This window comes from Somniosus microcephalus, chromosome 7 (genome assembly GCF_052327205.1).
Source record: "Somniosus microcephalus isolate GS21.2 chromosome 7, FLI_Smic_1.0, whole genome shotgun sequence".
Lineage (NCBI taxonomy): Eukaryota > Metazoa > Chordata > Chondrichthyes > Squaliformes > Somniosidae > Somniosus > Somniosus microcephalus.
In genome coordinates, this window is record NC_140993.1 from 13,326,334 (window position 1) to 13,598,143 (window position 271,810).

The following is a 271,810-nucleotide window of genomic DNA, read 5'->3' on the forward strand; positions in this document are numbered from 1 at the left end:
TGCATATTCCTGATTTGAACAGTGTTGAATCCATTGTATTTCTGGATGCAGCTGATTAGCAGGGTGTGGGCGAATGCCAGGAATAGCAGCCACTTGCTGCTGGGCATTTTGAACAACAACAACAACAACTTGCATTTATACAGCGCCTTTAACAGGAAAGGATGAACAGGCTGGGTCTCTTTTCGCTTGAAAAAAGAAGGCTGAGGGGTGACCTAATAGAGATCTTTAAAATTATGAAAGGTTTTGATAGAGTGGATACAGAGAGAATGTTTCCACTTGTGGGGAAGAGCAAAACTAGAGGCCTCAATATAAGATAGTCACCAAGAAATCCAATAGGGAATTCAGAAGAAACTTCTTTACCCAGAGAGTGGTGAGAATGTGGAACTCGCTACCACAGGGAGTGGTTGAAGCGAATAGTATAGAGGCATTTAAGGGGAGGCTAGACAAGCATATGAGGGAGAAGGGAATCGAGGGTTACGCTGATAGAGTTAGATGAGGAAAGACGGGAGGAGGCTCGAGTGGAGCATAAACGCCGGCATGGACTGGTTGGGCCGAATGGCCTTTTTCTGTGCCGTATATCCTGTGTAATCCGATGTAACGTAGTAAAACATCCCAAGGCGCTTCACAGGAGCGATCATCAGGCAATATTTTGACACTGAGCCACATAAGGAGATATTGCGACTGGTGACCAAAAGCTTGGTCAAAGAGGTCGGTTTTAAGAAGTGTCTTAAAGAAGGAGAGAGAGGCGGAGAGGTTTAGGGAGGGAATTCCAGAGCTCGGGGCCCAGGCAGCTGAAGGCACGGCCGCCAATGGTGGAGCGATGGAAATCGGGGGATGCTCAAGAGGCCAGAATTGGAGGAGCGCAGAGATCTCGGAGGATTGTAGGGCTGGAGGAGGTTACAGAGATAGGGAGAGAGGCCATGGAGGGACTTGATTTGAGGGGATAGAAATTCTTGTGCTGCTGTTAAAGAGATCAGTTTTTTTTAAAATCATTTCGCTGCTGATAGGCTGGAAGAAACACCAGGAGATGTTGGTAAGTGATTGTGAAAGCAGCACTGCAGGGCCATATTTCGAGGAGGACACCCATAACAATCTTGCTTCAACACATGCAAGCGGAGGAGGGACATCTACATTTTTCCTGTTGGCTATCGGATTGACTCAAGGGTGTATCGGGGTACTTGGCAGGTCTCTGATTATGCTGGCAGCACTGACTGGAGAACTTGCATTCAGTGTTGGAAAAAGTTCCATGATTCACTTTAGGAAGGAAGTCAAGGCCTTGGAGAAGGGCGTACACTCGCCCATAGACTTTCATAGAAACATAGAAACATAGAAACTAGGAGCAGGAGTAGGCCATTCGGCCCTTCGAGCCTGCTCCGCCATTCAACGAGATCATGGCTGATCATCCAAACCCTAGCACCCGGTCCCTACACCGACAGCCATCCCACCCAAGCCCTATCCCCGTAACCCCATAACCCCACATATTTAATCCCCCCTAACACTAAGGGCCAATTTTTATCATGGCCAATCAACCTAACCCGCACATCTTTGGACTGTGGGAGGAAACCGGAGCACCCGGAGGAAACCCACGCAAACACGGGGAGAATGTGCAAACTCCACACAGACAGTCACCCGAGGCCGGATTTGAACCCGGGTCCCTGGCGCTGTGAGGCAACAGTGCTAACCACTATGCCACCGTGCTGCCGTTTCAATGGACTTTTACACGGCAACTCCCTTCAGCTGAACATCCAAACAGCGCGGCGCCCTCTACAGGACATCTGGGCCCGGTGTGAACAAGGCAAGCAACTGTCTGTCTCCTTAAAAAAAAAGAAAGACTTGCATTTCTATAGCGCCTTTCACGACCACCGGACGTCTCAAAGCGCTTTACAGTCATTGAAGTACTTTTGAAGTGTAGTCACTGTTGTAATGTGGGAAACACGGCAGCCAATTAGCGCACAGCAAGCTCCCACAAACAGCAATGTGATAATGGCCAGATAACCTGGGGTTTTTTGTTATGTTGGTTGAGGGATAAATATTGGCCCCAGAACACCGGGGAGAACTCCCCTGCTCTTCTTCGAAATAGTGGCCCTGGGATCTTTTACGTCCACCTGAAAGAGCAAACGGGGCCTCGGTTTAACGTCTCATCTGAAAGACGGCACCTCTGACAGTGCAGCACTCCCTCAGTACTGCACTGGAGTGTCAGCCTAGATTTTTGCGCTCAAGTCTCGGGTGTGAGACTTGAACCAACAACCTTCTGACTCAGAGGCGAGGGTGCTACCAAATGAGCCACAGCTGACACCAATTAACCAATTAGATTGAAGAATCGTTAATGAGCAGCGGAGTGTCTGAACCAGGAAGTGTAAATAGGAACATTGAATTCAAATTAAAATCAGATACAGAAGGAAAATAAAGAGAGGGAAAGAAAGATACAATTAAGAGAGAGAGAGAGAGATAAAAGAGACAGAAAGAAAAAGTAAGAAATCAATTTTTTAATTCCATTTTTTTATAAAGCCTCCAACAACAATTAAAAGCTGACGGAATGAGACTCCACACTTGTAATAGTTAATTTTCAGTGCCAGAGAGTTGACTGGTAGTAATTAAGACTTAGCGTGCTGTTAAAAGGGTACTTACACTAGAATGAACAAGCCCTAACTTTCTGTGACGAGTTTAGTCTGTATCTATGATGTCAGTACAGGAACTTCACGCCGTTCAGTGTATTTGAATGTGGAGTCAGACGGCGCGAAGCTGTTTTCGCGCAGCTTATGGAGCAATGTTGCATCTCGGACTGCAACTTCCGGATTCTTGCGTTTCACCGTGCATGTGTGGTCGCCGGAGTTTGCTGTACAATTTCCAGGTAAATAATGATGAGTGTTGATAGGCTCCCCATTATTTTCACAGAAAGATTCAGCCCAATACTCTAGCTGGGGCTTAACCAATGATTTATAAAGGTTTAGCATAACATCCTTGCTTTTCTACTCTATGCCTCTATTAATAAAGCCAAGGACCCCATAAGCTTTTGTAACAGCCTTCTCAACTTGTCCTGCCACCTTCAAAGACTTGTGTACGCGCACCCCCAGGTCTCTCTGTTCCTGCATCCCCTTTAGAATTGTACCCTTTAGTTTATATTGCCTCAGTTTAACGCCGTGGGATCTTTTACGTCCACCTGAGAGAGCAGACGGGGCCTCGGTTTAACATCTCATCCGAAAGACGGCACCTCCAACAATGCAGCACTCGCTCAGCACTGCACTGGGAGCGTCAACCTGGATTTTTGTGCTCAAGTCTCTGGAGTGGGACTTGAACCCACAACCTTTAGTGACGACAGTGATACCCACGGCTGACTTGCACTAAGTTTTAAAACCAGATCAACCAGTTACTCCTGTTTAAGAGTGCCAGATATTAAATGATAGATTTGACAGGCTTGATATTAGTCCCTTGTACTTGTACTAATGTTTGCAATGGCTTGGAATAGGATTGGATGAATTGGTTTGGTTCAGTGTGAATTATAATTTACATTTCCCTATTATTTTTTTAATTATTCGCTCATGGAATGTGAGCATCGCTGGCAAGGCCAGCATTTATTGCCCATCCCTAGTTGCCCTTGAGAAGGTGGTAGTGAGCCACCTTCTTGAACCGCTGCAGTCCGTGTGGTGAAGGTACTCCCACAGTGCTGTTAGGGAGAGAGTTCCAGGATTTTGACCCAGCGACGATGAAGGAATGGCCGATATATTTCCAAGTCAGGATGGTGTGTGACTTGGAGGTGAACTTGCAGGTGCTGGTGTTCCCATGCACCTGCTGCCCTTGTCCTTCTAGGTGGTAAAGGTCGCAGGATTGGGAGGTGCTGCCGAAGAAGCCTTGGCAAGTTGCTGCAGTGCATCTTGTAGATGGTACACACTGCAGCCACGGTGCGCCGGTGGTGGAGGGAGTGAATGTTTAAGGTGGTGGATGGGGTGCCGATCAAGCGGACTGCTTTGTCCTGGATGGTATCGAGCTTCTTAAGTGTTGTTGGAGCTGCACTCATCCAGGCAAGTGGAGAGTATTGCATCACACTCTTGACTTGTGCCTTGTAGATGGTGGAAAGGCATTGGAGTGTCAGGAGGTGAGACACTCGCCACAGAATACCCAGCCTCTGACCCGCTCTTGTTGTCACAGTATTTATGTGGCTGGTCCAGTTACGTTTCTGGTCAATGGTGACCCCCAGGATGTTGATGGTGGGGGATTCGGCGATGGGATCCGGAGGTGGTTAGATTCTTGCTTGTTGGAGATAGTCATTGCCTGCCACTTGTGTGGCGCGAATGTTACTTACCACTTACCAACTGCCACCCAGGTCGTGCTGCATGTGGGCATGGACTGCTTCATTAACTGAGGAGTTGTGAATGGCACTGAACATTGTGCAATCATCAGTGAACATCCCCACTTCTGACCTTATGATGGAGGGAAGGTCATTGATGAAGCAGCTGAAGATGGTTGGACCTAGGACATTGCCCTGAGGAACTCCTGCAGCGATATCCTGGGGATGTGATGATTGACCTGCAACAACCACAACCATCTTCCTTTGAGTCAGGTGTGACTCCAGCCAGTGGAGAGTTTTCTCCCTGATTCCCATTGACTTCAATTCTACTGGGGCTCCTTGATGCCACACTTGGTGAAATGCTGCCTTGATGTCAAGGGCAGTCACTCTCACCTCACCTCTGGAATTCAGCTCTTTTGTCCACGTTTGGACCAAGGCTGAAATAAGGTAAGTAGTCCTGCCGGAACCCTAACTGAGCATCGGTGAGCAGGTTATTGGTGAGTAAGTGTTGCTTGATAGCACTGTCAACAACACTGTCACTTTGCTGATGATTGAGAGTAGACTGATGGAGTGGTAATTGGACGGATTGGATTTGTCCTGTTTTTTGTGGACAGGACATACATGGGCAGTTTTCCACATTGTCGTGCAGATGCCAGTGTTGTACCTGAACTGGAACAGCTTGGCTAGAGGCGCGGCTAGTTCTGAAGCACGTCTTCAGCATGACAGCCGGGATGTTGTCGGGCCCATAGCCTTTGCTGTATCCAGTGCGCTCAGCTGTTTCTTGATATCACATGGAGTGAATCACATTAGCTGAAGACTGGCTTCTATGATGGTGGGGACCTCAGGAGCAGGCCGAAATGAATCATCCACTTGGCACTTCTGGCTGAAGATGGTTGCAAACGCTTCAGCCTTGTCTTTTGCACTCACGTGCTGGGCTGCACCATCATTGAGGACGGGGATATTCATGGAGCCTCTTCCTCCCGTTAGTTGTTTAATGGCCCACCAACATTCTCAACTTGATGTGGCAGGACTGCAGAGCTTTGATCTGATCCATTGATTGTGGGATCGCTTAGCCCTGTCTATAGCATGCTGCTTGCACTGTTTAGCATGTATGTAGTCCTGTGTTGCAGCTTCCCCAGGTTGGCACCTCATTTTTAGGTACACCTGGTGCTGCTCCTGGCGTGCTCTTCTACACTCCTCATTGAACCAGGGTTGGTCCCCTGGCTTGATGGTAATGGTAGAGTGAGAGATATGCCGGGCCATGAGGTTACAGATTGTGGCGGAATACAATTCTGCTGCTGCTGATGGCCCACAGTGCCTCATGGATGCCCAGTTTTGAGCTGCTAGATCTGTTCTGAATCTATCCCATTTAGCACAGTGGTAGTGCCACACAGCACGATGGAGGGTGTCCTCAGTGTGAAGACGGGACTTCGCCTCCACAATGACTGTGCGGTGGTCACTGCTACCAATGCGGTCATGGACAGATGCATCTGCGACAGGTTGATTGGTGAGGACGAGGTCAAGTAAGTTTTCCCTCATATTGGTTCTCTCACCACCTGTCACAGGCCCAGATTGGCAGCTATGTCCTTCAGGACTCTGCCAGCTCGGTCAGTAGTGGTACTACCGAGCCACTCTTGGTGATGGACATTGAAGTCCCCCACCCAGAGTACATTCTGTGCCCTTGCTACTCTCAGTGCTTCTTCCAAGTGGTGTTCAACATGGAGGAGTACTGATTCATCAGCTGACGGAGGGCGGTAGGTGGTAATCAGCAGGAGGTTTCCTTGCCCATGCTTGACCTGAAGCCATGAGACTTCATGGGGTCCGGAGTCAATGTTGAGGACTCCCAGGGCCACTCCTTCCTGACTGTATACCACTGTGCCACCACCACTGGTGGGTCTGTCCTGCCAGTGGAACAGGACATACCCAGGGATGGTGATGGAGGAGCCTGGGACATTGGCTGAAAGGTATGATTCTGTGAGTATGACTATGTCAGGCTGTTGCTTGACTAGTCTGTGGGACAGCTCTCCCATGTTTGGCACAAGTCCCCAGATGTTGGTGAGGAGGACTTTGCAGGGTCGACTGGGCTGGGCGTTGTCCTGTCCGTAGCCGGTGCCGAGGTTCAATGCCGGGTGGTCCTTCCAGTTTTATTCTTATTATTGTTTTTTGTAGCGGGTTGTTACAACTGAGTGGCTTGCTAGGCCATTTCAGAGGACAATTAAGAGTCATGAGGCATTGGGACTGGTTCTGGGGGAGGTGAGACCTGTACAGGTCGGACGGGTTGCACCTCAACAGGGCCGGAACCGATACCCTCACGGGGAGGTTTGCTAGTGCTGTTGGGGAGGGTTTAAACTAATTTGGCAGGGGGATGGACACTACGATGTAACATTAGAAAGGGGAAATAAAGTGCTCAAAGGATTGGGAGAGGCAGAGAGTACTAAAGTAAGAAATAGTAAGGTTTTAGGGTGGGTCAAACTAAGAGAGAACACAGGATGGTCTAAGATAGGTTTACAGTGTATGTATGTGAACGCACGAAGCACAGTAAACAAGGTAAGTGAGCTGCAGGCACAAATAGACACATGGAAATATAATGTTGTGGCAATAACTGAGACCTGGCTCAAAAAAGGGCAGGATTGGGTATTAAATATTCCTGGTTATAAAGTGTTCATGAAAGATAGGGAAAGAAAGCTAGGAGGTGGTGTGGCAGTATTGGTCAAGGAGAATGTTGCAGTGCTGGAGAGAGAGGATGTCCTGGAGGGGTCAAGAACTGAATCTATATGGCAAGAGTTAAGAAATAACACTACTAGGTGTATTCTATAGGCCACCAACTAGTGGGAAAGATATGGAGAAGCAAATTTGCAGAGAAATTACAGAGAGATGCAAGAACTATAGAGTAGTGATAATGGGGGACTTCAACTATCCTAATATAGACTGGGATAGTAATAGTGTTAAGGGCAGGGAGGGAGAAGAGTTTCTGAAGTGTGTTCAGGAGAACTTTCTTGATCAGTATGTTTCTGGCCCGACGAGGAAGGAGGCAATGCTGGATCTGGTTCTGGGGAATGAGGTGGGTCAAGTGGAGCAAGTGTCAGTAGGTGAACATTTAGGGAATAGTGATCATAGTATCATAAGGTTTAGATTAGCTATGGAAAAGAATAGGGAGCAAACTAGAGTAAAAATGTTTAACTGGGGGAAGCCAATTTCAGTGGGATGAGAACGGATCTGGCCCAGGTAAACTGGAATCAAAGGTTGGCAGGCAAAACTATAAAGGAACAATGGGCTGCCATTAAAGAGGAAATAGTTCAGGTACAGTTGAGGTACATTCCCACTAGGGGGAAAGACAGAGCAACTAAAGTCAGAGCTGCCTGGATGATGAAAGGGATAGAGAATATGATGAAACAGAAAAAGAGCGCGTATGACAGATGCCAGGTTGCAAATACATCTGAGAATCAGGCTATATATAGAAAGGTCAGAGGAGAAGTGAAAAAGAAAATAAGAGGGGCAAAGAGAGGGTATGAGAATAGAATGGCAGCCAACATAAAAGGTAATCCAAAAGTCTTCTATAGGCATATAAATAGTAAATGGGTAGTAAGAGGAGGGGCGGGGCTGATTAGGGACCAAAAAGGAGACCTATGCATGGAGGCAGAGGGCATGGCTGAGGTACTAAATGAGTACTTTGCATCTGTCTTCACCAAGGAAGAGGATGTTGCCATTGACATAGTAAAGGAGGAGGTAGAGGAGATAATTGATAGGATAAAAATTGATAAAGAGGTACTAGAAAGGCTGGCTGTACTTAAAGTAGATAAATCACCAGGAGCGGATGGGATGCATCCTAGGATGCTGAGGGAATTGAGGGTGCAAATCACAGAGGTACTGGCCATAATATTCCAATCCACCTTAGATACGGGGGTGTTGCCAGAGAACTGCAGAATTGTAAATGTTACACCATTGTTCAAAAAAGGGTGTAAAGATAAACCCAGCAACTACAGGCCAGTCAGTTTGACCTCGGTAGTGGGAAGCTTTTAGAAACAATAATCAGGGACAAAATTAACAGTCACTTGGTACGGGTGGATTAATTAAGGAAAGCCAGCATAGATTTGTTAAAGGCAAATCGCGTTTAGCCAACTAAATCAACTTCTTTGAGGAGGTAACAGAGAGGGTTGATGAGGCCAATGCGGTTGACGTGGTGTACATGGATTTCCAAAAGGCGTTCGACAAAGTGCCACATAACAGGGTTGCCAAAAAAGTTGAAGCCCATGGAATAAAAGGGACAGTGGCAGCATGGATATGGAATTGGCTAAGTGACAGGAAACAGAGAGTAGTGGTGAACGGTTGTTTTTCGGACTGGAGGATGGTGTACAGTGGTGTTCCCCAGGGGTCGGTACTAGGACCACTGCTTTTCTTGTTATATATTAATGACTTGGACTTGGATGTACAGGGCACAATTTCAAAATTTGCAGGTGACACAAAACTTGGAAGTACAGTGAACAGCGAGGAGGATAGTGATAGACTTCAGGAAGACATAGACAGGCTGGTGGAATGGGTGGAGACATGGCAGATGAAATTTAATGCAGAAAAGTGTGGTGATGCATTTTTGTAGAAAGAATGAAGAGAGGCAATATAGTCTAAAGGGTACAATCCTGAAGGGGGTGCATGAACAGACAGACCTAGGGGTATATGTGTACAAATCGTTGAAGGTGGCAGGGCAGGTTGAGAAAGCAGTTAAAATGGCTTACGGGATCCTGGGCTTCATAAATAGAGTTATAGAGTACAAAAGTGTGGAAATTATGATGAACCTGTACAAAAAATTGGTTCAACCCCAACTGGAGTACTGTGTCCAATTCTGGGCACCGCACTTTAGGAAGGATGTGAAGGCCTTAGAGAGTGTGCAGAAAAGATTTACGAGAATGATTCCAGGAATGGGGGACTTCAGTTACGTGGATAGACTGGAGAAGCTGGGGTTGTTCTCCTTAGAGCAGAGAAGGTTGAGAGGAGATTTGATGGAGGTGTTCAAAATCATGAGGGGTCTGGACAGAGTAGAGGGAGAGAAACTGTTCCCATTGGCAGAAGGGTCGAGAACCAGAGGACACAGATTTAAGGTGATTGGCAGAAGGTCCAAAGGCGACATGAGGAAAAGCTTTTTTACTCAGCGAGTGGTTAGGATCTGGAATGCACTGCCTGAAAGGGTGGTGGAGGCAGATTCAATCGTGGCTTTCAAAAGGGAGTTGGATAAGTATCTGAAGGAAAGAAATTTGCAGGGCTACGGGGAAAGGGCAGGGGAGTGGGACTAGCTGAAGTGCTCTTGCAGAGAGCCGGCACGGGCTCGACGGGCCGAATGGTATAACTATTCTATGATTCTAACCACATTGCTGTGGGTCTGGAGCCACATAGTGCCCAGACCGGGTAAGGACGGCAGATTTCATAGAAACATAGAAGATAGGAGCAGGAGTAGGCCATTCGGCCCCTCGAGCCTGCTCCGCCATTCAATGCGATCATGGCTGATCATCCAAGTTCAGTACCCGGTACCTGCTTTCTCCCCATACCCCTTGATCCCTTTAGCCTTAAGAAATATATCCAACTCCTTCTTGAATATATTTAATGAATTGGCCTCCACTGCCTTCTGTGGTAGAGAATTCCACAGGTTCACCATTCTCTGGGTGAAGAAATTCCTCCTCATTTCTGTCCTAAAAGGCCTACCCCTTATCCTTAGACTGTGACCCCTGGTTCTGGATTCCCCGACCATCGGGAACATCCTCCCTGCATCTAGTCTGTCCAGTCCTGCCAGAATTTTATAAGTTTCAATGAGATCCCCTCTCATTCTTCTAAACTCCAGCGAGTACAAGCCCAATCGACCCAATCTCTCCTCATACGTCATTCCTGCCATCCCAGGTATTAGCCTGGTGAATCTTCGCTGAACTCCTTCCATGGCAAGAATATCCTTCCTCAGATAAGGCGACCAAAACTGCACACAGTACTCAAGATGTGGTCTCACCAAGGCCTTGTACAACTGTAGCAAGACATCCTTGTTCCTGTACTCAAACCCTCTCGCTATGAAGGCCAACATACCATTTGCCTTGTTAACCGCCTGCTGCACCTGCATGCTTACCTTCAGCGACTGGTGCACTTCCCCTTCTCCCAATCTATTGCCATTCAGATAATAATCTGCCTTCCTGTTTTTGACATTTATATTGCATCTGCCATACTTCTGCCCAATCACCCAACCTGTCCAAATCATACTGGAGTTTCTTGGCATCCTCCTCACAGCACATACTTTGTGTCATCTGCAAATTTGGAGATATTACATCTAGTTCCCTTGTCAAGATCATTAATATATATTGTGAATAGCTGGGGTCCAAGGACCGATCCCTGCGGTACCCCACTCGTCACTGCCTGCCACTCGGAAAAAGACCCGTTTATTCCAACTCTTTGCTTTCTATCTGCCAACCAGTTCTCTATCCAAGTCAATACCTTGCCCCCAATCCCATGTGCCTTAACTTTACACGCTAATCTCTTATGTGGGACCTTATCGAAAGCCTTTTGAAAGTCCAAATACACCGCATCCACTGGTTCTCCCTTATCTATTTTACTAGTTACATCCTCAAAAAATTCCAGTAGATTAGTCAAGCACGATTTACCCTTTGTAAATCCATGTTGACTTTGTCCGATCCTGTCACTGTTTTCCAAGTGCTCTGCTATTACATCTTTTATAATGGACTCTAGCATTTTCCCCACTACCGATGTCAGGCTTACCAGTCTGTAATTCCCCATTTTCTCTCTACCACCTTTTTTGAATAGTGGGGTAACATTAGCTACCCTCCAATCCATGGGTACTGTTCCAGATTCCATCGAATGTTGGAAGATGATCAGCAATGCATCTACTATTTCTAGGGCCACTTCTTTAAGTATCCTAGGATGTAGATTATCAGGTAGATTTTCCTTCCCTAAAGGACATTAGTGAACCAGATGGGTTTTTAAATGACAATTCGATAGTTTTATGATTACCATTACTGACACCAGCTTTTTTATTCCAGATTTATTTAATTTACTGAATTTAAATTCCCCAGCGGCTGCAGTGGGATTTGAACTCGCGTCACGTGGATCAATTAGTCCAGGTCTAGCTGAGATTACTCGTCCAGTAACGTAGCCACCATGCTACCGTTCCCGTGCGGTTTACAAAAGAAAAGTGGAAGAACAAGTGACCAATGTTGCTGTTAAGCCGCGCGGTCGCACAGCGGGCTGGAGGTCCCGCGCGGGCCGCCCACTGGATCTTACATGGAAGAAACCGCGCCTGCGCGAAAATTTGAATGGGCCGCGCAGCCACTTAAAGGGACCGCGCACACAAAAAAAATTAGAGGGAACATTGCAAGTGACCCGTTTGAATTTGAGTTGAACATTTCTTTAAAGGGGTGGTTCCTGGGAAATGGATCGTCTGATTTTGATCTAAGTTGACGATGGTGCAGATGAACACACAGTGCAAAGGTTTTTCTAGTTTCTTTTTTTTTTGTTTCTTGACAGGAGATTGAATTAATCTCTTCAAAAAAGTTTTGCAAACATTTCAAAAGCAACAGTATGACAGCAATATAGCAAAGTGTAAAGAGGCTGAGGGAAAAAAAAACTCAGGCAAGCCACGCCTTGGGAAATTCGGAGGCCAAATCCGGAGTTCAATGTTGCTTCAAAGTCTGCCAGTTTGTCGAAATCTGCAGGCTAACACCATTTTAAACTTAGTACGCAAACTATTCGAATGACAGAAAGACTGTTTTGTACATAGCTGAGCGTGTCTATTAGATATAAACAAAGTGCATGTATTCATATAATGAAACCGGTATTAAGGAAAAATAGAAAATGCCTGAGACTAAATCCTTATTAGACATAACAGCAAAAACTTGTATTTATACAGCGCCTTTAACGTAGTAAAACGTCCCAAGGTGCTTCGCAGGAGCGATTATCAGACACAATTTGACACCGAGCCACATAAGGAGATATTAAGACCAGTGACCAGAAGCTTGGTCAAGGAGGTAATGAAAGAATTTGCATTTCTATAGTGCCTTTCACAACCTCTGGGCGTCCCAAAGTGCTTCACAGCCAATGAGGTACTTTTTGAAGTGTAGTCACTGTTGTAATGTAGGAAACGCAGCAGCCATCCAGTGCGTGGGGCCCAGGCAGCTGAAGGCACGAATGCCAATGGTGGGGCGGAGGAAATCAGGGGATGCGCAAGAGGCTGGATTTGGAGGAACGCAGAGATCTCGGAGGGCTGGAAGAAGTTTCAGAGATTGGGAGGGACGAGGTCATGGAAGGATTTGAACACAAGAGTGAGAATTTTAAATTTGAGGCTGAATCTTAATACCACAATATTTGGGGGGGGAGAAATTCGGTATTGCCCCGTTTGGGGCGCAATTATCGGCCGGGCGCAAAGTTTAGCGCCTGGCGCTAATTATCGCCTCCGACTGCAAACTTGGTTTCTATCGCCCCGGAGGTGATTGGAGCACTAAATCAGGCGCTACACACCTCTCTTAAGGCGCTAACACCGAGGAGCGAGGCGCTACCTCACAGCGCTGGCGAAGCTCATGTGATGTCAGTCAGCAATGGAACACAGACACACTGGCGCCGGCCAGTTGTTAAAGGCGAGGGTCGATCTTGCTCTCCATCCACAGCCTGCTCATTGCAGCCTTGAATCTCGGCCTGGAGAGACCTGTACATCAAATCTGTTGGAAAGAACAATGGAGAGACCCAGGGAAAGAGCTCAGAGTGCAGCCCCCATAGTCTCTTCTAAATCGATGCAAGGAAGGGCAAATCAAAATGAACCTGCAAAGTGCTGCTCAGTACCCAAAACTCCTTCACACAGCGTTGAATCTCTCCAGAAGTCTCTCTCTCTCTCTCTCTCTCAGAATGCGTGGTGCAAAAATGTCACCAACAAAAAAAGGCAGGAAGTGGTCACCTTTAAATAGCGCTCCCCCAGTCCCTTCCCGACTGCAAAACGCTCCCCTCAACCTGTCATTGCTGGCGGCAGGCGGAAAGGCAGGGGGCGCCACTCAATATCCGGTCCGGGACGCTACCGGGGCGTTGCACACTTGGCTGACGTCATTATCTGTGGGCGCAGGAGATCGTGGCTGTAGTGCTTAGCGCCGCCGCAAAATGTCTGGTCAATTTCCCGAGCGGCGCAAAAATCGCTGCGCCCAATGCGCTAGTTGCTTTGCGCCCCATTAGCGCCCTTTTAGGGCGCTAACACGGGAGGCACAAAGCAACCAAATTCTTCCCCCCTAAGTCTTAATATCACATTATGTTGTATGTACTATTAAAGAAAGCAATCTTACAATACAAATTCATCTTGGAAAATAGACTTCCTACAATGTGCAGCACCGAAAACAGAGAGGCCGGTGAACCTGCCGATACAAAGCACGCGTCCTTGGATAGTTGCATTCTCAAGACCAGCAGGTCGTTCAAACATTCCGTGGAAATAAAACCGCCTTACGTTTATGTGTTATGAAAGACTACCAACAGTCCAAGCAGCTTGACTGCCACCTGGCTAACTTTGTGTTTTTTTTTTCCCACACGCAGCTTACTTTGTTACACCTCGACTCAATCAGCTGGATCCTCGCTGTTGTGGTGGATGTCCTGGTCGCGCGGCAAGCGATGCCCTTTGTCAAGTAACCCACTGATAACCGAAATTCCTTTCATCATCACGGCACATAACGGCCCAGAAATTTGGGTCGGGGGCTTCCCGCGGGTGCAAGCCCTCGACCTGCACTTACCTAGCGCGCCGGCCGTTGTGCTGTGGGCCCACGTGGGATTCCGATCCTGGGCCTCCTCCAACTGCCGGCGCGCGGTGCTTGCGTATCCCAGGGGCGCAGTTAGTTCGATACGTCCCCTGGGATCACGTGGGCCATGGAGAACCAATGGTAGCAGGGAATGCTTCATTCATAAAATTGACAGGAAGAGCTGTCAAAACTATAAATATTATAAGCCCCAAAACATCACTAAAACTTCAAATAAATTTTAAAAATACATCACATTTTAAAAATAATTATAAATTACATAAAGTAACTATTTTAAACAATAATTTAAATTTTTGAAAAAAATAATTTTATTTTCTAACGGGGCTAAAAATAAACTTACCTTTCTTTAAAGTATTTAAAAATAATAAACCTGTGGAAAAAATGTTTTAATTTTAATTAATTCACCACTTACCTTGTTAAAAGCAGGCCTTGCGACTGCTTTTTAAAAGTGTAACTCCTGGAGACTTACCCTCCTGGAGAAACCCGGAAAATAAACGTAAGTTCCAGGCGCACGCGCTGCCTCTCCGGCGCATGCGTTCGACCTCTGAACCCCTCCTTTAAGGGAACAGAAGTTCCGGTTTCCCGCGCATGCGCAGTGCATGCGCGAAACCGGCACTTCCGTTGGGCCTACGGGTGAGTACCCAGTGCGTACTCACCCGTGGGGACCCGAATTTCTGGGCCAACGTTATCTCGTTCTTCTAAACAATTTGCTCTACAAATATCTTATCGGACTGTATAAAACGAAGTGAGTTTAAAAACAAACCCAAAACAGTGCTTTATCATTTTATGCAACCCTAGCCCATCCGTCCCTAAATATTAAACTAATTTTATTGTCCTTACGATGGAATAACTGCTGTTGCAGTTGCTGAAGGGGACATATTTACAGCAGATCGGTCTCCTTTATAGGAATGATGACACATGCCCTCAACATTTTGCAAGCCTCTTCTCTGTTTTCAGTGGCCTTTGCTAGTCATACAGATGACAGGAGTTCTTTGGTGGCATCTTTATCCTTCTTTTCTTCATTCTGATCGACATCAATCACTTGCGAGCCTCCAGCTTTGACAGCCAGGTCCTCGTACTCAATGGCTTGGCTCCTGTTGTCCTCCCCCTCCGCGTATTTGTCCCCGGAAGGCTGCGTAGACTTGAAAATATCGTTAAAGTGGTGCTTCAGTTCTCTGTGTGGGCGGAACAGATATTCGTAGAGGGCAGCGGCGATGATCCCACCCATCATAGGACCGACCCAGTAAACCTGAAACGGAAGGGGAAATAAAAACAACACAATAATTATAATTACATAGGATTACACAGGATATACAGCACAGAAACAGGCCATTCGGCCCAACCAGTCCATGCCGGCGTTTATGCTCCACTCGAGCCTCCTCCCGTCTTTCCTACTCCCACTCGTATCAGCGTAACCCTCTATTCCCTTCTCCCTCGTGTGTTTATCTCGCCTCCCCTTAAATACATCTATACTATTCGCTTCAACCACTCCCTGTGGTAGCGAGTTCCACATTCTCACCACTCTCTGGGTAAAGAAGTTTCTTCTGAATTCCCTATTGGATTTCTTGGTGACTATCTTATATTGATGGCCTCTAGTTATGCTCTTCCCCACAAGTGGAAACATTCTCTCTGTATCCACTCTATCAAAACCTCTCATAATTTTAAAGACCTCTATTAGGTCACCCCTCAGCCTTCTCTTTTCAAGAGAAGAGACCCAGCCTGTTCATCCTTTCCTGATATGTACACCCTCGCATTTCTGGTATCATCCTTGTAAATCTTCTCTGCACCCTCTCCAGTGCCTCTATATCCTTTTTAGAATATGGCGACCAGAACTGCACGCAGTACTCCAAGTGTGGTCTAACCAAGGTTCGATACAAGTTTAGCATAACTTCTCTACTTTTCAATTCTATCCCTTATTAGTTCATTATAATTAATAATAAATTAATTATAACTTGTTTCTTTTTTTGTCTGTCAACTTTTGAGAATCATGACTCTTTCACATTTACTATTCTGTATATCTAAAATAATCAGACCATTGGGGTAAAAAATTGAGTTTGGGTCTGAGAATAGCATGGTTTTAAATGGCAGGCAGTTCCATTTTATGGGAGGAATGATCATGCCTGTCCTGTGCGAACATAACAAAGCTTGACTTCAGATTGGGCGCATGGACAGGAGAACCATTTGAAGAGAGCCCCTTTCATATCTCTCTAACCTCCTCCAGCCTTACAACCCTCCGAGAAATCTGCGTTTCTCCAATTCAGGCCTCTTGTGCATCCCCGATTTTCAGCCGTCTAGGCCAGGATTTGAGCTCTGGAATTCCCTCCCTAAACCTCTCCGCCTCTCTACCTCTCTCTTCTCCTTTAAGACGCACCGTAAAACCTACCAAGCTGCCCTAATATCTCCTTATGTGGCTCGGTGTCAAATTTTGTCTGATAATCACTCCTGTGAAGCGCCTTGGGACGTTTTACTACATTAAAGGCGCTATATAAATACAAGTTGATGCTGTTTCTTTGTTTTATGCTCCTTCCATCATCTGATATAAAGACTGATGTAAGGAAACTGCTAAGCGTTAAGCGTTAAGCGTCTAAGCATTAAACAAAGCTTTAATCAACTGTTTTACAACATGGAGGTCTAGTTGTGTCCTTCACTAGTTCCTGTTAAGAATGTCCTGCGCAAGCTGGGCCCGTGCCCGAGTATTTATACTCTCCCTGGACAGCGCCACCCGTAGGCCGCTCAGTGTTATTTCTTAAGTCTTTCTTTCATGAATGACTGATTCATGTCAAAGACCAGTTCCACAGATTCTCCCTTTCAATAATGTGTTTTCTTTCTTTCCTTCCCCTTTGCTCTTCTGCTTGCTCATCTCTCACTTTGTGTTCAGCGATGATGAGGGATTACACCCAAAAATGCTAAATTGTCTCTACACTCCACAGATACTGATTGACCAGCTGTGTGTTTCCAGAATTTTCTGTTTTTAATCCCAGCACGGCCCCTCATTGTCTTCAGAAGAGGGCGGCAGATGGGCGGCGGGGGTGGTGGTGGGGGGGGGGGCGTAATTTAGGGAACATTGGCCATGAAAGGGAATTATTTTTTACTACAATGGTGAGTGAGATGAAAAGATAAAGTGGTCACTTTTGAGTGGCTAAAATTAGCTCTTGAGCTTCTCAAAAGCAAAATACTGTGAAGTTCAACGTAAGCTTGAGGAACAGCGTCTCATCTTTCGATTAGGCACTTTACAGCCTCCCGGGCTCAACATTGAGTTCAACAATTTCAGACTATAATCGCTGCCCCTATTTTTTCGGTCCGCAGCTGTTGATGATTCTGCCATTCCCATTGACACCTCCTCTAGACCCATCTTTTGTTTCTTTACTTATCCCATTATCATCTCCTTTCGTCTTGCACCATCATCCCTTTTGTCATTTAATCTCTCCTGCCTTCCACCCTATCACAGGCCTTCCCTTTTGTTCTTTCCTCCCCCCCTCTCCCTGCCCCCACACTTGCTTAAAAACCTGTTCCATCTCCAACTTTTTCCAGTTCTGACGAAAGGTCATCGACCTGAAACGTTAACTCTGTTTCTCTCTCCACAGACGCTGCCTGACCTGCTGAGTGTCTCCAGCATTTTCTGTTTCTATTCCTAAACTTCTCAACTATTTTCCTTTTGAAGCTGTGTGGCTCTATTTTGAATTATGTTGATGTGGATATGTGGTGATTATAATCGAGGAGGTTAATTATCAATGAATCTTACACCACAATAAGTACTTGTCGTAGGGCACACAGTCTACAGTGAGTCATTGCATACTGATAGTAGCTAATATGGCGTGTCACAATGTTCACCATTTCTACTTCTACGGCATTCGATTGGCAAAAAAATAGAGGGGGAGATGAGGAGAATTTTTTTCCGCAGCGAGTTGTTGTGATCTGGAACGCGCTGCCTGAAAGGGCGGTGGGAGCAGATTCAATAGTAACTTTCAAAAAGGGAATTGGATAAATACTTGAAGCGGAAAATATTGCAGGGCTGTGGGGAAAGAGCAGGGAGAGTGGGATTAGTTGGAGAGCTCGTTCAAAGAGCCGGCACAGGCACGACGGGCCGAATGGCCTCCTTCTGTGCCATATCGTTCTATGAGCTGGGCAATATGCATCATTTGAATTAGCCCTGAGTTCTCTTATTGCTGCTACTGATAGGTGACTAATAATTACCCAATGGTTTTCCCATTTCCATGTGATAACGGCAGGTCCAAATGATCGAGCGGGGTTCATACTCGCGCCAGTGTAGTTAATCTGAAGCAGAGGGAAGAGAGTTAGCATGAACTGAAAACTACAGGTAGCTTTTTTACTCAATCGCAGTCTGTTTCAAGGTGGGCTCGAAAGACTTACAGCAAACATGTGTCCAATGACTACAGAGAGACCAATCGCCAAAGCTGCCGAGCCCTTGAGGTCATCACGTTTCGAGTCACAAGTGGCAAAGATGGTAAACACCAGCTGGAATGTTATGAACAGTTCAATCAACAGACCGTGGCCCGCTGAAAGCTTTCCATTTATCTGTAATGTTAAGATGAAGATTGCAGCCGCGACTGCATTAATTATAATTCATAGTTTTACATCAGAACATTTCATGAAATAAAAAGCAACTTCAAAGTTTCTTTCTGATTAGAAAGTTGAAAGGAAGGAAGAAAGAAAGAAAGAAAAAGAAAGAAAGAGAAAGAAAGAAAGACTTGCATTTCTATAGCGCCTTTCACGACCTCAGGATGTCCCAAAACGCTTTACAACCAATTAAGTACTTTTAAAGTGTAGTCACTGTTGTCATTATTGTAACTATTGCCTCGAGACTTGACTATTCCAACGCACTCCTGGCCGGCCTCCCACGTTCTACCCTCCGTAAACTTGAGGTCATCCAAAACTCGGTTGCCCGTGTCCTAACTCGCACCAAGTCCCGTTCACCCATCACTCCCGTGCTCGCTGACCTACATTGGCTCCTGGTTAAGCAGCGCCTCGATTTTAAAATTCTCATCCTTGTTTTCAAATTCCTCCATGGCCTCCTCGCCCCTCCCTGTCTCTGTAATCTCCTCCAGCCCCACAAACCCCTGAGATATCTGCGCTCCTCCAATTCCGGCCTCTTGAGGACCCCTGATTAAAATCGCTCAACAATTGGCGGCCGTACCTTCAGCTGCCGGGGCCCTAAGCTCTGGAATTCCCTCCCTAATCCTCTCTGCCTCGCTACCTCTCTTTCCTCCTTTAAGACGCTCCTTAAAACCTACCTCTTTGACCAAGCTTTTGGTCACCTGCCCTAATTTCTCCTTATGTGGCTCGGTGTCAAATTTTGTTTGATAATTGCTCCTGTGAAGCGCCTTGGGACGTTTTACTGCGTTAAAGGTGCTACATAAATACAAGTTGTTGTTGTTGTAATGTAGGAAATTTAGCAGCCAATTTGGCACAGCAAGCTCCCACAAACGGCAATGTGATAATGACCAGATAATCTGTTTTAGTGATGTTGGTTGAGGGATAAATATTGGCCAGGACACCAGGGAGAACTCCCCTGCTCTTCTTCGAAATAGTGCCGTGGAATCTTTTATGTCCACTCGAGTTGGCAGTCGGCACTTCCGACAGTGCAGCATTCCCTCAGTGCTGCCCCTCCAACAGTGCAGCACTCCCTCAGTACTGCCCCTCCGACAGTGAAGCACTCCCTCAGTGCTGCCCCTCCGACAGTGCAGCCCTCCCTCAGTACTGCCCCTCCGACAGTGCAGCACTCCCTCAGTACTGCCCCTCCGACAGTGAAGCACTCCCTCAGTGCTGCCCCTCCGACAGTGCAGCGCTCCCTCAGTACTGCCCCTCCGACAGTGCAGCGCTCCCTCAATGCTGCCCCTCCGACAGTGCAGCGCTCCCTCAGTACTGCCCCTCCGACAGTGCAGCCCTCCCTCAGTACTGCCCCTCCGACAGTGCAGCACTCCCTCAGTACTGCCCCTCCGACAGTGCAGCGCTCCCTCAATGCTGCCCCTCCGACAGTGCAGCGCTCCCTCAGTACTGCCCCTCCGACAGTGCAGCACTTGAATAACAGCCTAGATTTTGTGCTCAAGTCTCTGGAGTGAGGCTTTGAACCCATGACCTTCTGACTCAGAGGCAAGAGCATGACCCACTGAGCCAAGGCTGGCCATATTGTTCTTAACAGCTGTTGATAATTGACTTCCCACCCAGCCCCATGTCTACCCAATTGGCTAATAGTTTTCTGAGATTGAATTACCATGGTAACTCCTAGTCCGCCCACAACATCTGATGGCGTGATCAGGTAGAGGATTCCTGCTCCTACAATGGCACCGAGACATTGCGCGAGAATGTAGAAGAATCCCTTGGCCAGGCTGAGCTTCCTGGTACAGACCATGGCAGCGGTTACCACAGGGTTAACGTGACCCCCACTGATGTGGCCAAAGCACTGGACCATGGTCGCGATGCTGAGTCCGAAGGAGAGAGAGATGAGGACAATGTCCAAAGGTCCACCTTCACCGCTCCAGCCAATGGTGGAACCCAGACTGAGAAGGACAAAGATGAGCGTTGCCAGGAACTCCCCAGAAACTGCTCTCCAGAACCGCTGCGTCCAGATCCCTTTGAATGCCGTCATGGCTGCCCCAGGGCTGCACAATGGTGACCGCTTACTGGAAGAAGGGAAAGAAAGGAAAAGGTTAGGGCCTTCTGAAATGGAGCTCCCAAACCAGTAGTTTTCCTGTGAAACCCTTCGAAAAGCTAGTGGAGATCTGTAAGATACCCTCGCTGTGTAGACATATATACGTAGGATTAGGATTTGCTTTAATCTCACATGATTAAAGTTTATGGTTTCTTTTTGCTTAATGAAATGATTAAAAGTTGTTCATTCCCAGGACGCTTTAGGGTTTGATTAGTCGGAGTACAGTTTAGGTGTTTGCTGAAACTACAGGATAAGTTTTGTGTCAAGGTGCCCAAGGCAGTTTTGAGTTAAGGAGTGGAACAACGGAGGCAGGATGGTAAAGAAGTTGGCATCTGTTGTTTTGAAGGAATACATCCTTTCTGGGGGCTCTTGTTTACAACAACACTTGTCCTGCCATAATCAATTATCACTGACAGTATTTGTGAGAAACAGACTATAAAGATCCTAAGATTTTCTTAACAAGTTGTAGAGAGAGAGATAGCTCAGAAAGGAACAACGAAGGTTACATTTCCACCCGGGGAAATTAGGGTAATACCTGTCATGAATCTTATCATTCATGAAGAAATGACTCATGAAATAACACTGGGCGGCCAGCTGGTGGCGCCGTCCAAGGAAAGTATAAATACTCGGGCGTGGGCCCAGCTTGCTCAGGATGTTTCTGTAACCAGGAACTAGTGATGTAACTAGAAGCTCATGGTTGTGAAACAGTTGATTAAAGCCTTGTTTTATACTCAAACCAAGCGCTCAGTCGTCTTTTTACATCAATACCGTCTATTTCTCTCTATCTCTACTGCACAAAGACTTTGGCCCAGATATTCCGTTCGCAGGCCTCCCGCGGGCGGAGGGCTGCAATCTGGAAAAATCTGCACCCTGACGCGGGAGGCGCACAATTCCGCTGCTGGGCCTTTCCAAACTGCCGGTGCGCAGGGCCCACGTATCCCAGGGGTGCAGGCGGTTCGCAGCGTCCCTGGGATCACGTGGGCCATGGGGAGCCAATCAGAGAAAGGAATCTCCCTTCATACATTTAACAGGAAGACCTGTCAAATATATGAATGGAGATCACCCCCAAAACATAATAAAACTTTAAATAATTTTTTTTTAAAACATCACATTTTTAAAATGATTTGAAATTACAATAAATTAACTATTTTAAACAAAAATTTAAATTTTTGAAAAAATTAATTAAAGTTTTTTACAGGGCTAAAAATAAACTTACCTTTCTTTAAAGTATTTTAAAATGATAAATCAGTGAAAAAATTATTATTTTTTTACTTTTTTCAACTCTTATCCTGGTAAAAGCAGGCCTTACGCAGGCTTTTACCAGGTGCAAGAATTGTAAGTGTTTTCTGCGGGCGAGGGTCTCCAGAAAGCGGAACTATCCGCCCGCAGAGGCCCTTCTCCAGGGCAGGCGGAGGAGCTGTCAAGAGCTTTCTTGACAGATCGGAAATGCCGGTTTCCAGCGCATGCGCAGTGCATGCTTAAAACCGACATTTCCGATGTCCCTACGGGTGAGTACACAGCGCGTACTCACCCCTAGGGATCGGAATATTCGGCCCATTGTGTGTGTCTGGACTTGGTCGAATACAAATAAATGGAGAACGTCGCAAACCTATATTTAGGTGTCAGAATCGAACTGTTACAGATCTGGCATTTGTCCTTCAACTCTAATGAGGCTCCCAGGTGACTTTCAGGGAACTATTTCCTGTTGCTGCACAAGTGGTCAAGTTGCTTTGCAATTCTGCAATTTCCCCCCCCCCGTGCGGGGCGCACTGGGAGATTTGCCCCTGTGAATGGTTCCCATAGCGCTGTATTATTGGTGCCCCCTTTATCCGGGAGAATCCTGACTCACCCACCGGTGAATGCTGACAATGAACAACATTCTACCCTGAAAAGCAAATGATTTCTTTCACACAGTCCTGGCCAATATTTAACCTACATCCTACATGTAAGAACAGATTATCTGGTCAATATCGCATTGCTGTTTGTGGGAGCTTGCTGTGCGCAAATTGGCTGCCGCGTTTCCCACATTACAACAGTGACTACACTTCAAAAAGTACTTCACTGGCTGTAAAGTGCTTTGGGACATCCTGAGGTTGTGAAAGGCGCTATATAAATGCAAGTTTATTCTTTCTTTCTGAAGACCACATTGTCTTAAATTCAACTTTATATATGTTCCAGTCAATTGCTTGTGATCCAATGTTATTTTTAAATATTATCTCTCTCTAAGGGACAGGAAACAGCAAATTGTGATAAATGTCTGTTTTTCAGACTGGAGGATGGTAGACAGTGGTGTTCCCCAGGGGTCAGTGCTGGGGCCACTGCTTTTTTTGATATATATAAATGACCTGGATATTGGAATACAGAGTAGAATTTCTAAATTTGCTGATGACACCAAACTTGGGGGTGTGGCAAACAGTGAGGATGATACCAATCGACTGCAACAGGACATAGAAAGGCTAGCAGAATGGGCAGACAAGTGGCAGATGGAATTTAATACAGAGAAGTGTGAGGTGATGCATTTTCGCAGAAGGAACAGGGCGAGGCAATATACACTTAATGGCACAGTTTTAAAGAGTGTGCAGGGACAGAGGGACCTGGAAGTTAATGTGCATAGGTCCCTGAAGGTGGCAGATATATTGAGAGAGTGGTTAACAAAGCATATGGGATCTTGGGCTTCATAAATAGAGGTATTGAGTACAAAAGTAGAGAAGTTATGCTGAACCTTTATAAAGCGCTGGTTAGGTCACAACTGGAGTATTGCGTCCAGTTCTGGTCACCACACTTTAGGAAGGATGTGAAGGCCCTTGAGAGGGTGCGGAGGAGATTTACCAGAATGGTTCCAGGGATGGGGGATCTTAGCTACAAGGACAGGTTGGAGAAGCTGGATTTGTTTCCATTAGAGCAAAGGAGGTTGAGGGGTGATTTGATAGAGGTGTACAAGATTATGATGGGTTTGGATAGACTAGACGGGGAAAGGCTGTCCTTGTAGCTCAGATCCCCCATCCCCGGAACCATTCTGGTAAATCTCCTCTGCACCCTCTCAAATGCCTTCACATCCTTCCTAAAGTGACCAGAACTGGACGCAATACTCCAGTTGTGGCCTAACCAACGCTTTATAAAGGTTTAGCATAACTTCTCTACTTTTGTACTCAATGTTTGTGATTTTATTGCTAGACTCTTTCACTGTCCGTACAACGGTTTACAATCTTGGCAGTTTCGGGATAAAGTTCTTGTATTCTTGCACCAGCTCCATTCAAGCTGAAGAGGGCGCAGCACACAGTTATTGCGGGCACCACTTCACGATGATGGATCCGTGAGGAGTCTACAGTTCATCCTAATGCAGTTAATCACCCATTTAAAAGAAAGAAAATGTGATTACTGCTGAACAGTCAACGGGATGCAGAATTTTGGGATGCGCATCTGAGATTGGAGGGAGTGCAGCGTAGGTTTACCAGAATGATTCCTCGGACTCCAAGGGTTAAGTTACAAGGAGAGATTACACAAATTAGGGTTGTACTCCCTAGAATTTAGAAGATTAAGGGGTGATTTGATCAAAGTTTTTACGATATTAAGGCGAACAGATAGGGTAGATAGAGAGAAACTATTTCCGCTGGTTGGGGATTCTAGGACTAGGTGGCAGAGTCTAAAAATTAGAGCCAGACCTTTCAGGAGTGAAATTAGGAAACACTTCTACACACAAAGGGTGGTGGAAGTTTGGAACTCTCTTCCGCAAACGGCAATCGATGCTAGATCAATTAATTTTAAATCGGGGATTTAAATATCCCAAAGATTTTAAGGGACATGGGCCAAAGGCGGTTATATGGAGTTAGGTCGCCGATCAGCCGTGATCTCATTGAATGGCGGAACAGGCTCGAAGGGCTGAATGGCCGACTGCCTGTTCCTATGTTACTATGTTCCTATTGATCCCCTTAGAGCAGAGAAGGTTAAGGGGAGATTTAATAGAGGTGTTCAGAATTATGAAGGGTTTGGATAGAGCAAATAAGGAGAAACTGTTTCCACTAGCAGGAGGGTCGGTAACCAGAGGACACAGATTTAAGGTAATTGGCAAAGTAGGCGGGGGGAGGAATGAGGAGAATTTTTTTACGCAGCGAGTTGTTGTGATCTGGAACGCGCTGCCTGAAAGGCTGGTGGAAGCAGATTCAACAGTAACTTTCGAAAGTGAACTGGATAAATACTTGAAAAGGAAAATTTGCAGGACTATGGGGGAAAGAGCAGCGGGGGTGGGGGGGGGGGGAGTGGGACTAATTGGGGAGCTCTTTCAAAGAGCCGGCACAGGCACGATGGGCCAAATGGCCTCCTCCTGTGCTGTGTCAGTCTATGAATCTCGAAAGGCGATGGTGAATTTCGCAGAAATCTACTGTGGATCTTCGTCACCAGTACAGCGAGGAGGTACAAAGTCTAAAAAAATAATGCCCAGATACTGCCTCCTGTTCTACATGATATCAGTATTCACACACAAGTAATTGCCTGTGTGCTGCTGCGGAAAGTCTATCTACATCGCACACAGGTTCGCAACATAAATGGTGCTCACTACTGAGGTGAGATGGCAGCAAATAACTAACTAACAACAACTTGCATTTATATAGCACCTTTAGTATAATAAAAATGTCTTCACTTCACAGGAGCATTAGAAGACAAAACTTGACACCGAGCCACATAAGGAGATATCAGGACAGACTTGGTCAAAGAGGGAGGTTTAAAGGAGCGTCTTAAAGGAGGAGAGAGAGGTAGAGAGGCGGAGAGGTTTAGGGAGGGAATTCCAGAGCTTAGGACATCGGCAGCTGAAGGCACGGCCGCCAATGGCAAAGCCAACAATAAACCATTACTGATGTCCATAAAAGTTATGGGTTTTTATTAATTCATTAAAAATAGGCAGAGACAATTAGTTTTTTTAAGTTTTTCTTTTGTGACTAATACTTTTCATAAGCATTAAACCCTGTGAAGAAGGGAGTTGGATAACTACTATAAAAGGAAACATTTGCAGGGCTGTGGGGAAAGAGCGGGGGGGAGTGGGACTAATCGGAGAGCTCGTTCAAAGAGCCGGCACAGGCACGATGGGCCGAATGGCCTCCTTCTGTGCTGTATGATTTTCTAAATCCATTCAGACAGGCGATTGACCAGTGCTTTTGGAGTTTGTAACTGACAGAATACGATTTGTGGTATTAAAATGGACTTTAAACTGTACCTTTTGAACAGCTAAATAAGATAGCATGGACCAGTTGGGCCGAATGGCCTGTTTCTGTGTTGGACATTCTATGCAATTAGACCAGGCTGTGGGTTGTAGAATGTCCCACAACTCTGTGTTGTGATGGGTTTGGAAGTATATGTTTTCAAATCCCTCCATGGCCTCGCCCCCCTCCCTATCTCTGTAACCTCCTCCAGCCCTACAACCCTCCGAGATCTTTGCGCTCCTTCAATTCTGGCCTCTTGCCCATCCCCGATTTCCATCGCTCCACCATTGGCGGCCGTGCCTTCAGCTGCCTGGGCCCCGAGCTCTGGAATTCCCTCCCTAAACCTCTCCGCCTCTCTCTCCTCCTTTAAGACGCTCCTTAAAACCGACCTCTTTGACCAAGCTTTTGATCGCCTGCCCTAATATCTCCTTCTGTGGCTCGGTGTCAAATGTTGTCTGATAATCGCTCCTGTGAAGCACCTTGGGATGTTTTACTGCGTTAAAGGCGCTATATAAATACAAGTTGTTGTTGTCGTTGAAAGGAACGAGTTTTAACTGGACTGCAATCAATTTTTTAAAAATCTCCCCAAACACACACACACACAAATCTGCATGTAATGAAATAGACACCAAGTCCTGGATATTAACACACCCCAAGGCAAGCCAGTTCAACGTCAAAATCCTTTGATTCATTTCAGATTGATCTATTATATAAAATAAATCCTTAGGTATAAAACTATCATCAACATTTAAGCAGGCTGTCCTTTAATGCACAATCGAGTCGCTAGCTGTGAACACCCATTCAAATGCTTACATTTTAATATAAGTGACCATTGCCAGAAATCATGGGAAGTGATCTGAACGGCAAAACGAGCTGCAAGCAAATCCATGGGCTGATTTATCGCCCGTCACTCACCCGTGTCATTGAATAATAAAGAAAAGAAAGACTTGCGTTTATATAGCACCTTTCTCGACCTCAGGATGTCCCAAAGCGCTTTACAGCCAATGAAGGACTTTTTGAAGTGTAGTCACTGTTGTAATGTAGGAAACGCAGCAGCCAGTTTGCGCACAGCAAGCTCCCACAAACAGCAATGTGATAATGACCAGATAATCTGTTTTTAGTGATGTTGATTGAGGGATAAATATTGGCCCCAGGACACCGGAGAGAACTCCCCCTGCTCTTCTTCGAAATAGTGGCCGTGGGATCTTTTACGTCCACCTGAGAGAGCAGACGGGGCCTCGGTTTAACGTCTCATCCGAAAGACGGCGCCTCCGACAGTGCGGCACTCTCTCAGCACCGCACTGGGAGTGTCAGCTTAGATTTTTGCGTTCAAGTCTCTGGAGTGGGACTTGAACCTTGATAGCTTGTGTCTGTACCCGTTCTGAATGTTTACTTCTAATTTAAAATCCTGCCAAACCCCAGTGGACTAACTTTGGGTTAACTCAATTATATTCCCTCTTTTTCACAAAGGCTATTTCACAAATGCAAGATCTGATCTCGTCTCCAACTCGATTTGTAACAGATTTTGAAAGGATTGTTAAATACCTGGCTGCCGGTGGCTGCGAGGGTGTGATCGGACTGCCGGTAGACAGAGAGTGGAACAGGGGCTGGGACAGAGACTCCGGCTCGATTCCCTGGTGTGAGCGGTGCATTGTAACTCCTGCGGTCCCGCACCTCCTTAATAAGCGGCCAGTGAGAGAGGGAGAGCACGTCCCACTCCCGGGACAGGGTAACACCTGAATAAATAGGGCGGATCGCAGAGAGCCCCGCCCCAGGACAGCCCCACACTGCCTGGCTATGGCACTGGGCACCTAAATAACAGAGTAACTGCTGAACAGTGTATCACACGCACAGACACACAGAGACAGACACAGAGACACAGACACACACACAGACAGACACACAGACAGAGACAGACGCACACACAGACACACAGACAGAGACAGACACACACACAGAGACAGAGACACAGACAAACACACACACAGACAGAGACAGAGGCACACACACAGACAGAGACAGACACACACAGACAGAGGCACGCAGACAGAGACAGACACACACACAGACACACAGACAGAGACAGACACACACAGGCAGAGACACGCAGACAGAGACAGACACACACACAGACACACAGACAGAGACAGACACACACACAGACACACAGACAGAGACAGACAAACACACAGACAGAGACACGCAGACAGAGACAGACAGACACACACACACACACACAGACACACAGACAGACACACACACACAGACACACAGACAGAGACACAACACACGACACACAGACAGACACACACACACAGAGACAGACACACACAGACAGACACACAGACAGAGACACACAGACAGACACACAGACAGAGACAGACACACACACAGACAGACACACAGACAGAGACACGCAGACAGAGACAGACACACACACACACACAGAGACAGACACAGACACACAGACAGAGACACAACACACAGACACACAGACAGACACACACAGACAGAGACAGACACACACACACAGACACACAGACAGAGACACAACACACAGACACACAGAGACAGACACACACACACAGACACACAGACAGAGACACAACACACAGACAGACACAGACAGAGACAGACACACACACACAGACAGACACGCAGACAGACAGAAACACAGACAGAGACACAGAGACAGACACACACACAGACAGAGACACGCAGACAGAGACATACAGACAGATACGCAGACAGACACGCAGACACACACACACACACAGACACAAACAGAGACACACAGACAGAGACACAGATAGAGACACACACAGACAGACACAGAAGGAGGCCATTTCGTCCGGCAGGGACTCGATGGGCCAAATGGCCTCCTTCTGTGCCGTTATGACTCTATGACTGAAAGATTCTATGACACACACACATACAGCCCCACACAGACAACAACAACAACTTGTATTTATATAGCGCCTTTAACGTAGTAAAACATCCCAAGGCGCTTCACAGGAGCGATTATCAGACAACATTTGACACTGAGCCACAGAGGGATAAATTAGGGCAGGTGACCAAAAGCTTGGTCAAAGAGTTTGGTTTTAAGGAGCGTCTTAAAGGAGGAGAGAGAGGCGGAGAGGTTTAGGGAGGGAATTCCAGAGCTTAGGGCCCAGGCAGCTGAAGGCACGGCCGCCAAAAGTTGAGCGATTAAAATCAGGGATTCTCAAGCGGACAGAATTAGAGGAGCGCAGATATCTCGGGGGGGGGGGGGTTTGTGGGGCTGAAGGAGATTACAGAGATAGGGAGGGGACGAGGCCATGGAGAGATTTGAAAACAAGGATGAGAATTTTGAAATCGAGGCGCTGCTTAACCGGGAGCCAATGTAGGTCAGCGAGCACAGGGGTGATGGGTGAACAGGACTTGGTGCGAGTTAGGACACGGGCAGCCGAGTTTTGGATGACCTCAAGTTTACGTAGGGTAGAATGTGGGAGGCCAGCCAGGAGTGTGTTGGAATAGTCAAGTCTAGAGGTAACAAAGGCACGGATGAGGGTTTCAGCAGCGGATGAGCTGAGGTAAGGGCGGAGACGGGCGATGTTACGGAGGTGGAAATAGGCGGTCTTTGTTATGCTGCGGATATGTGGTCAGAAGCTCATTTCAGGGTCAAACCAAGGTTGCGAACAGTGTGGTTCAGCCTCAGACAGATGTTAGGGAGAGGGATGGAGTCAGTGGCTAGGGAACGGAGTTTGTGGTGGGGACCGAAAACAATGGCTTCGGTCTTCCCAATATTTAATTGGAGAACATTTCTGTTCATCCAGAACTGGATGTCGGACAAGCAGTCTGGCAATTTAGACACCGTGGAGAGGTCGAGAGAAGAGGTAGTGAGGTAGAGCTGGGTGTCGTCAGCGTACATGTGGAAACTGACGCTGTGTTTTCGGATGATGTCGCCAAGAGGCAACGTGTAGATGAGAAATAGGAGGGGGCCAAGGATAGATCCTTGGGGGACACCAGAGGTAACGATGCAGGAACGGGAAGAGAAGCTGTTGCAGGTGATGCTCTGGCTATAATTAGATAGATAAGAATGGAAGCAGGCGAGTGCAGTTCCACCTAGCTGGATGACGGTGGAGAGGCGTTGGAGAAACTCTGTGTTGAGATGGGTTTGGAAGCATATGTTTTCAAATCCCTCCATTGTCTCGCCCCCTCTCTATCTCTGTAACCTCCTCCAGCCTTAAAACCCCCCAAGATCTCTGCGCTCCTCCAATTCTGGCCTCTGGCGCATCCCCCGATTTCCATCGCTCCACCATTGGCGGCCGTGCCTTCAGCTGCCTGGGCCCCTGAGCTCTGGAATTCCCTCCCTAAACCTCTCCGCCTCTCTCTCCTCCTTAAAACCTTTGGTGTCAGTTTTGTCTTATAACGCTTTGTGAGGTGCTTTGGGATGAGTTACACGTTGAGGGCACTATAGAAACTTACATTGTTGTTGTAATCGGAATCCTAGTGCACTAAAATCACAGATCTGAGTCTTATAAGGTGTGCACTGGAGAGGTACCACCAACGCTGCCTCTGCAAGATCCTGCAAATCCATTGGCAGGATAGGCGCACCAACGTCAGTGTTCTCGCTCAGGCCAACATCCCCAGCATCGAAGCTTTGACCACGCTCGATCAGCTCCGATGGACGGGTCACATCGTCCGCACGCCCGATACGAGACTCCCAAAACAAACGTTCTACTCGGAGCTCCGACGTGGCAAGAGAGCCCCAGGTGGGCTGAGGAAACGCTTCAAGGACACCCTCAAAGCCTCCTTGAACAAGTACAACATCCCCACTGACACCTGGGAATCCCTGGCCCAAGACCGCACAAAGTGGAGGAGAAGCATCCGGGAAGGCGCCGAACACCTCGAGTCTCTTCGCCGGGAACAAGCGGAAGCCAAGCGCAGGCAGCGCAAGGAGCGCACGTCAACCCAAGTACCCCACCCACCCGCCCCTTCAACATAGAAACATAGAAGATAGGAGCAGGAGTAGGCCATTCAGCCCCTCGAGCCTGCTCCGCCATTCAATGCGATCATGGCTGATCATCCAAATTCAGTACCTGGTCCCTGCTTTCTCCCCATACCCCTTGATCCCCTTAGCCTTAAGAAATATATCCAACTCCTTCTTGAATATATTTAATGAATTGGCCTCTACTGCCTTCTGTGGTAGAGAATTCCACAGGTTCACCACTCTCTGGGTGAAGAAATTCCTCCTCATTTCTGTCCTAAATGGCCTACCCCTTATCCTTAGACTGTGACCCCTGGTTCTGGACTCCCCGACCATCGGGAACATCCTTCCTACATCTAGTCTGTCCAGTCCTGTCAGAATTTTATAAGTTTCAATGAGATCCCCTCTCATTCTTCTAAACTCCAGCGAGTACAAGCCCAATCGACACAATCTCTCCTCATACGTCATTCCTGCCATCCCAGGTATCAGCCTGGTGAATCTTCGCTGAACTCCTTCCATGGCAAGAACATCCTTCCTCAGATAAGGCAACCAAAACTGCACACAATACTCAAGATGTGGTCTCACCAAGGCCCTGTATAACTGCAGCAAGACATCCTTGTTCCTGTACTCAAACCCTCTCGCTACGGAGGCCAACATGCCATTTGCCGCCTTAACCGCCTGCTGCACCTGCATGCTTACCTTCAGTGACTGGTGCACAAGGACACCCAGGTCTCGTTGCACTTCCCCTTCTCCCAATCTACTGTCATTCAGATAATAATCTGCCTTCCTGTTTTTGCCACCAAAGTGGATAACCTCACATTTATCCATGTTATATTGCAACCACCATCTGCCCCACCTGTGACAGAGACTGTAGGTCCCGCATTGGACTCATCGGTCACCTGAGAACTCATTTTTAATGTGGAAGCAAGTCATCCTCGGTTCTGAGGGCCTGCCTAAGAAGAAGAAGAGTGCACTAAAATGATAGATCTGAGTCTTATAAGGTGTGCACTGTGGGCTGGGTGTGAAATATAATTCAGTCCAGCGTGAAGTTACATTTTAGAAGTGTTCAGACATTGACTGTAAGCTCCTGGGGATTTTCCAAACAGATGTTCAGCGCTTTTAATGGTGAAAGCCGACACTCCCACGTTACTCTCCGGAGTGACACAGATTGCAGGCGCAGGGAAACATGAGGAGCTCCATTCAATTTTAAGCATGATGCAAATCAAAATAAATTGCAGGTTAACCATACGGGCGATGGTCATTCCTAATGAGCAGCGTTTGTTAAACGCATGTGGCCCCGATTTTAACTCTGGGCAGATTTCCCCCCGCTCGGGCCTGAGTTAAAATCACAGTCGGGTCTCAATGATGTCATCGGGCCACAACACGCCTGTGTAAAGAAGGACTTTACCCGGCCCTGTTGGCTCCGGGTGCCTGTCCTCGCTGCCTGGCTCAGAAGAGCGGGTTAAAATCGCAGATGTTGAGATCGTGGTGGTTTTCGGACAGGTGAGAGCCAGGGGCGATTTTAACTGCCCGCCCGTCAGGTTTCTGCTGAGCGAGTGGGGTTAAAATTACCCCCGCACACACACAAAAGAAAGACTTGTATTTCTACAGCGCCTTTCATGACCGCCGGACGTCCCAAAGCGCTTTACAGCCAATGATGTACTTTTTGAAGTGTAGTCACTGTTGTAATGTGGCAAACACGGCAGCCAATCTGCGCACAGCAAGCTCCCACAAACAGCAATGTGATAATGACCAGATAATCTGTTTTAGTGATGTTGATTGAGGGATAAATATTGGCCCCAGGACGAACTCACCTGCTCTTCTTCGAAATAGTGCCATGGGATCTTTTACATCGACCCGAGAGAGCAGACGGGGTCTCGGTTTAACGTCTCATCCGAAAGACGGCACCTCCAACAGTGCAGCACTCCCTTAGAACTGCACTGGGAGTGTCAGCCTAGAGTTTTGTGCTCAAGTCCCTGGAGTGGGACTTGAACCCACAACCTTCTGACTCAGAGGCGAGACTGAGCCACAGCTGACACATAAAGTTACATTTGTCGATAAACTAACAAACATCATCCATATTAGGTATGGTCTCCTGAGGAACGTATTCTACATTTAAAAAGAGGTAAAGCACAAAATATGGAAAGAAATAAACTAAACCGAATGATTATAGAAAGAAGAAAGACTTGCATTTCTATAACACCTTGAATGACCTCAGGATGTCCCAAAGCGCTTTACAGCCAATGAAGTACTTTTTGGAGTGTAGTCACTGTTGCAATGTGGGAAACGCAGCAGCCAATTAGCACACAGCAAGCTCCCACAAACAGCAATGTGATAATGACCAGATAATCTGTTTCACTGATGTTGATTGAGGGATAAATATTGGCCCCAGGACACCCTCCCATGCTCTTCTTCGAAATAGTGGCCATGGAATCTTTTACGTCCACCTGAGAGAGCAGACGGGGCCTCGGTTTAACGTCTCATCTGGAACACGGCGCCTCCGGCAGTGCAGCACTCCCTCAGTACTGCCCCTCCAACAGTGCAGCGCTCCCTCAGTACCGCCCCTCCGACAGTGCGGCGCTCCCTCAGTACTGCCCCTCCGACAGTGCGGCGCTCCCTCAGTACTGCCCTTCCGACAGTACGGCGCTCCCTCAGTACTGCCCCTCCGACAGTGCGGTGCTCCCTCAGTACTGCCCTTCCGACAGTACGGCGCTCCCTCAGTACCGCCCCTCCGACAGTGCGGCGCTCCCTCAGTACTGACCCTCTGACAGTGCGGTGCTCCCTCAGTACCGCCTCTCCGACAGTGCACCGCTCCCTCAGTACTGCCCTTCCGACAGTGCGGCGCTCCCTCAGTACCGCCTCTCCGACAGTGCGGCTCTCCCTCAGTACTGCCCCTCCGACAGTGCGGCACTCCCTCAGTACCGTCCCTCCGACAGTGCGGCACTCCCTCAGTACCGTCCCTCCGACAGTGCGGCGCGCCCTCAGTGCTGCCCCTCCGACAGTGCGGCACTCCCTCAGTACTGCCCCTCCGACAGTGCAACGCTCCTTCAGTACTGACCCTCCGACAGTGCGGCGCTCCCTCAGTGCTGCCCCTCTGACAGTGCGGCACTCCCTCAGTACCGACCCTCCGACAGTGCGGCAGTCCCTCAGTACCGTCCCTCCGACAGTGCAGCGCGCCCTCAGTACTGCCCCTCCGACAGAGCGGCGCACCCTCAGTTCTGTCCCTCCGACAGTGCGGCAGTCCCTCAGTACCGTCCCTCCGACAGTGCGGAGCTCCCTCAGTGCTGCCCCTCCGACAGTGCAGCGCTCCCTCAGTTCGTACTGATGGTCAGCCATTTGCCGCTCAATTCTCTGGAGTGAGACTTGAACCCACAACCTTCTGACTCAGAGGCGAGGGTGCTACCCACTGAGCCACAGCTGACACAAAATAATAATGTTTCTCTGAGGGTGTCATCACCTGAAACCCAGTTCCAATAATATTACCTTCAAATCACTCCCGGGAGACCAGTGGCTTGTTTTGTTTAAAGCCTGAGGCATGGTCAGGTCAACTTTTGAAGTGGTATACAGTGTCAAAACTGGAATGCTGCTGCTTGACAATTTACCTTGCAGTTGCCAAGCAGCCTGATCTTATCCAAAGATTCAAAGATTAGTTGGCATTTTTTTTCTCGCTTATGGGACCTGGGCGTCGCTGGCAAGGCCAGCATTTACTGCCCATCCCTAGTTGCCCCTTGAGAAGGTGGTGGTGAGCTGCCTTCTTGAACCGCTGCAGTCCGTGTGGTGAAGGTGCTCCCACAGTGCTATTAGGGAGGGAGTTTCAGGATTTTGACCCAGTGACGATGAAGGATCGGCTGATATACTTCTAAGTCAGGATGGTGTGTGACTTGGAGGGGAACTTGGAGGTGGTGGTGTTCCCATGCGCTTGCTGCCCTTGTCCTTCTAGGCGGAAGAGGTCGTGGGTTTGGGAGGTGTTGCTGAAGAAGCCTTGGCGAGTTGCTGCAGTGCATCTTGTAGATGGTACACACTGCAGCCACAGTGCGCCGGTGGTGGAGGGAGTGAATGTTTAAGGTGGTGGATGGGGTGCCAATCATGGGGACTGCTTTACCCTGGATGGTGTCAAGCTTCTTGAGTGGGCAAGTGGAGAGTATTCCATCACACTCCTTACATGAACAAGGTAATCTTGTGGCAGACGTGACCTGACATCACTAGGGAATAGCAAATGGTATGTTGGCCTTCATAGCGAGAGGGTTCGAGTACAGGAGCAAGGATGTCTTGCTGCAGTTGTACAGGGCCTTGGTGAGACCACACCTTGAGTATTGTGTGCAGTTTTGGTCGCCTTATCTGAGGAAGGATGTTCTTGTCATGGAGGGAGTGCAGCGAAGATTCACCAGACTGATACCTGGAATGGCAGGAATAACGTATGAGGAGAGATTGGGTCGATTAGGATTATACTCACTGGAGTTTAGAAGAATGAGAGGGGATCTCATTGAAACTTATAAAATTCTAACAGGACTGGACAGACTAGATGCAGGAAGGATGTTCCCGATGGTCGGGGAGTCCAGAACCAGGGGTCACAGTCTAAGGATAAGGGGTAAGCCATTTAGGACAGAGATGAGGAGGAATTTCTTCACCCAGAGAGTGGTGAACCTGTGGAATTCTCTACCACAGAAGGCAGTAGAGGCCAATTTATTAAATATATTTAAGAAGGAGTTAGATATATTTCTTAAGGCTAAAGGGATCAAGGGATATGGGGAGAAGGCAGGGACAGGGTACTGAATTTGGATGATCAGCCATGATCTCATTAAATGGCGGAGCAGGCTCGAGGGGCCGAATGGCCTACTCCTGCTCCTATCTTCTGTGTTTCTATGTTTCTAATAGGATTTAATTCCATTTCAACAATAAGAAGTGTCTCTTTAAGAATCTTATGTTCGATGCTAAATGGTACCTTTTTTGTTCTGCTCAAGCTCATCAAGAATTCTGCTCTCCGTATCGTAAGTCGCACCAAGTCCCGTTCACCCATCACCCTCTGTGCTCGCAGTCCGGCAATGCCTCAATTTTAAAATCCTCACCATCGTTTTCAAATCCCTCCATGGCCCTCGCCCCCCCCCCCCCCCGCCATCCCTGTAACCTCCTCCAGCCCCACAACCCCCCGAGATCTCCATCAATTCTATCCTCTTCCGCATCCCCCGATTTCCTTCGTCCCGTTGTAGACGGATGCTGCCAACGTTCCCTTTAAGCCGTGTGGCCGCGCGCTGCTCCAGGGGTCCCGCGCAGCCGGCTTGACAATGCAAAAACCGCCCGTACCCAGGATTTTGGACGGCCCACGTGGCCCCTTAAAGGGGCTGTGCAGTGCCAAAGAATATTAGAGGGAATATTGGATAACGCTCTGCCACACGTGCGACCTTGGCTTATTTACTGCTTGTTGTTCTCTCGCACGATCGTCACTGGCCATGGCACTCAGGTAGCAGTGACCAGGGGTACGAGCAAGGGTTCAACTCAATCATAGAATGATAGAAGACAGGAGGCCATTCGGCCCATCGTGCCTGTGCCGGCTCTTTGAAAGAGCTCTCTGATTAGTCCCACTCCTCCTGCCCTTTGCCCATAGCGCTGCAAATATTTTCCCTTCCGGTATTTATACTTCAGTAACTGAAGAGCTTGCATTGTGCTTGCCAACACCACCCATCCTCCCCTCCCCTCGCTTTCCCTGCTCTACCCTCCACATTCTACCTTAATTTACCCTTATCTTACTCTACCTTACCCTCTCTTCCCTTACCTTAACCTCCCCTCCCCTATCCTACCTGACCCTCCCCTCCCTTAACTTACCTTACCAGAACGAGGAGTAGGCCGTACGGCCCCTCGAGCCTGCTCCACCATTCAATAAGATTTTTTTTTAATTTATTCGTTCACAGGATGTGGGCGTCATTGACAAGATCAGCATTTATTGCCCGTCCCTAATTACCTTTGCGAAGGTGGTGGTGAGCCACCTTCTTGAAGCGCTGCAGTCCGTGTGGCGAAGGTGGTCCCACAGTGCTGACTTTGTTGTAGTAGTTTGGTACAACTGAGTGTCTCGCTCGGCCATTTCAGAGGGCAGTTAAGAGTTAACCACATTACTGTGGGTCTGGAGTCACATATCGGCCAGACCGGGCAAGGGCGACAGATTTCCTTCCCTAAAGCACATTAGTGAACCAGCTGGGTTTTTCCAACAATCTGGTAGTTTCATGGTCACCATTACTGATACTAGCTTTTTAATTCCAAATTTATTTAATGAACTGACTTTAAATTCCCCAGCTGCCGTGGTGGGATTTGAATTCACGTCTCTGGATTATTAGTCCAGGCCTCTGGATAACTAGCCCAGTGACATAACCACAATGCTACCGTACCGTATCATGGCTGAACTTCTACATCAACTCCATTTTCCCGCCCTATCCTTTGATTCCTTTAATGCTGAAAAATCAATCGATCTCAGCCTTGGATACACTCAACGATTCAGCATCCACAGCCCTCTGGGGTAGAGAATTCCAAAGATTCACAACCCTCTGAGTGAAGAAATTCCTCCTCATCTCAGTCTTAAATGGCCGACCCCTTAGCCTAAGACTGTGACCCCTGGTTCTAGACTCTCCAGCCAGGGGGAAACAGCCTCTCAGCGTTCCGGGTACTGTGCTAGCTTCTTTCGACACTGGTCACAGGGACTTTTAAGCGGAAGCTAGATAAGTACATGAGGTAAAAGGAATGCCCTTGCGTTGTTCTTCTTAAAACTGTGTGGCTGGGATGTTGGTCCTGGGCAATCACGAGTCCCAGATCATATTGAATTTAATCATGCTGTGCTCGCTATCACCCTGAGGGGCTTCAACTTCCAATTTCTGCACACTGCTGCCTCAATTCCTATTACAAAGTTGAGCTGAGATCGGTCTCCCCTGAGGCACTTGGGAACGAAGCAATCATGCGTTACGTTTACCAATTCCGACTTCAAACCACCCGGGCAGTCGGCTTGTCTGAAACTGCATCTTGGAGCTACTAATGAAGAACTCTTCGAGACTTGAGAAGATGAGATGAGACCAGGTCCGGTGAGACAGGACCAAACTCTCCCGGGTGTACCGGCCGCACAAATTGGTCGGAGCCACATTCAGGCAGAAAAAGACATTTAAATCAGCGTCCTGAACTAAACAGTAAATCAATTGCTCATCAGCACAGGAAGGCCCAGAATTCTAGACAACATTTAATCTGTCAGCAGATTATCGAGCTTGTCTACTTGGTTGCAAAAACCATTTAACCGGCGGTTAGTTTAGAGGACAGATATTAGATGGTGTCATGCTGATCACAGCTACTGAAAGTTAGTTTTTTTTTGCTATCTTAGCATCAGAGTATGATACAGCACGGTAGGAGGCCATTCAGCCCATCGTACCTGTGCCGGCTCTTTGGTAGAGCTCTCCAATTAGTCCCACTCCCCCCTGCTCTTTCCCCATAATGCAGTAATGTTTTTTCCCTTCAAGTATTTATCCAATTCTCTTTTGAGTGTTATTATTGAATCTGCTTCCAGGCAGTGCATTCCAGAGCTTAATCTGATTCGGTCTCCTTACCCAAGGAAGGATATACTTGGCTTAGAGGGAGTGGAACAAAGGTTCACCAGACTGATTCCTGGGATGGGGGATTGTCCTATGAGGAGAGATTGAGGAGACTAGGCCTATGGTCCCTAGAGTTTAGAAGAATGAAAGGTAATCGCATTTAAACATATAAAATTCTTAAGGAGATTGACAGGGTAGATGCTGAGAGGTTGTTTCCCCCTGGCTGGAGAGTCTAGAACTAGGGGGCATCGTCTGAGATTAGGGGGTCGGCCATTTAGGACTGAGATGAGGAGGAATTTCTTCACTCAGAGGGTTGTGAATCTTTGGAATTCTCTACCCCAGAGGGCTGCGGATGCGGAGTCATTGAGTATATTCAAGGCTGAGGTCGATAGATTTTTACATAGGACTACATAAGATATACGGCACAGAAACAGGCCATTCGGCCCAACTAGTCTATGCCGGCGTTTATAAGAACATAAGAAATAGGAGCAGGAGTAGGCCAATCGGCCCCTCGAGCCTGCTCCGCCATTCAATAAGATCATGACTGATCTGATCCTAACTGCCAATCCACTATCACAGAGCGGCTGCTGGGCATTCTGGAGGGGGAGGGGGAGGGTGAACAGCCAGAGGTCGTGGTCCACATTGGTACCAACGACATAGGTAAAAAGAGGGATGAGGTCCTGCAGCAAGAATTTAGGGAGCTAGGGGCAAGATTAAGGAGCAGGACCTCAAAGGTTGTAATCTCTGGATTACTCCCGGTGCCACGTGCTAGTGAGTATAGGAATGGGAGGATAGAACAGATGAATGCGTGGCTAAAGGGATGGTGCAGGAGAGAGGGCTTTAGTTTCCTGGATCACTGGGTCTGCTTCTGGGACAGGTGGGACTTGTACAAGTCGGACGGTTTACACCTGAACCAGAGGGGAACCAATATCCTTGTGGGGAGGTTTGCTAGCACTGCTGGGGGGGGTTTAAACTAACTCGGCAGGGGGATGGGATACAGAGTGGAGCTATAGTAGGGGGTGATGTACAGCCAAATACGGAGGAAAAAACAAGTCAGCAGGGAAGGCAGAGCAAAGTTGTGAAGGCAAAAGGGAATATGGCAGGGCTGGAAGGCATTTATTTTAATGCAAGGAGTCTTGCAAATAAGGTGGATGAACTGAAGTTGTTGTTGAACACATGGGAGTACAATATTGTTGCTATCACGGAGACATGGTTGAGGGAGGGTCAGGACTGGCAGCTGAATATTCCGGGGTATAGAATCTTCAGGCGAGACAGAGGGGGGTGTAAAAGGGGAGGGGGTGTTGCAATATTAATTAAGGAGTCAATTACTGCTGTAAGGAGGGATGATATATTAGCGGGTTCCTCTAATGAGGCCATATGGGTAGAACTTAAAAACAAAAAGGGGTCAAGCACTTTGCTGGGAGTGTACTATAGGCCCCCAAACAGTCAGGGGGAGATAGAGGAACAGATATGTAGGCAAATCTCAGAAAAGTGTGAAAATAATAGGGTAATAATAGTGGGGGATTTCAACTTCCCCAATATAAATTGGGATAGTCAGAGTGTGAAAGGCTTAGAGGGTGCAGAATTCTTAAAGTGCATCCAGGAGAGCTTTTTGAGCCAACATGTAGAAGGTCCTACAAGGGAGGGGGCGGTACTGGACCTAATTCTAGGGAATGTAGCCGGGCAGGTGGTGGAAGTGTCTGTAGGAGAGCATTTTGGCGATAGTGACCATAATTCGGTGAGATTTAAGGTGGTCATGGAAAAAGACAAAGACGGCCCAGAAATAAGGGTTCTAAATTGGGGGAAGGCCGATTTTAATAAGATAAGACAGGATCTGGCCAAAGTGGACTGGGAGCAGCTACTTATAGGAAAATCCACATCAAAACAGTGGGAGGCTTTCAGAAGGGAAATAGAGAGAGTACAACACCAACATGTTCCTGTAAAAGTCAAGGGTGGAACCAACAAGCAAAGGGAACCTTGGATGACAAGGGATATACAAAAATGCATTAGAAAAAAAAGGGGGGCTTTTGGCAGTTACAAAAGACAAAAGACGGAGGAAGCCCTAGAGGAGTATAAAAGGTGCAGGGGCATACTTAAAAAGGAAATTAGGAGGGCGAGGAGGGGCCATGAAATAACACTGGCGAGCAAAATAAAGGAAAATCCTAAGATGTTTTATAAGTATATTAAGGGCAAGAGGATAACCAGGGAAAGGGTAGGGCCCATTAGGGACCAAAGTGGCAAGCTGTGTCTAGAGCCAGATGAAGTAGGTGGGGTTTTAAATGAATTTTTTGCCTCTGTGTTCACTATGGAGAAAGACGATGTAGACATAGAAGTCGGGCAAGGGGACTGTGACATACTTGAACATATTAGCATCGGGAGGGAGGAGGTACTAGCGGTTTTAGCAGGCCAAAAAGTGGATAAATCCCCAGGCCCGGACGAGATGTATCCCAGGCTGTTGTGTGAGGCAAAGGAGGAGATTGCAGGGGCTCTGACACAAATTTTCAGAACCTCTCTGGCCACAGGGGATGTACCAGAGGACTGGAGAACAGCTAACGTAGTACCATTATTCAAGAAGGGTAGCAGGGATAAACCAGGGAATTACAGGCCAGTGAGCCTAACATCTGTGGTAGGGAAATTATTGGAAAAAATTCTGAGGGACAAAATTAGTCTCCACTTGGAGAGGCAAGGATTAATCGGGGATAGTCAGCATGGCTTTGTTAAGGGTAAACCATGTCTGACCAATCTGATTGAATTTTTCGAGGGGGTGACTAGGTGTGTGGATGAGGGAAATGCTGTGGATGTGGTTTACATGGACTTCAGTAAAGCTTTTGACAAAGTCCCGCATAGGAGACTGGTCAAGAAGGTAAGAGCCCATGGGATCCAGGGGGCCTTGGCGCGTTGGATCCTAAACTGGCTGAGTGGCAGGAGGCAGAGGGTGATGGTCGAAGGTTGCTTTTGTGACTGGAAGCCTGTGTCCAGTGGGGTACCTCAGGGATCGGTGCTGGGTCCCTTGCTGTTTGTGATCTACATTAATGATTTGGATGAGAATGTAAAGGGTATGATCAGTAAGTTCGCGGATGACACGAAAATTGGTGGGGTGGTAAATTGCGAGGAGGAAAGCCTTAGGCTACAGGACGATATTAACGGGTTGGTCAGATGGGCGGAAAAGTGGCAAATGGAATTTAACCCGGAAAAGTGCGAGGTGATGCATTTTAGACGGACAAATAAGGCAAGGGAATACACAATGAGTGGTAGGACCCTAGGAAGTACAGAGGGTCAGAGGGACCTTGGTGTACATGTACATAGATCCCTGAAGGCAGCGGAACAGGTAGATAAGGTGGTTAAAAAGGCATATGGGATACTTGCCTTCATTAGCAGAGGCATAGAATATAAGAGCAGGGAGGTTATGATGGAGCTGTACAAAACGCTGGTGAGGCCACAGCTGGAGTAGTGTGTGCAGTTCTGGTCGCCTCACTATAGGAAGGATGTGATTGCTTTGGAGAGGGTGCAGAGAAGATTCACCAGGATGTTACCTGGGATGGAGCGCCTCAGCTATGAAGAAAGACTCAACAGGCTGGGGTTGTTTTCCTTGGAGCAAAGGAGGCTGAGGGGGGACCTGATTGAGGTGTACAAAATGATGAGGGGCATAGATAGGGTAGATAAAGAGGAACTTTTCCCCTTAGTAGGGGGGTCAATAACAAGGGGGCATAGATTCAGGGTAAGGGGCAGGAGATTTAGGGGGGATTTGAGGAGGAACTTTTTCACCCAGAGGGTGGTTGGAAGCTGGAACTCACTGCCTGAAAGGGTGGTAGAGGCAGGAACCCTCACAACATTCAAGAAGCATTTGGATGGGCACTTGAAATGCCATTGCATACAAGGCTATGGACCAAATGCTGGAAAATGGGATTAGACTGGACAGGGATTGATGGACGGCGCAGACACGATGGGCCGAAGGGCCTCTTTCTGCGCTGTAAAACTCTATGACTCTATGACTATGACTCTATGAACCATCTCCTGCATCTAACAGAATTAGACACACGAAATAGGAGCAGGATCAGGCTACACGGCCCCTGGGCCCGCTCCGCTACCCACAGGGCCATGACTGATCCAAACCTAGACTCATGTCCAAATTCCTGCCCACTCCCCGTAACCCTTAATTCTCTTTACTTCTAGGAAACTGTCTATTTCTGTTTTAAATGTATGTAATGATGTAGCTTCTACAGTTTTTTGGGGCAGCATATTCCATGGACCTACCACCCTCTGAGTGAAGTAGTTCCTCCTCATCTCAGTTTTGAAAGAGCAGCCCCTTATTCCAAGACTATGCCCCCTAGTTCTAGTTTCACCCATCATCGGGAACATCTTCCCTGCATCCACCCGATCCAACCCCTTCACAATCTTATATGTTTCAATAAGATCACCTCTCATTCTTCTGAACTCCAATGAGTAGAGTCCCAATCTACTCAACCTCTCCTCATATGTCCATCCCCTCATCCCCGGGATTAACCGAGTGAACCTTCTTTGTACTGACTCGAGAGCAAGTATGTCCTTTCTTAAGTATGGACACCAAAACTGTACGCAGTATTCCAGGTGCGGTCTCACCAATACCTTGTACAACTGAAGCAATACCTCCCTATTTTTATATTCTATCCCCCTAGCAATGAAAGCCAACATTCCATTGGCCTTCTTAATCACTTGCTGCACCTGCATACTAACCTTTTGAGTTTTGTGCACCAGGACCCCCAGATCCCTTTGTACTTCAGTACTTTCCAGTTTCTTGCCATTAAGATAATAACTTGCTCTACGATTTTTCCTGCCAAAGTGCATAACCTCACACTTTCCAGTATTGTATTCCATCTGCCAAATCTCTGCCCACTTACTTAGCTTGTCTATGTCCCCTTGCAGGTTTTTTATGTCCTCCTCACTCACTACTTTCCCTCCCATCTTAGTATCATCTGCAAACTTTGATATGTTACACTCGGTCCCCTCCTCCAAATCGTTAATATAGATTGTAAAGAGTTGGGGACCCAGCACTGACCCCTGCGGAACACCACTAGTTACTGATTGCCAGTCTGAGAATGAACCATTTATCCCAACTCTCTGCCTTCTGTTAGATAGCCAATCCTCTATCCATGCCAGAATATTACCCCCAATCCCGTGATTTTTTATCTTAAGCAATAATGTTTTGTGTGGCACCTTGTCAAATGCCTTTTGGAAATCTAAATACACTACGTCCACTGGTTCCCCTTTATCCACCCTATATGTTACTTCCTCAAAGAACTCCAGCAAATTTGTCAAACATGACTTCCCCTTCATAAAACCATGCTGACTTTGTCCTATTAAATTATGATTATCTAAATGTCCTGTTACTGTCTCCTTAATAATGGACTCCAAAATTTTACCTACCACAGATGTTAGGCTAACCGGTCTATAGTTTCCAGCCTTCTGTCTACTGCCCTTTTTAAATAAGGGTGTTACATTAGCAGTTTTCCAGTCTGCCGGGACCATTGCCGAGTCCAGGGAGTTTTGGAAAATTATTACCAATGCATCCACAATCCCTACCGCCACTTCCCTCAAGACCCTAGGATGTAAGCCATCAGGTCCAGGTGATTTATCCGCCTTGAGTCCCATTATTTTACCGAGTACCACTTCCTTAGTGATTTTGATCGTGTTTAGCTCCTCCCCCCCCTTTAGCCCCCTCTTTGTCCAGTGTTGGGACATTCTTAGTGTCTTCTACTGTAAAGACTGATGTAAAATATTCATTCAGTGTTTTTGCCATCTCCATATTTCCCACCATTAATTTCCCGGTCTCATCCTCTAAGGGACCAACATTTACTTTAGCCACCCTTTTTCTTATTATATAACTATAAAAACTCTTACTATCTGTTTTTATATTTTTTGCTAATTTACTTTCATAATCTATCTTCCCTTTCTTAATCAATCTTTTTGTTATTTTTTGCTGTCTTTTAAAGTTTTCCCAATCCTCTATCCTCCCACTAGATTTGGCTACCTTATATGCCCTTGTTTTTAGTCGAATACTATCCTTAATTTCTTTACTTAGCCATGGGTGGCTGTCTTTTCTTTTACACCCTTTTCTTCTCAGTGGAATATATATTTTTGGGAAGTTGTAAAATAACTCCTTAAATGTACACCACTGATCATGTATCGTCTCTACTCAAGCCTTCTCCCGTCTTTCCTCATCTAACTCTATCAGCGTAACCCTCTATTCCCTTCTCCCTCATATGTTTGTCCAGCCTCCCCTTAACTGCATCTATACTATTTGCTTCAACCACTCCCTGTGATAGCGAGTTCCACATTCTCACCATAGAAACATAGAAGATAGGAGCAGGAGTAGGCCATTCGGCCCCTCGAGCCTGCTCCGCCATTCAATGAGATCATGGCTGATCATCCAAATTCAGTACCCTGTTCCTGCCTTCTCCCCATATCCCTTGATCCCTTTAGCCTTAAGAAATATATCCAACTCCTTCTTGAATATATTTAATGAACTGGCCTCTACTGCCTTCTGTGGTAGAGAATTCCACAGGTTCACCACTCTCTGGGTGAAGAAATTCCTCCTCATCTCTGTCCTAAATGGCTTACCCCTTATCCTTAGACTACGACCCCTGGTTCTGGACCCCCCGGCCATCGGAGACATCCTTCCTGCATCTAGTCTGTCCAGGCCTGACAGAATTTTATAGGTTTCGATGAGATCACCTCTCAATCTTCTAAACTCCAGTGAGTATAAGCCTAATCGACACAATCTCTCCTCATACGTCATTCCTGCCATCCCAGGTATCAGCCTGGTGAATCTTCGCTGCACTCCTTCCATAGCAAGAACGCCCTTCCTCAGATAAGGCGACCAAAACTGCACACAATACTCACGGTGCAGTCTCACCAAGGCCCTGTACAACTGCAGCAAGACATCCTTGTTCCTGTACTCGAACCCTCTTGCTACGAAGGCCAACATACCATTTGCCTTCTTAACCGCCTGCTACACCTGCATGCTTACCTTCAGTGACTGGCGCACAAGAACACCCAGGTCTCTGCACTTCCCCTTCTCCCAATCTATTGCCATTCAAATAATAATCTGCCTTCCTGTTTTTGCCACCAAAGTGGATAACCTCACATTTATCCACATTACAGTGCATTTGCCATGTTTCTGCCCAATCACCCAACCTGTCCAAATCGTACTGGAATTTCACGACATCCTCCTCACAGCATACCCTCCCGCCCAGCTTTGTGTCGTCTGCAAATTTGGAGATATTACATCCAATTCCCTCGTCCAGATCATTAATATATATTGTGAACAGCTGGGGTCCTAGGACCGATCCTTGCGGTACCCCACTAGTCACTGCCTGCCACTCGGAAAACGACCCGTTTATTCCAACTCTTTGCTTTCTATCCGCCAACCAGTTCTCTATCCAAGTCAATACCTTGCCTCCAATCCCATGTGCCTTAACTTTGCATGCTAATCTCTTATGCGGGACCTTATCGAAAGCCTTCTGAAAGTCCAAATACACCACATCCACTGGTTCTCCCTTATCTATTTTACCAGTTACATCCTCAAAAAATTCCAGTAGATTAGTCAAGCACGATTTACCTTTTTTAAATCCATGTTGACTTTGTCCGATCCTGTCACGGCTTTCCAAGTGCTCTGCTATTACATCTTTTATAATGGACTCTAGCATTTTCCCCACGACCGATGTCAGGCTTACCGGTCTATAATTCCCCGCTTTTTCTCTACCACCTTTTTTGATTAGTGGGATAACCACTCTCTGGGTAAAGAAGTTTCTTCTAAATTCCCTATTGGATTTCTTGGTGGCTATCTTATATTGATGGCCTCTAGTTATGCTCTTCCCCACAAGTGGAAACATTCTCTCTGTGTCCACTCTATCAAACCCTTTTCAAAATTTTAAAGGCCTCTATTAGGTCACCCCTCAGCCTTTTTACAAGAGAGAAGAGACCTAGCCTGTTCATCCTTTCCTGATATGTATACCTTCGCATTTCTGGTATCATCCTTGTAAATCTTCTCTGCACCCTCTCCAGTGCCTCTATATCCTTTTTTATAATATGGTGACCAGAACTGTACGCAGTGCTCCAAGTGTGGTCTAACCAAGGTTCGATACAGGTTTAGCATAACTTCCCTACTTTTCAATTCTATCCCTCTAGAAATAAACCCTAGGGCTTGGCTTGCTTTTTTTTAATGGCCTTGCTCTTCCTAAAGTGTGGTGCCCAGCAGAAGCCTAGCCAGTGTTTTGTAAAGGCTTAGCATGACCCGCTTGCTTTTGTACTCTATTCCTCTATTAATAAAGTCAAGGATCCTGTATGCTTTTTTAACAGCCTTCTCAACTTGTCCTGCCACCTTCTAAGATTTGTGTACATACCCCCCGAGGCCTCTCTGTTCCTGCACGCTCTTTAAAACTGGACCATTTAGTTTATATTGCCTCTCCTCATTCTTCCTACCAAAATGAATCATTTCACACTTCTCTACATTAAATTTAATCTGCCGCGTTTCTGCCCATTTCACCAGTCTGGCTACATCCTCCTGAAGTCTGTTACTATCCTCATTGTTTGCTACATTTCCAAGTTTCGTGTCATCTGTAAATTTTGAAATTTTGCCCTGGATCCCCAAGTCCAGGTCATTGATATATATCAAAAAAAGCAGTGGTCCGAATCAATGTTCACGTTAATTTGCGCGGCCACGCAGCGGTCTGGAGGTCCCGCGCAGCCGGCTCACCGCCCTATAAATGGAATAAACGCGCATGCGCGGAAATTTGAATGGGCCGTGCAGCCCGTTAAAGGGGACACGCACCTCAAAAAAAAAGAGGGAACATTGGTCCTAATACTGGCCCCTGGGGAACTTCACTGTTTACCTCCCTCCAGTCTGAAAAGAAACCGTTCACCACTACTCTCTGCTTTCTGTCCCTTGGCAGATAATTGGGAGGGGGCGAGTGTGAACAGCACCTGATTTCTCGCCAAACACTCACGGGAGCAGGGGATTAGCCCTACTTTAAATGTCAGTCTCTTAAATATACATTATAAAAAGGGAGACGCTGTCCCTTTAAAATCGGTCATCCACGGGGACACGGTCCTTTTAATGAAAATCTCATAGAGAAAGAGAGTGACTGTCCCTTTAAGAGAACCCCCACCACTCCCATATTTCTCTTAATAAAGTGCTTGAAATTAATAATTAAAAACGCAGAAAATTAACATTAAAAAAATTAATTCAGGGAGAAAAAATATTTTTACTCACATTTGCTCCACAGGGTTTCTTGTTTCTGTTTCATCAATTTAAAAATGAACTGCTTTTTTTATGATCAGCCATGATCTCATTGAATGGCGGAGCAGGCTCGAGGGGCCGAATGGCCTACTCCTGCTCCTATCTTCTATGTTTCTATGTTTCTATCAACCTGTGACCCAACTTTTAGTGATTTGTGTATTTGTACTCCGAGATCCCTTTGTTCCTCTACCCCACCTTTTGGATACTAAGGGAATCACGAGACGTGAGGATCGGACGGGAAAGTGGAGTTGAGGTCGAAGATCAGCCTTGATCTCATTGAATGGCGGCGCAGGTTCAAAGGGCCGAATTTCCTACGACTTATGTCCTTATATTATAGAGTTATAGAATCATAGAGTTATACAGCACAGAAAGAGGCCCTTCGGCCCATCGTGTCCGCGCCGGCCATCAAGCCCTGTCTATTCTAAAATAACAACAGAAAATGCTGGAAATACTCAGCAGGCCAGGCAGCATCCGTGGAGAGAGAAACAGAGTTAACGTTTCAGGTCTGGGACCCTTCATCAGAACTGGAAAAAGCTGGAAATGTAACAGGTGCAGAGACAGGGGGGGGGTGTTTAGGAGGGGAGGAAGGAATTGAAAGAACATGCTGTGGAAATGTTGCAAATGGGAATGGCAAAATCATACTGCATGAAAAATGGGGGCAGGGATAATTATCTGAAATTGTTGAACTCAATGTTGAGTCCGGAAGGCTGCAAAGTGCCCAATCGAAAGATGAGGTGCTGTTCCTCGAGCTTACGTTGAGCTTCATTGGAACAATGTAATAGGCCGAGGACAGAGAGATCAGAGTGGGAGTGAAGCGGTGAATTAAGGTGACAGGCGACCGGAAGCTCAGGGTCACCCGTACGGACTGAACGGAGGTGTTCCGCAAAGCAGTCGCCCAATCTGCGTTTGGTCTCCCCAATGTAGAGGAGACCGCATCGTGAGCAGCGAATACAGTATATTAAATTGCAAGAGGTACAAGCAATTCCTTCCACCCCCCCCCCCCTGTCTCTGCGCCTGCTTAATATCCGTTACATCTCCAGCTTTTTCCAGTTCTGATGAAGGGTCACAGACCTGAAACGTTAACCCTGTTTCTCTCTCCACGGATGCTGCCTGGCCTGCTGAGTATTTCCAGCATTTTCTGTTGTTATTTCAGATTTCCAGCATCCGCAGTATTTTGCTGTTGTACCTGTCTATTCTAATCCCATTTTCCAGCACTTGGTCCGTAGCCTTGTATGCTGTGGCGTTTCAAGTGCTCATCTAAATGCTTCTTGAATGTTGTGAGGGTTCCTGCCTCTACCACCCTTTCAGGCAGTGAGTTCCAGATTCCAACCACCCTCTGGGTGAAAAAGTTTTTCCTCAAATCCCCTCTAAACCTCCTGCCCCTTACCTTGAAACTATGCCCCCTGGTTATTGACCCCTCTACTAAGGGGAAAAGTTCCTTTCTATCTACCCCATCTATGCCCCTCATAATTTTGTACACCTCAATCAGGTCCCCCCTCAGCCTTCTCTGCTCTAAGAGAAACAACCCCAGCCTGTCCAGTCTCTCTTCATAGCTGAAGCGCTCCAGCCCAGGTAACATCCTGGTGAATCTCCTCTGCACCCTCTCCAATGCAATCACATCCTTCCTATAGTGTGGTGACCAGAACTGCACACAATATTCCAGCTGTGGCCTAACTAAATTATAAATAATAAGGCAATTATATTGATAATTGCCTTATTATTATATGCTGCATCTGTTGGAAAGTAACTTTGAGTGAAAGAAAGAAAGAACTCGTAATTATACAGCGCCTTTCACGACCTCAGGCTGTCCCAAGGCACTTTACAGCCAATGAAGTACTTTTGAAGTGTTGTCACTGTTACAATATAAAGTGAATTGTGTCAAGTATTAACATGTAAAATTAACTGGAGTTTAACTGAAAATTATCATCGGGTCACAGTACAGTTTTAAAATGGTTGGCAATCTTCATTACAGGCTTTTCAATCATTTTTATGTGTAGATGGCTAAAGAGACAGAGTTATAACTTCACCGGGATATAATCAACTCTAGACAGAGTTTTGAAATGAATATTTCTTACAACATCATCTTACACAGTATTTACAGCACAGAAACAGGACATTCAGCCCAACTGGTCCGTGCCGGTGTTTATGCTCCACACCAGCCTCCTCCCACCCCTCTTCATCTCACCCCATCACCATATCCTTCTATTCCTCTCTCTCTCATGTGTTTATCCAGCTTCCCCTTAAATGCATCGACGCTATTTGCCTCAACCACTCCCTGTGGTAGCGAGTATCTTGCAAAATCACTGACACACACACGTCCGATTTGCACGCCTCCGTTAATTGGAGCAGATTTGAGGTATAAAAACATTGGCACGATAACAGTAGCCAGGCACTTTCCATTTGGAGAGCTATTCGGATGGGCATTACGTGATGGATGAGTCAGCCTGGGACCAGACGTATTTTGGACCGGGGTCCTCATTATAAAGGCAGCTCACCGATCTGGAGTCGTAAAATGAGGCAGGTGTGGCCAAGTATTAAGGGCTTGCAGCAGCAACTTAGGAACATAGGAACAGGAGGAGGCCATTCAGCCCCTCGAGCCTGTTCCGCCATTCAATGAGACCATGGCTGATCTGTATCTTAACTCCATCCACCCGCCTTGGTTTTGTAACCCTTGATATCCTTGCCCAACAAAAGTTTATCAATCTCAGTTTTTAATTTTATAGCTGACAGTTCCTCAGGAATCACATGTTTCGATGTCACACATTCCCACTATTTGTTTTACTTTTTTTATTCGTTCCTGGGATGTGGGTGTCGCTGGCAAGGCCCAGCCTTTCACACAGAATCACAGAATCACAGAAACCCCACAGTGCAGATAGAGGCCATTTCAGCCCATCGAGCCTGCACCGACACATATCCCACCCGATCCCCGTAACCCCTACACCAACACATATCCCACCCTATCCCCGTAACCCCACGTATTTAATCCCCCTAACACTAAGGGTCAATTTGACATAGCCAATCAACCTAACCCGCACATCTTTGGACTGTGGGAGGAAACCGGAGCACCCGGAGGAAACCCACGCAAACACGGGGAGAATGTGCAAACTCCACACAGACAGTCGCCCGAGGCCAGATTCGAACCCAGGTCCCCGGCGCTGTGAGGCAATAGTGAGGCAATAGGCAATCGCCCATCCCTAATTGCCCTCGAGAAGGTGGTGGTGAGCCGCCTTCTTGAACCGCTGCAGTCTGCGTGGTGAAGGTACAACTTTCTGGGGAGAAATAAAACGTCCCAGGGTGCTTCACGGGAGCGATTATCAGACAAAATTTGACTTCGAGCCACATGAGGAAATATTAGGACAGGTGACTAAAAGCCTGGTGAAGAGCGTCTTAAAGGAGTGAGAGAGGTCGAGAGGCGGAGAGGTTTAAGGAGGGAATTGCAGAGCTTAGGGCCTGGGCAGCTGATAGTCAGTTGTAATCATCTGGCCACAAGCTTGTAAGAGGCAATTTATAAGTGAAGGTGAATACAATAGGTGTTGCTGTGTGGGAAAGGTATGGAAGCATTTTTATTCGTTATTGCCACTGCAGATTTTTTATTTCTTTTCTGCGAATGGATTCCCAAACCGGACGTGATGTCCCTGAATACTTAAATCTCATTTCCAATTCCCAGTCTGAGTGTAAACGAGGGGCTGGAGTGAAGTCGTGCCTCGGTGGGTGAAATTTCCTTTCAATAGTCAGCTGGTGAAATCCCAAACCGCGAGCTCTACCAACTAGAAGGACAAGGGCAGCAGGCGCATGGGAACAAGTTCCCTTCCAAGTCACAACGCATCATCCCGACTTGGAAATATATCGGCCGTTCCTTCATCGTCGCTGGGTCAAAATCCTGGATCTCCCTCCCTAACAGCACTGTGGGAGCACCTTCACCACACGGACTGCAGCGGTTCAAGAAGGTGGCTCACCACCACCTTCTCGAGGGCAATTAGGGATGGGCAATAAATGATGGCCTTACCAGCGACGCCCACATCCCAAAAACAAATTTTGAAAAAATTCGAAGAAGAGCAGGGGAGTTCTCCCCGATGTCTTATCCAATATTTATCCCTCAACCAACACCTAAAATTGATTATCTGATCATTATCACATTGCTGTTTGTGGGACCTTCGGCCCAACTGATCCGTGCCTGTGTTAATGCTCCACACGAGCCTCCTCCCACCAACTTGACAATCCCGCTTGATTGGCACCCCATCCACCACCTTAAACATTCACTCCCTCCACCACCGGCGCACCGTGGCTGCAGTGTGTACCATCTACAAGATGCACTGTCCTGATTGGTTCAATACAAACTCAGCAGGTCAGGCAGTAACTGTGGAGAGAGAGAGGGGGAGAGAAAGTTAACCTTTCAGGCCGATGACTTTTCATAAGATGTTCAAGATTTAACAGTTTATAAGCAAGTGCAGAGCTGGGGAAAAGGGAGCGGGGGGGAGGGAGGGGAAAAATAAAAGGGACGGTCTGTGATGGGGTGGAGGGCAAGAGGGATTAAATGACAAAAAGGGATTAAATGACAAAAAAGGATGATGGTGCAAGGCAAAAGGGGGGGGGGGGCGTTAATGGGGCAAATAGAGAAACTAAAGATGGGTACAGAGGAGGTGTAAATGCCGACAGCAGAATAGCAGAAAGGGAGGGAAGCGTGGAAACTCTAGCAAAGAGGACAAGGCTCCTGTGGCCCGGGAATGTGGCAGAGAAAGCGGGGGCGGTAGACCCAAGGAGTGCAGACCACCCCACCGGCCATGCACTGATAGGGGGATCCCCCACCCCAAGCACCAGCCCGCACCCCCTCCACTCCCACTGGCTCTGGTGCTGCCACATTCCATTACCAGCACCTGCCGGTCCGAGAGGGAATGGGAACTGTGGTCGACGATCTAAACTTACTAAAGTCAATGTTAAGGCCCATAGGCTGCGAAGTGCCTCATAGGAAGATGAGATGACGTTCCTTGAGATGCAGCAGGCTTTGAACATTTTAGAAGTTCTTCCAATATTTTCTTCATACCCATGAAGGTTTTATTTTTAATTACAAGCTCCTTGTGGTGTCACAGAGTATCATGTACTACATAGCTCATGGACTAAAGGCCGCATAACTGGACCACATCATCACATGGTGCCTATCATCTGTACCTTGGCTTGGTGGACACAAAACTAACACTGGTGAACTACTAGTTTACAATAACAACTTGTGTTTCTACAGCATCTTTAACATAGTAAAACGTCCCAAGGTGCTTCACAGGAGCGATTATCAAACAAAAACTGACCTCGAGCAACACAAGGAGATATTAAGGCAGGTGATCAAAAGCTTGGTCAAAGAGGTCGGTTTTAAGGAGCATCCTAAAGGAGGAGAGAGAGGCGGAGAGGTTTAGGGAGGGAATTGCTTTAGACCTACCTCCTGGATCCAGGGTCCCTAACTAACCCACCCCCCATGATCGGAGACCCCCTTACGAGGCCTCCGATCCCCACCATGAGGCCTCCCCCCCCCGCCACTCACCGATGATGCTGAGACCGGCCACAATTCTCCGGTGACCGGCACTCGATCCTCTCTCCCCCGCCCCCCTCACTGTTGACTCCCCAATCCTCTGGCCGAACCCCCCCCCACCCCCCAGCTGATCCCTGAGCTAGCTGATCTTTGACTCCACTGCCCCCCACCCCGCCCACGATCCCTTCCCCGGACCAACCCCTCGCTCCCGCTCCGCAACTGAAGCCAGCCCGCTTCACAATCTGGCTGGCTGCGGGCGGGAATCCGAGGTCTCACATGCAAATCAGGCCCAGTCGTTAAAGTCGGCAGAGTCTGCGGGAAACCAGCCCTCCCACATTTCCCGCCATCCTCGGAGGAACCCCGCCCCCAACCCGCCCCCATTGAGAAAATTCCAGTCGATGTGCTTCCTATTAATCCTTATCCAGATAGCCAAGCATGCTTAAGGAAGGATATATTTGCATTGGAGGCAGTTCAGAGAAGGTTCACGAGGTTGATTCCGGAGATGAAGGGGTTGTCTTATGAAGAAAGGTTGAGCAGGTTGGGCCTATACTCATTGGAGTTTAGAAGAATGAGAGGGTGTTGAGATACCGCGGCAAACGTGGGAGTCGAGACCAGAGTTGATGGAACACAACTGCTTTAATTTACATCATGGCAAAACAAGTGCTTAAAAAGCCCGCGCAACCACTTAAATGCTCCCCAGACACGAAGTGCTCCTGGCAGCCTGTCCCTGCAGGAAACAAGTTGCTGGAGGAAAGGGCCCACGGCTGGGGGCGGCTGCTGCCGGCAGTGCGCCTGCGTAAACTGTCCATGCCGCCGTGAGCGGATTATGTCCAATGGTGGCGTGTCGCCACAGAGCTCCCCCCAGAATCCGCTTAGGAGGAGTGGATGAGTCGTGACGGTGGTCTAATGGTTCTGCCGGAGCGGCTCTGAGTGGCCGCCGGTCTAGTTGGTGGGGCTGGGCGGTTCGCCGCCGGCTGTGCTAGCTTGCTGGCGGGACGGCCTCTAGATGGAGGTCGGGCCACGGGGACCTGTTCCCCTGGTTCTCTGTGTGCTGGTTTGAGTCGGTCGATGGAGACCGTTTCGACCCTGTCGCCGAGTCGCAGCTTGAAGACCTTGTCCCCGGTTTGTAGTACCTCGTACGGTCCGTTGTATGGGGGTCGCAGGGGTCCGTGGTGTGCGTCGTGTTGCACGAAGACAAAGCGTGCCTGCTGTAAGTTTGGCGGAGCGTGAGGTGCGAGTTCGCCATGTCGGTTGACTGGAAGTAGGGCGAACTGTTGAGCGGAAGAGAAAGAGTTAAGCCGCTGCTGTTCGGCCGACCAAGGCGTGGTAGCCTCCGAGAGGAATTCGCCTGGTACGCGCAGCGGTTGTCCATAGACTAACTCCGCTGAGGACTGGAGGTCTTCCTTGACCGCGGTGCGTAGGCCTAGTAGCACCCACGGTAGGCGGTCAGTCCAGGTACTGTCCTGCAGGCTGGCACAGAGTGAGGCCTTAAGTGACCTATGGAAGCATTCACACAGCCCGTTGGCCTGCGGGTGGTACGCCGTGGTTCGGTGGAGCGTCACCCCAAGGTTGCGTGCTGTGGCCGTCCAGAGTTCGGAGGTGAACTGGGCGCCTCTGTCGGAGGTTATATCGGCCGGTACGCCGAACCTCGCGACCCAGGTGTTAACGAACGCCCTGGCGATGTCGGCTGTGGTGGTGGAGGTGAATGGCACTGCCTCAGGCCAGCGTGTGTAGCGGTCGACCATCGTGAGAAGATAAGTTTGGCCTTGCGATGGCGGCAGAGGACCGACGATGTCGACGTGTACGTGGTCGAAGCGGCGGCTGGGTACCTCGAAGTCTCCCAGGGGTGCTTTTGTGTGCAGCTGCACCTTAGCCCGTTGGCAGGCGAGGCAGGAGTTGGCCCAAGTCCGAACATCTTTGCTGAGGCCGCGCCAGACGAAGCGCTGGGAGAGGAGTTTAACAGATGCGCGGGAACTCGGATGGGAGAGCCTGTGGAGCGCGTCAAAAATGCGGCGGCGCCAGGTTGCAGGGACGACCGGCCTGGGTTGGCCGAGTGAGACGTCGCAAGTGACTGCCGTGGCTTCGGGCCCGTGCGCGACCTTGGCTAGGCGTAGCCCTGGCAGGCTGGTAGCCGCTGAGAGGAGGTCTGGGTCCGTGAGCTGGGCCGCTGCTAGTTGCACGTAGTCAACCGCTAGTTGATTCGCGCAGATGGCGGGACGGGAAAGGCAGTCGGCGACAACGTTGTCTCTACCGGAGACGTGCTGGATGTCCGTGGTAAACTCGGACACAGCCGCGAGCTGGCGTTGCTGCCTAGCGGACCAAGGGTCGGTGTTCTTGGCCATCGCGTATGTGAGCGGCTTGTGGTCCACGTACGCGGTAAAGGAGCGGCCCTCCAGGAGGAACCTGAAATGGCGGACCGACAGGTGGAGCGCGAGGAGCTCGCGGTCGAAAGTAGAGTATTTGACCTCTGGGGGGCGCAGTTGGCAGCTGTAGAAGGCAAGTGGCTGCCACGCGCCATTGACCCACTACTCGAACACGGCTCCGACCACATGGTCGGAGGCGTCGGTGGTGAGCGCGACCCGGGCATCGGCCCTCGGGTACGCGAGCAGGGTGGCATCAGCGAGCGCGTTTTTGGTGGCGTCGAAGGCGGCTGACGTGTCAGCGGTCCAGACTACGGCCATCTTGACGGATTTACCTCGAAGGGAATCGTATAGGGGCTTCATGAGGGCTGCAGCTCTGGGGATGAACCTGTTGTAAAAGTTCACCATCCCGAGGAACTCCTGGAGGCCCTTGATGGTTTTAGGGCGGGGGAATTGCTGGACAGCCTGCACCTTGTTGGGCAGGGGGACGGCCCCAGCAGGGGTGATGTGGTGGCCGAGAAAATCGATCTCGGCTAGGCCGAATTGGCACTTCGTCGGGCTGAGGATAAGCCCATGTTGGGCTAGGCGCCCGAACAAGATGCGAAGGTGTTCGAGGTGTTCCTGTTTGGAGGAGCTGGCCACAAGAATGTCGTCTAGATAGACGAATAGAAAGTTCAGGTCCCGGAGGACTGAGTCCATAAGGCGCTGGAAAGCCTGGGCTGCATTCTTGAGGCCAAAGGGCATCCTCAGGAACTCGAACAGGCCGAATGGGGTGATGACGGCCATTTTGGGGATGTCCGCGGGGTGTACGGGGACTTGGTGGTAACCGCGCACCAGGTTGACCTTGGAGAAGACGGTTCGTCCGGCCAGTCGGGCCGAGAAGTCCTGGATGTGCGGCACCGGGTATCGGTCGGGGGTGGTGGCGCCGTTGAGGCGGCGGTAGTCCCCGCAGGGGCGCCAGCCTCCGCCGGGCTTGGGGGCGATGTGGAGGGGCGAGGCCCAAGGGCTGCTGGAGCGGCGGATGATGCCGAGTTGCTCCATGGTGGTGAACTCGGCCCGCGCGATTTCCAGCTTGGCCGGGTCGAGTCTGCGGGCGTGGGCAGAGACCGGGGGGCCGGTGGTGGGGATATAGTGCTCCACACCGTGTTTGGCGGCTTTGGCCGAAAAGGTCGGGTTAGTGAGGGCGGGAAACTCGGCTAGTAGTGCCGAGTAGTCGTCCGTGGCTCTGGCGAGGCAGTAGGTCGTCAGGCCGGCCGAACGGGCCGGGGTGACTGCGCCAGGGATGGGGGCCACAGTGTTGATGTCGACGAGGCGGTGCCTCGGAATGTCGACAAGGAGGCCGTGGGTGCGTAGGAAGTCGGCGCCGATGAGTGGGCAGAGGACCTTGGCTGTGAGGAACTCCCAGCGGTAGCAGCGGCCTGCGAGGTCGAGCGTGACCATGCGGGTGCCGTATGTGCGGATGTCAGAGCCATTGGCTGCAGCCAGCGTGACACCCTGTGTGCCGCGTTGGATTTCGAGGGCGGAGGCGGGGGTGATGCTCTGCTGGGCTCCTGTGTCGCACAGGAATCGGCGGTTGGTGCTGTCGTCGGTGACGTACAGTAGGGGCCCCTTTTGCCCCACGGTCATCGTGGGGGCCGGTGCGGGGGAGGGTTTGAAAGAGCACGGTGGCGTGCAATGTTGGGCCCTAGTGCCAAAACGGGTGTGGTAGTAGCAGTGACCCAGAGTGGAAGGTCGGTCGGGCCTAGTGAGCCGGGGGGACCGCGTGGTCGTTACCGTGAGGTCGGGCGCGACGTCGCGGGCGGTCTGCACAGAGAGCAGCCGGTCGGCGTTTTCGGCTATCTCGTTCAGGTCCATGGAGCCAGACTCCACAATGAGCAGGCGGATGCTGGCGGGGAGCTGCCGAATGAAAAGCGTGCGAAAGAGGGCGCCGGGGTTTTTGTCGTCCGAGAGGGACAGCATGTGGGAAAGCAGGTCTGATGGTGAAGTGTCACCAAGGCCTGGGAGGTCGAGGAGTTGGCAGTTGCGCTGGTAGGAGGACGCCTGAAATTTTTTAAGGAGCGCGGCCTTCAGATGTTCGTACTTGCCTTCCTCTGGTGGATCCTGCAGCGCTGCCCAAACCTTAGGGACTGTGGCGCAGGTGAGAGAGGCGACAAGGTAGTCGTACTTCGTGGCGTCGACTGTAATGCTTCTCAGCCGGAATCTGGACTCGGCTTGAACGAACCAGGCTTCGGCCAGGTTCTCCCAAAAGTCCGGTAGTTTAACCGTGACTGCGTTTGTATCCGCCATGCTAGCTTAGGATTCGTCCTGAGCGTCGGGGTCACCAGTGTTGAGATACCACGGCAAACGTGGGAGTCGAGACCAGAGCTAGTAAAACACAACTGCTTTAATTTACATCATGGCAAAACAAGTGCTTAAAAAGCCCGCGCAACCACTTAAATACTCCCCAGACAGGAAGTGCTCCCGGCAGCCTGTCCCTGCGGGAAACAAGTTGCCGGAAAAAGGGCCCACGGCTGGGGGCGGCTGCTGCCGGCAGTGCGCCTGCGTAAACTGTCCGTGCCGCCGTGAGCGGATTATGTCCAATGGTGGCGTGTTGCCACAAGGGGATCTTATTGAAACATAAGATTCTGAGGGGGCTCGATAGGGTAGATGCTGAGAGGATGTTTCCCCTCGTGGGGGAATCTAGAACCAGGGGGCATAGTTTCAGAATAAGGGGTCGCCCATTTAAAACGGAGATGAGGAGGAATTTCTTCTCTCAGAGGGTCGTGAATCTTTGGAATTCTCTTCCCCAGAGAGCTGTGGAGGCGGAGTCATTAAATATATTCAATACGGAGATTGACAGATCTTTGAAAAACAGGGGAGTCAAGGGTTATGGAGATCAGGCAGGAGAGTTGAGTTGAGGTTGAAGGTCAGCCATGATCTTATTGAATGGCGGCGCAGGCTCGAGGGGTCATATGGCCGACTCCTGCTCCTAATTCTTATGTACAGAGTCCACAGTCATTCTTCCACCCGTCAGAACGTATGGCCTCTGGTGAGAGAAGGTGCATAGCACACCTGCCCATTTGTGTTTGGCGTATTAAGATGCCAGGTTAATAAAAGTTTGGCATCACAAGAGGCAACTCCTGCCATCTGTATACCTGTGTGTCCCCAGTTTGAAGAAAGAAAGACTTGCATTTCTATAGCGCCTTTCACGACCACCAGATGTCCCAAATTGCTTTACTGCCAATGAAGTACTTTTTGAAGTGTGGTCACTGTTGTAATGTGGGAAACGCGGCAGCCAATTTGCACACAGCAAGCTCCCACAAACAGCAATGTGATAATGACCAGAGAATCTGTTTTAATGATGTTGATTGAGGGATAAATATTGGCCCAGGACACCAGGGAGAACTCCCCTGCTCTTCTTCGAAATAGTGGCCACGGGATCTTTTACATCCACCTGAGAGAGCAGACAAGGCCTCGGTTCAAGGTCTCATCTGAAAGACGGCACCTCCGACAGTGCTGCTCTCCCTCAGCACTGCCCCTCTGACAGTGCAGCGTTCCCTCAGCACTGCCCCTCCGACAGTGCAGCGCTCCCTCAGTACTGCCCCTCCGACAGTGCAGCGCTCCCTCAGTACTGCCCCTCCGACAGTGCAGCGCTCCCTCAGTACTGCCCCTCCGACAGTGCAGCGCTCCCTTAGTACCGCCCCGCCGACAGTGCAGCACTCCCTCAGTACTGTCCCTCCGACAGTGCAGCGCTCCCTCAGTACTGCCCCTCCGACAGTGCAGCGCTCCCTCAGTACTGTCCCTCCGACAGTGCAGCACTCCCTCAGTACTGCCCCTCCGACAGTGCAGCGCTCCCTTAGTACCGCCCCTCCGACAGTGCAGCGCTCCCTCAGTACTGCCCCTCCGACAGTGCAGCGCTCCCTCAGTACTGCCCCTCCGACAGTGCAGCACTCCCTCAGTACTGCCCCTCCGACAGTGCAGCGCTCCCTTAGTACCGCCCCTCCGACAGTGCTGCGCTCCCTCAGTACTGCCCCTCCGACAATGCAGCGCTCCCTCAGTACTGCCCCTCCGACAGTGCAGCGCTCCCTCAGCACTGCCCCTCCGACAATGCAGCGCTCCCTCAGTACTGCCTCTCCCGACAGTGCAGCACTCCCTCAGCACTGCACTGGGAGTGTCAGCCTAGATTTAATGCTCGAGTCTCTGGAGTGGGAATTGAACCCACGACCGTCTGACTCAGACGAGAGTGCGACCCACTGAGCCACGGTTTCCATCGTTGTCAAAGGTATTTGGAGGACTTAAAAATTTAAAAGGCCAGGGTTTGCCTACAGCAATTAATCACAGAGTAATCACTTGTGTTAGGGGGGAGTCCAAAACGGCCTATTAAAAAACTGAAAACCTCAAAAATTCTTGCGTCAGTGCAGGAAGCCCATTCAGTTCTTTATGTCTCCACCTGAGGAGGGTCGCCCAGCTCTGCTGCGAATGGGGCAGGAAATTGTCAATTATATATGGCAATGGCCTAACCTCAAAAAAGTGGGTTGGAGGTAGGGACACAACTAATGGGCAGTCATGAATCGTACCCCACCACTGTGGTCCCGATTTTAACTCCAGGTGGATTCCCCCGCTCAGGCCCGAGTTAAAATCACAGTCGGGTCTCAATGATGTCATCGGGCCGCAACACGCCTGTGTAAAGAAGGACCCCTGTTGGCTCTGGGCGGGTGTCCTCGTTGCCTGGCTCAGGATAGCGGGCTAAAAATCGCAGACGTCGCGATCGTGGCGGCTTTCGGCCAGGGCGATTTTAACTGCCCGCCCGCCAGGTTTCTGCTGAGCGAGTTGGGTTAAAATCGCCCCCACAGTGGCGCAACAAAACCAAAGGAAATTGGAGGCCAATATTTCCCAACTCGGGGTTGCCAACTCCTCCAGGATTGCCCTGGAGTCTCCAGGAATTAAAGATTAGTCTCCAGGACTCGGAGCAAAAACCAGGGAGAAAAATCATTGGGACATTCAAAAAATTGTATGTCTGCTGCATTATCTCTGAATACTTTCATTTATTAGTTATAAAAAATATTGGAGATGGGTTAAAGAGGCTGCTCGACTGGGTGAGGCGGTTGGAGGGGGCAGGTCATGTGTTAAAACTTCCAGGAATATGTCCAACCAGAGTTGGCAACCCAAGTCCCGACTAATGATGCAACAGGGTTCACGGGGGGGGGGAAATAAATCTACTAATAGCTGATAAAAATATTATAAACAGGAAGAGATCCAAGCAGGTGTTATTATGCAAGCAGCTGATTCTATTACCTACTGCCTCGGCCGAGTGGTGTGATGGATTAAACACTGAGATTTCACCGCTGGGACCTGGGTTCAACTCCAGTCCAGAAGAATGGAATAACAATTCTGGCCTCTTGAACATCCCCCGATTTCCATCGCTCCACCATTGGCGGCCGTGCCTTCAGCTGCCTGGGCCCCGAGCTCTGGAATTCCCTCCCTAAACCTCTCCGCCTCTCTCTCCTCCTTTAAGACGCTCCTTAAAACCTCCCTCTTTGACCAAGCCCCTGTCCTAATATCTCCTTATGTGACATGGTGTCAAATTGTGTCTGATGATCGCTCCTGTGAAGCACCTAGGGACGTTTTACTACGTTAAAGGCGCTATATAAAGACAAGTTGTCATTCTATTTGGTGGCTATAAGAGCTCTATGTGAAATTTGTGATAAAGAGCATCAATTAGAAGAATGAGAGGCGATCTTATTGAAACATATAAGATTGTGAAGGGGTTGGATCGGGTGGATGCGGGGAGGATGTTCCTGATGATGGGTGAAACTAGAACTAGGGGGCATAGTCTTAGAATAAGGGGCTGCTCTTTCAAAACTGAGATGAGGAGGAACTACTTCACTCAGAGGGTGGTAGGTCCATGGAATATGCTGCCCCAAAAAGCTGTAGAAGCTACATCATTACATAAATTTAAAACAGAAATAGACAGTTTCCTAGAAGTAAAGGGAATTAAGGGTTACGGGGAGCGGGCAGGAATTTGGACATGAGTTCAGGTTCAGATCGGACATGGCCCTGTGGGTAGCGGAGTGGGCCCAGGGACCGTGTAGCCTGATCCTGCTGCTATTTCGTGTGTCTAATTCTGTTAGATTCAGGAGATGGTTCTGTGATAGTGGATTGGCGGTTAGGATCAGATCAGCCATGATCTTATTGAATGGCGGAGCAGGCTCGAAGGGCCAATTGGCCTACTCCTGCTCCTATTTCTTATGTTCTTAATTTAGATCCCCGTGAGCCTATACCCGAGTATAAAGTTGTATCTATTACAGCATGAATTAACGTGTAACCTCCCACAGAGAGGCTCTTGCCTACTGTTCCACTAGAAAGAGGTTTTCTAACCAGGAATTAAGAGATATATTAAAATAAATTGGTTAACCTCTCTGTTAAGGGCGAAGAATTTGGTACCAGTCCCTACAACCCTCCGAGATCTCTGCGCTCCTCCAATTCTGGCCTCTTGCGCATCCCCCGATTTCCATCGCTCCACCATTGGCGGCCGTGCCTTCAGGTGCCTCGGCCCTGAGCTCTGGAATTCCCTCCCTAAACCTCTCCGCCTCTCTCTCCTCCTTTAAGACGCTCCTTAAAACCGACCTCTTTGACCAAGCTTTTGGTCGCCTGTCCTAATATCTCCTTATGTGGCTCGGTGGCAACTTTTGTCTGATATTCGCCCCCGTGAAGCGCCTTGGGACGTTTTACTACATTAAAAGGCGCTACATAAATACAAGTTGTTGTTGCATTAAGCGCCTGTACCGTAATTTAGTTGGCAGTCATTTCTAGCCTCTAGCAACCAGCCATGGTTCTGAGTGCACATGAAATCTTTCCTATAAATAGCACCCCGAGGTAATAGGTCACCCCTGTACAAATGGTGTCTCTCAATTATTGAGAAAATCGATTTTCCTCGAGCTAAATACAAGCTGCCCTCTTCTGCCATCCTGGCGTTATCTCATGACAGCTTCTTGAGATCCTTTGGGGGGTGGATTTTAACCCAAAAGAACAGTTGGGTTGGGGTCAGGTGGGAAGTTAAAATGTTAAAAGACTGAATCCCGACTCCAACCGCCTCCTTCCGGTTTTAACGGAGGCGGGCAGCCAATCCGATGCCAGGAGGAGGGTTGTTCATCTAATTATTATTATGAGGCTGCCATGCCTCAGATTTAACCTCCATCTTAAACTTAACTGTAGCTGATCGGGTTTTGCAGGCCTCGTGAAACCCGCTAAAGTAAGCTGGATCCAGGAGGTAGGTGCCTTTACACTGACCTCCCGGATCCAGCATCCCTACCTAACCCAGCCCTCGCGATCGGACACCCACCCACCCACGAGGCCTCCCTCCTCCGCCCCCCCGCTCTGTTGCTCCAGGCCCCCCAATGATCAGACGCTCGGCCCCCCCCCGCCACACTCCACTCCTCCGATGCCCACTTGGCACCCCCCACTCTGCTCCTCTGGTCCACAGATTGATTCTGACTCCCCCACCCTTCCTTCATCCCCCGGTCGGTCCCGACCACCCCGCTGCTCCTCTGGCCCTCCCCGTGCTCCTCTGTGCCCCCCCCCCATGATCCCTCCCTCCTCTCTGCGGCCTAGTGCTGCAGGCCTACCCGCCCGCAGCCAGCCAGCTCCTCGATCTGGCCGGCTGCGGGTGAGTAACAGAAGTTTTCCCCTGTAAAATCAGGCTCTGCCGTTAAGGTGGGCCGGGCCTGCGTTAAACCCATTCTCCCGGGTTTCCTGACCGCTTCCGAGCACCCCCTCCACCCCCCCCTGCTCCCAACCCACCTTCCAATTAAAATTCAGGCCTTTGGGTTGATGGCGACGGCCTGAACTCTGTGGGAAAAATGAAAGTAAACCTGTGCTGACCCTCCTTTAACCTCAATGTGTTGGGATCCAATTTCGACATCTGTTCCTGACCTACCAATTAGATGCTGCACCAGCTGCCATAAGACATTGCTGCTCCTTTTGCCCTCATCCATCATAAAGGAGGGATTATTGGACATGTAAAACCACTCAAGTTGGAATGTCTGGCGTTACTTTCAAGGTCTTGGCTTTTACCCTTCAGCTGCTAGTCCAAGGTCCTAGGGAGTGAATTTCCATCGGGGTTAACCTGGGCAGCAGACAGTTCCCATTGAAGTTACCAGGTGGCGAGTGGGGGAATCCCCACAGGGATTTACCCCCATTGGGTTTCCAAGTGACGCCTCATTCATTATTAGCATTTACGTAGCATTTAACAGCACAGAATCTGGCCATTCGGCCCAACTGGTCCGTGCCAGTGTTCAGAAACATAGAAAAATAGGAGCAGGAGTCGGCCATTCGAGCCTGCTCCGCCATTCAATGTGATCATGGCTGATCCTCTATCTCAATACCATGTTCCCGCTCTCTCCCCACACCCCTTGATGCCCCTAAAGATAAGGGGTAAGCCATTTAGGACAGAGATGAGGAGGAATTTCTTCACCCAGAGAGTGGTGAACCTGTGGAATTCTCTACCACAGAAGGCAGTTGAGGCCAATTCATTAAATGTATTCAAGAAGGAGTTGTATATATTTCTTAAGGCTAAAGGGATCAAGGGATATGGGGAGAAGGCAGGGACAGGGTACTGAATTTGGATGATCAGCCATGATCTCATTGAATGGCGGAGCAGGCTCGAGGTGCCGAATGGCCTACTCCTGCTCCTATCTTCTATGTTTCTTGTGTCTAGAAATCTCTATCTCCTTCTTAAATGCTCCACACGAGCCTCCTCCCACCCCTCGTCATCTCACCCTATCAGCAGATCCTTCTATTCCTTTCTCCCTCATGTGTTTATCCAGCTTCCCCTTAAATGCATCTGCGCTATTTGCCTCAAACACTCCCTGTGGTAGCGAGTTCCACATTCTCACCACTCTGGGTAAAGAAGTTTCTCCTGAATTCCCTATTGGATTTATTAGTGAAATATCTTATATTTATTGACACGTTGAAACATCTTCTCTACATCTACCCTATCAAAAGCCTTTCATAATCTTGAAAAACTCTGTCCGGTCAGCCTTTTCTCTAGCAATGAGAAGAATTCCAGCCTGTTCCATCTTTTGAACAGATTTAGGTTTTGGCAATTTTTTTGAGGTTGCGAGTGGAATTCCGATGAAATTTACAGGAGGTATCTCGCTGAACCTGAAGATTAATCCTCAAGAGGTTTATTTTGTTAGACTAACATTCCAACAGTTGAGAGTAAGGCTGCGCTCGCTGTTCAGGTAGTTACAGTATTGGCGCACACCTCCGTTTCTGCCTCTCACGCCACGGGCTCCGCTAACTAGGGATGACTTAGTTTGAAAGGCAGCAGAATGAATCCAAGTGCATAATGTCAAAATAGAATTTGTTTTATTTCATATTCACCAGTAGTATTGGAAAACCAACAGTGTCGATTCCACATTCGTGATCAGTTCGAACCCTCGCACGATTCACCGCGTGTTACATAGCCACTGTAATCCAGAGTAATGAACCCAACCCTATATACACGTTTAGACCGAGACTATCCCTCCGCCATCTGGCCCCCAAGTCAGATGGGATAATGTCGGAAGCAGCGGGAGATTCAGGAGCAGCGGGAGATTCGGGCAATGAGGGTGTCCCAATCCTGATTGTCCTCGCCCTGCCCTCCTCTCCCACCCCACTTCCATCCCTCCACATGTAAAATGCTGGCAGGAGGCAGGACCGCACAATTTCCTGTGTCTGCTGCCCCCACTCCCACCCCTCCCCCCCCCCCACCCCACCCATCTCTGCCGACCCCAGGGATCGCCAAGAGAACACCAGCGGGTAGTCCCTGGGGTAGCAGCGGCAATATATCTAAGTAGTGGCTTCACCCCCCTCCGCAATGGCCCCAAAAAAAACCTACCCGTTGAAGGCCTCTGTCCAGTCCAAGGCATTCGGTTAAAAAAAAAATGTTGCTGCAGTCTTTGGGACTCTCTGGCCCCTTTAAGGCTCGTCTCCTTCCTATTCTGGTGCTGCATTGGGCGTCCCCCAGCTTTACTAATCAGCTCCGTCCCTAGAGCATTGCTAGAGCAGATGGAGCTCCTTCCATAACCCTGTCAGAACAGGACTGAGAAGATGCATCTCTTGGCGTTGCCATCACTTCTGTGCACCAGGACTTAAAAATTCTCTAATCTGATGAAACAGTAACAAGTGAACGTCGAAAAGCCTATTTACATGTTGGGCTGACACACTTTCCACACGATGGCTGCCATTTTGCCCACTAGAGTGCAGCCAAAGGATTGGCCACACATTTTGGACGGGTAATTGGGGAAATTATATCCCACTCCCCTCAGCTGACGACGGAGACATTAAGAGACACATCGGGTTATTCAAAGGCGTCCCCGCCCCGCCCCCCCACCCATCCCAACCTAATGGAAAGAAGGGCTGTGAACACTCGTCAATTTTGCTGTCTTTACATTGGATGGCAGAGTGGAATCACAGCCAAGACGTTTCCACGGTGATCTCATGAGCATTGCTGGATTAATTTTATGAACTACCCTGGCCAGGCCACATGGGTCCATTTTTAAAGGCCCCTGTTCCTCCCTAACTGCACGCGTTATAATCCTACAGCCTCAGCAACGAGCGAGAACGGAATGAAACCTTGATTTCCAACCAAATTTTTTGATCCCCGCCCTTAATTTTCTCCACCTTTTTCTCCTCTCTTCTGAACACGCTGATTCTTGCCAGGGGGACTGGAATGTCCCCCCTTTACCTCACTAAAATGGCTGTTCGTCACGCGAGCGTTCCCGACAGCGAGTGCGCGGAGGCTATTTAACTGTAGAGGGCATCATAGGTCCGCCTTCCCTCAATGTGGACAGGTGCGCACCTTCCAGCAGGAGGCACCACAGAGCAAGGACAAACGTTCTCTTCCCAAGTCCAGGAATGCCGAGACCAAAATGCAACGTCCCAACTGGGATCTGCTCAATCAGTAGAGACTGGGGTTCGAGTCCTTGACCTTCTGACCTGTATGGCTTTAGTACCACACCGTACGGTGTATTTGTCCATGAACCCATTAGGGGAGCTCACCCTTTCGTTTCCGTCACCTGTCACGCCAGCTAATAAAGTGAGAGAAGTTACAAATTCATTGGCGGCTTAACCTCCAAACATTATTCCAATTCCATAACAACATCACAAAATATATTAAGATCTGTTGATAAATTACTTTCTCCCCACGTCTGACGCACGTTAAAAATGTGGCTTAGAATAGTTAAACATTAGGTAGTCCAGGTAATAAAAGTTATAAACCTTCTGCCTTTCCAAAGGGGATATTTGTGCTAGATATTGCTCAACCACAGCAGAGGTAGTCCGCTCATCGCTGGAGTGCCTGTCTTTGAAACTAGGGAATTGGAGTCCTAGGGGGGCACCGATCAGCTTCAGTAAGTAGTTAGCATCATTCTCCAAGTTCTCAAACTTTCCAATAAAGTCATAATTAATTAGGCAGGGAGAGCAAAGCTTACTGATTTGCTCCCAGTGAATGTCCATCCCGACGGGCTTCTGTGGGTCCAAGAGGTAGTGAACAAACTCCCTGAAAGTCACCCCTGATCCTGTTTTTAGGGCCTCGGCGCTAGCGTTGGTTCTGTACTTCTTCAAGATGGCCTTGCCAAACACAGGATGGTAATAGCTGTTCGGGTGCTCGAACTTGTCCCGGAAAGCCGACACCAGCCTCTCCATCGGGTCCCTCACAAACAAAACCTTGGTGAAGGTATTCAAGAGCTCGTAGGCCTCCTTGAGGTTGTAGCTGTCCAGCTTCTGAAGGCGCTTGCCGTAGTGCACAAAGTCGTGCGAGATATTGTGGGGCGACGAGGCCAGGCCATTCAGCACCATCAAGATACGCTTCCAGTTGGAGCAGCCAGCTTTCGGCACCTCACAATACAGCAGCTTGTGTTGGTCCTCCACATAAACCCGAGACACCAGCCGGATCAAGGAGGTCCTGTGCCTATTGATGTAATATTTCTTACAGAAGTCGGTGAGGAAGCGTTTCCTTTGCTCCTGAACGTCATCGGTCACCAGACTCCTGTTCAAGAGATGAAACATTGGCGGGTTATTAACCGGCTCCAAGAACCTCTTCAGCAACAGATTCCGCATCTTTTTCTGTTGGGACAGCCTCTTCTTGAGCGAATCACCAGCTTCCCCAAAGGGGTACGTGGTGGGCTTTGAAGCAGTCCCATTGCCAACTTCCGCAACCCGGTCACCCGCAACTTGTGCGGTCCTGAAACTTGTGCGATCCTTTCCTGGGTTTTTAGTTGATTTATTCCAGGCCTATAAAATAAAATAAAACAAAGTTAAACTAAAGGGAAAGTCGAAAGAATGATTGTAGAAAGCCAGAAGTGACACCTGGAGTAATATCAGATTTACCAGATGGTACCGGGGGTGAGGGACTTCAGTTACGTGGAGAGACTGAGAGAAGCTGGGATTGTTCTCCTTAGAGCAGAGAAGGTTAAGGGGAGGTTTTTTGATAGAGGTTTTCAAAATTATGAAGAGTTCTGAAAGAGTAAATAAGGAGAAACTGTTTCCACTGGCAGGAGGCTCGGTAACCAGAGGACACAGATTTAAGGTAAAAAGAACCAGAGGGGGACATGAGGAGAATTTTTTTCACACAGCGAGTTGTTGTGATCTGGAATGCGCTGCCTGAAAGGGCAGTGGAAGCCGATTCAATAGTAACTTTCAAAAGGGGGATTGGATAAATACTTGAAGGGGAGAAATTTGCAGGGCTGTGGGGAAAGAGCAGGGGGAGTGGGACTAATCGGAGAGCTCTTTCAAAGAGCCGGCACAGGCACGATGGGCCGAATGGCCTCTTTCTGGGCTGTACGATTCTACGATCATTTTGATTAACTTCACAATTTAATACCTGTCTTGGAACTTTGGCCGGGATTTTAACTCGAGTTTCCGGTGGGAATCCGCGTTGGCGAGTGACTGGGCGATTTTAATGACCGGACCTTATGGTAGTCCTGGCGATCCCAACCCATCCCGAAACCCGCTCGCCGAGACCAGGTGAGGGGCGGGATCGGTGTGCCCAGGCGGTCCCGTGGTCGGTGTGAGACTGCGGCGGGGTAAGATCCGAGCGTTCCTGGCGGGGCCCGGAGGAGCACTGCTGCTCTCCCTGACCTCCCTTCCCAAAGAAAGCCATTAAAATAGTTTTTTTAAATATATAAACGTACATTTTCGGGCCTTTATTGCCTCACCGTTGGGTTGGCCTGGCGAAACCCACTGCGGCTTCTCGCTCACACCGCGAGTTAAAATTGCCATCAGGTCCCGATGAAGTCTTCGAGACTTGACGTGCATATGAAAAGAGGAAGAAAAAGAAGCGAGGGAAGGAAGGAATTAATTAATTACATTTCTATAGCGCCTTTCACATCCTCAGGACGTTCCCAAAGCGCTTTACAGCCAATGAAGTACTTTTTGAAGTGCAGTCACTGTTGTGATGTGGGAAACGTGGCAGCCAATTTACGCACAGCAAGCTCCCACACACAGCAATGTGATAATTCACAGCGAAGATTCACCAGACTGATACCCGGGACGGCAGGAATGACGTATGAGGAGAGATTGGGTCGATTAGGCTTATATTCGCTAGAGTTTAGAAGAATGAGAGGGGATCTCATTGAAACTTATAAAATTCTGACAGGACTGGACAGACTGGATGCAGGAAGGATGTTCCCGATGGTCGGGGAGTCCAGAACCAGGGGTCACAGTCCAAGGATAAGGGGTAAGCCATTTAGGACAGAGATGAGGAAGAATTTCTTCACCCAGAGAGTGGTGAACCTGTGGAATTCTCTACCACAGAAGGCAGTTGAGGCCAATTCATTAAATATATTCAAGAAGGAGTTAGATATATTTCTTAAGGTTAAAGGGATCAAGGGATATGGGGAGAAAGCAGGGACCGGGTACTGAATTTGGATGATCAGCCATGATCTCATTGAATGGCGGAGCAGGCTCGAGGGGCCGAATGGCCTACTCCTGCTCCTATCTTCTATGTTTCTATAATGACCAGATAATCTGCTTTCAGTGATGTTGGTTGAGGGATAAATATTGGCCCCAGGACACCGGGGAGAACTCCCCCCTGCTCATCTTCGAAATAGTGGCTGTGGGATCGTTTATGCCCACCATAGAACGACATAGCACAGGAGGAGGCCATTCAGCCCATCGTGCCTGTGCCGGCTCTTTGAAAGAGCTCTCCAATTAGTCCCACTCCCCCCTGTTCTGCAAATATTTCCCCTTCAAGTATTTATCCCATTGACATCGTTCCTAAAGTGCGGTGCCCATAATTGGCCACAATACTCCAGCTGGGGCCTATCCAGTGATTTATAAAGGTTTAGTATAATCATTGGAAGAATCAGAGAAATTTGCGGCGCAGAAGGAGGCCATTCGCCCATCGTGTCCGTGCCGGCCGACAAAGAGCTCTCCAGCCTAATCCCACTTTCCAGCTCTCGGTCCGTAGCCCTGGAGGTTACGGCACTTCAAGTGCACATCCAAGTACTTTTTAAATGCGATGAGGGTTTCTGCCTCTCCCACCCTTTCAGGCAGTGAGTTCCAGACCCCCACCACCCTCTGGGTGAAAAAAGTTCTCCTCAACTCCCCTCTAATCCTTCCACCAATTACTTTAAATCTGTGCCCCCTGGTTATTGACCTCTCTGCTAAGGGAAATAGGTCCTTCCTATCCACTCTATCCAGGCCCCTCATAATTTTATACACCTCAATTAAATCTCCTCTCAGCCTCCTCTGTTCCAGAGAAAACAACCCCAGCCGATCCAATCTTTCCTCATAGCTAAAATTCTCCATAACTTCCTTGCTTTTGTACTCTATGCCTCTATTAATAAATTCAAGCATCCCATGTGCCTTTTTAACAGCCTTTTCAACATGTCCTGCCACCTTCAAAGACTTGTGTACGTACACCTCCAGGTCACTCTGTTCCTGCACTCCATTTAGTTCATATTTCTTCTCATCATTCTTCTCACCAAAATGTATCACTTCACACTTTTCTGTGCTAAATTTAATCTGCCATGTAAAGGTGTTCCTGCTCACGAACCCATATATCCATCCCCAAATCCCAGGCCAGATCTCTACAGACACCCAGCGGACTCCAGCTTGAGAACCACTGATGCGACACACCCATTAAGTTCAATTACCTTTTGGCTTTGGTCCCGTTGAATCTTGTAGCTCAATACTGAAAAAAGAAAGCAGAACACAAGAGAAGTGTTAATTCTCATGGAAATATAATCTGCAACAACAGAAGTGAAATCATCAGAACAAAATCAATTGGTGCTGGTGGTTACATTATGGCCCGGATATTGCGGGAGAAATAACATCGGCACTCACCCTTATTATGGAGTAAATCGGACAGCGATACTTCCGGCGTTCGAACATGCGCAGTTAAATGCAGAAATCGGGAAGTGGCTGTCCGATGTTGCCCTGCTCCTCCACAAGCTTGACTACACCGGCACCTCGCCGAGAGACTCGACAATGAAACGCATGAAGGACGTGAGGTTGCGGTACTTACCCACGAGATACTCACTAAACACCCCAGAAAAAAAAGTTAGGGCTTATCCATTCACGTGTAAGTGAATTTTTAACGGCGTGATAAGTACTAATTACTGCCAAACAACCTCTCTGGCACTGAAAATTCACTTTTACAAGTGCGGAGTCTCATTCCTTCAGATTTTAATTATTGTTGGAGATTTAAATTATTTTTTAAAAACTTTTTCTTTGTCTCTTTTATCTCTCTCTCTTAAACCCATATTTCTTTCCCTCTCTTTATTTCGCTTTCTGTACATGATTTTACATTGAATTAAATACTCTAACTCACACTTCCTGGTTTGGATTCTGCGTGTCTTCAGTAAGGAGTCTTCAATCTGATTGGTTGAGGAGACCAGCTATTGCTTTCCCTGTTCACACAGGTCCCAGATCCCCTGTAGAGGGCGCAGTACTGAAATGACTCTCAAATTACCGTAAATTGCCACGCAAAAGCCCACTAAAGTGCCGTTCATTTACCACTGACCGCAAAATCTGGGCCATTATTCTTACCCGCAGTGAAATTCCTGGTTCGGTGTCAGCCAGTGGCTCGGTGGGTAGCACTCTCGCCTCTGAGTCAGAAGGTTGTGGGTTCAAGTACCCACTCCAGAGACTCGAGCATAAAAATCTAGGCTGACACTCCCAGTGCAGTATAGAAACATAGAAAAATAGGAGCAGGAGTCGGTCATTCGGCCCTTCGAGCCTGCTCCGCCATTCAACATGATCATGGCTGATCCTCTATCTCAATACCATATTCCCGCTCTCTCCCCATACCCCTTGATGCCTTGTGTCCAGAAATCCATCAATCTCCTTCTTAAATATATTCAGTGACTTGGCCTCCACAGCTTCCTGTGGTAGAGAATTCCACAGGTTCACCACCCTCTGAGTGAAGAAATTTCTCCTCATCTCAGTCCTAAATGTCCTACCCTGTATCCTGAGACTGCGACCCCTCGTTCTAGACCCCCCAGCCAGGGGAAACATCCTCCCTGCATCCAGTCTGTCTAGCCCTGTCAGAATTTTATAATTTTCAATGAGATCCCCTCTCATTCTTCTAAACTCTAGTGAATACAGGCCTAGTCAACCCAATCTCTCCTCATACGACAGTCCTGCCATCCCAGGAATCAGTCTGGTGAACCTTCGCTGCACTCCCTCTATGGCAAGTATATCCTTTATTAGGTAAGGAGACCAAAACTGCACACAATACTCCAGGTGTGGTCTCACCAAGGCCCTGTACAACTGTAGTAAGACATCCTTGCTCCTGTACTCAAATCCTCTTGCAATGAAAGCCAACATACCATTTGCCTTCCTAACTGCTTGCTGCACCTGCATGTTTGCTTTCAGTGACTGGTGTACAAGGACACCCAGGTCCCTTTGTACGTCAACATTTCCCAATCTAGCACTATTTAAATAATACTCTACCTTTCTGTTTTTCCTACTGAAGTGGATAGTTTCACATTTATCCATGTTATACTGCATCTGCCATGTATTTGCCCACTCACTCAACTTGTCTCAATCACCTTGAAGCCTCTTTGCATCCTCCTCACAACTCACAATCCCACCTAGTTTCGTGTGGTCAGCAAACTTGGAAATATTACATTAGGTTCCCTCATCCAAATCATTGATATATATTGTGAATAGCTGGGGCCCAAGCACTGATCCCTGCGGTACCCCACTAGTCACCACCTGCCACCTCGAAAAAGACCCATTTATTCCTACTCTCTGTTTCCTGTCTGTTAACCAATTTTCAATCCATGCCAGTATATTACCCCCAATCCCATGTGCTTTAATTTTGCACACTAACCTCTTATGTGGGACTTTATCAAAGGCCTTCTGAAAATCCAAATACACCACATCCACTGGTTCTCCTTTATCTATTCTACAAGTTACATCCTCAAAAAACTCCAGTAGGTTAGTCAAACATGATTTCCCTTTCATAAATCCATGTTGACTTTGTCTAATCCCGTTGATAGTTTCTAAGTGTCCTGTTATCACATCCTTTATAATAGACTAGCATTTTCCCTACTACTGATGTTAGGCTAACCGGTCTGTAGTTCCCTGTTTTCTCTCTCCCTCCTTTTTTAAATAGTGGGGTTACATTTGCCACCCTCCAATCTGCAGGAACTGTTCCATAATCTATAGAATTTTGGAAGATGACAACCAATGCATCCACTATTTCCATGGCTACCTCTTTTAGTACCCTGGGATGCAGATTATCAGGCCCTGGGATTTATCAGCTTTCAGTCCCATTAATTTCTCCAGCACTATTTTTTTTACTGATACTAATTTCCTTTATTTCCTCCTTCTCACTAGACCCTTGGTTCCCTAGCATTTCTGGGAAGTTATTTGTGTCCTCTACCATGGAGACAGAACCAAAGTATTTGTTTAATTGCTCTGCCATTTCCTTGTTCCCCATTATAAATTCTCCCATTTCTGACTGTAAGGGACCTACATTTGTCTTCACTAATCTTTTTCTTTTTACATACTTGTAGAAGCTTTTACAATCCGCTTTTATATTCCTTGCAAGTTTACTCTCATACTCTATTTTTCCCCTCTTAAAATCAATCTCTTGGTTCTTTTTTGCTGAACTCTAAACTGTTCCCAATCCTCAGGCTTGCTACTTTTTCTGGCAAATTTATATGACTCCTCTTTGGATCTAATACTATCCTTAAAGGGCGTGCTGCACTGTCAGAGGAGCCGTTTTTCGGATGAGACGTTAAACTGAGGCCCCGTCTGCGCACTCAGGTGGACGTAAAAGATCCCGTGGCACTATTTAAGAAGAGCAGGGAGTTCTCCCCGGTGTCCTGGGGCCAATATTTATCCCTCAATCAACATCACTAAAACAGATTATCTGTTCATTATCACATTGCTGAGACATCCTGAGGTTGTGAAAGCTGCTATATAAATGCAAGTCTTCCTTCCTTCCTGACTCAAGCACCACCTTGTCTCCCCCTCTCCCCAGACCCTCCTTGCCTCAGTCTCTCTCTCTCTCTCTCTCTCCTAAGAACATAAGAAATAGGAGCAGGAGTCGGCCATACGGCCCCTCGAGCCTGCTCCGCCATTCAGTAAGATCATGGCTGATCATCGACCTCAACTCCACTTTCCCGCCCGATCTCAATATACCTCGATTCCCCTAGAGTCCAAAAATCCACACACACTGAAACTCAACCAGTTAACTCCAGATACATCAGTAATCTTCCTGATCTGTATGGCTCAGTACGGAATCTGTCCGACAGTGAAAGAAAGACTTGCATTTCTATAGCGCCTTTCACTACTTCAGGACGTCCCAAAGCACTTTACAGCCAATGAAGTACTTTCTGAAGTGGAGTCACTGTTGTAATGTAGGAAACGCGGCAGCCAATTTGCGCACAGCAAGCTCCCACAAACAGCAATGTGATAATGACCAGAGAATCTGTTTTTTTTTTTTTAAAGTGGTGTTGATTAAGGGATAAATATTGGCCAGGACACCAGGAAGAACTCCCCTGCTCTTCTTCGAAATAGTGGCCGTGGGATCTTTTATGTCCACCTGAGAGAGCAGGCGAGGCCTCAGTTTAACGTCTCATCCGAAAGACGGGAGGGGAAGAGAGAGGCAGACTGGGGCATGGGGACCAGCATTTTCTGCAGAGCCGGGAGCAGCATCAAGTGGCCGAAAAATTCCTCCACGATTTTTTCTCAAATCCTTCCACGGCCTCACCCCTCCTTCCTATCTCTCTAATCTCCTCCGGCCCTGCAATCCTCCGAGATCTCTGCGCTCCTCCAAATCTGGCCTCACGCTCACCCCCGATTTCCATCGCTCCACCATTGGCGGCCGTGCCTTCAGCCGCCTGGGCCCCAAGCTCTGGAATTCCCTCCCTAAACCTCTCCGCCTCTCTCTACCTCTCTCTCCGCCTTTAAGACGCGCCTTAAAACTGACCTCTTTGACCAAGCTTTTGGTCCTAATATCTCCTTATGTGGCTCGGTGTCAAAATTTTGTTTGATAATCGCTCCTGTGAAGCGCCCTGGGACGTTTTACTACGTTAAAGGCGCTGTATAAATACAGGTTGTTGTTGTTGAAAACAGGCCCAGACTATTTTCCAGGCCGAGGTTGCAGCTCTTTCAGCATAGATTGTGCCTCAGTGATCAATAGGTTTACGTGCGAGTTGCCATAACTGGACCAGGTCACAATGTCAGGTTGCATTTCCTTCATCTCGCCTCTTTTGTCTCAGGATTAGTTGATTTGTTAAGACTCAGCAGTGGAGCAGTTGATGCCAACACATTCCAGCCCCGGAGTGGTTCACCATTAGAACGGAGACATTGCTCGGATTCCAATTCTACAGCATATAGGAAAGGAACGCAGCAACAGGTCTATATCTGAACCTCCCATCGTCCATCTCGCTCTCTCTCTCTCTCTTCTACGAACATAGGAACAGGAGGAGATCATTCTTATCTCAGTCTACCCGCCTTGGTTCCGTAACCCTTTCATTACTTTACCCAACAAAAATCTATCAATTGCAGTTTTGAAATTTTCAATTGACCCCCAGCCTCAACAGCTTTTTGGGGAGACAGTTCCAGATTTCCACTCCCCTTTGTGTGAAGAAGTGCTTCCTGACATCACCCCTGAACGGCCTGGCTCTAATTTTAAGGTGATGCCCCCTTGTTCTGGACTCCCCCCACCAGAGGAAATAGTTTCTCTCTCTCTACCCGAGCAACTCCTTTAATCATCTTAAACACCTCAAAAAAGATGGCTGACTGTGAGATATGATAAAAGACAATAAAGGGGGGGAAAACTCGGTATCGACCATTTTGGGGCGCTAACTGTCACAAATCTCATCATCAAGAAACTACCTATGAAATAACACTGGACGGCCAGCTGGTGGCGCCGTCCAAGGAGTATAAATACTCGGATGTTGGCCCCAGCTTGCCAGGGACATTTTGTAAGACAGGAACTAGTGAAGTACAACTAGACCTCCATGTTCTGAAACAAGTTGATTAAAGCCTTGCTTTATGCTCAAACCAAGTGTGTAGTGAGTTTTATTACGTCACTAACCTCAGCCCTGCTGATCGCGAAATTGAGTTCTAGCGCCCCAAGAGGGAAGTGGAGTGCTAAATCAAGCGCTGCACACTTCTATTAGGGCGCTAACGTCGCAGAGCGGGGCGCTACCTTCAGAGCGCTAATCGAGTTCCAGCGCTGTCACTTAGAGAGTCCTTAGACAGACTGGCACCTTCCAGTTCAATTGAACCTCCCCTTTAAGAACTGGAAGGCGCCAGTCTGTCGGAGGACTCTCAGTCTGATCATTGCTGCTTGTGAGCTGGGGCCTGCAAGGAGCTGCAAGCCTTCATTCAAGCAGCTGACGGCTGATCAGAGGCCCAGGGAGAGAGAGAGCGCTCGCCGGTTCAGCGGCCACGCCTCGGAGGCTCTGGTCACGGCCGTGGAACGCCGACGGGCTGTGCTCTTCCCGGACACTGGCAGGAGGCCATTGCCACAGGCCTTTAAGTGGATGTGGAGGGAGGTGGGCCAGCACGTGTCAGCCAGAAGTGCGATCCCCAGAACTCCCACCCAGTGCCGGAAGAAATTCAACGACCTCACTCGGGTGGTCAGGGTGAGTAGATGCTTCAAAAACCTCTACATGCCACCTTCTCAACCTCACTCTGTGCACACACTGCCACATCCCCAACACTCGTCCACCAACTATGCCCACCTACTAAAAGTGACATCCACATCTCACGCCTTGTAACAGCCATTCAACTATGGTGGGCACATCTGCCAAACACACAGCTGCACACTCACTCACACGCTTTCCTATTTCTTGCAGGCCAAGCTTGCTTGCAACAGGAGGGAGCAGCTCCGAACGGGAGACGGTGAGGCAGACCTGCACCCGCTTCCAGGCCTGGAGGAGCGAGTGGGCAGCATCATTGCCACCCAGGTCGTGGGTGCTGTGGCCGTCTTGTTTGTCTTTTAATACTCCTGTGAAGCCTCGTGGGACATTTTACTACGTTAAAGGCGCTATATAAATACAAGTTGTTGCTGTTGCTGCTGTACAGCAGAGAAGATTAAGAGGAGATTTAATAGAGGTGTTCAAAATCATGAGGGGTTTTGATCGAGTAAATAAGGAGAAACTGTTTCCACTGGCAGGAAGGTCGGTAACCAGAGGACACAGATTTAAGGTGATTGGCAAAATAACCAGAGGAGGAGATGAGGAGAATATTTTAATATGCAGCGAGTTGTTGTGATCTGGAATGTGCTGCCTGAAAGGGCGGTGGAAGCAGATTCAATAGTAACTTTCAAATGGCAGGAATGACGTATGAGGAGAGATTGTGTTGATTGGGCTTGTACTCGCTGGAGTTTAGAAGAATGAGAGGGGGTCTCATTGAAACTTATAAAATTCTAACAGGACTAGACAGACTAGATGCAGGAAGGATGTTCCCGATGGCGGGGGAGTCCAGAACCAGGGATCACAGTCTAAGGATAAGGGGTAAGCCATTTAGGACAGAGATGAGGAGGAATTTCTTCACCCAGAGAGTGGTGAACCTGTGGAATTCTTTACCACAGAAGGCAGTGGAGGCCAATTCATTAAATATATTCAGGAAGGAGTTAGATATATTTCTCAAGGCTAAAGGGATCAAGGGATATGGGGAGAAAGCAGGGACAGGTTACTGAGTTTGGATGATCAGCCCTGATCGCATTGAATGGCGGAGCAGGCTCGAGGGGCCGAATGGCCTACTCCTGCTCCTATCTTCTATGTTTCTAAAAGGGGAATTGGATAAATACTCGAAGGGGGAAAATTTGCAGAGCTGTGGGACTAATTGGAAAGGTCTTTCAAAGAGCCGGCACAGGAATGATGGGCTGAATGGCCTCCTTCTGCGCTGTGTGATTCTATCACCTAGTCATTACTTCTCTTATCTAATCTACTCCTACTTTTACTCTGGTAAAGGTGCTAAAAAGACAAGCTGTTAGCGACTCAGTTTACTTGAGTGAGCCAGTTGTGCAACTTAGAGTCATAATGGCACAGAAGGAGGCCATTCGGTCCATCGAGTCCATGCCGGTTCTCTGTAGAGCAATCCAGTCAGTCCCCTTCCCCCGCTCTATCCCCGTAGCCCTGCAAGTTTATTTCCCTCAAGTGCCTATCCAGTCTCCCCTTGAAAACATCGAGTGTCTCCGCTTCCACCACTTCCGTCGGCAGCGAGTTCCAGGTCCTCACCACTCGCTGCGTAAAAAAGTTTTCCCTCACGTCCCCCCTGTATCTCTTGCCCAAAACCTTAAATCTGTGTCCCCTAGTCCTTGTACCATCAATTAGTGGGAACAGCCTTTCCCCGTCTAGCCTATCCAAACCCGTCCTAATCTTGTACACCTCGATCAAATCACCCCTCAACCTCCTTTGCTCTAATGAAAACAAATCCAGCTTCTCCAACCTGTCCTTGTAGCTAAGATCCCCCATCCCCGGAACCATTCTGGTAAATCTCCTCCGCACCCTCTCAAGTGCCTTCACATCCTTGCTAAAGTGTGGTGACCAGAACTGGACGCAATACTCCAGTTGTGGCCTAATCAGCGCTTTATAAAGGTTCAGCATAACTTCTCTACTTTTATATGATGCTTGTGGCATGATGCAGAATTAATCCTCTTACGACATTAACTTACTGAAATCCCCCATTGCCTTTGGACCCTTCAGACGGAGAGTTTCCAGTTAAAATAATTTCGCTTCATCCAACAGGTCACATAATCCTGAAAAGAATTTGACATTTGATACTTTGTGGAATTACTCTGGCACAACGAGGGTTCACTGAACTGTGCACAAATATCCATGTAATCATTAGTCAATGTGTTCTAATTAAAATTTTCCATGCATCGAAGTGATGTTGACCTGATTTTTTTTTTTGGAGGGGCGACCTTGGTTGGATATTTCCAGTCAAACACAGAGCAGGTCGTTTGACGAGTCATTAAAAATCTTGCTTCCTTCAAGATCAGTTTCTTCCTGGTTCTAAAGTCCCTCCAAGACCTTCAACCCTTACCCTTAGTGACCCCGCTCTTAGTTTGAAAATTCACGTCCTTGTCTTCAAATCTCTCCGTGACCTCGCTCTTCCCCCTCTGTGTAATTGTGTAAAAGTGTCAGCCGTGGCTCAGTGGGCAGCATCCTCGCCTCTGAGTGAAGAAGGTCGTGGGTTCAAGTCCCACTCCAGAGACTTGAGCACGAAAATCTAGGCCGACACTCCCAGTGCAGTGCTGAGGGAGTGCTGCACTGTCGCAGGGGCAGTGCTGAGAGAGTGCCGCACTGTCGGAGGTGCCGTCTTTCGGATGAGACGTTAAACCGAGGACCCGTCTGTTATGTTCATTAATAACTAGACATTCTTATTATGAACACAGCTAGCTTCTAGCTAGACATTTATTCAGTACACGTTCTCTAGGTACAGCATCTGTAGAGATTCAGCATGTGTGCTTCTGTGTGCAGGCTTCCATCTTGACTACTGCCTTCTGGGTAGCCTAGTGCATCATGGGTAGTGTAGTCTTACACACATACAACTAAATATACAGCTCTATACAGCTCTACGGCTCCATCTAGTGTACCACTCCAGAATGACATGTTATTGATCATTACACTGTCTGCTCTCTCAGGTGGACGTAAAAGATCCCATGGCCACTATTTCAGAGAAGAGCAGGGGACCTCTCCCCGGTGTCCTGGCCAATATTTCTCCTTCAACTAACATAACAAAGGCAGGTCATTATCACATTGCGTTTGTGGGAGCTTGCTATGCGCAAATTGGCTGCCGTGTTTCCCACATTACAACAGTGACCGCACTTCAAATGTACTTCATTGGCTGTAAAGCGCTTTGAGACGTCCGGTGGCCGTGAAAGGCGCTATATAACCTCCGCCAGTCCTACAACCCTCTGAGATCTCTGCGCTCCTCTAATTCTGGCCTATTCAGCATCCCTGATTTCCATCGCCCCACCATTGGCGGCCGTGCCTTCAGCTGCCTGGGCCCTAAGCTCTGGAATTCCCTCCCTAAACCTCTCCGCCTCTCTCTCCTCCTTTAAGGCGCTCCTTAAAACCTACCTCTTTGACCAAGCTTTTGCTCACCTGCCCTAATATCTCATGTGGCTCGGTGTGAAGTTTAGTTTGATAACACCGTGGGACGCTTTACTACGGTAAAGGCGCTATACAAGTGCAACTTGTTGTTGTTGTACCTCTCCTACATAGAATGGACAGAACAGAAACAGACCATTCGGCCCAACTGGTCTGTGCCGGTGTTTATGCTGCACACGAGCCTCCTCCCACCCCTCTTCATCTCACCCTATCAACACATCCTTCTATTCCTTTCTCCCTCATGTGTTTATCCAGCTTCCCCTTAAATGCATCGATACTATTCGCCTCAACCACTCTCTGTGGGAGCGAGTTCCACATTCTCACCACTCTCTGGGTAAAGAAGTTTCTCCTGAATTCCCGACTGGATTTATTAGTGACTATTTCATATTTTTCAGCCCCTAGTTTTCGACCTTACAAGTTGAAACATCTTCTCCAAGTCTACCCTATCAAACTATCATAAGCTTAAAAACCTCGATCAGGTCAGCCCCCTCAGTCTTGTCTTTTCTAGAGAAAAAAACCAAGAGCCCCAAAGCCTGTTCAATTTTTCCTGATGGGTATAACCTCTCAGTTCTGGTATCGTCCTCGTAAAACTTTTTCGCACCCTCTCCAGCGCCTCCATATCCTTTTTATATAAAATGGTGACCAGAACTGTGCACGCAGTAGTCCAGGTGTGGTCTAACCACGGTCCTATACATGTTTAACACAACTTCTCTGCTAATTAAGTCACCGGCTCGTGTGGCTTCACTGTGACAGTTCAAAAAGGAGCTTTTGTTGTCAAAAGAACCAGGAGGGGAGAGGAGGAGAAATGTTTTATTTACACAGCGAGTTGTTGTGATCTGGAACGCGCTGCCTGAAAGGGCGGTGGAAGCAGATTCAATAGTAACTTTCAAAAGGGGAATTGAAGGAGTGGGGAAATTTGCAGGGCTGTGGGGAAAAAGCAGGGGGGGGGGGGTGGGACTAATTGGAGAGCTCTTTCAAAGAGCCGGCACAGGCACGACGGGCCGAATGGCCTCCTCCTGCGCTGTATCATTCTATGGTTAGCTCAACGGGAAAAAAGAGCTCGTTACGTGAGGAAAACCAGTTATCGATAAAGGACAAAGTCAATTAAATTCTCCGGATACGGAGTTGCATTTTAACTTTGGTATAAATTATGAAACGCGCAATTGTGCGGATTGTCGGGTAGAAGGCCGAAGGAAATGTATAAAAATCAACTGTTTGTAACGAGTATTTGGATGGGTAAAGGCTTAAGATGCGGAGCCACTTTATAGAGAACAGTTGTAACCCACGGTGAACAGGAATGTGACCTTAGCGTTATCAAGAGTTCGAAATTAAGCATAAAATTATGAGGGGTCTGGATAGAGTGGATAGGAAGGACCTATTTCCCTTAGCAGAGAGGTCAATAACCAGGGGGCATAGATTTAAAGTAATTGGTAGAAGGATTAGAGGGGAGTTGAGGAGAACTTTTTTCATCCAGAGGGTGGTGGGGGTCTGGAACTCACTGCCTGAAAGGGTGGGAGAGGCAGAAACCCTCATCGCATTTACAAAGTACTTGGATGTGCACTTGAAGTGCCGTAACCTACAGGGCTACGGACCAAGAGCTGGGAAGTGGGATTAGGCTGGATAGCTCTTTGTCGGCTGGTGCGGACACGATGGGCCGAATGGCCTCCTTCTGTGCCGTAAATTTCTGCGATTCTTCTATGACTCGCTGCAGAAGTTCCCAACGACACAACTTGGGTCGTCGACAGTTGAATCTTTGCCCATTTGGCGCGGCTTTGACAACTGAGCTTTAAGCTGCACGTATGCAACATTTCTCACAGAACAAGCAGCAATCTGGACACAGCTTCCACAAGGTATCAACACAGTCTCTTCTGAAGAGAGGGTTTCTGCCAATTATGTGGTTCCCTTGGCAATCCTGGACATAAAAGAGAAATCCTGACTTGACACTGATTGAAGAAAATTAAGCAAAGCTGGTTGTCAGGCAGTGTTCGGATGTTCCCAGTACGCAGTTCTTAATATTTAGCAATTACACTTGCTATTGAGACAGAACTGTAATTGTTAGGGTTGTTAATAAGGATGCGCGGTGGTTTCCCGTGGGGTTCAATAGATCCTGGGAACTTACATATTCCGTGTTATTAACACACCGCCTGTCATTGCATGAATCTTTACCAGACTGTCTCTTATACAATCGGACAATGAATAAAAAAAAACTTTATTCACCAGAGAGTACCATCACAGAACATAGGAACAGGAGGAGGGCATTCAGCCCCTCCAGCCTGTTCCACCATTCAATGGGATCAAGGCTGATCTGCGACCTAACTCCATAGACCCGCCTTTGCCCCATTTCCCTTAATACCTTTGGTTAACACAAAGCTATCAATTTCCGCTTTAAAGTTAACAATGGATCTAGCATCAATTGCCGCTTGCGGAAGAGAGTTCCAAACTTAGAATCACACAGCGCAGAAGGAGGCCATTCGGCCCATCGTGCCAGTGCAGGCTCTTTGAAAGAGCTCTCCAATTAGTCAAGAGTTTCTCTTATTTATTTTATACATAGAGCCATTTTAAAATGAGTGAGAGTATTGCTTCTGATGCTCTCAAGTCCGATTTATGTCTAAAGCTTGACAAATCTGACTCGGCCTACAGTCCATATGATCACTGCAGCACATTCAACTTAACTTTTGTTAAGACACTGGCTTGGTCAAGCCTGTGCGTGAAAGGAAACGGTTCGTTTTGTAGCGCTCACTAACAGGTGAAAGGTTGTGTCACAGGAATGGCATAGAATGTGCAGCACAGAAACAGGCCATTCGGCCCCACTGGTCCTTGTTCCACACGAGCCTCCTCCCACTCTATGTACTTCATCTCACCCTTATCAGCATAACCTCTATTCCTTTCTACCTCATCCACTCAGCCCCACTGGTCCGTGCCGGTGTTTCTGCTCCACACGAGCCTCCTCCCACCCCTCTTCCTCTCCCCCTATCACCATATCCTTCTATTCCTTTCTCCCTCATGTGTTTATCCAGCTTCCCCTTAAATGCGTCGAGACTATTCGCCTCAACCACTCCCTGTGGTAGCGAGTTCCACATTCTCACCACTCTCTGGGTAAAGACGTTTCTCCTGAATTCCCCATTGGATTTATTATATTTATGTCCCCTAGTTCTGGTCTCCCCTACAAGCAGAAACATTTTCTCGATGTCTACCCTATCGAACCCTTTCACAATTTGAAAGCCCTCGATCAGGTCACCCCTCGGCCTTCCCTTTTCTAGAGAAAAGAGCCTCAGCCTGTTCAGAATTCCCGCCAGGTGAAACCCCTCAGTTCTGGTATCACCCTTGTAAATCATTTTTTTGCACCTTCTCCAGTGCCTCGATACCCCTTTTGTAATATGGAGACCAGAGCCGTGCCCCGTGCTCCAAGTGCGGTCTGACCAAGGTATATGGAGACCAGAACCGTGCCCCGTGCTCCGAGTGCGGTCTGACCAAGGTATATGGAGGCCAGAGCTGTGCCCCATGCTCCGAGTGCGGTCTGACCAAGGTATATGGTGACCAGAGCCGTGCCCCATGCTCCAAGTGCGGTCTGACCAAGGTATATGGTGACCAGGACCGTGCGCCGTGCTCCAAGTGCGGTCTAACCAAGGTATATGGTGACCAGGACCGTGCCCCATGCTCCAAGTGCAGTCTGACCAAGGTATATGGAGACCAGGACCGTGCCCCATGCTCCAAGTGCGGTCTGAGCAAGGTATATGGAGACCAGGACCATGCGCCATGCTCCAAATGCGGTCTGACCAAGGTATATGGAGACCAGGACCGTGCCCCGTGCTCCAAGTGCGGTCTGACCAAGGTATATGGAGACCAGGACCGTGCCCCATGCTCCAAGTGCGGTCTGAGCAAGGTATATGGAGACCAGGACCGTGCCCCGTGCTCCAAGTGCGGTCTGACCAAGGTATATGGAGACCAGGACCATGCGCCATGCTCCAAGTGCGGTCTGACCAAGGTATATGGAGACCAGGACCGTGCTCCAAGTGCGGTCTGACCAAGGTATATGGAGACCAGGACCATGCGCCATGCTCCAAATGCGGTCTGACCAAGGTATATGGAGACCAGGACCGTGCCCCGTGCTCCAAGTGCGGTCTGACCAAGGTATATGGTGACCAGGACCGTGCCCCATGCTCCAAGTGCGGTCTGACCAAGGTATATGGTGACCAGGACCGTGCGCCGTGCTCCAAGTGCGGTCTGACCAAGGTATATGGAGACCAGAGCCGTGCCCCGTGCTCCAAGTGCGGTCTGACCAAGGTATATGGAGACCAGGACCGTGCGCCATGCTCCAGGTGCGGTCTAACCAAGGTATATGGAGACCAGGACCGTGCGCCGTGCTCCGAGTGCGGTCTGACCAACGATCAACTCAACTTCTCAGCTTTTCAACGCTAACCCTCTCGAAATGAACCCCAGGGCATTCTTCGCATGATGGGCCGAATGGCCTCCTTCTGTGCTTTAGGAACCTATAAATTTTACAAGATGTTGTTTTTATTCCTCCGCAGCATCAGTGAAATAAATGACAATTACTCTGTGCGTTTCTTTGTTCTTCTGGTGGCTGACATCAACCCAACCATTCAATACATTACTAAATTGTAATACATTGCGAACTGTGTATATTCTGACACACATATCAGACTATAATCAAGATTTAAAACAATGGTAATGTTTAAGTCTCCTGATTCGTACTTCAATGGTCCCACCCCATCAGTATAAATGTACCTGTATGCGTTGTTGAGGTGGTACCAATTATCAGTTTACTTCTCGAGAATGGATTGGCTTGCAATGATTAGTCTGAGGAAGAGATAAACTCTGATCCTCTGCACAAATCAACAGGGCTTAGTTAAGCTGGAGAAACGGCTCCCATTAGGACTTTTCAAGGACATTGAATTAGCATAATTCTGTGAGCCAGGTCAAAGAATAACCCTCTGTGCTCGCTGACCTACATTGGTTCCCGGTCTGGCAATGCCTCGATTTTAAAATTCTCATCCTTGTTTTCAAATCCCTCCATGGCCTCGCCCCCCCTCCTCATCTCTGGAACCTCCTCCAGCCCTACAACCCTCCGAGATCTCTGCGCTCCTTCAATTCTGGTCTCTTGCCCATCCCCGATTTCCTTCGCTCCGCCATTGGCGGCCGTGCCTTCAGCTGCCTGGGCCCCGAGCTCTGGAATTCCCTCCCTAAACCTCTCCGCCTCTCTCTCCTCCTTTAAGACGCTCCTTAAAACCTACCTCTTTGACCAAGCTTTTGGTCACCTGCCCTAATATCTCCTTATGTGGCTCGGTGTCAAACTTTGTTTGATAATCGCTCCCGAGAAGCGCCTTGGAACGTTTTACTACATTAAAGGCGCTGTGCAAACACAAGCTGTTGTTGCTATCACGGACTAATTACACTCCTGACACAGTGCAAGCAGTTCCGACAATGATGATGGAAAGTGAAAGAAGCGGAACTCTACAAAATGAATATTTCTTCTTCAGTGGTGCTCGTGAGGATAAGTTGTAGTCTTTTGAGTTTGGGTTCAAGATGCATTTTTGCGGCAGGGTAACGGGGTCTTTCATCTGCATGTTGCGATGTTACGCCTAACCTGGGAATGTTTGACGTTGGCACTGGATGAGAAGAGTGGAAAGAACGTGCTGCTGGGTGAAATTTATCTTGGGATCCCTGCGCTCCTCCAGTTCTGGCCTCTCACAAATCCCCGATTTTCAATCGCTCCACCGCTGCCGACACTTGAGCACAAAATCTGGGCTGGGGACGCTGAGGGAGTGCCGCACTGTCGGAGGCACTGTCTTTCGGATGAGACGTTAAACCCAAGGCCCCTCTCAGGTGGACTTTAAAAGATCCCGCGGCCACTATTTCGAAGAAGAGCAGGGGGAGTTCTCCCCCAGTGTCCTGGGCCAATATTTATCCCTTAAATCAACATCACTAAAAACATGATCTGGTCATTATCACATTGCTGTGTGTGGGAGCTTGCTGTGCACAAATTGGCTGCCGCGTTTCCCACATTTCAACAGTGACTAGAGTACTTCATTGGCTGTAAAGCACTTTGGGACGTCCTGAGGGCCTTGTGCACTTAACCCGGAGCTAAAATGCGTCAAACTGAGACATCGAGAAAGGGGAAGAAAATCTTTTTTTTTTTTAAGTTTCAAAAGAGGTTCAAAATTCTAAAGATCGAGTAAGTGAGGAGAAACCGTGAGGGTCGGTAACCAGAGGTCACAGATCGAAAATAATTGGCAATAGAACCCGAGGGGGAGAATTTTTTTTCTATTTACGCAGCGAGTTGTTGCGATCTGGAACGCGCTGCCTGAAAGGGCGGTGGAAGCAGATTCAATAGTAACTTTCAAAAGGGAGAAAGAGTTGAAAAGGAAAAAGAAATTGCAGGGCTGTGGGGAAAGAGCAGGGGGACTAATTGGAGAGCTCTTTCAAAGAGCCGGCACAGGCACGACGGGCCGAATGGCCTCCTTCTGTGCTGCATCATTCTATGAAAAAGTAGAACGAGCATTTTGTATCAATTGTTTCCAGCTAGAATGGTGCCCTCTGCTGGTCATGCTGCTTTGGTGCACTTTATTACATTTGTAAGAAGGCACTGTTCACGGTAAACTTGCCTGAAACTAAAGTGGCCAAATTTAATGGACCGACAGGCCTTGAGGGTCGGAGACTTCTTGGCTACACATTTATAAAATAAGTGATGTGCTTGCAAGCTGTTTTTTTTGCTCTCCAAAAAAAATAAGATGTTGAAAGTTCTGTGAGAACACAAGGAGTGAGTCAGGTGCAAAAACAAGGACTTCGTCAGCCCACAAAGAAACTGGTCTTGGTTGGCCAAGCGTCAAAACAGATAGGAAAGAGACAGCGAGAGAGCGAGACAGCGAGAGAGCGAGACCGAGAGAGCGAGAGAGAGACAGAGAGAGAGGCAGAGAGAGAGACAGAGAGAGAGAGAGAAAGAGAGACAGAAAGAGAGAGAGAGAGACACAGAGAGAGAGAGAGACAGAGAGAGAGAGAGAGAGAGACAGAGAGAGAGAGACAGAGAGAGAGAGAGAGAGAGACAGAGAGAGAGAGACAGAGAGAGAGAGACAGAGAGAGACAGAGAGAGAGAGAGACAGAGAGAGAGAGAGAGAGAGACAGAGAGAGAGAGAGACAGAGAGAGACAGAGAGAGAGAGAGACGAGACAGAGAGAGAGAGAGAGACAGAGAGAAAGACAGAGAGAAAGACAGAGAGAAAGACAGAGAGACACAGAGAGACACAGAGAGACAGAGAGAGAGAGAGACAGAGAGAAAGACAGAGAGAAAGACAGAGAGAAAGACAGAGACACAGAGAGAGACAGAGAACTAATGCCATTTACACAGTTCGGGACCTAAATGCTGTGGGTGAGATGCCAAGTTTTTGGTATTAAAAATTGCTACGTGATGACATTCGGGGCTGCAGTCGAGGGAAACCTGGTCAGTTGCCAGTTAAAGTCGTACGTCTCCTCATCGCCGAGCTGGCCTCTCTCTGGTGTTTGTACGTATGTGGTTGCTTATGATCACTTGAGCTTAAATGATTAGATCCGTGCGTGTTTACTTGTAATAAGTTAAGGATAGAGTACGGATTGTCATGTAATATTTTGTGTGCGTACTTGTTTTAAAGAGTGTGCAGGGACAGAGGGACTTGTGAGTTAATGTGCATAGGTCCCTGAAGGTGGCAGGACATAGAATCATAGAAAGTCACAGCACAGAAGGAGGCCTTTTCAGCCCATTGTGTCCGCACCGGAGAGAGTGGTTAACAAAGCATATGGGATCTTGGGCTTCATAAATAGAGGTATTGAGTACAAAAGTAGAGAAGTTATGCTGAACCTTTATAAAGCGCTGGTTAGGCCACAACTGGAGTATTGCGTCCAGTTCTGGTCACCACACTTTAGGAAGGATGTGAAGGTCCTTGAGAGGGTGCAGAGGAGATTTACCAGAATGGTTCCGGGGATGGGGGATCTTAGCTACAAGGACAGGTTGGAGAAGCTGGATTTGTTTTCATTAGAACAAAGGAGGTTGCGGGGTGAGTTGATAGAGGTGTACAAGATTATGACGGGTTTGGATAGGCTAGACGGGGAAAGGCTGTTCCCACTAGTTGATGGTACAAGGACTAGGGGACACAGATTTAAGGTTTTGGGCAAGAGATACAGGGGGGATCGGAGGAAAACCTTTTTACGCAGCGAGTGGTGAGGACCTGGAACTCGCTGCCGACGGAAGTGGTGGAAGCGGAGACACTCGATGTTTTCAAGGGGAGACTGGATAGGCACTTGAGGGAAATAAACTTGCAGGGCTACGGGGATAGAGCGGGGGAACGGGACTGACTGGATTGCTCTACAGAGAGCCGGCACGGACTCGATGGGCCGAATGGCCTCCTTCTGTGCCTCTATGACTTCCATGACTCTAGTTGACTTTAAGTAAAGAATAGTTTACCCTGAAATCTTTGTCTCGAGTTGTCTGTTCCACGGGTCTGAACTCGTCAGACAGAAGTTCAAAACAATCTGAACGTCTTACACATTCCACTTATAATCACTCCTGGTTTAGAGACACTTGAATTAAAAGTCCCAGTGCTTTTGGGTAGAAACTCTTGTTTTATCCGGCACCGACGGGACCGGCGTGGTGCCGGTTGATCAAAAAGTCCGGATTACAGAGAGGTATACTTACCAAGGTACGAGAGCCCCGTACACGGCCACAGATCCAGGAGTCCCTGTTGCATGGCAACAGGTGCAGGAACCCCAGTTACATGGCCACAGATCCAGGAACCCCGGTTACACAGCCACTAATATTAATGGCCCAGAAATTCGGCTCTCCACAGGTGAGTATGCACGGGTACTCACCCGTAAGCCCAATGGAAGTGCCGGTTTCGTGCATGCACTGCGCATGCTCGGGAAACCGGCACTTCCGTTCCCCTGAAAGAAGGGGTTCAGTGGTCGAACGCGTGCGCCGGAGAGGCAGCGCGTGCGCATCGAACTTACGTTTTTTTTTATTACAGGTTTTCCCGGGAGGGTAAGTCTCCAGGAGTTACACTTTTAAAAAGCAGGCATAAGGCTTGCTTTTAACAAGGCAAGTGGTGAATTAATTAAAATTATAACATTTTTTGCACAGGTTTATTATTTTTAAATACTTTAAAGTTTATTTTTAGCCCCATTAGAAAATGTAATTAATTTTTTCAAAAATTTAAATTGTTTAAAATAGTTATTTCATGTAATTTATAGTTTATTTTAAAAATGTGATGGTTTTTAAAAATTTATTTGAAGATTTAGTGATGTTTTGGGGCTTATAGTATTTATAGGTTTGACAACTCTTCCTGTCAAACTTATGAATGAAGCATTCCCTGCTACCATTGGCTCACCATGGCCCACGTGATCCCAGGGGACGCTTCGAACTAACTGCGCCCCTGGGATACGCAAGCACTGCGCGCCGGCAGTTGGAGCAGGCCCAGGATCGGAATCCCAAGCGGGCCCACAGCTCAACGGCCGGCGCGCAAGGTAAGTGCAGGTCGGGGGCTTGTACCCGCGGGAAGCCCCCGACCCGAATTTATGGGCCAATATTTAGTAAAACTTACCTGAACCTACTCCTGAATTTTGCCGGTTAAGAGAGATTTCCGGTTATTTAGGTGCCGGGTAAAAAGAGAGTTTCCTGTATATTTTTTTTTAATATAAATAAAAAATCCGGAATGATCATTTCTAATTTCCACACCACTTATTGTCTGTCTCATTTGCTGAAAAATCACGATATCTGTCGTCAGGGAGGATAGGATCATAGAAACATAGAAGATAGGAGCAGGAATAGGCCATTCGGCCCCTCGAGCCTGTTCCGCCATTTAATGAGATCATGGCTGATCATCCAAATTCAGTACCCTGTCCCTGCTTTCTCCCCATATCCCTTGATCTCTTTAGCCTTAAGAAATATATCCAACTCCTTCTTGAATATATTTAATGAATTGGCCTCCACTGCCTTCTGTGGTAGAGAATTCCACAGGTTCACCACTCTCTGGGTGAAGAAATTCCTCCACATCTCAGTCTTAAATGGCTTACCCCTTATCCTTAGACTGTGACCCCTGGTTCTGGACTCCCCGACCATCAGGAACATCCTTCCAGCATCTAGTCTGTCTAATCCTGACAGAATTTTATAGGTTTCGATGAGATCCCCTCTCAATCTTCTAAACTCCAGTGAGTATAAGCCCAATCGACACAATCTCTCCTCATACGTCATGCCTGCCATCCCAGGTATCAGTCTGGTGAATCTTCGCTGCACTCCCTCCATGGCAAGAACATCCTTCCTCAGGTAAGGTGACCAAAACTGCACACAATACTCAAGGTGCGGCCTCATGGTGCAAGTACAGAAAGGACTCTTACATTGATAGAAAGAAAGACTTGCATTTATATCGTGCCTTTCATGACCGCGGGATGTCCCAAACTCACTGTTGTAATGTGGGAAACGCAGCAGCCAATTTGCGCACAGCAAGGTCCCACAAACAGCAATGTGATAATGACCAGATCATCTGTTTTAGGTGTAAAGAGAGAAAGAGAAAGAAAGAACGAACGAACGAACGTGCATTTATACAGCGCCTTTCACGACCTCGGGCCATCCCAAAGCGCTTTACAGCCAATTTTGAAGTGTAGTCACTATTGGAATGTGGGAAACGCAGCAGCCAATTTGTGCACAGCAAGCTCCCACAAACAGCAATGAGTTAATGACCAGATCACCTGCTTGTTTTTTTTTTTTTTAAGTGATATTGGGCGAGGGATGAATCAAAGCACCTCATCATTTTGAACACCAATATTAAATCTGCGTTCCTGGCTATTTTCCAGCCCTTTGGAAAGCTCCTGCCAAAGTTACGGTGGGACCTTCGTCCCCATGGATTGCAACTCGCACGGACACTAGCAGAAGGCATTACAGCTTTCATTGAGGCCTAATGCTATTGACTAGATTACATTCAAATTTGTATTGAAGGAAAATTAAAGAAATACCCTGATTGCTACTCGATTGCCAAGCCTTTCTGAAAGGCGCACTGGGTTAAAGCCCCCAGTTAGTGTTCTTACATAGACTGAGCACATGGGCCCATACAGGGGTTGTCAGCACGTTCACAGAATCTATAAACCGTGCCTCACAAATTTACTGGGATTCCTTTGAGGGGGTAACTACAACAACCTTGGTGTGCATGTCCACAGATCCCTGAAGGCAGCAGGACAGGTAGAAAAGGTGGTGCAGGGAGGTTATGATGGAGCTGTACAAAACGCTGGTTAGGCCACAGCTGGAATACTGTGTGCAGTTCTGGTCGCCACACTATAGGAAGGATGTGATTGCATTGGAGAGGGTGCAGAGGAGATTCACCAGGATGTTACCTGGGCTGGAGCGCTTCAGCTATGAAGAGAGACTGGACAGGCTGGGGTTGTTTTCCTTAGAGCAGAGAAGGCTGAGGGGGGACCTGATTGAGGTGTACAAAATTATGAGGGGCACAGATAGGGTAGATAGAAAGGAACTTTTCCCCTTAGTAGAGGGGTCAATAACCAGGGGGCATAGTTTCAAGGTAAGGGGCAGGGGGTTTAGAGGGGATTTGAGGAAAAACCTTTTCACCCAGAGGGTGGTTGGAATCTGGAACTCACTGCCTGAAAGGGTGGTAGAGGCAGGAACCCTCACAACATTCAAGAAGCATTTAGATGAGCACTTGAAACGCCATAGCATACAAGGCTACGGACCAAGTGCTGGAAAATGGGATTAGAATAGACAGGGCCTGATGGCCGGCGCGGACACGATGGGCTGAAGGGCCTCTTTCTGTGCTGTATAACTCTATGACTCGCATTTCTATAGTATCTTTAATGTAGTAAAGCGTCCCAGGGCGCTTCACAGGAGCGATTCTCAAACAAAATTTCACACCGAGCCGCGTAAGGGGATACAGGAAACTCTTTGTTATCCGGCATCGGCGTGTTGCCGGTTGATCAAAAATTTCGGATGACGGAGAGGGTTATCTACCGAGGTTATTTTTAACAAAGAAAAATAAAAAATTCAAGAAATGTACAGTAATTGGATACTCACCTACAGAATATTGTGTTAAATGGATGGTGGAAGATGCGTGATTAAGTACAGTACTGCCAGTTGAGGGTAATGCAATGCAATGACTACCAGCAGCATAGGAGACGCACAGTACCCCTGTAAAATGGCGGCTCAGAAGAGACTCCCGGCAGCGCGGGAGAGTCAGACTCCTGTTATTGAGGTGTTCGGACTTCCGACAGCGCCAAGAAGCCGAGTAGTGGCAGTTTGGAGAACTACCCCCACTGACTAACTCGGTCACCGCGGGAGACTCGGACTCGGCAACATTGCCGGTTATTGAGGTGTTGTTTTCAGAGTGAGAATTTTGCCGGTTAATAGAGAATTCCGGATATTTAGGTGCCGTTTAAACGAGAGTTTCCTGTATTAGGACAGAAGCTTGGTCAAAGGGGTAGGTTTTAAGGAGCATCTTAAAAAGGAGGAGAGAGGGGTAGAGATTTGGGAGAGGTTTAGGGAGGGGAGTTCCAGAGCTTAGGGCCCCAGGCAGCTGAAGGCAAGCTTTTGGTCACCTGTCCTAATATCTCCTTATGTGGCTCGGTGTCAAATTCTCTCGGATAATCGCTCCTATGAAGAGCCTTGGAACGTTTTACGACGTTAAATGCGCTATCGAGATACAAGTTGTTGTTTGGATGTATCTGATGGGGATTTGAGCAAACGGCTTAGTTTAGCCCGATGTGACTCACCAATGAGGCGACATTTGGAAGTTCGAGATAAAAATTCTGGTTGATGCAAATATTCGTGCCAACATACGAGTGTGGGCCAGAAATTGTTTGGCCATCCATTTTGCTCGAATCACGCAGTGCAGGATTTTGATCCGTGTAAACTGTTCCCATAAAGAACAGGCAAGAGCGTTTTAAAGTCAACGCAATGCTAATTCCATTTAATTGAAGTCAGGTGCAAAAAGGCTTATCTTTGCGACAAGATTGCGCTGTGTGCATAGAACGGCCATAAGTGGAGAGTGTAGCGGTCAGGAATATTCAGGCCTGCTCCAGGAATTCAATTCTTAAAGGGGAGCTGAACATTTTTTGTGACATTAGCTAACTGGGCATTGCAAGGGAGTGCTTGCCTTTATTAGCCGTGGCACAGAATACAAGTGCAGTGGGGGTTATGCTACAACTGTGTAAAACACTAGCTAGGCCTCAGCTAGAGTACTGCGTGCAGTTCTGGTCACCACATTACAGGAAAGATGTGATTGCACTAGAGAGGGTACAGAGGAGATTTACAAGGATGTTGCTGGGAGTAGAGAATCTTAGCTATGAGGAAAGACTGGATAGGCTGGGTCTGTTTTCCTTGGAACAGAGGAGGCTGAGGGGAGACCTTATTGAGGTGTATAAAATTATGAGGGGCATAAAGTGGATAGAAAGGACCTATTTCCCTTAGCAGAGGGGTCAAAAACCAAGGGGCACAGATTTAAAGTAATTGGGGGAAGGTTTAGAGGGGATTTGAGGGGAAATTTCTTCACCCAGAGGGTGGTGGGGGGCTGGAACTCACTGCCTGAAAGGGTGGTAGAGGCAGGAACCCTAACCACATTTAAAAAGTACTTGGATGTGCACTTGGGATGCTGTAACCTGCAGGGCTACGGACCAAGAGCTGGGAAGTGGGATTAGGCTGGATAGCTCTTTGTTGGCCGGCGCGGACACGATGGGCTGAAATGGCCTCCTTCTGTGCTGTAACTTTCTATGATTCTAGTGCAATTAGTGCTCCTTTATGTTTGTGCTTTTGTTTATTTAGGAAGGAAGGAATGAATTTAGGAAGGAAGGAATTTAGGAAGGAAGGAAGGAAATAAGGAAATTTTTACAGTGCCTTTCATGACCACTGGACATTCCAAAATGCTTTACAGCCAATGAAGAACTTTTTGGCGTGCAGTCATTGTTCTGATAATGAGCAGAATGTTTTAAATGTTGATTGGGGGATAACTATTGGCCCAGGACACCGGGGAGAACTCCCCTGCTCTTCTTCAAAATAGTCATAGAGTCATAGAGTTTTACAGCACAGAAAGAGGCCCTTCGGCCCATCGTGTCTGCGCCGCCCATCCATCCCTGTCCAGTCTAATCCCATTTTCCAGCATTTGGTCCATAGCCTTGTATGCAATGGCATTTCAAGTGCCCATCCAAATGCTTCTTGAATGTTGTGAGGGTTCCTGCCTCTACCACCCTTTTAGGCATTGAGTTCCACATTCCAACCACCCTCTGGGTGAAAAAGTTCCTCCTTAAATCCCCTCTAAATCTCCTGCCCCTTACCCTGAATCTATGCCCCCTTGTTATTGACCCCCCCTACTAAGGGGAAAAGTTCCTCTTTGTCTACCCTATCTATGCCCCTCATCATTTTGTACACCTCAATCAGGTCCCCCCTCAGCCTTCTTTGCTCCAAGGAAAACAACCCCAGCCTGTTTAGTCTTTCTTCATAGCTGAGGCGCTCCATCCCAGGTAACATCCTGGTGAATCTTCTCTGCACCCTCTCCAAAGCAATCACATCCTTCCTATAGTGAGGCGACCAGAACTGCACACAGTACTCCAGCTGTGGCCTCACCAGCGTTTTGTACAGCTCCATCATAACCTCCCTGCTCTTATATTCTATGCCTCGGCTAATGAAGGCAAGTATCCCATATAACAACAGAAAATGCTGGAAAAACTCAGCAGGTCAGGCAACATCCGTGGAGAGAAATTTGAGTTGACGTTTCGGGTTGGACCCTTCTTCAAAACTGGAAAGAAAAGAAACTAGATCGGAGGCAGGGCTGCGATCGGACAAAAGAATAAAAGAAACAAAAGAAGTAAAAGAGATTAGAAGCTAGACGAGATGGTGATAGGCTGGGATTAGGTGTAAAGTGTACTAGCAGGGCAAAAGATAGCTGCCAGGTGTGAGAGAGAAACAAAAGGAAATGGGGGGGGGGGGGGAAAAGGAGTGGAACAATTACAAGAGAAAATGAAATGGGGGCCAAGCTTATGATCTGAAATTGTTGAACTCGATATTGAGTCCGGAAGGCTGCAGACTGCCTAATCGGAAGATGAGGTGCTGTTCCTCGAGTTTACGTTGAGCTTCCGTGGAACAATACAAGAGGCCAAGGACGGTGAGGTCTGAGTGGGAATGGAGCGGTGAATTAAAATAGCAGTATTTTGCTATCGTACAAGTATCCCATATGCCTTTTTAACCACCTTATCTACTTGTTCCGCTGCCTTCAGAGATCTATGTACATGTACACCGAGGTCCCTCTGACCCTCTGTACTTCCTAGGGTCCTACCACTCATTGTGTATTCCCTTGCCTTATTTGTCCGTCCAAAATGCATCACCTCGCACTTTTCAGGGTTAAATTCCATTTGCCACTTTTCCGCCCATCTGACCAACCCGTCTGTATCGTCCTGTAGCCTGAGGCTTTCCCCCTTGCAATTTACCACCCCACCAATTTTCGTGTCATCTGCAAACTTACTGATCATCCCTTTTACATTCTCATCCAAATCATTTATGTAGATCACAAACAACAAGGGACCCAGCACCGATCCCTGAGGTACCCCACTGGACACAGGCTTCCAGTCACAAAAGCAACCTTCGACCATCACCCTCTGCCTCCTGCCACTCAGCCAGTTTAGGATCCAACGCGCCAAGGCACCCTGGATCCCATGGGCTCTTACCTTCTTGACCAGTCTCCTATGCGGGACTTTGTCAAAAGCTTTACTGAAGTCCATGTAAACCACATCCACAGCATTTCCCTCATCCACCTCCCTAGTCACCCCCTCGAAAAATTCAATCAGATTTGTCAGACATGATTTACCCTTGACAAAGCCATGCTGACTATCCCCGATTAATCCTTGCCTCTCCAAGTGGAGACTAATTTTGTCCCTCAGAATTTTTTCCAATAATTTCCCTACCACAGATGTTAGGCTCACTGGCCTGTAATTCCCTGGTTTATCCCTGCTACCCTTCTTGTATAATGGTACTACATTAGCTGTTCTCCAGTCCTCTGGTACATCCCCTGTGGCCAGAGAGGTTCTGAAAATTTGTGTCAGAGCCCCTGCAATCTCCTCCTTTGCCTCCCACAGCAACCTGGGATACATCTCGTCCGGGCCTGGGGATTTATCGACTTTTTGGCCTGCTAAAACCGCTAGCACCTCCTCCCTCTCGATGCTAATATGTTCAAGTATGTCACAATCCCCTTGCCCGATTTCTATGTCTGCATCGTCTTTCTCCATAGTGAACACAGATGCAAAAAATTCATTTAAAACCCCGCCTACATCATCTGGTTCTACACACAGATTGCCACTTTGGTCCCTAATGGGCCCTACCCTTTCCCTGGTTATCCTCTTGCCCTTAATATACTTATAAAACATCTTAGGATTTTCCTAAGTGCCACAGGAGCTTTTACCTGTGCACCTGAGAGAGCAGACGGCACCTCTGACAGTGCGGCACTCCCTCAGCACTGGGAGTGTCAGCCTAGATTTTTGTGCTCAAGTCTCTGGAGTGGGACTTGAACCCACAACCTTCTGACAGCAGAGGCGAGGGCGCTGCCCTCTGAGCCACTGCTGACACATGGAGAGGTGGATGAGAGAGGCGTGCTTATGACAGAAGCAGACTGCTTGCACAGGGTTGGCAACCCCACCAGGATGATCCTGGAGTCACTAGGAATTAAAGATTACTCTCCAAGGCACTGCTTCCAGCAACACCCAGGAGAAAAATTATTGGGGCATGGTTTTTTTCCCCCCATTTTATTTGAGCACGTTTATTTATTAGCTATAAAAATATTGGAGATGGGGAAAAAATGCTAATTGACCGAATCATCCAATCGGGAAATGAAGAGTCTGTTCACTTTCCAATTGGCCGTGGGAAGGCCGGGCGCCGCGAGGAGAGGTGTGCCAGGCGACCAATGGCAGGAGAGTGTTTGGCAGCGAAGGGTCATGCGACGACACCTCCAGAGATGGTGACCCTATGGTTGCACCCACCATTATCCAGACAGACCCAGACACATCTCTTTGGGAATGTCTGGAGAACAGGGGTGGACCTCTAACCCAGAGCGGGTTTCGAGCGGGCAGGTGGGTGGGGGTGGGTGGGGGTGGGGTGGCGAGGCGAGTGCAAGAGGCGCCAGGAGGTTGGAGATTCTAGAACGTTGGGAGTTCCCACACCCTGGGCCTCCTGAGAGATCTGGTCTGTGACCAGCGCTAGAAGTCAAAAGTCAGTCAGGTTATAAGTTCAGGCAACCCGTCTATCCGCTCAGGTGGACATAAAAGATCCCACGGCACTATTGAGAAGAGCAGCAGGGGAGTTCTCCTCAGTGTCCTGACCAATATTTGTCCCTTAACCAAGATCACTTAAAAAAAAAATTATCTGGTCATCATCACGTTGCTGTTTGTGGGAGCTTGCTGTGTGCAAATTGGCTGCCGCGTTTCCCACATTACAACACTTCAAAAGTACTTCATTGGTTGTAAAGCTCTTTGGGTCGTCCAGAGGTCATGAAAGGGGCTGTAGAAATTGAAGTTTGTTCTTGCTTCGCACGAGTCTCTGTCTCCCAGCGAGACCCTTTTCCCATTCATTACCACTCTCTGCTTTTAATTTCCAGGATCGTTTTCACTCCAGTGAATGTTCTAATCTGCCATTAATTCATTCAGTCTTAATCTTCTTTGAAAGGTCTCAGGTATGGAACTTTACAAGATGCCTTCTGAAAATCCAAGTAAATTATACCCATATTACCTCCAAACTCGACTATTCCAACACGCTCCTGGCTGGCCTCCCATCTCCCACCCTCCGTAAACTTGAACTCATTGGCTATGAAGCGCCTTGGGATGTCCTCCCCATCTCTGTAACCACCTGCAGCCCTAAAAGCCTCAGAGATCTTGGCGCTCCTCCAATTCTGGCCTCTTGAGCATCCCCGATTTCCATCGCTCCACCATTGGCGGCCGTGCCTTCAGCTGGCTAGGCCCTAAGCTCTGGAATTCCCTCCCTAAACCTCTCCGCCTTTAAAATGCTCCTTCAAACCCACCTCTTTGACCAAGCTGTCCTAATATCGCCTTAGGTGGCTCGGTGTCAAATTCTGTCCGCTAACCTTCCTGTGAAGCGCCTTGGGACGTTTTACTATGTTCAAGGAGCTATATAAATGCAGGATCTTTCTTTGTTTTCTTTTCCAAATAATATATAAACGGCAGCGTTTGCTTCACGCTTATTTGCACACTTGAGTAATTGAGATGACTTTCACAAGACAGGCAGGCTTTCCGCTCAAAGTTCAAGATGTCTTCTGAACATCTCAATGTATTAAAGGCTTGTGGCAAAGGGCTTTGTATCTGTCATCTTATATACATCACTAGTCGGAGCATGTAAAATCATGATAGGATTGCCTTTTTTTTAAAACTCTCGACAGTATGGTAATTGGCAATTGTGCTAAATCAAAAGGATAAGTATCCTTTTGGTATTCTAAGCACAGTGCTCGGGTTACTGGGGGTTAAGTGAGGAACACGAGAACAAAATTCCAAAATTCCATAGATTCTAGAACAGTTCCTGCGGATTGGAAGATAGCAAATGTAACCCCACTATTTAAGAAAGGAGGGAGAGAGAAAACAGGGAACTACAGACCTGTTAGCCTGACATCAGTAGTAGGGAAAATGGTAGAATCTATTATTAAGGACGTGGTAACAGGGCACTTAGAAAATAATAATAGGATTGGGCAGAGTCAACACAGATTTATGAAAGAGTTGTAACTACCAGAATAGATAAGGGGGAACCAGTGGATGTTGTGTATTTGGACTTTGAGAAGGCATTCGATAAGGTGCCGCACAAGAGGTTATTAATCAAAATTAGGGCTCATGGGATTGGCGGTGATATACTAGCATGGATTGAGGATTGGTTAACGGACAGAAAACAGAGAGTAGGAATAAACGGGTCATTTTCGGGGTGGCAGGCTGTAACTAGTGGGGTACTGCAAGGATCAGTGCTTGGGCCTGAGCTATTCACAATCTACATCAATGATTTGGATGAGGGGACCAAATGTAATATATCCAAGTTTGCTGATGATACAAAGCTGGGTGGGAATGTAAGTTGTGAGGAGGATGCAAGGAGGCTTCAAGGGGATATAGACAGGCTAAGTGAGTGGGCAAGAACATGGCAAATGAAATATAATGTGGAGAAATGTGAAGTTATCAAGTTTGGTAGGAAAAATAGAAAAGCAGAGTATTTTTTAAATGGTGAGAGATTGGGAAATGTTGGTGTTCAGAGGGACCTGGGTGTCCTTGTACACGAATCACTGAAAGTTAACATGCAGGTACAGCAAGCAATTAGGAAAGCAAATGGTATGTTGGCCTTTATTACAAGAGGATTTGAGTATAAGAGTAAAGACGTCTTACTGCAATTATATAGGGCCCTGGTGAGACCACACCTGGAGTATTGTGTACAGTTTTGGTCTCCTTACCTAAGGAAGGATATACTTGCCATAGAGGGAGTGCAATGAAGGTTCACCAGACTGATTCCTGGGATGGGGGGATTGCCCTATGAGGAGAGATTGAGTAGACTAGGCCTATATTCTCTGGGGTTTAGAAGAATGAGAGGTGATCTCATTGAAACATACAAAATTCTTACAGGGCTTGACAGGGTAGATGCAGGGAGGATGTTTTCCCTGGCTGGGGAGTCTAGAACCAGGGGTCACAGTCTCAGAATAAGGGGTCGGCCATTTAGGACTGAGATGAGGAGGAATTTCTTCACTCAGAGGGTGGTGAATCTTTGGAATTCTCTGCCCCAGAGGGCTGTGGAGGCTCAGTCGTTGGGTATATTCAAGACAGAGATCAATAGATTTTTGAATATCAAGGGATATGGAGATAGTGCAGGAAAGTGGAGATGAGGCAGAAGATCAGCCATGATCTCATTGAATGGCGGAGCAGGCTCGAGGGGCCGAATGGCCAACTCCTGCTCCTATTTCTTATGATAACAACAAACTATTGGAAGAACGGTGGGCATTTTTTCTTTAAAAAGGGAAGGTACAGTGTGTTAAAAGAGTAGATACCAAGGAAACGTTTAGCTTTAATTGCCACAAGTGGACAAGTTAGGCGAGGGTATTAAGGGTTACGGAACCAAGATGGGTCGATGGAGTTTAAAAAAAAATTAATTCACGGGATGTGGACGTCGCTGGTAAGGCCAGCATTTATTGCCCATCCCTAATTGCCCTCGAGAAGGTGGTGGTGAGCCGCCTTCTTGAACCGCTGCAGTCCGTGTGGTGAAGGTGCTCCCACAGTGCTGTTAGGGAGGGAGTTCCAGGATTTTGACCCAGCGACGATGAAGGAACGGCCGATATATTTCCAAGTCAGGATGGTGTGTGACTTGGAGGGGAACTTGGAGGTGGTGGTGTTCCCATGCGCCTGCTGTCCTTGTCCTTCTAGGTGGTAGAGGTCGTGGATTTGGGAGGTGCTGCCGAAGAAGCCTTGGTGAGTTGCTGCAGTACACCTTGTAGATGGTACACACTGCAGCCACGGTGCACACGTGGTGGAGGGAGTGAATGTTTAAGGTTAAGATACAGATCAGCCATGATCTAATTGAATGGTGGAACAGGCTTGAGCGGCTGAATGGCCTCCTCATCCTCCTATGACTGTTACAACTTAGGAGGTTATTTCCATATTTCTACACTTACAAGACTGTTGAGTGTGATCTGAGAGAACCACCGAATGTGAAGAAAGTGAAAAGGAAATTTTCTGACACCTTCAATGAACTTAGTGGCTTATTGGAAAACCCGCAACGGGTTCCTCGCGATTTTTCTGCCCGTGTTCATATCGGTGCAGTCACATTTTTCCAAGAATCCACCAGCTCTGGGTGAGACACCACCAGTGGTGCAGGGTCTCAGAAACCTCAGTCAATGTTTAAACAACACCACCACCAACTTACATTTATATAGCGCATTTAACATAGCAAATCGTCCCAAGGTGCTTAACAAGAGCGATATCAATACAAACATTTTTGATATTGAGCCACAGAAGGAGATATAAGGAGAGGTGACCCAAAAGCTTGGTCAAAGAGGTAGGTTTTAAGGAGCGTCGGAGAGGTTTAGGGAGGGAATTCCAGAGCTTAGGGCCCAGGCAACTGAAGGCACGGCCGCCAATGGTGGAGCGATTAAAATCAAGAATGTGCAAGAGGCGTGAGTTGGAGGAGCGCAGAGATCTCGGGGGGTTGTGGGGCTGGAGGAGATTACAGAGATAGGGAGGGGCAAGGCCATGGAGGGATTTGAAAACAAGGATGAGAATTTTTAAATCGAGGCGTTGCCGGACCGGGAGCCAATGTAGGTCAGCGAGCACAGGGCGGGGAGGGTGGGAGGGTGACGGGTGAACAGGACTTGGTGTGAGTTAGGACACGGGGCAGCAGAGTTCTGGATGAGCTGGAGTTTATGTAAGGTGGAAGCTGGAGGGCTGGCCAGGAGAGCACAGAGAGCAGGCACAAAGGCTGACCCCGAATATCGGAGGGTTGGGTTATGTGGAAAGACTGAAGAATCTCGGAGCGAGTCAGGAAGGTCACAGCTTTCAAGCCCCCCCAGGTGGGCAGGATCACAGGCCAATCAGAGAGCTAGCCCGAGATTCTGTTGATTAAATTAAATAAACAGAAAATCAGGCAGGCCGAATTACTTTTGGATGAGATGTTAAACCGAGGCCCCGTCTGCCCTCTCAGGCAGACGTTAAAAAATTCCAAAGAGCAGCAGGAGGAGTTCTCCCCGGTGTCCTGGGGCCAATATTTATCCCTCAATCAACATCACTAAAACAGATTATCTGGTCATTATCACATTGCTGTTTTTGGGAGCTTGCTGTGCGCAAATTGGCTGCTGCGTTTCCTACATTACAACAGTGACTACACTTCACAAAGTACTTCATTGGCTGTAAAGCACTTCGGGACATCCGGAGGGTGCGAAAGGCGCGATAGAAATGTAAGTTCATTCTTTCCTCCCCCGCCCCACCACCTTTTCTGGACTTCCCCACCCAGATTTCCTTTTACACACCTGTACACATGCAACCCACTCTGCCCGGACGTAATGACTGGAAAATCTGCCTCAGACTCTTCACCTGGTGTCTTTCCCCCCTCACCTTTCTTGAAATTTATTGAGCGTGGGCACTTGAACGCTTGTCACAGCGCTATTTGTTCAAGAAATTCAGCACGGAAATCATCGAATAGTGCAGCACGGAAGGAGGCCATTCGGCCCATCGAGTCTGCGCCAGCTCTTTCGAAGAGCAATCCAGTTAGTCCCACTCCCCCGCGCTCTCCCCATATCCCTGCAATTTTTTCTCCTTCAAGTATTTATCCAATTCCCTTTTGAAGACTACTATTGAATCTGTTTTCACCACCCTATCAGGCATCTAAATGATTTTAAACACCTCTATCAAATCTCCTCTTAGCCTTCTCTGCTTGAAGAGCCACCCCAGCTTCTCCAATCTATCCACACAACCATAATCCCTCATTAATGGGGTGTTCAGGGAACTCATTCCATTTTGAAGCTGTTAACACCAGGCAGACATAGAAATAGACCCCAAAGTTTTTTCTTTTAAGTATTCTTAATTTAAGAACTTGCACTGTATATAGTCAAAAACTTCCAAAATCTAAAAAAAAGTGTAGTTCCAAATTCAGACTGGCATCCCACAGTGCAATGGGGCTGACTTGACCGCTCTGCTGCCGGAGAATATAGGAGGTTAAACTGATCTGCATCAATCCTCAACTTCAACTGTATAAAACACTAGTTAGGCCTCAGTTAGAGTACTGCGTGCAGTTCTGGTCACCACATTACAGGAAAGATGTGATTGCACTAGAGAGGGTACAGAGGAGATTTACAAGGATGTTGCCGGGAGTAGAGAATCTTAGCTATGAGGAAAGACTGGATAGGCTGGGTCTGCTTTCCATGGAACAGAGGAGGCTGAGGGGAGACCTTATTGAGGTGTATAAAATTATGAGGGGCCGAGATAAAGTGGATAGAAAGGACCTATTTCCCTTAGCAGAGGGGTCAAAAACCAGGGGGCACAGATTTAAAGTAATTGGTGGAAGGTTTAGAGGGGATTTGAGGGGAAATTTCTTCACCCAGAGGGTTGTGGGGGGTCTGGAACTCACTGCCTGAAAGGGTGGTAGAGGCAGGAACCCTAACCACATTTAAAAAGTACTTGGATGTGCACTTGGGATGCTGTAGAGTGTTAACCACTCTCGGGTTGCTACCTACAACTCTGCATTGCCTATTTTAGGAATAATGTGACGTATATTTTTTTGAACATTATCTTGCTCCTTCATTCTTCATTGATTTTTTTTTCTTTTTTAAAAACTAAATCAAAGTACAGCAGCCCACTGTGAGGAACTCAAATTTCCTAAAAAAAACAGCAGTGGCTATGTTGGACTGGGTCCCAGCAAAAACAATTGATGCAGAGTTGATTAATTCCTTGCAAAAGAATAGCTAAACCTCTAATTAAAAAAGAAAAAAAAGGGGTGAAGGCAGCAAGAATAAATCTAGAAATGATCAAATACTCCATGGATGATTATGGCAGTGTGGAGGATGATGGAATTTTAACTTTTCATTTTTTAAATGATTTTTTAATGAGGAAGTTATGAAACAACTGCGTCGCACATGAGGAAGGCCAGGAGAGGAGGTCCCTCATTGTGTTTTTATTGAGCAAAATACCCCAATTGCAAGGTTTAGTTTTTTTTAAACAGCGCACAGGTGAAGCGTGCTGGAAGATGTTGGGGAAAATGAACAATTAAGAGCGGAGGCCCCCCCCCCCCCCGTTACAATGAACCTGTTAGCAATGCCTGCCTAGTTGCAGTAATTATTGGCATTCTTGGCATAAAGGAGCAAGACTCACTGGAAGGAACGGCTGAAATCCAATTTACAACCACGTATCGGCACTCAGTGGGCAGCACTCTCGCCTCCGAGTCAGAAGGTTGTGGGTTCAAGTCCCACTCCAGGGACTTGAGCACAAAAATCCAGGCCGACACTCCCAGTGCAGTGCTGAGGGAGTGCCGCACTGTCGGAGGTGCCGTCTTTCGGATGAGACGTTAAACCGAGGCCTCGTCTGCTCTCTCGGGTGGACGTAAAAGATCCTGTGGCACTATTTCGAAGAAGAGCAGGGGGAGTTCGCCCCGGTGTCCTGGGGCCAATATTTGTCCCTCAAATCAACAGAACTAAAACAGATTATCTCGTCGTTACCACGTTGCTGTCTGTGGGATCTTGCTGTGAGCAAATTGACTGCTGCGTTTCCTCAAAAGTATTTAACTGGCTCTAAAAGCGCCTTGGCATGGCCTGAGGTTGCTGAAAGGCGCTGTGTAAATGCAAGGATTAGATACAGTAGAGAGAGAGAAATTATTTCCTCTCGTGAGGGGTGTCCAGAACAAGGGGGCGATAACCTTAAAATTAGAGCCAGGTCAGGAAGCACTTCTCCACACAAAGGGTAGTGGAAATCTGGAACTCACTCGCCCCCAAAAAGCTGTTGAGGCCGGGGGGGGGGGGGGGGGTCAATGTCAAAACCGAGATGGACAGATTTTTGTTAGGCAAGAGTATTAAGGGTTATGGAACCATGCCGGGTGGATGGAGTCAAGATACAGATCAGCCGTGATCTGATTGAATGGTGGAGCAGGCTCGAGGGTGGCCTCCTCCGGTTCCTAGAAGATCAGGATCACTGCACAAAATGTTATTAGCTCTCAAAAAGATGACGCATCATCCGAAAAAGGTGACAAGCAGTGTGAGGACAATACAGTAAACTCTTTGGTATCCAGCACCGACGGGACCGGGATGGTGCCGGTTGATTGAAAATTCCGGATAACGGAGAGGGTTATCTACCGAGGCTATTTTTAACAAACAAAATTAAAATAAGATTTGAATGCTATTTACATAACATGACCAACTTTTATCTGGTATAATATCTGGTCTTAATCTAAATGTACACTCTCGGGAGCCGCAAGCCTACATTTCGTTGTACTGCACTTGTGCACTAACAATGACAATAAAGTTGATTTGATTTGATTTGATTTGATCTGGGCATCAATTTTCAGCTTTCACTGGCCAGTGTACATTGCCCGCCAAGTAACTTACACACCAATGCCTTCTATATAGCTTATCCACACTCGCATTTCAATCTCTACCTAACTCACCAACAGCCAGTCACCTTTTTCTTCTGGGTAAGTCCCGATGAAGTATTTATTATTCCCTACCGACTATATATTATTCCCTATACAACTGAAGATTTCTGACCTATCACCTGACAGCCATGAATCCATCGGGTGGTTAACATGCATCTGTGCTATACATAATCTGACAGTCCTTGATGTCAATTTCACATCAAATCGGCAATAGAACCTGCGACTTCCCTAGTCTATATGGCACAGTAACATACTGAAAAATGAACTCATCCATGGAGTCTCTGGGAAACACATATTCGATTCTAAAGTAGCTGCCACTCTCAATATTCTGAAGCAAACAGAAACCGAGACTCAGACTCGGCAACATTTCTGGTTATTGAGGTGTTGTTTTCTGAGTATCAATTTTGCCGGTTATTAGAGAATTCCGAATGATTAAGTGCCGTTTAAACAAGAGTTTACTGTAGTTACTTAGATCAACCAAAAGGGATTAATACAGTCACAGATCGTCAACTGAAGCATAGTTTGCCAGCATCTTGTACAATCACTCTGGGAGAGTTCACAACCTTGAGCATCAAGTAACTCCTAAGTAAATGAAATGAAAACCAACTGGAACTGCTCATGGCATCAAGAGTATTATTTTGGAGGCAACGACAGACTTGGAACAGGATTGCCGGTTGCTGAACTGGGAGGCTCTGCCCTTGAGCAACCACCAGATGGCGTGCGAGAGGAGTCTCAGGCGACTCACCATCAAAGGTTCCCCATTCAGCCCCGGCATCAGCTCAGACCGGCCTACAAAGTATTTACAACACAGGAACAGGCCATTCGGCCCAACAGGTCTATGCTGGTGTTTATGAAAAAAAAGAGACCTGCATTTAAAATGGCGCCTTTCGCGACCGCCAGACGTCCCAAAGCGCTTATACAATAGCAAAATGCTGCGGATGCTGGAAATCTGAAATAACAACAGAAAATGCTGGAAATACTCAACGGGCCAGGGCAGCATCCGTGGAGAGAGAAACAGAGTCCAGACCTGAAACGTCACCGACTCAGAGGCGAGGGTGCTGCCCACTGAGCCACAGCTGACACTTATGCTCCACACCAGCCTCCTCCCACCCCTCTTCATCTCACCCCATCAACATATCCTTCTATTCCTTTCTCCCCCTTAAATCCATCTATACTATTCGCTTCAACCACTCCCTGTGGTAGCGAGTTCCACATTCTCACCACTCTCTGGGTAAAGAAGTTACTCCTGAATTCCCTATTGGAATTATCGGTGATGATCTTATAATTATAGGCCTCGCTCTTGTCCTGCCCACAAGTGGAAACATCTTCTCTGTGTCTACTCTATCAAACCCTTTCATAGTTTTAAAGACCTCTATCAGGTCACCCCTCAGCCTTCTCTTTTCTACAGGAAAGAGCCCCAGCCTGTTTAATCTTTCCTGACAGTTATAAACGCTCAGTTCTGGTATCATTCTAGTAAATCTTGTTTTTGCATCTTCTCCAGGTGCCTCCCTATCCTTTTTCTAATATGGAGACGAGGAATGTTCACAGTACTCCAAGTGCGGTCTAACCAGAGTTCTATGCAAGTTGAACATAACCAACCCCTGATGTCACATTACAAGCACCTCTGATTCTCAAGCACTTATCACCTTAATCCATCGTAGCTGGTTTATAATTAATTGGACTTTTCGCTGCAAAGCTGTTTATTTCCTTCCCCAGCTTTCTCCCGTGTGTGCCTGAAGATGGCGACTCTCGCTGGGGTACGGTGCCGCAGGCAGGGACTATCCCCTGCTACATCCCACAGGTGGCTAGTCTTCATTGGTCAGCTCAGACTGGGAGTGTCGACAGGCTAATTAACCACGGAAGGCAGCGGCAGCAGCAACAACAACTTGCATTTCTATAGCGCCTTTAAAGTAGCAAAACGGCCCAAGGCGCCTCACAGGAGCGTTACCAAACAAAATTAGACACCGAGCCACAGATTGGGGCAGTAATTCCTCCCCAAACGCGTGAGTACGGAAGGGGTACTCACGCGCCTGGCCGGAGGAAATGCACAGCGCATGCGCTGAAAACCGGCATTTCCTCTCCTCTAACCCAAGAGGTGAAGAGGCTAGCGCGGGCGCTGTAGGGGGCAGCGCGTGCGTCTTGGATTTCCTCTGTTTTGGGGGATTTGCGCATGTGTAAAGGCCTCCGGTCTTTACGCTTGTAAAAAGCACACGTAAGTATTGATTTTTACAGGTAAGTGGTGTTTTAGTGCAATTTAGAATTTTTTTTCCACAGGTTTATTATTTTAAAAGAATCTACAATAAGGTAAGTTTAGTTTTAGACCCTTTTTATTAAAAATTTATTTTTTTCAAAAAAAAAAATTGTTTAACTTATTTTTTTAAACTTATTTATACTTAATTTAATGATTGGGATGTTTTTTAAAATTTTATTTAAAGTTTAAGTAGTGTTTTGGGGTGCAGTACTTCTCATGAGTTTGACAGTTCTTACTCTCAAACTTATGAATGAAGTTTCCCCTCCCCTGATTGGCTGAACAGTGCTCACCTGATCCCAGCCGGCACATCGCCGCTGGGTCAGGTTAGCACAGCGCGCCGACATCTGAACCGGGCCACTGACAGGAAATCCACTGCGGGCCAGGTTTCAGATGTCGGCGCGCCGGGTAAGTGCACATCGGGGGCTTGCACGCGCGGCAAGCCCCCGACACCAAGTTCTGGGCCATTAGGACAGGTTGGTCAAAGAGGTAGGTTTTAAGGAGCGTCTTAAAGGAGGAGAGGGAGAGAGGTAGAGAGGCGGAGAGATTTAGAGAGGGTATTGCAGTGCTTAAGAGTCTATCTCTATCCCTCTATCTCTGTAACCTCCTCCAGCCCCACAACCCTCAGAGATCTCTGCGCTCCTCCAATTCTGGCATCTTGAGCATCCCCCGATTTCCTTCGCTTCACCATTGGTGGCCGTGCCTTCAGCTGCCTGGGCCCGTAGCTTGGGAATTCCCTCCCTAAACCTCTCCGCCTCTCTCTCCTCCTTTAAGACGCTCCTTAAAACCTACTTCTTTGAACAAGCTTTGGTCGCCTGTCCTAATATACTCCTTATGTGGCTCGGTGTCAAATTTTGTTTGATAATCGCTCCTGTGAAGCGCCTTGGGACGTTTTACTATGTTAGAGGCGTTATATAAATACAAGTTGTTGTTGTGCACCTTCACAGTTTATACTTGGGTTGTGCGGTACCCTCATTCTCATTAGATGTTACTGTCAAAGGAATGAAACAAACATCATGTTTCATTATTGCCCTTCAGCAGTTCCTTGCTGACAGCATTAAAAAAATAATTTCAAAGTCATAATTATTTTAGTATCTGTCTCGTGATCTTCACACACAAAAGATTCCCAGAGGCAGCGAGAGAGAGAGTAAACACAAGGCCCGGGTTTGGGTGTACACAAATGTATTTTCCTCTCTGTGCCGGTCTTGGTTGGAATATTCCACAGGGATGACCTTGCCAGTGTACATCACTATACTTCCACTTGCCTTGTTTGTTCCTGTGTGTGTTCAAACCCCATGACTTGTCTGACCCTCGAGCTCCCTCAATTTACATAAAGTAAAAAGAAAGACTTACATTTCTATAGCACCTTTCACGACCTCAGGACATCCCAAAGCGCTTTACAGCCAGTGAGGAGGAGGCCGCGGTGAAGAGGAGGACGGAGCGGCTGAGGGACATCGTGCTCCCACTGCCACGGGAAGCCATTGTATTGACTCTGAACGCGGCGCTGTTTGTATAGCTGACGCGTCCCGACGGGGAACAAGCATTCCATTGTACTTGTTACATATGGCAAATAAATCTAATCTGAATCTGAAGTGCTTTTGAAGTGTAGTCACTGTTGTAATGTAGGAAATGCAGCAGCCAATTTGCGCACAGCAAGCTCCCACACACAGCAATGTGATAATGACCTGATCATCTGTTTTAGTGATGCTGATTGAGGGATAAATGTTGGCCTCAGGACACCGGGGATAACTCCCCCTGCTCCGCTTTGAAATAGAGCCATGGGATCTTTTACGTCCACCTGAGAGAGCAGACGGGGGCTCGGGAGGGAATTCCAGAGCTTGGAAGACACGGCCGCCAATGGTGGAGCGATGCAAGAGGCTAGAATTGGAGGAGCGCTGAGATCCCGGAGGGTTGCGGGGCTAGAGGAGATTACAGCGATAGGGAAGGGGAAAGACCATGGAGGGATTTGAAAAGAATTGAGAATTTTTTTAAATCGAGGCGTTGCCGGACCGGGAGCCATGTAGGTCAGCGAGCACAGGGGGTGATGGGTAAAGGGACACGGGGCAGCAGAGTTTTGGATGAGCACAAGTTTACGGAGGGTGCAAGGTGGGAGGTCAGCCAGGAAAGCGTTGGAATAGTCGAGTCCAGGAGGTAATAAAGGCACTTTGACTGGAGGTCACTGGGTAGCAGTGAGGAGCAGGACTTCTAACCGAGTCTTTGCCTCTCTTGTCCAGAGAAACTAAGGCTCCTCTGTTGCTGCTCAAGCTGAGGTCTGTCAGCTCAACACACACTTGGTCACCATGGCCCAGTTACTCCCTGGATTCATCAGTTCTTTAACAGTAAAGTTAAAGCACACGGGATTGGGGGCAAGGTACTGACTTGGATAGAGAACTGGTTGGCAGACAGGAAGCAAAGAGTTGGAATAAACGGGTCTTTTTCCGAGTGGCAGGCAGTGACTAGTGGGGTACCACAGGGATCGGTCCTAGGACCCCAGTTATTCACAATATATATTAATGATCTAGACGAGGGGATTAGATGTAATATCTCCAAGTTTGCAGACGACACAAAGCTGGGTGGGCGTGTGTGCTGTGAGGAGGATGCCGAGAAACTCCAGTATGATTTGGACAGGTTGGGTGATTGGGCAGATGTATGGCAGATGCAGTATAATGTGGATAAAGGCAAGGTTATCCACTTTGGTGGCAAAAACAGGAAGGCAGATTATTATCTGAACGGCAATAGATTGGGAGAAGGGGAAGTGCAACGGGACCTGGGTGTCCTTGTGTACCAGTCGCTGAAGGTAAGCATGCAGGTGCAGCAGGCGGTTAAGAAGGCAAATGGTATGTTGGCCTTCGTAGCAAGAGGATTCGAGTACAGGAACTAGGATGTCTTGCTGCAGTTGTACAGGGCCTTGGTGAGACCACACCTTGAGTATTGTGTGCAGTTTTGATCACCTTATCTGAGGAAGGATGTTCTTGCCATGGAGGGAGTGCAGCGAAGATTCACCAGACTGATACCTGGGACGGCAGGAATGACGTATGAGGAGAGATTGGGTTGATTGGGCTTATACTCGCTGGAGTTTAGAAGAATGAGAGGGGATCTCATTGAAACTTATAAAATTCTAACAGGACTAGACAGACTAGATGCAGGAAGGATGTTCCCGATGGCGGGGGAGTCCAGAACCAGGGGTCACAGTCTAAGGATAAGGGGTAAGCCATTTAGGACAGAGATGAGGAGGAATTTCTTCACCCAGAGAGTGGTGAACCTGTGGAATTCTCTACCACAGAAGGCAGTTGAGGCCAATTCATTAAATATCTTCAAGAAGGAGTTGGATATATTTCTTAAGGCTAAAGGGATCAAGGGATATGGAGAGAAGGCAGGGACAGGGTACTGAATTTGGATGATCAGTCATGATCTCATTGAATGGCGGAGCAGGCTCGAGGGGCCGAATGGCCCACTCCTGCTCCTATCTTCTATGTATCTATGTTCTGTTGCCAGGGAAGATTTCAAACCATTATCTTAGCGTCAACTGTACCAACCTGTCACGAAAACTTTAGTGAAAAGTTAATTTAGTCAAGTTTAAATAAAATAAGATCCTTTGATTTTATATGTTCATGGGATCTGGGTGTCGCTGGCAAGGCCGGCATTTATTGCCCATCCCTAAATTGCCCTCGAGAAGGTGGCGATGAGCCGCCTTCTTGAACCGCTGCAGTCCGTGTGGTGAAGGTGCTCCCACAGTGCTGTTAGGGAGGGAGTTCCAGGATTTTGACCCAGCGACGATGAAGGATCGGCGATATATTTCCAAGACAGGATGATGTGTGACCTGGAGGTGGTGGTGTTCCCATGCACCTGCTGCCCTGGTCAGCTTTGATTGTCAAAGGATGACTTCCGCGGTATTTATTGCAGCATTGCATCAGACTGAATCTGGCATAAGTTACACTTTCAGGATTTGCCGTCATAGGGCACCCTGACATTTTTATTCAGTTCCTGACAGCCACTTGGCACAAACTCGCAAAGCACCGTCAGGTCTTCCAATGTTTAAACAGTCCAGAATTAAAACAGACAGCTGACGGGCTTCACTTAAGAGTTAAGATGAAAGATTATGGGACGTGTTCTTAACCTCAACCAGGGATGGGGGGACTTCAGTTACATGGAGAGACTGGAGAAGCTGGGATTGTTCTCCTTGGAGCGGAGAAGGTTAAGAGGAGATTTAATTGATAGTGCAGACGGGGCTTCGGTTTAACGCCTCGTCCGAAAGATGGCACCTCCGACAGTGCAGCGCTCCCTCAGTACTGCCTCTCCGACAGCGCGGCGCTCCCTCAGTACTGCCCCTCCGACAGTGCAGCGCTCCCTCAGTACTGCCCCCCCTCAGTACTGCCCCTCCGACAGTGCGGCGCTCCCTCAGTACTGCCCCTCCGACAGTGCGGCGCTCCCTCAGTACTGCCCCTCCGACAGTGCGGCGCTCCCTCAGTACTGCCCCTCCGACAGTGCGGCGCTCCCTCAGTACTGCCCCTCCGACAGTGCGGCGCTCCTTCAGTACTGTCCCTCCGACAGTGCGGCGCTCCCTCAGTACTGCCCCTCCGACAGTGCGGCGCTCCCTCAGTACTGCCCCTCCGACAGTGCTGTGCTCCCTCAGTAATGCCCCTCCGACAGTGCGGCACTCCTTCAGTACTGTCCCTCCGACAGTGCGGCGCTCTCTCAGTACTGCCCCTCCGACAGTGCAGTGCTCCCTCAGTACCGCCCCTCCGACAGTGCGGCACTCCCTCAGTACTGCCCCTCCGACAGTGCGGCACTCCCTCAGTACTGCCCCTCCGACAGTGCAGCGCTCCCTCAGGACTGCCCCTCCGACAGTGCAGTGCTCCCTCAGTACTGCCCGTCCGACAGTGCAGTGCTCCCTCAGTACTGCCCCTCCGACAGTGCGGCGCTCCCTCAGTACTGCCCCTCCGACAGTGCAGTGCTCCCTCAGTACTGCCCGTCTGACAGTGCGGCACTCCCTCAGTACTGCCCTCCGACAGTGCGGCACTCCCTCAGTACTACACTGGGAGCGTCAGCCTGGATTTTGTGCTCAAGACTCTGGAGTGAAACTTGAACCCACGACCTTCTGACTCAGAGGAGGGGGGTGCTGCCCACTGAGCCACAGCCGACACCTCAAGTATAGGAGGTTTGAATTTCCATGAGCATTGGCTGGAACCTTGGCGTAAACTCCGGAGAAATTATGCCATGTCTCTGGACTTCCCACCAAAGTTACAGCAGACAATCAGGAGAAATCATGTGGAAACAGCTCAATAATTTCTACCAGTTCCTCCTCTACGACCTCCAGGTTTTTAAAACCCAAGTTTCCATCCAAGTGCTGATCACCTCTTTGATTTATTTATCTTCTCTTCTACTCTTTTCAACCTCGTCAGTGTCCTGCACTATGAGCTTTGACCCTTCAAATTGGTTGTTAAAAAAAGGAATACAGGATCCTGGGCTTTATTAATAGAGGCATCGAGTACAAAAGCAAGGAAGTTATTGTAACTAGCCTAACATCTGTGGTAGGTAAAATTTTGGAGTCCATTATTAAGGAGACAGTAACAGGACATTTGGATAATCATAATTTGATAGGACAAAGTCAGCATGGTTTTATGAAGGGGAAGTCATGTTTGACAAATTTGCTGGAGTTCTTTGAGGAAGTAACATACAGGGTGGATAAAGGTGAACCAGTGGACGTAGTGTATTTAGACTTCCAAAAGGCATTTGACAAGGTGCCACACAAAAGATTATTGCTTAAGATAAAAAATCACAGGATTGGGGGTAATATTCTGGCATGGATAGAGGATTGGCTATCTAACAGAAGGCAGAGAGTTGGGATAAATGGTTCATTCTCAGACTGGCAATCAGTAACTAGTGGTGTTCCGCAGGGGTCAGTGCTGGGTCCCCAACTCTTTACAATCTATATTAACGATTTGGAGGAGGGGACCGAGTGTAACATATCAAAGTTTGCAGATGATACTAAGATGGGAGGGAAAGTAGTGAGAGAGGAGGACATAAAAAACCTGCAAGGGGACATAGACAGGCTAAGTAAGTGGGCAGAGACTTGGCAGATGGAATACAATACTGGAAAGTGTGAGGTTATGCACTTTGGCAGGAAAAATCGTAGAGCAAGTTATTATCTTAATGGCAAGAAACTGGAAAGTACTGAAGTACAAAGGGATCTGGGGGTCCTGGTGCACGAAACTCAAAAGGTTAGTATGCAGGTGCAGCAAGTGATTAAGAAGGCCAATGGAATGTTGGCTTTCATTGCTAGGGGGATAGAATATAAAAATAGGGAGGTATTGCTTCAGTTGTACAAGGTATTGGTGAGACCGCACCTGGAATACTGCATACAGTTTTGGTGTCCATACTTAAGAAAAGACATACTTGCTCTCGAGTCAGTACAAAGAAGGTTCACTCGGTTAATCCCGGGGATGAGGGGATGGACATATGAGGAGAGGTTGAGTAGATTGGGACTCTACTCATTGGAGTTCAGAAGAATGAGAGGCGATCTTATTGAAACATATAAGATTGTGAAGGGGTTGGATCGGGTGGATGCGGGGAGGATGTTCCAGATGATGGGTGAAACTAGAACTAGGGGGCATAGTCTTAGAATAAGGGGCTGCTCTTTCAAAACTGAGATGAGGAGGAACTACTTCACTCAGAGGGTGGTAGGTCCATGGAATATGCTGCCCCAAAAAGCTGTCGAAGCTACATCATTACATAAATTTAAAACAGAAATAGACAGTTTCCTAGAAGAAAAGGGAATTAAGGGTTACGGGGAGCGGGCAGGAATTTGGACATGAGTTTAGGTGCGGATCGGTCATGGCCCTGTGGGTAGCGGAGCGGGCCCAGGGGCCGTGTAGCCTGATCCTGCTCCTGTTTCGTGTGTCTAATTCTGTTAGATTCAGGAGATAGTCCTGTCATAGTGGATTGGCGGTTAGGATCAGATCAGCCATGATCTTATTGAATGGCGGAGCAGGCTCGAGGGGCCAATTGGCCTACTCCTGCTCCTATTTCTTATGTTCTTATGTTCTTAAAGTCTGTGGGTTGTTTAGTTAATTAATACACAGACTCCAAGAGTAACTTAAAACAGGACTTTACTATTCGAAGGTCGGGGCGAATCTGCCCAATAAATCCTGACACAACACTTATATACTGGTGTGGTCACCGTCGGTATTACAGTATACAGAAGCCAAACAAAGTAGTGCCACACCTAAAATAGTTCTCTTAAAGGTGAACGGTTACATACACTACAATCCTCCCTTTTTAGCTTACAACATACTTATTCCCCATTAAACATAACATAATCAACTTCATGTAAAACAATTCACAGATATAGTCTCTGCGGGAAACAGTTCACAGATTCAGTCTCTGGTCTTGACTCGGTCCGAACAACATCTCTGTGGTGTAGTCGGTTCACATTTCTAGTGTGACTCATCCAATAGTCTTTCCCTTGGCTTAACAGCTTGAACTTCCGTCCTGCTGAACCAGCAGTGCTGACTTTTACAACAGCTGGACTGCCTTGGTCATTTTTCCTACATTCCAACTGATTTGGCCCCCTTCGTAGGGCCCACGTGCATGATCTGATAGAAGTGATAATGATTTAGATGGTTATCGTCTTCTGCTTCATCTTTTTCTTTTCTGCTTCTTGGAGACTCTCGGGGCTCCCTTATCCGCTGCCAGCTGTAGCGCCACCATCTCCCTATGTTCCTTAGACTTTAAGTGCTTCATCCTGATTTCTGCACTTTGGGAGTTTTCATCACAAGCTGGGCAGACCAAGTCATCGTAATATTCCGTGTCACTCAACAGGTCATGGTAATATTCGGTGTCGTCCTGAGCTAGTCTAGCAAGAGGGCCTGCTAATTCTTCCTTACCCAACTGGACGTTAGCCGACTGTTGTTCCCTCCCGAGACATCTTTCCTGAAGAGACTTCATGCGTTCATATTCATCCCGCTCTTCCTGGGTTTCCTGCCAATCCTTCACTAATGACCTCATTTGTGATTCCAATACTTCCCCTTCCATCGGGGATTGATTGATCGGGCTATTCAATCCTTCTACTGGAGCAGCTGTTTCAACATTCTGTAGTTCACATTGACGTGATTCAGCGTACTTTCGGCAGCCCCGTAAAATCTGTGTTGCAACCTCAACTATTCCCCAAACTTTTGAGAGCTCCGAACCCCTTCCCTTTGAAGATTGAAGCTCGTGTTCAAATGGTTCCCCTTGCAGAGTCTTGTCACTCAGCATATGAAGGAGTTGGCTGACCGTTAACTCTTCCACGGGGACCCTGTGGATCAGAGTCTTCTCCATTTCATCCACCTTTTCCTCCAATGCTTTCACCTTTTTTTCCTCTTGTACTTTGGCTTTAAGCGCTCGGAGAAGTTGCGCCTTGATGCTCTCTAGCTCATGTTCAGGGGCCATTCTTACAGTCTCTGTGTTTCTTACAGTCGCCTTTTCTTTCACTGAAAGAATTCCCAGTTGAATCTGTTCTTCAAGTTGTTGAACCTCGATCATTGCCGCCTCATATTTGTCTTGGGTTTCCTTCAATATTTTTATGAGTTCTTGGACATCTTGACTTTCATGTTCTGCCATGTCTTTCACCTCTAATTTCTCATCTATGGATGGAACTTCTACCGATGAGTCTGTCTTGGCCTTGAGCTCATTAAGAATTTCCTGCAGCCTTTGGACTTCTTGTTCATGTTCAACCTTTAGTTGCTCATATGCTTCCACTGAAACTAGCTTTTCGGAGGTTGCCGAGTTAACCCCCTCCAGGATTGTAGCCTGGGCCTGTTCATACTGTTCCTTCAACTTCTCAAACTCTGCTTGTAAGGAGTCGTAGAGAAGAACTGGAATAAAATCCTGGCTTCCTGAAGATTCCTCTTCATTTGCTTCTTTCTGCAAATATTCTAACTCCTGAACATCATAAGGGAGATGTGATCGGTGATTGGTCGCTCTCTGCTTGAGCTAGCTGCTTCTGTTGTCTTTCCAGATTCTCCCATTCGGTGTCATAGAAGTTTTTCATTGTTTTCATCTCTTGTACGAGACGGTAACTCAATTGTTCTAATTGTTGTCGTGATTTGAAATAAAGTTGAGTCCGAGCTCGGTGTTCTTCCGTCATGGATATGTCCTTAAACCGAACAGACTCAGAATTCTCTGTCAAACTATGTTGTCGTTGTTCGGTGGAGATCTGTTCTGAAACTTTGTTCTTCTCTGAAGCATAAGCCTTTCTGCATGCCTTCGTTTTTCCAACCTTAGTCGGCAAGTCCATTTTAGCCTTGTCTTTCACATTTGGGTTGGTCTTATCGTCATCCGATTCAGAATCTGAGCTGATTGTCTGCACCGAGTCCTCACTCGTTATGGCTTTTAGATAGTGCCATTCCATGTCTATTTTCTTGATCCACTCCCGTCCTAGAAGTGGTGGTCCTCCCTCAGGTAGTACGTATAAGTTCATTCTTGGGTGTTCTTTACCCCTATCTCTCACCTTGACTCTTATCTTTCCCATGGGGTATACTTTATGCCCCGTGTATGTCTGCAATACGAACTTGGTATCCCTTAAGGGTATATGTGAGAATAGCTGGTGGTAATCCCTTCGATTTATGACTGATAGAGCTGATCCAGTGTCCAACTCCATTTTCACTTGGACTCCAGCTATTTTTAGCATGACCCAGATAGTTTGTAGGTCAGCTTCCTTACTCACATTGTGAATTCTCAGACTACCCAGCTCCTGGCCGTTTGGGTCTGAGTCCGAATTCTGTTCGTCTGAACTCTTCTCAGCCACCTTGTGTACCTTGTTGTACTTTTCCTGTGATGGCTTCCTTTGGTTGTTGGTCCTTTGGTTGTTGGTCTTCTTCCCTGACCGGCATACCTTAGCTATGTGACCCAGTTTGCCACATTTCCTACATTCCTGGTTCTTAAACCAGCATTGGTTCTGGTCGTGTGTTGTCTTCCCACAACGATAGCATTTTGTTGTACTCGAGGTAATTTGATCCACACTGAGTGCCGCTGTCTTTAGCTGCATTTCCGCAGTTCCCTTCGCTGCGGCTTCGTGCGATGCTGCAATAAGGACAGCCCTGTCAAGTGTAAGGTCGTTCTCTTCGAGTAGTCGCTTTTGCGTTCCTTCCTTTGCCAATCCGCACACGAACTTGTCTCGCAATGCCTCTGTCAGATTCCCTCCAAACTGGCAGTATTTCGCTAGTCTACGCAGTTCGACCAAGTATTCTGCGTTGCTTTCGTCTTTCCGTTGCGTTCTCGCATAGAATTTGAATCGTTCCGCCAACATCAACGGTGTGGGGTTCAAGTGATCCTTCAGAACAGTCACAATATCATCGAAAGTCTGATCCGCCGGTTTAGCTGGTGCTAGTAGATGCTTCAAGAGCCTGTATGTCTTCGCGCCCATCGAGTTTAGCAAGGTTATAGCTTTGTCATCTTCTTCTATTTTATTGGCCTCACAATAGATCTCAATGCGTTCCACATACGTGGCCCAGTCTTCTACCTCGGAATTAAAATCGTTGATGTTACCACGCTTAGGCATCTTCCTCTCTTCCTGATAACACCACGAATTATTTCTTTAAATTTTCTTTTATTTATTTATTTTTCCAAGATGGCGGTTCCCGCGAAAATGGCGGTTTCCCGCGCTTATCTTCTCTCCCCGCCCACTTCAATGGCGGTTTCCCGCTTCTGTCTTCTTCCCCGCCTAATGGCGGCTTCCCGCGTTTCTTCCCTAGCGGGAGGGGTACACTTTCCCCACGGGCGACGGCCGCTGGCTTTCAGGTTCACAGCCTGCGCGTCGGCTTCAGTGCTTTCCCTTTTCTCGGCAGGGCAACCGGCGCTGGGTACACCCCGCTGACGGCGAACAGTTTCAGCCGCTGGGCTGGCTCTCGCTCAGTTCCCCTTGCTCGGGCTCTGTCTCTCTCCCGCTCGCTCGGCTCTACCGGCGCTGGGTACACCCCGTTGACGGAGAACAGTTTCAGCCGCTGGACTGGCTCTCGCTCAGTCTCCCTTGGTCGGCTCTGCCTCTCCCGCTCGCTCGGCTCCCAATCGCGCCTCCCAGCCCTCTCGCAGTCCGGTGCTTCCCTCCCCGGCTGCGGCTGAGTTTATCTCTTCCCGCGCCTACGTTCCCGGTCGCAGCGCTTCGTGGCTTCGGTCGCTGCCCGGCCTTTTTCGCCGGTCGCGGTCTAGCTGTCTCACGACACCGTTGCGTCCCCCAGCCTGTCTGTACCGCGGCTTCCTTGCTCCACGCTGCCCCAGTCTCAGCGCCTCTGGACCCGACTTCTGTCCGGCTCCTTTCCCCCTCGACCGTGGTCGAGTGAACCGCCCTTATCCTCCGGTTATTCTTTTTACTTTTCCCTTACTCACAGTCACCGTGGCCGGCTTGCTTCTTGTGCTGATCGGCTCACTCCTCACCGTGGCAGAAGGGACAGTCAGTGCCTGTTGCTGATGGAAGTCTTTGTCTCTGAATTCTTCCTCCTTTCCAGCTCTGCAGACTCGAGTTTTCTCCCAGCAGAATGACGAGGGCGGTTGCCTCTTCTCGACGCTCGTTAACTGCTTCGGAAGTATTGTTGCCGCAGGGTACGATCGGACTCGTCGCCACTGTAAAGTCTGTGGGTTGTTTAGTTAATTAATACACAGACTCCAAGAGTAACTTAAAACAGGGCTTTACTATTCGAAGGTCGGGGCGAATCTGCCCAATAAATCCTGACACAACACTTATATACTGGTGTGGTCACCGTCGGTATTACAGTATACAGAAGCCAAACAAAGTAGTGCCACACCTAAAATAGTTCTCTTAAAGATGAACGGTTACATACAATAGTTCTCTTAAAGGTAGACGGGTACATACACTACAGTTATGCTAAACCTTTATAAACACTGGTTCGGCCCCAGCCGGAGTATTGTGTCCAATTCTGGGCACCGCACTTTAGGAAGGATATCAAGGCCATGGAGAGGGTGCAGGGGAGACTTAGTTATGAGGAGAGACTGGAGAAGCTGGGATTGTTCTCCTTAGAGCAGAGAAGGTTAAGAGGAGATTTAATAGAGATGTTTAAAATTATGAAGGGTTTTGATAGAGCAGATGGGGAGAATCTGTTGCCAGTGGAAGAAGGACACAGATTTAAGGTCATTGGCAAAAGAACCAGAGGCGAAATGAGGAGACATTTTTTCCCCCACACAGCAAGCTGCTGTGATCTGGAATGTGCTGCCTGAAAGGGTGGTGGAAGCAGATTCAATAGTAACTTAAAGGGAATTGGATAAATACTTGAAACAGGGAAATGTGCAGGGCTATGGGGGAAAAGAGCAGGGGGAGTGGGGCCAATTGGAGAGCTCTTTCAAAGAGCCGGCACAGACACGATTACACACAGAAAAGCTGGGTAAAAAGTATTGAATTTGCCAACCCTGGCTCACTGGGTCGCACTCTTGCCTCAGAGTCAGATGGTCGAGGGTTCACTGTAGAGACTCGAGCACAAACTCTAGGCGGACACTTCCAGTGCCGTACTGAGGGAAGAGAGTTGCTGTCTTTCAGATGAGACGGTAATACATAGAAACATAGAAGATAGGAGCAGGAGTGGGCCATTCGGCCCCTCGAGCCTGCTCTGCCATTTAATGAGATCATGGCTGATCATCCAAATTCAGTACCCTGTCCCTGCCTTCTCCCCATATCCCTTGATCCCTTTAGCCTCAAGAAATATATACAACTCCTTCTTGAATATATTTAATGAACTGGCCTCCACCGCCCTCTGTGGCAGAGAATTCCACAGGTTCACCACTCTCTGGGTGAAGAAATTCCTCCTCATTTCAGTCCTAAATGGCTTACCCCTTATCCTTAGACTATGACCCCTGGTTCTGGACTCCCCGGCCATCAGAATCATCGTTCCTGCATCTAGTCTGTCCAGACCTGACAGAATTTTATAGGTTTCGATGAGATCCCCTCTCAATCTTCTAAACTCCAGTGAGTATAAGCCCAATCGACCCAATCTCTCCTCATACGTCATTCCTGCCATCCCAGGTATCAGCCTGGTGAATCTTCGCTGCACTCCTTCCATGGCAAGAACAAGGCCCTGTCCGCCCTTTCAGGTGGGCGTTAAAGGTCCCACGGCCACGAGTCAAAGGAGAACAAAGGGACATCTCCCCGGTGTCCTGGCCAACATGTATCACTCAACCAACAACACTAAAACAGATGATCTGGTCATTTGTCTCAATTTGCCATTTGTTGGACCTTGCGGAGTAGAGGAGGATGTTTGCTAGATTTTCTACATTGCAACAGTGACTACATTTCAAAAGTTGTTCATTGGCTATGAAGGGCTTTGGGGCATCCCGAAATCATGAAAAGTGCAATATTATTACAAGCACCTTTTCCCTTTCTTAAACATTATACAATAGATGAAATCAGCTGCAGGTCTCATGCAGAGCACTGTGAAAAGCAGATTAATATATTTTGTTTTTAATATTAGTTATAAGATTATCGAGAAGTAGATTCAATGCAAAGCTCATGGTGGACTTGTCTACTGGCCACTTGTATTGATCTGTGGTACACCATTATTTAATGATCTGCTCACATAAAATCCATTTTGAATTAATTGACTGTGAGTGGGTAAAAGACTTTAAGACATAGAATCAAGGGATATGGGGATCGGGCGGGAAAGTGGAGTTGAGGTCGAAGATCAGCCATGATCTTATTGATTGGCGGAGCAGGCTCGAGGGGCCAAATGGCCGACTCCTGCTCCTAATTCTTATGATGTTATGTTCTTAATTAAACAGCATAGAAACGGGTCAACTGGATTATGCTCCACACGAGCCTCCTCCCACCCTACTTCACATCACACTCTATCAGCACATCCCTCTATTCCTTTCTCCCTTGTGCTTATCCAACCTCCCCTTAAATGCCCCTATACTATTCGCCTCAACCACTCCCTGTGGTAGCGAGTTCCACATTCTCACCACTCTCTGGGTAAAGAAGATCCTCCTGAATTCCTTATTGGATTTATTAGCGACTGTCTTATATTTATGTCCCCTAGTTCTGGTCTCCCCCACAAGTGGAAACATCTTCTCTACGCATAAAATTCTGGCAGGTCTGGACAGACTAGATGCAGGAAGGATGTTCCCGATGGCCGGGGAGTCCAGAACCAGGGGTCACTGTCTAAGGATAAGGGGTAAGCCATTTAGGACTGAAATGAGGAGGAATTTCTTCACCCAGAGAGTGGTGAACCTGTGGGATTCTCTGCCACAGAGGGCGGTGGAGGCCAATTCATTAAATATATTCAAGAAGGAGTTGGATATATTGCTTGAGGCTAAAGGGATCAAGGGATATGGGGAGAAGGCAGGGACAGGGTACTGAATTTGGATGATCAGCCATGATCTCATTAAATGGCGGAGCAGGCTCGAGGGGCCGAATGGCCTACTCCTGCTCCTATCTTCTATGATCTATGAGTCTATCCTATCAAACCTCTTCATAATTTTAAAGACCTCTATCAGCTCACCACCAAGAGCCCCTGCCTGTTCAGGCTTTCCTGATAGGTATAACCTCTCAGTTCTGGTATCATCCTTGTAAATCATTTATGCACCCTCTCCAGTGTCTCTATATTCGTTTACTAATATGGAGACCAGAACTGTGCACAGTACTCCAAATGCGGTCTATCCAAGGTTCTGTACAAGGTTAACATAATTTCCCTGATTTTCAATTCAATTCCTCTAGACAGATCGTGTTCATGTTCTGGCTGGCTGCTGCATACTCCTACTGCTATTTCAGTCAGTCATTTTTTGGCATCAGATGAAGTGCTAACTTCCGATAAAGGAACTTTTAAGCATGCTGTTTACAGGGCAACGGTATAGAGGTGGGGAATGATTAAGTTCCTGGTTAAGCAGCGCCTCGATTTTAAAATGCTCATCCTTGGTTTTCAAATTCCTCCATGGCCTTGCCCCCTCCTATCTCTGGAATTTCCTCCAGCCCTACAACCCCCCACCCCCACCTCAGAGATCTCTGTGCTCCTCCAATTCTGGCCTCTTGCGCATCCCCGATTTTCATCACTACACCATTGGCGGCCGTGCCTTCAGCTGCCTGGGCCCTAAGCTCTGGAAATCCTTCCCTAAACCTCTCCACCTCTCTCTCTCTTCCTTTAGGACACTCCTTAAAACCTAGTCCTGTTAGAATTTTACAAGTTCTATAAAATTGGGTAGGATTGATTGGGGAATGTCACTCAAAGGGTTGACGGTGGATGGGCAATGGCAAACATTCAAAGATCGCACGGATGAACGACAGAATTTGCTCATCCCAGTTTGGCATAAAAATAAAACAAAAGAGGTGACTCAACTGTGGCTAACAAGGGAAATTAGGGATAGCATAAGATCCAAGGAGAGGACATAGAAATTGGCCAGAAAAAGCAGTAAACCTGAGGATTGGGAGCAGTTTAGGATTCAACAAAGGAGGACAAAGGGATTCATTGAGAGGGTGTGGCAGAGCCACTAAGGGACTCTGATCAACTGTATATAATTCCCTTTAACGACGTGTTAGCTACAGCCTGAATCTGTATCTTTGTATATACTGTTTGCATGTAGAGCGCGGTCCCTTTAAGAGCGTGGGCAAACGCGATGATGTCATGCCGTTCATCATGTGATCCCCAACCGCGGGAAAAATGTGATGACGTCTTGACGCCAGCCACGGGACCGCTCAGGCAGTCCTCGTGGAGCCTTCGAACTGTAAAGACCTCTATCCGTTGTTCTCTTGCATTTGTCTGTTAGTTTTACATTAAACTTCTTTTGATTGATCGCCTGAGTCGACCTCAGTCTCTTGATAGGAATTAGACCATTCCTACAAGGGGGAAAATAGAGTATGAGAGTAAGCTTACAGGGAACATAAAATCTGACTGTAAAAGCTTTTATAGATATGTGAAGAGAAAAAGATTGGTGAAGTCAAGCGTAGGTCCCTTGCAGTCAGAATCAGGGGAATTTATAATGGGGAACAAGGAAATGGCAGACCAATTAAATACATACTTTGGTTCTGTCTTCACAAAGGAGGACACAAATAACCTCCCAGAGATGTCGGGGAACATAGGGTCTAATGAAAGGGAGGAACTGATAGAAATCAGTATTTGTAGGGAAATGGTGTTAGGGAAATTGATGGCATTGAGGGCCGATAAATCCCCAGGGCCTGATAATCTACATCCTAGGGTACTTAAGGAAGTGGCCCTAGAAATAGTAGATGCATTGCTGATCATCTTCGAACATTCGATGGAATCTGGAACAGTACCCACGGATTGGAGGGTAGCTAATGTTACCCCACTGTTCAAAAAAGATGGTAGAGAGAAAACAGGGAATTACAGACCAGTAAGCCTGACATCGGTAGTGGGGAAAATGCTAGAGTCCATTATAAAGGATGTAATAGCAGAGCACTTGGGAAAAAAAGTGACCAGATTGGACAAAGTCAACATGGATTTACAAAAGGTAAATCGTGTTGGACTAATCTACTGGAATTTTTTGAGGATGTAACTGGTAAAATAGATAAGGGAGAACCAGTGGATGTGGTGTATTTGGACTTTCAAAAGGCTTTCGATAAGGTCCCGCATAAGAGATTAGCGTGTAAAATTAAGGCACATGGGATTGGGGGCAAGGTATTGACTTGGATAGAGAACTGGTTGGCAGACAGAAAGCAAAGAGTTGGAATAAACGGGTCTTTTTCTGAGTGGCAGGCAGTGACTAGTGGGGTACCGCAGGGATCGGTCCTTGGACCCCAGCTATTCACAATATATATTAATGATCTGGACGAGGGAACTAGATGTAATATCTCCAAATTTGCAGACGACACAAAGCTGGGTGGGCGTGTGTGCTGTGAGGAGGATGCCGAGAAACTACAGGATGATTTGGACAGGTTGGGTGATTGGGCAGAAGCATGGCAGATGTAACATAACGTGGATAAATGTGAGGTTATCCACTTCAGTGTCAAAAACAGGAAGGCAGATTATTATCTGAATGGCAATAGATTGGGCGAAGGGGAAGTGCAACGAGACCTGGGTGTCCTTGTGCACTAGTCGCTGAAAGTAAGCATGCAGGTGCAGCAGGCAGTTAAGAAGGCAAATGGTATGTTGGCCTTCGTAGCAAGAGGGTTTGAGTACAGGAACAAGGATGTCTTGCTGCAGTTGTACAGGGCCTTGGTGAGACCACATCTGGAGTACTGTGTGCAGTTTTGGTCGCCTTATCTGAGGAAGGATATTCTTGCCATGGAGGGAGTGCAGCGAAGATTCACCAGGCTGATACCTGGGATGGCAGGAATGATGTATGAGGAGAGATTGGGTCGATTGGGCTTGTACTTGCTGGAGTTTAGAAGAATGAATGAGAGGGGATCTCATCGAAACTTATAAAATTCTAACAGGACTAGACAGACTAGATGCTGGAAGGATGTTCCCGATAGTCGGGGAGTCCAGAACCAGGGGTCACAGTCTAAGGATAAGGGGTAAGACATTTAGGACAGAGATGTGGAGGAATTTCTTCACCCAGAGATTGGTGAACCTGTGGAATTCTCTACGAAAGAAGGCAGTAGAGGCCAATTCATTAAATATATTCAAGAAGGAGTTGGATATATTTCTTAAGGCTAAAGGGATCAAGGGATATGGAGAGAAGGCAGGGACAGGGTACTGAATTTGGATGATCAGCCATGATCTCATTGAATGGCGGAGCAGGCTCGAGGGGCCGAATGGCCTACTCCTGCTCCTATCTTCTATGTTTCTACCTCTTTGACCAAGCTTTTGGTCACCTGTCTGAATATCTCCTCAAATAAAAACAGAAAATGCTGGAGAAACTCAGCAGGTCAGGCAGCATCTGTGAAGAGAGAAACAGAGTTAACGTTTCAGGTCGAAGACCTTTCGTCAGAACTGGAAAAAAGCAGGAAAGGGAACAGATTTTAAAGCAAGTGTAGGGGCTGGGAAATGGGGGAGGGATGAAAGAACAAAAGGGAAGGTCTGTGATAGGATAGAAGGTGGAAGAGATTAAGAGACATGGGCTACATATTCGGTGGGGACCCAAACGGGGCGCCAAGCTCGCCTGGGCGCAAAAATTACCGCTGCGATCGGAGCCGTTGCGCCCGCCGGAAATTCAGTTTGAGTGCCCCAAGAGGGACGCAGGGCGCTGCTCGAGGTGCTCCGCGTCCCTCTTGGGGCGCTCAAACTGAATATCGCAACACAACGTGCCGCAGCGCCACGGCGCACTGCGGTACTGCAGGCCTTCCTCCCGTTCTTAAGGGGGAGGGGCCTGCACCAGCGCGATGCCCGAATGCGAGTGCCGGCAAAAGAGCCCGGCACCGAGGAGAATTGCCGGGCTCTCGGGACACAGCCAGCAATGCCCGGGGGGTGGGGGGAATCAGGAGGCCAGGGACGGAGGTGCTGGCAGGCGGCCACCGGGAAAAATGGCCAGCCTGCACCTCCACCTTAATTTGCGCCACTCCTGCCACAGGTAGGCCCCGTGAACCGGGCGCGATTTGCGGCCAGAGTAGCGGAGGTGGTCGCAAACAAATATCGCGATCGGGGCAGTAGCGGGGCGCTGCGCACACCAATGATGTCATCGGTGGCGGCGCAGCGCTACAGGCTAACGCCGCCATTAGCGCCCCCGACAAATATCGCGGGAGGCGCGGCCAGTGGCGCTACAGCCACTGACTGCCCTCTTTAGGCGCTAAGTGGTGGCGCTACCCACCGAATTTTTAGCCCAAAGATATTCAAGGCGAGAGGAGATGGTAATGGGACAGGTTAAGAAACAAAGGATGGCGCTAGATGAAGTGTAAATTGCGCAGGCAGAGTGAGAGACAGCTGCCATGTGGGAGAGAAGAAAAGACAAAGAGTGTGGATAAAATAAATATACAAATAAAATAGGGGCCGAGGTTATGATCTGAAATTGTTGAACTCTATGTAGAGTCCAGAAGGCTGTAAAGTGCCTAATCGGAAGATGAGGTGCTGTTCCTCGAGCTTACGCTGAGCTTCCGTGGAACAATGCAAGAGGCCGCGGACGGTGAGGTCTGAGTGGGAATGGGGCGGTGAATTAAAGTGACAGGCGACCGGAAGCTCGGGGTCCCCCTTACGGACTGAACGGAGGTGTTCCGCAATTTACACTTCATCTAGAGCCATCCTTTGTTTCTTAACCTGTCCCATTACCATCTCCTCTCGCCTTGAATATCTCTTAATGTCTCTTAATCTCTCCTGCCTTCCATCCTATCACAGGCCTTCCCTTTTGTTCTTTCATCCCCTCCCCCCTTTCCCAGCCCCCTACACTTGCTTGAAAATCTGTTCCATTTCCTGCTTTTTTTCCAGTTCTGACGAAAGGTCATCGACCTGAAACGTTAACTCTGTTTCTCTCTTTACAGATGCTGCCTGGCCTGCTGAGTTTCTCCAGCATTTTCTGTTTTTATTTCAGATTTCCAGCATCTGCAGTATTTTCTTTTTGTACCAATACCTCATGAGGCTCGGTGCCAAATTGTGTTTGATAATCGCTCCTGTGAAGCGCCTTGGGACGTTTTATTAAGTTAAAAGGTGCTATATAAATACAAGTTGTTGTTTGTTGAGACAGGCAGGAGGTACATATAGTTCTGTTGGACAGTCTGTTACATGTACCAAAGCTGGGTGTGAGTTTTTTGTCAACATATACACAACAATTGGCAAAAGAAAACAACTGCAGGTGCTGATAGGGAGCAAGAAATCTTAGATGTGATCCAAAATATTTAAAACATAGTTATATATTTTTTTTAAATTTGTTTCTGGGATGTGGGCGTCGCTGGCAAGGCCAGCATTTATTGCCCATCCCTAATTGCCCTTGAGAAGGTGGTGGTGAGCCGCCTTCTTGAACCGCTGCAGTCCGTGTGGTGAAGGTGGTGCTTGTTGTGTATGTACTTTTAAGGGAATAACTGGTCTCAGACTGCAGTACCAGCAGTGACCACCCCTGTATAAAAGGCCCTAGCAGGCTTCTGTAGTTTCAGTTTCCAGGTTGTCTCCATTCAGTAAAGACTTGTTATAATCAACTCCTGCAGTCCGTGTCTCAATTATACACGGACATAATACTGGCGACGAGTAAGAAACGAACGTACCTGCAACTCGGCAGCACCTCAGACGACGTTATTGAAGGTCGAAGCCAGAAGAAAAAAAAAATAATAATAATCCAAAGAAACTCGAGAAACGGGCGTCGACCGTGGGCAACCGCCCTCCAAATCATCGAATTGAAAAGTGCAGGAGAGACTGTCGAGAGCCAGGCTTTGTTCTCCAGTCTGTGGTTTCCCAGCTAATCGGGCTGGTGTCAGGTAGTGCACTGATCCTTCCTGGGCTGCGGCGGGCTAGAGCTCAATCGGGTGGCTCTGCAACGGGGCCGGGCAGCGAGTCGGGAAGCAAAGAGAGAGAGAGGGTGGAGCACACAGGGCGCGGCCGGTGCTTCGAAGCCGGGCAGCGTTCAGACCTAGGAAGAGGGAGGGAAGTGTCCCAGAGGGTCCGCTCCACGACGGGAACGGTTCTTCAATTAACAGAGCAAATATTGAAGCGTGATAGAAAAATAAAAATACCGCGGAGAGCGGCGTTGGCAGCAGCGATCGGGGAGGCGCGAAGACCATAGGGCGTCGCCATTACACGATAGTAAAATAAATATAATCGCCAGCAACAGCGTTGGCAGCAGCGGCAGGAAAGCGCGGGAGGCGCCATCTTAACTCGGCGGGGACGAAGGCAAAGCGCGGGAGGCGCCATCTTAGATTTTCAAGATGCCAAAGACTGGCGATATCACTGCCTTCGATAATGCAATAGAAGACTGGACCACGTATGTGGAAAGAGTCGAGGTATATTGCGAGGCAAACGAAATAGCCGATGAGAAAAAGGCATCGGTATTGCTAAATTTAATGGGCGCAAGAACGTACGGCCTATTGCGGGACCTGATTACTCCAGCCAAACCAAAGGCGAAGAGTTTTAACGAAATTGTTGCTATCCTACAGGAACACCTAAATCCTACACCGCTGCTGATAGCAGAAAGATTTAAGTTCCACAGGAGAAATCAGCATAAAAATGAGAGCAATGCTGATTACCTTACGGAACTACGCAAGCTATCAAAGCACTGCCAGTTCGGAGCAGGACTGGCAGATACTTTACGGGACAAATTTGTCTGTGGACTCCTGAGTGAAGGAACCCAGAAGAGGTTACTCTCAGAGAAAGAGCTGACGCTAGATAAGGCTTTCAGCGTGGCAGTATCGTACGAAGCAGCAGCAAGGGGAGCTGCGGAAATACAACAAAAGCCACAGGAATACGGCACCCACGAAATGACACGGGGATTTGCAAAATGTTATTGCTGCGGCAGAACAAACCATGACCAGAAGGACTGCTGGTCCAAGGACAAAACATGCAGGCAATGCGGAAAGATGGGACACATTGGTCTTCTTCCCAGACCTGCAAACTCGTGCAATGACAACAAAAAGGCTACTAAGGAACCGTACAGGAAAGTACAAAAGATGACGGACAGTAGTTCCGAAGACCAGATGAGCGATAGTGAATCCGGGAACAAGAGACTAAGCTGTCTCAAACTTCACAACGTAAATCGCAAAAGAGGATCATCGAACCATTTGGGTCACCCTCACGATAGCAGAGTCCCAAGTCAAAATGGAATTGGATACAGGATCAGCTCTAACCGTCATGAATCGACGAGACTACGAGCGGCTATTCTCACACATACCCTTGAGAGACATCCATTGTCTTGAGGACGTATACGGGGCAAAAAGTATACCCCAGAGGAAAAATAAGGGTGCCTGTCGAATACAACGGCAAGAAAATACGGAAATTGTATCTCTACATTCTGCAAGATGGTGGACCACCGTTATTGGGACGTGAATGGATCAGAAAGATACATTTAGACTGGCACTCCATTCAGGCACTGACGGTGGCTGGTACAAAGGATGACGACGTCACTCCTGGACGATTGTCAACAATCTTAGCTGACGCCAAAGAGGTATTTCAACAAGAACTGGGCACTCTTAAAGGCGTAACCGCCTCGATAAAAATAGAGGAGAATGCAATTCCCAAGTTTTTCAAAGCAAGACCGGTACCATATGCAATTCGCCCAGCCGTCGAGGCAGAGCTGGAGAATGCAGGCGTGTTATCTAAGGTAGACTGGAGCAAGTGGGCGACACCCATCGTTCCTGTCATGAAGAAAACATTAAACAATAAGTCTGAGGAGCCAAGGAAGGTTCGCATCTGTGGGGGCTTCAAGGTGACGGTGAACCCAATCCTTCACACAGTACAATATCCTCTTCCAAGGATAGAAGATATCTTCGCCTCACTATCTGGAGGGAAGCGTTTTACAAAAATTGACCTAGCACAAGCATATTTGCAGATGGAGATTGAAGAATCCTCTAGGAAGTATCTCACGATAAACACTCACAAAGGTCTTTACCAGTATAATCGACTGGTATTCGGAGTAGCATCAGCTCTGGCGATATGGCAAAGAGCGATGGAACAAGTCCTGCAAGGGATTCCGGGGACTCAGTGTTACTTGGACGACATCCTAGTGACAGGTGAAGATGACAGTGAACACCTTGCCAACCTAGAGCAGGTGCTCACTAGACTACGTGAACATGGGCTACGAGCCAATCGCCCCAAGTGCGAGTTTTTTAAGAAACAGATATCGTATTGTGGCCACGTGATTGATGAAGAAGGGTTACATAAGTCCCCTGACAAAATTGAAGCGGTAGTTAAGGCTCCAGCGCCTGAAAATGTGTCGCAACTGAGGTCATTCCTCGGATTGGTGAATTACTACCATAAGTTTTTGCCGAATTTGTCCACAATTCTGCATCCACTGAACGCCCTACTATGAACGGGAGTAGCATGGAAATGGAGCGATGAATGCAAGCGGGCCTTTCAGAACAGTAAGGACCTAATCACGTCAAGAGAAGTATTGGCTCACTACAACCCATCACTACCGATAAGACTGGCGTGTGATGCGTCTCCCTACGGCATTGGGGCGGTACTGTCACATAAACTCCTTGATGGTTCAGAGAGGCCGATAGCTTTTGCGTCACGCTCGTTAACTTCAGCCGAGCGTAACTACGCCCAGATTGACAGAGAGGCCCTCAGCCTGGTGTGGGGGGTGAAGAAGTTCAATCACTACCTGCACGGTCAGAAATTTACTCTACTAGCTGATCATCAACCTCTCGTCTCCATTTTCAACCCTCAGAAGGGCGTACCGATAATGACGGCACAACGGCTACAGAGGTGGTCCCTTTTCCAAGGGGCTCACCAATATGACATCGAGTACAAAGGAACTAAACAGCATGGGAATGCTGATGGATTGTCGCGCCTACCGTTGCCGACGGTGGAAGAAGAACTGGCAGTGGATCCAGTGGAGTTATTCCACTCAACTATAGTCGAATGTCTCCCTGTGACGAATGCAAACATAGAAAAGGAAACACGAAATGACCCGACACTCTCCTGGGTCTATGATTTAACGGTGAAGGGATGGCCAGCACATGGCGAACCACTGCTGCCAGCATTCTCGCCGAGAAGAGAACAGCTGTCAGTGTGCAGAGGAACCTTGATGTGTGGATCCAGAGTAGTAATTCCACCCAAATTGAAGGATAGAGTGCTCAATGAGCTTCATGAGGGTCATCTGGGAGGGGTAAAAATGAAGAACTTAGCCAGAGCGTTTGTGTGGTGGCTGGGAATCGACAGAGAAATCGAAGAGATGACCAAGAGCTGTACAGGATGCCAGAAGGTCCAAAACACCCCACCACAAGCCCCTCTACATCCATGGGAGTGGCCCTCATCTCCATGGCAAAGGGTGCACATTGATTTTGCTGGTCCCTTTATGGACTCGATGTTTTTAATTGCGGTGGATGCACATTCAAAGTGGCCAGAGGTAATAAAAATGTCCTCAACCACCACAGAAAAAACTATCACAGTCTTACGAACCATATTCGCCAGGAATGGGCTGCCTGAACAGATTTGCTCTGACAATGGACCACAGTTTGTGTCTGAAGAGTTCCGGAGGTTCTTAAAGAACAATGGTGTTAAGCATTACACATCCGCACCATGTCATCCAGCCACTAATGGATTGGCCGAGAGGTTTGTTCAAACATTCAAGAAGGCTATCAAGGCAATGTGTAATGAAGATATACCCCTACAACACAAGGTGGATAACTTCTTGTTTGCCTACCGGAATGCGACACATGCGGTTACCAACCAAACTCCAGCCATGATGTTCTTCAATCGAAGACTACGATGCCGCTTGGATTTGGTTAAGCCAAACGTCCGAAGAGATGTGGAGAACAGGCAGTTTCAGAATATGAATGAAAGGCCGACCAGGAGTTTTAAGATAGGTCAACCAGTTTTGGCCCGGGACTACCGCACAGAGAAATGGCAGCCAGGAACGATCTGTACACGGCAAGGACCTCTCATGTATACCGTGGACGTTGGGGAGAGCATTGTAAGACGCCATGCTGACCAGATTCTAGAGTCACTGGAAAACGTCAACTCCACACCACGATCTGATACACCTGACGATGAAACCGAAGTACCAATTGAGCTACCGCAGAACCGGTGATATTGGAAGCAGACGAACCAAACAACGACATTGATCCTGACTCAACCTTGCCAGAAGAACCTGATATCCCAAAGAGGCGTTATCCAGACAGAATCAGGAAGCCTCCTCAAAGACTGAACTTATAATTGCTTAACTTCAACCAATGTATCTAGCAGCCGTAATTGTAATTGTAATTAGTTATTATTTCGTTGTTAAATGAATGCTATGTACTGTTTATCTAAAAGGGGAGGAATTGTTGTGTATGTACCTTTAAGGGAATAACTGGTCTCAGACTGCAGTACCGGCAGTGACCACCCCTGTATAAAAGGCCCTAGCAGGCTTCTGTAGTTTCAGTTTCCAGGTTGTCTCCATTCAGTAAAGACTTGTTATAATCAACTCCTGCAGTCCGTGTCTCAATTATACACGGACATAATAGTGCTCCCACAGTGCTGTTAGGAAGGGAGTTCCAGGATTTTGACCCAGCGACGATGAAGGAACGGTGATCTACTTCTTGTGGTAAACCACTTTTATCGTTCACTATCGTTACACTATAGTTATCACTGTTATATCGTTACTCTATGGTTATCACTGTTCACACTGTTGTATCACTATACGAGGTCGCCTCTTGTCACGCTGTTATACCTGGGCTGACCACTGCTGACTCCGCCCATGACTCCACCTACCTGCCCAGGTATAAAGGTAGTCGACTGGCTGGCATTCCTCCTTGTTGTATCCGATCACCCACGAGGGTGGGCTCTGTTATTTAGCCAATAAAAACCTATAGTTACTTTCTTAACTCGTCGCTTTTCATTGGATGAATTGATAGGTATATCACTTCTAAGTCAGGATGGTGTGTGTGACTTGGAGGGGAACTTGGAGGTGGTGGTGTTCCCATGCGCCTGCTGCCCTTGTCCTTCTAGGTGGTAGAGGTCGCGGGTTTGGGAGTTGCTGCCGAAGAAGCCTTGGCGAGTTGCTGCACTGCATCTTGTAGATGGTACACACTGCAGTCACGGTGGATTACTACTTCAAATATATTGCACACAGACGCAGATCTAAATCTGTTCAACAGGTGTTATTATTTGTACATTGAATAGCGGTGGGGAATTGGAGTCTTCCCGAGTCCAGAATGGTGCTGATTAAAGGACAGGTGGTTAAGGTTGGCTGTTTGATTCCTCTGCCTGGGGCACACACACTGTAAAAACATTGCTGAGAGAAGAATGTGCACACAGATGTCGAAAACCAGCAATGCGGCAGAAATGTGATGGCCACAACTTTCTGAAGTCTTTGGGGTTTAAACACAACTTGCATTTATATAGCACCTTTAACGTAGTAAAACGTCCCAAGGCGCTGCACAGGAGCGTTATCTTAAAGTTTTATCCCACATTAGAACAGTGACTACACTTCAAAAGTACTGCATTGGACATAAAGCACTTTGGGACGTCCTGAGGTTGTGAAAGGCGCTATAGAAATGCAAGTCTTTCTTTTCCTTCTTTGAAATTTGACACCGAGTCACGTAAGAAGATATTAAGGAGAGAAGATGACCAAAAGCTTGGTCAAAGAGATGGGTTTTAAGGAGTGTCTTAGGGAGGGAATTCCAGAGCTTCAGGTACAGGCAGCTGAAAGCACGGCCGCCAATGGCGGAGCGATTAAAATCGGGGATGCGCAAGAGGCCGGAATTGGAGGAGCGCAGAGATCTCGGAGGGTTGTCGGGCAAGCGGAGGTTACAGAGATAGGGAGGGGTCAAAGAGGTAGAAAATCAGCAGCTCTTCCATTTCACCTAATGGGTCATTTTCAGGTTGGCAGGCTGTAACTAGTGGGGTACCACAGGGATCAGTGCTTGGGCCTCAGCTATTCACAATCTACATCAATGATTTGGATGAAGGGACCAAATGTAATGTATCCAAGTTTGCTGATGATACAAAGCTGGGTGGGAATGTAAGTTGTGAGGAGGATGCAAGGAGGCTTCAAGGGGATATAGACAAGCTAAGTGAGTGGGCAAGAACATGGCAAATGGAATATACTGTGGAGAAATGTGAAGTTATCTACTTTGGTAGGAAAAATAGAAAAGCAGAGTATTTTTTTTAAATTGGGAGAAATTGGGAAATGTTGGTGTTCAGAGGTACCTGGGTGTCCTTTTACACGAATCACTGAAAGTTAACATGCAGGTACAGCAAGCAATTAGGAAAGCAAATGGTATGTTGGCCTTTATTACAAGAGGATTTGAGTATAAGAGTAAAGATGTCTTACTGTAATTATATAGGGCCCTGGTGAGACCACACCTGGAGTATTGTGTACAGTTTTGGTCTCCTTACCTAAGGAAGGATATACTTGCCATAGAGGGAGTGCAACAAAGGTTCACCAGACTGGTTCCTGGGATGTGGGGATTGTCCTGTGAGGAGAGATTGAGTAGACTAGGCCTATATTCTCTAGAGTTTAGAAGAATGAGAGGTGATCTCATTGAAACATGCAAAATTCTTACAGGACTTGACAGGGTAGATGCAGGGAGGATGTTTCCCCTGGCTGGGGAGTCTAGAAGCAGGGAGCACAGTCTCAGAGTAAGTGGTTGGCCATTTAGGAGTCATAGGGCTAGAAATTGGGTGTGTAGCGCCACCTGTTAGCGCCTAAAGAGACAGTCAGTGGCTGTAGCGCCACTGGCCGTGCCTCCCGCGATATTCAGCGGGGGCGCTAATGGTGGCATTAGCCTGTTGCGCTGCGCCGCCACCGATGACGTCATCGGTGTGCGCAGCGCCCCATTAGCGCCCCGATCGCGATATTTGGTAGCGAACGCCGCTGCAGTGCCGTTCGCTACCCGCGCCCGGTTCACGGGGCCTTGCTGTGCCGGCAGAGGCGCAAGTTAAGGCGGAGGTGTGGGGCGGCTGCTTTTTTCGCCGGCCGCCTGCCAGCACCTCCGTCCCCGGCCTCCTGGTCCTCCCCCCGCGGCATTGCCGGCTGTTTCCCCGAGAGCCCGGCACTTCTCCTTGGTGCCAGGCTCTTTTGCCGGCACTCGCGATCAGGGATCGCGTTGTTGCAGGCCCCTCCCCCTTAACAATGGGAGGAAGACCTGCAGTACCGCGCCGCAGCGTCTGGCGCTGCGGCACGTTGCGCTGCGATATTCAGTTTCAGCACCCTAAGAGGGACGTGGAGCGCCTCGAGCCTCGCCTCTTGTCCCTCTAGGGGCGCTGAAACTGAATTTCTGGCGTTCGCAATTGCTCCGAACGCGGCGCAAAATTCAGCGCCCAGGCGAACTTGGCGCCACTGCCGAATTTCTAGCCCATAGAGTCATAATGGCACAGAAGGAAGCCATTCAGCCCATCGAGTCCGTGCCGGCTCTCTGTAGAGCGATCCAGTCAGTCCCGTTCCCCCGCTCTATCCCTGTAGCCCTGCAAGTTTATTTCCCTCAAGTGCCTATCCAGTCTCCCCTTGAAAACATCGAGTGTCTCCACTTCCGTCGGCAGCAAGTTCCAGGTCCTCACCACTCGCTGCGTAAAAAAGTTTTTCCTCACATACCCCCTGCATCTCTTGCCCAAAACCGTAAATCTGTGTCCCCTAGTCCTTGTACCATCAATTAGTGGGAACAGCCTTTCCCCGTCTAGCCTATCCAAACGTCATAATCTTGTACACCTCCATCAAATCACCCCTCAACCTCCTTTGCTCTAATGAAAACAAATCCAGCTTCTCCAACCTGTCCTTGTAGCTAAGATCCCCCATCCCCGGAACCATTCTGGTAAATCTCCTCTGCACCCTCTCTTTCTTCACTCAGAGGGTGGTGAATCTTTGGAATTCTCTACCCCAGTGGGTGGGCTGTCGAATATACTCAACAACTGAATCTCAAGATGGAGATTGGTAGATTTTAGGACTCTGTGGGAATCAAGGGATATGGGGATCGGGCAGGAACGTGGAGTTGAGGTAGAAGATCAGCCATGATCTTATTGAATGGTGGGGCAGGCTCGAGGGGCCGAATGGCCGACTCCTGCTCCTATTCCTTATGTTCTTATCAGAGGGCTACATTTTTTAAAACTAAATTCAGTCTCAGTCTACAGTATTCTGTTGCAGCTCTTGCCAGTGGTTCCGCCAGTAACTAAACCGCTCAGATCCGTACAGAGGAAGGAGAGCCCCAGGTTCAATCTCAAGCCTCCGTTGAGTTAGGATGGTGGTAGGATCAGAGAGGGTGAAAAATGTCAGTCAGAATTCCTTTCCCAATTGCTATTACATGGCCCATGTTGGAAAGAAGCCAGAGGGGTTGCATTCTGGGGTTGATGTCATGACCCCAGGTGGACCCACCGCCACCATTTGACACCCTGGTCTGACCAGGCATACCAGCCATCTGGGATACCTCAGGTTCGTGCGATGTCAGGAATGCCCAGCTTTGAGAGTCCCTGACTCTACCTCTCCATCATCAATGTCCATGCTTGGGAGGGGGGGGTGGGCAAGGGGCTCCACCATCTCCCCCAGATGCAAACTCCGATGTTAGGCCACGGCCTGATTTATCTGGATTATTTCTGGCCCTATCCATTTGCTCTCCTGCTAGAGTCATGGTAAGAGTGGATCAGCAGGGTTGAAGACATTTGGCGCCATAATCTCTCAGTGCGGAGTGTCAGAGCTGGCGGAATGTCTAAAGTTACAGAAGGGCAGTTCCAGTGACCTTATTGCCCGTCCTGAAGCTTCACAGCTAGATTTCAGTCCAGATGTGGCTCATTTGAAAATTAGCTTCATCCAAACACTTTGTAAAAAACCTAAACTTTCATTGGAAAGTTAAATAAAACTCAAGTCATTTTTGTAAACACGGGCCAAGTCGATTAAAAATAGGATCCATGTAAGGCTCTGCTTTAATAGTGGAAAACGTTCGTTCCTTTTGAAAAACCTCGCAGGCAGCTGTGGCTCAGTGGGTCGCACTCTCACCTCGGAGTCAGAAGGTCGTGGGTTCCATTACAGCAAGTGATTACACTTCAAAAGTACTTCATTGGCTGTAAAGCGCTTTAGGACGTCTGGTGGTCGTGAAAGGCGCTATAGAAATGCAAGTCTTTCTTTCTTCTACCTGTGGCACATGTTCGGAAAAAATCAGCTATTGGACATCTACCGCCTAGGCCTCCGCATGAAGCCACACAGCAGGAACCCACTTTCGCACAATTTGCGAACAGGTTAAAACCCATTCTTTAGAGAGAAAAAAACCAACATGCCAAAAGCAAGCGTTCTGATCTGTAATTAGGCAGAATGACCGTGTCTTCCCAATGTAGGAACAGACTGTCCTGGCAGTGAGTGGGATGCAGCATACTCTGCTAATGTAGAGTCACACTGCATCCCAGATCAGTGCTTGGGTCTCAGCTTATTACAATCCATGTCTATGGCTTAGATGAGGAGGGGGGGGGGAACCAAGTGCAATGTGTCTAAGTTTGCTGACGATACAAAGCTGGGTGGCAAAGTAAGTTGTCAGGAGGACGCAAGGAGTCTGCAGAGGGATAGAGACAGGTTCAGTGAGTGGGCAAGAACGTGGCGGATGGAATATAATGTGGAGAAATGCGAAGTTGTCCACTTTGATTTAAAAAAAAAGGGCAGAATATTTTTTAAAATAGTGGGAGACTGGGGAACGGTGGTGTTCAGAAGGACCTGGGTGTCCTTGTACACAAATCACAGAAAATTAACACGCAGGTACGGCAAGCAGTTAGGAAAGCAAATGGTATTACACAGGATATACGGCACAGAAACAGGCCATTCTGCCCAATCAGTCCATGCCGGCGTTTATGCTCCACTCGAGCCTCTTCCCGTCTTTACTCATCTAAATCTCTCAGCATAACCCTCAATCCTCTTCTCCCTCATATGCTTGTCTAGCCTCCCCTTAAATGCATCTATACTATTCGATTCAACCACTCCCTGTGGTAGCGAGTTCCACATTCTCACCACTCTCTGGGTAAAGAAGTTTCTTCTGAATTCCCTATTGGATTTCTTGGTGACTATCTTACATTGATGGCCTCTAGTTATACTCTTCCCCACAAGTATGTTGGCCTTTATTACAAAAAGATTGGAATATCAGAGTAAAGAAGTCTTACTACAATTACATAGGGCCCTGGTGAGACCACACCTGGAGTATTGTGCACAGTTTTGGTCTCCTTACCTATGGAAACATAGAAGATAGGAGCAGGAGTAGGCCATTCGGCCCCTCGAGCCTGCTCCGCCATTCAATGAGATCATGGCTGATCATCCAAATTCAGTACCCTATCCCTGCTTTCTCCCCATATCCCTTAATCCCTTTAGCCTCAAGAAATATATCCAACTCCTTCTTGAATATATTTAATGAATTGGCCTCCACTGCCTTCTGTGGTAGAGAATTCCACAGGTTCACCACTCTCTGGGTGAAGAAATTCCTCCTCATCTCTGTCCTAAATGGCTTACCCCTTATCCTCAGACTGTGACCCCTGGTTCTGGATTCCCGACCATCGGGAACATCCTTCCAGCATCTAGTCTGTCTAGTCCGGTTAGAATTTTATAAGTTTTGATGAGATCCCCTCTCATTCTTCTAAACTCCAGCGAGTACAAGCCCAATCGACCCAATCTCTCCTCATACGTCATTCCTGCCATCCCAGGTATCAGCCTGGTGAATCTTCGCTGCACTCCTTCCATGGCAAGAACATCCTTCCTCAGATAAGGCGACCAAAACTGCAAACAATACTCAAGGTGTGGTCTCACCAAGGCCCTGTACAACTGCAGCAAGACATCCTTGTTCCTGTACTCAAACCCTCTCACTATGAAGGCCAACATACCATTTGCCTTCTTAACCGCCTGCTGCACCTGCATGCTTACTTAAAAGATGTAATAGCAGAGCACTTGGAAAACAGTGACGGGATCGGACAAAGTCAACATGGATTTACAAAAGGTAAATCGTGCTTGACTAATCTACTGGAATTTTTTGAGGATGTAACTGGTAAAATAGATAAGGGAGAACCAGTGGATGTGGTGTATTTGGACTTTCAGAAGGCTTTTGATAAGGTCCCGCATAAGAGATTAGCGTGTTAAGTTAAGGCACATGGGATTGGGGGCAAGGTATTGACTTGGATAGAGAACTGGTTGGCAGACAGAAAGCAAAGAGTTGGAATAAACAGGTATTTTTCCGAGTGGCAGGCAGTGACTAGTGGGGTACCGTAGGGATCGGTCCTTGGACCCCAGCTATTCACAATATATATTAATGATCTAGACAAGGGAACTAGATGTAATATCTCCAAATTTGCAGACGACACAAAGCTGGGTGGGCATGTGTGCTGTGAGGAGGATGCCGAGAAACTCCAGGATGATTTGGACAGGTTGGATAATTGGGCAAAAGCATGGCAGATGCAACATAACGTGGATAAATGTGAGGTTATCCACTTTGGTGGCAAAAACAGGAAAGCAGATTATCTGAATGGCAATAGATTGGGAGAAGGAGAAGTGCAACGAGACCTGGGTGGCCTTGTGCACCAGTCGCTGAAGGTAAACATGCAGGTGCAGCAGGCGGTTAAGAAGGCAAATGGTATGTTGGCCTTTGTAGCGTGAGGGTTTGAATACAGGAACAAGGATGTCTTGCTGCAGTTGTACAGGGCCTTGGTGAGACCACACCTTGAGTATTGTTTGCAGTTTTGGTCGCCTTATCTGAGGAAGGATGTTCTTGCCATGGAAGGAGTTCAGCGAAGATTCACCAGGCTGATACCTGGGATGGCAGGAATGACGTATGAGGAGAGATTGGGTCGATTGGGCTTGTACTCGCTGGAGTTTAGAAGAATGAGAGGGGATCGCATTGAAACTTATAAAATTGTGACAGGACTAGACAGACTAGATGCAGGAATGATGTTCCGGATGGTCGGGGATTCCAGAACCAGGGGTCACAGTCTAAGGATAAGGGGTAGGCCATTTAGGACAGAAATGAGGAGGAATTTCTTCACCCAGAGAGTGGTGAACCTGTGGAATTCTCTACCACAGAAGGCAGTAAAAGCCAATTCAGTAAATATATTCATGAAGGAGTTGGATATATTTCTTAAGGCTAAAGGGATCCAGGGGTATGGGGAGAAGGCAGGGACAGGGTACTGAATTTGGATGATCAGCCATGATCTCATTAATTGGCGGAGCAGGCTCGAGGGGCCGAATGGCCTACTCCTGCTCCTATCTTCTATGTCTATGTCTATGTGAAGGTACTCCTACAGTGCTGTTAGGGAGGAAGTTCTAGGATTTTGACCCAGCGGCAATGAAGGAATGGCTGATATATTTCCAAGTCAGGATGGTGTGAGTGACTTGGAGGGGAACTTGGAGGTGGTGGTGTTCCCATGCGCCTGCTGCCCTTGTCCTTCTAGGTGGAAGAGGTGGCGGGTTTGGGAGGTGCTGCTGAAGAAGCCTTGGCGAGTTGCTGCAATGCATCATGTGCAGCAGCCCGCCGATCACACTGGCATCGCAAGCAACGTTGCCTCTAAGCTACGAGAATGCGCAGCGGTCAGCTGGTCCCAGGCTGCGTGGTGGCGGGGGTCTGGAACTCACTGCCTGAAAGGGTGGGAGAGGCAGAAACCCTCATCACATTTAAAAAGTACTTGGATATGCACTTGAAGTGCCGTAACCTACAGGGCTACGGACCAAGAGCTGGAAAGTGGGATTAAGCTGGAGAGCTCTTTGTCGGCCGGCACGGACACGATGGACCGAATGGCCGCCATTGGCTTTTCCAACGTGAAATTTCGAGCGTGCACGAAACGTTGAAGGGGGGCCCGCGCACCCCCAAAAAGATTAGGGGGAAACACTGATCGTAAGTATTCACACATCTGCAATCGAACCAGCAGTTTACTTATGCGAGGCGCTCTCGTCGTTCTTTCCTGGCTCTCTATCACACACACAAACACACACACACTGCATGGCTAAATGGACGCAGAAGAGTTCATGCTATTGCTAGATGCTTGTTAGAAGAAGAATTTGCAGTCGTCAACTTTTACACAGTGGATTACATTGAAAGTGTGATTTGGGCTTACAACAGAAGCCAAGTGATTCGACTTGTGCCAAATATGTCTGGTCTCTGAATCACCCTTGCATCAAAATGACACAAATGAGAACCATGGTCACAATCAGCGATTCATTGCAATTACAATAAAGCTACTGATTAATTCAAAGTTCAGCTGGAGATCAGATCTGGCAGCACAGCTTGCGTAATAGTATTGAAAACAATAAGGCTATAAATTGTATTAACAATTGCACAACGTAGAGTGACATGCCAATAAACTCTTTAGACCCTTTGATAGCTGGGTCATAGATTGTTCCATTGTTTGGTAGCATTGTTGCTCAATCCCTCCAGGCCACTGCTGTTTTAAAGCAATATTTAGCTCTGTTAATTAGAAAAGAAAGACTTCGCAGAATCATAGAAATTTACGGCACGGAAGGAGGCCGTTCGGCCCATCATATCCGCGCCGGCCGACAAAGAGCTCTCCAGCCTAATCCCACTTTCCAGCTCTTGGTCCGTAGCCCTGTAGGTTACGGCACTTCAGGGGCATATCCAAGTACTTTTTAAATGTGATGAGGGTTTCTGCCTCTCCCACCCTTTCAGGCAGTGAGTTCCAGACCCCCACCACCCTCTGGGTGAACAAAGTTCTCCTCAAATCCCCTCTAATCCTTCTACCAATTACTTTCAATCTCTGCCCCCTGGTTATTGAATTCTCTGCTAAGGGAAATAGGTCCTTCCTATCCACTCTATCTAGGCCCCACATAATTTTATACACCTCAATCAAGTCTCCCCTCAGCCTCCTCTGTTCCAAAGAAAACAACCCCAGCCTCTCCAATCTTTCCTCAGAGCTACAATTCCCCAGTCCAGGCAACATCCTTGTAAATCTCCTCTGTACCCTCTCTAGTGCAATCACATCTTTCCTGTAATGTGGTGACCAGAACTGCACGCAGTATTCTAGCTGTGGCCTAACTAGTGTTTTATACAGTTCAAGCATAACTTCCCTGCTCTTATATTCTGTGCCTCGGCTAATAAAGGAAAGTATCCCGTATGCTTTCTTAACCGCCTCATCTACCTGTCCTGCTACCTTCCGGGATCTGTGGACCTGTACTCCAAGGTCCCTCGGTTCCTCTGCACTTCTCAGTGTCCTACCATTTATTGTTAGCCCTCCCCAAATGCATTACCTCACACTTCTCCAGATTAAATTCCATTTGCCACTTTTCTGCCCACCTGACCAGTCCATTGAGATCTTCCTGCAGTCTACAGCTTTCTTCCTCACTATCAGCCAATTTTTGTATCATCTGCAAACTTCTTAATCATCCCCCTACAATGATTTAGACTTCAATGATGAAAACCACAAAAAGCAAGGGACCTCGTACTGAGGCCTGTGGAACCTCACTGGAAACAGCCTTCCAGTCACAAAAACATCCGTCGACCATTACCCTTTGCTTCCTGCCACTGAGCCAATTTTGGATCCAACTTGCCACTTTCCCTCGGATCCCATGGGCTTTTTACTCTTTTTTTGCATTTATATCGCACCTTTCACAACCTCAGGACGTCTCAAAGCGTTTTACAGCCAATGAAGTACTTTTGAAGTGTAGTCACTGTTGTAATGTAGGAAACGCGGCAGCCAATTTGCGCACAGCAAGCTCCCACAAACAGCAATGTGATAATGACCAGATAATTTTTTTTTTTTTTTAAAGTGCTGTTGATTGAGGGATAAATATTGGCCCCAGGACACCAGGGATAACTCCCCTGCTCTTCAAAATAGTGCCATGGGATCATTTATGCCCACCCGAGAGAGATGGGGCCTCGGTTTAACGTCTCATCCGAAAGACGGCACCTCCGACAGTGCAGTGCTCCCTCGGTACTGCACTAGGAATGTCAGCCTAGATTTTTATACTCAAGTCTCTGGAGTGGGACTTGAACCCACAACCTGCTGACTCAGAGGCAAGGGTGCTGCCCCCTAGGCCATGACACTGTGGCTCAGTTGGCAGCACTCTCGCCTCGGAGTCAGAAGGTTGTATTACAAAGTATTGCAGCATCACCTGCAAGTTCCCCTCAAGTCACACACCATCCCGACTTGGGAATATATCGGCCGTTCCTTCATCGTCGCTGGATCAAAATCCTGGAACTCTCTCCCTAACAGCACTGTGGGAGCACCTTCACCACACGGACTGCGGGGGTTCAAGAAGGCGGCTCACCACCACCTTCTCGAGGGCAATTAGGGATGGGCAATAAATGCTGGCTTTGTTAGTGACGTCCATATTCCAAGTACGAGTGTTTTAATAATGTCTATCTGAAGAAAGTTCTGTCAAGCTTATATTACTGAATCACCGTCACTCGGAACAGTTGGCCTTCGTAGCGAGAGGGTTTGAGTACAGGAGCAAGGATGTCTTGCTGCAGTTGTACAGGGCCTTGGTGAGACCACATCTTGAGTATTGTGTGTAGTTTTGGTCGCCTTATCTGAGGAAGGATGTTCTTGCCATGGAAGGAGTTCAGCGAAGATTCACCAGGCTGATATCTGGGATGGTAGGAATGACGTATGAGGAGAGATTGGGTCGATTGGGCTTATACGCACTGGAGTTTAGAAGAATGAGAGGGGATCTCATTGAAACTTATCAAATTCTGACAGGACTGGACAGACTAATTGCAGGAAGGATGTTCCCGATGGTCGGGGTGTCCAGAACCAGGGGTCACAGTCTAAGGATAAGGGGTAAGCCATTTAGGACAGAGATGAGGAGGAATTTCTTCACCCAGAGAGTGGTGAACCTGTGGAATTCTCTACCACAGAAGGCAGTAGAGGCCAATTCATTAAATATATTCAAGAAGGAGTTAGATATATTTCTTAAGGCTAAAGGGATCAAGGGGTATGGGGAGAAAGCAGGGACAGGGTACTGAATTTGGGTGATCAGCCATGATCGCACTGAATGGCGGAGCAGGCTCGAGGGGCCGAATGGCCTACTCCTGCTCCTAGCTTCTATGTTTCTATGTTTCCACAATGTGTTAAAGCTGCAGTTGCTCAGTCATGGGCCAGCTTACAGTGTAAGGCGGATAACAGAACACTGACAGCAACGCATGGCTTGGCTCCAGTGTTGCCAACCCTTCAGGATTGCCCTGGAGTCTCCAAGAATTGAAATTTCATCTCCAAGACCCTGCTGCGAGCAATCTGGGAGAAATATCATAGGGGACCTTCTCATCGTCTTTGACCACTTTTGTGTACTAGTTATAAAAAATATTGGAGATGGGGACAAGGCTGTTTGACCGGTCGGGCCAGTTGGAGGCAGGGAGTCATGTGATAGAATCGCTAGGCTACGCCCAACCAAAGTTGGTAACCCTACCTAGCACACATACCTTTGTTTCAGATTACATTGGATATACTGCACAGAAACAGGCCATTCGGCCCAACCAGTCCATGCCGGCGTTTATGCTCCACTCGAGCCTCCTCCCGTCTTTCCTCATCTCACTCTATCACCATAACCCTCTATTCCCTTCTCCCTCATATGCTTGTCTAGCCTCCCCTTAAATGTATCTATACTATTCGCTTCAACCACTCCCTGTGGTAGCGAGTTCCACATTCTCACCACTCTCTGGGGAAAGAACTTTCTTCTGAATTCCCTATTGGATTTCTTGGTGACGATCTTATATTGACGGCCTCTAGTTATGCTCTTCCCCACAAATGGAAACATGCTCTCTGTATCCACTCTATCAAAAAGGTCTTTAAAATTATGAGTTAGTAGGTCACCCCAAGAGAAGAAAAAGAGACCCAGCCTGTTCATCCTTTCCTGATGTGTTTAACCTCGCATTTCTGGTATCATCCTTGTAAATCTTCTCTGCACCCTCTCCAGTGCCTCTATATCCTTTTTATAATATGGTGACCAGAACTGCACGCAGTACTCCAAGTGTGGTTTAGCCAAGGTTCGATACAGGTTTAGCATAACTTCCCTACTTTCCGATTCTATCCCTCTAGAAATAAACCCTAGTGCCTGGTTTGCTTTTTTTATGGCCTTGCTAACCTGTGTCGCAACTTTTAGTGATTTGTGTATTTGTACTCCGAGATCCCTTTGTTCCTCTACCCCACCTAGACTCACACCCTCCAAGTGATAAGTGACCTCCCTATTCTTCCTACCAAAATGTAATACCTCACATTTATCTGTGTTGAACTTCATTTGCCAATTATATGCCCATTCTGCAAGTTTATTAATGTCCTCCTGTAATTTGTTGCAGTCCTCCTCAGTATTGGCTATCCCCCCAATTTGGTGTCATTTAGAAATTGTGTTTTTGATTCCAAAGTCTAAATTGTTAATGTAAATTGTGAACAGTGGTCCCAGCACTGATCCTTGTGGAACACCACTACCCACCTTCTGCCACTGTGAATAGCTACCCTTTACTCCTATTCTCTGCTTTCTGTCTTGAAGCCAGATAATTACCCATTCAATGTGATGATGACTTTAAGGGGCCGATTTCAAGTCGGAGGTGGGATTGGTGTGTGAGGGGCCCGAAGGTCCTAGCTCTATAGAGCGAGATAGAGATATGGTCCGCGGGGGTCCGGTCATTAAAAGAAAATGGTCGAGGTAAACAAAGGATTATAGGAGGTCTTAGAAAGCCTGCCAAAGACTTTGATCACAATGTCTGAAAGTATTATATCGAATTTACAGCACAGAAACAGGCCATTCGACCCAACTGGTCCATGCCGGTGTATATGCTCCACACGAGTCTCCTCCCATCCTTCATCTAAACGCCATCAACATAACCTTCGATTCCTTTCTCTCTCTCTCTCATGTTTAATCGAGCTTCCCCTTAAATGCATCTAAGCTATTCATCTCAACCACTCCCTGTGGTAGCGAGTTCCACACTCTCACCACTCTCTGGGTAAAGAAGTTTCTCCTGAATTCCCGATTGGATTTATTAGTGACTATCTTATATTGATGGCCCCAAGTTCTGGTCTCGCCCACAAGTGGAAACATCTTCTCTGCAGCTACCCTATCGAACCCCTTCATAATAAGAACATACGAACATAAGAAATAGGAGCAGGAGTAGGCCAATCGGCCCCTCGAGCCTGCTCCGCCATTCAATAAGATCATGGCAGTTCTGATCCTAACCGCCAATCCACTATCACAGAACCATCTCCTGAATCTAACAGAATTAGACACACGAAATAGGAGCAGGATCAGGCTATACGGCCCCTGGGCCCGCTCCGCTACACACAGGGCCATGTCCGATCCGAACCTAGACTCATGTCCAAATTCCTGCCCGCTCCCCGTAACCCTTAATTCCCTTTACTTCTAGGAAACTGTATTTCTGTTTTAAATTTATGTAATGATGTAGCTTCTACAGCTTTTTGGGGCAGCATATTCCATGGACCTACCACCCTCTGAGTGAAGTAGTTCCTCCTCATCTCAGTTTTGAAAGAGCAGCCCCTTATTCTAAGACTATGCCCCCTAGTTCTAGTTTCACCCATCATCGGGAACATCCTCCCCGCATCCACCCGATCCAACCCCTTCACAATCTTCTTCATCAGGTCACCCCTCAGCTTTCTCTTTTTCAAGAGAAAAGAGTACCAGTCTGTTCAGCCTTTCCTGATGGGTATAACCTCTCAGTTCTGGTATCGTTCCAGTAACTTTCTTGCACCTTTGCCAGTGCCTCTATGTCATTTTTACAATATGGAGACTAGAACGGTTCACAGTAAATATGGAGGAGTTCACCAACAGCCATAGGCTTCTCACTGTGCAGAATTGCCACCACAATCCTTCAGATGGTTTACATTGTACGGATTTGAAAGCGTCAGGAAAGATAGTTTAGACCTTCTGACTGAACACTGGTGAAATGGAGACCTGTTCCAAAGTGGTTTGCAAGGTGCGACACCTGAAATCGTCATCGCGCGCATGACATGAAAAATGTGCCTTTAACCTAGGATAAGGAGGAAAGGCGATCTTGTTACCCTGCTCGGCATTAATTACGAGGCTTTGTAAATGGAGACAATTCTCATCTGTTTCTAGTTGCTCTGCTGACCTTTCACCAGCACATGTGACCTCTAGCCATACAAAACCCGGAGAGCTGATCATTATCAGGGTACTGTTGACGGAATGTACGGAAACACGATCTCCCCACTGGGCAACTAACCGGCTGGATACACAACCCCTAGACCATGGAATGGCTCCCTCCGCTCCGAGCTCATGGGAAAGACCACGGGACTGTGTGATCATCAAATTAAATACAACAGCTAGACAAGATCTCATTGGTCACTCACTGGAAAAAAAAGTCCCACAAGCTTGACCCAAGATATTTGAAACTATGAGAAAACTTTGATGAATGTGCACCGGAGTATACTGTTAGAAGCTAGAAACCGCATTTTGTAGCCGTCAGTTTAACATTTCTAAATACCTTTGACCTCACAGAAGCTTCACAGAAAATGAACAAGTCTTTCTCTGCAAATAGGACTCTCACTACTCTGAAGAGATCAGGTTACTGATTCTCTTCCCCAACCCCTTCAGTAAACAGGAAAAAAAATGGAATTTTAAGATCTATTTCTCCTGCATTTCATTCTGTTCCTTGTCTGGATGCATCAGACTACAAATGTCACCTAATGCGATTCAGATCAACTGCTCCGTGCCGGTGTTCATGCTCCACACGAGCCTCCTCCCACCCCTCTTCAGCTCACCCTATCAACAATCCTTCTATTCCTTTCTCCCTCATGTACTTATCTAGATTCCCCTAAAATGCATCTATGCTATTTGCCTCAACCACTTCCTGTGGTAGCGAGTTCCACATTCTAACAACTCTCTAGGTAAAGAAGTTTCTCTTGAATTCCCTTTTGGATTTATTAGGGACTATCTTATTTTGATGGCCCCTGGTTCTGGACTCCCCACACAAGTGGAAACATCTTCTCTATGTCTACCCTATCAAACCCTTTCATAATCTTGAAGGCCATTATCAGTTACAGGAAAAATGAGCAGAGATTTGGGAGGCAGCAACACGTTCCAGGGCTTTGGAAAGGAACGGGCGGTTGGACCTGGGGCAGTACTTTGCAAGGACAGAGAGGGGTCGAAGGTGGCAGAAAATTGTAGTGTTGCACAACTTGGGGTGGTGGCTGTAAAGTCTGAGTTGTTTAGTTAATTAATACACAGACTACCAGAGTAACTTAAAACAGGACTTTACTATTCGAAGGTCAGGGCGAATCGGCCAAATAAATCCTGACGCAGCACTTATATACCGGTGTGGTCACCGTCGGTATTACAGTATACAGAAGCCAACAAAGTAGTGCCACACCTAAAATAGTTCTCTTAAAGGTGAACGGTTACATACAATGGTTTTCTTAAAGGTAGACGGATACATACACTACAATCCTCCCTTTTTAGCTTACAACATACTTAGTCCCCCATTAAACATAACATATATTCAACTTCATGTAAAACAATTCAAGGTATAATCTATGCGGGAAACAGTTTACAGATTCAGTCTCTGCGGGAACAGTTCACAGATTCAGTCTCTGGTCTTGACTCGGTCCGAACAACATCTCTGTGGTGTAGCCGGTTCACATTGCTAGCGTGACTCATCCAATAGTCTTTCCCTTGACTTAATAGCTTGAACTTCCGTCCTGCTGAACCAGCAGTGCTGACTTTTACAAACAGCTGGACTGCCTTGGTAATTTTTCCTACTTGCCAACTGATTTGGCTCCCTTCGTAGGGCCCACGTACATGATCTGGTAGAAGTGATAATGATTTAGATGGTTATCACCTTCTGCTTCGTCTTTTTCTTTTCTGCTTCTTGGAGACTCTCGGGGCTCCCTTATCAGCTGCCAGCTGTAGCGCCACCATCTCCCTATGTTCCTTAGACTTTAAGTGCTTCATCCTGATTTCTGCACTTTGGGAGTTTTCATCACAAGCTGGGCAGACCAAGTCATCGTAATATTCCGTGTCACTCAACAGGTCATGGTAATATTCGGTGTCGTCCTGAACTAGTCTAGCGAGAGGGCCTGCTACTTCTTCTTTACCCAACTGGATGTTAGCCGACTGTTGTTCCCTCCCTAGACATCTTTCCTGAAGAGACTTCTTCATGTGTTCATATTCATCCCGCTCTTCCTGCAAATCCTTCACTAATGACCTCATTTGTGATTTCAATACTTCCCCTTCCATCGGGGATTGATTGATCGGGCTACTCAATCCTTCTACTGAAGCAGCTGTTTCAACATTCTGTTGTTCACATAGACGTGATTCAGCGTACTTTTGGCATCCCAGTAAAATCTGTGTTGCAACCTCAGCTATTTCCATAACTTTTGAGAGCTCCGAACTCCGTCCCTTTGAAGATTGAAGCTCGTGTTCAGATTGTTCCCATTGCAGAGTCTTGTCCCTCAGCATATGAAGGAGTTGGCTGACCGTTAACTCTTCCACGGGAACACTGTGGATCAGTGTCGTCTCCATTTCATCCACCTTTTCCTCCAATGCTTTCACCTTCTTTTCCTCTTGTACTTTGGCTTTCAGCGCTCGGAGAAGTTGCGCCTTGATGCTCTCTAGCTCATGTTCAGGGGCCATTCTTACAGTCTCTGTTTATTACAGTTTCCTTTTCTTCCACTGAAAGGATTCCCAGTTGAATCTGTTCTTCAAGTTGTTGAACCTCGGTCATTGCCGCCTCATATTTGTCTTGGGTTTCCTTCAATATTTTTATGAGTTCTTGGACATCTTGTCTTTCATGTTCTGCCATGTCTTTCACCTCTAATTTCTCATCTATGGATGGAACTTCTACCGATGAGTCTGTCTTGGCCTTGAGCTCATCAAGAATTTCCTGCAGCCTTTGGACTTCTTGCTCATGTTCAACCTTTAGTTGCTCATATGCTTCTACTGAAACTAGCTTTTCGGAGGTTGCCGAGTTAATCCCCTCCAGGATTGTAGCCTGGGCCTGTTCATACTGTTCCTTCAACTTCTCAAACTCTGCTTGTAAGGAGTCGTAGAGAAGAACTGGAATAAAATCCTGGCTTCCTGAAGATTCCTCTTCATTTGCTCCTTCCTGCAAATATTCTAACTCCTGAACAGCATAAGGGAGATGTGATCGGTAATTGGTCACAATGGCTCTATGGTCGCTCTCTGCTTGAGCTAGCTGCTTCTGTTGTCTTTCCAGATTCTCCCATTCGGTGTCATAGAACTTTTTCATTGTTTTCATCTCTTGTTCGAGACGGTAACTCACTTGTTCTACTTGCTGTCGTAATTTGAAATAAAGTCGAGTCCGAGCTCGGTGTTTGTCAGTCATGGATATGTTCGTAAACTGAACAGACTCAGAATTCTCTGTCAAACTATGTTGTCGTTGTTCGGTGGAGTTCTGTTCTGAAACTTTGTTCTTCTCTGGAGCATAAGCCTTTATGCATGCCTTCGTTCTTCCAACCTTAGTCGGCAAGTCCATTTTAGCCTTGTCTTTCATATTTGGGTTGGTCTTATCGTCATCCGTTTCAGAATCTGAGCTGATTGTCTGCACCGAGTCCTCACTCATTATGGCTTTTAGATAGTGCCATTCCATGTCTATTTTCTTGATCCACTCCCGTCTCAGAAGTGGTGGTCCTCCCTCAGGTAGTACGTATAAGTTCATTCTTGGGTGTTCTTTACCCCCATCTCTCACCTTGACTCTCATCTTCCCCATGGGGTATACTTTATGCCCCGTGTATGTCTGCAATACGAACTTGGTATCTCTTAATGGTATATGTGAGAATAGCCGGTGGTAATCCCTTCGATTTATGACTGATAGAGCTGATCCAGTGTCCAACTCCATTTTCACTTGGACTCCAGCTATTTTTAGCATGACCCAGATAGTTTGTAGGTCAGCTTCCTTACTCACATTGTGAATTCTCAGACTGCCCAGCTCCTGGCCATTTGGGTCTGAGTCCGAATTCTGTTCGTCTGAACTCTTCTCAGCCACCTTGTGTACCTTGTTGTACTTTTCCTGTGATGGCTTCCTTTGGTTGTTGGTCTTCTTCCCTGACCGGCATACCTTAGCTATGTGACCCAGTTTGCCACATTTCCTACATTCCTGGTTCTTAAACCAGCATTGGTTCTGGTCGTGTGTTGTCTTCCCACAACGATAGCATTTTGTTGTACTCGAGGTAATTTGATCCACACTGAGTGCCGCTGTCTTTAGCTGCATTTCCGCAGTTCCCTTCGCTGCGGCTTCGTGCGATGCTGCAATAAGGACAGCCCTGTCAAGTGTAAGGTCGTTCTCTTCGAGTAGTCGCTTTTGCGTTCCTTCCTTTGACAACCCGCACACGAACTTGTCTCGCAATGCCTCTGTCAGATTCCCTCCAAACTGGCAGTGTTTCGCTAGTCCACGCAGTTCGACCAAGTATTCTGCGTTGCTTTCGTCTTTCCTTTGCATTCTCACATAGAATTTGAATCGTTCCGCCAACATCAACGGTGTGGGGTTCAAGTGATCCTTCAGAACAGTCACAATATCATCGAAAGTCTGATCCGCCGGTTTAGCTGGTGCTAGTAGATGCTTCAAGAGCCCGTATGTCTTCGCGCCCATCGAGTTTAGCAAGGTTATAGCTTTGTCATCTTCTTCTATTTTATTGGCCTCACAATAGATCTCAATGCGTTCCACATACGTGGCCCAGTCTTCTACCTCGGAATTAAAATCGTTGATGTTACCACGCTTAGGCATCTTCCTCTCTTCCTGATAACACCACGAATTATTTCTTTAAATTTTCTTTTATTTATTTTTCCAAGATGGCGGTTCCCGCGAAAATGGCGGTTTCCCGCGCTTATCTTCTCTCCCTGCCCACTTCAATGGCGGTTTCCCGCTTCTGTCTTCTTCCCCGCCTAATGGCGGCTTCCCGCGTTTCTTCCCTAGCGGGAGGGGTACACTTTCCCCACGGGCGACGGCCGCTGGCTTTCAGGTTCACAGCCTGTGCGTCGGCTTCAGGGCTTTCCCTTTTCTCGGCAGGGCAACCGGCGCTGGGTACACCCCGTTGACAGCGAGCAGTTTCAGCCGCTGGGCTGGCTCTCGCTCGGTTCCCCTTGCTCGGGCTCTGTCTCTCTCCCGCTCGCTCGGCTCTACCGGCGCTGGGTACACCCCGTTGACGGAGAACAGTTTCAGCCACTGGACTGGCTCTCGCTCAGTCTCCCTTGGTCAGCTCTGCCTCTCCCGCTCGCTCGGCTCCCAATCGCGCCTCCCAGCCCTCTCGCAGTCCGGTGCTTCCCTCCCCGGCTGCGGCTGAGTTTATCTCTTCCCGCGCCTACGCTCCCGGTCGCAGCGCTTCGTGGCTTCGGTCGCTGCCCGGCCTTTTTCGCCGGTCACGGTCTAGCTGTCTCACGACGCCGTTGCGTCCCCCAGCCTGTCTGTACCGCGGCTTCCTTGCTCCACGCTGCCCCAGTCTCAGCGCCTCTGGACCCGACTTCTGTCCGGCTCCTTTCCCCCTCGACCGTGGTCGAGTGCACCGCCCTTATCCTCCGGTTATTCTTTTTACTTTCCCTTACTCACAGTCACCGTGGCCGCCTTGCTTCTCGTGCTGATCGGCTCACTCCTCACCGTGGCAGAAGGGACAGTCAGTGCCTGTTGCTGATGGAAGTCTTTGTCTCTAACTTCTTCCTTTCTAGTTCTGCAGCCTCGAGTTTTCTCCCAGCAGAACGACGAGGGCGGTTGCCTCTTCTCGACGCTCGTTAACTGCTTCGGAAGTATTGTTGCCGCAGGGTACGATCGGACTCGTCGCCACTGTAAAGTCTGTGAGTTGTTTAGTTAATTAATACACAGACTACCAGAGTAACTTAAAACAGGACTTTACTATTCGAAGGTCAGGGCGAATCTGCCAAATAAATCCTGACGCAGCACTTATATACCGGTGTGGTCACCGTCGGTATTACAGTATACAGAAGCCAACAAAGTAGTGCCACACCTAAAATAGTTCTCTTAAAGGTGAACGGTTACATACAATGGTTTTCTTAAAGGTAGACGGATACATACACTACAGTGGCCGGGTAGTTGAAGAGCAGAGGATATAAGTAATGGACTCGTACACAATCATGTAAAACACCAACAAGAATCCTCATCTTCGTGAAGGCAAATCAAAAGCAAAGATCCATTCTCCCCACCCCACACCAAAATACAATGTACAAATGCCTCATGAGTCGACACTTTCTGGCCAGGCAATTACTGAGATGGGAAACAAACAACAAGCTTTTGACTTGTGCACAGTGGAACAGGCTTTAATTAACGAGCAATGTTGGTCAAATATTGACACCATCATTGACCATATAAGAACATAAGAACATTGAGGTGTACAAAATTATGAGGGGCATAGTTAGGATGGATGCTGAGGAGCTTTTTCCCTTAGTAGAGGGGTCAATAACTAGGGGGCATAGATTCAAGGTAAAGGGCGGGAGGTTTAGAGGGGATTTGAGAAAGAACTTTTTCACCCAGAGGGTGGTTGGAGTCTGGAACTCACTGCCTGAAAGGGTTGTGGAGGCAGAAACCCTCACAACATTCAAGAAGCATTTGGATGTGCACTTGAAATGCCATAGCATACAAGGCTACGGGCCAAATGCTGGAATATGGGATTAGATTAGACAGGGCTTGATGGCCGGCGCGGACACGATGGGCCGAAGGGCCTCTATCCGTGCTGTATTACTCTATGACTCTATAAGAAATAGGAGCAGGAGTAGGCCACTCTCTTGGCTCTCCACTATTTCCGGGAGGTTTTGTGTGTCTTCTTCTGTGAAGATAGACAGAAAGTATTTGTTTAATTTCTCTGCCATTTCCTTATTCCCCATTATAATTTCACCTGTAAGGGTCCCACGTTTACTTTAGCTAATCTTTTCCTTTTTACATACTTATAGAAGCTTTTACAGTCTGTTTTTATGTCTCTTTGTGGTTTTGGCATGACAACAGATAACACTACTGGATGCACTCACCATGGAGTATAAATTCCCAGCGTAAGCACGACCAGAGATGCAGGCGCAGATACTGTGAGAAGTTATCCACTTTGGTAGGAAAAACAGAAAGGCAGAGTATTATTTAAATGGTGATAGATTGGGAAATGTTGCTGTACAAAGGGACCTGGGTGTCTTTGTACACCAGTCACTGAAAGCAAACATGCAGGTGGAGCAAGCAGTTAGGAAGGCAAATGGTATGTTGGCCTTCATTGCAAGAGGATTTGGAGTACAGGAGCAAGGATGTCTTCCTACAGTTATACAGGGCCTTGGTGAGACCACACCTGGAGTACTGTGTGCAGTTTTGGTCTCCTTACCTAAGAAAGGATATACCTGCCATAGAGGGAGTGCAGCGAAGGTTCACCAGACTGATTCCTGGGATGGCAGGACCGTCGTATGAGGAGAGATTGGGTCGACTAGGCCTGTATTCACTAGAGTTTAGAAGAATGAGAGGGGATCTCATTGAAAGGTATAAAATTCTGAGAGCTAGACAGACTGGATGCAGGGAGGATGTTTCCCCTGGCTGGGGGGTCTAGAACGAGGTGTCACAGTCTCAGGATACGGTGTAGGACATTTAGGACTGAGATGAGGAGAAATTTCTTCACTCAGGAGGGTGCTGAACCTGTGGAATTCTCTACCACAGGAGGCTGTGGAGGCCAAGTCACTGAATATATTTAAGAAGGAGATTGATAGATTTTTAGTCCCAAAAGGCATCAAGGGGTCTGGGGAGAGAGCGGGAATATGGTACAGGAAACTTTCTGGTATCCGGCACCGAGCTGGTGCCGTACCATCAAAAGTGCCGGAGAAACCAGCGCTAATGTTAAAACATACGGAGCTTTTCAGCTCCGTGTGAATCAACAAACCCTGTTGCTTAGCAACAGCTTCAAAACAGTCGGCCGCAGCTTAAAAGCGTCTCTGTAGCTAAGCAACAGCTTCAGCTAGACCTTGCAGAGCCTGACTGGTGAAAAAAAAGCAACGAGAAGTAAAAAAACTTATAGGAAACGGCTCCTGAATTTTGCCGGTAGATAGAGCTTTCCGGACATTTAAGCTCCAGTTAAACGAAAGTTTCTTGTATTGAGATAGAAGATCAGCCATGACCATATTGAATGGAGGAGCAGGCTCGAAGGGCCGAATGGCCGACTCCTGCTCCTATTTTTCTACTACAGTGATGTGATCGAGTAAAAACTTTACTGCTCCTCCTGGTAATGGGTGGACAACAGACACACAGGCACATACATTGCTGATGAGCTGAAAGCGGTCATCAACGATCTTGGATCACAAAAGGTCTTTGCAGTAGTTACTGACAATGCTGCGAATATGAAGGCTGCTTGGGCTCAAGTGGAGGAGGCCTACCCTCATATTACGTCTATTGGGTGCGCAGCTCATGGGCTTAACCTGCTCCTCAAGGACATCATGGGTTTGAGAACCATGGAAGCACTGTACAAGAGAGCCAAGCAAGTTGTTAAGTATGTCAGGGGAAAACAGGTAGTTGCAGCAACCTACAACTCCAAGCAAATGAGAAAGAACAAGAACACCACACTGAAGCTGCCCAACAACACTAGATGGGGTGGTGTTGTCATAATGTACAACAGCCTTCTGGAGGGTAAGGAGTCGCTGCAAGAAATGGCAATATCCCAGTCTGGGGATATGGAAACCACCATCAAGAAAATACTGCTGGATGATGTGATTTGGGAGAGAGTGGTTAGCAGCCTTAAACTACTCTCACCAGTAGCATCTGCAATTGCTCAGATTGAAGGAGATGACGCTGTCTGGTCAGATGTTCTCAGGCTTTTTACTGATTTAAAAGAACAAATCAGCATTGCCCTACCCACATCCCTGCTGCTCAAAGCAGAGGAGAAGGCAATTGTTCAATTCATACAGACGCGTCAAGAATTTTGTGTCAAGCCGATTCATGCTGCAGCATACATGCTGGACCCAAAGCATGTTGGGAGACCAATACTTTCTGGAGAACAGATCAACAGCGCTTACAGTGTGATTTCTACCCTCTCACACCATCTCAATCTGGATGTGGGCAAAGTTCTGGGAAGTCTGGCAAAGTTCTCTACCAAGCAAGGTCTTTGGAATGGGGATGGGATATGGGAATCATGCAAGCATATCAGTGCACATACCTGGTGGAAGGGACTTTGTGCATCTGAGGCCCTGTCACCTATTGCATCGGTGATACTCCAAATCCCACCTTCATCAGCGGCCTCTGAACGAAACTGGTCACTTTTTGGGAATACGCATACAAAGGTGCGCAACAGGCTGACTAACAAGAGAGTGGAGCAACTGGTGGCTATCCGGGCGAACCTACAACTTATTGAGCCAGATACAGAAGTGTCCACCACACAGCTAGACACTGACACAGAGGAGGAAATGGACACGTCAGAGCCAGAGTCAGAGAATCAGGAGGAGCAATGAGGAGTAGAAGACTCAGAAGACTCATGAGTAGAAGACTCAAAGGGACAAAATAAGGACAAATTACAGGCTAAATAAGCTGACGCTCTTTTTATTTTATTTTAGATGGGTCTTTTTTGTGGGGGTTCAATAAAGTTCAAAATTATAACCTAAATAAAGTTTTGAAAGCCTGTTTTTATTTGTATGGAACAGTATGTCTATTTTGACGACAAAGATAATATAAGGGTCAGAGACAAAAACCATCAGTGTGCAAAAAAACTCAAAATTCCCATAAATTCCCAAAATTCCCAAAAATTCCCATGGAAAGTTTCCTCTTTTAAAAAGTCCCAGAATTTTGCAACCCTACTTGCCCTTGAACCCAGCACTTCACTTGTTGTGCAGTGTCATAACGTAGGCTGAAGAGGATGGAGACCAGAAGTGAGACAAGTAGAGTTCTTTCATAGCAGTTATTTTTACAACTGAACAGTTTGTTGAGGCATCGCAGAAGACATTAACCATTAATCCATTGTTCCACTGTAACTTTATTGGAAGAAATCTATCCAGGACTTTCACGACCTGTGTCAAATTTACAGTGGACGGAAGAGAGAATACATATGATAAAATAAGATATTAGAATTATGAGCAGGAGTAGGCCATACGGCCCCTCGAGCCTGCTCCGCCATTCAATAAGATCATGGCTGATCTTCGACCTCAACTCCACTTTCCCGCCCGATCTCCATATCCCTCGATTCCCCTAGAGTCCAAAAATCTATCGATCTCAGCCTTGAATATACTCAACGATTCAGCACCCACATCCCTCTGGGGCAGAGAATTCCAAAGATTCACCACCCTCTGGGTGAAGAAATTCCTCCTCATCGCAGTCCTAAATGGCCGACCCCTTATCCTGAGACTATGCCCCCTAGTTCCAGACTCTCCAGCCAGGGGGAAACAACCTCTCAGCATCTACCCTGTCAATCCCCCTCAGAATCTTACATGAAAATTCACTGAGGGTGGACTGCATGGTGTGAAACTGGAGCCAATTTTAGGCCAGACCAGGAAAGTCAAGTCAATGGAGATGAAAATATTGGGAGAGATTTTTGAGAACAGGCTGTCTGTTCGCCAACACCCGTGTTACACGATCACACAAAGTCAAAATCTCCCTCTGCTTTACATTTTAGCAATTTCCGGCGACCCTACTTATAAACAACCTCTGGTCCAAAACGGGAGCATGGAAACCTAGAGCACGCTGGAAATAGAGCAGCGTATTCATAGAAAAGAACAGCAGCAGTCTGCATTGCACACTAATAAATGAATTTGATCTCACAGCTCAAGTTACAGGAGTAATTACAGCTACATCTGTGGGAGACAGTGGATAACCTAATTACCGTCTAAATCCTCGCTTTCTTGATAAAACATCCATTATCTAAATCTGCTTCACCTTATTAAATGAGCGACTTAATGGTAGAGTTCAAGAATGATAATTTAAGAAAGGGCGAAGGGTTGCTACAGGAGGATAATTATGCAGTATAGACAGCAGAAGATGGTTGGGGTTTCTGATCCCGCCAGGAGCAGCACTGGAAGCGAGGGATCACTGCTTTCTAACCCTGTATTCATGCAAGCAGCACATTTACATACATAGAAACATAGAAGATAGGAGCAGGAGTAGGCCATTCGGCCCCTCGAGCCTGCTCCGCCATTCAATGTGATCATGGCTGATCATCCAAATTCAGTACCCTGTCCCTGCTTTCTCCCCATGTCCCTTGATCCCTTTAGCCTTAAGAAATATATCTAACTCCTTCTTGAATATATTTAATGAATTGGCCTCAACTGCCTTCTGTGGTAGAGAATTCCACAGGTTCACCACTCTCTGGGTGAAGAAATTCCTCCTCATTTCTGTCCTAAATGGCTTACCCCTTATCCTTAGACTGTGGCCCCTGGTTCTGGATTCCCCGACCATCGGGAACATCCTTCCTGCATCTAGTCTGTCCAGTCCTGTCAGGACTTTCTAAGTTTCAATGAGATCCCCTCTCATTCTTCTAAACTCCAGCGAGTATAAGCCCAAGCGACCCAATCTCTCCTCATACGTCATTCCTGCCATCCCGGTTATCAGCCTGGTGAATCTTCGCTGCACTCCCTCCATGGCAAGAACATCCTTCCTCAGATAAGGCGACCAAAACTGCACACAATACTCAAGGTGTGGTCTCACCAAGGCCCTGTACAACTGCAGCAAGACATCCTTGTTCCTGTACTCGAACCCTCTCGCTACGAAGGCCAACATACCATTTGCCTTCTTAACTGCCTGCTGCTTTGTAGGTTAGATAAGAATACTAAAAAAAGACAATCCAGATTGATCCCGTGGAATACCCACCCTAAGCCTCCCCGCCTCTCTACTCCTTAAGGTGATTTTGAGAGTGATTTCGTTAAGTCCGAAACTAGGGTCTTAAATCTAAACAAAGCAAATTACGTAGGTATGAGGGGTGAGTTGGCCAAAGTATATTGGGAAATGACATTAAAAGGTTTGACAGTAGACAAGCAATGGCTAGCATTTAAATAATTAATACATAATTGACAACAAATATACATTCCTTTAAGGCACAAAAATCGCACAGGAAAAGTGGTCCAACCGTGGTTAACAAGAGAAGTTAAAGATAGTATTAGATTAAAGGAAGAGGTTTATAATGTTGCCAAAAAGAGTAGTAAGCCTGAGGATTGGGAGGATTTTAGAATTCAGCAAAGGAGGACCAAGAAATTGATAAGGAAAGATGAAAAAATGAGAGTAAATTAGCAAGAGACATAAGAACAGACTGTAAACATTTCTATAGGTATGTAAATAGGAAGAGATTAGTGAAAGTAAACGTGGGCCCATTGGAGGCAGAGGCAGGAGAAATTATAATGGGCAACAAGGAAATGGCAGAGACATTAAACAAATACTTTATGTCTGTCTTCACAGAAGACGACACAAAAAACATTCTGGAAATAATGGGGAACCAAGGCTCTAGAAAGAATGAGGAACTGAAAGAAATCAGTACAAGTAAAGACATAGCACTGGAGAAATTAATGGGGCTCGGTGGCGGCAAATCCCCTGGACCCGACGACCTGCATCCTAGGGTTTTTAAAGAGGTAGCTGCAGAGATACTGGTATTAATCTTCCAGAATTCCCTAGATTCTAGAACTGTCCCCCGTGGATTGGAAGGTAGCAAACATAACCCCGCTATTTAAGAAAGGAGAAAGAGAAAAAACAAGGAACTATCGGTCAATTAGCCCGACATCAGTAGTTGGTAAAATACTAGAATCTGTTATTAGGAATGTGAGAACATGGCACTTAGAAAATCGTAATATAATCAGGCAGAGTCAACATGGTTTTATGAAAGGGAAATCATGTTTGACAAATCTGTTAGAGTTTTTTGAAGATGTAACTAGTAGGATGGATAAGGGGGAACCAGTGGATGTGGTGTATTCGGATTTTCAAAAAGCATTTGATAAGGTGCCACACAAGAGGTTATTAGGGCTCATGGATTTGGGGGCAATATATTAGCATGGATTGAGGATTGGTTAATGGACAGAAAACAGACAGTAGGAATAAACAGGACTTTTTCAGGTTGGCAGACTGTAACTAGCAGAGTACTGCAAGGATCAGTGCTTGGGCCTCAGCTATTTACAATCTATATTAACGACAGATGAAGGGACTGGTGTAACGTATCCAAGTTTGCTGATGATACAAAGTTAGGTGGGAAAGTAAGCTATGAGGAGGACACAAAGAAGCTGCAGAGGTATAGGCAGGTTGACTGAGTAGGCAAGAACATGGCAAATTGAATACAATGTGGGAAAGTGTGAAGTTATCCACTTTGGTAGAAAAAAGCAAAAAAGCAGAGTATTTTTTAAATGGCGAGAGACTCGGAAGTCTTTGCCTTGTACATAAATTACAGAAAGTTAACATGCAGGTACAGCAAGCAATTAGGAAAGCAAATGGTCTGTTAGCTTTTGTTACAAAGGGATTAGAGTATAAGAGTAAAGGGGGAAAAATTGGGTGTGTAGCGCCACCTGTTAGCGCCTAAAGAGGCAGTCAGTGGCTGTAGCGCCACTGGCTGCGCCTCCCGCGATATTCAGCAGGGGCGCTAATGGTGGCGTTAGCCTTTTGCGCTGCGCCACCACCGATGACGTCATCAGTGTGCGCAGCGCCACATTCGCGCCCCGATCGTGATATTTGGTAGCGAACGCCGCTGTAGCGCCGTTCGCTACCTGCGCCCGGTTCACGGGGCCTTGCTGCGCCAGCAGAGGCGCAAGTTAAGGTGGAGGTGCGGGGCGGCCGCTTTTTCGGCGGCCGTCTGCCAGCACCTCCGTCCCTGGCCTCCTAACCCCCCCCCCCCGCCCCGCCGTGGCATTGCCGGCTGTTTCCCAAGAGCCCGGCCCTTCTCCTTGGTGCCGGGCTCTTTTACCGGCACTCGCGATCGGGGCTCGTGCTGTTGCAGGCCCCTCCCCCTTAACAACGGGAGGAAGGCCTGCAGTACCGCAGCGTGCCGTGCCGCAGCGCGCTGCGAAATTCACTTTCAGCGCCCTAAGATGGACGCGGAGCGCCTCGAGCCACGCCCCGTCTCCCTCTAGGGGCACTTCAACTGAATTTGCGGCGATTGCGGCGCAAATTCCAGCGCCCAGGCGAACTTTGCGCCACTTGGGCGCCTCAGGCCAATTTCTAGGCCCATAGGGGGAAAAATTCGGTTGCTTTGCGCCTCCCGTTAGCGCCGTCTTAGGGCGCAAAGCAACTAGCGCCCGGGCATGGCGCTGCCAACGCCTCCCACAAAATTCAGTGGGAAGTTAGCGGCGGCGGTAACCGTTAGCGCCCTGCAGCGCTGAAGTCATCGCCGTGCGCAGAGCCCCGCTCGATCTTTGGTAGCGCCTCCTGACTTACCGCCGGACGCTATGTCCGATGGGGTCAGGGGGGCCTACCTGCGGTCGGGGCGGCGCTAATTAAAGGCGAGGTGCCGGGCGGCCATTTTTGTTGCTGGCCGCCTGCCAGCACCTGCCCCCGGCCTCCTCTTCAGCGTCCCCCCCCGCGGAGTGCCGGCTGCGCTCCGTGAGCTCGGCACTTGAGTGCCGGGCTCTTTTGCCGGCACGCCGATCCCTGGTGGCCCAGCTGGGCCCTGGGTCGCGTTGCGCAAGGCCTCTCCCCTTTAAGAAGGGGAGGAAGGCCTGCAGTACCGCGGCGCGACGTGCCGCAACGCCACCCCAAGTAGGAGGCGGATCACTTCCAGTACTGCCCCGCTTCCCTCTTGGGGCGCTACCGGTGAACTTCGGCCGTGGGGGTGCTAATTTTTTCGGGGCGCTAAAAGTAGCGCTCCAAAGGGGACGCGACTCAATTATCCCCCCCCCATAAAATTCTTAGGGGGCTTGACAGTGTTAATGCTGGGAAAATGTTTCCCCTGGCTGGGGAATCTGGAACACTGGGTCAGTCTCAGAATAAGGGGTCGGCCATTTAGGACTGAGACGCGGAGAAATTTCTTCACTCAGACGGTGGTGAATCTTTGGAATTCTCTGCCCCAGAGGGGTGTGGATGCTGAGTCGTTGAGTATATTCAAGACAGAGATCGCTAGATTTTTGGATATTAAGGGAGTCAAGGGATATGGGGATAGTGCAGGAAAGTGGAGTTGAGGTCGATGATCAGAAATGACCTTATTGAATGGCCGAGCAGGTTCGAAGGGCCGAATGGCCAACTCCTGCTCCTAATTCTTATGTTTTTATGTTCTTAAAAGCTATCGCTTCGATCAAGCCTTTGGTCGCCTGTTCCAATAACTTATGTGTCTCGGTGTTGAATTGTGTTTGATAATCGTTCCTGTGAAGCAACTTGGGACGTTTTACTACATTTAAAAGGTGCTATATAAATGCAAGTTGTTGTTGTTGTTGATGATAGGATGAAAAAATCTCTCAAGATAGTAAGGGTTCAATATATGAGACAATTTTAAGCAATTCAACCTCGTCCTAATATTCTGTTGTGGCCAGCTAATCCCACGTAATTCTAGATGGCTCTCTGTTGAAGGCGGTTAAGAAGGCAAATGTTATGTTGGCCTTCGTAGCGAGAGGGTTTGAGTACAGGAACAAGGATGTCTTGCTGCAGTTGTACAGGGCCTTGGTGAGACCACATCTCGAGTATTGTGTGCAGTTTTGGTCGCCTTATCGGAGGAAGGATGTTCTTGCCATGGAGGGAGTGCAGCGAAGATTCACCAGACCGATACCTGGGATGGCAGGAATGACGTATGAGGAGAGACTGGGTCAATTGGGCTTATACTCACTGGAGTTTAGAAGAATGAGAGGGGATCGCATTGAAACTTATAAAATTCTAACAGGACTAGACAGACTAGATGCAGGAAGGATGTTCCCAATGGCGGGGGAGTCCAGAACCAGGGCTCACAGTCCAAGGGTAAGGGGTAAGCCATTTAGGACAGAGATGAGGAGGAAGTTCTTCACCCAGAGAGTGGTGAACCTGTGGAATTCTCTACCACAGAAGGCAGTTGAAGCCAATTCATTAAATATATTCAAGAAGGAGTTGGATATATTTCTTAAGGCTAAAGGGATCAAGGGATATGGGGAGAAGGCAGGGACCGGGTACTGAATTTGGATGATCAGCCATGATCTCATTAAATGGCGGAACAGGCTCAAGGGGCCGAATGGCCTACTCCTGCTCCTATCTTCTATGTTTCTATGAAAAAGTCTTCCAATGATGACAGCGAAAGACAGACTTACATTTCTATAGCGCCTTTCACGACCTGGGGGAGGTCCCAGGGCGCTTCACAGCCAATGAAGTACTTTTTTTTTTTTGAAGTGCAGTCACTGTTGTAATGTGGGAAACGCGGCAGCCAATCTGCGCACAACAAGCTCCCACAAACAGCAATGTGATCATGACCAGATAATCTGTTTTTAGTGATGTTGGTTGAGGGATAAATATTGGCCAGGGGACCCCTGGTCTACTTTGAAGTAGTGACGGGGCTTTGACGTCCACCCGAGAGGGCAGACGGGGCCTCGGTTTAACGTCTCATCTGAAAGACAACACCTCTGACAGTGCAGCACTCCCTCAGCACTGCACTGGGAGCGTCAGCCTAGATTTTTGTGCTCAAGTCTCTGGAGTGGGTCTTAAACTCACAACCTTCGGACTCGAGAGGCGAGGGTTCGACCCAGTGAACCACGGTGGACACCAGCTGATCTTACATCCATATTATAGATCCACGCCCTCTACACAGCTCCTCGTCTTACTCTATATTTCTGAAAAAGTTATGTGTAAACCATATATTGTGCAGATTAATGTGGATGTAAAGCACGTAAAATGTACACATTTTATCCTTTACAGTACCAGACTAACTTACACAGAATCTACAGCACAGAAACAGACCATTCGGCCAAACTGGTCCGTGCCGGTGTTTATGCTCCACACGAGCCTCCTCCCACCCCTCTTCATCTCACCCCATCAACATATCTTTCTATTCCTTTCTCCCTCATGTGTTTATCCAGCTTCCCCTTAAATGCATCTATACTATTCGCCTCAACCACTCCCTGTGGTAGCGAGTTCCACATTCTCACCACTCTCTGGGTAAAGAAGTTTCTCCTGAATTCCTTAATTGGATTTATTAGTGACTCTCTCATCTTCATGGCCCTTAGTTTTTTTTTTTGCTTGAACTAATTTATTTGAAAACAGCAGCAATACTTTTCCACTGTCAAAAGATAAAAGTTTGCAAGGCATGAGGGAAGCTGTAACGCAACGAGTGGTTAGGATTTGGAACGCGCTGCCTGATAGGGCGGTGGATACAGATTCAATAGTAGCCTTCAAAAGGGAGTTGGATAAATACTTGAAGGAGAAAAAATTGCAGGGATATGGGGAACGAGCGAGGGGAGCGGGACTAACGGGATTGCTCTTCGAAAGAGCCGGCACAGACTCGATGGGCCGAATGGCCTCCTTCTGTGCTGTACTATTCTAGGATTCTAAGAACATAAGAATTAGGAGGAGTCGGCCATTTGGCCCTTCGATCCCGCTCCGCCATTCAATGATCATGGCTGATCTTCTACCTCATCTCCACTTTCCTGTATTATCCCTGTATCCTTTAATATTCAACATCCGATCAAATCTCTTTCTGGCTGTATTCCAAAGTAACTAATACTATTTACATGGGCCATTACTGGATTTTGAGAAGCCACGTACTGTAGTCGAAAACCAAATAGATCCTGCAAGACACAAAAGGGGCCAATTAGTCGCCTGAATCTACTTTGCTGAAATGATCCAACTCATCGCTGGTGTTTCTCTAAAGCCTCCCCGCCTGCTGCGAGAGAGACACTCTCTCTACCTGGGTGAGCAATTCCCTTTGAAAACGGCCCCGCGGTGTGTGAACCGAGGACCAGCTGTTCCTGCCACCTTGCACGCTATAATTATCTGCTCCTTTCATCATCATTCCGCCTTTAATCCTCGAACATTTGTTTTGCACGTGGAACCAGCAAAGGGATTTGCAGGTTTGTTTTTAATAATTAAAGGTGGTGCAACATGATTAAAAAGCAGAGAGGAGAGGAGAGCTTGGCCGCAATCGTGGGGGATCTTATTCACAAAACTAAAATGCACTTTCCTTCAATTGTGTGGCTTTCATTAGAATCACACAGCACAGGGGGAGGCCACTCAGCCCCTCGTGCCTGTGCCAGCTCTTTGAAAGAAAGGCTTGTATTTCTATAGCGCCTTTCATGACCACCGGACGTCTCAAAGCGCTTTACAGCCAATAAAGTACTTTTTGAAGTGTCGTCACTGCTGTAATGTGGGAAACACGGCAGCCAATTTGCGCACAGCAAGCTCCCACAAACAGCAACGTGATAGTGACCAGATAATCTGTTTTAATGTTGGTTGAGGGATAAATATTGGCCAGGACACTGGGGAGAACTCCCCTGCTCTTCTTCGAAATAGTGCCATGGGATCTTTTACAGAGAGCAGACGGGGCCTCAGATTCACCCGAAAGACGGCCCCTCCGACAGTGCAGCACCCCCTCAGCACTGCACTGGGAGCGTCAGCCTAGATTTCTGTGCTCAAGTCTCTGGAGTGGGACTTGAACCCACAACCTCCTGACTCAGGGTGTTACCCACTGAGCCACAGATGACACATAGCGGAGCTCTCCAATTAGTCACACAGTCCCTGCTCTTTCCTCAGAGCCCTGCAAACATTTCCCCTTCAAGTATTTATCCAATTCCCCTTGTGAAAGCCACTATTGAATCTGCTTCTACCAACCCTTCAGGCAGCGCGTTCCAGATCACAACAACTCGCTGGGTAAGAAAACATTCTCCTCATCTCCCCCTCTGGTTCTCTTGTGGTGGAAAATTAGAAAGAGGAAACTCATTCTTGCCTATAGCATCCTACATTGTGATTTATCCACATTGTTTCGATTAAGTCGTTGTTCAGTGAGATTTGCTGATGATTCATTCCGCTGTTGGGTTTCATTGAATTATGTCACATGATGGCAGAGGGCGATTTATTCACTATTTATTCATCAAGATTGGTAAATCGGTCAACAATTGTCTAATCCTTAAAATTAGCCGATCGACAGAGAAAAAAAAAATCGGAACAAATGACTACATTTGAAGTTTTTTTTAAAATGATCACGGGAATAGATTCGATTCAGTTCGATGGATTATTTCAGATGGCTAGGGACAGAACTGGAGACATGATTAGAAAATGCGTAAACAGAGTTTGATTAGATACAAGAGTGTATTTCTTTTCACAGGGAGTCACTGCCCTCAAACAGATTACCGAATGGTGTGGTCAGTGTGGATTTCCTACAGTACCTCAAAAGGGAACTAGACCAGTTCCTGAGAGAGTGTTATAAAAGTAGATGGTGTGAGGATAGTTGGAAATAAGGAGATTCATAGGCAACTGTGGTTTCCTAGAGCTTGCATGATTCTCTTGGGGTTCAACTTTAAAATTCTCATCATTGTCTTCATAGAAACATAGAAGATAGGAGCAGGAGCAGGCCATTCGGCCCCTCGAGCCTGCTCCGCCATTTAATGAGATCATGGCTGATCATCCAAACTCAGTACCCTGTCCCTGCCTTCTCCCCATATCCCTTGATCCCTTTAGCCTTAAAAAATGTCTAACTCCTTCTTGAATATATTTAATGAATTGGCCTCCACTGCCTTCTGTGGTAGAGAATTCCACAGGTTCACCACTCTCTGGGTGAAGAAATTCCTCCTCATCTCTGTCCTAAATGGCTTACCCCTTATCCTTAGACTGTGGCCCCCGGTTCTGGACTCCCCGGCCATCGGGAACATCCTTCCTGCATCTAGTCTGTCTAGTCCTGTTAGAATTTTATAAGTTTCAATGAGATCCCCTTTATAAAATTCTTCAAATCGCTCCATGGCCTCCCCCCCCCACCACCCCCCACCCTATCTCTGTAAAACTCCTCCAGCCCTACAACCCTCCTGAGATCTCTGCCCTCCTCCAATTCTGGCCTCTTGCGCATCCCCGATTTCAATCGCTCCACCATTGGTGGCCGTGCCTTCAGCTGCCTGGGCCCCAAGCTCTGGATTTCCCTCTCTAAACCTCTCCGTCTCTCTCAACCCCTCTCTCCTCCTTTAAAGATGCTCCTTAAAACCTACCTTTTTGACCAAGCTTTTGATCATCTGTCCTGGATATCTCCTTCTGGTGGCTTGGTGTCAAATTTTGATTGATAACACTCCTGTGAAGTTCTGCTGTGTTATCTGTCTCTTAACTCAACAGCTCTGAGGGAGAGAGTTCCAGATTTCCACACCCCTTTGTGTGAAGAAGTGCTTCCTGACATCACCCCTGAACGGCCTGGCTCTAATATTAAGGTTGTGCCCCCTTGTTCTGGACTGCCCCCACCAGAGGAAATAGTTTCTCTCTCTCTGTACCCTATCAACTCCTTTAATCACCTTAAACACCTCAATTAGCTCACCCTTCTATACTCGAGGGAAGGCAAGCCTACTCTATGCAACTTGTGTTGGTCTTTGTGTGGACCTTGAGTTTAGTTTTTCTCATAGTACTAATTTCTATTTTATCTTATCATCCCTTTTACTGTATATACAGCGAGGGGTTCAAAGTCAGTCCGACTACTAAACAGTTCCACAAATCCAATTTCAGACTTGTCCTACTGCAAGATTAACCATTTTATGTTTCAGACAAAATTGGGAATAATTCCTCCCTTCAGAGATGAATAGTTCACGCAGCCATGATAAACGTCCCTCCCTGCCCCCTTTCCCCTCCCCTCACTGTTGTACTCAGCCACAGGGGGATTTAAAGGCTTAGAAAAGTCACAATCAAGAGATGTATGTGCGGAACAAGCACTTAGCCAGCTCGCGAAAAATAGAAGCAAATCTGGGTCGGCTGTGAAGAGATTTAGATGGAATTTATATGTTCAAAATAATCAGGCCTAGTACGCTGGCTAAGAATGAAAACATACTGCCCGTGTGCGCGAGAGGAGGATTGCAGTCCGTGTGCGAGAGAGGAGGATTGTGGAGTGAGTACCCATCAGCAGTCAGCACCAAATTCAACACTCAACTTTTTTGTATTCCCATGGACCACATCCCTTTCCCCGAGGGGGGAAAAGGGCAGTCAGCAAGTCACCTGCTCACAACAACAACAACTTGTAATTATATAGCGCCTTTAACGTAGTAAAACGTCCCAAGGTGCTTCACAGGAGCGATTATCAAACAAAACTTAACACCGAGCCACATAAGGAGATATTAGGACAGGTGATCAAAGCTTGGTCAAAGAGGTCGGTTTTAAGGAGCGTCTGAAAGGAGGAGAGAGAGGTAGAGGGAACGAACAGGTTTAGGGAGGGAATTCCAGAGCTTAGGACCTCGACAGCTGAAGGCACGGCCGCCAATGGCGGAGCGATTAAAATCGGGGATGTGTAAGAAGCCAGAATTGGAGGAGCACAGAGATCTCGAGTGGGAGGGGGGTTGTAGGGCTGGAGGAGGTTACAGCGATAGGGAGGGGGCGAGGCCATGGAAGGATTTGAAAACAAGGATGAGAATTTTAAAAATATCGAGGCATTGCCGGACTGGGAGCCAATGTAGGTCAGTGAGCACAGGGGGGTGGGGGTGGCGGCGGGGGTGATGGGTGCTAGCCAGGTCCCTTCCCATGCTGCACCTTCAGGTGAGCGCTAAGTTCTTATTTAAGAACATCAGAATGCACAGGACCAGAAAGAACCAGTTGGGTCTGTTTTTACCAGATGTAGCTCATTGCCATCCATGGTGGCCCTGAGAAGGTGGCGACAAATGAGTGACGTGCTCGGCCACTTCAGAAGGCAGTTAAGAGTCGACCACGTTGGTGTTGGACTGGAGTCACATATAGGCCCAGACCAGGTGCGGACGGCTGGTTTCCCTACCGACCATTACAAACTAGACTCCAGCTATGAAGAACAGTTACTTGGGCAAGGAACCAGTGGCAACACCTTCAGGAGAGAAATGCACAAAACTATTTGGGGAAAAAAAAGAGGGAATTACACTCAGAAAACTGTCAAGTACTGAAAAGAAAACTTTAAAAAAAATGTCTGGGCAAACCATAGGAGAAGAAAATTTCATACAATCATAGAATGGTTACAGCACGGAAGGCGGTCATTCGGTCCATGCCGGCTCTCTGCAAGAGCATTTCAGCTAGTCCCACTCCCCCGCCTTTTCCCCGTAGCCCTGCAATTTTTTTTCCTTCAGATACTTATCCAATTTCCTTTTGAAAGCCGCGATTGAATCTGCCTCCACCACCCTTTCAGGCAGTGCATTCCAGATCCTAACCACTCGCTGCGTAAAAAAAGTTTTTCCTCATGTCGCCTTTGGTTCTTTTGCCAATCACCTTAAATCTGTGTCCTCTGGTTCTCGACCCTTCCGCCAATGGGAACAGTTTCTCGCTATCCACTCTGTCTAGACCCCTCATGATTTTGAGCACCTCTATCACCTCATTACAACAGTGACTACACTTCAAAAGTACTTCATTGGTTGTAAAGCACTTTGAGACTTCCGGTGGTCATGAAAGGCGCTATATAAATGCAAGTCTGTCTTTCTTTTATCAAATCTGCTCTCAACCTTCTCTGCTCCAAGGAGAACAACCCCAGCTTCTCTAGTCTATTGACGTAACTGAAGTCCCTCATCTCTGGAATCATTCTCGTAAATCTTTTCTGCACCCTTTCTAAGGCCTTCACATCATTCCTAAATGCGGTGCCCAGAATTGGACACAATATTCCAGTTGAGGTCGGACCAGTGTTTTATAAAAGGTTCATCATAACTTCCTTGCTTTTGTACTCCGTGCCTCTATTTATGAAGCCCAGGATCCCGTAAGCTTTTTTAACCGCTTTCCCAACCTGCCCTGCCACCTTCAACGATTTGTGCACACATACCCCCAGGTCTCTCTGTTCATGCACCCCCTTTAGGATTGTACCCTTTAGTTTATATTTCCTCTATTCATTCTTGCTAGAGAATGTACTAAAAATGATGACTTCTTTACCCAGAGAGTGGAACTCACTATTATTTCCAACAACACTCCAGAGGCTCGACACCATCCAGGACAAAACAGCCCGCTTGATTGGCACCCCATGCACCACCTTAAACATTCACTCCCTCCACCACCGGCGCACCGTGGCTGCAGTGTGTACCATCTACAAGATGCACTGCAGCACCTCCCAAATCCGCAACCTCTTCAACTAGAAGGACAAGGGCAATAGATGCATGGGAGCACCGCCACCTCCAAGTTCCCCTCCAAGTCACACACCACCCTGACTTGGAAATATATCGGCCGTTCCTTCATCGTCGCTGGGTCAAAATCCTGGAACTCCCTCCCTAACAGCACTGTGGGAGTATCTTCACCACACGGACTGCAACGGTTCAAGGCGGCGGCTAACCACCACCTTCTCAAGGGCAATTAGGGATGGGCAATAAATGCTGGCCTTGCCAGCGACGCCCACATCCCAGGAACGCATATTTAAAAACCACAGGGAATGATTGAGGCGAGTATCATAGATGCATTTAAGGGGAAGCTCGATAAGTACAGGAGAGAGAAAGGAGACAAAAAAATAGGTGCTTTGTAATACACCTGGATAACTGAAAACATCTACTCGTTCTTTATAATACATGTTTACCAGACCTGTCTGACATACTGTCGTCTAAGAATGTCAACTTAAGAATCCCACAATTTTTTATTTTGCTTGCAAGTGTGCAGCATCAATAAGCATGTTGCCACTGGAAACAGTCTGGAATGTTTCCAACACGAAGCAACACTCGCAGAATTGATCGCACAAGGACACAGGCCCTTTTGAATTTTATTAAAACTGCGTAAAATATGCTGCTCGTCAGCGTCTGGTCAGTGGCACTTTTCGAAGGAAAACTGAAGCGCTGGAGGGCTTCAATAACACAGCCCATTCGTCATGCAGGAAAAGCCACATTACATGAGGTAAGCCCAAGCTGCTGTGAAGGATTGACACACAGTCTGAACTCGGCAAGGTTTTATGAGAACATAAGAATTAGGAGCAGGAGTCGGCCATTCGGCCCCTCAAACCTGCTCCGCCATCCACTAAGATCATGGCTGATCTTCAACCTCGGGCAGCACGGTGGCATAGTGGTTAGCACTGTTGCCTCACAGCGCCAGGGACCCGGGTTCAAATGCGGCCTCGGGTGACTGTGTGGAGTTTGCACATTCTCCCCGTGTTTGCGTGGGTTTCCTCCGGGTGCTCCGGTTTCCTCCCACAGTCTAAAGATGTGCTGGTTAGGTTGATTGGCCATGATAAAAATTGGCCCTTAGTGTTAGGGGGGGGTTACAGGGTTACGGGGATAGGGCTTGGGTGGGATGGCTGTCGGTGTAGGGACCGGGTGTTAGGGTTTGGATGATCAGCCATGATCTCGTTGAATGGCGGAGCAGGCTCGAGGGGCCGAATGGCCTACTCCTGCTCCTATCTTCTATGTTTCTATGTAACTCCACTTTCCTGCACTATCCCCATATCCCGTGATTCCCTTAATATACAAAAATCTATCGATCTCGGCCTTGAATATACTCAATGATTCAGCATCCACAGCCCTCTCGGGCAGAGAATTCCAAAGATTCACAACCCTCCGAATGAAGAAATTCCTCCTCATCTCGGTCTTAAATGGCCGACCCCTTATCCTGAGACTGTGACCCCTGGTTCTCGACTCCCCAGCCAGGGGAAACATCCTCCCTGCATCTACCCTGTCAACCCCCTCAGAATCTTATATGTTTCAATGAGGTCACCTCTCATTCTTCTAAACTCCAGAGAGTATCGGCCCATTCTACTCAATCTCTCCTCATAGGACAACCCTCTCATCCCAGAGATCCCTGATCAGTTACTCAGTGCTTCAACTGCAACTCCATTATTAACCTAGTACGCATTAGCAAGGTGCTGTTTCCTTGGTGTCTACAGGGCAGTGCAAAGAGAATAGAGAATTGTTCTGGATGTAGAAGCTGCAGTTTAAGAGGGGGGTGGGCGGAGAAAAAAACACTTAAAAAGACTTGCATTTCTATAGCGCCTTTTACGACCTCCGGATGTCCCAAAGCGCTTTACAGCCAATGAAGTACTTTTTGAAGTGTAGTCACGGTTGTAATGTAGGAAACGCGGGAGCCAATTTGCGCACAGCAAGATCCCACAAACAGCAATGCGATAATGGCCAGATAATCTGGTTTTAGTGATGTTGATTGAGGGATAAATATTGGCCTAGGACACTGGGGCGAACTCCCCCCTACTCTTCTTCGAAATAGTGCCCGTGGGATCTTTAACGTCCACATGAGAGAGCAGACGGGGCCTCGGTTTAACGTCTCATCCCAAACTTCGTGAAGTTTCTCATAGTAGTCATGTGTGACACAGCAGAATCCGACTGCCACAGTAAATCATCTGCCTTCAGGAGGGGAGAGGGGGGGGAACGGCAGGGGTCAAGAACGATAACCTTCACTTCTATAGCACCTGGAACTTCTCAAAAACATCCCCAAAGCACTTCCCACTCTGTGGGAGAATGATTGTTATGTAGTCTGTAGCAATGGATGTAGAATTATTGCTGGTAAATGCTATGGAACTACAATCCAATGTGGCTCAGTGGGCAGCACCCTCGCCTCTGAGTCAGAAGGTTGTGGGTTCAAGTCCCACTACAGAGACTTGAGTACAAAAATCCAGGCCGACACTCCAGTGCAGTGCTGAGGGAGTGCCGCACTGTCAGAGGGGCAGTACTGAGGGACCGCCGCACTCTCGGAGGGGCAGGACTGAGGGAGCGCCGCACTGTCGGAGGGCAGTACTGAGGGAGCGTCGCACTGTCGGAGGGGCGGTACTGAGGGAGCGCCGCACTGTCGGAGGGAGCAGTGCTGAGGGAGTGCCGCACTGTCGGAGGGGCGGTGCTGAGGGAGCGCCGCACTGTCGGAGGGGTGGTACTGAGGGAGGGGCAGTACTGAGGGAGTGCCGCACTCTCGGAGGGGTGGTACTGAGGGAGCGCCGCACTGTCGGAGGGAGCGGTACTGAGGGAGCGCCGCACTGTCGGAGGGGTGGTACTGAGGGAGCGCCGCACTGTCGGAGGGGCGGTACTGAGGGAGGGGCGGTACTGAGGGAGGGGCAGTACTGAGTGAGCGCTGCACTGTCGGAGAGGAAGTACTGAGGGAGTGCCGCACTGTCGGAGGGGTGGTACTGAGGGAGGGGCAGTACTGCCGGAGGTGCCGTCTTTTGGATGAGAAGTTAAACTAAGGCCCCATATAAAGATCCCAAAACATTATTTCAAAGAGCAGGGGAGCTCTCCCTGGTGTCGTGGCCAATATTTAAAAAAACCCAGAGATGATCTGGTCATTATGACATTGCTATTTGTGGGAGCTTACTGTGCACAAATTGGCTGCTGTGTTTCCCACATTACAACAGTGAATACACTTCAAAAAAAAGTACTTCATTGGCTGTAAAGTGCTTTGGGACCTCCTGAGGTCGTGAAAGATGCTTATATAAAAAGGCATGTCATTCTTTTTTTCTTTTTAAACACTGAACCTCTTTAAAAAAAAAAAAAACATTGAAGCTTGGAAATTGCATTTAGAAACTGGGAGAGGAGAGAAGCTATAACTCTCCACTAACAGTCGAACTATACGTCTGCTTCAATAAAAGTAATCACCCACGAGACAGAGTGCAGCGCTCCGGGCTCGTAAACTATAAATAGAACCAGAAGAGAGTTTTGAAGCAGTTATTTCAACTTTTGCTCTAGGAGAGTTGGAGAAGTGACACTGTGGCTCGCAGTTTGAGATAATGGCCCGTGATTTCCGATCGGAGGCTTCCTGCGTGCGGAGGCCTCCTATCGGGGAAAAAAAAAAATCTACGAACTTACCCGAGGGCTCCCGAGGTCCGGACCCTTCCGACCCTGGGCCTCTCCACAGTCGAAATGCGCAGGGCCCACGTATCCGAGGGGCGCAGGCGGTTCGCAAGCGTCCCTGGGATCACGTGGGCCAGGCCAGCCAATAGGAGAAGGGAGTCCCCCTTCGTACTTTTGACAGATGGACCTGTCAAATATATGAATGGAGATCACCCCAAAAACACTAAAACATTAAATATTTTTTTTTTTTTTTATTTTTTTTTTTAAAACATCACATTTTTAAAATGAGTTATAATTACAATAAATTAAATATTTTAAACAAAAAATTAAATTTTTTGATTAAAATAATTCATCCAATCTGAAATTGGTATTTCCGATGTCCCTACGGGTGTATACACACCTCGTACACACCTATAGGGATCGGGAAATACGGGCCATTATTTGCTAAACTGGTGGCGATGATCACAAAGAAAAGAAAGACTTGCATTTCTATAGCACCTTTCACGACCACCGGACGTCTCAAAGCGCTTTACAGCCAATGAAGTACTTTTTGAAGTGTAGTCACTGTTGTAATGTAGGAAACGAGGCAGCTAATTTGCACACAGCAAGCTCCCACAAACAGCAATGTGATAATGACCAGATAATCTAGTTTTAGTGATGTTGATTGGAGGGATAAATATTGGCCCCAGGACACCGGGGATAATTCCCCTGCTCTTCTTTGAAATAGTGGCCGTGGGATCTTTTACATCCACCTGAGAGAGCAGACGGGGCCTCAGTTTAACGTCTCATCTGAAAGATGGCACCTCTGACAGTGTAGCACTCCACTGGAGTGTCAGCCTAGATTTTTGTTCTCAAGTCCTTGGAGTGGGACTTGAACCCACGACCTCCATGACCCAGAGGCGAGGGTGCTACCCACTGAGCCACAGCTGACACTGCACAGCTGACAATACAAGGGGCAAAGTGTTCGGATCATAAACGGGCATTTTATATACATCGTACTGTCCACAAAGACAGACTTAAACAATGCGCACTACGTCCAAAATTAAGATACCACATGCCAACGTTTCCGTTAATGGGGCCGCACACCCAAAAAACATTAAGGGGCTGCACGGCCTGTTCAAAATACCGCGCACACGCAGTGTTCCCCCGTTGAAAAGCCGGCGAGTTGGCTGTGCAGGAGGTCCAGAGGTCTGCCCAGCCACGCAGCTTAAAGGGAGCATTGCCGTATGCCAATCTCAAATAGGTTCAAGTTCATTTTTAAAAATACAATGTATTTTCATACCTTTGTCGTGTTTTACATGCACAATACATGATACGCACAGCGTCAAAACTGACAAATGTTAAAGCAGTTCTCCCCTGATCATATAGTAACATACAATGCAGAAGGTGGCCATTCGGCCCATCATGCCTGTGCCGGCTCTTTGAAAGAGCTCTGATTAGTCCTGCTCCCCCAACATTGCTCTTCCTCCATAGCCCCGCAAATCTTTTCCTTTCTGACGCACTAGGGTAAATTTTGGCATTTGGGCAACCGACTAGCTGGGGGGGGGGGGGGGGGCTGTCGAGAGCCACATTTGAACCCCCCCCCCCCCCGGGCTTTGTCCCACTGGGAGACCAGAGGTACCTGCAGATAGGTCCTGGTGGGTCAAAGGCAAGATCGAGTTATTACTTCAGATATGTCTGAGGGGGATTGACAGGGTAGATGCTGAGAGGTTGTTTCCCTTGGCGGGAGTGTCTAGAACTAGGGGGCATAGTCTCAGGATAAGGGGTCGGCCATTTAAACTGAGATGAGGAGGAATTTCTTCACTCAGAGCGTTGAGTCTTTGGAATTCTCTGCCCCAGAGGGCTGTGGATGCTGAGTCTTTGAGTATATTCAAGGCTGAGATCGATAGATTTTTGGACTCTAGGGGAATCGAGGGATATGGGGATCAGGCGAGAAAGTGGAATGGAGGTCGAAGATCAGCCATGCTCGAGGGGCCGTATGGCTGACTCCTGCTCCTATTCCTTATGTTAAGATATTAAGGGGAACAGACAGAGTAGATAGAGAGAAACTATTTCCACCGGTTTGAGAGTCTAGGACTGCGGGGTATAGTCTAAAAATTGGCCAGACCTTACAGGAGTGAAATTAGGAAACACTTCTACACACAAAGGGTAGACGACGTTTGGAACTCTCTTCCGCAAATGGCAAGTGATGCTGGGTCAGTTGTTAATTTTAAATCGGAGATTGATAGATTTTTATCAACCAAAAGGTATTAAGTGATATAGTGGCAAAGGCGGGTATATGGAGTTAGGTCACAGATCAGCCATGATCTCATTTGAATAGTGGAACAGGCTCGAGGGGTTGAATGGCCTCCTCCTGTTCCTATGATTCACCAAGGTTGGGTTACAACTGTTGCCGTACAAATGTAAAAGGACTAAAAGCACCATTGACTAACCTGTGGGCCCCTCAATCCAGGCGTGGAGGTAGATGAATAGCAGCAGCCCAGCTACTCCAAATGACAAGATGGACAAGAAGATGTGCCTCAGTTTCATGTCTTTAGCTGACTCTTTATAGTAACATCTTCCTCTCGGCATAGTCTTTACGCATCGCGGCATCTCATCTTCAATTGTTCATGTCTCTCTCGCTCTCTCAGGGGCTCTGAGGAAATGGAAACATCTGTGGTTACTAACCGAAAACAAGTTGCAATCACAAGGAAAGAAGCTTTAGAGAGCACGGGTAGAAAGAAATAAAGAACTTGCATTTATATAGCGCCATTCATGGCCTCAGGATGTCCCAAAGCGCTTCACAGCCAATGAAGTACTTTTGAAGTGGAGTCACTGTTGGAATGTAGGAAATGCAGCAACCAATCTGCGCACAGCAAGCTCCCACAAACAGCAATGGGATAATGATCTGATCAGCTGTTTTAGTCTTCAAATAATGCCACGGGATTTTGATTAAGTCCACCTGAGGAGGGCAGACAGGGCCTCAGTTTAACATCTCATCCAAAAGACGGCACCTCTGACAGTGCAGCACTCCCTCAGCACCGCACTGGAGTGTCAGCCTAGATATTTGTGCTCAAGTCCCTGGAGTGGGACTCGAACCCAGAACTGGGCATCTATCGGCGATCCCACAACACTATTTCCATGAAGAGCAGGGGGGTACTCGCCGGTGTCCTGGCCAATATCTATCCCTCATTACATTTCCTACATTACAACAGTGACCACACTTCAAAAAGTACTTCATTGGCTGTGAAGCGTTTTGGGACGTCCCGAGGTTGTGAAAGACGCGATATAAATACAAGTCTCTCTATTAATGGGAGTGTTCAACGTGATCGGTGAAGGTGCTGGGGTCTCAGTTGGAAGGTCTCCAGGGAGAAGGTGCTGGGGGGGGGTCTCAGTCCAAGGGTCTCCAGGGAGAAGGTGTTGGGGTCTCAGTCCTAGAGTCTCCAGGGAGAAGGTGCTGGGGGGGGGGGGGGTCTCAGTCCTAGAGTCTCCAGGGAGAAGGTGCTGGGGGGGGGGGGGGTCTCAGTCCTAGAGTCTCCAGGGAGAAGGTGCTGGGGTCTCAGTCAGAGACTCTCCAGGGAGACAATGCTGGGGTCTCAGTCGGAGAGTCTCCAGGGAGAAGGTGCTGGGGGGGGGGGGGGGGGTCTCAGTCCAAGGGTCTCCAGGGAGAAGGTGTTGGGGTCTCAGTCAGAGACTCTCCAGGGAGACAATGCTGGGGTCTCAGTCCAAGGGTCTCCAGGGAGAAGGTGCTGGGGGGGGGGGGGGGGGTCTCAGTCCAAGGGTCTCCAGGGAGAAGGTGTTGGGGTCTCAGTCAGAGACTCTCCAGGGAGACAATGCTGGGGTCTCAGTCCTAGAGTCTCCATGTGAGGTGTTGGGGAATCTCCAGGGAGACGGTGCTGGGGGGGGTCACAGTCCGATGGTCTCCAGGGAGAAGGTGTCTCGCTAACTCCCCAGTCAAAGCCGAGAGGGAAAATAAAAATCACTTTAATCTTTCAGATGCAAAGTAACCAGTTTTTCTGGTTATCAAAGACAAGTATGGGCTAGAATTCTTGTCATTTGCAGCAGCAATTGGAATAAAGAATGTACGCTCATAATGCTTAAATTTAATTTCATTCCCAATTCGATTTTCATATTGTTGCAAAAATCATATCACTGGAAACCACAATACTGTACACGATTGGTGGGGATTCTTTACTTAAAAGCTGTCTGCAGCTATAAGGTTACCAGTTAGCCCAGGACCTAAAGGTTCTCTTTGTAATTTATTTTCCATTTCAATCACTAGAGAATAGCTCCAGTTTCACGTAAAAGGGCAGAGAGCTCGATATCATCGGTCCCCTTTGGCAGTGCTGTGCTTGGCTGGATGTGAACATTGCATCGAGCTCCATCTGGCACACCCTTACCTCCTTCCCCCACCCCCCCACGCTACCTCAGCAGCTCATCCATCTCCCACAGCAGCCTGCTGCAGAGGGAAGCATTCATATTCAGCCGCACTGACAGAATTCATCCATCCTCACCGTGTCCAAACCGCGGAGAGCGGTAACCACCACCCCCGATGTGAGCATTTACAAAGTTGAGTATTTTGCAACAAAGAGGAAATTCAAATAAACTAGGCGATAATGTGCTTCCCCCCCCCCCCCCCAGTAACCTCCTCCGAGAACTCTGCAATCCTCTAATTCTGGCCTCTTTACACATTCCCCGATTTCCATCGCTCCACCATTGGCGGCCGTGCCTTCAGCTGCCGAGGCCCCGAGCTCTGGAATTCCCTCCCTAAACCTCTCCGCCTCGCTCTCCTCCTTTACGGGGAACTGTAGCATAGAGGTTATGTTACTGGACTAGTAATCCAGAGGCCTGGACTAATGATCGGGAGACATGATGGTTCAAATCCCACCACGGCAGCTGGGGAATTTAAATTCAGTTAATTAAATAAATTTGCAATAAAAAGCTAGTATCAGTAACGGTGACCATGAAACTACTTGTCGTAACAACCCATCTGGTTTGCGAATGTCCTTTAGGGAAGGAAATCTGCCGTCCTTACCCGGTCTGGCCTATATATGTGACTCCAGGCCCACAGCAATGTGGTTGACTCTTAACTGCCCTCTGAAATGGCCGAGCGAGACACTCAGTTGTAACAAACCGCTACAAGAAACAATAAGAATTATTTTTTAAAAAGGCGGACTGCAGCGGTTCAAGGCGGCGACTCACCACCACCTTCTCGAAGGCAATTAGGGGTGGGCAATAAATGCCGGCCTTGCCAGCGATGCCCACATCCCAGGAACAAATTTTAAAAAGAGGCTCCTTAAAACCTTCCTCTTTGACCAAGGTTATGGTCACCTGTCCCGATATCTCCTTACGTGGCTCGGTGTCAAATTTTGTCCGATTACACTCCTGTGAAGTGCCTTGGGGTATTTTACTACGTTAACGGTGCTATCTAAATACAAGTTACTGTTGCTAAATTTATCAAGCTGGAGTTTTGACTAATCTAATCTGATGGAACTTTTGATGGTGTTTTGGCAGTGTCGAGAAGCTGAACAAACATCAAGGTGGGAAAATGTGGATGGTTATGTAACCACGTGTGTCAGGAATAGAATTGGTTAGGCAATTGATACCATCGGATATCATTCAATGTTAAGTAGGCTGGACGCGATTAGATATGGTCCCAACATTGGCGAGGCAGGAAATTGTACTTTTGTCCCTGAAAACTGTTGGATTAAAGCCAGCTCCTTCTTTTCTTTTGAGCTTTATATGCCGCTTTGTAAACACGTTCAAAATAATAAATCCAATCGGGAATTCAGGAGAAACTTCTTTACCCAGAGAGTGGGGAGAATGTGGAACTCGCTACCAGATGAGGTGAATAGTATAGATGCATGCAAGGAGAAGCTAGATAAACACACGAGGGAGAAAGGAATAGAAGGTTATGCAGATAGGCTTAGATAAGGTAAGGTGGGAAGGGGCTCGTGTGGAGCATAAAGACTGGCACGGACCAGTTGGGCCGAATGGTCTGTTTCTGTGCTGCAAGTTCTAAGCAAAAAAGGTAGTGAGTCTACAGTGAAAGAATTCTGTTCCTCTGCGCCTTTATTTTCATCCTTTATTGGTGACCTGTATTCCTGCCTCCCCCAGTCGGATAGCTTGTTGCCACGCTTCTGCCATTCTCACACAGACTGCCAGGAGGGGCACGAGGTGGGGGTGCAGGATGGCCTGTCCACGAACCTTCCCCCCCTCCTCTGTGGCGAGGCGCCAGGCTGTTGCCATCCCGCTACCCTCCTCTGTTGACCAGATGGTCAGCTGACTTCAGGATGGGCAGACGCATGGCTGATGCAATTTAGCGCAGAGAAGTGTGAAGCGAAGGAAGAATGAGGAGAGGCAATATTTTTTTTTTTTTTTTTTTTTAATTCGTTCATGGGATGTGGGCGTCGCTGGGACGGCTGGCATTTATTGCCCATCCCTAATGGCCCTTGAGAAGGTGGTGGTGGGCCGCCTTCTTGAACCACAGAGGGGCAGTTCAGAGTCAACCACACTGCTGTGGGTCTGGAGTCACATGTCGGCCAGACCGGGCAAGGGCAGCAGATTTCCTTCCCTAAAGGACATTAGTGAACCATTGAATGATATCCGATGGTATCAATTGCCTAACAAATTCTATTCCTGACACACGTGGTTACATAACCATCCACATTTTCCCACCTTGATGTTTGTTCAGCTTTGGACACCGTCAAAACACCATCAAAAGTTCCATTAGATTAGATTAGTCAAAACTCCAGCTTGATAAATTTAGCAACAGTAATTTGTATTTATATAGCACCGTTAACGTAGTAAAATATCCCAAGGCACTTTAATTTCAATTTCAATTTTATTTGTCACATAACCAAATACAACAAGTGAAATCCAGTCAGTGAAATGCTTTTTCCTTAATGAGCCGAGCGCACCAAGCAGCAAAGGACACTTAGCTGCCTGGTACGCACGGAGCCCGCAAGGACGGCAGCCATCTTCATCGGCGCCATCACAATAGGGTCCGCTCTCGCCTCGCTCCGCCTTTCCCGCACTCCTGCCCAACAATCTTCAGCCGCCGTGGTACCGACGTCCCCGGGGCCTGCTTCTCCCTGGCTCTCCTTCCACCCGGTCTGACCTCCGACCTTCCGGGGCCTGCTTTACAGGAGCATAATCAGACAAAATTTGACACCGAGCCAAGTAAGGCGATATCGGGACAGGTGACCAGAACCTTGGTCACAGAGGAAGGTTTTAAGGAGCCTTTTTAAAAAATAAAAAAAAATTCCTGGGATGTGGGCGTCGCTGGCAAGGCCGGCATTTATTGCCCATCGAGAAGGTGGTGGGCCGCCTTCTTGAACCGCTGCAGTCCATGTTTTTAAAAAAATAATTCTTATTGTTTCTTGTAGCTGTTTGTTACAACCGGGTGTCTTGCTGGGCCATTTCAGAGGGCAGTTAAGAGTCAACCACATTGCTGTGTGTCTGGAGTCACACATAGGCCAGATTTCCTTCCCTAAAAAAGGACATTAGTGAACCAGATGGGTTTTTACAACAAACATCACCATTACCGATACCAGCTTTTTTTTTTTTAAATTCCAGGTTTATTTCATTTAAATTCCCCAGCTGCTGTGGTGGGATGTGAACTCTTGTCTCTGGATCATTAGTTCAGGCCTTTGGATTACTAGCCCAGTGACATAACCACAATGCTACCGTAACGCCAATATAAACCACATGGTACCATTTTAAAGGGGGTGCAGGAAGAGAGAGCTCAGGGGCTGTGCGTAGACAAGTCTTTGAAGGTGGCAGGACAGGTTGAGAAGGATGTTAAAATAGCAATGGGACCCTTGGGTGTATGAATAGAGGCTGAGAGTACAAAAGCAAAGGAAAGTCACGCTGAACCTTTATCAAACACTGATTAGGAATCAGCTGGAGTATTGCGTCCAATTTAGGAAGGAATGTCAAGGCCTTGGAGAGGGTGCAGAGGAGATTTACCAGAATTGGTACCAGGGATGAGGGACTTCAGTTAAGTGGAGAGATTGGAGAAGCTGGGGTTGTTCTCCTTAGCGCAGAGAAGGTTAAGGGGAGATTTAATTGAGGCGTTCAAAACTATGAAGGGTTTTGATAGTTTGTTTCCAGAGAGAAAATTTGCAGGGCTGTGAGGAAAGAGCAGGGGGGAGTGGGACTAATTGGAGAACTCTTTCAGAGAGCCGGCACAGGCACGATGGGCCGAATGGCCTCCTCCTGTGCTGTGTGATTCTAATGCATTGTACCACAGGCATGACTTTAATTTTTTTTTAAAAACACATTTCATACCACAACACTAACTCAACAGCACAAAACAATTTTACAATTTTTCTCCTCTACTGCAGAAGTATGGAATGATTGTGTGCCTGTGCAATTGTGCTAACCCAACCTATTCTAATCGATAAAGCTGTAAAACTCTCAGTAAAACCTTGAGATTTACTTCTTTTATGCTGTCCTAAGATTATCCAAGCTCGGTTCTCCTCTTCTCTTGGCTTAAATGCAAGGAAAAGAACTCGGGGGGTCACAGACTCAGGATAAGGGGTCGGCCATTTAGGACTGAGATGAGGAGGAATTTCTTCACTCAGAGGGTGGTGAATCTTTGGAATTCTCTGCCCCAGAGGGCTGTGAATGTTGAGTCGTTGAGTATATTCAAGGCTGAGGTCGATAGATTTTTGGATTCTAGGGGAATCGAGGGATATGGAGATCGGGCGGGAAAGTGGAGTTGAGGTCGAAGATCAGCCATGATCTTATTGGCTGGTGGAGCAGGCTCGAGGGGCCGTATAACCTACTCCTGCTCCTAATTCTTATGTTCTTATGTAAACCCTATTAACGGTTTCACTGTGTAGATTGGCTCCTCTTGGTTGAAGCACACAACAACTGCACTCGGGGTTTATTGGCCCTATTACCAGGGCTTTGTTAATTTTATAGAATCTTAGAACGGTGCAGCACAGAAGGAGGCCATTCGGCCCATCGAGTCTGCGCCGGCTCTTTCGAAGAGCAACCCAGTCAGTCCCACTCCCCCGCTCTCTCCCCATATCCCTGCAATTTTTTTCTCCTTCAAGTATTTATCCAATTCCCTTTTGAAGGCTACTATTGAACCTGCCTCCACCGCCCTATCAGGCAGCGCGTTCCAAATCCTAACCACTCGTTGCGTAAAAAAGGTTTTCCTCCCGTCGCCTCTGGTTCTTTTGCCAATCACCTTAAATCTGTGGCCTCTGGTTATCGACCCTTCAGCCATTGGAAACAGTTTCTCTTTATTTACTCCCTCATGATTTTAAACACCTCTGTCAAATCTCTCGATAGAATATAAAATCCAAAAGGATTCACTGTCTGGGTAGCACTTTAGGGGGAGGTTAAAGACTGATTTTTTTTTGGTTGTAGCATGCAACGTACCCAACAAGCTGCTGCCTCCAGCTCCCCTCCCTGAGTTCACTCGGACTGTGCAAATAGGTATTGGACTATAGAACAAAACAGGGCCCCATACTGTCAGAGCAGTCACTATGGAGAAGTCATGACATATTTGGGTGAATACAGATAAGGTCAATCATCAAGGGTAAAACTAACCCGTTGAACCCAACCTAGTCATCATGGCCATATTTCACAGCACGGTGGCATAGTGGTTAGTACTGTTGCCTCACAGCGCCAGGGACCCGGGTTCGAATCCGGCCTCGGGTGACTGTCTGTGTGGAGTTTGCACATTCTCCCCGTGTTTGCCTGGGTTTCCTCCGGGTGCTCCGGTTTCCTCCCACAGTCCAAAGATGTGCGGGTTAGGTTGATTGGCTATGATAAATTGACCCTTAGTGTTAGGGGGATTAAATACGTGGGGTTATGGGGATAGGGTGATATATGTGTTGGTGTAGGGGTTACGGGGATCGGGTGGGATATGTGTCGGTGCAGGCTCGATGGGCCGAAATGGCCTCTATCTGCACTGTGGGGTTTCTGTGATTTCTGTGTGAGTCATTAGATAATGATAAAGAAAGACTTGCCCTTCTATAGCACCACCTCAGGACATCCCAAAACGCTTTACAGCCAATGAGGTACTTCAGAAGTGTAATTACTGTTCTAATGTGGGAAACGCAGTTTGCATCGGTAATGGTGACCATGAAACTCAAAAACCCATCTGGTTCACTGATGTCCTTCAGGGAAGGAAATCTGCCGCCCTTACCCGGTCTGGCCGATATGTGACTCCAGCCCCACAGCAATGTGGTTGACTCTTAACTGCCCCTCTGAAATGGCCCAGCGAGACACTCAGTTGTCACACAGGCTTCTCGAGGGCAATTAGGGATGGGCAATAAATGCTGGCCTTGCCAGCGATGCCCACATCCTGTGAATGAATATTAAAAAAAAAACCATGGAACACATCGACCTGCCCACTAACATCTGCTGAGGAAGACACCTCATGTGTCCACTCAGCATCCCGGGTGGCCAATGAATGGAGAGCCAAACTAGACACCCCATATACCCATCATACAAAACCAAAACAACAAGTGTGCTGATCAGGAAGGACATCCGGGGGGGCAATAAATCTAGAATAATTTTACCATCTACCAAAATCATTTTGAATAATAATTGGGGTTGAGGGTATCTTCAATTTGTAGAAACCCATTACCATGGTTTAAAAGTGCCCTGGGCAGAGTAACAGGAGCAATACCTCATTATTCAAAATGATTTTGGCAGATGGTAAAATTCTTGGCAAAGTAACAACTTTGGAAAAAAGAGCCGGCCCAAACTCGATGGGCCGAACGGCCTCCTTCCGTGCTGTATGGCTCTCCGATTGCCAACGACATTCACAGAAGGCACACCGCTCCATTAAGGCTGCAAATTAAATCAAACACAAGTTAACTGGTCTAGGTTTATGAAAAAAGGGCATCTAATTACCGAAATGATTTGATTTATGCAGAATCGGATTTAATTTCAAGACATGCCATAACAGTGCGACTCATCCCAGGCGGAGGGCACAGCCCCGGGCCGGGAGCCTGCTTCAGCAGCTCCAGAGACAGCAACACCTCTGGAGACCCCACAAGATCCCAGCGCCCAGTGCGCAGGGCACTCTGGGTTACGTCAGCATTGTCCAATAGAGAGAGAAAAATCGCCGCCTGATCGCGGCTGTGGTGACAGCGACACCGTTTGTGTCACCGATTTGAGTAGAACACGCCTGACCCACGATCCCACAATACAGCTCAAATGTACTTCACACCAGTGTTGGTAAGAACATAAGAAATAGGAGTCGTCGGCCATTCGGCCCCTCGAGCCTGCTCTGCCATTCAATAAGATCATGACTGATCTGATCTTGGCCTCAACTCCACTTCCCTGCCTCGCTCCCCAGAAACCTCGACTCCCCTTATCGTTCAAAAATCTGTCTCTCCCAGCCGTAAATATATGCAATGACCCAGCCCCTTGATGCTGCGGGGCCATGATCTGCTGCTCGCACGTCCGGCTCACCTGCTTTTAAAATAGTAGGAAAAACCGCGCATGCGGGGTATTTTGAATGGGCCGCGCAGCCTCTTAAAGGGGCCGCGCATCCGCCCAAAAATAAAACATTAAAGGGGACATTGCTATTCCTCATGGGGCTGATTGGGATTCCGTATGAAGGCCCTGATTAGTAAATTCAAAAAAAAAGAGTAATAGACACCTCCAGTTGGTTATGTGGTCAATATTAGTTGGATAAGCTCTCCCAAAAGGGAGAGATTGGGTCGACTAGGCCTGTATTCAATGGAGTTTAGAAGAATGAGGGGGGATCTCATTGAAACGTATAAAATTCTGACAGGGCTAGAAAGACTGGATGCAGGGAGGATGTTTCCCCTGGATGGGGGGTGTCTAGAACCAGGGGTCACAGTCTCAGTATACAGGATAGGACATTTAGGACTGAGATGAGGAGAAATTTCTTCACTCAGAGGGGGGTGAACCTGTGGAATTCTCTACCACAGAAGGCTGTGGAGGCCAAGTCACTGAATATATTTAAGGAGGAGACAGATAGATTTCTAGACACAAAAGGCATCAAGGGGTATGGGGAGAGAGCGGTAATATGGTATTGAGATAAAGGATCAGCCATGATCATATTGAATGGTGGAGCAGGCTTGAAGGGCCGAATGGCCGACTCCTGCGCCTATGGAACATTGGTGGCAGGTGACGAGTGTAATAGACAACACTGAATGAATTCACTGCACTTTTTGCATCTGAACATCTCGCTTCATATAACAGCACAACGCTCAACGCAGTTGCTCCCACTTTCAGTTCGTCACGTTGAAACTTTCAAGGTTTGGAAGGAGATTGATGAAGTTCACCTGGCGCCGAAGGGCTTAAATACCAGGGAACAGGACAGGAAGGCAGAATTTTTAATCACATGGAACAGTAAAATAATGAAAGACTTGAATTTCTACAGCAACTTTCACGACCTCAGGGTGTTCCAAAGCGCTTCACAGCCAATGAAGTACTTTTTTTGAAGTGGAGTCACTGTTGTAATGTGGGAAACGCGGCAGCCAAACTGTGCATAGCAAGCGCCCACAAACAGATAGGAGATTTAGGTGTTGAGATTTAAATGTCGGCCAGGACATCGGGGAGAACGCCCCTGCTCTTCTTCGCATTAGTGCGTAGGATCTTTTACGTCAACCTAAAAGAGCAGGCGGGGCCTCGATTTAACGCCTCATCTGAAAGACAGCATCTCCGACAGTGCAGCACTCCCTCAGTACTGCACTGAGAGTGTCAGCCTAGATTTATGTGCTCAAGTCTCTGGAGTGGGACTTGAAACACAACCTTCTGACTCAGAGGTCACAGCAAACCAGACTGTGTTTGAAAAAAGAATTAAATGTGTGTATAAAGAAAGAGTAATGTGAGACTTTGCAAAACATAAGAAAATAAGAAATAGGAGCAGGAGTCAGCCATTCGGCCCCTCGAGCCTGCATTCAATAAGATCATGGCTGATCATCAACCTCAACTCCACTTTCCCGCCCGATCTCCATATCCCTCGACTCCCCTACACTCCAAAATCTATCGATCTCAGCCTTGAATATACTCATTGCAGCCCTCTGAGTGAAGAAATTCCTCCTCATCTCAGTCTTAAATGGCCTACCCCTTATCCTGAGACTATGCCCCCTATTTCTAGACACTCCAGCCAGGGGGAAACAACCTCTCAGCATCTACCCTGTCAATCCCCCTCAGAATCTTGTATGTTTCAATGAGATCACCTCTCATTCTTCTAAACTCCAGAGAGTATCGGCCCAGTCTACACAATCTCTCCTCATAGGACAGCCCTCTCACCCCAGGAATCAATCTAGTGAACCTTCGTTGCACCGCCTCCAAGGCAAGTATATCCTTCCTCAGATAAGGAGACCAAAACTGTGCACAGTGCTCCAGGTGTGGTCTGACCAAGGCCCTGTACAATTGTAGCAAGACTTCCTTACTCTAATACTCCAACCCCCTTGCAATAAAGGCCAACATGCCATTTGCCTTCCTTATTGCTTGCTGTACCTGCATGCTAGCTTTGTGTTTCTTGCACGAGGACACCCAAATCTCTCTGAACACTAACATTTGAAAGTTTCTCACCATTTAAAAAATATTCTGTTTTTCTATTCTTCCTACCAAAGTGAATAACCTCACATTTCCCCACATTATACTCCATCTGCCACCTTACTGCCCACTCAGTCTATCTATATCCCTTTGCAGGCTCTGGGGGAAAAATTCGGTATCGCCCCATTTGGGGCGCCATTATCGGCCGCAAACTTTGTATCACCAGCAAACCTAGATACATTACACTCAGTCCCTTCATCTAGGTCATTAATAGAGATTGTAAATAGCTCAGGCCCCAACACTGATCCTTGCGGCACCCCACTAGTTACAGCCTGTCAACCTGAAAAAGATCCGTTTATCGCTACTCTGTTTTCTGTCCATTAACCAATCCTCAATCCATGCTACTATATTACCCCCAACCTCATGAGCCCTAACCTTGTATAATAACCTTTTATGTGGCACCTTATCGAATGCCTTTTGGAAATCCAAATATACTACATCCACTGGTTCCCCTTTATCTACCCTGCTAGTTACAGCCTCAAAAAACGAATAAATTTGTCAAACATGATTTCCCTTTCATAAAACCATGTTGACTCTGCCTAATCAGGTTATGATTTTCTAAGTGCCCTGTTACCACTTCCTTCACAATGGATTCCAGTATTTTCCCCGACGACTGATGTCAGGCTAACTGGCCTGTAGTTCCCCATTTTCACTCTCCCTCCTTTCTTGAATAGCGGTGTTGCATTTGCAAAAGAAATCGGTTTCATTTTTTCTGATTACCTTTATTTCCAATAACTAGAAGATTCATGTCCGTAATTAAACGCTGCCAATCTGCGGGGTCATCTGCAATTATGTTAGAATCATAGAATGGTTACAGCACAGAAGGAGGCCATTCGGCCCGTCGAGCCCGTGCCGGCTCTCTGCAAGAGCACTTCAGCTAGTCCCACTCCCCCGCCCTTTCCCCGTAGCCCTGTAAATACTTTCCTTTCAGGTACTTATCCAATTCCCTTTTGAAAGCCACGATTGAATCTGCCTCCACCACCCTCTCGGGCAGTGCATTCCAGATCCTAACCACTCGCTGAGTAAAAAAGTTTTTCCTCCTGTCGCCCTTGGTTCTTCTGCCAATCACCTTAAATCTGTGTCCTCTGGTTCTCGACCCTTCCGCCAATGGGAACAGTTTCTCTCTATCTACTCTGTCCAGACCCCTCATGATTTTGAACACCTCTATCAAATCTCCTCTCAACCTTCTCTGCTCCAAGGAGAACAACCCCAGCTTCTCCAGTCTATCCACGTAACTGAAGTCACTCATCCCTGGAACCATTCTTGTAATAATTTTATTAGCAGGTGATGAGCAAAGTGACCTGGATTCCCTTTTTGCACTAGACAATAACCGACCGACTGAACTCTCAGCATGCTGCAGTATAGCTTCTCTTCAGAGCAACTTACCTCATCTGCCATTACAATCTACTTTACAACTGATACCTGGTTCAGTAACCCCATACCTAGTACCTTCATTCAAGATGGGGACTCATTTCCATTTGCAACCAGCAAGTCTCAAGTACTGTCCCTGCGTCTAATAATTGCACTGACTGGGCCTAGCTCTCAGTGTCCTCCATTAACCTAAACGACTGCGGCTAGGATTTCTCAACCAACAGCAACAACAACTTGCATTTTAAATCTCATCATGAAGAAACTACTTATGAAATAACGCTGGACGGCCAGCTGGTGGCGCCGTCCAAGGAGTATAAATACTCGGGCGTGGGCCCAGCTTTCCAGGACATTGTGTAAGACAAGGAACTAGTGAAGTACAACTAGACCTCCATGTTCTGAAACAAGTTGATTAAAGCCTTGCTTTATACTCGAACCAAGTGCGTAGTGGGTTTTATTACGTCAACTTGCATTTATATAGCACCTTTAACGTAGTAAAACATCCCAAGGTGCAAGCACCATCAGATAGAAATTTGACGCCAAACCATTCAAGGAGATATTAGGACCAGTGACCAAAAGTATGGTCAAAGCGGTAGGTTTTAAGGAGCGTCTTAAAGGAGGAGAGAGGTGTAGAGAGATGGAGAGGTTTAGGAAGGGAATTCCAGAGCTAAGGGCCTAGGCAGCTGAAGGCACGGCCGCCGATGGTCGATCGATGAAAAGGGATTTGACAATAAGGATGAGAATTTTTTTTTAAAAGAGGCATTGCTAGACCGGGAGCCAATGTAAGTCTGCGAACACAAGGGTGATGAGTGAACAGGACTTGGTGCGAGTTAGGATACAGGCAACAGAATTTTGGAAGAGTTTAATTTTATGGAGGGTGGATGATGAGAGGCCGGCCAGGAGTGCGTTGGAATGGTCGAGTCTGGAGATAACTAAGGCATGGATGAGAGTTTCAGCAGCAGATGAGCTGAGGCAGGGCTGGTGACAGGTGATGTTTCGGAGGTGGAAGTAGGCAGTCTTGGTGATGGAGAGGATATAGAAACAGAAGATAGGAGCATGAGTAGGCCATTCGGCCCTTCGAGCCTGCTCCACCATTCAATGAGATCATGGCTGATCATCCAAATTCAGTACCCTGTCCCTGCCTTCTCCCCATATCCCTTGATCCCTTTAGCCTTAAGAAATATATCCAACTCCTTCTTGAATATATTTAATGAACTGGCCTCCACCGCCCTCTGTGACAGAGAATTCCACAGGTTCACCACTCTCTGGGTGAAGAAATTCCTCCTCATTTCAGTTCTAAATGGCTTACCCCTTATCCTTAGACTATGACCCCTGGTTCTGGACTCCCCGGCCATCAGAAACATCCTTCCTGCATCTAGTCTGCCCAGACCTGACAGAATTTTATAGGTTTCGATGAGATCCCCTCTCAATCTTCTAAACTCCAGTGAGTATAAGCCAAATCGACACAATCTCTCCTCATACGTCATTCCTGCCATCCCAGGTATCAGCCTGGTGAATCTTCGCTGCACTCCCTCCATGGCAAGAACGTCCTTCCTCAGGTAAGGTGGCCAAAACTGCACACAATACTCAAGGTGCGGTCTCACCAAGGCCCTGTACAACTGTAGCAAGACATCCTTGTTCCTGTACTCGAACCCTCTTGCTACGAAGGCCAACATACCATTTGCCTTCTTAACCGCCTGCTGCACCTGCATGCTTACCTTCAGCGACTGGTGCACAATAACACCCAGGTCTCTCTGCACTTCCCCTTCTCTCAATCTATTGCCATTCAAATAATGATCTGCCTTCCTGTTTTTGCCACCAAAGTGGATAACCTCACATTTATCCACATTATAGTGCAAATATAGGGACAAATAGGGCCCCAGGGTTCCTAGGTTATGCCGGTGGGTTTTCTCCAACTGCCGGATTCTGGCCCAGTGCGTCAGTGGTGGAAGGAATGAACGTTTAAGGTGGTGGATGGGTTGCCGATCAAGCGGACTATTTTGTCCTGGATGGTGTCGAGTGTCTAGAGTGGTAGCACCCTCGCCTCGGAGTCAGAGGGTTGTGGGTTCAAGTCCCACTCCAGAGACTTGAGCACAAATTCTAGGCTGTTATTCCAGTGCAGTACTGAGGGAGTGCTGCACTGTCAAAGGTGCCGTCTTTTGGATGAGACACTAAACCGAGGTCTCGTCTGCTCTCTCAGGCGGTCGTAAGCGATCCCACAGCACTATTTTGAAGTAGAGCAGGGGTGTTCTCCCTGGTGTTCTTGCCTCCGGGCGCCTGTCGTTGCCGCCCGCTCAGGAGAGCGGGTTAAAATCGCAGATGTCGCGATCATGGCGGCTTTCGGACAGGTAAGAGCCAGGGGCGAATTTATCCGCCTGCCCGCCAGGTTCCTGCTGAGCGAGTAGGGTTAAAACCGCCCCCAATATGACAGAGTCCGAGTCCCAGCCTTGCCTGCAATCCCATAGCGGGGATCTTTTCAGTTACTTGATGGAAATGAACATCCTACAAACCAAATAAACACAATCTGTTCTCACTACCCAGGGGTCTGGACAGGGTGGATGTGGAGAGGATGTTTCCTCTTGTGGGAGAATCTAGAACTAGGGGTCGCGGTTTAAAAATAAGGGGTCGCCCATTTAAGACAGAGATGAAGAGAAATTTTCTCTCTCTGAGGATCGTGAGTCTTTGGAACTCTCTTCCTCATAGGGCGGTGGAAGCAGAGTCTTTGAATATTTTTAAGGCAGAGGGAGATAGATTCTTGATAAGCAAGGGGGTGAAAGGTTATCGAGGGTAGGCGGGAAATGTGGAGTAATCAGATCAGCCATGATCTTATTGAATGGCGGAGCAGGCTCGAGGGGCCGAGTGGCCTACTCCTGCTCTTAATTCGTATGTTCGTATATACCCAAGATCGCCCAGGAGTGAATGGGAATGTCTCACCCCGTTACTGCGTTTCTCCTGCTGAGAATTAACATTCATTATCTGTAAAGATATGTTCGCATCGCACCTAGGAGTGATAACAGCACATAAAGATCTCCAAAAGACGATAAATGCTCAAATGACGCTGCCCAGGGAGAGCGCGTTACCAGAGTACAGCTTGTTGCTTGGAAGCTGCACTTACCTAATTAGAGACATCGGCTGCTGGAAGCACCCAACACGTCTGGCGAGGTCACATCCCTCAGGCACCGCTCACTTGCTCGTTCCACAATTCAGCTTTTCATCACTAACCGACACCATCTCAGGAAAATGTTGGCCCCCTCGTTATTGCCTCGTTAAAAAAGTCTGTCGCCCAGGGTTTACCTTTCTCCAGTTCATTTTGTGTTAATGCTTTACTGCAGACGTTCCCCCCGTGTGACTGAGGGTACAATAATTAAAATACTCCCAAGTCAAAAAGGTCCTCCCGGTTGGGGATTAACCAGCAGAGGCTAAGACAGCATTTTAAAAATAAAAGCGCCCTTGCCTCAGAGTCAAAAGGTCGTGGGTTCAAGTCCCCACTCCAGAGACTTGAGCATAAAAATCCAGGCCGACACTCCTAGTGCAGTGCTGAGGGAGTGCTGCCCTGTCGGAGGTGCCGTCTTTCGGATGAGAGGTTAAACTGAGGCCCCGTCTGCTCTCTCAAGTGGACGTAAAAGATCCCACGGCCACTATTTTGAAGAAGAGCAAAGGAGTTCTCCCCGGTGTCCTGGCCAATATTTATCCCTCAATCAACATCACTATAAAACAGGTTATCTGGTCATTATCACATTGCCGTTTGTGGGAGCTTGCTGTGCGCAAAATTGGCTGCCGCGTTTCCTACATTACAATAGTGACTACACTTCAAAAAGTACTTCATTGGCTGTAAAGCGCTTTGGGACGTCTGGTGGTCGTGAAAGGCCCTGGAAAAATGCAAGTCTTTGTTTTTAATTTAACATCTTAATTCAGACGGGGCCTGAATTTAAGCATGGGGGGAGATGCTACCACTACTGCGCAAGGCCAGTGTAGATGTGGAGCAATAACTAATTTTACAGTGAGGTGGTTAAGCCAGGTAATTGGGTCAGGAGTAGGGGATGCCTCCTCTGTATTTATGAATGGGGCGTTGAGTCGCTCGATGTTCCGTGGTCTGTTCTGGTTGACCATAGTCGCACACTGGGGAAATTTTAATTCCCCCGTTCGTGGCTAGCGCGGGTACTTGGCGCACGGTTAGTGGCGGTCGCGGTTTTAGAGTTGCCCGTAAAGCTGCGCGGAAGACAGAAGCCCAGGGATCTTCCGGGTGAGTGAGGAGGACATAAAAAACCTGCAAGGGGACATAGACAGGCTAAGTAAGTGGGCAGAGATTTGGCAGATGGAATACAATACTGGAAAGTGTGAGGTTATGCACTTTGGCAGGAAAAATCATAGAGCAAGTTATTATCTTAATGGCAAGAAACTGGAAAGTACTGAAGTACAAAGGGATCTGGGGGTCCTGGTGCACGAAACTCAAAAGGTTAGTATGCAGGTGCAGCAAGTGATTAAGAAGGCCAATGGAATGTTGGCTTTCATTGCTAGGGGGATAGAATATAAAAATAGGGAGGTATTGCTTCAGTTGTACAAGGTATTGGTGAGACCGCACCTGGAATACTGCATACAGTTTTGGTGTCCATACTTAAGAAAAGACATACTTGCTCTCGAGTCAGTACAAAGAAGGTTCACTCGGTTAATCCCGGGGATGAGGGGATGGACATATGAGGAGAGGTTGAGTAGATTGGGACTCTACTCATTGGAGTTCAGAAGAATGAGAGGCGATCTTATTGAAACATATAAGATTGTGAAGGGGTTGGATCGGGTGGATGCGGGGAGGATGTTCCCGATGATGGGTGAAACTAGAACTAGGGGGCATAGTCTTAGAATAAGGGGCTGCTCTTTCAAAACTGAGATGAGGAGGAACTACTTCACTCAGAGGGTGGTAGGTCCATGGAATATGCTGCCCCAAAAAGCTGTCAAAGCTACATCATTACATAAATTTAAAACAGAAATAGACAGTTTCCTAGTAGAAAAGGGAATTAAGGGTTACGGGGAGCGGGCAGGAATTTGGACATGAGTCTAGGTTCGGATCGGTCATGGCCCTGTGGGTAGCGGAGCAGGCCCAGGGGCCGTGTAGCCTGATCCTGCTCCTATTTCGTGTGTCTAATTCTGTCAGATTCAGGAGATGGTTCTGTGATAGTGGATTGGCAGTTAGGATCAGATCAGCCATGACCTTATTGAATGGCGGAGCAGGCTCGAGGGGCCGATTGGCCTACTCCTGCTCCTATTTCTTATGTTCTTATGTTCTTTCACGAGGAGTTTGTTTGGCGATCGAACATCGATCGCAAGTGAACAGGTAAAATACTTTACAACCAACGCTCCCTTTAATTTTTTTTTTCCGGGTGCGTGGCCCCTTTAATGGGCGGCGCGACCCATTCAAATTCCCGCGCAGGCGCGGTTTTTCCTATTGTAAAGCCAACAAGCGGCCTGTGCGGGAGCTCCACGATGGCGCGGCTTCTGTAGAAGGGTCTCGACCTGAAACGTGGACTCTATTTCTCTCTCCACGGATGTTGCCTGGCCTGCTGAGTTTTCCCAGCATTTTCTGTTGTTATTTCGGCTTAAAGGCAACACTGCTTACAACCAGACCGAAAATTTGTGTTTGCTACAAAAGGAGTGCGGGGTCACACCGTCACATCCAGTTTAATGGGCCTCTGCGAGTCCTACTGTCAAGAGTTTATAGCCCCCCACACAGCGAGATTCTGTCAAATAAAGAGCAGTCCCCACATGTTCGAGGAAATGCCAAAGCTCCCAGATGAAGCTTTTTTGTACAGGAAACATTGTTATATCCGGCACCGACGGGACCGAGCTGTTGCCGATCTATCAAAACTGCCGGACATACAAAGTTAATGTTGAAGCATATGGAGGTTTTCATCTCCGTATCTGACAACAAACACTGTTGCTTAGCAACAGCTTGTAAACAGTCGTACCTTGGAAGCGTCTCTGTAGCTTAGCAACAGCTTCCGAGAGACTTTCCAGAGCCCGACTGTTGAAAACAAAGCCACGAGAAGAAAAAAACCTAACAAAACGGCTCCTGATTTCTGCCGGTAGATCGAGGTTTCCGGACATACAACCTCCGGATAAACCAAAGTTTCCTGTATATCCGAAATAACAACAGAAAATGCTGGAAAAACTCAGCAGGCCAGGCAACATCCGTGGAGAGAGAAATAGAGTCAACGTTTCAGGTCAAAACCCTTCGTCAGGACTGAGAAAAAATACAGGAAATGAAACAGATTAAAAGGCCAGTTTGGGGGCTGTGAAATGGGGATGAGAGAACAAAAGAGAAGTGAAGAGACATGAAGAGGTATCCTCTAATCACAAAAAATAAACCTTGAATGCAAGATAAGCTGCTGGTTTACTCACACAGAAACTATTCCTCTCTTCTTGACTTCCACAGTCACACGAACTGTGCAGATGTTGCAGGAGTCAATTTCCTTTCGCTTTGCACAAGAAATGACAGCCTGAAATAGTTTCCCATTTCACTGCTTTACCTCCCTCTCTCTCTCTCGCTTTCTCTGTCTTGTAATCGCTGGAACAGGGGGAATGATGTCTGTAAGGCAGCTACAGAGAGCAGAGGGAGAGAGGATCACCTCTGGTGTGTGTGCGCGCTCAAAACAGCTTGCTGCTATAGCTGGGCCGGCATGCCCCAGCCTTAATGTCTGCCACAAGCCAATCAGTGGGATTGGCCACTCCCACTCGGTGCGGTGACTGACTCTTTAGTCAAATAATCCATCTGGTCACAGGGATGAGGAGAAATGATTACAAACTGGATCAGCTTCCAGCTTGCCTCCACCCACCACTGCCACTGGTATGGGACGTCTGCAGGTTAGCATTGCTTTGCTCCGGGGGCTGGTTAAGCAAAGAAAAAGGAACAGGAGAGTTGGGGGGGGGGGGGGGGGGGTTGAACAGGATCTGTTTATACACTGTATGGATAGATCTGTATTTTTGTGAACAAACATGAATGTTTTTCGATGCTTTGGCAACATAAGATGTAACTTGTCATGCCAATAAAGCGATTTGAATTGAATTGAATTGAATGGGTTGAAGAGAGAGAGACGGAAACACTATACATACGGCGAGAGACATTACTGAACAGCAAAGGAATGACAATAAAGGTAACAGCGCAACACAGCCAAAACAAACACAGGACATAAACTTTCTGCAAAAACAGGATTAACACATTCCAGTCACCACTGGATTAAAGCAGCCTTAGGTGTTTGAGTTTTGAGCACAGACTCAAACACTTTTTTCTCTAAAAAAAAACAGTAATTGGCACCTCATAGCAAATTCTCATCAAAAGTTCCCACTTCGGCATATCAGATCGGGAGTTAAAAGAGCAGCATGTTTTCACGCCCCCCACCCCCCAGTGCTCAGAGTTTAAAATTGACGTTACATTTACATAGAAGGGGCAGCAAGCAATTAGGAAGGCAAATAGTATGTTGGCCTTTATTGCAAAGGGGGTTGCAGTACAAGAGGAAGGAAGCCTTGCTGCAATTATATAGGGCTTTGGTGAGACCTCACCTGGAGTACTAGGCACAGTTTTGGTCTCCTTTGCGTCAGCTGTGGCTCAGTGGGTAGCACCCTCACCTCGGAGTCAGAAGGTAGCAGGTTCAAGTCCCACTCCAGCGACTCGAGCACAAAATCCAGGCCGACACTCCAGCGAAGTACTGAGGGAGCGCCGCACTGTCAGAGGTGTCGTCTTTCGGATGAGACGTTAAACCGAGGCCCCGTCTGCTCTCGCAGGTGAACGTAAAAGATGCCATGGTGCTATTTCGAAGAGGAGCAGGGGAGTTATTCCCAGTGTCCTGGGGCCAATATTTATCCCTCAGTCGACATCACCAACACAGATTATCTGGTCATTATCACATTGCCGTTTGTGGGAGCTTGCTGTGCGCAAATCGGTTGCCACGTTTCCTACATTACAACAGTGACCACACTTCAAAAGTACTTCATTGGCTGCAAAGCGCTTTGGGACGTCCCGAGGTCATGAAAGGCGCTATAGAAATGCAAGTCTCTCTTTCTTTCTCAGAGATTTGTGAATCTTTGGATCTGTCAATCTGTGGAGGCTCAGTCGTTGAGTATATTCAAGGCTGAGATCAATAGATTTTTGGACTCTAGGGGAATCAAGGGATAGGGCGGGAAAGTGGAGTTGAGGTCGAAGATCAGCCATGATCTTATTGAATGGCAGAGCAGGCTCGAGGGGCCGAACGGCCGACTCCTGCTCCTAATCTCAGTTCTTAAAGGCGGCACAGAGGACTGGCGCAGGATGAAAGAATCATGACTGCTGCCGGGAAACCGGGTTCAGACCGCATGATGCACTTGGCTGTGGTCGCAAACAAGCTGGACATTCAGGGAGTGGAATCCCTTCCTATGGAGAAAGCTGCCAGGCTAGTAATGGGCAGCACGCAAGGCAATGTGGGGGCCGGTTATGGCACTTGGACCCTGGAGAAGCCTGCAATAGAATCGTACAGCACAGAACGAGGCCATTCAGCCCATCGTGTATGTTCTGGCTCTTTGAAAGAACTATCCAATTAGTCCCACTCCCCTGCTCAGAATTGGACACAATACTCTAGCTGAGGTCTAACCAAGGTTTAACATAACATCCTTGCTTTTGTACTCTATGCCTCGATTTATCAAGCAAAGGATCTTGAACGCTTTTTTTTTTATAAAACAGCCTTCTCAACATGTCCTGCCATCTTCAAGGATTTGTGTATGTGAACCCCAGGTCTCTCTGTTCCTGCACCCTTTTTAAAATTGTAACCATTTAGTTTATAATACATCCCCTCATTTTTCCTTCCAAAAATGCATTAAATTTCATCTGCCATTTTTCTTCTCACACACGGGCACCCATTGAATGCGGGTGAAGCCAAGAGCTCTCTCTAGTCCTGCTTCACCCTGTCCATTAGGAAGGTGATGTAGGTGTTCCTCCTGGTGTAGAGTGTCGCAGTGACCTCCCTGGTACAGCAGTGAACAGCAAACTGGGAGATGGATTGTTGCGTCCAATTCTGGACACCGCACTTTAGGAAGGATGTCAAGGCCTTGGAGAGGGTGCAGAGGAGATTTACTAGAATGGTTCCAGGGATGAGGGACTTCAGTTACGTGGAGAGGCTGGAGAAGCTGGGGTTTGCTCTCCTTGGAGCAGCGATTTGATAGAGATGTTCAAAATCATGAGCGGATTTGATGGAGTAAATAAGGAAAGACTGTTTCCATTGGCAGGAGGGTCGGTAACCAGAGGACACAGATTGAAGGTGACTGTTAGAGGGGGAAGATAAGGAAACATTTTTTACACAGCGAGTTGTGATCTGGAACGCGCTGCCTGAAAGGGCGGTGGAAGCAGATTCAATAGTCACTTTCAAAAAGGGAATTGGATAAATACTTGAAAAGGAAAAATTTGCAGGGCTGTGGGGAAAGAGCAGGGAGGAGTGGGACTAATTGGAGAGCTCTTTCAAAGAGCCGACACAGGCACGATGGGCCGAATGGCCTCCTTCTGCGTTATATGATTCTACATCTCTGATGTCACCTGCTGCAGCCTGGAATAACGCACTGGCATGAAAGTGAAGGGTATCGGTGACCTCGCCAACGCGGACCGTGGCGTCCATGTCCTGGTTCGTGGTTTCAGTTGTGTCTGACATACAACAATAACAACTTGCATTTCTACAGCGCCTCTAACTGCGTGAAACGTCCCAAGGTGCTTCACAGGAGCGATTACCAACCAAAATTTGACACTGAGCCGCATAAAGGAGATATTAGCAGAGCTTGGTCAAAGGGGTAGGTTTTAAGGAGCGTCTTCAAGGAGGAGAGCGCGGTAGAGAGGTTTAGACAGCCGTACGACAGCAAAATACTGCGGATGCTGGAAATCCGAAATAACAACAGAAAATGCTGGAAAAACTCAGCAGGCCAGGCAACATCCGTGGAGAGAAAATAGAGTCAACGTTTCGGGTCGAAACCCTTTATCAAAACTGAAAAAGCACAGTCTTAATGTCTCTTCACTTCTCTTTTGTTCTCTCCCAGCCCTCAAACTGGCCTTTTAATTTGTTTCATTTCCTGTGCTTTCTCAGTCTGCTGAGCTTTTCCAGCATTTTCTGTTGTTATTTAGGTTTAGACAGCCTCCTTGGTGAAGTGAAGGTGCCACTCACATAGTTGGATTAAGTGAAGATGCGCGGTGAATAGGATGTCCAGCACAGTAAACCCCTCCTCGGGGGAGACCAATATCCCCCAGAATGGTAGGACACTGAGTAGTGTAAAGGATCAGAGGGACCTTGGAGTGCATGTCCACAGATCCTTGAAGGTAGCAGGCCAAGTAGATAAGGTGGTTAAGAGGGCACACGGAGTGCTTGCCTTTATTAGCCAAGGCATAGAATATAAGAGCAGGGAGGTTATGCTTGAACTGTATAAAACACTAGTTAGGCCGCAGCTAGAATACTGCGTGCAGTTCTGGTCACCACATTACAGGAAGGATGTGATTGCACTAGAGAGGGTGCAGAGGAGATTTACAAGGATGTTGCCTGGACTGGGGAATTTTAGCTGAGGGAAGATTGGAGAGGCTGGGGTTGTTTTCTTTGGAACAGAGGAGGCTGAGGGGAGACTTTATTGAGGTGTGTAAAATTATGAGGGACCTAGATAGTGTGGATAGGAAGGACCTATTTCCCTTAGCAGAGAGGTCAATAACCAGGCGGCAGAGATTTAAAGTAATTGGTGGAAGGATTAGAGGGGAGTGGAGGAGAACTTTGTTCACCCAGAGGGTGGTGGGGGTCTCGAACTCACTGCCTGAAAAAGGGTGGTAGAGGCAGAAACCCTCATCACATTTAAAATGTACAGGAAACTTCGCGATATCCGGCACCGACGGGACCGAGCTGCTGCCGATCTATCAAAACTTCCGGATAGACCAGCGCTAATGTTGAAGGATACGGAGGTTTTCATCTCCGTATCTGACAACGCTGTTGCTTAGCAACAGCTTGTAAACACTCAGCCCGTACCTTGGAAGCGTCTCTGAAGCTGTTGCTAAGCTACAGAGACGCTTTCCAGAGCCTGACTGTTAAAAAAAAATGCTAGAAGAAAAAAAACCTAACCAAAATGGCTGCCGAGTTCTGCCGTTAGATCGAGGTTTCCGGACATACAACCGCCGGATAAACCAAAGTTTCCTGTATTTGGATGTGCACTTGAAGTGCTGTAACCTACAGGGCTACAGACCAAGAGCTGGAAAGTGGGATTAGGCTGGAGAGCTCTTTGTCGGCCGGCAGACACGATGGGCCGAATGGCCGCTTTCTGTGCCATAAATTTCTATGATTCTAAGGGTCCTGCGACAAGGGTAGGACCCCTTATTTAAATATTCCAATGAGCGTTTTTAATATTTCCGACGCGACCCTTTGATGCCTACAGCAAAGCCCAATCCAATGTGGCAGGTGGCGGACTCCCGGCGCGGAATGAGCGCGTGTCGGGCACCCGCCATCTTGGGCGCCCCTTTTTTACGCCTGCAAAACGAGCGCCGCGCGATCGAATTTCTCGGTCAGAGTTCTCGGTCTTGCGCCTGGTAAAGGCCAGGATAAGAGTTGAAAAAAGTTTTAAAAAAAATTCCCGTTTTATCATTTAAAAAAGGTACGTTTATTTTTAGCCCCGTAAAAAACTTTAATTATTTTTTTTTTTAATGTAAAGTTTTGTTTAAAATAGTGAATTTATTGTAATTTCAAATCATTTTAAAAATATGATTAAAAAAAAAATTTTTATTTGAAGTTTTACTATGTTTTTTCATTGATCTCCATTCATATATTTAACAGGTCTTCCTGTCAAATGTATTAAGGGAGATTCCCTTCTGTGATTGGCTCCCCATGGCCCATGTGATCCCAGGGACACTGCGAACAACTTGCACCTCTGGGATACCTGGGCCCTGCGCACCGGCAGTTTGGTTACAGCACTTCATGTGCATATCCAAGTACTTTTTAAATATGATGAGGGTTTCAGGCAGTGAGTTCCAGACCCCCACCACCCTCTGGGTGAAGAAATTTCCCCATAAATCTCCTCTAATCCTTCTACCAATTACTTTAAATCTGTGCCCCTTGGTTATTGACCTCTCTGCTAAGGGAAATAGGTCCTTCCTGTCCACTCTTTCTAGGCCCCTCATCATTTTATACAGTTTGGAGAGGCCCAGCATCGGAACTGTGCGCCGATTTTTCCAGATCGCAGTCCTCCGCCCGCGGGAGGCCTGTGATCGGAATATCTGGGCCATTAACGCAACTCCAAAGCAGCCCCACCTGACCAAAAAAAAAATCACTTAACCATTTCACAGGCTGTTGCTCCCAACGGACTTTCCAAATAAAGTTGCCGAGTTTGTGGACACCCAATAACGGACAGATAGACAGACAGATATGCCCACTCACCGCTGGGTTTTGACAACCTGAATGTCGATTATCGACTATCATTTCATTAGTCTGGGCAGGATTCGAGTCCACGACACAAAAGATAAAATGTTCCCACAAAAATCACTCAATCCCCGTAGTTACTGCTGCATCAACAAAGTCTTGGTGCTTTCGACAAGACTTGGAGCTCTCCGAGGTGTGAAATCTGCCTTAATGGCGATTGAAATATTGACTTTACAAAAGGGATAAGGCACCGTTTTTCTGCACTGATTTAATTCGTCATCCTGATGTTTGCACTGGAAGCTGATTTGAACAGGAGGCGACGGATAACTTTAGTCCAGTGTCTCCTGTAATGGGGTATCTCTCTAATCTCCTTCAGCCCCACAATCTGCAGAGATATCTGCGCTCCTCTAATTCTGCCCTCTTGAGCATCCCTGATTATAAATCGCTCAACCATTGGTGGCCGTGCCTTCTGTTGCCTGGACCCTAAGCTCTGGAATTCCCTCCCTAAACCTCTCCGCCTCTCTCTCTTCCTTTAAGACTGGGGGTAAGGTACTGACTTGGATAGAGAACTGGTTGGCAGACAGGAAGCAAAGTGTTGGAATAAACGGGACTTTTTCCGAGTGGTAGGCAGCGACTAGTGGGGTACCGCAAGGATCGGTGCTAGGACCCCAGCTATTCACAATATATATTAATGATCTAGACGAGGGGACTAGATGTAATATCTCCAAGTTTGCAGACGACACAAAGCTGGGTGGGCGTGTGTGCTGCGAGGAGGATGCCGAGAAACTCCAGTATGATTTGGACAGGTTGGGTGATTGGGCTGATGCATGGCAGATGCAGTATAATGTGGACAAATGCGAGGTTATCCACTTTGGTGGCAAAAACAGAAAGGCAGATTATTATCTGAACGGCAATAGATTGGGAGAAGGGGAAGTGCAACGAGACCTGGGTGTCCTTGTGCACCAGTCGCTGAAGGTTAGTATGCAGGTGCAGCAGGCGGTTAAGAAGGCAAATGGCCTTCACAGCAAGAGGATTCGAGTACAGGAGCAAGGATGTCTTGCTGCAGTTGTACAGGGCCTTGGTGAGACCACACCTTGAGTATTGTGTGCAGTTTTGGTCGCCTTATCTGAGGAAGGATGTTCTTGCCATGGAGGGAGTGCAGCGAAGATTCATCAGACTGATACCTGGGATGGCAGGAATGATGTATGAGGAGAGATTGGGTCAATTGGGCTTATATTCGCTGAAGTTTAGAAGAATGAGAGGGGATCTCATTGAAACTTATAAAATTCTAGCAGGACTAGACAGACTAGCTGCAGGAAGGATGTTCCCGATGGTCGGGGAGTCCAGAACCAGGGGTCACAGTCTAAGGATAAGGGGTAAGCCATTTAGGACAGAGATGAGGAGGAATTTCTTCACCCAGAGAGTGGTGAACCTGTGGAATTCTCTACCACAGAAGGCAGTTGAGGCCAATTCATTAAATATATTCAAGAAGGAGTTAGATATATTTCTTAAGGCTAAAGGGATCAAGGGATATGGGGAGAAGGCAGGGACAGGGTACTGAATTTGGATGATCAGCCATGATCTCATTAAATGGCAGAACAGGCTCGAGGGGCCGAATGGCCTACTCCTGCTCCTATCTTCTATGTTTCTATGTTAAAACCTCCTTCTTTGACCAAGCTTTTGGTCACCTGCCCTAATTTATCCTGATGTGGCTCGGTGTCAATTTTTGTGTCTTAAAATACTCCTGTGCAGCGCCTTGGGACAGTTGTGGTTGTCTTATACATCCTTATTTTTTTAGTAAATCGTTCCTGTACAATTATGCAATTATTCAATTGCAATGTGTCAAATTTTAGTACGATAATGCTCCTGTGAAGCGCCTTGGGATGTTTTACTATGTTAAAGGCTCTTTATATTGAGCAGTAACATTTCCAAACAGAAGACAAATATTTTTCCATACAAGGTAATCTCACGAGACTTTTGCGATGAAATCTGTGAAGAACCAACGTTCCGAATCAGGTCCGACTTTCCATCTTTCCTTGGATAGCTGATGCCAGATTCTCAGCTCTCTGCGACACTGGGGTCTTCGCACTCAAACCATCGTTAGTGGAGTGGGATTGCTGGTGGAGTGGAACCCACCTCAGAGAATGTTAAGAGCCCACTTCAGTATACTCAAGTACGCATGCTGCTATCAGATTACTTCTCCTGTCAAGCCGTGGCTCAGTGGGTAGCACCCTCGCCTCCGAGTCAGAAGGTCGTGGGTGCAAGTCCCCGCTCAAATGACCGGAGCACAAAAAAAAAAAATCGAGGCAGTACTGAGGGAGCGCAGCACTGCGCTGTCTTTTGAATGAGACGCTAAACCAAGGCCCTGTCTGCCCTCCCCTCCAAGTCACACACGCCATCCTGACTTAGAAGTGTATCGGCCAATCCTTCATCGTCGCTGGGTCAAAATCCTGGAACTCCCTCCCCAACAGCACTGTGGGAGCACCTTCACCACACAGACTGCAGCGGTTCAAGATGGCGGCTCACCACCACCTTCTCAAGGGCGATTAGGGATGGGCAATAAATGCTGGGCCTTGCCAGCAACATCCACATCCCATAAACAATTTTTTTTTTTTTTTTTATATATCCCACGAACACTATTTCGAAGAAAAGCAGGGGAGTTCTCCCCGGTGTCCTGGGCCAATGTTTATCCCTCAACCAACATCACTAAAAACAGATTATCTGGTCATTATCACATTGCTGTTTGTGGGAGCTTGCTGTGCGCAAATTGGCTGCCGCGTTCCCCACATTACAACAGTGACTACACGTCAAAAAGTACTTCATTGGCTGTAAAGCGCTTTGGGACAGTCCGAGGTCATGAAAGGTGCTATAGAAATGCAAGTCTTTATTACTGTGTTTTTTTTGGAATCTAAAGGCTGGGATTAATAATCCAGAGAAGGCGAGTTCAAATCCCACCAAGGCAGTTTGAAAATTTGAATTTAGTTTCTTAAAAATCTGGAAATAAAAAGCTGGTAAAAGTGACTGACGTAAGAGAACTACTAAGCACTTGGTCCGAGTATAAAACAAGGCTTTAATCAACTGTTTCACAACCATGAGATTCTAGTTACATCACTAGCTCCTGGTTACAGAAACATCCTGAGCAAGCTGGGCCCACGCCCGAGTATTTATACTTTCCCTGGACGGCACCCCCAGCAGGCTGCCCAGTGTTATCTCATGAGTCATTTCTACATGAATGGTAAGATTCATGACAGTGACTATGAAGCTATTCGATTGGCAAATAACAGCTGGTTCAGGGACGCCCTTTAGGGAAGTAAACATAGAAACATAGAAGATAGGAGCAGGAGTAGGCCATTCGGCCCTTCGAGCCTGCTCCGCCATTCAATGAGATCATGGCTGATCATCCAAATTCAGTACCCTGTCCCTGCCTTCTCCCCATATCCCTTGATCCCTTTAGCCTCAAGAAATATAGCCAACTCTTTCTTGAATATATTTAATGAACTGGCCTCCACCGCCCTCTGTGGCAGAGAATTCCACAGCTTCACCACTCTCTGGGTGAAGAAATTCCTCCTTATTTCAGTCCTAAATGGCTTACCCCTTATCCTTAGACTATGACCCTGATGCGCCATCAATTACTCAAAAGACTGAGGTTAAGCGAGTAACAACCAGGCTTTTATTAACTAAAGAATGAAGGTCTTGTCTCGAGTGGTCGACCCGTCCAGAATACTAAGGGACTGGGAGGTAGTCACTTATATACCTGCAATAGTGGGAGGAGTCAGCCGAGGCATGTCCAGACCTGTACCTAGTGGAATACACATACACTTACAGACAGGTATAACAGTGGTTTACCACAGACCCCTGGTTCTGGACTCCCCGGCCATCAGAAACATCCTTTCTGCATCTAGTCTGTCCAGACCTGCCAGAATTTTATAGGTTTCGATGAGATCCCCTCTCAATCTTCTAAACTCCAGTGAGTATAAGCCCAATTGACACAATCTCTCCTCGTACGTCATTCCTGCCATCCCAGGTATCAGCCTGGTGAATCTTCGCTGCACTCCCTCCATGGCAAGAACGTCCTTCCTCAGGTAAGGTGACCAAAACTGCACACAATACTCAAGGTGCGGTCTCACCAAGGCCCTGTACAGCTGCAGCAAGACATCCTTGTTCTTGTACTCGAACCCTCTTGCTACGAAGGCCAACATACCATTTGCCTTCTTAACCGCCTGCTGCACCTGCATGCTTACCTTCAGCGACTGGTGCACAAGAACACCCAGGTCTCTTTGCACTTCCCCTTCTCCCAATCTTTTGCCATTCAAATAATAATCTGCCTTCCTGTTTTTGCCACCAAAGTGGATAACCTCACATTTATCCACATTATAGTGCATTTGCCATGCTTCTGCCCAATCACCCAACCTGTCCAAATCATACTGGAGTTTCATGACATCCTCCTCACAGCATACCCTCCCACCCAGCTTTGTGTCGTCTGCAAATTTGGAGATATTACATCCAATTCCCTCGTCCAGGTCATTAATATATATTGTGAACAGCTGGGGTCCTAGGACCGATCCTTGCGGTACCCCACTAGTCACTGCCTGCCACTTGGAAAACGACCCGTTTATTCCAACTCTTTGCTTTCTGTCCGCCAACCAGTTCTCTATCCAAGTCAATACCTTGCCCCCAATCCCATGTGCCTTAATTTTGCACGCTAACCTCTTATGCGGGACCTTATCGAAAGCCTTCTGAAAGTCCAAATACACCACATCCGCTGGTTCTCCCTTATCTATTTTACCAGTTACATCCTCAAAAAATTCCAGTAGATTAGTCAAGCATGATTTACCTTTTGTAAATCCATGTTGACTTTGTCCGATCCTGTCACTGCTTTCCAAGTGCTCTGCTATTACATCTTTTATAATGGACTCTAGCATTTTCCCCACTACCAATGTCAGGCTTACCGGTCTATAATTCCCCGCTTTTTCTCTGCCACCTTTTTTTGAATAGTGGGGTAACATTAGCTACCCTCCAATCCATGGGTACTGTTCCAGAGTCTATTGAGTTCTGGAAGATGACCAGCAATGTATCTACTATTTCTGGGGCCACTTCCTTAAGTACCCTAGGATGTAGATTATCAGGCCCTGAGGATTTATCGGCCTTCAGTCCCATCAATTTTCCTAACACCATTTCCCTACAAATACTGATTTCTTTCAGTTCCTCCCTTTCATCAGATCCTATGTTCCCCGACATCTCTGGGAGGTCATTTGTGTCCTCCTTTGTGAAGACAGAACCAAAATATGTATTTAGTTGGTCTGCTATTTCTTTGTTCCCCATTATAAATTCCCCTGATTCTGACTGCAACGGACCTACGCTTGACTTCACCAATCTTTTTCTCTTTACATATCTATAAAAGCTTTTACAGTCAGTTTTTATGTTCCCTGAAAGCTTACTCTCATATTCTATTTTCCCTTTCTTAATTAATCCCTTTATCCTCCTTTGTTGAATCCTAAACTGCTCCCAATCCTCAGGATTATTGCTTTTTCTGGCCAATTTGTATGTCCTCTCCTTGGATCTTATGCTATCCCTAATTTCCTTTGTTAGCCACGGTTGAGTCACCTTTTTTGTTTTATTTTTATGCCAAACTGGGATGAACAACTTCTATAGTTCATCCATTCGGCCTTTGAATGTTTGCATTGCCTATCCACCGTCAACCCTTTGAGTGCCATTCCCCAATCAATCCTACCCAACTCGCTCCTCAGACCATCGTAGTTTCCTTTATTTAAGCCTGCCGTCCTTACCCAGTCTTGGCCTATATGTGACTCCAGTCCCACACCAGTGCCCTGTGAAGTGACCTAGAAAGCCAGGATTTTGACCCAGTGACGATGAAGGAACGGCGATATATTTCATAAGAACATAAGAAATAGGAGCAGGAGTTGGCCATTCGGCCCCTCGAGTCTGCTCTGCCATTCAATAAGTCATGGCTGATCTTCTACCTCTTCTACCTGGCACAAAGGAAAATGGTTGTGGTGGTTGAAGGTCAATCATCACAGCCCCAGGACATCGCTGCAGGAGTTCCTCAGGGCAGTGTCCGAGGCCCAACCATCTTCAGCTGCTTCATCAATGACCAACATAAGGTCAGAAATGGGGATGTTTGCTGATGACTGCACAGTGTTCAGCGCCATTCACAACTCCTCAGATAATGAAGCAGCCCATGCCCGCATGCAACAAGACCTGGACGACGTTCAGGCTTGGGCTGATAAGTGGCAGTTAACATTCGCGCCACAGAAGTGCCAGGCAATGACTATCTCCAACAAGCGAGAACCTAACCACCTCCCCTTGACGTTCAATGGCATTACCATCGCGGAATCCCCCACCATCAACATCATGGGGGTCACCATTGACCAGAAACTTAATTGGACCAACCACATAAATACTGTGGCAACAAGAGCAGGTCAGAGACTAGGTATTCTGTGGCGAGTGTCTCACCTCCTGACTCCCCAAAGCCTTTCCACCATCTACAAGGCACAAGTAAGGAGTGTGATGGAATACTCTTCACTTGCCTGGATGAGTGCAGCTCCAACAACACTCAAGAAGCTCGACACCATCCAGGACAAAGCAGCCCATTTAATTGTCACCCCATCCACCACCTTAAACATTCACTCCCTCCACCACCGGCGCACCGTGGCTGCAGTGTGTACCATCTACAAGATGCACTGCAGCAACTTGCCAAGGCTTCTTCGGCAGCACCTACCGAACCCGCGACCTCTTCCACCTAGAAGGACAAGGGCAGCAGGCGCATGGGAACACCACCATCTCCAAGTTCCCCTCCAAGTCACACACCATCCTGACTTAGAAGTATATCAGCCGATCCTTCATCGTCGCTGGGTCAAAATCCTGGAACTCCCTCCCTAACAGCACTGTGGGAGTACCTTCACCACACGGACTGCAGCGGTTCAAGGCGGCAGTTCACCACCACCTTCTCAAGGGCAACTAGGGATGGGCAATAAATGCTGGCCTTGCCAGCGACCCCCAGATCCCATAAACAAATTTTTTTTTTTTAAAGTCTCCACTTTCCTGCACTATCCCCATATCCCTTGATTCCCTTAATATCCAAAAATGTATCGATCTCTGTCTTGAATATACTCAACGACTGAGCCTCCACAGCCCTCTGGGGTAGAGAATTCCAAAGATTCACCACCCTCTGAGTGAAGAAATTTCTCCTCATCTCAGCCCTAAATGGCCGACCCCTTATTCTGAGACTGAGACCCCTGGTTCTAGACTCCCCAAGTCAAGATGGTGTGTGAGACTTGGAGGTGATGGTGTTCCCATGCGTCTGCTGCGGGTTTGGGTGATGCTGTTGAAGAAGTTATTGACTGCTTAAGGAGAAATAGCTGTTTCTTTAAAGAATTAAAACTGTTTCATGGAGCGTGTTGATAGAAATGGGCGCCCTTCTGGTGCTGAAGGTCATCTTTCAGTAAATTCACCATTTGTCGGGTTTTGCTCTCAGAAACGGACTCTTGCGGTCATTGAACTGCTGTCACAATCCGTGGGGCTCACAGAACCTTTTTGCAAGTCTATTTTTTTTTGTGGAAAGAGGTTTTTAAGTGAGGAACCACACTCAAGTCCCGGTATAGTAACCTGGGACTACCTTGACCACGTTATACCGGCCAATGCTTACAGCGGTGGCAAATCGCCATCACACGCAAGTGCCCACTATACGCGGTGGGGACTCTATTGGCCTGGGCTCTACCCTTAAAAATTAAAATGACCCTGTCCCTGGAATTAGGAGTGGAAGCATAATGAAGCCAGACTGATGGAGGGGGAAGGGGGGGGCGGTAAATCCGCCCTGATGTACTCCCAGCAATGTAATGGCATCATGACAATCTCCAATCCATTCAAGGGAGTGGCTGCTTTCATCTGGTGGTGGTGGTGGCGGGGTAGAGAGTCCAGAACAAGGGGGCAGAACCTTAAAATTAGAGTCAGGCCGTTCAGGGGTGATGTCAGGAAGCACTTCTTCACACAAAGGGTGGTGGAAATCTGGAACTCTCTCCCCCCAAAAAAACTGTTGAGGCTGGAGGGTCAATTGAAATGTCAAAACTGAGATTGATAGATTTTTGTTGGGTGATGTTGTTGAAGAAGTTATTGACTGCTTAAGGAGAAATAGTTGTTTCTTTAAAGAATTAAAACTGTTTCATGGAGCGTGTTGGTAGAAATGGGCGCCCTTCTGGTGCTGAAGGTCATCTTTCAGTAAATTCACCATTTGTCGGGTTTTGCTCTCAGAAACGGACTCTTGCGTCCATTGAACTGCTGTCACAATCCGTGGGGCTCACAGAACCCTTTTGCAAGTCTATTTTTTTTTGTGGAAAGAGGTTTTTAAGTGAGGAACCACACTCCTCAAGTCCCGGTATAGGGTTACAGAACCAAGGTAGGTGGGTGGAATTAAGATACAGATCAGCCATGATCTCATTGAAACTTACAAAATTCTAACAGGACTAGACAGACTAGATGCAGGAAGGATGTTCCCGATGGCCGGGGAGTCCAGGACCAGGGGTCACAGTCTAAGGATAAGGGGTAAGCCATTTAGGACTGAGATGAGGAGGAATTTCTTCATCCAGAGAGTGGTGAACCTGTGGAATTCTCCACCACAGAAGGCAGTTGAGGTCAATTCATTAAATATATTCAAGAAGGAGTTGGATATATTTCTTAAGGCTAAAGGAATCAAGGGATATGGGGAGAAGGCAGGAACAGGGTACTGAATTTGGATGATCAGCCATGATCTCATTGAATGGCGGAGCAGGCTCGAAGGGCCGAATGGCCTGCTCCTGCTCCTATCTTCTATGTTTCTATGAATTGCAGGACAGGCTCGAGGGGCCGAATGGCCTCCTCCTGTTCTGTTCCTATGTTCCGCCAGTAGCTCAGTTCGGCCAACAAAAGGATCTTTTCATTCCTTGGTTTTGTACATCCTCCCCCACCCCCACCTTCCCCACCCTCCCCCCACCCCCACCCTCCCCCCACCCCCCCTTCACCCTCCCCCACCACCCCCCCTTCACCCTCCCCCACCACCCCTTCCACCACCCTCCCCTTCCCCACCCCCCCTACCCCTCTCCCCTCCTTCCCCACCCCCCCTCCCCCCTTCCCCTTCCCCACCCACCTTCCCCCACCCCTTCCCCCCCCACCTTCCCCCACCCCCCTCCCCTTCCCCACCCACCTTCCCCCACCCCCCTCCTTCCCCCACCCCCCTCCCCTTCCCTTCCCCACCCACCTTCCCCCACCCCCCTCCTTCCCCCACCCCTCTCCCCACCCCCCTTCCCCACCCCACCACCCCCCCTCCCCCACCCACCCTTCCCCTTCCACCCTTCCCTTCCCCACCCACCCTTCCCCACCCACCTTCCCCCACCCCCCCTCCCTCCCCCACCCCACCCCCCCTCCCCTTCCCCACCCACCTTCCCCCACCCCCCCCTTCCCCACCCACCTTCCCCCCCCTTCCCCACCCACCTTCCCCACCCCCCTACCCACCTTCCCCCACCCCCCTACCCTTCCCCACCCACCTTCCCCCACCCCCCTACCCTTCCCCACCCACCTTCCCTTCCCCACCCACCTTCCCCCACCCCCCTACCCTTCCCCACCCCCTCCCCCCTACCCTTCCCCACCCCCTCCCCCCACCTTCCCCCCTCCCTCCCTCCCCTTCCCCACCCCTCTTCCCCCTCCCCACCCCAACCTCTTCGCCCTCCGCCACCCTCAACCCCTCCCCCACCCCACCCCCACCCTCTTCGCCCACCCCCGCCCACCCCCACCCTCTTCCCCCTCCCCCACCCCACCCCCACCCTCTTCCCCCACCCCCGCCCACCCCCACCCTCTTCCCCCTCCCCCGCCCACCCCCACCCTCTTCCCCCTCCCCCACCCCACCCCCACCCTCTTCCCCCTCCCCCACCCTCTTCGCCCTCCCCCACCCCACCCCCACCCTCTTCGCCCTACCCCACCCCCACCCTCTTCGCCCTACCCCACCCCCACCCTCTTCCCCCTCCCCCACCCCCACCCTCTTCCCCCTCCCCCAACTCCTTCCCCCCTCCCCCACCCTCTTCCCCCTCCCCCAACCCCTCAACCCCTCCCCCACAACCCCTCCCCCCCCCAGTAAGAAGTTCAACAGTCAGAAAATATTGTTTTAAAAAGTCACAGTTTACAACAAGTGTTCATGGGCAAGTTTGTGCATGGATTGTGGTTTTTGTGTTCAGAGAATGATACAGCACAGGAGGCCATTCGGCCCATCGTGCCTGTGCCGGCTCTTTGAAAGAGCTCTCCAATTAGTCCCGCTCTCCCTGCTCTTTCCCCACAGCCCTGCACATTTCTCTTTTTCAAGTATTTATCCAATTCCCCTTTTGAAAGTTACTGTTGAATCTGCTTCCACCGCCCTTTCAGGCAGCGCGTTCCAGATCACAGCAACTCTCCGCGTTAATAAAAAACTTCTCCTCACCTCGCCTGTGCTCTGGTCTTGTGCAATCTGTGGTCGCCTTCAGTACAAACCAGGTGAATTCCACAGTGCTGGGAGTCGCTAACCAAGCACCGAGCGCTTTCAAGAAAGGATAACCGAGGGCAATCTTGGGAGCCAGACAATGTGCAGCTTGGAGGAGAAGGGATTATGACCTCAGAGCGAGAATTTGAACAAGGGATGTCTTTAGCTGATCATTAGCCATTCAGACTGAATTCCCCACAGAATTCAGGCTGAATCCACATAAACAAGTACAGTGAATCGACGAGACTCTCCCAGAGAGATCTGGAGGAGGGAACAGTGTTTTTTGCAGTCAGTGATTAATTGTCACTGCTTATTTTTTTGAGCTCGAGACTGGCAAAACTAAAAAAAGGTCAAATACTCTGGTTGACGAATTGAAAAGCAGCGGCAGATTTATTCAAGCGGCCCAGCACCATGCTCCCAGAGGTCCTTGTTTGTACAGGGAGTGGCAGGTTTTCTACATGCACAGGCATATACAATAGGCAACTTTCCCAAGCCAGTGCAGTGATGGATTATTCAAAGCTCGGCCGTTTTTCAATCCGACTGCACTTTGTCCGAAGGTACACCACCAATCGCGCTGTTGCGCCGCAAATTCAAACGGGTTGACAGTGGAGTTGTTAATTGGTTTAATTGCTTTCCTAAATGTAAAACGGTGGTAGACTGAAATACTGCCCAGAACAAATGTCTTGCTGGATGAAGTGACTATATTGCAAAAAAAAAAAAATCCCCTGCATTGTACCCACTCTAATTTCTTAATAAAACTACTTCCAAATTTACCTTTTCAAGAGATGCAGAACTCGGTCGACTCAACAGCCAGAAGAATGCAGCCTAGTTCAACTCATTGAGTTCGGGTTGAAAACTCTGACTAGAGGCATTGCTGGAGGTTTTAATCACGTGACATTCTGACCACATGACATCTGACCACGTGACATCTGTCACATGATGCCTGATCACATGCCATCTGCAAATGTCATTGCATTTACCTTTGGGCCCCCCCTGTAGCTGAGTCTTTGCTTGTGGTTTTGAGATAGCAGCAACAATTTGCATTTCTATAGCGCCTTTAATGTATTAAAACGTCCCGAGGCACTTCACAGGAGCAATTATCAGGCAGAATTTGACACCGCGTCACATAAAGAGACATTAGGACTGGTAACCAAAAGCTTGGTCAAAGAGGTGGGTTTTAAGGAGCGTCTTAAAGGAGGAGAGGTAGAGAGGCGGAGAGGTTTAGGGAGGGAATTTCAGAGCTTCGGGCCCGAGCAGTTCAGTTCAGCTTTATTTGCCATGTGTAACCAGTACAAGTACAAGTACAATGGAATGCTTGTTCCCCGTAGGGACGCGTCAGCTATACATACAACACCGCGTTCAGAGTCAATACAATGGCTTCCCGTGGCAGTGGGAGCACGATGTCCCTCAGCCGCTCCGTCCTCCTCTTCACCGCGGTCTCCTCCTCACTGTTGCCGACTCCACGTGTGGTGGCCTGCTTCTCCTGCTCTGGCTGCCATGCCCGGTTCCCCTCCTCCCAGTCGACTGCGAGTTACCCGCCATGGAGCTGCCGGCCGACGTGCTGCAGCGTGTCGTCGTGGCTGCTGCTGCTGCTGCTCGTTGCGCTGCGCTGCCTCCGCCCGACTCGCCGAACACATCGTCAGGATGTGAAAGCTCCAATCGCCGCGGCCTCCTCTTCACCGTCGCCGGCTCCACGCTCCACGGCTCGGGGCCTGCTTCTCCCTCTCACAGTTCGGCCTCTGGCCGCCATGCTCGGCTCCCCTCCTCCCAGTCGGAATTCCTTCCCGCTGAAGAGCTGCCGGTCGACGTGCTCCAGCGGGTCGACGTGGCTGCTGCTGCTGCTCACTGCGTTGCGCTGCCTCTGCCCGACTCGCCGAGCACCTCGCTCCGGTTGCGGGAGCGAGCGGCGAGAGCTGGCCGCCCGAAGCAGGGAGAGCGCTCTCAGCACCGGACCGTCACGGCCGCCAATGGTGGAGCGATGGAAATCGGGGGAAGCGCAAGAGGCCAAAATTGGAGGAGGGCCGAGAATGAGCACTGACTTAAACTCACAACCTCATCACTGAGGGCAAGAAACTCGGCGAGCTACATTGTTATTGCCAAATCAATACAATAGATTCTGCTTAAAGTGAAAAAATCCACTGTTCCAACATCATAGAACTTACAAGATTAAGACTCCAGTTTGAGTGAAACTCCTACAGTATGTTTGTGGCATGAATTACGTATTATATTCCAGGTGGACTCCCCTGCTGTTTGTTCGTGCTGCGGTCAGTATTGCGATTCTGTTTAGGATCGCTTTGCCCCTTTTCTCGAGTTACTCCAATAGCTTTTCCTTTGGCCTTGCCTCGGGATTCAGGTGCGCTGCGTCCGTTTTTGACTTTGTGCCGTACGTAATTATTGTCTGACTTTATTTTTGATATTTAGCTGCCTTGAGCAATGAAACGTCATCACCTCCATCCGGCATTATCTGGCTGCCTTTAATTCAGTGTCTGTCTCTGACGACCTCGCACAGGCTTCAAGCGGCCCACACCTAATCAGAGAAACTTACAGCACAGAAGGAGGCCATTCGGCCCCTTTGTGCCTATACTGGCTCCTTGAAGGAGCAGTCGTGCTCAGTCCCACTCTGACCTCTCTGTCCTCAGCCTCTTACACTGTTCCAATGAAGCTCAACGTAAGCTCGAGGAACAGCACCTCATCTTTCCATTAGGCACTTTACAGCCTTCAGGACTCAATTTCAAGTTCAACAATTTCAGATCATAACCTCGCCCCCTATTTTTCACATGGCAGCTGTTGATGATTCTGCCATCCCCCATTTGCAATATTTTAATCTCTCCCGCCTTCCACCCTCGCACAGACCGTCCCTTCTGTTTCTTCCTCCCCCCTTTCCCTGCCCCCGCACCTGCTTAAAACCTGTTACATCTCTAACTTTTTCCAGTTCTGACGAAGGGTCTTCGACCTGAAACGTTAACGCTGTTACTCTCTCCAGGACCTGGCCTGCTGAGTGTTTCCAGCATTTCCTGTTGTTATTTTAAATAAAGCTAGTATCTTGTGGCGGTACCACTGGTTGTCCCTTACATTGAGACACATAATTCCCTTTAACTTACCTTTTGGGGCCATTGCCCTTTTAACTTACCTGTTGGGGCCATTGCCCCTTTAAGACGCGCCCTAGCGTGCTGCCGTCACGTCACGTACAATGTGATGTGCGTGCACCGGCACAGCCCAGCCTAGCGTCTTCGGCCTCAACGGCCAGCCGACGGGAGCGATGCGATCTTCCCCTCCCGCGGCAAGCACCGGCACAGCCCAGCCTAGCGTCTTCGGCCTCAACGGCCAGCCGACGGGAGCGATGCGATCTTCCGCTCCCGCGGCAAGCACCGGCACAGCCTGGCCTCGCGACCTCGGCCTCAACGGCCAGCGACGCAACGACGCGCATCACGTGACGTCCTAAGCGCGGGGAACGTGAGCAATGTGATGACGTCACAACACAAACGCAATGACGTCATCACGCTCCCCACAGGACTGCGAACTCAGTCCTCGTGGAGTCCCCGCTGGGACAAGACCTACACCACGGTGCTCCTACAGTCAGCCATCTTACCTGCTATCTTACCTGCTGTAATTAGCCTGTTCCTGTAAATAAACAACTTATTTATAGTTCAGCGAAGTCAAACTCTCTTATTTAGTGGCGATCTACACGAACCGCTACAATCTGGCCTATATGTGACTCCAGACCCACAGCAATGTGGTTGACTCTTAACTGCCCTCTGAAATGGCCCAGCAAGTCACTTGGTTGTAACAGAACCGCTATGAAAACCTCACCACACGGACTGCAGCGATTCAAGAAGGCGGCCACCACCAGCTTCTCAAGGGCAATTAGGGATGGGCAATAAATGCCGGCCTTGCCAGCAATGCCCAATGGATAAAAAAAAATGTGCATTTGTACAGCGCCTTTAATGTAGTAAAACGCCCCAAGCAATGTTCTCTTTAACTTTTTTTTTGGGTGTGCAGTCCCTTTAAGGGGCTGCGCGGCCCATTCGAAACACCGCTCATGTGCGGTGTTTCCGATTTAAAAGCCGGTGAGCTGGCCGCGTGGCTTAATGGATACATTGGTCCCAAGGCGCTTCACAGGAGTGTTATCAGACAAAAGGACATACTTGCCATAGAGGGAGTGCAGCGAAGGTTCACCAGACTGATTCCTGGGATGGCAGGACTGTCGTACGAGGAGAGATTGGGTCGACTAGGCCTGTATTCACTAGAGTTTAGAAGAATGAGAGGGGATCTCATTGAAAGGTATAACATTCTGACAGGGCTAGATAGACTGGATGCAGGGAGGATGTTTCCCCTGGCTGGGGGGTCTAGAACGAGGGGTCACAGTCTCAGGATACGGGGTAGGACATTTAGGACTGAGATGAGGAGAAATTTCTTCACTCAGAGGGTGGTGAACCTGTGGAATTCTCAACACAGAAGGTTGTGGAGGCCAAGTCACTGAATATATTTAAGAAGGAGATAGATAGATTTCTAGACACAAAAGACATCAAGGGGTATGGGGAGAGAGCGGGAATATGGTATTGGGATAGAGGATCAACCATGATCATATTGAAAGGCGGAGCAGGCTCGAAGGGCCGAATGGCCTACTCCTGCTCCTATTTTTCTATGTTTCTGAAATTTGACACCACTTTAGCGTCATTATAATACTTGATGTGCAGATAATTGTCAAAGAACTGGTTCCTTCAGTGGCCAGTAGACGTTGCCTTTTCACACTCGTCTGTCACTACAGGTAGACTATCCTTTATCCGAACTTCCGAAAACCGAAACCCTCTAAAAACCGAAAGTCTTTTCGTTCAGCGTAAGTCGTGCGCACGACATGACCAGAGTGGCGCACGACTTATGCTGAGCAGGGCAGAGGGTCACTGAGTTCCCTCCTGGGTAGGAGATTGCAGGCCGAGCCGGGCAGTGTGAAGGAGGTATACCGGGAGAGTGAACCCAACAATACAGCGGCCTGTCCGATATTCTTTTCTCCCCCCCCCGACCCCCACCCTTTCGGATAAGGGATAGTGTATCCTTTATCCGCACTTCCAAAAACCGAAATCCTCTGAAAACCGAAAGTTTTTTCGTTCAGCGTAAGTCGTGCGCACGACCCCGACCCCCGCCGACGCCGACCCCCACCCCCCGCCGACCCGACCCCCGCCGACCCCCACCCCCGACCCCCCCCGCCGACGCCGACCCCCACCCCCCGCCGACCCCCCCGCCGACCCCGACCCCCCGCCGACCCCCCACCCCCGACAAATTTCCTAGTCTTATAAAATACCTTCCGAAATCCGAAATTTTCCGAAAACCGAAACACGGCTGGTCCCGAGGTTTTCGGATAAAGGATAGTCAACCTGTATTAGGAGACGCCAGTCATGCACCTTTTTACCTTTGACAGACGCTCCTGAGTGTGTCTCTTTGGATGATCCTCTGACCCTTTCCCTACCCGTACAGCTCTAATTACCAACCACTCAAAGGGACGGAAATTGTCTCGAGGTCGAAACTACTGAAACCCCTGGAAGGCCAGGCTCAATCTTTCTTCGTGCTTAATGGTCTGAGAGATTCTGCGATTTAATCAAAGGAACGGTAGGTTGTAATGAAAAATCACAACTGTCACTGCTGCAAGCCTAGTCTGCACATCAACTCATAGAGGAGTCTGCCAACCACTTCTAAAAGGGCATTCATTGTGTGCCCTTTCTCAATTTTATTTAGTGTTAACCAATAGACGGTTGGTAAATTTGGGAAAACCTTTTGTCTCACGCACTGTGAGGCCGAAACAAACCCTCTCCTTCTCCCTTTTTATTGTTTTAAGCTTATGTTGTTTTTATCTAAAGATAACCTACACTAATTTCAATTCTGTAACCATTAGTCATAGAATCAAAGAATCTTACAGCGCAGAAGGAGGCCGTTCGGCCCGTCGTGCCTGTGCCAGCTCTTTTGGAAAGAGTTCTCCAGTTTAGTCCCTCTCCCGCCACCCCCCCCCCCGCTCTTTCTCCATAACCCTGCATGTTAATCTTCTTCAAACACATGTCCAGTTGGCTTTTGAAAGTTACTATTGAATCTGATTCCACCACACTTTCAGGCAGCGCGTTCCAGATCACAAGAAGTCGCTGCGTTTAAAAAACATTCTCATCACTCCCTCTCGTTCTTTTGCCAATCACCTTAAATCTGTGTCCTCTGGTTACCGACCCTTCCGCCAATGGAAACAGTTTCTCCTTATTTACTCTATCAAAACCCTTTCTGAACACCTCTGTTAAATCTCCTCTTAACCATCTCTGCTCTAAGAAAGAAAGACTTGCATTTGTACAGCACCTTTCATGACCACCGGACATCTCAAATTGCTTTACAGCCAATGAAGTACTTTTTGAAGTGTAGTCACTGTTGTAATGTGGGAAACGCGGCAGCTAATTTGCGCACAGCAAGGTCCCACAAACAGCAATGTGATAATGACCAGATGATCTGTTTTAGTGATGTTGGTTAAGGGATAAATATTGGCCACAGGACACCGGGGAAAACTCCCCTGCTCGTCTTTGAAAAATAGTGCTATGGGATCTTTTGCATCCACCTGAGAGAGCAGATGGGACCGCGGTTTAACGCCTCATCTGAAAGATGGCACCTCCGACAGTGCAGCGCTCCCTCAGCACTGCACTGGGAGTGTCAGCCTAGCTTTATATGCTCAAGTCTCTGGAGTGGGACTATGAACCCACAACCTTCTGCCTCAGAGGCGAGTGTGCTAACCACTGAGCCACAGCTGATAAGGAGCACAACCCCAGATCGCTGAAGTCCCTCATGCCTGGTACCATTCTAGTAAATCACCTCTGCACCCTCTCCAAGGCCTTGACGTGCTTCCTAAAGTGTGGTGACTTTAATCAGCATGATCCTGACAGAAACCAGACTGAAGGATTTTGGAACAGAGAACGGTGGGATGATTTTGGGGAGGAAAGGAGATTAAAGACAAAGGTAGTTAAGGATGATGGAGCGATGAAGTGTGGGCTTTTTAAGAAGGGGGCAATTATGCCAGTTTTGAAGTGGGTGGGAAACGTTGCTTGAGGAAATAGAGAGATTCATTATCTTGGTGAGCATCAGACCAGAGAGTTAGTTGAGTGATCAGGAACCAAGTGCCTGAAAGGGTGGTGGAAGCAGATTCAATAGTAACTTTCAAAAGGTCCCACAAACAGCAACGTGATAATGATCAGATAATATTGACCAGGACACCGGGGAGAACTCCCCTGCTCTTCTTCAAAGTAGTGCCATGGGATCTTTTACGTCCACCTGAGAGGGCAGACGGGGCCTCGGTTTAACATCTCATCCGAAAGACGGCACCTCCGACAGTGCGGCACTCCCTCAGCACTGCACTGGGAGTGTCAGCCTGGATTTTGGTGCTCAACTCCCTGGAGTGGGACTTGAACCCACGACTTTCTGACTCAGAAGCGAGAGAGAGAGTGCGACCCACTGAGCCACAGCTATACGTGGTGCACAGATCGGTTTTCCAATCCTGATCACGATTAACAGTTGATGGCGAGGTGAGGAGACGGTCGAGTTAGTCAGTGATGTCCCCTATGGAGGATAATCTGCCGAGTCTCACTGTCATGGCTGAATAATGACAGTCTGCAAACCCCCACACTGTGTGTGTGCAACAGCTAAAGGAACAAACACTGGAAATGTTGCACATTTTAGTGAGTATTCAGTAAGATTACGAAAAGCACCGTGAAGCTCCCCAGCACTTGGTAAGACCCAGTCTAGTGTGTACATGGTGATAGGTGTAGTTAACGGGAGGGGGAGCGTGCGGGAGATGGTGCGGGGGGAGTGTGAGGGAGGGGAAAGGGCGGGGAGGAGTCGAGGAGGGAAGGGTGCGGGGGAGGGGTAGTCACGGGAATGTGTGCGGGGGAGGGGATAATCGTGGGAATGGGTGTGGGGGAGGGGTAGTCACGGGAATGGGTGTGGGGAGGTGGGCGGGGGAGGGGGTAGTCGTGGGAATGTGTGTGGGGGAGGGGATAATCATGGGAATGGGTGTGGGGGAGGGGTAGTCACGGGAATGTGTGCGGGGGAGGGATAGTCGTGGGAGTGTGTGCGGGGAGGATGCGGGGGAGGGGGTAGTCGTGGAAATGTGTGCGGGGAGGGTGCGGGGGAGGGGGTAGTCGTGGGAATGTGTGCGGGGGAGGGGATAATCGTGGGAATGGGTGTGGGGGAGGGGTAGTCACGGGAATGGGTGTGGGGGTGGGTGTGGGGAGGCGGGCGGGTGCAGGCGGGTGGGTGCAGGGGTGATCGGTAGCGGGTGAGGAATCTGGCAAGTGCGGGGACGGGACACTGGGGACGGGACCCTGCGGGTGGGTACGGGATGCTGTGGGCGGGGCCTCATTCAAATAAATCAGTGCAGTGTCCCACCTGACTCTCGGCAGGATTGAATGCCTGGCCGGCGGGCAGGGAGCAAGAATTTAGCGGCCGGGGGGGGGTGGGGGGTGCACCTCGGGGACGGCCTTGGCCGCCAATGGGTGGATAGGCGGTGGAGTCTCGGGGCGTGATCGGGAAGGCGGGGCGGGTGAGGGGTGAAAGGTCATCACGAGGACGCGACTTTTGCATCTTAAGTAGGCCCCCCGTCTGCTTTTAGCGGGAGCCTTGTCCAGGGCCTGAATTACCAGCGTACATATTACGGTGGCTCGGAATGGGGTCGGGCTGCTCGATCCGGATAACTTAACCCCCTCACCCCCACCCCCGCCTCTGTCTCGCCCATTGTGGGAGAGGAGGGTTAGAATTGAGGCCATTAGGTATACTATCGGATCTAAAGGTCATTCAATTTGAGGAGCAACCTGATGCTGGCTGAGCTCTCTACAGTTCGTACTCCAAGTGGCATCTCCCTTATTTAGAACAAAACATTTGTGGATTTTTAGCCAGATGGAGTTGTTTCAATCATTGCCTCTAATCCTGGGGCATGGGGCAGCTTCAGATAACGGGGCTAACATGAATCAGTCATTCATGAAAGAAAGACTTATGAAACAATACTGAGCGGCCTACGGGTGGCGCTGTCCAGGGAGAGTATAAATACTCGGGCATGGGCCCAGCTTGCTCAGGACATTCTCAACAGGAACTAGTGAAGGACACAACTAGGCCTCCATGTTGTAAAACAGTTGATTAAAGCTTTGTTTAACGCTCAGACCAAGTGCCTAGTAGTTTTCTTACGTCAGGGGCGTTCTCCATCAAATTGATGTCAATCATTCTCTTGCCACACGCTCCTGGAAGACTCGGGGTTATTTATTGTCTACTGACAGGATCAGCCCCTGGGGGGACATTTGACCAATTGCAAAATAAGACACAGTAGCACGCCAGAGTGTGAACACTAAACTTCTCGATCTCACGCGTAGGAAAAAGTCACTGGACGTCCTCTTGCTCCGGTTTTTCCGTCTTAATGTCCAGAGTCAGCAAGTGTTCGAGATTAGAAAACCGAAGGCTAACTGCCCAGTTACAGGCTACATGACAGAGCTGACAAATTAGTGGGCCTACTTGGTTATCAAAGACCTATCGATCTGTGAATCAATAACCAGGGGACAACTCCTCTGCTCTTCTTCGAATGGTGCCATGGGAAGAATAGAAAAATAGAATATTTTTTAAATGGTGAGAAACTATAAAATGTTGGTGTTCAGAGAGATTTGGGAGTCCTCCTACAGAAAGCACAGAAAGTTAACATGCAGGTACAGCAAGCAATTAGGAAGGCAAATGACATGTTGGCCTTTATTGCAAGGGAGTTTGAGTACAAGAGTAAGAGGACGTCTTGCTGCAATTGGTGCTCCCTCAGTACCGCCCCTCCGACAGTGCGGCGCTCCCTCAGCACTGCCCCTCCGACAGTGCGGCGCTCCCTCAGCACTGCCCCTCCGACAGTGCGGCGCTCCCTCAGCACTGCCCCTCCGACAGTGCGGCGCTCCCTCAGTACTGCCCCTCCGACAGTGCGGCGCTCCCTCAGTACTGCCCCTCCGACAGTGCGGCGCTCCCTCAGTACTGCCCCTCCGACAGTGCGGCACTCCCTCAGTACTGCCCCTCCGACAGTGCGGCGCTCCCTCAGTACTGCCCCTCCGACAGTGCGGCGCTCCCTCAGTACTGCCCCTCCGACAGTGCGGCGCTCCCTCAGTACTGCCCCTCCGACAGTGCGGCGCTCCCTCAGTACTGCCCCTCCGACAGTGCGGCGCTCCCTCAGTAATGCCCCTCCGACAGTACGGCGCTCCCTCAGTACTGCCCCTCTGACAGTGCAGCACTCCCTCAGTACTGCCCCTCCGACAGTGCGGCGCTCCCTCAGTACTGCCCCTCCGACAGTGCGGCGCTCCCTTAGTACTGCCCCTCTGACAGTGCTGTACTCCCTCAGTACTGCCCCTCCAACAGTGCAGCGCTCCCTCAGTACTGCCCCTCCGACAGTGCGGCGCTCCCTCAATACTGCCCCTCCAACAGTGCAGCGCTCCCTCAGTACTGCCCCTCCGACAGTGCGGCGCTCCCTCAATACTGCCCCTCCGACAGTGCAGCGCTCCCTCCGTACTGCCCCTCAATACTGCCCCTCCGACAGTGCAGCGCTCCCTTAGCTCTGCCCCTCCGACAGTGCGGCGCTCCCTCAGCTCTGCCCCTCCGACAGTGCGGTGCTCCCTCAGTATTGCACTGGGAGTGTCAGCCTGGATTTTTGTGCTCAAGTCTCTGGAGTGGGGACTCGAAGCCACGACCTGATTTGGGTGCTGCTCACTGAGCCACGACTGACACTGATTTACACAGTCCCAGTTTATTTTTTTGCTCAGATTAGATTCCCGCGGTTTAACGACTGTACTAATGCCATTTTCACGAGGGCTGTCCATCAATTTCCAAAAGTCTTTGCTGATGGCACCTAAAAGAGTGACTGTGCTCGACTCGCCCACAGACCCTGTGAATGGCTGGAAGGGCACAATGGACCCTTTGTGGGTGGGAGAATTCATTCCGTTCAGAGCGCCAAGCTCTCCAACAAGCCCGGAAATCAAAAGAAGAGAGGAAGGAGATTGATTTCAATATAAGGACGGCAGCAGAGGGAATAAGGTGGTTCCAACTGTGGAGGAGTGGGGGTGGGGATGGATATTAGACAATATCCCGTTTGTCTATCTCCTCAGTTTGCAATGCAAAACTTACGACAGAAGAAAATATCACGTCCAAGCTTCTTAATTCATTTTTGTTAAAACACACGCTGTCTCAGCTTTAAAAAAAAAAGAAATGTACTTCAAATGTGCATGGTTACCACATGGCAGCACTCTCCTACACTTCATCTTATTTGACTTCTCCTTGGAGCAGCGAAGGTTAAGGGGAGATTTAATAGAGGTGTTCAAAGTGATGAGGGGGTTTTGACAGAGTAGATAAGGGGCAAAACTGTTTCCAGTGGCAGGAGGGCCGGTAACCAGAGGCACAGATTTAAGATAATTGGCAAAAGAACCAGTGGGGAGATGAGGAGAATTTTTTTTCCGCAGCGAGTTGTTGTGATCTGGAACGCGCTGCCTGAAAGGGCGGTGGAAGCAGATTCAATAGTAACTTTCCAAAGGGAATTGGATAAATAACTGAAAAGGGAAAATGTGCAGGGCTGTGGGGAAAGAGCAGGGGGGAGTGGGACTAATTGGAGAGCTCTTTCAAAGAGCCGGCACAGGCACGATGGGCCGAATGGCCTCCTCCTCTGCTGTACGATGTTATGACTTAAAATTGCTGGGACTTTAGGACATGGCTGAGACAAGTGCAAACAGACACTTGCGTCACACAGACTGGTGCACTTTTTGAAGAATGGTTCCTTTTCCTTAGCTCGAGGCCCTTTGCTGCAGAATCAAAATAAACAGAAGAAATTAAGCACGGCGTTCTTCAGAGGCATGTGCCTGGGAACACTCGTGTTTCACCAGGCTAAATTAAAGGCAAAGCTTTCATTTATACCGGCCTTTATACATTGGAAAAATAAGCAAAAAAAAAAGCAGCATGGGAAGACACAGCAAACAAAGTCCTTTCACATTCAGTCACAAAGTACTGGTGAGATCAGTTACCGTTTGATGCGAATATTAACGAGTTGTAAATCAAGTTCAAGAAACAAAACAATATTGTGGGCTATTGGGTCCTGATAAAATCTCAGCCTTTTTTTTTTGCAATTTGAGGAAATTGGATATCACAAATTTTGGCCCAATTTCTGCCAATGGTCTGCCCCGTGACAAGCTGGACAGAGAAATATTTCCACACAGTCTAAAAATCTGCCAGGATAACTCGGCCGATCCAATCTAATCAGCGGTTAATCTCCTGCGCATTCCCCGATTTTTAATCGCTCCACCATTGGCGGCCGTGCCTTCAGTTGCCCGGGCCCTAAAGCTCTGGAATTCCCTCCCTAAACCTCTCCGCCTCTCTCCCCTCCTTTAAGATGCCCCTTAAAACCTCCCTCTTTGACCAAGCTTTTGGTCACCAGTCCTGATAGCTCATGTGGCTCGGTGTCAAATTTTGTTTCATAGCGCTCCTGTGCAGCGCCTCGGGACGTTTTACAGCGTTAAAGGCGCTGTATAAATACACGTTGTTGTTGTTGTAAATGCGCTATATAAATGCAAGTTGTTGTTGTTGTAAAGGCGCTATATAAGTACAAGCTGTTGTTAGGAATGACTAGCCACCTTGAGGAAACCTTGCGATGTGTGCAGAATTTAGATCTGGTCAGAGTAGCTTTAAAACAACTGCCCAGAATCTCTACTGTGCGTTTGTGCCTTTTGTGAAACGGGACTTTGATTGAAATGGAGCAACATTTATTGTCGTGGAGGAGCAGCATTTAAAGTGAGCGTAATGCTGCAAGAGCCAAATGAGGTGGACATCGCGCTAGAAGATATCTAGGCCAGTGATTGTGACCTTTTGAAAAAGCAGGGCCTGAGGAGATTGGGGCTGAAAGAAAGAAGACAGACTTGCATTTCTATAGCGCCATTCACAACCTCAGGACGTCCCAAAGTGCTTTACAGCCGAATGAATTCTTTTGAAGTGTAGTCACTGTTGCAATGTAGGAAACGCGGCAGCCAATTTGCACGCAGCAAGATCCCACAAACAGCATTGTGATAATGACCAGATAAACTAATTTTATTGATGTTGTTTGAGGGATAATTATTCCCCAGGACACAGGGGATAACTCCACTGCTCTTCTTCGAATACTGCCGTGGGATCTTTTACGTTCACCTGAGAGGGCAGATGTGGCCCCAGTTTAACGTCTCATCCGAAAGCCGGCACCTCCAACAGTGCGGCGCTCCCTCAGCAATGCCCCTCCGACAGTGCAGTGCTCCGTCAGGACTGCCGCTCCGACAGTGCGGTGCTCCGTGAGGACTGCCGCTCCGACAGTGCGGTGCTCCGTGAGGACTGCCCCTCCGACAGTGCGGCGCTCCCTCAGTATTGCCCCTCCGAGAGTAGAGTGCTCCCTCAGTACTGCTTCTCCGACAGTGTGGTGCTCCCTCAGCACTGACACTCCGACAGTGTAGGGCTCCCTCAGTACTGCCCCTCCAAAAGTGCAGCTCTCCCTCAGTACTGACCCTCCGACAGTGCACCGCTCCCTCAGTACTGATCCTCCGACAGTGCGGCGCTCCCTCAGTACTGCCCCTCCGACAGTGCGGCGCTCCCTCAGTACTGCCCTTCCGACAGTTCGGCGTTCCCTCAGTACTGCCTCTCCGACAGTGCGGCGCTCCCTCACTACTGCCCCTCTGACAGTGCAGCGCTCCCTCAGTACCACCCCTCCGACAGTGCGGCGCTCCCTCACTACTGCCCCGCCGACAGTGCGGCGCTCCCTCAGTACTGCCTCTCCGACAGTGCGGCGCTCCCTCAGTACTGCCCCTCCGACAGTGCGGCACTCCCTCAGTACTGCCCCTCTGACAGTGCGGCACTCCCTCAGTACTGCCCCTCTGACAGTGCGGCACTCCCTCAGTACCGCCCCTCCGACAGTGCGGCGCTCCCTCAGTACCGCCCCTCCGACAGTGCGGCGCTCCCTCAGTACCGCCCCTCCGACAGTGCGGCGCTCCCTCAGTACTGCCCCTCCGACAGTGCGGCGCTCCCTCAGTACTGCCCCTCCGACAGTGCGGCACTCCCTCAGTACTGCCCCTCCGATAGTGCGGCGCTCCCTCAGTACTGCCCCTCTGACAGTGCGGCACTCCCTCAGTACTGCCCCTCTGACAGTGCGGCACTCCCTCAGTACCGCCCCTCCGACAGTGCGGCGCTCCCTCAGTACTGCCCCTCCGACAGTGCGGCGCTCCCTCAGTACTGCCCCTCCGACAGTGCGGCGCTCCCTCAGTACTGCCCCTCCGACAGTGCGGCGCTCCCTCAGTACTGCCCCTCCGACAGTGCGGCGCTCCCTCAGTACTGGCACTGGGAGTGTCAGCCTAATGCATGCTAAAGTGGGACTTGAACCCACAATCCTCTGACTCGGAGGCGAGAGTGCGAGGCACTGAGCCACGGCTGACACCGGGTGATCACTGAGGCCTGTGTGATGTTGGCTCCGCCTGTGGATGGACGACTCTTTCAATCAGTCCGCAGTGGCAGAAAGTCCCAGCCTGGCTGGAATTTTGCTACTCGCAGAGGACACAGGAGAAACCCTCAGGGCCCAAATTCTAATTGCAGTCAGGATGTGCTGAGACCCCGTGGTTGCCGGCTTCGTTTGATTACACACCTGCCAGGTTTTTGGGGCGCCGTTTGGAGAAGAAATCTGATGGCCTGCATTAGTCACAAGGAGTTCCATTCCGAGGCTCAGTGGGCAGCACTCTCGTCTCTGAGTCAGAAGGTCGTGGGTTCAAGCCCCACTCCAGAGACTTCAGCGCAAAAATCTAGGCTGACACTCCCAGTGCAGTGCTGAGGGAGTGCCCCACTGTCTTTCGGATGAGACATTAAACCGAGGCCCCGTCTGCTCTCTCAGGTGGACGTAAAAGATCCCACGGCCACTAGTTCGAAGAGGAACTGGGGGAGTTCTCCCCGGTGTCCTGGTCAAGATTTATCCCTCAACCAATATCACTAACACAAATGATCTGCACATTATCACATAGCTGTTTGTGGGATCTTGCTGTGCGCAAATTGGCTGTCGCGTTTCCCACATTACAACAGCGACTCCACTTCAAAAAGTACTTCATTGGCTGGAAAGCGCTTTGGGACGTCCTGAGGCCGTGAAAGGTGCGATAGAAATGCAAGCCTTTATTTATTTATTCACCAAGTGTCTTGGGCCAGGAGAAATGTAGAGAACATCCGGGTCACTTCCTACCTCAGGTAAGCATCATTTACTGGGAACAATGATTGGCGATCATCCATTGCACTTGTGGCAAATCTATCTGTTTTCTTTAAGACTGACTGTCAGTTTCTGTTACCACCGCAGTTTAATCAGTTCCACTGCGTTACGCCACATTAATCATTGTTCCTGTTTGCCTAAAAGGATCCTGTCCAGCTGACAGTGCCTGTGTAAACATTGACTTTTACAGAATGACACTGCTGGAGGTGGAGCTCAGTTTCCTCTGAGTTGGTTGCAAACTCGAGAAATTCTCAAAATGCTAACCATTTTTAGATTTAACTCTTTGTTTGTCAGCTTGGCTCAGTCACGTCTGAGTCGGAAGGTTGTAGGTTCAAGTCCCCACTCCAGAGACTTGAGCACAAAGAAATCTAGGCACCTGCTCCCTTCTCCTTCTTAGGCAGTCCCTCGGAACCGAGGATGACTTGTTTCCACATTAAAAATGAGTTCTCGGGTGACTGATGAGTCCAATGTGGGACCTACAGTCTCTGTCACAGGTGGGGCAGACGGTGGTTGAAGGGGCGGGTGGGTGGGGTGCTTGGGTTGACGTGCGCTCCTTGCACTGCCTGCGCTTGGCTTCCGCTTGCTCCCGGCGAAGAGACTGGAGGTGTTCGGCGCCTTCCCAGATGTTTCTCCTCCACTTTGTGCGGTCTTGGGCCAGGGATTCCCAGGTGTCGGTGGGGATGTTGCACTTTTTCAAGGAGGCTTTGAGGGTGCCCTTGCAGCGTTTCCTCATGCTCCCAGTGCAGTGCTGAACTGTCGGGTGGTGCCGTCTTTCGGTAGAGATGTTAAACTGAGTGCCACGGGATCTTTTACGTCCACCTGAGAGCGCAGACGGGGCCTCGATCTTGATCTTGATAGATGCTTGAAAAGGAAAAATTTGCAGCGCTATGGGCAAAGAGAAGTGGGGAGTGGGACTAGTTGGATATCTCGCAAACAGCCGGCACAGGCACAATGGGCCGAATGGTCTCCCTTGGCGCTGTATCATTCTATGATTCTAGGATCTTGTAACAAGATCAGAAATGACCCTTATAAACTAAGGATAATAATAGGAAACAAATGAGCTCATAGTGAAGAGGAAGGAAGAGATGAATGCAAAATGTTCGAGAAATAAATATTTCTAATCCAGGTCAGGTTCTCCGAATATAACAGTGAGCCATTTAAGACATGGGGCTGGGTCTTGCTGTTATTAATGCACAAATCGGCCAGCAAGTTCAGGGGATGGAGAAATACAGCGTGAGTTGCCAATCTCCAGAACTTGCTGGTCGATTTATGTCGCTCCGCCATTAGCTTCGCACAAACAACAGCTCGCCATTAGCACCACCACCCCCCCAACCTCGTAATTTTTAAGAACTTGCTGAATTTGCACATTAATTGTCCCTTAAACTCGCCGCAGAAAGTTAGGGCTGGTGGTTAAGAGCGTAAGGACCTTTTTAACGACGTGATCATTGTTAATGCAATGCCAGTCAATCTCTCTGGCCCAGAAAGGGAGCCATTTAAGCCCTTCAATCTCATTCCTGCAGGTAGTCAGTCACTTGTTGTTAGAGATTTCAAAAAAATGTCATTCAAAATTGTTAAAATTATTTTCTTACTTTTCCTTTATGTCTCTATTATTCTCTCTTTCAATTAATCCAATCTTTCTTTCCCTCACTTTATTTCTCTTTCTCTACCTGACTTGACTCTAACTCACCCGATTTCCTTCTCCATCGGTCCTCTGTTTCTTTCTCAATCCTTAATCTCATTGGTTAAGGAGACAGACTGTTGGTCCTGTCGTTCACTAAGGTCTCAGACACAAGTGTGATGGAATATTCTCCGCTTGCCTGGATGAGTGCAGCTCCAACAACACTCAAGAAGCTCGACACCATCCAGGACAAAGTAGCCCGCTTGATTGGCACCCCATCCATCACCTTAAACATTCACTCCCTCCACCATCGGTGCACCGTGGCCGCAGTGTGTACCATCTACAAGATGCACTGCAGCAACTCGCCAAGGCTTCTTCGGCAGCACCTCCCAAACCCGCGACCTCTTCCACCTAGAAGGACAAGGGCAGCAGGCGCATGGGAACACCACCACCTCCAAGTTCCCCTCCAAGTCACACACCATCCTGACTTAGAAATATATCGGCTGTTCCTTCATCGTCGTTGAGTCAAAATCCTGGAGCTCCTTCCCGAACAGCACTGTGGGAGCACCTTCACCACACGGACTGCAGCGGTTCAAGGCGGCGGCTCACCACCACCTTCTTGAGGGCAATTAGGGATGGGCAATAAATGCTGGCCCTGCCAGCGACGTGCACATCCCAGGAAGGAATAAAAATAAAGATGCCCCTTTGCTCTCGCTGCAGCATTATCAGCTCGCACTTCCAGCAAGTTACAGGGCAAAGAGATTTTGAGCTGGCGGGTGTGGGGAAAAAGTCTAACTAACGGGGGCACGCCCCGCGATGCCCCGCTCCAGCAAGATCCGGCCCAAGAGATACACAATATTAAATACTGCAGCATAATACTGGAACAAAACCCTTTTAAAATTCTTCAGTGATAATTTATTGTTGTTTCGTGTGACGGGAAAAGCTTCTAATGGGATGTCTAGTTTGGTTCTCCATTCGCTGTCTTCCTGAGATGCCGAGTGGAGAAATGAGGTGCCTCCAACGACAGATCTTAGTGGGCAGGTTGATGTGATGTGTTCCACGATCTGGGACTCAAACAGTCGTCCCTCATCTTCCACTTGTGGAGTGGGCGGCGGCATCGTCCCGTGCCCTGCGCGGATTGGGTTGAGCGCCGTCCGCCGTCTCCGAGGGAGGTTGAAGCCAGGGACCCTCTGCTGTTGGGTCAGCGATGAGGTGTGGGTGGTTCTTCATGTTGCGTGCGCCATCCTTATATCAAACGCACAAAGGAGGAGTGGACGAGGTTAATGTTCCGTATACAGATGCCCACACACCCGGGAACACTGCTGCATCGCCAGAGGTTCCAGTGAAGGGACCTTAAAGGGGACAGAAGCTAATGGCAGAGCGGCGTAAATCGACCAGTAAGTTCTGGAGATTCACGACTCACGGCGTACCTCTCCTTCCCTGATCCAGCTGGCCGATTTGCGCATTCATAACAGCATTCCATACATCATTTCATCTTTCAGCAAACCTACCAAAGATCTGAAACGAGGAGGCCATTTGTGCCCAACAGGCAAGGCAGGAGCGGCCAACAGTGGTCTTTGGGGAAGGGAAACCTCGATTGTAGCAGCGAGGCACCTCCTGAGCCTCACTTTTGGATTTTCTCTACCGTATGACCCCAACTCGATTCCGGGCGAGAATGGTAGAGAACATAAGTGTGGTGTATGTGCCTTTAAGAGCCCCAGGTGTGCGTAATGCCGGTAATTGCCACTTGGGCTATATAAGCCTGTGTATTGTGTATATCCTTTAGAAACCCCCCCCCCAAGACTTGCTTAGTAAATACCTATGAACCAACTCCTGTCTTCAGTGTCTTTATCTACACACGGACACTACAGTGGCGACGAAGTGGAAACGGACTTACCTGCAATTCGGCAGCACCTCAAGGACATCGATTCCTCCAGCGTCCAGAAGACTCAAGGAAGTAAGAGAAACTGTGGTTTCACCAGCTGGCCAAGCTGGTGACAGGTACTGCGCTAATCCTTCCTGGGCGTCAGGCTGGAGCTCCAGCGGCGGGCTCTACAGCTGAGACAGGCAGCGAAATCGGAGGCAAGCAATAAAGGACTGGGAGGGTGCACTCGAGAGACGGCCGGCGCGGCAAGCAGGTCAGCGTTTAGACCTCCGTCGGGAACGAGTCTCCAACAGTGAATAAACGGAAACCACAGTAAAACAGCGTTGTTATCGGTAGCAGCGGCGGGAAAGCGCGGGAAGCGCCATATCGTTGCTACAGAGAGAGAAAAAAAAAACGCGGGAAGCGCCATATCTTTTCTGAAATGCCTAAATCTGGTAATATTGAGGCTTTTGATGGCGAAATAGAAGATTGGACCACATACGTGGAAAGAGTAGAGGTTTATTGCACTGCAAATGGAATAACAGATGAAAAAAAAGCTTCAGTACTTCTGAACTTAATGGGCGCGAAGACATACGGGCTGTTACGAAATTTAATCACTCCAGCCAAACCAAAGGACAAGACTTTTAAAGAAATTGTTGATACCCTGCAGGAGCATTTAAACCCAACACCGTTGCTGATAGCGGAACGATTCAAGTTCTTCAAGAGAAATCAACACAAGAATGAAAGTAACGCTGATTACCTAACCGAATTAAGAAAGCTATCAAAGTACTGCCAATTCGGAGCAGGACTATCGGATTATCTTCGAGACAAATTTGTTTGCGGTCTCTTAAGTGAAGGAACACAAAAAAGACTGCTTTCTGAAAAAGATTTAACATTGGACAAAGCTTTCAGTATGGCTGTATCATACGAAGCGGCAGCAAAAGGAGCTGCAGAGATACAACAAGAGACACAGGACTTCGGCACCCATAAAATGACACAGGAGTTCGGAAGATGTTATCGCTGCAGCAGATCCACCCATAACCAGAGGGACTGCTGGTTCAAGGGCAAAGCATGCAGGCAATGTGGTAAGATTGGACACATTGCACGGGTATGCCAATCTGGACAAAATAAATCCACTGACAGAAAACAAAAAAATCAATAAAGAAAAGTACAGGAAGGTACAAATGATGACGGACAATAGCTCCGAAGACCAGAATAGCGATAGCGACTCCGGAAACAAGAGACTAAGCTGTCTCAAATTACATAATGTACTTGCCAAAGAGGATTACCAAACCATTTGGGTTACCCTCACAATAGCAGGGTCCCCAGTTAAAATGGAGCTAGATACAGGATCAGCTCTAACCGTAATAAATCGACGAGATTACGAGAGGCTATTTTCGCATATACCTCTAAAAGACACATCCATTATCTTAAAAACATATACGGGGCAGAAAGTCTACCCCAAAGGAAAAATAAGGGTGCCTGTGGTATACAACGGCAAAGAAATACAAAAGTTGTATTTATACATTCTACAAGATGGTGGTCCACCGTTGTTGGGACGTGAATGGATAAGGAAGATACGTTTAGACTGGCACTCCATTCAGGCACTGACGGTGACCAGTAAGGAAAAAAACAATGATGACATCATACCTGAACGATTAAAAGACATCTTGGCCAACGCCAAAGAAGTGTTTCAAGAGAAACTAGGAACCTTGAAAGGCATCGCCGCCTCAATAAAAGTGGAAGATACAGCAATTCCAAAATTTTTTAAGGCAAGACCGGTGCCATACGCAATACGTCCGGCAGTCAAGGCAGAGCTGAAGAATTTGGAAAAGGCAGGCGTATTATCCAAAATAGATTGGAGCGAATGGGCAACACCCATCGTTCCAGTCATGAAAAAAACATTGAAAAATAACTCTGAGGAACAGAAAAAAATTCGCATCTGTGGGGACTTTAAGGTGACTGTAAACCCGGTCCTTCACACGGTACAGTATCCTCTTCCGAGGATAGAAGATATTTTCGCCTCACTATCCGGAGGGAAACGTTTCACAAAAATTGACTTGGCACAGGCATATCTACAGATGGAGGTTGAGGAGACCTCTAAAAAGTATCTCACAATAAACACACACAAAGGCCTGTACCAGTACAATCGACTGGTTTTTGGAATAGCATCAGCTCCAGCTATCTGGCAAAGAGCTATGGAGCAAGTCCTGCAAGGGATTCCGGGGACTCAATGCTACCTAGACGACATCCTTATAACAGGAGAAAACGAAAACGAGCACCTTGCCAATTTGGAGCAGGTGCTCACTAGGCTGAAAGAATGGGGCCTACGAGCAAATCGCCCCAAGTGCGAATTTTTCCAAAATCAGATATCATATTGTGGCCACATAATTAATAAGGAAGGGTTGCATAAGTCACCTGAAAAAATTGAAGCAGTTATAAAAGCCCCAGCACCTGAAAATGTTTCACAATTAAGGTCATTCCTGGGATTAATAAATTACTATCATAAATTTTTACCGAACTTATCAACTATTCTACACCCTCTTAATGATCTTCTACAGACAGGAGTGATTTGGAAATGGAACGAAGACTGTAAACGTGCCTTCCATAAATGTAAAGACTTAATCACATCCGAGAAAATTTTGGCTCATTACAACCCATCACTACCAATCAGACTGGCGTGCGATGCATCCCCTTACGGCATAGGAGCGGTATTGTCCCATAGATTCCCTGATGGCTCGGAACGGCCGATAGCTTTTGCGTCACGCTCATTGAACTCAGCTGAGCGTAACTATGCCCAGATAGACAGGGAAGCACTCAGCCTGGTATGGGGAGTGAAGAAATTCAACCATTACCTACACGGACAAAAATTTACCTTGCTGACTGACCATCAACCCCTCATCTCCATATTCAACCCTAAAAAAGGTGTCCCCATTATGACGGCACAAAGACTACAGAGGTGGTCCCTTTTTCTAGGGGCACACCAATACAACATTGAATACAAAGGGTCAAAACAGCATGGGAATGCTGACGGTTTATCACGCCTACCGTTGCCAACGATAGAAGAGGCACCTACAGTAGACCCAGTAGAGATATTCCACTCTACCATAGTGGAATGTCTACCGGTGACAAATTCTGCCATTGAAAGGGAGACAAGAAATGACCCTACTCTCTCATGGGTCTACGATTTAACAGTGAAGGGATGGCCAGCACATGGCGAACCACTGTTGCCAGCATTCTCGCAAAGAAGAGAACAGCAGTCAGTGTGCCGAGGAACCTTGATGTGTGGATCCAGAGTGGTGATTCCACCCAAACTCCAGGATAAAGTGCTAAAGGAGCTTCACGAGGGGCATCTGGGTGGAGTGAAAATGAAGAACCTAGCTAGGGCGTTTGTATGGTGGCCAGGTATCGATGGAGACATCGAAGACATGACCAAGAGCTGCCTAGGATGCCAGAAGGTCCAAAATGCTCCGCCACAGGCCCCTCTACATCCATGGGAGTGGCCCTCATCTCCCTGGCAAAGGGTGCACATCGACTTTGCTGGTCCATTTATGGACTCAATGTTCTTAATCGTAGTTGATGCACACTCCAAGTGGCCGGAGGTAATAAAGATGTCCTCCACCACCACGGAAAAAACCATCACAGTATTAAGGACCATATTTGCCAGGAATGGGCTGCCGGAGCAGATGTGTTCTGATAATGGACCGCAATTTGTGTCCGAAGAATTCAGAAAGTTCTTAAAGAACAATGGGGTAAAGCACTACACGTCCACCCCATACCATCCCGCCACCAATGGATTGGCTGAAAGGTTTGTCCAGACCTTCAAGAAGGCCATCAAGGCCATGGGTAATGAAGACATAAAACTTCAGCACAAGGTGGATAACTTCTTATTTGCATATAGGAATGCAACGCATATGGTTACTAACCAAACTCCCGCCATGATGTTCTACAATAGAAACCTAAGATGCCGGCTGGATTTGGTCAAGCCCAACATCCGAAGGGACGTGGAGAACCGGCAGTTTCAGGGCATGAATGAAAGGCCAACTAGGGCCTTCCAGATAGGCCAACCGGTTTTGGCCCGGGACTACCGTACCGAGAAATGGCAGCCTGGAACTATCTGCACAAGATTAGGACCACTGATGTATACCGTGGACATCGGAGACAGCATAATAAGGCGCCATGCTGACCAAATCATCAAGTCATCCGAAAAGGGACAACCTACACCACCACTCTATACATCTAACGATGAAGTAGAGATACCCATATCTACCTCCGATCCGGTGATACTGGAGCCCGATGAACCCGACACTGGCCTTCAAGCCGAATCAGCCTTGCCAGAAGAACCTACTACACCACCAGAAACTACTACACCCCCGAGGCGTTATCCGGACCGAGTCAGGAAGCCTCCTGAGAGACTAACTTATAATTAATTAATACAGCAATGTATATTATTTTGCATATAACATGTAATTAATAATTACTTAAAATATGATGTACTAGTTAGCTAAAAGGGGAGGAATTGTGGTGTATGTGCCTTTAAGAGCAATTGTGGTGTATGTGTCTTTAAGAGCCCCAGGTGTGAGCAATGCCGGTAATTGCCACTTGGGCTATATAAGCCTGTGTATTGTGTATATCCTTTAGAAACCCCACCCCACCCCACCCCACCCCACCCCACCCCACCCCACCCCACCCCACCCCCACCCCACCCCACCCCACCCCACCCCACCCCACCCCACCCCACCCCACAGACTTGCTTAGTAAATACCTATGAACCAACTCCTGTCTTCAGTGTCTTTACACACGGACACTACAATAAGAACATAAGATGTAGGAGCAGGAGTAGGCCATACGGCCCCTCGGGCCTGCTCCGCCATTCAATAGGATCATGGCTGATCTGAATCTAGACTCACGTCCACTTCCCTGCCCTCTCCCCGTAACCCTTAATTCCCTTATCTGCTAGGAAACTGTCTATCTCCATTTTAAATTTATTTAATGTTGCAGCTTCCGCAGCTCTCTGGGGTAGCAAATTCCATAGATTTACTACCCTCTGAGTGAAGAAGTTTCTCCTCATCTCAGTTTTGAAAGGGCAGCCCCTTATTCTTAGATTATGCCCCCTAGTTCTAGTCTCACCCAGCAGTGGAAACATCCTCACCGCATCCGCCCGATCAAGCCCCCTCACAATCTTATATGTTTCGATAAGATCGCCTCTCATTCTTCTGAACTCCAATGAGTAGAGTCCCAACCTACTCAACCTTTCCTCATACGTCAACCCCCTCATCTCTGGAATCAACCGAGTGAACCTTCTCTGAACCGCCTCGAGAGCAAGTATATCTTTTCTTAAATATGGAAACCAAAACTGCACACAGTATTCCAGGTGTGGCCTCACCAATACCCTGTATAACTGCAGCAAGACTTCCCTGTTTTTATACTCCATCCCCCTCGCAATAAAAGCCAAGATTCCATTGGCCTTCCTGATCACCTGCTGCACCTGCATACTAACTTTTTGTGTTTCATGCACCAGGACCCCCAGATCCCTTTGTACTGTAGCACTTTGCAGTTTCTCTCCATTTAGATAATAACTTGCTCTTTGATTTTTTTCTGCCAAAGTGCATAACCTCACACTTTCCAACATTATATTGCATCTGCCAAATCTCTGCCCACTCACTTAGCCTGTCTATGTCCTTTTGCAGGTTTTTTATGTCCTCCTCACTCACTGCTTTCCCTCCCATCTTTGTATCGTCGGCAAACTTGGATATGTTGCACTCGGTCCCTTCCTCCAAATCGTTAATATAGATTGTAAAGAGTTGGGGTCCCAGCACTGACCCCTGCGGAACACCACTAGTTTCTAATTGCCAGCCCGAGAATGAACCATTTATCCCAACTCTTTGTTTTCTGTTAGATAGCCAATCTTCCACCCATGCCAGTATATTACCACCAATCCCGTGATATCTTATCTTGATCAGTAATCTTTTGTGTGGCACCTTGTCAAATGCCTTTTGGAAGTCCAAATACACCACATCCACTGGTTCCCCTTTATCCACCCTGTATGTTACATCCACCCTGTGGATGAATCCTCCCTGTGTGTTGAAGGCCTGGAGTGGGACGGGAACCTACAACCTTCTGACTCAGAGGTGAGGGTTAGTGTCTCTGAGCCCAAGCTGATTCTCAGAAGATAACATTGGATGAAAAAGGCCCTTTGTTCCACCTTACTCTATCCACACACAAAGACTCACATTGCAGCATCCAATTGTTTATTAATTGACTGCAAGGTTTCCACCTCCACGACACTATCTGGAGGTCCTTTCGATCTATTGGTTAGTCTTTGGGTAAAGATCTTCCCTATAGAGAGGGTTGGTGAAGGTAGTGCAGTAGATGTTGTATATATGGACTATCAAAAGGCATTTAATAAAATGCCACATAACAGACTTATTTGGAAAATAGAAACTCATGGGATGGAAGGGACGGTGCTAACTTGGGTCTGTGATTGGCTAAGGGATAGATGACAGAGAATAGTGGTGAATGGATGTTTTTCTGGCTGAAGAGAAATCGGTATGAGGACCATTGCTTTTCTTGTTATATATAAATGACCTGGGACTTGGGTATAGGGAGCACAATTTTGACGTTTGCGGATGATACAAAACTTCGCAACGTAGTAAATAGTGAGCGGGATAGTAGCAGACTTCAGAAGGACATGGATAGACTTGGTGAAATGGGCAGACGCATGGCTCTCCGCGCCAGGCTCCCACTTTGCACCCAAAACTCCACTGCACTTATCCAACATGCCCTGCGCTCGCTGACCTACATTGGCTCCCGGTCCGGCTATGCCTCAATTTTAAAATTCTCATCCTTGTTTTCAAATCCCTCCATGGCCTCGCCCCCCCTTCCCTATCTCTATAATCCCCCCCATCCCCACAACCCCTCCGAGATCTCTGCGCTCCTCCAATTCTGGCCTCTTGAGCATCCCCCGATTTCCATCGCTCCACCATTGGTGGCCGTGCCTTCAGCTGCCTTAGGCCCTAAGCTCTGGAATTCCCTCCCTAAACCTCTCCGCCTCTCTCTAATCCTTTAAGACGCTCCTTAAAACCTCCCTCTTTGACCAAGCTTTTGGTCGCCTGTCCTAATATATGTTGTGTGCTTCGGTGTCAAATTTTGTTTGATAATCGCTCCGGTGAAGCACCTTGGGACGTTTTACTATGTTAAAGGCGCTGTATAAATACAAGTTGTTGTTGTAATGGTTTGAACCTGTCTCTCTTTTTGTGTTCCTCTCACAACTTAGGTTAAAGTGATGATCTTTTCCATATCATTTACAATCTTACATACCTCTATGAGATCATCTCTCAAGGACCTGCGTTTCAGGGTGATGTGGCACAGTTTAAGGCCGTGGTCTCCACAAGGTATATCTTCCGAAGTAACGAAACACTAAACATATGAATGACTTATTTTGTATTGTGAGCCTTGTTTATTGAAATGTCAGCTTGCAGTTTGCTGTTTGTCTTAACAATGGGTCAGCAGGCAATTGCTGTGTTCTGCAGATATACGTTACATGGCTGGAACAATTACTCAAGCACTGATTGACACAGAACAGAGATAACAAACAGCTCTGTATCAAATTCTAGCTGTTTACTTTGAAAAGAACTTGGTTTCAATTTGGACACAGTAATTCATTTTGGTGCAACGTTGAAAATAAGCAGCAGCAACAGCTTGCATTTATATAGCGCCTTTAACGCAGTAAAACGTCCCAAAGGCGCTTCACAGGAGCGATTATCAGACAAAAATGACACCGGCGCCACAGGAGGACCGAGGTACTAGGATGGGTGACTATAAGTCAAAGAGGTAGATTTTTAAGGAGTGCTTAAAAGGAGGGGAAGAGAGGTAGAGTGTCGGAGTGGTTTAGGGAGGGAATTCCAGAGCTCAGGGCCCAGACAGCTGAAGGCACGGCCGCCAAGGGTGGGGTGAAGGGAGTTGGGGGGCGTGCACAAGAGGCTAGAGTTGAAGGAAGGCAAAGATCTTGGAGGGTTGTGGGGCTGGAGGAGGTTGCAGAGCTAGGGAGGGGGGCGAGGCCGTGGAGGGATTTGGAAACAAGGAAGTGAATTTTCAAATCGAGGCGCTGCCGATCCAGGGGACTTGGTGCGAGTTTGGACATGGGCAGTAGAGTTTTGGATGAGCTGAAGTTCATGGAGGATGGAAGATGGGAAGCTAGCCTGAAGAGTGTTGGAATAGTCGAGTCTGGAGGTAATAAAAGCATGAATGAGGGTTTCAGCAGCAGATAAGATGAGGCAGGGGCGGAGATGGGCAATATTATAGAGGTGGAAATTGGCAGTCTTTGTGATGGAGAGGATATAGGGTTGGACTCGGAGTCAATTAGGGCCGAGGTTGCAAGAAGTCTGGATCAGCCTGAGGCAGTGACCAGGGAGGGGGATGGAATCAATGGCTAGGGAACGGACTTTGTGTCAAGGACTGAAAGCGATGGGATTGGTCTTCCCAATGTTTAACTGGAGAAAATTGCGGCTCATCCAGGACCGGATGCCTGGCATCAAAGAGACAGTGGAGGGGTCGAGAGAGGTGGTGCTGAGGTAGAGTTGGGTGTCGTCAGCGTACATGTAGAACCTGACGCCGTGTCTTCGGATGATGTCACCGAGGAGGCAGCATGTAGATGGGAAATAGGAGGCGGGAACCAAGGATAGATCCTTGGGGGACACTAGAGGTAACGGTGTGGGAGCAGGAAGGGTTAGGTAGGAGTGGAAACAGGCGGGTGCAGTCCCACCCAATTGGACAGCAGAGGAGAGACGTCGGAGGAGGATGGAGTGGTCAACCGTGTCAAAGCCTGAAGACAGGTCGAGAAGGGTGAGGAGGGATAGTTTACCACTGTCCGCCATAGAGAATGTCATTTGTGACTTTGATTAGGGCCATTTCAGTGCTGTGGCAAGGGCGGAAACCTGATTGGAGGGATTCAAACATGGAGTTGCGGGAAAGATGGGCACGGATTTGGGAGGTGGCAACACGTTCAAAGTCTTTGGATAGGAAAGGGAGGCTGCGTTCAAGTCTGCGATCCTTGGACGTAAGGGAGCGGAGATGGGGATTGTACCTGAGGGAACGACCGTGGTGGGAGAGAGTAAGGGGGAAAAATTCAGTATCGCTCCGTTTGGGGCGCCATTATTGGCCGTGCGCAAAGTTTAGCGCCTGGCGCTAATTATCGCCTCCGAAGGCAAACTTGGCTTTTATCGCCCCTGGAGGTGATTGGAGCGCTAAATCAGGCGCTTCACACCTCTCTTAAGGCGCAAAGTCCGAGGAGCGAGGCGCTACCTCAGAGCGCTGGCGAAGCAAGGAAGGGCAAATCAAAATAAACCTGCAAAGTGCTGCTCAGTACCCAAAACTCCTTCACACAGCGTTGAATCTCTCCAGAAGTCTCTCTCTCGCTCTCAGAATGCGTGGTGCACAAATGTCACCAACAAAAAAAGGCAGGAAGCGGTCACCTTTAAATAGCGCTCCCCCAGTCCCTTTCTGACTGTAAAACGCTCCCCTCAACCTGTCATTGCTAGCGGCAGGCGGTAAGGCAGGGGGCGCCACTCAATATCCGGTCCGGGGCGCTACTGGGGCATTGCACACTCGACTGACGTCACAATCTGCCGGCGCAGGAGATCGTGGCGGTAGTGTTTAGCGCCGCCGCAAAATGTCCAGTTAATTTCGCGAGCGGCGCAAACATCGCCGCGCCCGGGCGCTAGTTGCTTTGAGCCCCATTAGCACCCTCTTAAGGCGCTAACAGGGGGCGCAAACAACTGAATTTTTCCCCCTAAGGGTTTTACTGGGGACAGGAGCATCATAGGTGGAAGTGAGGGTTCGATTGAGCAGATCAATAGCTGCAGAAGTACCATTGCAAATGGAAGGCCAAAGGCTGGACAGTTGGGAATCTGGAAATTAAATAAAGGCTTTGCTGTGTGTAAACTATGTTCAAGTACCACTTTTGTTTTGATGCCAGTTATTGCTGAGCTGCTCAGGTCGATAGGTTGGTGAAGTCAGGGAGCATCTGGTCATTTATTTCATTGCTGTTTGTGGGATCTTGCTGTGCACAAATTGGCTGCCGCGTTTCCCACATTACAACAGTGACTGCACTTCAAAAGGTACTTCATTTGGCTGCAAAGTACTTTGGGACGTCCTGAGGTCGTGAAAAAGGTGCTATATAGAATCAGACAGCCCAGGAGGAGACCATTCGGCCCATCGTGCCTGTGCCGGCTCTTTGAAAGAGCTCTCCAATTAGTCCCACTCCCCCCATGCTTTACAGCCAAGGTGGAGGATTTTCCATTGTATTGATGGAGAGAGAAAGGGGGAGAGAGAGAGAGAGAGAGAGAGAAAGAGAGAGAGCGAGAAAGGGAGAAAGAGAGAGAAAGGGAGAAAGAGAGAGAGAGAAAGTGAGTGAGAATAAAAGATAGAAACAAAGAAAGATAGACGGACGTGCATTTATATAGCATCTTTCATGACCTCAGGATGTCCCAAAGCTGTAATTGGAAACAAATTTGCGCACAGCAAGGTCCCACAAACAGCAGCGTGATGATGGCCAGATAATGTTTTTTGTGGTGTTGGCTGTAGGGGCTTGTTGTGACGTCCCTTCATTCTGGTGCTAATCAGCTTTCAAGCAGATTCAGAGAACTCAGCAGAACAGTTAAAAAAAACTACATTGTAGTTCACTGCAGCTGAACACCCAGTGCCACACAATCGCACAATCTCCATTACAGTTACAGTTTCCAGAATGTTGCCGAAGGCCACCACCCCACCAACCCCCCCCCTCCGCACCTCACCCCAAAGCAGGAGCTGTATTTTTAGGTCGCCACTGTCTGCGAGAAGCCTAAACACTGCTTACTCATCCACTTCACTTATTTAACAAGGCCTGCAGCATAACAAACTAAGCTGGGGCCTCATCTGATTTCGCCTGGATTTAAGCTCCAGTAACAAGGCTTGTACGTGTGTGGAGGGGGGGGGGGGGGAGAAAATAATCAGAAAAATCAGGATATGTCTTTAACGTGCCAGAATCATAGAATCACACAGCACAGAAGGAGGCCATTCGGCCCATCGTGCTCTTTGGTCGAGCTCTCCAATTAGTCCCACTCCCCCCTGCTCTTTCCCCGTAGCCCTGCACATTTCTCCTTTCCAAGTATATCTTCAATTCCTTTTTGAAAGTTACTATTGAATCTTCTACCGCCCTTTCGGGCAGCGCGTTCCAGATCGCAACAACTCGTAAAAAAAAATTCTCCTCATCTCCCCTCTGGTTCTTTTGCCAACGACCTTCGCTCTGTGTCCTCTGGTTACCGACGCTCCTGCCATGTGGAAACACTTTCTCCCCATCTTACTGTATCATATGTTTGTAAAACCCCTTGGTAATTTTCAACACCTCTATTTAATCACTTTTATGATTGATAGCGAGACTTGGCCCGGTCAGATGGGCATCCCGGAGATTTTTGGATGAGCTGGAGTATACGGAGTGTTCGCAGCTGAAAGCAGAAGCGGAGAGAAATTGGGGCTGAAACCGAGCTTTGCCGGGATGTGCAAAGCTGGCCGCGGCGGGGCGATGGACAGGAAGATCGGCCGGGGGGTATGACGCTCGGCTGATCTGCCTCCTCCAATTTTGTGCCCCTCCCAGTTGAATTTCAAATGGAAAAAGACTTGCATTTCTCTAGCGCCTTTCACGACCACCGGACATCCCAAAGTGCTTTACAGCCAATGAAGTACTTCTGAAGTGGAGTCACTGTTGTAATGTGGGAAACACGGCAGCCGATTTGCGCGCAGCAAGCTCCCACAAACAGCAATGTGATAATGATCGGATAATCTGTTTTAGTGATGTTGATTGAGGGATAAATATTGGCCCCAGGACACTGAGGAGAACTTCCCCATCTCTTCTTCGAAATAGTGCCGTGGGATCTTTTACGTCCACCTGAGAGCGCGCAGACGGGGCCTCGGTTTAACATCTCATCTGAAAGACGGCACCTCCGACAGTGCAGCGCTCCCTCAGTACTGCCCCCTCCGACAGTGCGACGCTCCCTCAGTACTGCCCCTCCGACAGTGCGGCGCTCCCTCAGTACTGCCCCTCCGACAGTGCGGCGCTCCCTCAGTACTGCCCCTCCGACAGTGCAGCGCTCCCTCAGTACTGCCCTCCGACAGTGCAGCACTCCCTCAGTACTGCCCCTCCGACAGTGCAGCGCTCCCTCAGTACCACCCCTCCGACAGTGCGGCGCTCCCTCAGTACTGCCCCTCCGACAGTGCAGCGCTCCCTCAGTACTGCCCTCCGACAGTGCAGCACTCCCTCAGTACTGCCCCTCCGACAGTGCAGCGCTCCCTCAGTACTGCCCCTCCGACAGTGCAGCGCTCCCTCAGTACTGCCCTCCGACAGTGCAGCACTCCCTCAGTACTGCCCCTCCGACAGTGCAGCACTCCCTCAGTACTGCCCCTCCGACAGTGCAGCGCTCCCTCAGTACTGCCCCTCCGACAGTGCAGCGCTCCCTCAGTACCACCCCTCCAACAGTGCGGTGCTCCCTCAGTACCGCCCCTCCGACAGTGCAGCGCTCCCTCAGTACCGCCTCTCCAACAGTGCAGCGCTCAATCTGTACTACCCCTCCGACAGTGCGGCGCTCCCTCAGTACTCCCCCTCCGACGGTGCAGCACTCCCTCAGTACTGCCCCTCCGACAGTGCGGCGCTCCCTCAGTACTGCCCCTCCGACAGTGCAGCGCTCAATCTGTACTACCCCTCCGACAGTGCGGCACTCCCTCAGCAATACACTGGAGTGTCAGCTTAGATTTTTGGGCTCAAGTCTCTGGAGTGGGACTTGAACCCGCAACCTTCACCTCCCCCCCACCCAGTGCCCCTCCCCACCCCATTGCGAGATCATCGCTGAATGCAGTAAGGGGGAGGGCTCCGGATATTTTCCACAGGGAGGGGAAGAGGCCGGCTAGTCAAGTCTGCATTGCCGAATGCAATCTGAGAGAGCAACTGTAGTTAATTACCGCGCTGAGAAGGGGGCCAGTTAGTCAGTGATCGCAGCTGAAAGCAGGATTGCAGAGCGACAGTGGGTGGACGACTACATTAAGTCAATTATGAGCTGCCGGAAACCCATGGGAATGCCAGGCGCAGAGCCCTGTGTAAATATAGCAGCGGGGACTCGAGAGACACGGAGTCACGGGGAGGTCAGCCTTGCCAGATCAATCACTGAAGATTCCACTTACCCCGGGAGCTGAAAGCAGCCACCAGCTCTGACCCGTCATTCTGAAAGGTGCATTCTGAGACGTAATGCTTCCAAGTGATCGCTGAGAAGTGAAAGGGCTGAGATGGTCTTCCTCTGAGGCACTTGCCCGGGCCGCTCGCTCGCGCCGACCGACTGAGGGTCGGCTTTAAAGGTCTGGATTGAGCGCACGCACATGCGGACTGACAGCTCCCCAAATACCAGCCGGAGACCTGCCATGTGGCGGAGCCCTGTGCTCCTTGAATACACTGGCTTATCCCCTGCAGCTTGTAAGCTTTGAATAGATTGAATCCGATAGGAGGAACTCGCACACTTGGAAAAGCACGGTATTGGGCACGAAAGTTTATATAAACTAATTTCTTACGACCCCGGTCACATTCCCCCACAATCCCATAATTTTACGGTGTAAAAAAAATATAGCAAGAGAACAGATGTGAGGGATTTTGTTTAATCTGTGAGTGTTAAGCAGCCCCCTTTGCCATGCCAATAGGTCATTCGATTACCCTTGGCTGAATATATGACATCTGGATCAGGCCAAGCTTTTTCTGTACTAACACCATCAATGACTAAAGATGCTGTTTTAAAAATAAAGAGAAAGATGTGGTGGGTTTTGCACTGAAAGGTGATGAGGGTGGGTGAAAAATGTTAATGGGCCAGAAATTAGGATCGGGAGCTTGCCGCACGTGCAAGCCCCCGACGTGCACTCACCCGGCGCGCTGACATCTGAAGCCCGGGCCTGCTTGCATTTCCTGTCACAGGCCTGGTTCAGATGTCGGCGCGATGTGCCTACCTGATCCAGCGGCGTAGTTAGTGCGATGTGCCGGCTGGGATCAGGTGAGCACTCTGCAGCCAATCAGGGGAGGGGAAACTCATTCATGAGTTTGATAGTAAAGGCTGTCAAACTCATGAAAAGTACGGGCGCCCAAAAGACTAGTTTAACTTTAATTAAAATTTTAAAAAACATCCCAATAATTAAATAAACTATAAATAACGTTAAAAAACTATTTAAAACAATTAATAACATTTTTGAAAAATTTTTTTTTTTACGAATTCGGGTCTAAAAATAAACTTACCTTACTGTAAAGTCCTTAAAAACAATGAAGCTGTGGAAATAATGTAATAATTTTAAATAATAGACCACTTACCTTCAAGAATCCACTGCTTACGCCTCCTTTTTTCATTTCCAAAAAGTTCAGTCCCTTGCACACGCGCAAACCTGTCTAAACGAAGGAAGTTCAACGCGTGCGCGCAGAGTCCTGCATGCACGCGTTGGACCTCTTAACCCCTTAGTTCGATGGAGAGGAAATGCCGGTTTCCCGCGCATGCGCTGTGCATGCTGCAATCTGGCACTTCCAACAGGCCCACGCATGAGTACACCGTCCGTACTCACGCGTTGGGACTGGAATTGCTGCACCAATAATGTAACCCACTATGTGATATATTAATTCTGAAAAGTAAATGTCCTCTAAAATAGCAAATCCCAGTGAGCTGGAGGGCACTTGCTCAAGAATTGCCTTGGCAACAGCATGTGTCTTACAGCATTCATCTATCTCGAACTCCAAACCATCGTCAACACCTTCACCGAAGCGTACAAGAGCATGGGCCTTACACTAAACATCCGTAAGACAAAGGTCCTCTACCAAACTGCCCCCGCCACACAGTGCTGCCCCCTGATTATCAAAGCCCACGGCAAGGCCTTGGACAAGGTGGACCACTTTCCATACCTCGGGAGCCTACTGTCAACAAGGGCAGATGTTGACAACGAAGTCCAACACCACCTTCAGTGTGCCAGTGCAGCCTTCGGTCACCTGAGGAAGAGAGTGTTTGAAAACCAGGACCTCAAACCCAGCACCAAGCTCATGGTCTACCGAGCAGCAGTGATACCTGCCCTGCTGTGTGCCTCAGAGACATGGACCATGTACAGCAGGCACCTCAAAGCACTGGAGAGGTACCACCAATGCTGCCTCCGCAAGATCCTGCAAATCCATTGGCAGGATAGGCGCACCAATGTCAGTGTTCTCGCTCAGGCCAACATCCCCAACATCGAAGCTTTGACCACGCTCGATCAGCTCCGATGGACGGGTCACATTGTCCGCATGCCCGATACGAGACTCCCAAAACAAGCGCTCTACTCGGAGCTCCAACACGGCAAGAGAGCCCCAGGTGGGCAGAGGAAACGCTTCAAGGACACCCTCAAAGCCTCCTTCAAAAAATGAAACATCCCCACCGACACCTGGGAATCCCTGGCCCAAGACCGCACAAAGTGGAGGAGAAGCATCCGGGAAGGCGCCGAACGCCTCGAGTCTCTTCGCCGGGAGCAAGCGGAAGCCAAGCGCAGGCAGCGCAAGGAGCACACGTCAACCCAAGCACCCCACCCACCCGCCCCTTCAACCACCGTCTGCCCCACCTGTGACAGAGACTGTAGGTCCCACATTGGGGAAGGGACTTGGCTTGGCACTCTGTTCCTGTCTGGAACATTTGAACAGGAGGAGGCCATTCAGCCTGTTCCACCATTCAATGAGATCGTGGCTGATCTGTATCTTATCTTCATCTACCTGCATTGGTTCCGTAACCCTTAATACCCTTACCCAACAAAAATCTATCAATCTCAATCTTAACATTTTCAATTGACCCCCCCACCCCAGCCTCAACAGCTTTTTGGGGGAGAGAGTTCCAGATTTCCACTACCCTTTGTGTGAAGAAGTGCTTCCTGACATCACCCCTGAACGGCCTGGCTCTAATTTTAAAGTTATGCCCCCTTGTTCTGGACTCTCCGCCGCCTCCCCCCCCCCACCAGCGGAAATACAAAGTTACAGATAGAAACAGGCCCAACTGGTCCGTGCCAGTGTTTATGCTCCATACGAGCCTCCTCCCACCGCTCTTCATCTCGCCCCGTCAACACATCCTTCTCTCTATCTACATTATCAAACCCTTTAATCATCTTAAACACCTCAATTAGATCACGTATTAATCTTCTCTACTCCAGGGAGTACGAGCCTAGTCTGTGTAACCTGTCCTCGTAATTTAACCCTTTCAGCCCCGGTATCATTCTGGTCAATCTGCGCTGCTCCCCCCTCCGAGGCCGATATATCCTTCCTGAGGTGCGGGGCCCAGAACTGAACCCAGTTACTCCAGGTGGGGTCTGACCGGAGCTCTGTACAGCTGCAGCATAACATCCAGCCCTTTGTATTACAGCCCCCTCGAGGTAAAGGCCAGCATTCTATTAGCCTTTTAAATTATTTTTTGTACCTGTCCACTAGCTCTTCGAGAAGAAAAAAAAGACCTGCATTTCTACAGCGCCTTTCATGACCACCGGACGTCCCAAAGCACTTTACAGCCAGTGAAGTACTTTTTGAAGTGTAGTCACTGTTGTAATGTGGGAAACACGGTGGCCAATTTGCGCACAGCAAGATCCCACAAACAGCAATGTGATAATGACCAGATAATCTGTTTTTAGTGATGTTGATTGAGGGATAAATATTGGCCCCCAGGACACCTTGAATCTGTGCCCCTGTCACTTTGCGATCTCTTGAGACTTTAAAAGGTCCATTTTCTCTGGTGATCAAACTGAGGATCTGTTTTCTTTGACCGAACCAAGGGAAGGAGGGAAGGAGAACTCTCAAGCTCTTCTTCGAAATATTGCTGTGGGATCTTTTACGTCCACCTGAGAGCAGACGATGCCTCGGTTTAACGTCTCATCCGAAAGATGGCACCTCCGACAGTGCGGCACTCCCTCAGCACTGCACCGGAGTGTCAGTCTAGATTTTTGTGCTCAAGTCTCTGGAGTGGGACGAACCCACAACCTTCTGACTCAGAGGCGAGGGTGCTGCCCACTGAGTCACGGCTGACCCCCAGTGATAATATAATTTTAGTCTCTCCACTAGAAATGCCATTGCCGGTATGTCATAGAATAGAATAGCACAGCACAGAAGGAGGCCATTCGGCCCATCGAGTCTGCGCTGGCTCGTTCGAAGAGCAATCCAGTCAGTCCCACTCCCCCGCTCTCTCCCCATATCCCTGCAATTTTTTCTCCTTCAAGTATTTATCCAATTCCCTTTTGAAGGCTACTATTGAATCTGTATCCACCACCCTATCAGGCAGCGCATTCCAAATCCTAACCACTCGTGTAAAATTGTTTTTCCTCAGGTTGTTGTGTATGTAACCTGTTCCACCTTAAGAGAGCTTAAGCCTGTTCCACCTTAAGAGATGTACTACTTTCTCAGGCTGCTGTAGACGTAATACCGGGGGTGAACACACCGGTATATAAGCACTGTGCAGTAATCTTGTATTCAGTGTAGTCCCTACCTCCAACCAGTAAAGACCTGTTTTTATTGTTACTCATTAGTCTGTTTTAATTAACTAAATAATTCACAGACTTAACACAGGTCACCTCTGGTTCTTTTGCCGAGCACCTTGAATCTGTGTCCCGTTCCTTTGCGATCTCTTGAGACTTTAAAGGTCCATTTTCTCTGGTGATCAAACTGAGGATCTGTTTTCTTTGACCGAACCGAGGGAAGGAGGGCTGGAGATCAATCCTATCCAGTCTAATAACAACAACTTGTATTTATACAGCGCCTTTAACGTAGTAAAACATCCCAAGACGCTTCACAGGAGCGATTATCAAACAAAATTTGACTCCAAGCCACATAAGGAGATATTAGGGCAGATGAAAAAAAGCTTGGTCAAAGAGGTAGGTTTTAAGGAGCATCTTAATGGAGGCGAGAGAGAGGTGGAGAGGTTTAGGGAGGGAATTCCAGAGCTCGGGGCCCAGGCAACTGAAGGCACGGCCACCAATGGTGGAGTGATTAAAATCGGGGATCCGCGAGAGGCCAGAATTGGAGGAGCGCAGAGATCTTGGAGGGCTGTAAGGCTGGAGGAGGTTACAGAGATAGGGCGGGGGGGGGGCGAGACCATGGAGGGATTTGAAAACAAGAATGATGATTTAAAAATAGAGGCTTTGCCGGACTGGGAGCCAATGGCGGTCAGCGAGCACAGGGGGTGATGGGTGAACTGGACTTGGTGCGAGTTAGGACACGGGGCAGCAGAGTTTTGGATGAGCTGGAGTTTACGGAGGGTGGAAGATGCGAGGCCAGCCAGGAGGGCAGTGGCATGTTTAGTATGCAGCATTTCTAATCTGTTCACTAAGGTTTCCAGCGGATTTGGCACTCAGTGAAATGAGTGAACACCAGGTGTGGACAGGGGCACGCTTAGCTTTCGTAATCCCAACGGTTCAGTACCCTGCCGCTGCTCACCAGGTTTATAAGTGGCTCAGTTCGTAGCACCCTCGCCTCTGAGTCAGCAGGTTGTGGGTTCGAGTCCCACTCCAGAGACTTGAGCACAAAAATCTAGGCTGACACTCCCAGCGCAGTGCTGAGGGTGTGCTGCACTGTCAGAGGTGCCGTCTTTCGGATGAGACGTTAAACCGAGGCTCCGGCTGCTCTCTCAGGTTGTACGTAAAAGATTCCATGGCCACTATTTCGAAGAAGAGCAGGGGAGTTATCCCCGGTGTCCTGGGGCCAATATTTATCCCTCAATCAACATCACTAAAACCAGATTATCTGGTCATTATCACATTGCTGTTTGTGGGACCTTACTGTGCGCAAATTGGCTGCCGCGTTTCCAACATTGCACTTCATTGGCTGTAATGTGCTTTGGGACGTCCTGATGTTGTGAAAGGCGCTGTAGAAATACAAGTTCTTTCTTTCTTTCTATGTGAAGAAAGGCCACTTGGTTGAGGTATGAGAAAGCTGCCAGTACCCAGTGAACTGTACTCGAGCATGAGTTACTGTCTTCAGGGGAAAGGGCAAGAAAACTGGAGGGAGAATCTTGGCATCAAACCATGGTTTATGGCATTGACAGATCAACTTTAAATTAGATAAGTTAAAAAGCTCATCAATTAAATTATCTTCTGATTCCATTTCTACATCCTAATCTTTTACATAGGGTTGAATCTTAACTCCCAAAAACGGGTGGGTTGGGGTCGTGACAGAGGTTAACATGCAAAAAAATCTGAAACAGGAACCGACCCCACCCATGGAGGCGGGCCAAGTGGTGGGCGACCAATCCGCTTGCGGGAAGCAGGTTGGTCATTTAAATATTATAATGAGGCGGCCTGCCTTCATTTTAAGTGATTCTAATTTTAACCACAGACGGCCAGGTTTCCCAGACCGCGGGAAACTCGGCTGCTGAAAGCAGGCAAGAATGGGGTGAATCCATGAGGTAAGTTCTTATAACTGGAGGGCATCATTTCAGAATAAGGGGGCACCCATTTAAGACGGAAATGAGGGGGAATTTCTTCTCTCAGAGGGTTGTGAATCTTTGGAATTCTCTTCCCCAGAGAGCTGTGGAGGCGGAGTCACTGAATATATTTAAGGTGGAGACAGACAGATTTTTGAACGATAAGGGAGTCGAGGGTTATGGGGAGCGGGCAGGGAAGTGGAGTTGAGGCCAAGATCAGATCAGCCATGATCTTATTGAATGGCGGAGCAGGCTCGAGGGGCCGAATGGCCTACTCCTGCTCCTATGTCTTATGTTCTTATGTAAGAAATCACACAACACCAGGTTATAGTCCAACAGCTTTATTTGAAATCACAAGCTTTCGGAGCGCTGCTCCTTCTTCAAGTGAAGTGGAGAAATGCATAAAGACACAGTTTATATAGTCAGAGAATGTTCTTATGTTCTTTTACAGCACTGCTTGTGGGCCAGGAGGAGCAGGTGTGTTTCCTTCAGGTCCAAGCTACCCAGTAAATCACCCCCTCCCCCCCACTAACAATCTGCTAAATGGAGACTACGTTTGAAGTAATATTTAATCTGTATATAACATGCTATAGATTAGCTTCACATGAGGAGAATATAATTACTAAGCTATCGAGAGAGCTCCTGGTAGGTGTATCTATGGGAAAAATTCTCATCCTTGTTTTCAAATCCCTCCACGGCCTCGCCCCCTCCCTATCTCTGCAACATCCTCCAGCCCCACAACCCTCTGAGATCTTTGCGTTGCTCCAACTCTGTCCTCTTGCGCACCCCCGATTTTCATCACCCACCATTGGCGGCCGTGCCTTCAGCCGCCTGGGCCCTAAACTCTGGAATTCCCTCCCTAAAACTCTCCGCCTCTCTACCTCCTTTAAGACGCTCCTTAAAACCTACCTCTTTTGGTCATCTGTCCCAATGTCTCCTTATGTGGTTCGGTGTCAAATTTTGTTTGGTAACGCTTCTGTGAAGCTCCTTGGGACGTTTTACTACGTTAAAGGCGCTGTACAAATACAAGTTGTTGTTTTTGAGTGACGTAAGGCTAGCTCTGGCATCCTTGATCCATGTACCTTGTGGTGATTTGGGAAAGTAGCTGAGTTTTATTTTTGATTGATGGTTCTTACTGATGATATGCATTACCTGCTGGTACTGGTTGCTGATAACATCTTCCAGTACATTCCAACGCCTGTTGTGTTTGAAGCCTCATCACCGACAGTATCAAGTGGATCCTGACAGAAAGCAATCCAAGTCCTCAATGAACTTGATACTTTACAGAGCCCAAGCCTGCTTTTCATTGCTGATATTACTCAGTATTGCAAAGTATTTAGACCCCAACTGCTCCATGCCGGTGTTTATGCTCCACACCAGCCTCCTCCCACCCCTTTTCATCTCACCCCATCAACATATCCTTCTACAGGAAACTCTCGATTTACCGGCACCTCAATAACCGGAAATCTCTGTTAACCAGCAAAATTCAGGAGTAGGTTCAGGTAAGTTTTATTTCATATTAGTGGCAGTTCCTGGATCTGTGGCTGTGTAACCGGGGTTCGTGCACTTGTTGCTAAGCAACAGGGACGCTTGGTCTGTGGCCGGAGTTCCTGCACATGGTTGCTAAGCAACAGGGAAGCCTGGATTTGTTGCTGTGTACGGAGCTCTCGTACCTTTTAAACTATACCTCTCTGTAATCCGGACTTTTTGATAAACCGGCACCACACTGGTCCTGTTGGTGCTGGATAATAAAGAGTTTCCTGTATTCCTTTCTCCCTCATGTGTTTATCCAGCTTCCCCTTAAATGCATCTGTGCTATTCGCCTCAACCACTCCCTGTGGTAGCGAGTTCCACATTCTCACCACTCTCTGGGTAAAGAAGTTTCTCCTGAATTCCCGATTGGATTTATTAGTGACTATCTTATCTTTATGACCCCTAGTTTTGGACACCCCACAAGTGGAAACATCTGCCGGAATTTTGCTGGTGCTCAGCGGATGGGATCGGTGGCGGGGGTTAGCAGTGGAATTTGATTTGATTGACAGCGGGTCAGGAACCCCCTGTCAAATCGCAAACACTTGCCTTTCCCAATGTCGGGTCTGCCAGCGCTGAGCAGACCCGACCAGCAGCGGCGGGGGACCTAATGTAAACAATTATTGGTGTGTTGACAAGCCCTTAAGTGTGGATTTAACCAAACCTTGTGAAGTTAACAGCTCACCCACAGTTTCCACGCTGCTCCCGGACCCCATCTGTTAATCTGAGGCGGAGGTTGAGTGGCCATTGAATCAGCTGATGAGTGACAGCTTGAAATGTAGTATAAAAGCTCCCACTTCACACCTGTTCACTTTCCAAGCTCAGCAGCTGTTGCTTTCTCCCTTTGGAAGACAGATTGAGCTTCATGCAGGCTGCAAGTGTTTGGAGCAAACTCTCCATCCAGTGTCACCTCATTGCAGCAACCTCTCTCACCATTGACAGATCACTTCTGTCATCTAAACTTCAAATGCTATCTATTCCATCAGCATGGGTACCCTTTACACTCTCCCACCTTGGTCCTCAGAATCCCACCACGATTAGCCCCAACACCAGCACCTTCTCCACAATCACCTGATGCTGCACAGGACACAGGGCATCAGCACCCGACCACATTGTTGCCCGGGAGGCCAGGGATGTCCTCATCATGGCCAGATTTACTTCACTTGACGCTGTACACCCTGGCTGCCACATGATGCGCCAGGCTGGCACCACCCCACACCAACACCATAAAGCGTCCCTACAATGCCCAAGGCATTCCTTTCACACTCACAACCATTGCAGGGGGGTACCGTTATGTCTCACCATTCACTGCAACTCACTAAGCCACTTAGAAAGGTGCAGACAAATCTGTCCAAGAACGCAAAGCATTGAAATTAAAGGTTAACATAATGTAGGAACAAAAGAAATAGGAGCAAGAGTAGGCCATTCGGCCTCTCGAGCCTGCTCCGCCATTCAATAAGATCATGGCTGATCTTCGTGCCGATAAAATCGCGGCCAAAGTATTTGTTCAATTTCACTGCCATTTCCTTATTTCCCATTATAATTTCTCCTGTCTCAGCCTGCAAGGGACCAACATTTAATTTCGCTAATCTTTTCCTTTTTACATACCTGTAGAAGCTTTTAAAATCTGTTTTTATGTCTCTCACTAGTTTACTCTCATATTCTATTTTCCCTTTCTTTATCAATTTCTTGGTCCTCCTTTGCTAAATTCTAAAATCCTCCCAATCCTCAGGCTCACTACTCTTTTTGGCAACATTATAAGCCTCTTCCTTTGATCGAATACTATCTTTAACTTCTCTTGTTAGCCACGGTTGGACCACTTTTCCTGTGGGATTTTTGTGCCTTAAAGGAATGTATATTTGTTGTAAATTATGTATTAACTCTTTAAATGCTAGCCATTGCTTGTCTACCGTCATACCCTTTAACCCAGTTTGGCATAAAAATAAAACAAAAAAGGTGACCCAGCCGTGGCTAACAAGGGAAATTAGGGATAGCATAAGGTCCAAGGAGAGGGCATATAAATTGGCCAGAAAAAGCAATAATCCTGAGGATTGGGAGCAGTTTAGGATTCAACAAAGGAGGACAAAGGGATAAATTAAGAAAGGGAAAATAGAATATGAGAGTAAGCTTGCAGAGAACATAAAAACTGACTGTAAAAGCTTTTATAGATATGTGAAGAGAAAAAGATTGGTGAAGTCAAGCGTAGGTCCCTTACAGTCAGAATCAGGGGAATTTATAATGGGGAACAAAGAAATGGCTGACCAACTAAATACATATTTTGGTTCTGTCTTCACAAAGGAGGACACAAATAACCTCCCAGAGATGCCGGGGAACATAGGGTCTGATGAAAGGGTGGAACTGAAAGAAATCAGTATTTGTAGGGAAATGGTGTTAGGAAAATTGATGGGACTGAAGGCCGATAAATCCCCAGGGCCTGATAATCTACATCCCAGGGTACTTAAGGAAGTGGCCCTAGAAATAGTAGATGCATTGCTGGTCATCTTCCAGAACTCGATAAACTCTGGAACGGTACCCATGGATTGGCGGGTAGCTAATGTTACCCCACTATTCAAAAAAGGTGGTAGAGAAAAGGCGGGGAATTATAGACCGGTAAGCTTGACATCGGTAGTGGGGAAAATGCTAGAGACCATTATAAAAGATGTAATAGCAGAGCACTTGGAAAGCAGTGACTGGATCGGACAAAGTCAACATGGGTTTACAAAAGGTAAATCATGCTTGACTAATCTACTGGAATTTTTTGAGAATGTAACTGGTAAAATAGATAAGGGAGAACCAGTGGATGTGGTGTATTTGGACTTTCAGAAGGCTTTCGATAAGGTCCCGCATAAGAGATTAGCGTGCAAAATTAAGGCACATGGGATTGGGGGCAAGGTATTGACTTGGATAGGGAACTGGTTGGCGGACAGGAAGCAAAGATTTGGAATAAACGGGTCATTTTCTGAGTGGCAGGCAGTGACTAGTGGGGTCCTAGGACCCCAGCTGTTCACAATATATATTAATGATCTGGGCGAGGGAATTGGATGTAATATCTCCAAATTTGCAGACGACACAAAGCTGGGTGGGAGGGTATGCTGTGAGGAGGATGTCATGAAACTCCAGCACGATTTGGACAGGTTGGGTGATTGGGTAGAAACATGGCAAATGCACTATAATGTGGATAAATGTGAGGTTATCCACTTTGGTGGCAAAAACAGGAAGGCAGATTATTTGAATGGCAATAGATTGGGAGAAGGGGAAGTGCAAAGAGACCTGGGTGTTCTTGTACACCAGTCACTGAAGGTAAGCATGCAGGTGCAGCAGGCGGTTAAGAAGGCAAATGGTATGTTGGCCTTCGCAGCAAGAGGGTTCGAGTACAAGAACAAGGATGTTCTGCTGCAGTTGTACAGGGCCTTGGTGAGACCACACCTTGAGTATTGTGTGCAGTTTTGGTCACCTTACCGGAGGAAGGACGTTCTTGCCATGGTAGGAGTGCAGCGAAGATTCACCAGGCTGATACCTGGGATGGCAGGAATGACGTATGAGGAGAGATTGTGTCGATTGGGCTTATACTCACTGGAGTTTAGAAGATTGAGAGGGGATCTCATCGAAACCTATAAAATTCTGTCAGGCCTGGACAGATTAGATGTAGGAAGGATGTTTCTGATGGCCGGGGAGTCCAGAACCAGGGGTCATAGTCTAGTCTAAGGATAAGGGATAAGCCATTTAGGACTGAAATGAGGAGGAATTTCTTCACCCAGAGAGTGGTGAACCTGTGGAATTCTCTGCCACAGAGGGCGGTGGAGGCCAATTCATTAAATATATTCAAGAAAGAGTTGGATATATTTCTTAAGGCTAAAGGGATATGGGGAGAAGGCAGGGACCGGGTACTGAATTTGGATGATCAGCCATGATTGCATTGAATGGCGGAGCAGGCTCGAAGGGCCGAATGGCCTACTCCTGCTCCTATCTTCTATGTTTCTATGTAGTTGCCCAATCTACATTAGCCAACTTGCCCCTCATACCTACATAGTTTGCTTTGTTTAGATTTAAGACCCTAGTTTCGGATTTAACTAAATCACTTTCAAACTCAATATAAAATTCTATCATATTATGGTCACTCTTCCCTAAAGGCCCCTTTACTACAAGATTATTAATTAACCCTTTCTCATTGGCACAATACTCAATCGAAAATAGCCTGTTCCTTAGTTTTCAATGTTTGACACCACATTAACAGAAACTTCACATGAACATTGCATAAAACACCCAAGTGGCTACCCTTGTGTGTTGTTAGTTGGTATGATTGCACTATGGTGTGGGTGAGTGTGAGGGGTGGCTGGTGAGATGGGGAAATGATAATATAGATAGAGGGATGGGTGGAGGTGCAAGGTAAGTTGGTGTGAGTAAGGATACATAGATACATAGAAGATAGGAGCAGGAGTAGGCCATTCGGCCCTTCGTGCCTGCTCCGCCATTCGATGAGATCATGGCTGATCCTTTAATTCAGTATCCCGTCCCCGCCTTCTCTCCGTAACCCTTAACCCCTTTTGCCCGTAGAAATATATCTAATTCCCTCTTAAATATATTTAATGAGCTGGCGTACACTGCCCTCTGTGGCAATGAGTTCCACAGGTTCACCACTCTCTGAGTGAAGAAATTCCCCCTCATCTCTGTCCTAAATGGTTTAGCCCTTATCCTTAAATTATGTCCTCTAGTTCTGTTCTCACCCGCCAAGGGAAACATTCCTTCTGCATCCAGTCTGTCTAGACCTGTCAGAATTTTATACACTTCTATGAGGTCCCCTCTCAATCTTCTAAACTCCAGTGTGTACATCCCTAAACTACATAGTCTCTCCTCATAGGTCATTCCCGCCATTCCTGGTATCAGCCTGGTGAGTCGCCGCTGCACCCCCTCCATGGCAAGAACATCCTTCCTCAGATGAGGCGACCAAAACTGTACACAGTACTCGAGGTGTGGTCTCACCAGTGCCCTGTACAGCTGCAGCAAGGTATCCCTGTTCCTGTATTCTAACCCTTTTGCTATGAAGGCCAGCATACCGTTTGCCTTCTTGACCGCCTGTTGCACCTGCATGCTCGCCTTCAGTGACTGGTGTACAAGAACACCCAGGTCTCTCTGTACTTCCCCCTCTCCCAATCTATTGCCATTTAAATAATAATTTGCCCTCCCGTTCCTGCACCCAAGGTGGATAACTTCGCACTTGTCCACATTATAGTGCATCTGCCATTTATCCGCCCAATCGCCCAGTCTGTCCAAATCGCTCTGGAGCTTCCTGGTCTCTTCCTCTGAGCCCACCCCCCCTCCTAGTTTAGTGTCGTCTGCAAATTTGGAAATGCTGCATCCGACTCCCTGATCCAGGTCATTAATGTAAATTGTGAACAGCTGGGGGCCCAGGACAGATCCCTGTGGTACCCCACTTGTTACTGCCTGCCATTCAGAAAATGAGCCGTTTATTCCAACTCTCTGTTTTCTATCTGACAGCCAGTTCCCTATCCACGCCAAAACTTTCCCCTTTATCCCATGAGCCTCAATTTTCCATGCTAATCTTTTATGTGGGACCTTATCGAAGGCCTTTTGGAAGTCCAGGTACACCACATCTACTGGCTCTCCCCCATCTATTCTACCAGTTACTCCCTCAAAAAATTCCAATAGATTAGTCAAGCACGATTTACCCTTTGTAAATCCATGTTGACTCTGTCCTATCCTGTCCCCATTTGCTAAGTGCTCCGCTATTTCATCCTTAATGATGGACTCCAGCATTTTGCCCACAACTGATGTAAGGCTTACAGGTCTGTAATTACCTGCTTTTTCCCTACCCCCCTTTTTGAATAGTGGGGTAACGTTAGCTACCCTCCAATCCATCGGCACTGTTCCCGAGTCTAATGAATTCTGAAAAATCATCCTTAGTGCATCCGCTATCTCTAGGGCCACCTCCTTCAGTACCCTAGGATGCATGTTATCAGGCCCTGGGGATTTGTCCACCTTCAATCCTTTTAGCTTCCTTAACACCATATCCTTAGAGATATTGATTTGCGTCAGTTCCTCCTTTGCCAATGTCCCTATTTTTCCCGATATCCCAGGGAGGTTTTTTGTGTCTTCCTTCGTAAAGACTGACCCAAAGTATGCATTTAGTTGATCTGCCATTTCCTTATTTCCCATTATATATTCCCCCGTATCTGACTGCAATGGACCAACTTTGGTTTTCACCAGTCTTTTCCTTTTGATATATTTATAAAAGCTTTTGGAGTTAGTTTTTATATTTTCCGCCAGCTTGTTTTCGTAAGCTATTTTGCCCCTCTTGATCATGCCCTTTGCCCTCCTTTGCTCTATCTTAAACTGTTCCCAATCTTCCGCTCTGGCGCTTTTTTTGGCTATTTTATACGCCCTATCTTTGGATTTTATGCTGTCTCTAATTTCCCCTGTTATCCACGGTTGAGTCACCTTTTTAGATTTCCTTTTATGCCAGATTGGTATAAACAATTTTTGCAATTTTGTCATTCTATCTTTAAATGTTTGCCATTGTTTATCTACCTCCAGTCCTCCCAGGAACGTTGTCCAATCAGACCTACTCAGTTCCCGTCTCATGGCATCATAATTCCCCTTGTTTAAATTCAGGACCTTAGTCTCTGAGTCAATTTCTTCGCTCTCCATTTCGAGTGAGAAATCGATCATGTTATGATCGCTCTGACCCAAGGGTCCCCGTACAACAAGATTACTGATTAGTCCCTTCTCATTGCACAGTACCCAGTCCAATATAGCCTGTTCCCGAGTTGGTTCCTCGACATATTGATCCAGATAACCATCCCTTAAACACTCAAGGAATTCCTCCTCCTCATTATTTTTACTGATTAGGCTAGTCCAATCTATATGTAAGTTAAAGTCACCTATGATGACAGCTGTGCTCTTATTGCACGCTTCTCTAATTTCCCTCGTGATGCCCTCCCTAACCTCTATTTTACTATTTGGAGGCCTATATACCACTCCTATTAATGTTTTTCGCCCCTCGCTATTTCTTAGCTCCACCCATATAGATTCTGTATTAACTGAGTTAATATCCTTCTTTTCAATTGCATTTATCCCCTCTTTTACTAGCAATGCTACCCCTCCTCCCTTTCTTTTTTGTCGATCCTTCCTAAATACTGAATACCCCTGTATGTTAAGCTCCCAGCCCTGCTCACCCTGCAACCATGTTTCCGTAATCCCAATTAGATCATAATTATTAACCTCTATTTCCACAGCTAATTCATCTACCTTGTTCCTGATGCTTCTCGCATTAAGGTATAAAACCCTCAGGCTTTTTTTATGCTCACATTTTTTATGAATTAGTTTAGGATGTGCAGGAGTAGGGTAGGGAAGGCAGAGTGATGGGGATGTAATGAGAGGCACAGCAGGATGAGGTTGAGTATGGCTTTGTACTAACATTTTGTGATCTACTGAGATCATTGAAAGGTTTGTGGCACTGCACCCAGGTCCTCCTGACCACATCCCTGCTGGTGCCCTCCTCTGCAATGTGCAGCCAGGCTGTGCTGATCTCCTGGTGAGGTCTCTACCACCTATGGGAAGGGAAGAGGACCTCCCTGCGTGCTGTGACTCCCTCCATAAGCATATGGAGGGAGTCATGGGAGAGCCTGGGTGCAGCCCTGTGCCTCTGTGCAGTGATTGTCGGTGTTTGCAGCACCTCAATGCTGTAGAACACTGACAGCACAAATGTCAAGATAAAGTCGGCCATGGTCACTGACGTTATAAAACTCACTATGCACTTGGTTTGAGCATAAAGCAAGGCTTTAATCAACTTGTTTCAGAACATGGAGGTCTAGTTGTATTTCACTAGTTCCTTGTCTTTACAAAATGTCCCTGGCAAGCTGGGCCCACGCCCGAGTATTTATACTCCTTGGACGGCGCCACCAGCTGGCCGTCCAGCGTTATTTTATAAGTAGTCTCTTGATGATGAGATTTATAATAGTCCCTTTAAGGAAACCGGCTGATGGCGCGTCATCAAATGATGTCACCAGACCTGCTTCCTCTAATTGGCCGGGAAATGCGTTGGGCGGGGCTTAACAAGCCTAGTCAAGGGAAATTCATTTGACAGAGCGGGATGGAGCCGCCACCGCCACCACCCGCCACGGACCCGCCGAGGTCAGCAAAATCCCGGCCACCTTCTCTACATCCACCCTATCAAACCCTTTCATAATTTTAAAGACCTCTATCAGGTCACTCCTCAGCCTTCTCTTTTTCTAAAGAAATGAGCCTCAGCCTGCTCAGCCTTTCCTTATAGGTATCACCGCCCAGTTCTGGTACCATCCTGGTAAATCCTTTTTGCACTTTCTCCAGTGCCTCTATATCCTTTTTGTAATATGGAGACCTGAACAGTGCACAGTAACTCCAAGTGTGGTCTTAGAATACTACATAGGAAATTTGTGCAGAACTATTTGAAATGAAGGGTAACAAATAACAGGCTGACACTCCCAATACAGTGCTGATGGAGTGCGGCACTGTCGAGGGTGCCGTCTTTCAGATGAGACGTTAAACTGAGGCCCCGTCTGCCCTCTCAGGTGGACGTAAGAAATCCCGCGGCACTATTTCAAAGAAGAGTGGGGTGGGGGGAAGTTATTGCACGGTGTCCCAGCCAATATTTATCCCTCAATCAACATCGCTAAAAAAAAGATTATCTGGTCATTATCATAGAAACATAGAAGATAGGAGCAGGAGTAGGCCATTCGGCCCTTCGAGCCTGCTCCGCCATTCAACAAGATCATGGCTGATCATCCAAACCCTAGCACCCGGTCCCTACATTGCTGTTCGTGGGAGCTTGCTGTGCGCATATTGACTGTCGTGTTTCCTACATTACAACAGTGACTCCACTTCAAAAAGTACTTCATTGGCTGTAAAGCGCTTTGGGACGTCCTGAGGTTGTGAAAAGTCTTTCTTTAGGGTAGAAACTCGACCTGGGGCGGTGGCACAAACCCAGCGATATCATATCTGCCGGCCGGTGTACTCCCGGCCCGATACGCAGTTCCATCGACTTCAACAGTGCTGAATATGGGTGGGGTGTATAACGAGTGGTGGCTGCGATATCTCCACGTTCAGCGCTACTGTCCACGACAACTTACTACCCGGTTGAACAACTTCCACTGATATACTTACTGCCCTTAACATTACAACATCCCTCTGAGTGCTTCACAGCTGGGCTCAGGAATGGCGACAGAGGAGGCAGCCAATAGCAGCAGGCCAAAAGGTCATTCTTTGAGGAGCCTTTTGAAGCATCAGGTTTCCGCCAATCTTCCGGCTGAGTGATGAGAGTTGGGCGAACCCCCACGGAAATTCCAGGGCCGCGATTTTCCTCACCTTGGCGGGTCCGACGCAGCCAGGGTCAGTCGTGGCCCCGCGGCTGGCTCCATCCCGCTCTGTGAAATGACCTAACCTTGATGGGGCTTGTTAAGCCCCGCCCAGCGCGCTTCCCGGGCCAATTAGAGGAAGCGGGTCTGGTGACGTCATTTGATGACGCATCATCAGCCGGTTTCCTTAAAGGGACCATGGCCAACTTTATTTTGACATTTGTGCTGTCAGTGTTCTACAGCATTGAGGTGCTGCAAACACTGACGAGCACTGCACAAAGGCACAGGGCTGCACCCAGGCTCCCCATTACTCCCTCCATATGCTTATGGAGGGAGTCACAGCATGCAGGGAGGTCCTTTTCCCTTCCGATGGGCGGAAGAAACCTCCCCAGGAGATCAACGCAGCCTGGTTGCACATTGCAGAGGAGGGCAAAAGCAGGGATGTCATCAGGAGGACCTGGGTGCAGTGGCGCCAACCTTTCAATGATCTCAGTAGATCACGAAACATTAGTACTTAGCCACATTCACCTTCATGCTGCTGTGCCTCTCATCACATCCCCATCACTCTGCCTTCCCTACCCTACTCCTGCACATCCTTACTCACACCAACTTACCTTGCACCTCCACCCATCCCTCTCTATCTACATTATCACTTTCCCATCTCACTAGCCACCCCTCACACTCACCCTCACCCTCATCCTAATGCAATCATACCAACTAACAACACACAAGGGTTGGCACTTGGGTGTTTTATCCAATGTTCATGTAAAGTTTCTGTTAATGTGTTGTCAAACATTGAAACCTTTATTTTCAACACTGTGTGTTCTTGGACAGATTTGTGTGCACCTTTGGAAGAGGCTTAGTGAGTTGCAGTGAATGGTGAGACATAACGGCACCCCCCGCAATGGTGGTGAGTGTGAAAGGAATGGCTTGGGCATTGTAGGGATGCTTTATGGTGTTGGTGTGGGGTGGTGCCAACCTGGCACATCATGTGGCAGCCAGGGTGTGCAGTGTCAAGTGAAGTAAATCTGGCCATGGTGAGGCCATCCCTGGCCTCCCGGGCAGAAATGTGCTCAATGCCCTGTGTCCTGTGCATAGAAACATAGAAAAATAGGAGCAGGAGTAGGCCATTCGGCCCTTCGAGCCTGCTCCACCATTCAATATGATCATGGCTGATCCTCTATCTCAATACCATATTCCCGCTCTCTCCCCATACCCCTTGATGCCTTTTGTGTCTAGAAATCTATCTATCTCCTTCTTAAATATATTCAGTGACTTGGCCTCCACAGCCTTCTGTGGGAGAGAATTCCACAGGTTCACCACCCAGGGTGCAGCATCAGGTGATTGCGGAGAAGGTCGGTGTTGTTGTTGGTGCTGCTGGTGTTGGGGCTCACCGTGGTCAGATTCTGAGGACCAAGGTGAGAGAGTATAAAGGGCACCTATGCTGATGGAATAGATGGCAGGTGAAGTAGAGATGACAGAAGCATTCTGTCAATGGTGAGAGAGTTCTTCCAATGAGGTGAGACTGGATGGAGAATGGAAAGTGTAAAGCTTGCAGAATCTGTGATGGAAATGGACTGAGAAACAGCTTATGGCTGAGGAAAGTGATGATCTGTCAGGTGGGAGCTTTGACTGTACATTTAAAGCCGTCAAGGAATCAGCTGGAGCAATGGCCACTGAACTCCCGCCTCAGGTTGACAGCCATGGTCCCCGAACAGCGTGGTTCCCGCGGCCATGAAGTTAAAGTGAAAAGGTAAGTTAAAAAAGCCTGTTAATGATCTGTCAACAAGGCAATAAGATTCATTGGGTCACCCGCTGCTGCCTGTCGGGTCTGCTCAGCGCTGACAGACCCGACATTGGGAAAGGCGTGTTGCGGCAGGTTAACAGTGGGCTCCCGCCCCTTTGTCCAACAAAAACACTTTCCCACTCGACCCGCCATCGATCCAGTCCACTGACCCCCCCGGAAAATTCCCCCCTCCCCCCCAGGTGTATGTCCTTTCTCTAACAGGGAGCCTAAAAATGCACATAATGGCCCGGATTTTGCACTGAGAATAATGGTGAGGGTATCAGCGCTCCCTGTTATTATGGAGTGAATCGGGCAGCAACTTTCGGAGCCCACATATGCACAGTAAAATGCGGAAATCCGGAAGTGGCGGTCCGAGTTAACCTGCTCCTCCATAGGCTGCGCTATAACAGAACTGCGCCAAGAGACTCGGCATTGATATCCATGTAAGGGCGTGAGATTACAGTACTGGATACCCACTAAACACAGCAGATACAGTTAGGGCTTGTGCATTCAGGTGTAAGTGAGTATTTAACGGTGTGATAAGCTAAAATTACAGCCAAACAACCTCTCTGGCCTGGAAAAATTAATTTTACAAGTGTGGAGCCTCATTCCTTCAGAATTTAATTAGGGTTGGAAATTTTAAAAATGTAAATAAAATTGGTTTTTACTTTTTCTTTGTCCGTTTTATCTCTCTCTCTTAATCCCATCTTTCTTTCCCTCTCTTTAGTTCGCTTTCTTTATAGGATTTAAATCTAATTTGTAATTCCTGGTTTATACTTTCTGGTTTCAGTTCGGAGAGGATTCACACGGTTGATTCATGAGATGAGGAAAGGTTGAGCAGGTTGGGCCTATACTCATTGGAATTTAGAAGAATGAGAGGTGATCTTATTGAAACATATAAGATACTGAGGGGGCTCGACAAGGTAGATGCAGAGAGGATGTTTCCCCCCGTGGGGAAATCTAGAACTCGGGGGTATAGTTTCAGAATAAAGGGTCGCCCTTTTAGAATGGAGATGAGGAGGAATTTCTTCTCTCAGAGGGTCGTAAATCTGTGGAATTCTCTGCCCCAGAGAGCTGTGAAGGCTGGGTCATTAAATACATTTAAGGTGGAGATAGACAGATTTTTGTAAGATAAGGGAGTGAAGGGTTATGGGGAGCGGGCGGGGACGTGGCTTTGAGCCCAAGATCAGCCATGATCTTACTGAATGGCGGAGCAGGTTCGAGGGGCCAAGGGGCCTACTCCTGCTCCTATTTCTTATGTTTAGACTCTGCTTGTCTCAGTGAGGATTCTTCAATCTGATTGGTTGAAGAGACACACTGTTGCTTGGCCTGCTCACACGCGCCACAGATCCCCTGTAGAGGGCGCCGCGCTGGCTCAGACGCCCGACGGCAGCAAGTTGCCGCTCAAAAGCCCGCGTAAAGTCCGTGGGCAGCTGTAAGCCGGACGAATGGCGAGCACCGTTCCTTTACCACTGACCACAAAATCCGGGCCATTACTCGAACTGGCGTTTAACCAATGCGTTGTACAAATTTATCATTACCTCTTTACCCCTGTACTCTATGTCACTATCGTCAGCCGTGGCTCAGTGGGTAGCTCTCTCTCGCCTCTGCGTCAGAAGGTCGTGGGTTCAAGTCCCACTCCAGAGGCTTGAGCACATAATCTAGGCTGACTCTCCAGTGCCAGTACCGAGGGAGTGCTGCACTGTCGGAGGTGCCGTCTTTCAGATGAGACATTAAACCGAGGCCCCCGCCTGCCCTCTCTCGGGTGGACGTAAAAGATCGCATGGCCACTAGTTCGAAGAGGAGCCGGGGAGTTCTCCAAGCCTAAGAACTCCCTGAAAATCCTGGAACTCCCTCCCTACCAGCACTGTGGGAGTACCTTCACCACACGGACTGCAGCGGTTCAAGGCGGCGGCTCACTACCACCTTCTTGAGGGCAATTAGGGACGGGCAACAAATGTTGGCCTTGCCAGCGACGCCCACATCCCACGAATTAATAAAAAGGTGTTTATTGGAAACTCTGATAGGGTTTTGAATCTGTTAACGTTTTCCTACTTCTAAAATAGATCAGCTAATTAGCGAAAGAATGTAGGAAATTTCCAGCATGGACTGCAAGCCAGTGACGAGGGCTGGCAAAAATGTACAGAACAGATGGTTTCATGGACCCCTCTCATCGCAACATAAATCGTTCCAATTTATCTGCCAGTTTGTTGGGAATCAGTGGGAGTAACTTTGACTTTGGGTGATATCTATTCGGCCGCCCCTTACACATCTCTCCCGATTTCCATTCCCGTTGACAGTAGGCTATAAGGTGAGGCAGGTATTCTTCAGCTTACCTTTAGGGGAGGGGAGAGGGGGAAAGAGAGAAACTATTCAGCACCATCCCTCAGGTCATTAACCCTTACAGCAACGATTACTTGCACCAACGATTGAGTAACTTTTCCCAGTGAGTAGTTGAGACACACAAACCCGGGAGGTCCCAGGATTTTTTTCCTGCTCCGCGCTGTGTTAGCTGATCACAGCCAGGATAGAATTATAGAATCATACAGCACAGGAGGAGGCCATTCGCCCCATCGTGCCTGTGTTGGGTCTTTGGTAGAGCTACTGAATTAATTCCACTCCCCCTGCTCTTTCTCCGTAGACCTGTATTTTTTTCCCCCTTCAAGTATTTACCCAATTCCCCTTTTGAAAGTTACTATTGAATCTGCTTCCACCGCCCTTTCAGGCAGCGCATTGCAGATCACAACAACTCGCTGCGTAAAGAGGTGATTCCTCATTTCCCCTCTGGTTCTTTTGCCAATCACCTTAAATCTGTCTTCTCTGGTTACCGACCCTCCTGCCAGTGTGTTCCATTGAACTGTACACTACAAGCGTGAGTGTGTAAGGTGTGTGTGTATCATTGATCTGTACACTACAAGCGTGAGTGTATGGTGAGTGTGATTCATTGATTTATACACTATCAGCGTGAGTGTGTAAGTTGAGTGAGATTCAATGATCTGTACAACTACCAGTGAGAGTGTGTAAGGTGAGAATGGTTCATTGACCTGTACACTATCCACGTGAGCATGTAAGGTGAGTGAGATTAATTGATCTGTACACTACCAGTGAGAGTGTGTAAGGCGAGAGTGGTTCATTGACCTGTACACTATCCACGTGAGCGTGTAAGGTGAGTTTCTCCTTATTTACTCTGTCAAAACCCTTCATGATTTTGAACACCTCTATTAAATCTCCCCTTTACCTTCTCTGCTCTAAGGAGAAAAACCCCAGCTTCTCCAGTCTCTCCACATAACTGAAGTCCCTCATCCCTGGTACCAGTCTTGTAAATCTCCTCTGCACCCTCTCCAAGATAGAGGTAGGAATGCTGCAGCTGATTGGTTTGGGACGGGAGACGGGGTGCGGAAATTGGCACGGGTTCCTACTCTTGGTCGCTGTATCGGCTTCCCTGTTGGGAGTGCACGTGCACTGTTGCCCGACGAGGATAAGATCGGGCTCAGGTGCATTCGAACAACAATGGCAGCATTCTCAAGGCTCACACGTCTAATGGCATCAATGGAACTCACCGAACTGCAGGAACGGAGACACAAGAGGAAAAACTAGTGACAGGAAAAGAAAAAACATTCACGATGCCAAACGTTTCCAGGAATTCTATATTCCCGAGGCCAACCATTTTCTCAGGATTATTAAAAAAAAATTAAGATTTCAAGGGTATTGTTAATAATAGGTAAACTTTAGAACATTTAAATAAAGATATTTGGGTTGAAAATCCCGTGGCTGGGGGGGAGAGTAGCTGAGGTGCATTACCCCCTGGGTAGTCAGAATTTGGGGTGGAAATTAAACAGGAACACAAGATCTCGGTGCTCCTCCAATCCTGGCCTCTTGCGCATCCCCGATTTTAATCGCTCCACCATTGACGGCCGTGCCTTCAGCTGCCTGGGCCCCGAGCTCTGGAATTTCCTCCCTAAACCACTCCGTCCTCCTTTAAAACACTCCTTAAAACCGACCTCTTTGATCAAGCTTTTGTTCACCTGTCCTAATATCTCATGTGGCTCGGTGTCAAATTTTGTTTGATAATCGCTCCTGGGACTTGGGACATTTTACTGCGTTAAAGGCGCTGTATAAATGCAGGGTGATGTTGTTGCTGCTGCTGCTGCTATAGGAAATAGGAGGAGGCCATTCAGCTCCTTGAGCCTGTTCCGCCATTCAATTAGATCATGGCTGATCCATACCTCAACTCCATTCACCTGCCTTGGTTCCATAACCCTCAATACCTTTTCCTAACAAAAACTCACTTTTGAAATTTTCAATGATCCCCCCGGCCTCAGCAGCTTTTTGGGGGAAGAGAGTTCCAGATTTCCACCACCCTTTGTGTGAAGAAGTGCTTCCTGACATCACCCCTGAACGGCCTGGCTCTAATTTTAAGGTGATGCCCCCTTGTTCTGGACTCCCCCCACCAGAGGAAATAGTTTCTCTCTCTCTGCCCTTGCAACTCCTTTAATCATCTTAAACACCTCGATTAGATCACCCCTTAATCTTCTATATTCAAAGGAGTACCAACCTAGTCTGTGTAACCTGTCCTCATAATTTAACCCTTTTAGCCCCGGTATCATTCTGGTGAATCTGCGCTGCTCCCCCTCCGAGGCCGATATATCCTTCCCGAGGTGCGGAGCCCAGAACTGAACAGAATTACTCCAGATGAGAGCTAACCAGAGCTTTAGAATGTAGAACTTGCTACCGCATGGCGTGGCTGAGGCTAATAGCATAGATGCATTTAAGGGAAAGCTGGATAGACACGAGGGAGAAAGGAATACCGGAAACTCTTTTTTATCCGGCACCGACGGGACCGGCGTGGTGCCGGTTTATCAAAAAGTCCGGATTACAGAGAGTTATAGTTAAAAGGTACGAGAGCTCCGTACACAGCAACAAATCCAGGCTTCCCTGTTGCTTAGCAACAGCTGCAAGAACCCAGGCCACAGACCAAGTGTCCCTGTTGCTTAGCAACAAGTGCAGAAACCTCCGATTACACAGCCAAGAATCAAGAAACAGCCACTAATATGAAGAAAAACTTAACTGAACCTACTCCTGAATTTTGCCGGTTAACCGAGATTTCCGGTTGTTTGGGTGCCGGTAAATCGAGAGATTCCTGTAGAAGGAAATGCTGATAGGGTGAGATGAAGAGGGGTGGGAGGAGGCTCGTGTGGAGCATAAACACTGGCACGGAGCAGTTGGGCCGAATGGCCTGTTACGGTGCTGTACATTCTATGTAGTTCTATGCCTTCTGTTGCCTGGGCCCTAAGCTCTGGAATTCCCTGCCTAAACCGCTCCGCCTCGGTACCTCTCTTTCCTCCTTTAAGACGCTCCTTAAAACCTACCTCTTTGACCAAGCTTTTGGTCACCTGCCCTAATTTATCCTTATGTGGCTCGGTGTCAAATTTTTTCGTCTTAAAATACTCCTGTGCAGCACCTTGGGACGTTTTACTATGTGAAAGGCGCTGTATAAATACAAGTTGTTGTTGTTCTATGTAGCATAACTTCCATCCCTACTGCACCAATATGGCATCACTGTTGTTAGAAATACCAACTTCGATAGTCGGTTTAATGTGAGTGGCATCACATTATGAGCAGCTGTCCAGGCACATTGCCCCTGGGGATTGGGTTGAGACTCAGTGAAAGTATCACCTTGGTAGATTGAGCAGACGTCCATCCCATCGTCCAGAGCTGGTTTAGAGCTCAGCTCCCACAGGTGAAACGTTGGGTTCTTACCCACTGCTCTGCCAGGAAAACATAACATAAGAAATAAGAGCAGGATTAGGCCACGCGGCCCCTCAAGCCTGCTCTGCCATTCAATAAGATCATGGCTGATCACCGACCTCAACTCCAATTTCCCCTCATAACGACCCCTCACAATCTGGAAGCGGCGATGAGGGGGCTTTTTTTTTTACGCCGCGGGTTGTTACGATCTGGAACGCGCTGCCTGTAAGGGCGGTGGAAGCAGATTCAATAGTGACTTTCAAAAGAGAATTGGATAAATACTTGAAGTAAGATTTGTGGGGCTGTGGGGAAAGAGCAGGGGGGAGTGGGACTAATTGGAGAGCTCGACCAAAGAGCCGGCACAGGCACGATGGGCCGAATGGCCGCCTCCTGTGCTGTATCAGTCTATGAACTCTGCCCTTATGCTCCTAACACAATACAGGAAACTTCGCGATATCCGGCACCGACGGGACCGGCGTGATGCCGATCTATGAAAACTTCCGGACAGACCAGCGCTAATGTTGAAGGATATGGAGGTTTTCATCTCCGTATCTGACAACAAACGCTGTTACTTAGCAACAGCTCGTAAACAGTCGGCCCGTACCTTGGAAGCGTCTCTGTAGCTTAGCAACAGCTTCAGAGAGGCTTTCCAGAGACTGACTGTTTAAAAAAAATGCTAGAAGAAAAAAAACCTAACAAAACGGCTGCTGATTTCTGCCGTTAGATCGAGGTTTCCGGACATACAACCTCCAGATAAACCAAAGTTTCCTGTAAAAGAGGAACAAGAAAAAATTTATGTTTGACATTTGAGGTGTAAATATATTTAATTTACCTACATCATTGTAACTTAATCACTATGGGCCATATTTTCAAAACATTTGAGCTAATATAAACCTCTTATTAATTTGTAATACAAATGGAATTTATGCCGTGCGAACTATTTTTAAGTTTATTGGCAGGTATTCAAAGCTTGCTGACAACTACGTAAATCCACAGCATTTTTCTATGCCATGAAATACATGATTCAACATGTCACAAAGTCATTAAATTAAATACAGAAAGAAAGATGGAGAGACGGGAGAACCTGGGGTTGTTCTCCTTAGAGCAGCGAAGGTTAAGGGGAGATTTGATAGAGGTGCTCAAAATCATGAATGGTTTTGATCCATCCTGACTTGGAAATAGATCGGCCGTTCCTTCATTGTCCCTGGGTCAAAATCCTGGAACTCCCTCCCTAACAGCACCGTGGGAGTACTTTCACCACACGGACTGCAGCGGTTTAAGGCGGCGGCTCACCACCACCTTCTCAAGGAGCAATTAGGGATGGGCAATAAATGCCGGCCTCGCCAGCGACGCCCACATCCCGAGAATGAATTAAAAAAAGAGATTTACTAGAATGGTACCAGGGATAAGGGAATTCAGTTATGTGGAGAGACTTCGAAGCTGGGATTGTTCTCCTTAGAGCAGGGAATGGTAAGGGGTGATTTAATAGAGGTGTTCAAAATCATGCGAGGTTCTGATAGAGGAAATAAGGGGAAACTGTTTCCACTGGCAGGAGGGTCGGTAACCATTAATTTTGGGACACAGACTTAAGGTGATTGGCAAAAGAACCAGAGGGGAGAGATGAGGGAATCTTTTTACGCTGTGAGTTATGATGATCTGGAATGCGCTGCCTGAAAGGGCGGTGGAAGCAGATTCAATAGTGACTTTCAAAAGGGAATTGGATATATACTTGAAAATTTGCAGGGCTATGGGGAAAGAGCGGGGGAGTGGGACTAATTGGAGAGCTCTTTCAAAGAGCCGGCATAGGCACGATGGGCCGAATGGCCTCCTTCTGTGCTGTAAGAATCTATGGTATTTAATTCAGACAAGTTAGTCATTCATCTGGTTAAGGAACTATTGAAAGGCAATCCTAGTATAAAACCAATGTATGGATAACTGGTACAGTACATGGTAACAGTAAAGCCATACCTTTGCTAATCGTGCACTCTACTTTTGAGGTACTAGATTTAGGGGCTTGACATAGTTTCGGTCTCCTTATCTGAGGAAAGATATACTTCCAGCGAAGGTTCACCAGATTGATTCCTGGGATGAGTGGGCTGTCCTATGATGAGAGATTGTGTAGAATGGGCCGATACTCTCTGGAGTTTAGAAGAATGAGAGGTGATCTCATTGAAACATACAAGATTCTGAGGGGGATTGACAGGGTAGATGCTGAGAGGTTGTTTCCCCCTGGCTGGAGAGTCTAGAACTAGGGGGCATAGTCTCAGGATAAGGGGTCGGCCATTTAAGACTGAGATGAGGAGAAATTTCTTCACTCAGAGGGTTGTGAATCTTTGGAATTCTCTGCCCCAAAGGGCTGTGGATGCTGAATCGTTGAGTATATTCAAGGCTGAGAGAGATAGGTTTTTGGACTCTAGGGAAATCAAAGGATATGGAGATCGGGCAGGAAAGTGGAGTTGAGGTCGAAGATCGGCCCTGATCTTATTGAATGGCGGAGCAGGCTCGAGGAGCCGAATTGCCGACTCCTGCTCCTAATTCTTAAGTTCTTAGAACTTCAAAGAATGTGCCCTCTGTGTCAGCCTTCTGTGCATTTCCAGAAGTATAGTTATGGATCTGTGTTACAACTGACGTAATCAGTACAAAGATTTCTTTGTCCTAGCTATCTCCAGTGGGAGGAAGAATGACAACCGCTGGAAACCGGAAGAGTTTATATATAACGATGTTATGATCTGGAGGACGGCGCTGGAGGGAACGTGCATGGCCGTCAGACCTTATGCAGTTAGGACAACATTTAAGATGCAGCGTAACGTTACTGCAACTTCGTGCAAAAAACATTCACACCAAAATAATGAAAAGCAGCACTTCAGCCATAGAAAGACTTTTTTCGTGTGGAGCAGGTGCAATGTGGCTGGGGATAACAGCGAAGAAAAACAAGCTCCGTCACCACCATGTGGAGCCTTAATGTACAGCAGACAGACAAGGAAAGGGAAAGAAAGAAGGGAGGAAAGAAGGGAGGAAAGAAGGGAGGGAGGAAAGGAGGGAGGAAAGAAAGGAGGGAGGAAAGACAGAAAGAAGAAAAGGGAGAAAAGAAGGAAAGAAAGGAGGAAAGAAGAAAAGGGAGGAAAGAAGGAGGGAGGAAAGAAGGAGGGAGGGAAAGGAGGGAGGGAAAGAAGGGAGGAAAGGGAGGAAAGAGGAAAAGGAGGAAGGAAAGAGGAAAAGAAGGAAGGAAAGAAGGGAGGAAGGACAGAAAGAAGAAAAGGGAGAAAAGAAGGAAAGAAAGGAGGATAGTAGGGAGGAAAGAATGAAGGAATGAGGGAAAGAAGGGAGGAAAGAAGAAAAGAAGGGAGGAAGAAAGGAAAGAGCCCTGGCCCCGCCCCTCTCCTGTGCAGTCTGCCCATTCCTGACTTGCCTCTGCTCTGCTTCGGCCTGTCCCCCCTCACTCCCAGCCCACCCCAAGTCCCTGCAACAAGTTCACTCCCACTCTGCGGTCTTCCCACTCTCCCTAGTACCCGGCTTGCACCTCACCACTTCCCTTTACCCCCCTCTCACCCTCACATCGGGCCGCCAACGCTCCAGGGTTTCCCTGGAGTCTCCAGGAATTGGAGATTAATCTCCGGGGCACTGCGCCGAGCAACACCCGGGAGAAACATCACAGGGTCGTTTAGAAAAATAGCACGAGGGTTTATTTTCATTTTCTTTGTCCACTAATTATAAAAATATTGGGGGGAAAAATGGGGAAATAAATTGCTGTTTGACTGATGATCAAGATTCCTCCAAATGGGTAACAGAGTTTTTTCGCTTTCCAATTGGTG

At 48.1% G+C, this 271,810-nt stretch overlaps 2 protein-coding genes across 5 annotated transcripts; both read right to left on the bottom strand.

Annotated features, from left to right (window-relative positions):
- Positions 1 to 14,539: 14,539 nt before the first annotated feature.
- On the bottom strand, positions 14,540 to 27,632 carry aqp4 (aquaporin 4). Its single transcript, XM_085992092.1, has 5 exons — positions 27,460 to 27,632; positions 20,285 to 20,693; positions 18,424 to 18,588; positions 18,247 to 18,327; positions 14,540 to 15,301 (listed from the first exon to the last, which is right to left on the bottom strand). Exons 1-5 carry the CDS (start codon positions 27,564 to 27,566, stop codon positions 15,023 to 15,025), a joined length of 1,041 nt encoding a protein of 346 aa, XP_085848218.1. The 5' UTR covers positions 27,567 to 27,632; the 3' UTR covers positions 14,540 to 15,022.
- A 39,092-nt stretch (positions 27,633 to 66,724) lies between these two features.
- On the bottom strand, positions 66,725 to 243,592 carry LOC147114521 (carbohydrate sulfotransferase 9-like). Of its 4 annotated transcripts, none has more exons than XM_085992254.1 (4): positions 243,331 to 243,592; positions 176,004 to 176,206; positions 70,717 to 70,754; positions 66,725 to 67,852 (listed from the first exon to the last, which is right to left on the bottom strand). In XM_085992254.1, exons 2-4 carry the CDS (start codon positions 176,161 to 176,163, stop codon positions 66,779 to 66,781), a joined length of 1,272 nt encoding a protein of 423 aa, XP_085848380.1. In that variant the 5' UTR covers positions 176,164 to 176,206; positions 243,331 to 243,592; the 3' UTR covers positions 66,725 to 66,778. The 4 variants fall into 4 exon arrangements, with proteins under 4 accessions (XP_085848380.1, XP_085848383.1, XP_085848384.1 ...); XM_085992257.1 differs by lacking the exon at positions 243,331 to 243,592 and adding an exon at positions 212,146 to 212,338; XM_085992258.1 differs by lacking the exon at positions 243,331 to 243,592 and adding an exon at positions 211,333 to 211,644.
- Between the last annotated feature and the right edge of the window lie 28,218 nt (positions 243,593 to 271,810).

Coding starts and splice junctions, on each gene's coding strand:
- aqp4 (XM_085992092.1), bottom strand. CDS start 27,566: ATGCACCGCTCACACCAGGGAATCGAGCCGGAGTCTCTGTCCCAGCCC. Junction 18,328..18,423: donor TCATTGGACACATGTTTGCT/GTAAGTCTTTCG, acceptor CCTCTGCTTCAG/ATTAACTACACTGGCGCGAG. Junction 15,302..18,246: donor GGAAATGGGAAAACCATTGG/GTAATTATTAGT, acceptor CTTCCGTTTCAG/GTTTACTGGGTCGGTCCTAT.
- LOC147114521 (XM_085992254.1), bottom strand. CDS start 176,163: ATGCCGCGATGCGTAAAGACTATGCCGAGAGGAAGATGTTACTATAAA. Junction 70,755..176,003: donor CTGGATTGAGGGGCCCACAG/GTTAGTCAATGG, acceptor TTCTTTTTTCAG/TATTGAGCTACAAGATTCAA. Junction 67,853..70,716: donor AACGGGACCAAAGCCAAAAG/GTAATTGAACTT, acceptor TTTATTTTATAG/GCCTGGAATAAATCAACTAA.